This window comes from Mauremys mutica, chromosome 4, assembly GCF_020497125.1.
Source record: "Mauremys mutica isolate MM-2020 ecotype Southern chromosome 4, ASM2049712v1, whole genome shotgun sequence".
Classification (NCBI taxonomy): Eukaryota; Metazoa; Chordata; order Testudines; family Geoemydidae; genus Mauremys; species Mauremys mutica.
The window spans coordinates 115,468,415-115,752,162 of NC_059075.1; the positions used below are offsets into that span (position 1 = coordinate 115,468,415).

The following is a 283,748-nucleotide window of genomic DNA, read 5'->3' on the forward strand; positions in this document are numbered from 1 at the left end:
CAGTTTGGGTCTGTTGCTGAAACTACCTCTCTTATCAGAATTACCCAGACTCCCCTGATCCATTCTGCTGCTACCCCATCCCCTGGGCTCTCTGCTTATCTAGTGACTTGCTTTCTATAGGGAAACACCAGAGAGGCAGCACAGTACAGCACTTGCACAGCGTCTCCTGTCCACCGGTCAGAGCCTCATGCCCTCTGAAGGGAAAACCAGACTGCTACAATAGCGAGTGGATCCCAGCCTGGGCCTCCTCTAACAAAGGCGAGGTCGAGATGGGAAGAGAGATTAGGTGATCTAGTCCCACCGCTGGGGGGGGTCAGAGCAGGACTGGTCCCTGCTATAATCGCCGGTGTTTTTGTCCAGTTGCATTTTAAATGGCTCAGGCAGTGGGGCTGCGAGCCCGTCCCTTGTTCCCCAGAGGGAACCGCGCAAGGAGATGCTGCCCAGTGCTCAGCCTGTTTTCCACGCCAGCAGCTCCCTCTAGCCAACTCCTCTCCATGGTGTGTGTCAGGAAATACACTTTACCTGCCACTCTGCAGGCCCCCTCACCCAACCCGTGGTTGGGTAGCCACACGGGCGTGTGAATGGCAGTGGGGCTCCAAAGAAGAGCTCCGAATGCTCCCTGGGAATCCTGCCCCACCCCACAGGGCAGGGGAGCAAAGGGCAGCTGCCCACCCACCAGGATGGGGGCACATGTTTAATTCAGGCAAATAAAGCTTCCAGCGTGACCCCAAGGGCTCAGTTCTGCCTGCCGTCACACAGCTAGCGCTGCGCCCCATGTGCCCCAGGCCAGGACTGAGCCCCAAGGATTTAAAAATGGCAGAGGAAAAAACACAACCAACCCCGCTTTGTAAAAACCCACCCACCTCGACTTTACAGCTGTGCCAGGGAGCTTCCTAGCTCCAGCATGTACAGGTACAACGGGCACAGGGCTGGAGTAAGGCAGCGCTCAGCCCGTAGCTACCACAGGACTAGGGTGACCAGGCAGCAAGTGTGAAAAATTGGGACAGGGTGGGGGGTAACAGGCACTTATAGAAGAAAAAGCCCCAAATAGCAGGACTGTCTCTATAAAATAGGGACATCTGGTCGCCCTACACAGGACCGACCATTACAGTCACAGCGGCACCCGGGACAAGACCTGTCAATGCCTCCCGGTTTGTGTCAGAGGCCAGGCCAGAGGAAGCAGCTGAATCATCTCAGGGGCACTGGGTGTGATGCCAGGCACCCCTTCTGCTGCAGCCATGAGCCCCTGGGCTAGTGTGGGACACACGGCGTGGGAGGGACTCCTCCAACGAGCAGCCCCTGCAGTTCCAGGGCAGGCTGCTGGCTAACCCTTTGTTGGACACAGCAGGCCACCTGCTCAAGGTGTGAGTGCTGCTCCGTTACAGCTACCCCAAAGGCCCTTTGGCTTTGTGCCTCGGCTCAGTGCTTGCTTCCAAAGCAGCGAGCCGCTCCCAGTCAGAGGCCCCCAACCAGCCTCATTCCCACCTCACAGGGCAGGTGCGGGAGCCAGGAGGGCTGTTTAACACTCCAGTAATCGACCAAACATAGTGCACAGGCCAAGCCAGGAGTTTAATCAGCTTTCATCCAAAGTGCTTCAGACTGTACAGCTAATACAAGACCCACCTCCCCCCCCCCCAGCCCCCGCAGGGGAACACAGAACCTGTTCTGTGCCAGCAATGCCCTAGCTTTTAGAAAGACAAATGAAGCTGAATCTGGGCAGAATGTCATTATCCGATTTGGACTATGAGGAAGACACCCGATTGGGGCACTCCTGCAGCAGAGTCATCAATGAACAAGAAAGTGCAGCCCTTCATCATGCAGGTGCGTCCAGGTTTCCATGCGAGCGCAAGCATTTTAGGGCAATGTAATTCAGAAGCAAGGCTAATCGTCCCAGGCAGCTCAGACTGACTCCCTTTAGCCACTGGCTGGGCCCTTCCCTATTACGTTCGGGCGAAAGGTCACAAGTGCTCAGACACTGAAGTTTCTCCACAGTGATTGGTTTGTTCCTGCAGCAACCATTTTCCCCAGCTGTTTGTATTAGGCTTTTGTTAGTGCAGCGCTAAACACCCCCAACGGGCAGCACGACCCCACCCTCCAACCCAGCCTGCCTCTGACCAGCCTGCAGCCAGCCACGGGAGCACGGAGCACAAAACCCAGCCTGCATGGCGTGCAGCCCGGCAGCCCAGCACATGCCTGCTCTTGAATCTGATTTAAATACTCCACTCGCAAACGACCTTTAGCAAGTCTGTTAATGAGCCGTGTCTCCTAGAGAGCTGTGGCTCTGCCATAGGCTGGGGAGTCCCTGTCAGCACATGCCAGGCATTCCCGCTAGCTAACAGAGCACACACTTATCTGTACAGGGGGCTGAGGAAGTGCTGCTGCACTGAGAACACCCGCTCCCAGGAAGCAGGTGGAGAAAGCCAGAGCGAGGCTGGCCCTGGAGCAGCTTTAGGGAGGGAGTTGCCCTCTGATTAGCATAGGGTCGGCCAGCTCACCCTCTGACAGGCACTGGCATGAGGGTCTGGCTATAGCTGGGACCCTGCCTGGTGTAAAGGGTAACTAGTGCTAAAGAAGATGGGGTGAATGACACCCCTGGGTAGCTCTGTCCTGTGTTTATCTTGCCATATTCCTTTCAACCCAGATCCACAAGCACCACAACATAACCATGCCACCCCCTGCTTCCCAATACGTTGTGAGCATGAGACAAGCCTCAGACACCCGCCACAACTAGACAAGTATGGCCCCACTAGCCCCAGGCAGCCTGGGGCTCCTGACACCAATGTCCCACTGTGTGCACGCCTTCCCCTTTAAATCCCACAGACCCCAGAACAGAGCTGAGATCCTCCTTAATTTAAAAAAATACAAGTCCATGGGAAGGTGGGTGTGCGCGGGGAATAATAACCATAGAGACATACTGTATTAGGAGTAATCCAGAGGTCCAAGAAGACCTTGTGCAAAGATCCCTTAGTGTCCTTGCAGGTGCTGGCAGGACTCCTGTGACATCGGCAGGGCCTGCCAAGCGAAGTCCTTTGAATTCTCCCTGGGGCATGCCCAGAGCAGTGCTGCTGGAGCGAAGGCTGCCCCTGATGTCCCCAGGGGAGGAGAGGCTCCCAATATGCTTGAAGAAGAAGAAGCTGTAATGAATGCAAAAATGAGGCAGGCCAGCCAAGCTGCTGCTAGTCTAGATGGAGGAGAACGGGAGCTGCAGCAAGGCGGGATTCCTGCAGCAGAGCCACAGTCTGTGCTGCTGTGAGGACAATTTTCATCGGGAACGTTAGGGCTGGTCAGTCCCGTCTCTGCCGCTCCTGGGCTGCTTGTCCTTACAGAGCTAGGAAATCCTCCTTCCGGTAGCCCTTCTGCAAGACACAAACAGATTGGCCCTAAGGAGAGAGATTTCCGCCGAGGCCTGTGTTCCCTAAAGTGGGCGAGACCCACCCTCTGAAAGTCAGGCCCCTGTGAAGGGGGTCTGAGGTTGGGCCCCCCACAAATCACTCATCACTCTTAAAAATATGGGCCACAGAAAACATCTCTCCTTCCTGGGCCCCCTGGGGTCGCACTGCACTAGGCAGGTCACACCAAGGTAAGGCTGTAACCAGACTAAGGGCCGATAGGACACGTCGTCCCCTTCCTTGGTTCCCCCAAGGCCATTCTTCCCTGGTGGGGGGTGCATGGCTATCGCCGTCCTTTCATTTCTGAGCAAAGTTACATTGAGCTACAGGGCCAAGGAAATCGAAGAGGAGAGAGGAGGCCACTGTAGCGAAGCCAGGACCAGGAGTGGTGAGGCAGCGAGGGACAGTCTGAGAATGGGGACCCTGCGTATTTCCCATTAACAGGCTGCTTCTCAATTTCCTAGGCATCCCCCCCAGCCAACTGGTGCGTCGATCCCGGGGGCACCCAAACTTTGCCCAATCGAGGGCTGCATTGGCATCTCCCCAGGACTCCAAGGGCACATCTAGTTTACATAAAACGGAGCAGGTGGCCTCACTTTGAGTACCAAGGAGTCTCCTGCAAGAGGTGACGGGCCCCAGCCCACCAGGCTCCATTTTAGCACCTCAGATCAAGATGGGGAATTCAGCCCAGGTTTCATGCTGAGCCCAGGAAGTTTAGGGAGTGCTGTGCTGAGGCCTCTGCCGAACAGGCCCTATCAGCTGACTGTGCTCACTGCTTGGATGCAAGAAGAAGCCCCCAGTCACCTGGGATGTCATGCCCCAAAGCTCTCGGCAAACCTAGGGTTAAAGAGATCCTGGTGTGTGTCACTCTCCCTCCCTGCGGGGGTGACTGGCCACACCTTGATTCGGAAGATTAGATAGTTTTAAAATCCTCAGGAGGTGGAGAACTGAACACAAGGACAAGCATTTAGAGGTGCAGACCGACAGGCTGGCCACAGCTCCCCATTGCCTTCCCAACGTACTCCTGTCCCAGGGTGGGGTGGGGGGGAGAATCGGGCTTAGCCCCCACCTGTCGCTAACCAGCTGCCCCTCCCAGCTGGTGAGATAACAGGCCAACCAGCAGCTCACTTAGTGGGGAGAGCCATGGGAAGGCTTCTGGAGGGGACCGTGCCATTCTGCTAGGGGAAAGGATTGGCTGGGGGGCCTTGCTGGGTGGGCCGCAGCAGAAGCAGCCCTGCAGGGCCCAGGGCAGGCAGCAGGGCCTAGGTTTTCCTGTTGGGATTGAAGCTGAACTGTGTCTGCACAATGCAGCCCTGGGAAAAGCCAATGAAGTAGTGACCGTGGTGGGAGGTTCATTGATGCACTGGCTAGTGAGTTGGTCTCCCAGCTTACGCAGGAGTGGGGAAACCAAGGCAGGGTTTGGGGAGACCCTGTTACACCCCCCTCCAGGCTGACTGAACTCCCAGTTCTTAAAGTTATGGCCCTTGAACACCAGCCTCTTCCCGCCCACCACCACCTGCTGGACCCCAGGTCGTTTGTACGTGTGTCTTCCTGGGTGTGAATTATTCCCTGTAACATGCCTGGGCTCCGGCTGCCTCCCCTCACTGCTCAAACAAGAATGAAAGGAGGATCCCCAGTCCACACAAGGCCTTGCCTCGACTAGGATTCAATGAGGTCATGTTAGCTGACACATCTAGACTAGTGCCTTTAATGCACACAGAGCTGGTCAAGTTTGAGCTCCAACACAGCCAGCTGCAGATGTGTTAGCCTGCATCTTGATGGGGCTTTGCAACTGAGTTAAGCTAACTCGACTGAGCTACCATGAATGAAGCACACACGTGCCCTGCCTGTCACCACACAGCCTTAGCACAAGTGAGTAACTAGGGCAGGTAGGAAAACAGAATTTCCCTTTGGCAGGAAATTCCGACATTTGGAATAAAAACAAATTTCAAAACATTTGTTTCAAAAAGTCAACATTGTCCACGGAGCACAACTTCTGAAAAGTTTGGATTAAAAAATGTTGATATTTTTGACAATGTTCAAACCACATAAAACACAATATGTACTCTCTAAAGTACATAAAGATAATACTGAAATTCTAATATACATCAAAATTAAATGCAAATAATAAAGTTGAAATGAAACGCTTTGACTTTATCGAAACAAAACCCTTTGATGCATTCCCACTGAGATCAGCACGCTCCCACAGAATGTGCAGATTTTGACAAAACTGCATTTCCCCATGGAAAATGGTTGCGTTGAAATGTTTTAGACCAGCTCTCTAGGTTACCCTATGGCAGCTAACGCACACTAACAATACACCTTTTGTCCTAGTCTAGACAATGCCTTCAGGGAGATTCCCACCATGTGCAAGCCAACCCGAAAGAGAGCATTGGCTCCACCCCAGATCCTCAGCCGAGCTAGTGCCGAGCACGCCGGCTCAGGGAGGAACGTACCATCTTGTAGTCCCGGTGCAGCTTGGTGTACTGCCACATGTTGGCCAGCAGGCTGGAAGCAGCTCTGGAGGACTTCTCGCTGTCCGAGCTAGGGCAAACACACAGAGGACACAATGACACTATTTGTTCCTCTCCTGTTAGTGTCTGTCTGGCACGGGTCCAGGCAACACAAGCGGGAACAGAGGGCGCTATGCGAGAGGCGCTCTGAACAAAGGGTGAGGATTTGGCAGCGGGGGGAGAGCAGGAGAGGCGAAGCCATGGAGTACACTAGGACTAGATGGTCACCGCTGCAGTCAGGCCTGAGGGTCCCTCACCATGACCACCATGCTGGATGTGGCTGGAGAAGTTACTGACACATGGGCCAGCCAACTACTGGGAAGATGAAGTTGGGTGGCTAGGAGTGCCCCATAAAAACCTCGGGGTGAGAGGATTATTCCCCAAGATGCGCTCCCTTAGGGTAAGGACCTGGAATGACTCCATGGGAGGAATTCCTGGCAAGACCCTCTCGGTGGTCATGGGACAGCTCTTGGAGGGTGTACCAGGGAGCTCGGACCAGCCCAAGCTCTGAGTGGGGTAGGGGCTTCAGACTGTCCAGGAAGTCCCCGTCTCCCACCACACTGATCTGGAAACACAGGCCAGGAAGAGGCTCTCAGACGTTGATCCTACCTGTCCCTTTTCTTCTTGATGTAGAAGAGCTTCCGGAGGCCGTCAAAGTAGACGATGTCGCGGGCGGCGATGGGGCTCTCCACCACCAGGTTGTTCAGCACGGCAATGATGTTCACAATGACGTCGGTCGGCGGCTCCTTGTCACCGACGCCTCCTGGAAGCTTCTCAATCAGATGGCTCACCACCTTGGTCGCTGCCGAGGCAAACGGACCAGCGTCAAGGGCTGGCTCTACGGGCTGGAGCAAAGCACTGGGACTGGTGCCACCACAGTGTCACCCAGGCCACGCAGCAGCTTGGAGTGGAGATGGCCAGCGGCCTGGATGACAGGACAGCAACACGTGCAATGGGGAGAGAGGCCTAATGGGTGCAGCAAAGACCAGGACTTCCTTGGTCTCACTGAATGGCCTAAAGCAGGGAATCAGCAGTAATGCCACGCAGTTCCCAGGTGGCACTGAACTGAGGGGAGGTGCGAAAGCTAGTGAGGACCAAGAGACCCCTATGCATCCACCTGTGGTATTTTAATAGCAGAAAAGGTGCTTAGACGCATGGGCAGAAAATAAATAGGGATTCAGCTTGGAAAAGGCTGTTAAAACATCTGAGGCCTTGGAAATGCTGTGATCGTCCGAGGGGGAGACGAGTGGCTTAGACTGTTTATTCTTTTGCAATGTAGATTACACCCATTACTGCTGCCAGTGCTCCAGCTGTGTGCGCAGAGGGGTCGTGCCATCAGCCAAGGTAGGGAAGGCCCATCTGTGCAGAGATCTACTGGGGTGTTTGGGCCCCTCTGGGCCTGGAAGGCATTGATGTGCCCAGGGGAGTGAGATAGAGCTAACTAGGCCTGGCTGGTCCCAGGGATGATGGTGGGGACGCTCCCCCAGAAGCACAGGCAGTAAGAGGAGCTGGGAAGGTCTCTCAGAAGAGTGGCCTGTTGCTAGCAGCAGCTCCTGCCGCATCTAACCCCTGCTGCCATCGACGGCCACTGCTGCCTCCGCCCCCAGCACTCACACATCTCGTCCTTGTTGCGCGCATTGCGGGACAGATTGCGGATCAGCCCCGTCAGGGAGCGCAGCTGGTGATGGTCGGCCGTGCGGACTCGGTCCAGCACGGGGTTCAGGATCCGCTCCTGCTCCAAAGCCACCCTGCTCAGCACGCCGGCCCACTGGGGATGGGGATAGAGAAAGGGAGAGTTACAGGAGTGTTGCACTCTGGGCTATTCAATACCGACCTACCCCACCCTTACCACACCTGTCCCCAACCCCATCCCTTCCACTCCTAGCCTGCGTATCCCCCCCCATGCCCACCCCACCATGCATCCACCTGATCCCTGCCACTCTCCCTCCCATATCTACCACCCCATCCCCCAGCCCCATTCTCCATCCTTCTGGCACTGCCCTCCCTAGCCCTCTCACACCCGTATTTCACCCTCCGCCGCAAGTGGTTGCCCAGAGACAACTCTGCTGTAGTAGGGAGGTCTGGAGGCACAACTGCTCCCAGCCTGCCCTTGAATGCTGCCAGCTGCCAGGTAATGGTGGGCAAATGGGGGATGAGACCAGGGCAGGTGGAGTCACTTCCTGGAGGGTGGGTATAGAGGCTCGGCTCAGCCTGATCCCTCTGGGCCTTGGTGTTCAGGCCACTGCTGGGATTTGGTCTCCTTTCCCCCTGTGCCGCTCCCTCTTCTCTTCATTTCCCTGGGGCATTAGTTCTGGTGGCTGGGAGGGCGGGAGCCTGCCCCTGGCTGGCTGAGTGCCCACCCTGGCATACAGACACAGTGACATTGGCAGCCCTGGGCTGTGGAGTGTCAGGGCGCTGGGGTGGGCAAGGCAGAGGTGGGGTACCACCACAGTTCAGCGCTGGGGGACCCACTCAGCCATGCCACAGCCCTGAGAAATGCCCACTTGGCACTGCACACCAGTCATCTCACCCTCAGCAGCTGGGCAGAGGTGACCAGAAGCCCTGGGTACCTACAGCGCAGCCAGCCTCCCTGCACTGCCACATTGCGAAGTCCAGCCTCCGGGGCTGATTCAGGCTGGGCCTCTCCGCAGTGGTGGCTCCAGTCTGCACAGGTGAAAGTAAGCCGGTACGAGCCGGTGCACCGTACTGGGGCGGCCCGGCTTCCCCACGCGGCAATTTAAAGCCCAAGCCCTTTAAATTGCCGCTGGAGCCCTGGGATAGCAGCAGCGGGGCTGTGGGGGCTATTTAAAGGGGCGGGGCTCCCGCTGCCTCTACTGCCCTGGGCCCTTTAAATAGCTGCTGGAGCCCTGCAATTTAAAGGGCTTGGGCACTACTGTCCCGGGCCCTTTAAACCGCTGCCAGAGCCCCCAGCTGCCACTGCTACCTCAGGGCTCTGGCAACGGGCTCCGGCGGCTATTTAAAGGGCCGGGCGGTAGAAGCAGTGGAGTCCTGGGCTCTTTAAATAGCCCCCAGAGCCCTGGAGTAGTGGCAGGGCTCCGGGGGCTATTTAAAGGGCCCGGGGCTCCCACTGCCTCTACGGCCCCGGCCCTATAAATAGCTGCCGGAGCCCGTTGCCAGAGCCCTGAGGTAGCAGTGGCAGCTGGGGGCTCTGGCAGCGGTTTAAAGGGCCCGGGACAGTAGTGGTGGCCGAGCCCTGGGCCCCTTAAACTGCTGCTGCAGCCCCCGGCTGCTGCTGCTACCCTGGCGGGGGATGGGGAGGGCAGTTACCAGTACAGGGTGGGCTGGGGCTGGCTCTGACCCCCCATCCCTGCCCCTTCCGCCTGAGGCCCCACCCCTTCCGGGTGCCAGAGCCGGCCCCAACCCAGCCCCATAACGGTAAGTCCCTATTTCTACTTTCACCCCTGCCAGTCTGTGCCAGGCTGGGGGATGTGTGGGCTGAGGGCACTAGTCTGTCAGAGGCCACCATGGCCAAGGGGAAGGACTCAGCCTGGGCGGGATGGGACTGGCCTGTCCCTGGGCTCAACCTCACCCTCCGGTCTCCAGCGGTGATGTTCTGCAGCGCCCCTGAGGCCGCCTCCGTGGTGTGTTTGTTCAGCTCGCAGCGCTGCAGCAGCCGGTTGTAGATGCCCACGATCTGCGGGTTCCAGAGCCACTCCATCCCTTTGGGGTCCTTGGAGACCTCCGTGAAGGTCACCATGTCTGTGTTCATGTGCTGGGGGGAGAGAGACCTGCCCGTCAACAAGGAAACGCAGCCCTACAGGGGCCCTGTGCACATGGGGCAGCCCCGCTTCCCTCTCACCTCCGTCCCCAGCCCCATGACCCACATCCCTATCACCCAGGAGCAACGCAACCTCCCTAAAAGTTGGGGGCCCACCGGCACTTGAACGATGGCCCCGCCCCCATGCCGCCCCTTCCCCCCATAGGCCCTGCCCTCACCCTCGCACTGCTCATTCACCTGAGGTCCCGCCCCCACCCTGCCTCTTCCCCTCAAAACTCCTCCCCCACTCACTCCTCTCCCCCACTCCCCCCTTCACTTGCCCTTACGGCCACCAGTGGAAGGGCACAGCCCTTCCAGCCACTTTTTAAAGTGATGGGGCCATGGCATCTTGGCCCCTCCCATCCCCTTGACCCCCATTCTCTTCCCTATCACCTGTGCCCCTATGAGCACCCGACTCCATCCCTTGATTTGTGACTCCGCCCACCTCAGCTGGCCACATGGGCTCACCAGGGGAGCGTTCCAAAGCCAGGCACACAAGTATTCCTGGAAATCGATTTTAAATGTCCCTCATGGGAAGGTGCGCCCGCTCTCAGCCAATCACAGACTTGGAAGAGCACCAGGTAATCAGTTATCTGATCAGTCTCTATCCACATCCATCCACATCTACACCCACATCTACACACACACACCCTGATCCATTGCCCACTGGAGGCTTCTGGCCTGGCCCTGGGCAGCTGAACGAATTATCTGCTCGCTCCTCGTTGCAGCGACCCAGCTCATCACTCACTGGCCATGTCCTATTCGAGTCCCCTCCTGCTTCCCCCCATCGTCCCCCAGGATGCGCCCGCCCACCCCGTTCTCACCTCTCGCACTCGCCTGCCCTGGGGGCTGAAGCAGCCCACCAGCTCCCCCGTCGCCGCGGTGCCATCCCTCTGCTGCCTCTCCAGCCGCTGCAGCGAGGACGGGGGCATCTCGTCGTACAGACGGTAGGAGAGGTTCCGCAGCACGCAGACGGCGTTCTCCACGCTCTGGGGATGGGGGAAGGGGGATCAGCCCGGGGCCACTCACTCCAGCTGCTTTGCCTTTCAGAGCCCACGTGGGAGAGGCGCTGGCTGGACCGTCCCGCCCAGCACTGCTGACTAGAGCCTGGGCCCAGCCAAAGGGGAGGCTGGGAACAGGGCCTCCCATCAGGGCCGGGTTAATGCTCCCGCAGTGCCAATGCGACCAACAAAGCCCACAGCCGGCCAGCCCATGTCTAATGTGCCCATCACCCTAGTATTGGGGTGTCAGTTCGCTCTCCAGGCTCAGTGCCCTGGTTTGAGGGGCTCCCAGTGAGCAGGGACACAGCCCTGCCCTGCCCTCGGACGGTTCACGGGGGTGGGGGGCGATCAGCTTCCCATTCCCTTCTCCAGCTTGCCTGGCTGGGAAACTGACCCCGCTACTCAGACCATTGGCGGCGGGGCCGAGACGCGCCAGGACCTGTGGTCCCTGTGGCGCCCTGTTGCGGAGAGCTGGAGCATGGCTCAGCCTGCACCTGAGAGGCGGACGGAGGCACGGGCTTTCCGAATGGAAACACTCTGCCTTCGGGGCCGAAGGGGTCCTGAGTGAGCCCCCTGCAGCCCTGGCCTTGCTCCCAGCATCCCAACCCCCACGTCCTCCCAGGCACGGTCCCCTGCCGCTGGGGCACCTCCCGTCTGGGTCAGAAGGCCCCGTCTCTCAGGGGAGCGTGGCTCAGACACAGGCTACGGACTGCCGGAGCCAGCCCCCTGCCTTCCTTCTCCTGAAGAGGTGTGCAGGGGAGGGGCCTGGGGGTGCTGCATATAGGCTGCACGGCCCCTCCATTGGGGCAGGAGTTTAGCAGGAGGCTCGGGATGGCCCATGGCCGATCAGCTGGCAAAGGGCTCCGGGAGGCTGGCGGCTCTGACAGCAGCAGCTCTAGGGGTTAGGCTGCCTGTGGGGACTACGCCTGGTCCCCCCAGCCACTCGCCATGGAACAGCCCCAGGGCACTCAGCTGGCCCAGCCTGCTCTCCCGTATGGCAGAGCCATGGCAGGCTGCAGGCTGGCGGCCGGGGTGGGGTGCGGGTGGGGACACCCCAATTGTTCTCAAGCGGGGGTGGCATGGCCCAGTACCGGCCTGGGAACAGGGTGGCCCAGGTATGCACCAGCTACCATCAGCGCAGCCTCGCAGGGCTGCCCAGGCCGCATGGGGGAGGCTGAAGGCTGGCCGAGGTCAGGGCTGGTGCCTGTGCTGTGCTGCCGGGGGCAGGGGAGATAAGCCCTTTGGGGTAGGGCCTAGCGAACCTCAGGCGTGTGGGGCGGGGCTAAGGACATTGGTACCGTGGTGAAGTGCTGCTCTGAGCCAGGAGGAAGCAGAGACAGTGAGAGAGCCTCACTCCCGCCCACACTGAGCCACACCCCAGCCTAGGCTGTTCGCTCGAGGCGGTGAAGACAAGAGGCTGGATCCCCAGCACAGACAGGCAGACGCAGACTCCCTCTGGGGGCGGGGGCCTCACCTTGTCCTCTGACTTCCCCACCTCCAGAGACCTGTTGATGTAATTGATCATGGAGTCCACCAGCCCGTGGCACTCGCGCATCTTCTGCCGGGTCTGCTGGCTGGCGGAGCTGAGGTTCCTGCAGGGGGAACCCAGGGCCCAGCACTGTGAGATGGAATCTCCCCTGCCAACCCATGCCCTCAACTTCTGCCAGGACCCCCTTCTCTGCCAGGCCAAAGCCATTGCCCATCTAGGGGCAGATTCCCGCTCCAACAGTGGCCAACACTGGATGCTGCCGAGGGAGCTGGGAACCCCTTGTAACGTCCCTCTGTGTGGAATATTATCTCTGGGCTGGGCATTGCTGCCTGACCCTGGCTGCTCCCCAGTTCGGGCCCTGAAGCATGAGGACTGGGGATACAGTGTGCCGCCCAGGGGGCATGCAGGCCTCGTTCATAACACTGAGGGCCAGAACCAATACCAGAACCTAGAAAGTCTCCATTGCTCTTGGCCCAGAGCTCTCCCAGCCTACGTGGCTCAGTGGCCAGGGCGCAGGGAATGCTCTCCGTGCCCAGGGGCTGGCAGAGCTGGTACCTGAGGAGGCCTGTGGAGTTGTAGAAGATCTCCGCTTCCGAGGCATTCTGCTGGATGATGGCAGCACTGCCCGTGCCGGACAGCGGGGTCAGGATCAGGTCGGTGAGTGGCTCCAGGGTGTCCCGAGCCAGCCGGTCCTTTAGGGTGTCGCTGGAGGAGAGATTCCACAGGATCCCTGCAGGCCGCAGAAAGCAGCGCTTAGCCCCAGAGAGTATCCAAATGGGTTGAACTCCTGGGCCATTTGTACTGGGGTTCATGCTCTCCTTCCTCTGACAAGCCTGCTGGGCTAGCTGCCCCTTCCAGGCTGCCACTCTAGCTTCCCAGAGCATGGGGGCTGCCACTCTTGGCTCGCAAGGGGCTCCAGGAGCAAGTGACCTTTGCCCTCCCCCCCCCCATCTGAGTGCCTGAATCCCAGCAGGCAGCCTCTGATCCACAGCCACGGGAGGAGGCAGGACTCAGAGGACTCTTCCCTTCCCACGGGAAGCTACTCGGAGCTCAGAAACCCCAATGCAGTGACGTGACTCCCAGAATGGCAGGCATGCTGCACAAGCCACCGAGTTTTGCTGGCGTCATTCGTGGCCCTGCTCTATGTGGATGGGCAGCCTCTTGGGGTGGGATCTAATTATCTGGGGCTATTAGTCATCAACCAGCTGCACACAGGCAGCAAGGGAAGGAGACCTGCTGCCGCCCAGTTCTGATGAGCCCGAGGAGCGGCACTGACAGACATAACTAGCAGGGGGAGTTGGGAGGAGACAGACACTGTTTGAATCCAAGCTGTGCAGGGCCCTGTTCCAGCAGCTCCGATGCCCAACAAAGCCTCTGCACGAGGGTGTTGCTGCAAGAAACACCCAGTTTGTGGGGGGTTCCTGAAATTCCCAGGAACTTGTTGGAGCAGGGCAGCCCCGCAGGCTTGGTCGTGTGCCACCCGCTGCATTCCAGAGCTCACCAAATCCTCCCTCTCCCTCCCTTGCCACAGCAGCTCTCAGGATAGAGCAAAGCATCTTGCTGTCCCACTAGGGATAGCAGCACGGCCTGGGACTCAGGAGACCTGGGTTCAATTAATGGCTCTACCACAGACTCTCTCTGTGCCCCAGGGCAAGTCACTGAGTCACTCGGCATGTCTGATCCCCATCTGTAAAATGGGGAGAACGCCTCCCAGGGCTCTTGTGAGACTAACTGACTGTGAGGCACTCAGCTACTCAGCCACAGAGAGACTCCTGCTGCCGGAGCTTCCGCCCACGCTACATCTGATGCTTTAGCAACAATGGCCTAGATTCCCTCGCTGGTGTGAATTCACTGCAGTGGGGCTTTGATGATTTACACCAGCTGAGGACCCAGTTCTGATCTCCCCGGGAGGCAATGGGACCTGACAAGGAGGCGCCCCGCCTGCCAGGCACTCCCTGTGTGCAGAGCAAGCCAGCCCGGGGCTGAGCTATCTCGCGATAGCTCTCCCCATCCTTCAGCTGCATTTAGCTAAAACCACTTTCACAGACTCCATTACGCTTGTACAGTAATAGGCATTAAACCCTTCGCATCATCGCTCCTGGGCCTGGCTTTCCCATTAGCCCTGGTATTAGCTGAGACAATCAGAGCCTGGCGGGCAGGATTAGAAAGGGCCTTTGTAACAGAGGCAAATGTAATCTCTGCTCTTGGCCTCTCCCTGCACAGCACTGCCTGCGCGACACACAGCCAGGTGGAATCTGGCCCCTGGCCAGGGCCCAATCTGCCCCTCCACCATTCATCTCAGTCCCTCTCTGCTCTCTCCAGCAGCAGCAGCCAGTCTGGGCAGGAGAAGCCTGTATCCCTCCCCCATCTCTATATCTGTCTCAGTTCCCCACTCTTATCAGCACGCTCCCCGCCTAGGAGGCACGGGAGTGTAGCCCAGCCTGGATACATAAAGGGACAGCAACCCTTCCCATTCCAGGGCGCCCTGGATGACTGGCTAGTCCCTCCTCCCACCGGCAGGCCAGGGCAGGACAGTCTGAGCTACCCACCCACCCCAGCTTCCCTTGCCTGAGCCCCGCCTGGCTCCGCAGTGTAAGATCCAGAGCCCACTGGCTGTACAGTAACCCAGGCTGGCAGCTCATCCGAGCAGGGTTCATGTGCCTGCTCTCCCTGGCACACCCATGGGCCCTGACAGCATAGTGTAGAACCGCCCATGCAGTGACACTGACCCTGGAGGGGTGAAGTTCAGCACAAGGCTGGCTGGGGGAACTGAGCTCCAGAAACAGAGGGCTCCTGTGCTGGGGTGGCATCTCTCCAGCTGTAGCCCCCCTACTATCGCTCCCTGGCCTGCTTCAGAACTAAGCCACGTAACCACCGGGCCTCAGCACACTCCAGTCAAGTAACCTTTGCCCCGTCAGCATGTAAAGACAGCTGAGGCCACCTGTGGGGCCTGGTACAGCCGTAGCTTGGCCTGGTACTTTCTAACGAGGGGGCTTATATGGCTCCATCACTGTAGTACCTCACAACACTCCTGCAATGTAGGGCCGTGCAATTAACCCCAATTTGGGGGTGGGGACCTGAGGCACAGAGACTATGGGCTAGATTCACAAAAGTACTTAGGAGCCTAGCTCCCAATGAAATACCTTTAAGGATCTGAATTGACCAGGGTCACCCAGAAAGTCTGGGGCATAGCAGGGACTTGAACCCAAATCTCCTGAATGCCAAGCCAGTGGGCTAACCACTAGGCCATCCCTTGCACTCCAACAGACACTCTTAATGCTCACTATTCAGGATTGCGCTTGTCTGGCCAGGAGAGCAGCCATGTGCATGCACCCTCAGAAGCTGAGGCGCCATGGCTTCTAGGCAATAGGGTTTAACGGCTTTTTATCTGAACCCTAAAGTAGAACTAGACAAAAGAGTTCCAATGTATTTGTTCCCCATCTTTCATCAAAGTCAGAAATTTTGGCCAAAAACATTTTTTTTCATTGAAATGTCAACATTTGAAAAACGTCAACTAGCCCAACTCAAACACCTTCCTCTCCCAGCATCTATCGAGTCTAGTGCCATCTGATGGAGACCTGGTGTAACTACAACAGGAGCTGACGGGGTGAAGAATGAGGTGGAAGACAAAGAAAGAGCTATTATGGCCGGTTTTGGCTGATCCCAACAGAATGCGCTATCACCCATACAATTGCCCAGGAACACCCATTGTCGCGAAGGGGCTGTCAGGACTCTCAGGACAACCCCGTTTTAGATGCTCCCAACTTTCTGGTAACTTCTTGCTGAGCTGAAAGTTTCCAGGTTTAGCTCCACCGAAAGAGGGATTTTTTTCAAAGCTGGAGTGAGATCTCATTAGCCTTTGCTGAGACATGGAGCTTCCCTGTCATTAGTCTGAGCAAAGCTTTCTGATGGCTTTTGTGCTTGCACGTAAGTTCTCCAGCCAGCTGCTCCTCACTGAGGACTAGGGCCCTGTGCTGGCTGCAAAAGCAGCATGTGCATAGAAGGTGGGAACACAAGGAGGTGGGGGTTTGAACAGGATCCTGAAATATAAAGGGAGTGAGCAGTGGGATCTGGGGAAGAAGGGAGCTGTGATTTTGCACTGGAGAGATAAAAGGGGCACGCAATGCAGTCTAAAAGATCTGATGCTGGATTGGGACTCAGGAGACCTGGGTCCTATTCCCAACTCTGCCACTGGCCTGCTGGGTGACCTTGGGCAAATCACTGCATCTCCCGAGCCTCAGTTTCCCCGCCCACTCTTTATCCATTTAGACTGTCGTCTCATTGGGACAGGGACTTTCTATGTGTGTGTACAGCAACTGGTACAATGGGGCCCTGATCTCAGCTGGGGCCTCTAGGTGCTGCTGCAACACAAACCATTTAGCAGTAATCCCAACAGATCAGCTTCCCTGCCCCCACTCAGCATGGCGCTTCCTCCCACGCACTGACCCGTGACGTTCTTGCGCAGCTCGTCGTCCTGCTCGCGCAGCGTCCTCATCAGCTCATAGATGCCGTTCTCCTCCACCAGCGCCAGCTTGTTCTCGGCATTGTCGTAGATGAGGTTGCGCATGGCGCCGGTGGCGTGGCGCTGCAGCTCCTGGTTGGGGTGGTTGAAAAGCTTCACCAGCTTGGGCACGGCTTGGAGGCTGCGAGCCTGGAAGGGAGGCGGAGCAGCGGGTGAGAGGTGGTGGGCCCTGTAGATCCAGGAGTCTGCCCAGGCCTAGCCCACACTCATCGGAGGCTGCCCTTCCCACAACGCACACACCCTGCCATCAACCAGGGATGGAGCAGGGCCCCTGTGGAAGCCATCAGCGTCATGGCCTGGCTAGGCGCGGCCACTGCAGAGTGGTGGGGCTGTATCCCTCCCAGCATGTTCTGTTAGCACCTGAGTGCACAGCTGGGGCATCCCTTTCCCAGCATGCCCTTGGCATCTGCCACCAGGCACCCATCCTCGCCTCGCCCCTCACCTGCTTCTTGGCGTCATTGTCGCTGTAGCACTTGTGCTGGATGTAGGCGGCTCCCAGCACCTGCAGGTTGGGGTCACTGGCCATCAGGTATTTCACTGCTGACGGCAGGTCAATGTCGTCAAACCTGGAAACCAAGGGAGGGTCAGGAGTGGCCACCACGCCCCCTCAGGGCTCCCTCCTGCCCACCTCACAGCGGGGCTCCAACACATCCTGCATGCTCTGCCGAGGCGCCCGCCAATTCGACTCATGTCATTCCTTCACCAGGCCCAGGACACGGGGTCGCCCACCTCTGGTCAAAGATGACTGGCCAGGGCAGGACTTCTTCAGATCCCATCACACTGCTCCTAACTCAGCCTGTAGGGGTCACTCCTGAGCAACACGTGCTCTCCCTCCCATGGTCAGAGCCAAGTGGGTCACGGCTATAGCACGGCAATCCAGAGCAATGCTAGCCCAGGAAGCAACAGGGCCCAGGGCAGTCCTTTGCAACAGCATCAGTACTGCTGGGCCACTTCACTGCTGCTCCAGCTCCCCTCTGCTTTGCCCCCGCACTCTGCGGATGACCAGGTGAGCTGCAGAATTTCCCCGTCGCATGGGGCCGCATCAGGCAACAGGTCGAATACTTAGACGGAGGGACAGTCATGCCCCAAACCATCCACAATGCAGGAGACTATGGAAGTGCACCAGGGAGGCAGACCCAGGAACCAGCAGAAGGGAGGCTATGCCAGGCCCAGAAGCCCAGCTCCCCTGATCCCTCTTAGGAAGCTCAGCACATTCCTCGATCCTTGTCAGGTCGGCTGGGAGCTTCACAGGCCATCCCTGCCCCCGAGCCCTGACTCCTGGCTACCCCCTGCACACTCACCCGCCGGAGTAGGAGTGCTGAGTTGTCAGCGTGTTGTGCCCGTTGTACATGTCGATGGCGCGCAGGTCCTGCAGGTGGTGGTTGGACTCAGCCAGGCTGCGCACAGAGGGGGCCCGGACACTGCGCTCCATCATGCCCGCGTAGGAGCTCCCCACACCCGGCTGGGCAGCCGGGAGGCCGCTGAAGGAGCCGGTGCTCAGGCGGGAGCGGTTGTTGCTCTGGAAGCGCTGAAGGGTGCGCATGGCAGGCGCGCGGATGGTCCGGTTCTGAGGCACCTCCACGCTGTCCATCCAGTCGCCTGGCCCCTTCATCCCAGTGTTGGAGCCAGCACTCATCTGCCTCTCAAAGGTGTAGGATCTGGTGAAGTTGCCATTGTTTCTGCCTTTGTAGAGGGCCCCCGGGCCCAGCTGCTCCGAGATCATGCTGTAGCGATCATCCATGCCCGCAGGGTTGCCCGGCCCGTCTGCCAGGCGCAGCGACCGCAATGACATGGTGTCGAAGTTCGGCCGGGCTTGGTAGTTCCGCTCGTGGAAGGAATTAGGCCGCGCGGAGGTGCTGGCGGCCTGCGAGAGGGTGTAGCTCATACGGTAGGCCTGGCCCTGGGGCACACCCCCGTTGCTGATGGTAGCCATCCTCTTGTGATGTGGGAGGTCCACAGCTGAGCGGGAGGACCAGCCGGTGGACTTGGTGGTGCTGTACCCATTCTGGGCTGGTGGCTGATACAGCTGAGGGAGAGGGGGAGAAATGGGTCAGCAATGTCTCATTTCAATAGGAAACACATGGCATGTCTTGCTAACTTCTGGCCCAGCAAAGTGAGCCTGGGATCTGAGAATCAAGCTGGGGTCTTTTCTTCTCACCCCTCACCACCAGGAAGAGAAATTCTGCAGGCTCAGTTCCACCCTCAGTGACACTCGTACAGCCTCCACGAAGGCCACTGAAAGCTAACGAGGTTACAGTCATCTGACGCCCTCGGCTGAGACAGTGGGTTGGCCAGGTGTACCGGGCCTGCAGACCTGTTAGCACTGGAGGGGATGAGTGAAAGGGAACCAACCGGTGTGGCTCTCAGATCCCAGCTGAGTTTGTTGGTTTTAAAAACACCATTTGACGTGGAGGCCTTGAGAGACCAAGGGAGAAACCCTGGCCCTAGCGAATGGGAGTTTCACCACTAACTTTGGTGGAGCTAGGATTTCACCCACTAACCAAGATGGCATGTTTGACAATGGTGCAGCGCAGAGCTAGGCTCTGAGGCCTGCAGAGCTCTCTGACTGCCAAATGTTCTTACTGCCCTATTGGAGCTTTGTCCACCACTAGAGAACCTCGCCCCTCTCCCTCCACCCTGACTGGCGCCTGGGGGAAATGTGCCCCCCACTACCATTATTAGGACCAGGAGCTTTCCCATGCCTGGCTTGGAACCCAGCCATCCACTGCCAGTGACTGGGCTTCCTAAGGGCTACAGGAAGAGAAGCAACTAGCTGGTGACCTGATCTAGTGTGCCGATGCTGGGTTCCAGACGCAATAGTGATAGGAGCCATATAATGACCACACCCATCAGCCAGACCGACCTGTCTAGCCACACGCTGCAGGTGAGCTGGTACTTACAGTGCCCTTGGCATCTAAGCCGTTGGTCTGGGATCTGGAGCTGAAGGACTTCTGCAGGGTGTTGCTGTACTGGCTCTGGGAGGAGCTGCCACCTGCAGGACACACAGACAGACAGACAGTGTTCAGCAAAGCTAGAAGTGTGCTGTGTGCGTTCTAAGCACAGCACTAGGGGAACGGGGACTGGGACAGCCCTGGGCAGGGGCGTAAAGAGGGGATCACTACACTTGGATCTGAATATCCAACGCTCCGATGGGGGGGATGTTGCAATCTGGATTTGGTGACTGTCTGCAATCGGCTGAACCGCAGCCCTGGAACCAAACACCCACACAGTGTGGTGGAGTCTGGCTTTGGCTCAGGAGCTTCGGAACGCTGCAGACAGCTGAGACCCATCCCTGCTTGGTAGCCACAGCGAGGTGCCCACGTCATGGGGCGGGGCGCTATAGGGTGTAGGAGATGTACGTAAAATACCCGCCAAGGTCCCATCTCTGTGCCGAAGGCTCAGCGTGGGCTGCCTCTAGTGCCTGGTGAATGAATGGCCTGCGTTAGTGGAGGGGAAGGTGGGAGCCGATCATCTGCTGCACCTGGGTGTCTGGCTGGTGAGTCTTGCCCACATGCTCAGGGTTTAGCTGATCGCCATATTTGGGGTTGGGAAGAAATTTTCCTCCAGGGCAGATTGGCAGAGGCCCTGGGGGGTTTTCGCCTTCCTCTGCAGCGTGGGGCACCGGTCACTTGCTGGAAGATTCTCTGCACCTTGAAGTCTTTAAACCATGACTTGAGGACTTCAATAGCTCAGACATAGGTTAGGGGTTTGATACAGGAGTGGGTGGGTGAGATTCTGTGGCCTGCGTTGTGCAGGAGGTCAGACTAGATGATCATAATGGTCCCTTCTGACCTTAAAGTCTATGATTCTGTGATAAACCTCCCAAGCACGGGTTCGACACAGCTGCAGCATCGAGTCCTCACAGCACACGGCCGGCCCAGGAAAGCCCAGGAGTGCACTCGGTAGCGTGCAGGCCACATGGGGATGTGGCTGAGTGAACGAGGGATGCTCCGCAAGTGGCAGCAGATTAGCTGCCTGTGGGAGAATTCTCTGTCATGACCCACAGCAAGTTCTTCTAGGTCAGCCATGGGCTCCCCCAGTCCCCACACAGCTCACTCCTGACCCGTAACATCCCTTGTAGCCCAGTCCTGGGACCCACCCAGCTCTGCCCATGCACTCCTGTCCTGACCTGCAGCCCTCCTCATACCCCAGCCTTGGGACCCACCCAGCTCTGATAATGTTCCTCAGTCTTGAGCTGCACTCCTCTGCTGGTCCAGCCCTGGCCCCACACAGCTCTGCCAACACACCCCGGTCCTGACCTACAGCCCCCCTGCTATTCCAGCCCTGGCCCCATGCAGCTCTGCCAACACACCCCAGTCCTGACCTACATCACCCCTGCTATTCCAGCCCTGGCCCCATGCAGCTCTGCCAACACACCCCAGTCCTGACCTACAGTCCCCCTGCTGTTCTAGCCCTGGCCCCACACAGCTCTGCCAGTGCACCCCGGTCCTGACCTACAGCCCCCCTGCTATTCCAGCCCTGGCCCCATGCAGCTCTGCCAACACACCCCAGTCCTGACCTACATCACCCCTGCTATTCCAGCCCTGGCCCCATGCGGCTCTGCCAGTGCACCCTGATGTTGCCCCATTCTTCTCCCAGCTATTCCAAACACAGGCCTCTCTAGAGCAGAGAGGCCGCAGTGCTGATGATGCAGACTGGTCTCTGCTGGGCCCAGGATAAAGCTGCGGAATGCTCTCACGTGTGACTCAAGGTAGGGAGGGCTGGAATTTCGCAAGGGGCACATTTTGTTAATCTAAAAATGGCCCTTTTTTCTCTCACATCCATGTTTTTTATGAAATTTTTCACAACATTTTTCACAAACCCTTTATTGCATTTTTTACCCAGTATTTTGATTGGAAATTTTACCCACCATTTTCATTTCTCAGTTTCTATTTTTGAAAATGCGGATTTTAAAAAAAATAATTGGAAATAATTTTTCTAAAGAAAAACCTGCCATGTGCCTAAACCCCCTCTCCCCATTCATTTTTTTAAAATGACAAACAAAACACTAAAAGAATACAAGCGAAATAACGAATGTTGGAAATGGCCGCTCACGTTCCAAAACATTGCTACACCCAAAACCTTTGGAACAACTGAAAAATGGGGGTGGAGGGTGGGGGGAATGGTGGGTTTTGGTTTCTTGTTTTTTTCTAGTTTCCAACCAGGTCCCAAGCTGGGGTAGATCAAGGTAGCTCCACTGGGGTCAGCAGTGCTAGAGTGATGTACACCCTGGAGGAGCTGTGGTTGGCTGGGCTCCATTGAGGTCAGTGGGACTCTCCAGCTGAGGGTCTCTGGCCCAGACTGTGCAGGGAGGGAAAGGCTCGCCAAGCAGGCCTTGTTTACACTGAACGGCTCACCAGGAAACTGAACTCGCCCCTTCCCACCTGGTTTCCCCACCCCCTTTCCCAGCCACACCTGCTCTTCTTAAGAGAGAGCCCGTTTAAAAGCGGTGTTAGGTACAAAGGGCCTCTAGAAGGCAACAGATGGCATAAGTCCTGGCGATCTGAAGGGAGGAGCCTGGCAGGTGAGTGGAGAGCAGTGCGGCGGAGAGGCTGGTGAGTAGGGTGACCAGACAGCAAGTATGAAAAATCAGGACAGGGGGTGGGGGGTAATAGGAGCCTATATAAGAAAAAGCTCCAAATATCGGGTCTGTCCCTATAAAATTGAGAGATCTGGTCACCCTACTGGTGAGCAATTAGTTCACCAAGGGAGAAACTGCGCTGAGACCCAGCTGGGGTTACAAGTGGAATGTGTCCAACAAGCTTCAGTTCAACCCATGGCCAATATTTGTCCCTGTTACAAAATCAACAGCAGAGCTAAGTGCGGCTAGGGGCATCTGCAGCATCTAAGCTCCCATTTAAAGGTAACTAAAGGGGGCAGTTTCTTTTCTCTCTGACACCATTGATGTCACTGGAGATCTCCCGGTTTACTCTGGTGTCAGAGAGAGGAGAACCAGGCCCCTGCTTAGTTCTAGCCCTGGTGGTTGCCAAGAAACCCTTCCCAGTTTAGCCAACGCTTGGTTAGCTCAGGCTGATGCCGTAGGTGGGGGGAGCCTCACTCTCGCTAACAAGAGGCTTGAGCTTAGGAAGCGAGATGGGGGAAGAGTCAGCCTAAACAAAGAGCTCTGTGTGGCTGGAAAGCTGGTCTCTCTCACCAACTGCGGTTGGTCCAATCAAAGATATCACCCACCTCCTCCACCTTGTCTCTCTCATATCCTGGGACCCACACGGCTACAGCTGCACTGCCTAAGGAAAGGCAGCTATCCGAACACCAAGCAGCCGGGACACCATCAGCTTTCATTTGTGATGGCATCACCCCACTAGCTCGCCAGCAGGCCAGAAAGTCATCCAGGGTAGCCAAGAGCTGAATTTCTGCACGCTTAGCACCTTCAAACTCCAGCCACTTCAGTTAGGTGCCTAACTGGGAGCTGAGCTGGGTTGACAAACTGTCGCATTCGCTCCATGGACAGAACTGATAGAGACGTGGAATGTACAGCTAAGCTCCCTCTCCTTTGATTGCTGTCTGGTTTGGCAGCTACACTCTCTCCCCTCCCGCCTCCGGTGAACATGGTGCTACTTGCCCTATTGACAATGTTTGCTGTGTAGTTGTAGCCGTCCCAGGATATTAGAGAGACAGGCAGGTGAGGTAAGATCTTTTATTGGACGCTCAGAGGTTAGTCCAATAAGAGCTATTACCTCCCGCAGTTTGTCTCTCTATTGACTTAACGACAGAGGTCAGCGCTTGAGTGTTTTCTAGCAACCAAGGAGATGCAGGCTGGGAAGTGAAACCATGCCCAGTGCCAGCACTGAGAGGCAGGCCCAGTGTTCTTTTATCATACTCCAGGTTGAGCGGGATAATTGCTAGTCCTTCTCGACTCTTGCTTATCAGAGACACTATCCAGGCAGGACAGTGACTGGAGATCATTTAAGGGACAAGCTTTGGTGCTTACTTATTGACAGCTGGCCTGAAACACAAGTGGATGGATAAAATGGAAGTGGGCAAAGGCATTGTGCCATTTACTGCCATTAATAAGATTACCGTCATTTGCATACTGATTTTCATGTCGGTCCTGCCTCTCCCCACTGCAAAATCCTTGTTTTGTGACTGGACAAACCATGCCAGCAGTCGGCACAATCGGCACCTCCCAGGGGAGGGCTGGGATAGCGGGGAGGCTGCAGGTCAGGACTGGGGTACGTTGGCAGAGCGCTGGGGAAGCCTGCACAGCACCTGGCTCCGTTCCCCCAGGCGAATGTTCTCATGCTTGGGAGCAGTTACAGCCTGGCCAGCTTAGTGACCAACCCAACCATGTCCATGTCTCCAAAGGAATGGAGCCCAGGCCCTTCTCAGTGGGCTCCTCCACCTTCCCCATAAGACCCTGCCTCGGCCCTGCCACTATTCTCATGGCTGGGTTTGCCCTTTCAGCAGCAGGGAGCCTGGGAGCAGTGAGAGGCTGCGTTGTATAAACACATTCCTCCTGCATGCTCAATTCCCCAGGAAATCAGCCCGCACAGGTTTGGTGTCTGTTGGGATGAAGTAAAACCTGAGGGAATCTGGCAGGAGGAGATGGAAACATACACGCTCCAATCTCTTGGAATCCCTGGCAGGATCAAACAAGCCATGGAAGCCCTGTCACATGCAGCGATATTTGGGGCAGCCGAACAGCTCACTCCACCTCAGGTGAGCCTCTCCTGGGAGCCCTTGTGTGTGGGGCTTATTGCCTGTTGGGTAGGATGGCTCCATTTGAGCTCTGAGCTTTCCACAGCCTCTTCCTCTGGTGCGGGCACGACTGTGAGGAGATGTTCCACTTACCAATGTTCCTGTCCCTTGCCCCAGCTCCCCAGTGCGTGATCAGGGAGGAAGCCCAGTAGCTGGCCTCTCTCAAACCCCATCCCCAGGCCTGCTGGCCAGCCAATATGGGTGGGATGGGAGAGATCACTGTGTCTACAAGGAGACAAAGCCAGAGCAGCCACACTGCACTGACAGACACAATCCCAGGAGAGACAGTGCCAGAGACATCTGCCCAGCATGATCCTACAGTGCTGGGAGGCATCACAGCAGACAGGGCTGAACTGGCCCGTTAGAGGGGGCCTACCTTTGGGCTGGGAACGGCTACAGCAAGGGTCCTTGCACCAGGTCCTGTGGTAAATTGGCACAAAGGTCTGGGGGCTTCCAGCACCTACAGCCCAATCTCCATCTCAGAGGCAGAGCAGAGACAAAGCATGGGAGCGGGCTCACGACCGTCTCCTCCTTGACTCTGCTGGCCAGGTGGCCCATAAGCTAAGAGCCTCTGCCACAGGGCCATGCCATTGCTAAGAAGATCCTGCAAAGTGGCAGCTGGTGAGGAAGATCACAGCCCCATGCTGGGCCCTAGCCATGGCACTGCTGTGGCATAACTCTAAGGGCAGGCTCTCCGAGAGGCACACAGTAGCCCTGCTTGGCTGAAGGGCCGGCTCTAGGCACCAGCAAACCAAGCACGTGCTTGGGGCAGCACATTTTCAAGGGCGGCATTCTGGCCATCCCTTTTTTTTTTTTTTTTTTGCTTCGGGTGGCAAAAGCCTGGAGCTGGCCCTGGCAGCAGCAGCGCGTTGTGTGTGGGGGTGCCCTGGAGCCGCTGCGGTTTGTGCTGTGGGGGAGCAGCGCCACACCTTGTGGTTGGGCCGGGCAGGCTCCTAGCAGGGGACACTCGGGCTGGGGGCCGCCACGGGGCACATGGAGTCACCTGCAGGTGCCACAGGGTGGCTGCCCCCCACTGCTGCAGCCAGGGCTGGGCGAAGTGGCCCGAGCCACCCAGGGACTGTGGCAGGGTGGCCAGAAGCAGCAGCAGCAGCGGGGCCATAGAGGGAGGGGCGCTGCCGTGCGGGGCCCGCGTCCTGCTCTCTGGGGCTCCGCTCCCCCTAGGGCTACCCTGCCCCGGCTCCTCAGCCCCCTGCTGGAGTGGTCCCCCAGCTCTGCCCTCCTGGGTCCCCATCGGTCCTGGAGGCGGGAGCTGTGGCTGGAGGGACCCTGGGCTGCGGCGTGGCCCGGGAGCCCTGCTGCTTACCCCAACCCTACCAGCACCAGACCGGCTGGAGGCAAGGGGGGAGTGGGCAGAGTCAGCACTGGTGGGGGGAGCCAAGGGCTGGGGCTGCAGGGGGTACAGGTGGGGTGAGGTGGAGAGCCCAGTGCTGGGGCAGCAGGGGGTGCAGGGGGGGGGAGGGGGAAGAGAGAGCCCAGTGCTGGGGCAGGAGGGGGGACAGGTAGGGTGGTGTGGAGAGCCCAGTGCTGGGGTGGCGAGAGAGCCCAGAGCTGGGGCGGCAGGGGGTATGGGTGGGGGGGAGAAGAGAGGGCCCAGAACTGGGGCATCAGGGGGGACGGGTAGGGTGGTGTGGAGAGCCCAGCGCAGGGGCGGGGAGAGAGCCCAGAGCTGGGGCGGCAGGGGATGGGGGGGGTGAGAGCCCAGGGCTGGGGCGGGGAGAGAGCCCAGAGCTGGGGCGGCAGGGGGTGGGGGGGCGAGAGCCCAGCGCGGGGGGGGGGCGAGAGCCCAGAGCTGGGGCGGCAGGGGATGGGGGGGGGTGAGAGCCCAGCGCTGGGGCGGGGAGAGAGCCCAGAGCTGGGGCGGCAGGGGATGGGGGGGGTGAGAGCCCAGCGCTGGGGCGGGGAGAGAGCCCAGAGGTGGGGCGGCAGGGGCTGGGGGGGCTGAGAGCCCAGGGCTGGGGCGGGGAGAGAGCCCAGAGCTGGGGCGGCAGGGGGTGGGGGGGCGAGAGCCCAGCGCTGGGGGGGGGAGAGAGCCCAGAGCTGGGGCGGCAGGGGATGGGGGGGGGTGAGAGCCCAGCGCTGGGGCGGGGAGAGAGCCCAGAGCTGGGGCGGCAGGGGGTGGGGGGGGGTGAGAGCCCAGCGCTGGGGCGGGGAGAGAGCCCAGAGCTGGGGCGGCAGGGGGTGGGGGGGCGAGAGCCCAGCGCTGCGGGGGGGAGAGAGCCCAGAGCTGGGGCGGCAGGGGGTGGGGGGGTGAGAGCCCAGGGCTGGGGTGGGGGCAGCCAAAACATTTTTTGCTTGGGGCAGCAAAAAACCTAGAGCTGGCCCTGCTCGGCTGACTTGCTCGTGGCTGGAGTTTGGGACAGGAGGGAAAAGGCCTGAAGGAGTTAGCGCCTGAGGGGGTGGGGCACCATCAGGACTGCCATGGAGACAGCACAGGTGGCATTCTCCCTTATCAGTGAGTACACAGAGTAACTGATAATGCCAGGGACCCAGCTCTGTGTGGGTAAACAGTGACCCTGAGGCCAGGAGATGGAACCCCGGCTGCCCCTAGAAGCTGGGAGTGGAAATCCTGGCACTGGAAACATAAGAACATAAGAATGGCCATACTGGGTCAGAACAAAGGTCCATCTAGCCCAGTATCCTGTCTTCCAACAGTGGCCAATGCCAGGTGCCCCAGAGAGAATGAACAGAACAGATGATCATCAAGTGATCCATCCCCTGTCACCCATTCCCAGCTTCTGGCAAACAGAGGCTAGGGACACCATCCCTGCCCATCCTGGCTAATAGCCATTGGTGGACCTATCCTCCATGAACTTATCTAGTTCTTTTTTTAACCCTGTTATAGCCTTGGCCTTCACAACATCCTCTGGCAAGGAGTTCCACAGGTTGATTGTGCGCTGTGTGAAGAAATACTTCCTTATGTTTGTTTGAAACCTGCTGCCTATTCATTTCATTGGGTGACCCCCTAGTCCTTGTTATGAGAAGTAAATAACAATTCCTTATTTACTTTCTCCATACCAGTCATGATTTTATAGACCTCTAGCATATCCCACCTTAATCCTCTCTTTTCCATGCTGGAAAGACCCAGTTTTCTTAATCTCTCCTCGTATGGAAGCTCTTCCATTCCACTAATTTTTGTTACTCTTTTCTGTACCTTTTCCAATCCCAATATATCTTTTTTGAAATGGGATGAACACAATGGCACGTGTGTCCAGCACCCGGGGCCCTGCTCCCGACTTAGCCCTGTGCATGCTGCTGGGATACACTCTCAGAATACAGAAATCATCCTACTAACCAGGCGGACTTCCACCACTTCCTGTGGGGGATGAGAACACCCCCCCCCAGCACATACTGCCAGTCAGAGCACGTGCATGACTGAGAGGCACCACGTGTCAGGGAGCCCAGAGTTCTCAGGGCAGCCACCCACCAGCCAGGATAACGGGCACTGCTGGCCACGTTTGCTCTGTGTTCTTTCCCAGTGTCATTTCCCTCCACTGTTAAGGATTAAATACCACTGGTGCCTTCACGTCTCCCACCTGGCAAGCCTGCATGTGGCTCAGGCTCTGCATCTGACCCACGCAAGGAGATTCCTGCACTATAGGGAGACCATGCCACCCACTGAACACAGCTCAAGGCCCATCCCTTGGAACAGAGAAGAGTGGAGAGGGCCCAGAATGGTAACAGCAGAGCATTAGCGTGGAGATGCATGGGCAGCGCTTGGAGTGGGGGGTGGGGCAGCACTGAAATAGGAGCCGGGCTGTAGGTCTGGACTGGGGTGCATGGCGGTCGGGTGGGTCCCAGGGCTGGGATGGTAGAGGGGCTGTAGGTCAGGACTGGGGTGCATGGCGGTCGGGTGGGTCCCAGGGCTGGGATGGCAGAGGGGCTGTAGGTCTGGACTGGGGTGCATGGCGGTCGGGTGGGTCCCAGGACTGGAACAGGAGGCATTGCTACCAAGTGGCACAGATTTGCAGTCTAGTGCTTCCCTCTCACTCCAACTCCTGCTGTGTGGGGTGGACAGACAGCACTACACGTGACTCACACTCACTGCTCTTCGCTGTCTGGAATCCTGCCTGCCCCTCCTAACTTCCCCAGCTCCCTCCCTGTCTAGGTGGCTGCTTCTCTGGGCAGACTCACATGCCTGCCCCAGCCCCCACCCACCCACCCACCCACCCACACACACCCACCCAGCCAGCCAGCAGTGCAGGTTAACTCCTGAGTGCATGACAAAGTTCAGTGACCACAATACACCCAGGGAGAAGAGGTGGGTGCACAGGGGCCTGCCCTCTGCTCCCCACACTCGATCCCAGCTCCAGCATCCCCTCAGTCCTGGGTGGTGATGGGAAGGGTGGGGCGTGAGGGGGATGCCTGTCTCCCACGAGAGCCTGTAGCATGCCCAGCTCCATGCCAGAGCCCAGCCTCAGGGACTGGCTTCCATGGCAGGATGGAGGCCGGGGCTGGGCCCAGACAGGTGGATAGCATTGATCAGACCGGTCGGTATCTCACCGGTCGGTATCTCGGGGGTGAGGCCCAGTAACTTCACTGGCTGTACGTTGCGGCACCGTCTGCCCTGCTGGGACACACGACACTCGGCTTTCAGGGTAGGGAGAATCAAGAGGGCTATGCGCTGCGTTGGGTCTGCAAAACAGCCGCTCTGGGGGGTTTCCATGGCTGGGAGCTCCTGCTACGGCAGGGGCAGGCAGGTAGCAAGCTGTCACCTCGGAGGAGGGGCAGAGGAAGGAGAGTTGCATTTCCATGCCTCCCCTCAACCCCGCACGGACGCCAGCAATGGCCCCAGCTCTGTGCTTAATTTGTGCCTCTGCCCCGCCACCTCCGGGCCTGGCAGTTCACAGCCCTGGCACCTCTGCCTGCTGCATCAGTTATGAATATAAAAAGATTGCTTGACCCCAGCCCCTCTTTCATTACAGATTAAACCTGCCCTGGATCCCACCCAAGCCAGCGATTTCCTCCTCACGCTCAACACTTCCTATCTTAGCAGAAGGCAGCCCGGCCACCAGCTCTGATTTCTTCTGATCAGCAGCTGCCAGCCCTCACTGGGGGCACAGCTCTCCTGCCTGCTCCCGGGGGGGTGAAGTGCCGCGTCTTCCTTTGCTCTGCCTGCCTTTTCTGTACCTCTCCTCAGCTTGTACTTTCCTTTGTTCTAGCTCCCTTCCCCACATTAAACAAACAGAAAACAACCACCTCTGGCTTTTTCTGTACCTGTTCCCAACCTTCCCCTTCTACAAGCTCAGTAACTGCTTTGGTCCATCGGCCCCACCCCACCCCTCGATATGTTTCACCCCAGCTGCAGACTTGGAGTCAACAAAGGCAGAGAGGAGGCAGCCTAATGGTTTTGTTGGGCAGTCCCCTGGAGGGGCGGGCAGGTAGGCTGTAGTGCTGGCCCCAGTGCCAGGAAGGAGCTGGGGGAAGCATTCCCGGCGTCTGGCTGCAGGAAGGTGGTGGCATGGCGCTGAAAACACGGCTTTCACCTAATTCCCTGGTGCACAGGAATCTCCTGGCCTGTCTCCTTGGGAGTGAGAACAGGGGAAGAGTTTAAGAATAAGGCCTTTGTGTCTCAGCCCGGAGCCAGGGAGCTCAAGTCCCTAGGGGGTTCCCGCCTTGTGGTGCTAGTCACAGTAGCCAGATTAGGGGCAACAGTCTCTTTTAGTGAGCGGAGACAGGCAGCCTCAGAGAATGCCTGTCAGGCTGCAGGAAAGCAGCTCCTGGGATAGGACAAAATTCCAAGGCAGGGTGTGGGTGCAGTGCTCATAATTAGATTGGGACTGGAAGAGATCAAAGGAAGGAGAAGCCACAAAAGCAGCTCCAGGTGTGCGTGGGAACTGCTCCGCTGCTGGCGCTCAGATCCTGGCAGTTCGGGGAGATACACCCTTTGCCTTTTTCCACTGCCTTCCCCGCCCAGCAGCCTCAGAGCACTTCACAGGCATTAATCAAGTCAGCCTGATAGACCGTTTGTGCAACACCTACAATGGGGCCCTGGTCCATGACGTGGGCTCCTGGGAGCTACCACAACACACAATAAACACCACTGCCCCGGGAGGCAATCGGCATTGGACAGGTGCGGAACCGATGCACAGCGAGGCTAAGGAACTTCCCTAGGTCACGCAGAAAATCCGTGGCAGAGCCCGGATGAGAACTGATGGACCTGAGCCACCACTGGCCTGCACCAGTGGGCAGTGAGCGTGACACTCTCTGACTCTGAGGGGGTAGCTTTTCACACCCCCTTTGCACTAGTGTGAACGACTGCTGGGGTCCGTCCCAGGCCTCCCCACTTACAGTCCTGGGCTGTAACAAGCCATCCTCCCCACAGGAGAAAGACACAAGGGTCTGGAGGGACGGGAGGTCAGTTCCCTCCAGCCCCTCAAACACACACTCTCTAAACACAGTGTAATTAAATGAAATAGCTAGTAAACGCTTCACCATCACACATCCATAATAGACAGAAACCTCTTGGGTCTGTCATCCCACGTCTAGTCTGCTGAGTGCTGTAGAGACCGTGACTGGGGGGAGTTAGGGATCGTGCACCAGGGTCAGAGATCGGCTAGTACACAAGACCCTTTGCTGGGGTCATGGGAACAGCGCCTGGGGCAGTGATAAGCTAGATGCAGGGAGTGAGCGGGGGCTCCGCTAGCTCAGAGGCAGCCGTGCAATGCCAGAGCAAGTAAACAAACAGATTTCCCCCCAAGCCAGGATTTAAAACCTGCCACAGTCCTGATCCCTGCTGGATTGTGGCTACTGGCATAGCTCCATTTCAGCTGGGGGCGGGGTGGGGGGGGCATCCTCTTCCCACCCCCAGTTTATAGTCTGGGCCCCAAACCCAGACATCCCAGCAAGTAGTACAAACGTGTCCCGGGGGCACCTGGCTTGCGTGCTCAGGAACCTGGGGGGAGGAGGCGTTCCGAGCAGGCACCTGGGCTCAGCAACTTGGAGCCAAGGCCTTGTCTCCAAATGATTTGGGAGGCTCATAGAAAGCTAGGGGGATTCTGGAGTGGAGATCCACTGCCCGGCTGCAGGAGCCGGGGCTGTGTCTTGTCTTCCATGTACCGACCGGGGGGCCAGAAACCTCCCCCATGGGAAAAATATGACATTTTAGACATTTGCAAAAAACCCCAAATCCCCACCCCTGAAAAACGAATGCGGGAGTTTCCCCAGGCCTAGCTCAGAAGTGCTGCTGGCAAGTTCTCCCCCAGAGCTTGAGGCCCAGGAGGCCTAGCAGACCTGGGGAAAGATAAACACACTCCCGTCCCCTCCCCCCCCCCGCCCCAGACACAGATTGAAAAGAAAATGGGGCGGGGCTGTGGGGTGTGCTGGGCTGTCTGAGCACCCCCAAGCAGGCGGGGAAGGCCAGCCCTAGCGTGCAACCAGAGACACTGGCACTCCCTGCGAGGCAATACACGGGGAGTGCTGGAAAGCCCGGCCTGGATTGCTCAGGGAAGGAGCCAACAACAGGTGGGAGCCCCTTGCTTTGTTACTTTCTCTTGTGCTGGTGATACCCACAGGGGGAGCGGGCCCCGTCAGGTTCTCCCCCTTCCTGCCTAGTCTGCCCCACGTGGACCCACTCCTTGGCCTCTAGGGCCCTGGCTGGAGCTCTGACAGGTTCTGCCCCCCTGCCCCATTTCCCCAGGGAGATTCCCTCAAGCTCGAGCTCCCTCCATGCAGTGTGGGCCGCGATGCTCCCCCATTAAACCTGCTGCACAAACCCGTAGCGAGAGAGCAAATGTAGATCACAAACAACAGCTGCCAGCCGGGCAGGCCAGGTCTCCTGTCTCAGAGGCAGAGCTCCCATGAACACCGCAAGGAGAGCAGCGCCTTCCCACGCAGGAGCTCAGTGCCAGACACAGCCCTTGGCCAGTTGAACCTCCAGCAGCCCCCCACCCCACCCCACCCCACCCCACCCCCGAGGGCAGGGAACGATCATTATCCCTGTTGTACAGATGGGGAAATGGAGGTACAGGGTAGCACAGTGACTCGCCTGCAGTCACAGAGCAGAGCTAGGCCTGCCTCCCAGTCCCCACCCCCTCTATAATCCCATCCCCAGCAGAGGTGACAGGTGAGATGGGCTGGAGCCCTGCCCCCAAAGCCAGCAGTCCCTGGAGATGCCCCTTGGCATAGCTAGCTTTGGAGGGCACCGCGTCCTCGCCTGTGAAGCCCGTCACGCTGCCAGTGCGCCCCCCCACCCCGCCCTTACCTTTGTCCTCAACGTAGTCGAGCCCAGGTCCATTGGTCCTGGGGACAGAGCCGCTCTTCTGCAGCATCCTCATGCGGACCTGCTCCTGCACCCGGGCGCTCTTCAGCAGCTCCGCGTCGGGTGCCTCCTTGCTCTTCCTGCCCAGCTGCTGGTCCGAGGGCAGTGCCAGGGAGCTCACACCGGCCTCCGGCTGCAAAGCCGACAGGAAGAAGTTATTCTCCTGCATGGCTCCTGTCCCGGCCGGGCAGGGAGCGTGGCTCGGTCTGTCCCAGGGCCCTGGCTCTGCCAGGGAAAGGTCCCACTGTTGCTAACACCAGTTCCACTTCCTCTGTCCGTCTGAGCCCAAGGCCAAGCTGAGACGCCAGGGAGCTGAGGGTCTGCAGCAGGAGTGCAGGGCGGGGACGGCTGCCAGATCCTGCCTCGGCCCTGGCTGGGGAGTCAGTCTGAGCTGCTCTGGAGAGACGGCACTGGGTGCCCCCGGCCCACACCACCCCTACCCTCGCACAAGTGCTGGCTTCCTGGGATGGGACTCTGCCACTCTGAGACAGGGTTACACCCCTCTGCCTAGCCACTGACATCACCGAGGAGGCCGGCTTTCAGGCAGAGCAGGTCAGCCAGTTCCACCTTAAGCAGGTGAGGCCTTTGGCGGGGCCTGGCTTCCTCAGCTTTAAGGTGGAATTGCAGGGATGCACAACCAGCCCCTGCCCTGCCACACCTTGTCAGCTGAGTAAACTAGCACAGGCAGTTACTGGAGTCGCCACCCCATGCCTCAGGGGGCAGAGCTGCCAGGAGGATTGTAGGGATGCAGGCATCCTCCTCCCACCCGGACTGCGTGGGTAGCTAAGCAGCCCTGCTGCCCGTGGCCTAAGGTGACAGCACCAGGAAAGGCTGAATGCAGAGACGCTGCGCCATAAAACCCAGAGTGACCGTCCTGCCCTGGCTAACCCAGCTTTGGTCACGGCAGCAGCCTCCCGGCTCGGGAAAGATTAACACTGCAAGCCAGAGACTCAGATATGCAGCCAGCAGTGGGGGCCAGGGCAGGAGCTGTCGCTGCTCAGGAGCTGGGGTAGTCAGGGGGCATTCTGTTCCCATGCGTTGGGGTCTGGCCCTCTTGGAAACAGCAGTGTGGGGCACGTGCATGGCGGGGAGGGAGGTGGGGAAATCAGGTTTGATTGTGGGCAACAGCCGTAATGCAGGCTGTGTGCTCTGGGCCAATTTCTCCTCCCTCTTGGCCAGGGGACACCTGGGAGCAGGATCTGGTCCTGAATGTGCTGGGGGCTCATGGGGGAAAGTGGGTTCTTTCCCATTACATCCTAGGCTCCTGGAGAGGTACACAGCCCCCAGCTGAGCTGAGCTTGGGGCATTCAGAGGGGCTGCAGCAGGGCAGGATTCGGGGCAGGACACTCCTGGTCCTAGCGAAGGTCTTTCCCCCAGAGTTAGTTTGAGGCAGGTGGGACTGGGGGACCAGGGGTGGGGAATTGTGACTGGGAGCAGCCAGGAGGCCATGTTGCAATAACTGGGGCAAGAAGGACCCACAGAGAATGTTGACAAGCGTAATGGCACAGTCTGATAACGGGAGTCAGCAAAGGAGGCTGTGCGTGGGGGCCATGTCTGACGGGCATTGGGGCAGTGCACGGGGGCCAGCTGGGATGTGTGGTGAGCAGGGCAGGGGGGTTGTGGTGGGTGGTGCACAGCATGGCTAGGCAGCAGTAGCTGGCAAGTGACTTAAAGTGGAGTTTAGCGAGTGTTGGATGGCCGTGTGGGGTGTGGCCATTGTTTGAGCTGCAGATATACTGCAGATGTGGCATGAATAAGGGTGAGGGGGGAGAGACAATAAGTTAACAGGAAGCACCATCACTTGGCCATATTATAGAGGCACCTGCAGTGGGCCAGGATGAAGTGAGTGAGGGGGCAGCCCCCCTCATCCTCCCTGAGAGAAGAAGAGCACAACACCCACATCCACTGCCTGGGCCTGCAATCCCTGCACACACCAGCCTGCTGACTGTCTGTATCCCCAGCTGAGCACTGACTGCACCTGTGCCGAAGCCGCGGTGCTCTAACACAAACACCCGATGCATGGGAGGTGGGGGGGCATGATGCTAGGGAGAATAAAGCCAAACTCCTGTGCCTGGCTACACCGGGCAGCCCAGCAAGGAGAGCAGATGGCACTGGGCTGGAACTCAGCAGATCTGGGCTCAATTCCTGCCTCAAATACTGACTCTGGGTGCAACTGCAGGGCTCAGCTCCCTGCATGCAAAGCACTTTCATAAACCTGGCCCTTAATCTCTTTGTGCCTTGGTTCCCCCATCTCTCAGCTGGGGATGATCATCCTTCCTTTATCCCACCCTGTATCTGTCCTGTCTATTTAGACAGTGAGCTCTTTAGGGCAGGGGCTCTCTCCCCCTGTGTCTGTGCAGCACCCAGCACCCTAGGCCCTACTGTAATATCAAATGAAGGGCATCTCTTGCTGCCAGGAAGCAGAGCCACCCCTAAGCACCACAGTGGCCTATTAATCCGAGGGGGAAGCAGCTTGTCCTGCCTGTAATACTCCTGCACACAGCCAGCTGGAGACAATCCCATCCCCCTGGCAGAGTGTAATTAACGAAGGTTTGTGAAGCACTGTGTGATGCCCAGATCAAAGGTGCTCGCCTGGCAGAGTAATAACAATTAATAGCCAGGCCCAGTTGTTTAGCTTCCCCCAGTCTGGTGAGAGAAGGAATATGCAGGCTAGTACTGCCCCACTGTTCCGAGCACCCGGCTATTAAGCCCTGTCTGACTAACGCCAAACACTCAACACCCTCAGGACAGACCATCCCCAGCTTTAGAGGTGGGAAACTGGAGCCTACAGAGTGGTGACCAGTGCAGCCGGTGAGTCAGAGCTGGGAGTTCCCAAGCCCTAGGCTCTATCTGCTAGGCCACGCCCCGTCGCTACTACATTCCTGCCTGCTCCACTCACCATATTGCCAACGCTTGCAATTTTTCCATGTGATATTCAGTGTTTTCTTAAAGCCCCAACTCCTAAACTCATACGATTATGTGAGTCTCTTAAAAAACAGTATCAGAGGGGTAGCCGTGTTAGTCTGGTTCTGTAGAAGCAGCAAAGAATCCTGTGGCACCTTATAGACTAACGGACGTTTTGCAGCATGAGCTTTCGTGGGTGAATACCCACTTCTTCGGATGCAAGCTTGTTAGTCTATAAGGTGCCACAGGATTCTTTGCTGCTTCTTAAAAAACAAAAAACAAAGTTTCTAGCCTTTTTGGTTGCAGAGAATAGCTTGAAAATGTGACCCCTAAAGGTTCAGAAACTAGAAAGCAAAGAAAAGGAACCACACAGTTGTTATATTTTAAAATCCTGTGATTTTTAAGCCGATCTCACGGTTTCGGTTGACCTTACTGATCACACAGCTGCAGCTAGAACATTATCTGTGTTTGCTCCACCAGTAGCTTTCAAAGTAAACTGCAAAAACATGTTGGTGCTGAGTGGGATTGTGTCCTTTTATTTTTCCTATGGGATTTGAAGAAAGGCAGAAAGGTTTGGTTGGTTATTAACATTATAAATTTGTGTCCTTCAATGCACCTCTTCTGGCAGGCTCCCTGACTGACTGGAGAACTAATAAGATGGTGTTACAGGTACTAAGGAATTGAAATCCAATTAGGCTGTGTGTCCTGGGATTTGAAAAGGGCAACAAAAATGATTAGGGGTTTGGAACAGCTTCCATAGGAGGAGAGATTAAAAAGACTGGGACTTTTCAACTTGGAAAAGAGACAACTAAGGGGGGATATGCCAGAGGTCTATAAAATCGTGACTGGTGTGGAGAAAGTAAATAAGGAATTATTATTTACTCCTTATAACCCAAGAACTAAGGGTCACCCAATGAAATTAATAGACGGCAGGCTTAAAACAAAGAAACGGAAGTATTTCTTCACATAATGCACAGTCAACGTGTGGAACTCCTTGCCAGAGGATGTTGTGAATGCCAAGACAGGGTTAAAAAAAGAACTAGACACATTCATGGAGGATAGGTCCACCAATGGCTGTTAGCCAGGTTGGGCAGGGATGGTGTCCCTAGCCTCTGTTTGCCAGAAGCTGGGAATGGGTGACAGGGGATGGATCACTTGATGATCATCTGTTCTGTTCCATTCCCTCTGGGGCACCCGGCATTGGCCACTGTCAGTAGACAGGATACTGGGCTAGATGGACCTTTGTTCTGACCCAATATGGCCATTCTTATATTCGTATGACATGAAACTACATCTGAGCCCAGACTCACCAGACAGGGGAGATGCTTCTAGCATATAAAAAGTCAGATCCAGATTCTGAACCACTCAGAGCTTGGCTCCAGGAAGGTTCAGCTCCTTCTAACAGGCACCATGTACAAACTCCAGAGCCAAATTTTGAATTCCCCACCACTACAAAGTTCAGGGGAATCTGGATCTGAGCTGTTGGCCTGGGCCAATCCCCAAAAGCTGGTGAGCCTTAGTGCCCCTGAATCTGGGGTTTGTAACAATCCCCTGACCCATCCTGGTCCTTTAACTTGGTGGGAGGTTGGATGTGACTGACTCTCAGCGCTCTGCGTGCAGAACAAGTTTGAGTTGGACAGACAAACCTCTTCTGGCCAGATAGTGCCTGACCACCGCATGGGTACAGGAGGGCGGGGGTCAATGGGAGCCCTTTTGAACTGCCCTATTTGCTCAATGGGGCAGGAGGCAGCTGCAGCCCTCGCCTCCTCCTGGGAAGACAAGAATACACAGGGCACAAAGGAGGACAATGGGGAACAGACAGAAAAGGACAGGAGAGAGAGCAGGAGCACTCAGACCACCGGAGAAGACAGCTCCATGATGGTGTAAGCCACAGCAGAGTGTGAGGGAAGCTTCCAACACAAGACCTCTTTAATCAGGATATGAAACCAGTGTCTAGCGGCAGGAGCTTATAGGGAAAACTACCATATTTTGGCTTGAAACCATAACTTCCAGCCTGCTGCTAGAACCCTGGCTTCTTTGATGCAATGGGGTCTAGTGGTTATAGGGTGACCAGACAGTAAGTGTGAAAAATTGGGACAGGGGGTGGGGGGTAATAGGAGCCTATATTTAAAAAAGACCCCAAAATTGGGACTGTCCCTATAAAATTGGGACATCTGGTCACCCTAAGTGGTTAGCATAAGGCACTGAAGGGCAGGACATCTATTCCTTATGCAGCCACTGACTCACTGTTACCACCTTTGGGCAAGTTGTTTTAACCTGCGTGCACCTCCAGCACTACAAACATAAAGACCTCTCTGCGCTGCTCGGATAATGACATCAGCCCAGCCCGGGTAGTTGGTTTGAGAGCCTTACATGAAAGCTACTCCGTACAGCCACAGTCCCACTCGTGCGATCCGCTGCATGCAGTCCCACCCAAGCGTCTCAGCCACTCCCCTCTTCGCGTCTCCTTTCATGCTTCCCTGCACGCTTCTAATTAACGCTCACCAAATGCCCTGGCATCCAAACCTTCCTGAGAACCCACTTGTTCCAGGAAGCAGCCCAGCTATAAAGGCCCCTCAGCCCTTCTCGGCCATCAATTTATATTTATAATTGGAGATATACCAATCTCCTAGAACTGGAAGGGACCTTGAAAGGTCATCGAGTCCAGCCCCCTGCCTTCATTAGCAGGACCAATTTTTGCCCCAGAACCCTAAGTGGCCCCCTCAAGGATTGAACTCACAACCCTGGGTTTAGCAGGCCAATGCTCAAACCAAGGGAGATTCTTGCTAGTGCTGGCCAGCATGCAGGCTTTCCAGTCCACAGGAACTTACAGTATTTTGAAGCAGACATTTTGAAGTTTTTTAGTTTTGGAGTCACAGGCACATGGTGCTTCCAAAACTATGTTTGTTCCCACAGACCCTGGCTGAAATAGACAAAAAGCACATCCATTTCAACCAGTAGCTGGGCAGCTCTGCCATGCGGACTGCCCCAAGCACGGGCCCAGGGCTTCCACGCTGCAGAGCCAGCTGGTTCACCACACTGCAAGCGTAAGGCAGCTGGACCAGGGGGCTGGTAGCCCTGAGGTTCCTGGCCCCAAGTTCAGTCCTGGGACTTCCAGGGTCTCAGCTCCACGGCAGGGAGCTTGGAAGCCCTGAGAGCCCCACTCCTGGCTGGGCGGGTGCAAGGGAAGCACACAGCATGACTTTGCACACGTGTTCCCTTTTAAACAAACACTAATAACGCGAGCTGACTGCACCAGGGTTAGGAATCCCCAAGGTCGCTGGCCCATTTCTAAGGCGTTGGGGGAGACAGTGGGGTGCTGTGGTGCGGAGCAGAGGCCGCTGGGAGAGCAGACTCATGCTTGGCATGACTCCTGACTGGCCCAACTCCCCGCCACCCCTCAGGAAAGTCCCTCTGCTCCTGGCCTGCTGTACCTGCTTCCCTGGGGCAGGAACCAGCCCAGCTCAGATCACGGCCAGAGAACTGAAAGGGAGTCCAGAATGGCAGCCTGGAGGGGGAAGGAGATGGATAGTGCCTGCATCAGCCCCCTCCACCATCCAGCTCCCGGGTGGAGCGTGCCTTCTTGGCGCACTAAAGGTTTATCCGTGCTAGGGCCAAAATGCCTCACCCCAGCCCCAACCCCTTTGCTCATCCCTAGAATTTAGCTTGGCTGTACTGTGTGCCCCAGGGCAGCCGACCCTGACTGCAAAGGAGTGGGGCAGCGGGGGAAGGGGACCCTTGGGGTTTGAGCTGTCACCATCATTGGTCTCCCCCAATGACCTTGTAGCAGGAACAGGTGGCTGCCAGCCACTGTTAGTCACTGACCCTGTGGAATGTTTCCTTGTGCCACAGGCAATCTGGCTCCCAGAGCAACCGGGGCTGCTTTCAGGAGAGGGGCATCCCAGCCCGGCCCTGGGGGTGGGTACACATCCCTGAGCTGGGACTGGATGGGATAAAGGACTCAGCCAGAGCAGCAGCAGGAGTCCTGCAAGCCAGGCACCAGGGATTCGTAAAGGCCTGTTGCAAGCATCTGCCAGGGCCTTGCCGGGAGGTCTGAAGACATGGGTGCTAATGAGGACCTAGATCTAAACAGCCACCAGCTTCCCTGCCTGTGTCCAGCTCCAACAGCTGCCTGGGGAGGAAGAGGAGCCAGATCCCAAGGTGCTGACTCCCAGCTTCCCCTTGGCTTATTGGCCAAGCTCCGGTGGCAGGGTGAGACCTGCCATAGCCTCTCCCGGGACAGGGTCTCCTGCCCCAGCAGTGCACGGGGCTGGCTCATGTGTTTCCCCAGCTTGGAGTGCCCTGCTGTTAAGGAAACACTCTCTCCCCCAGTGCAAGGAGTCTGGCTGGCTCTGCGGGGGGCATGCCGGGCTCTCTGCTCCCACATCTTGGAAGATCTTTTCAGGCCCTGCAAAGCCTGGGCTTGCGCATGGATCCCGGCCTCCCCCTGGGGAGAGGGCAGGGACACGGAGCAGAGAAGCTCTCCCAGCACAAGCCTGCACTGGCCCTTCACTGCACAGAGATGCCTAGTGCCCCAGCTCCTCAGCAAGCAGCAGGTTCCTCCCCAGGGGAAAGGAGTTCCCACGAGACGCTCCTCCCCACTCAGCAGGTACTTGGCAGCAGGGCGCACCAGGCACGGCGCGGCCCAGAAACAGGCTTCTCTGCTGTGGCTGCCTTCCTAGAGCACAGCTCCCCACAACTGAGTGAACGGGTCAGTTGCATCCTGGGCACGTACCCTGTGACGGGAGCTGTGCTCTGCCGCAGCGCCCATGTTCCCCGGGTCAGTCGTGGGCAGTGGGTCCCTTCTGGACAGCCCAATGGGCAGGTTCAGTCTCAGCAGCGGGCACGCACCCTGCCAGCCAGCCTGAGACCTGGGAGAACACAGCGCACCGCCATGCCTGGAAGGAAATGTACCGTGCAATGGGGCGTGCCCAGGGGATGGCATGAGACCTGTCACTACATGCTGATGAAAGGCCAGCTTGGGACACCACTTCCTTTTTATTTCAAATTTAAATTAGTGGTGAATTGACAGAGCTCATGAAAGCGATGGATGGTTGGCGAGAGGGAAAGCAGGGCAGGGAGAATGCAGAGAGCACCATGGGGACAGGTGCCATACAAGCTTCCTCAAGCCAGCTCTGCCAACGCACCTCAACCCTGCCTGCAGCTCCCTGCTCTTCCCCTGCCGCCGCAGCTCTGCCAGCGGCCTCAGTCCCCTGCTCTTTCCCTGCTGCCCGCAGCTCTACCAGTGCCCCTCAGTCCTGCCTGCAGCCTCCTGCTCTTCCCCTGCTGCCCGCAGCTCTGCCAGCACCCCTCAGTCCTGCCTGCAGCCTCCTGCAATTCCCCTGCTGCCTGCAGCTCTGCCAGCACCCCTCAGTCCTGCCTGCAGCCCCCTTCTGCCCGCAGCTCTGCCAGCACCCCTCAGTCCTGCCTGCAGCCCCTGCTCTTCCCCTGCTGCCCGCAGCTCTGCCAGTGCCCCTCAGTCCTGCCTGCAGCCTCCTGCAATTCCCCTGCTGCCTGCAGCTCTGCCAGCACCCCTCAGTCCTGCCTGCAGCCCCCTTCTGCCCGCAGCTCTGCCAGCACCCCTCAGTCCTGCCTGCAGCCCCTGCTCTTCCCCTGCTGCCCGCAGCTCTGCCAGCGCCCCTCTGTCCTGCCTGCAGCCCCTGCTCTTCCCCTGCTGCCCGCAGCTCTGCCAGTGTCCCTCAGTCCTGCCTGCAGCCCCCTTCTCTATATGTCCTGACTTGCATCATCCTCACCTCACTCCCAAGGCACTTCCCTCCTGCTCTGGTGCACACCCAGCTCCCCTAGCCCTGAGGCCAGGGGCGGGACTTGTCCGATTCCATCCAGCCCGTGTTCACTGGACCCCAGTCCCCAGAAATCAAAGGCTACTGCACTAACCCTACTTCTCCTTGTACAACACATTAAATCCTTGATGCCCTTGAGCTGAATTTCTCCTTGGACAATGTAGGCATCTTGGTGCTGAGGTGAGAACACCCTAGGAAGCCACAAGCCTGGAGGAGATCAGCTCCCAGCTACCCAACTATGGGCCAGATCGCAAGCTGGGGTAACACCCCCCACAGTAGCATTTAACTTTAAAAGGGGGAACTACACACAGACGAGGAGGCTAGTTACACGGAAATGAGAAGGATGGTCACAAAGGTGAAATGCCGACCAGCTGCTCAGAAACTATTGAAAAGTCACCATGACAGAGGCTCAAACTACATGTATTATCTGACAGCCCCCCACTCCCCAAGTGTCACCAGAGCTAAACAGTTGAGTAAGAGAGGTGGCTAGAGGGGAAAAGGCACCCTTTGAAAATAGGGCGTTGAATCCTAGTGAGGAAAGTAGGGTAAACGCAGGTGTAAAAGTCTAATAAGGAAGGTCAAGAAAGAATTTGAAGAGCAACTAGCTAAAGACACAAATATGAAAAGAAGTTTAAGCACATGGGAAGCAGGAAGCCTGCCAGACAATCCGTGGGGGCACTGGACAGTCAAGGTGCTAAAGGAGCACTCCAGGCCATTGGGGAGGAGCAAAATGAATTCTTTGCACCGGTTTTCACTGCAGAGGATGTGAGGGAGATCCCCACAACTGAGCCATTCTTTTTAGGTGACACATCTGAGGACCTGTCCCAGACTGAGGTATCCGTCAAGCAGGTTTTGGAACAAGTTGATAATTTTAACAGTACTAAGTCACCAGGACCAGATGGGATCCATCCCAGAGTTCTGAAGGAGCTCAAATGTGAAATTGCACAGCTACGAACTGTGGTATGTAACGTAAGGCTTAAATCAGCTTCTGCACCAGATGACTAGAGGGTTGCTAATGTAACATCGATTTTTTTTAAAAGGTCCAGAGACAATCCTGGCCAGGGCCGTCCCTACCCATACGCAAAGTACGCAGCTGCATAGGGCACCAGGAAATTTGGTGCCCCAAATTTCCTGGTGCCCTGCACAGTTGTATGCTGCTCCAGCCCCTGCTCCGCCTCTTCCCAATGGCCCCCGCCCCTGGTCCGCCCCAGCCCCCCCACTCCACCCCTTCCCCAAAGCCCCCGCCCCTGCTCCGCCCCAGCCCTGCCTCTTCCCACCCCTGCTCCACCCCAGACCCCCACTCCACTCCTCCCCCAAAGCCCCCGCCCCAGCCCCGCCTCTTCCCACCCTTGCTCCACCCCTGTCCCGCCCCCACTCCACCCCTTCCCCAAAGCCCCCGCCTTGCTCTGCTCCCGCCTCACCCCTTCCCCGCCCCAGTCCTGCCCCTTCCCACCCCTGCTCCACCTCCACCCCCCTGAGGACTGCAGCAGGGCTGGGCCTGCACTCACTGGTGGCGGGAAGTGCAGCGACCTGGCCCCAGGTGTGCCACTGGTGAGTGCTGGGGGGCAGCAGTTCCCTCTTGCCCCCCAAGCCAGCCCTCCCCTCCCCCCCGTGGAGACCTGGGGACAGCCTCCCCCACGGAGGCCTGGGGCCCCAACTCCCCCCCATGGGGGAGCTGCATAGGACCCCAGAATAGCTAGGGATTGCCCTGATCCTGGCAATTACAACTCGGTAAGCCTAACTTCAGTACCAGGCAAATTGATTGACACTATGGTAAAGAACAGAATTCTCAGACACATAGATGAACACGATACGTTGGGGAAGAGTCAACATGGCTTTTGGAACAGGAAACCACCCCTCACCAATTTATTAGAATTCTAATCCAGTGGGTATAATGTATTTGGACTTTCAGAAAGCCTTTGACAAGGTCCCTCACCAAAGGCTCTTAAGCAAACTAAGCAGTCATGGGATAAGGGGGAAGATTCTCTCACATCAATAACTGGTTAAAAGATAGGAAATAAAGGGTAGGAATAAACAGTCAGTTTTCACAGTAGAGGGAGGTAAATAGTGGGGTCCACCAAGGATCTGTACTGAGACCAATGCTGTTCAACATATTCACAAATGATCTGGAAAAGGGGGTGTACGGTGAGATGGCAAAATTTGCCGATACAAAATTACTCAAAATAGTGAAGTCCAAAGCAGACTGCGAAGAGTTACAAAGCGATCGCACAGAACTGGGTGACTGGGCAAGAAAATGGCAGATGAAATTCAATCTCGATAAGTGCAAAGCAGTGCATGTTGGCAAACAATCCCAACTACCCATACGAAATGATGAGGTATAAATTAGCTGTTACCACTCAAGAAAGATCTTGGCGTCACCATGAATAGTCTCTGAAAACATCTGCTCAATGGGCAGTGGCAGTCAAAAAAGCGAACAGTGTTAGCAACCATTAGGGAAGGGATTGATAAGACAGAAATATCATAATGCCACTATATAAATGGTTCAACACCTTGTACGCTGGGTGAAGTTCTGGTCACCCTAGCTCAAAAAAAGATCTATTAGAATTGGAAAAAGTACAGAGAAGGCCATCAATAAGATATGGGGTATGGAACAGCTTCCTTATGAGGAGAGGTTAAGAAGACTGGGACTGTTTAGCTTAGGAAAGAGATGCCCCAGGGGGCATATGCTAGAGGTCTATAACATCATGACTGGTGTGGAGAAAGTGAATAGGGACGTGTTATTTACCCCTTCCCATAACAAAAGAACCAGAAGTCACTCAATGAAATGAATCGGCAGCAGGTTTAAAACAAACCAAAGGAAGTATTTCTTCACACTACGCACAGTGAGCCTGTGGAACTCATTGCCAGGGGATGTTGTGCAGGTCAAAAGTATACCTGGGTTTGAAAAAGAACTAAATATGTTCGTAGAGGATAGGCCTGTCAGTGGCTATTAGCCACGATCGTCAGGGATGCAACGCCTTGCTCTGGGTGTCCCTAAGTCTGACTGCCAGATGGTGGGAGTGGATGACAGGGGACGGATCACTTGATGGTGACCTGTTCTGTTCATTCCCTCTGGGGCACCTGGCACTGGCCACTGCTGGAAGACAGGACAGTGACTAGAGGGACCATTGGTCTGAGCTAGACTAGCCATTCTTATAACTCCAATGAGGCCAAGGAGCTGACCCCATTTGTGCTGTGGGGCCAATACATGAGAGCTACCAGGCAGTAGATTTTGCACCCAGGCCTGCTGAGGAGCCCGCAGCTGCTGGGGAGCGGGATGCGCTCGATTAATGAAAGGCTGAGTTAAACTCACACCATCACCCACCACCGGGAGGCACACACATCTTCCTTACAAACCACGGCTCCAGGACACACAGAGTCTCAACTCCACCCCGCCCTCTGCCCCAGCCAGGAGAGCTGTCTGGCCACACCTCTGCCCAGACCCTTCCCCATTTATCTCCACTCACTTGTCCATGCTCCATCCCTTCTCACCCAGCCAGCAAAGGCATCCTGCAGCACCCCCTTTGCCATACCCTTGGTGCTCCCCTGCCCATCTTTGTCACGGCAGCCGCACGGCTCTGAACCCTGGCCAGGGAACACTCCTTCTATGCCCTTTCCTTAATGTTTTTTAAGGTCAGGAGGGAGGCATTGCCTGCACCCTCCACTGGCTTCTACCAACCAGAGAGCCAAAAAGTTTCACACAACTCCCACCATGGAAGCTCCCACACTGCACCTTCACTCTCTCCCGACTCCCCTTTCTGTTCACCTGCTGGTGACAACACAACACAGCTAGAGCTCAACACCCGTTGGGCTTAGTACCATTATTGCTATTGCACACCTAAGGAAACCGAGGCAAGGAGCAGTGACGCGACTGGCCCAGGGACACCCAGCTGTCTGGCAGCAGAGCCAGGACCAGAAACCAGCTCTCATGACTCCCAGCAGAGAGGTCTGTCCCCTCAGCTACACAAGCTGGGCTCATCTCTGGGGGCTACACCCACCTGAGTAGCGTTGATGGAGTCACAGTGATCTCCTCAGTAGCTGCTCGCAGAGAGGGGCAACCGGGCCCTTTAAAATCAGCTGCAATGCCCTGAAAGAGCTGGACAATTACTGGGTGAGCCGGGCCTTGGGCTGGGTCTCTTTTGACTTGCCTGGACCAGCTCGGTCAAAAGCCATGGGGCTGCACACAACCATCCCAGGACCCAGGCACGGGAGGTGGCAATAGCCCTTGCCTTAGGGCAGTGGTTCCCAACCTTTCTGTTGCAAGAGCATATTCATGTTCCCAGAAGAGTGTGGTGGGCGCCGGACGACCAGCCGCCACCGAGAAGCGACATCATCGAGAAGTGTCACCGCCGAAATGCCACCGAGAACCGGCGTCATCAAGAAGCGCCGCCGAGAAGTAGTGGCATTTTGGCGGTGACGCTTCTTGGTGTTGCCGCTTCTCGGTGGCATTGTGGTGGCTGGTTGTCCGGTGGCCGCGCGTCTCGGTGGTGGGTTGTCTGGTGGAAGCGTGCCCTTGTCAGTAGGCGGGCACACATAAATGCCCCGGCGGGCGCCATGGTGCCCACGGGCACCGCATTGGGGACCACTGCCTTAGGGAGTCAGCTGCTTTTACATCCTCCCTCACCCCCATCACCTCTGCTCCAGTCACCCATCACCTGCAGGACCACTCTGGTGCCCACGCCAAAGCCCGTGCCCTGTTCTCCTTCCTGAGCTGGGGCTCATCAGGGCCAGCCCACGGCACTGCAAGGGGGTCGGGAGGCCAACATACCTTGCAAGTTCCATCCCAGGAGATGCCCTCAGATCCTGCCCACCCCTACACCGGGCTGCAGGTGCCCTGACAGCATCCCCGACCCACATGGGCTCAGAGCAGCCCCGCATCCAGCTGGCTGAGTTGGAAAATCCTGCAGCCTTATTAACCGAGGGAGCCGAGAGAGAAAGAATAGACATGGAGACATACGGTGCCTGCCGCCCTGGAGCGCATGGTGCCCTGCAGCATTCTCCCGACGACGGACGGAGGCAAACTCCCACACGCCGTGGCCCAGCGCCACCGAGGTCCCAGGGAGATCTCCCCTTCCACAGCCAGATGGGCCAACGAAACGAACTGTGCAGCAACTGTGTGTGCGGTCTGGGAGCGGGTGACACCCACTGAGCTGATCCAACCGGTTGCTGTGCCTTTGTTGCGTGCGTGTGGTTTAAAATGTAATTGCCTCATAGACAAGTTTGTACTTTCTGGGATTGTGGTGGAGCCCGGCTTATACAGCTGCGAGGGGAGCTGCTCAGCGAGCGCCTTGGCACGGGCTGGAGCCCAAGCTGGCAAGCCAGGCCCTGGGGAGGTGCCATGCCTCTCTCAAAGCTTTGCTGGAGGAGAACAAGGTCCCACTCTGAACTGCCCTGACCTGCCATCCCACACGTGTGCTGGGCATGTGAGCTGGGCCAGCCACAGAGGAACCCATGAGCAGGCTGAGCCATTGCTTCAGGCGGTGGCCATGGGGGCTTCAAAAGAGGCAATACCGTGCCATCAGCACTGTCCTCTCACACTCAGCTCCCTTTGCCCTTCTGGCCTATGCATCTCTGTCCCAGCCCTCAGGCCTTCCCTGCCTCTTCGCTTTCTCTCCCCCACATTCCATCTTGGGAGGTTGGGCTGGCTATAGGCCCACTATTAATACAGGAGGCTGGCAGGGAGCGCAGTTCTACATAACAGGGGAGCTGGGCTGAACAAGACCATGTCCCTGCCTCAGAGGGCCAGCAGCCTGCAGCCACAGGCTGGCACGATACAATAAGCAGATACGCACAGGGTAGGCTTTTCATGGAACCCTGGGTGGGTCAGACTCCCAAGGAGGAAAATCTCAGAGTCCCAAAGAGGCCGGGGGCTCAGCATGGATTGCTTGGGTGGCCATTCTGGCTGGAAGGGGCAGTGAAGGTGGCGTCACCTGTCGGGAGTGGGTAAAGGAGACAGGTGCCAGGAGGGAAGCTTGGGGGGAGCCCAGGGAGCTTAGAGGGCACAGGAGACGAGGGCCCAGACATGGGCAGGACGGAGGCAATCCAGGAAGTGGAGAGACAGAGTGAGATCACAGTAGCAGAGCCATGGGAGCACCAAAAAGCTCAGGAGCTCTTGGGTCTGAACCTTTTAGATTGGGAATCTCTCCCAGAGCAGCTTGCCAGTGAATCCGGCTGGAAATCCCCCCAGAACAGACTGCCTGTCATGGGGCAGCCCCTGGGCTCAGCCGGCCCCTGGGAGTGCAGAGAGAGGCATGGAGATGGAGGATGTGAGAGGGAGGGGAAGGGGACTGAGCATGCATGAACCTCCCAAGAACTTTGATCAGAGTTTGAGGTAAAGTGCTGGGGATGCACCACCCTTCTCCAGATGGGTTGGCTGGGGATAAAGCCACTGGGACAGCTGGGCTTTGCGGAGGGAGGAGTGTAGACAAGAGAACGTCAGCCCCTGCTGGATCCTTCAGGGTAGCTTTGATGCCCTGAAGCCAATCTGTACTGGTCATGGGGAGAATGGCATCCTGGGTCTGGGGCATCTTATAAGCCGCAGCCTGGAGTGAAAAGCCACATCAGCTTAGAGAGACCAGGGGAAAGCTGGAAGCAAGGGCCTGGTCCTGGCACACCAACAACACTCCATGACTCTAGCAAGCAACACAGGATCAGGCCCCAGGTGCCCCTTTAGCAGCTGAGAGATCAAGCCCCATGGGGCATTTCGGGGTGCTAGTCTGCACTGACCCTTGAGAGTTTAGTGGCTCAAACTCTCTTGCAGCCAGCAGAACCACGCCTGTCCTGAACCCGGGAAGGGAGCTGCAATTGGACGGATCTTGCTTTGCGGGGGAAGGAGTGGAGAGGAAGAATCTCCTATGCAATGGTCCCCTTGGTGCATGGACTAATTATTCATAGGAGCATATTTGCATGTATGGGATTAATTGGGAGCCCTTTGAAGACACCTAAACATGTTTAAACATGCCAGACCAATTTGGGACAGTTGCCTAGCCAGCCCTCTGAATTGCTCATACCTACTCTTTTGGGGCTGCCGTTAGCTGCTGGAGGACCCAAACCCTCCCCAAGACGAATGGGCATGGTTATTGCTGCCAATGCCCTTTGCTAGCAGCCCCTGCCCCCAGGCAGCTGTTTGGGGTGCACAACACTACAGAGCAATAACCCCATGAGCATTTCCACCCTCCTAATGCTCAGACAAATGGAGGGGGCTGATGCCGGGACATGGGAGTGGAGGGGAGATAAACACACACTGCACAATGAGCTGGAGGGACCCACCAGGCCACAGAGCCAGCCAGATGGGCCAGCTGATCCCCCAGGGACCAGAGCCAGTTTACCGGGTGTAACCCACTGTTTGCTGTATTGTGAATCCCTCTCTGTGCCCCCAGCCACAGCAGACTGCAGTCTTGGATTGCTCCCAGCTAGAAGGTTAGTCCCTTAGCTCAAGCTGTAGCCATCCATGTTCTTGGCTCAGTTCAGTCCTGCTGGGGACCAAGAGGACAGCTGTTTCCCTGGGAAGTGCTGGGAGGTTGCAGTGATGGCCCAGCCCAACAACAGAGTAGCTCCTGCCTGCGGGAGGGGTGATGCTGGAACCCCTAGTGCATGGTAGGTGAGTGCAGCGCCCTGTTATGCCACCACTTATGGAGGATGCGTCAGGTATTGCCAGGGCCTGTGAATGCTGAAGGCTTTCCAAGCAGCCTGCCAGCATATAGGCTGCCCAAGGTAAGCCGGGCAGGGTGGGGCTCATAGGATCACACAAACACGCTGTGACTCCTACATTCTGGACAAGAGAACACGATGCCCAGCTGCAAAGGAACACCAGGGCTGGAGCCTCCAGAGCGGAGGGGTGCCATGCAGCCGGGACTGAGCCAGTGTATATGGCACAACTCAAGAGAAGCCACCTTTGAAACGAGTCCAACCTGTGCCATGCCACCGAAAGGGCCTGCTTGAAAGCGACACTCAGATTAGTAACCTGGCCGGGCCCCCTCTGTCAGCAGAGACGCGAAGGAGGAGCCAGCCTTCTCATGTCAATGCCCTCTGCCCAGCAGCAGGGCTCCTCTTCGCTGGGGCTTGGAAGGAGGTAGCTTAGACGCATGCAGCTTGTGAGATCATCCCAATGTCCCTCCAGGGCAGGGACGGCTCCTGCAGAGGAGGGACTGGAGAGCTCCCAGGGGAGTATTCCAGAGTGCCCACGACCGGGGCTTGGCCTACACTAGAATTGTTACCTTGTGCTGAGAGCAGGGGTCAGTGATGGTTCAGCGCACTCAGCACGTGCAGACTGGGCCTGGCCGCACTGTGCTCAGCAACGTATCAGAGATCCATGGTGCCAGCTGTGCCAACCCCAGTTCTCCAGTACGTGAGTCCTGGGCTAGGCTTGCTGCTGACCCGGTGCTGGCATACAGTCATTTTCTTAGTGTAGACAGGGGCTGAGAGTTTAGACTACAACCCACACCTGCCACCCTGACGCTGGGGCCAAGCCAGGCCACCCCAGCAGGCAGCCAGGTTAGGGAAACTCCACTGGGCAATGTTCACCCGTTGGGACTCTGCTGTGGTTGGCAGCAGCAAGAATTCACCGAAATGACCTCCCCCCCAGGGTTTCCACCTGCCTGCCCTTTTCAGATCGCCACCCCCCTGGGGCAGGGGATTGTCTCAGTCTGGGTTTGTGCAGCACCCAGCGCAGTGATACTCTGGTAACCCCAGTCCCAGTGTCACTGTGCTCCTGCCCGAGGGCCGCGCGGCGTCACTGACTGCTGCACGGGGGCCTGGTGAGTGGGTTCTGAGGATGGAGTGGTGACTGCAACTGTCAGATTGTGACGGACACTAAGACAAGCCTTCCCTGCTCTCTCCCCTTCTCACTCACTGTCCCTCTGCCCCTCCGTGGGGAGCCCTGCTAAGCACAGGACCAAAGGGCAGGGTGCTGCGCTGAGGTCAGCCAGGCTCAGGGCAAGGGCTCCAGATTCACATTGCACAGGGGACTGCTTGGCTATGGGGCCTTTCGCCACTAGGGCTGTGGTTCAAATTCAGCTCAGCCTGGGCATGAGGAATGATTTTATCCCCAGCTGGTTCTTTGCTGGCCTGTGTGACGTGACCGCACACGTCCTGGTGGCCTCGTCACAGAACACACCCCATCTTGTCAGAACAAGCCTGAGCTCCTTCCCACGCTGCCCCTGCAGGTCAGGGTGGAGGCCAGGCAGCCTGGGGGGAGCCAGCAGTGCCCCTGCCCTGGCTGGACCTGGCCAGCCTACAGTGAAATAGGGAGGCTCAGTCTCAGGGCTGTCAGTCTGGGCACCCATCGCTCATGTTAAAGTCTAAGGAGAGGAAAGACGGCCCCTCTGATTACACACACGTTCAGGTAAGGTGATCTATACAAACATCCCATCGCTGGGGCTGGAACAGCCTGGCAAAGGTCCAGCAGTGAGTCAATAGCAAGAGGGTTTCATGAGCTGCAGGTGAAAGACTCTGGAGTAGTCTCCCATGCAGAACCCCATCGTCTCTTGCAAATCCAGGGCAGACTTTTCACCACTAAGCAGCCGGAAACAAATAACCCTACTGAGCTGCAGGCTTTGCAGCCCCTTTGAACTGCCACGTTCCGTTCGGGATCCCAAACACTAGGCTGAGTCCTGGAACCTTTTCTTCCTGCAACTTAAACTCCACTGGAGACTTGCCTGAGAAACAAACTCCTGGCTGGGGGGGGGCGGGGGGGGCGGGGGGGCAGATCCTCAGCTGGTGCAAAGCAGTGCAGCCTCATTGAAGTGCAGGCTGGTCATTTAAGCCCATGGAGTGCCCAGTTTGCACTTCAGGGGCTTGTCATGGGACTAGTGATACTCACCCATCTGGGCGAGATGCTTGAAGACCCTCGCGTCTACACTCTCATTTTCACATGGTCTATACCCCAGACCTTTCTCTCTCCCCATTTCCCCGCAGGGCTTCCTAGGTGGAAGCAAGAACGCTCACATTCCAGCTCAACTTCCCAACCCAGTGACTTCTGAGTGGGCTTGAAATTAGGCAAAATGGGTTTCCCCTCCTTGGCCAAGTACAGCTGACACTTCCTGCTCTGACACCTTTGTTACACCAATACTTCCTCATGGGATCATTACCGGCCTTCATGGCACCGTTTATTCCCCAGTGCTAGGAGAGGGCTGGGTCCCAAATGATACCCCATCATTAGCCTTTGTTACACAAGGGAGTCTCCGTCCCTCCCAGTTCCCTGGTGATCACTTTTGTCCTGGGATGTGCTGCTTTGTGGCAGAGCAGGCTGTGATGAAACCATCTGGTCCCTAATAGATGAGTGTCTAGCCTATGCTTAATTAACTTTTGATGGCAATACTGCAACCTCCCTTATAATACAGCTGTCGTAGTTTTTCTAACAGCATTTTTAATATAACATATAAAATGGCCTTTAAAAATAAATTTTTACAAAAATGTTTCATTTTCTTGGCATTTTCCATTTTTCAAGAATTTTGTTTCGTTTCATCATTTGCAGTTTGGTTTGGTCACCTTAGTCACATGATGCTTTAAAAAAAATTTTTTGTTGAGGATATAAAAACCAGGGCATTTGGATTATGAAGTGTTGAAAATGTGTGTGAGAAAATTCTAATTTTAAAAGTGAAACAATGTCAGTGAGAAAAGGCTGAGGAAATTTAGAAAAAGCCAATTTCAAAACCCACAGGAACAAAACCATCTTCAACGTTTTCCCCAACTTTCACAAACAGGTTTTTTTTTTTTTTGGCCCAGGTCTGTCCCTTTGCAGCTTATTGTCTAGTTATTACTTTTTCTTAGAAGAGGAACGCTTTTCCTGAGTTTGAATCCAAAAGATCTCAGCAAGATTTTCAAAAATGGGGACTAACATTCAGCTCCTAAAACCTTAGGCACCTAAATAGGTGACAGGGTTGCCAATTGTGCCAAGCCCCCATGGCTTCCAGAGTAGACAATCACAGAAACACACGACCAGAAGGGATCTTGAGAGAGGTCACCAAGCCTAGCCCCCGTGCTGAGGCAGGCCAGAGTAAACCTAGCCAATGGGAGCTGTTGACTGCTCAGAAGCTTTGAAAATCAGGTCACTTATGTTGGTGGCTATGGATGGATTTCGGAGCACCTGTGTTTGAAAGCCTTGGCCTCGGAAACATGGGTTCTGGTCACAGCCCTGTAAAATGCTGCTCACAACACATGCCTGCCTCTGTGAAGTCTCTGGATGCAGAGCGTCTTAAAAAGCAAAGGCCAGCAGTTCAGTGGGGCACTTACACATTTATGGAACTTCAAGCCCAGTGAGTCAGGGGCTTACATTTAGACAGGCTTAAATATCTTGAATGAGATGAAAGCTTTGTGGCTCATCAAAAGATGGGGCTTTCACCAGCCCCGCGCCCCCTGGCACCATGCGAGGGCCTAGAGTCAGGAGTAACTTGTACAGCAGACAGCGGCTCACCAAACCACTTCCAGCCATGCTCTAATGTTACCTCAGAGCGCTGTCATTCACCTACTGACCAGGGGCCCAGCACCCACGAGGGCTAGGGAGAGCCTGTATAATGTCCATGCCAACATCAGGGCAGAGCTGACCTTCTGGGCCCTTGCAGTGAGCAGCCATGGCGAGAGGGGAGGCAGGGCCGGCTTTAGCCAGTGCAGGGCCCGATTCGTGGGGCATGTACTCTGCGGGCGGCACTTCGGATTTCCGTGCTCCGGCGGTGGTAGCGGACAGGGCCGGCTTTAGGCCTATTCCACCAATTCCCCCGAATCGGGCCCCGTGCCTAAGAGGGCCCTGTGCCCAGCGAGAATCCCTTCCCTGGCTAGAGGCGCCGTTTTAATTTTTACTCACCTGGCAGCACTCTGGGTCTTCGGTAGCACTTCAGTGGCGGGTTCTTCGCTCACTCTGGGTCTTCGGCGGCACTTCGGCAGTGGGTCCTTTGCTTGCTCTGGGTCGTCAGTGGCGGGTCCCTCAGTGCAGGGCCGGCTCCAGACCCCAGCGCGCCAAGCAGGAGCGTGGGGCAGCATTGTCCTGGCAGGGTGGCATTTGGCTCCGGTGGACCTTCGCAGTCATGCCTGCGGGAGGTCCACCGGAGCTCCGGGACGAGCGGACCTGCCGCAGGCATGACTGCGGAGGGTCCCCTTTTCCCGCGGCTCCGCTTGAGCTCCCGCAGTCATGCCTGCGGATGCTCCACCGGAGCCGCGGGGCCACGGGACGGTCCGCAGGCACTTCTGCCCCGGCCGCGGGACCGGGGAAGGGCGGCGCGAGCGGCGTGCCGCCCTGCTTGGGGCGGTGGAATTTCTAGAGACGCCCCTGCCTCAGTGCCCCCAAGGACCTGGAGCGAGTGAAGGACCCGTCGCTGAAGTGCCGCTGAAGACTTGGAGCCCTGTCCAGTGAGTACAAACCCCACATATTTTTTTACATATATTTTTTTTTAAGTCATCCCTGCCAGGGCCCCTCTAAACTGTTTGAATTAGGCCCCAACCTTACTAAAGCCAGCCCTGGCTGCAGAGAATACATCACATCTCTCTATGTGAGACAGATGCATGTAGATCTATCATTCTCTATAGAGACAGAAAGACAGTCATCTACCTTTATTTGCTATTTTTCTCACTCTCTCGGATACTATGGGATAGTATTAAAATGGAAAAAAGTCAATGATGGTTATGAAGGAGACTAGAGAGATACAATGTCAGATAGGAAACAGTCAGGATGAAAGTTTTAGAGTTCACTTCAATAGCTGAAAGCTAAGGAATAAAAATGACACAAGATGACAAATTCATTCATTCATGCCCGTCACCCCAACCGGGGTATGGGCCGCCAACCACAGATCTCCATAGTCTTCTATCCTGGGCCATTCGCTCTAGCTGGTTCCAGGTATAGCCCATTTTTTTGCTATCAACCTGAAGGTCGCGTCGCCAGGTATTTCTTGGGCGGCCTCTTTTCCCCTTGCCTTGGGGGTTCCACTGCAGTGCAGGTTGTTGCTCCTCATCTCTGCTGCAACCTGCGCCGTCTTTCCTGACTCGTACATGGTCCTCACGTTCCATGTGCCGATGGTAATCCTCCTGGCTGCAAGAAGGGTGATCGGCTTAGTGGCTTCCTCGCGGCTTTCACCACCCAGCGTCATGCATCTTCGAGTTGAAGACCCTTCTTTTCCTAGGCTAAAAGTCTCTGTTAACTCTATTGTTGGCGTTTCTGTAGCAAGCTGATTTTTACAGGGTGGAGTTGCTAGCCCCACGCCCAACCCTCCTCCTTTACCCTGACTTGGGACAGGCAGATGGCCCCAAAGGACCTCTCTGGTGGAGTTAAGATGACAAAGCGCCAGGTTTATTTTTTAAAGCAAATTTTACTTAACATTTTCTACTGATGCCCAGACAAATTTCCCTCTATGCAGAGCCCTTCCCTTCTCTGGTGACACTGAATACACCATGTCAAGTAACACAGAGACTGAAACAGTGTTAATGTCAGCTTTTGCCTTTTGGCCCCGCTCCCCCGCCGGAGCCTCGCGGTCCCGCTCTCCCGGCCAGAGCCTCGCAATCCCGCGGTCCCCAGGCTGAGCGTGGCAAGTCCCTGCAGCCCCGCTACCCGGGCCAGAGCCCTGCAACCCCGCAGCACCGCTCTCCCGGCCGGATCCCTGCAACCCCACAGTCCCGGTCTCCTGGCTGGAGCCCCGCAACCCCGCGGTCCCGCTACCCCGGCCGGAGCCCCGCAACCCCGCAGTGACGCTCCCCCGGCAGAGCGCAGCAAGTCCAGTGGCCTCGCTACCGCGGCCGGAGCCCCGCAACCCCGCGGTTCCGCTACCAGGGCCGGCTAGCCAGTGCGGGGCCCGATTCGTGGGGCATGTACTCTCCGGGCGGCACTTCGGATTTCCACGCTCCGGCGGTGGTAGCGGAGCCGCAGGGTTGCGGAGCTCCGGCTGGAGTAGCGGGGCCGAGGGACTTGCCGCACTCCGGACGCGGGAGCGGAACCGCGGGACTGGCCGCGCTCGGCCAGGGGAGGGGACGGTGGGATTGCGGGGCTCCGGCCGGGGTGGCGAGGCCGCGGGGCTTCGGCAGGGAGAGCGGTGCCGCTGGGTTGCGGGGCTCCACTGGACTTGCAGCGCTCGGCCGGGGGAGCGTGACCGCGGGGTTGCGGGGCTCCGGCCGGGAGAGCGGGGCCGTGGGGTTGCGGGGCTCCGGCCGGGAGAGTGGGGCCGTGGGGATGCGGGGCTCCGGCCGGGAGAGCGGGGCCGTGGGGTTGCGGGGCTCCGGCCGGGAGAGTGGGGCCGTGGGGTTGCGGGGCTCCGGCCGGGAGAGCGGGGCCGTGGGGATGCGGGGCTCCGGCCGGGGGAGCGGGGCCAAAAGGCAAAAGCTGACATTAACATTGTTTCAGTCTGTGTGTTACTTGACATGGTGTATTCAGTGTCACCAGAGAAGGGAAGGGCTCTGCATGGAGGGAAATTTGCCGGGGCATCAGTACAAAATGTTGAGTAAAATTTGCTTTAAAAATTAAACCTGGCGCTTTGTCATCTTGTGTCATTTTTATTCCTTAGCTTTCAGCTATTGAAGTGAACTCTAAAACTTTCATCCTGACTGTTTGCTATCTGACATTGTCTCTCTCTAATCTCCTTCATAACCATCATTGACTTTTTTCCATTTTCATACTATCCCATAGTATCCGAGAGAGTGAGAAAAATAGCAAATAAAGGTAGGACTATCTTTCTATCCCTACAGAGAATGATAGATATACATGCATCTGTCTCACATAGAGAGATGTGATGTATTCCCTGCAGGGCTGTGGCAGAAGGGAGACTAAAGGATGGGAGCCTCCGTGTCCCCTGGGTGTCCCTTTGAAGGGGGTGCTGGCCAAGGGCCAGTTTGTTTAAAGCACCCACAGAGGATGGTGGGAGGAAGGGGGGAATCTGCCTCACCTCTTTCCCTGGGCCAAAGCTAGTGACCCGCCACCCAGCCCCAGCTAGCAGAACATCCATGCGGCAGGTCTTAGAGGCTGTGACAGACATAAAGGAAACTGGCTGGTGTCTCCTTGTTACACGATCCCCAGACATGCGATTCAGGGTGTGTGTATGGGTGGGGGTGGCGGTGGGGGTGCCACTCAGTCCAAGTGGTAGCTACATCACAGAGCCTTCCAAGACAGCTCAGGACATAAGTGCTGGGACAAATTGCCCATCACTTCTTGCCCCTGCAGCGCTGCAGGCCCCTAATCTCTGGTATCCATGAGGTGGCTCCCTACCATGAGCTCTGCACTGCAGGAAGCCCGGTGTGCAGCTGCTGTGGGGCCAGAACCATCCCCAGGTGCGGTGGACAGGACAGCCAAGCCAGGGCAGAACTGGGGGCTACGGCTGGGGCTGGGTGGTAAGATGCAAAGGGGATGCTTGGAAAGGGAGTTTGCTGAGCAGGGCGGGGGGGGGGGGTCATCACACCTGGTGAATGGCAGTATGCTAAGAGGAGCTATGAACTGTAGCTAGTAGGAGAGAGTGAGGAACATGCTGGAAGCAGGTGACTAGCAGACCCCCTGCAATACAAGTGCAGAGGCAGCATGGTCTGGTGGTTAGAGCTTAGGAGCCAGGAGTTCTAATCCTGGCTCTGACATTGGGATCTTGGGCGAGTGACTCGGTTCCCCCGTCCCATATATTCTTTGCCTACCTTTATGATGATACCCCAGCCCATTAAGAGGCCAGGCACCTGCTCCTTGACCCTATAGAAGAGTCTCTCTGAGATCTGACAGTGCGAGCACCTGGAAGGCTGGCCTGCTCCCCAACACTGCATAGGGTGGGAGGGAAAGAAATGTCCCCTTTGTTAGTGCCCTGCAGTCCTACCTTCACTCCCCAGGCCCAGCCTCTGGCCCTTGGCCCAGCACCTGCTGACTCCTTTCCATAGCTGCTAGCAGCCACTTACTCATAGACTTTAAGGTCAGAAGGGACCATTATGATCATCTAGTCTGACCTCATGCACAATGCAGGCCACAGAATCTCACCCACCCACTCCTGTAACAACCCCCTAACCTATATCTGAGTTATTGAAGTCCTCAAGTTGTGGTTTGAAGACTCAAGCTGCAGCGAATCCTCCAGCAAGTGACCCATCTCTCTGCCTGTGCCCTGGCCTTTTATCCCAGCTGTTGCCAGTCCGCCACTTAGTCACAGCTGGGGAAGTAACCCTTTGTGGCTGCTACACTGTGAGGTTTATACATCACAAAGAGCCTTTGTCACCCTTCCAGAAAAAGGCCAGAACAGCCCCACCACCCCCACCACTGGAGAGATTCCCTCCCTGCAGGAATTCCCACTGGGCTGCACTGGGGCTGCGAGTGGTGATTACCCCTCTAGGGGTGTAGGATCTAACAACCTGGGAGGTGCAGTGGGGAGAGTCTGGTCATGCTGGGCTGGAAGCCATGGGAACGAATACCTGTTTTGTGAGGCCATGTGGTACAGAGCGTGTTGTGTCACGTGGCGAGCCCACATTACTCTGTGATGTGACTCCCCCTTTGATGAGGCCACGTCTGCCCTCCATATGCAGCCTGTGGAGGACTGTCCCCATTACTGAGTGCAAGAACAAAGCATCTTTCTCTGAACCAGTCCATCTCCCCCACTTCCACCTGCACTCCCTCCTGGAACATGCTGCATTCAGATTCCTAGCCATGGCAACTGAGATGTTTCACCATGGACAGGTATCTACCAAGGTTCCCCAGCGGCCAGTCCTGAGTGTGGTACTAGTTAATCTTTTCATTAATTACTTGGAATTCTGGAGTGGAGAGGGTGCTTATAAAATTTACGGATGACATCAAACTGGCAGGGATTGCTACCACTTTGGAGGACTGGCTTTGAATTCAAAAGGACCTTAACAAATTGGAGAATTTTTGTGAAATCAGCAAGATGAGATTCACCAAGGACAAATGCAAAGTACTGGACTTAGGACGGCAAAATCAAGTGCACAACTACAAGATAGGGAATAACTGGCCAGGTGGTAGCACTGCAGAAACAGATCTGGGGTTTACAATGGATGACAAACTAAATATGCATCAACAACACGATGCAGTTGTGAAAGGTTAATGTCATTCTGGGGTGTGTTTGCAGGGGTGTCATATGTAATTGCTCAGCTCTACTTGGCACTGGCGGGGCCTCAGCTGGAGTTCTGTGTCCAGAAAGATGTGGATAAATTGGAGAGAGTCCAGAGGAGAGCAACAAAAATGATGAAAGGTTTAGAAAACCTGAGCTAGGAGAAAAGTTAAAAAATGTGGGCGTATTTTGTCTTGAGAAAAGAAGACTGAGCAGGGACCGGGTAACAGCCTTCAGATGTGTTAAAGGCTGTTGTAAAGAGGATGGGGATCAATTGATCTCTCTGTCCACTGAAAGTAGGATGACAGGTAATAGGCTTAATCTTCAGCAAGGGAGCTTTAGGTTAGATATTAGGAAAAGCTTTGTAACGATCAGGGTAGTTAAATAGGCTTCCAAGGGAGGCTGTGGAATCTCCATCGCTGGGGTTTTTAAGAAGAAGTTGGACAAACACCTGTCCAGGATGGGCTGGGTTTATTTGGTCCTGCCTTAGTGCAGGGGGCTGGACCTGATGGCCTCTCGAGGTCCCTTCCAGCCCTGCATTTCTGTGATTAACCCCCAAGCTGTTTCAGCTCTGCTGGCACGTGAGAGACAGATGTGGTGGGTGTGGCTGGTTGGCTGGGTGGAGTCCCTGGCCTCAGGGGGAGGCTCCAACTCCTCTCATCAAGTCTGGACCTGTGTCTGGGTGTCACAAGCAGAGAGGTATCCTCACTTCATCAGGCAGAAACAGAGGAGCAATGGGTGTGGATGGGCCCTGCAAACCACTTCACTCGCTACACCCATCAATGCTACAAATGCTACATTCTCCCTTCTCCCGACACCCATACATTCAATTCCATATTCTCTCTGCTCAGCCACCAGTCTACCCCTTCCCCCAACTCTCATCAATTCATTAGTCTCCCCTCTACCCACCCCCCATCAATCTACTAGTCCCTCCACCCCTGTCTGCATTCTCCAGCCCCACCCAGTCCCTGGTGGGGGTTTGTCACGTCCTCATCAGCTGGCTCAGCTCTGCCCTGGGTCTGGGCTTTCTGGCCCAGTCTCTTCATTTCCAGCTAGGGCACTACAATGCGACGATCCCCCAAGCACCAATGCAACAAGTAAGGGACCCAGGCATTGGGGCTCCCACAACACACACACGCTTGCCACTTGTGCAGGGGATCCAGGCATCCAGCCCCCCCCCCAACACGTACACGCTCACCACTACTGCAAGTAAGGGACCTCAGTGTCCAGGCCCCCTCCCCCTAGCATGCCCACTCAACACTAGTACAAGCAGCTGACCCAGACATCCAGCTCTCCTTCTCTTCCCCCCCACCCCCCATACATGCCACTGGTACAGGGGACCCAGGCATCCGGGCTCCCCACAACATGCACACACTCACCAGTAGTACAAGTAAGGGCCCAGGCATCCAGCTCACACACACCCACCCCACTAGTACAAGGGACCTAGGGGTCCGGGCTGCCCTCCCCCGGCTGGGGATGGGGCCCAGGCATCTTGCTCCCCAGCATGGGCTCAGTGCTCTCTCTGACCCTGTGAGGTGTCTCTGCCAGGGTGCTGCTGCGAGTGCAGATGCTGTACTATCTGCTCCAGGAGGTGATCGGGGACCAGGCCAACAAAGTGCTGGCTGGTGCCAGGTAATGCACCTTCTGCCCCTCCCATGCTGTGCTCCACTGCCCCTCCCCCCCTCGCGCCCCTCACTGCTGCCTGTTCTGTCTCCCACCCTGTCCCTGGTCTGTCCCATCCTTAGTTACTAAGCACACGCTTGCTGCACAGTAGCCTGAAAAAGCCTAAGGTGCAAAGGTGAAAACCATCCGGAGCAGAAGACATTAGGGCATTTCAGAAAGGAGAATAATCTGGCTCCAGCAAAGCATTGCAGCACATGAAATCAATGGGGCGACTCATGAGCTTCAAGTTAAGCATGTGACTACATGTTTTGCTGAGCTGGGGACGACTGCCAGCTGATGGCAACATCAAGACTTAATCAAAATGTAGTGCAAGATCCAAAGGAACAAATCTGGGCCAGTAACGCTTATCACAGGGCTGGGGCTGGAAATGCTGTCAGTGGGTGTTGTTATACAGTATGGCCTGGCTGGAATTAGTTGGGTCCCTGCTGTTCCTGCATCTCCGTACGCTAATAACAGGGAAACACCAAGCAAGGAGGGAATGGTTAAAGAGCTCTTTTTTCCCACAGTTTATTTATGATCTCCCATCTAGGGAGAGAGTCCCTGCGTGTGGAGAGCCAATGGGAAGGGCTGTCTGCTGACACAAGCCCGGGGATATATGGCAAAAAGTTTCTTTCCAAAGGAAAACCATTGGCAGTGCATCTTTTTCTGCACTAGGAGGAGGAATTTGCTGTGGCTGCTTCTCTTTCGCTTTCCTAAACACGGCAGCTCAAAGCAGCCGGCGAGTGCCCCCTTAAAGCTCTGTTTGTGCCCTTGGGGGTGTCTTGCTGATGAATAAAAAAGGCTGAAGAGTGAATTATTTCTGCTTGGTTGGGTTCGTACATTAGACATATCAAGGTTTGTAGCTCCTGGTTTTGGGGAAGGACATCTGGGCAGTCTCAGGGCTGTTGAAAAGAGGGCATTGAAACTCTACCGCAGATGGCTTTTCCCCGAGAGGCTGACAGGTCTTTGGGAGACGCAGGTGTTAACACGAACAAGGTAAACACAGAGAAGTTTTAAACAGTTCAATTATCCCTCTCGGTTGCTAAACTTGCACCCTCCCAGCTCTCATAATGTCACCAGAGAGACGGGGCTTGACTTTTTCCATGTATGCCCCACCCTCCCTTTTCAGGCCTTTTCCATATAACAAAGCAGCCAAAGAGGGGCATAAGCCCAGTGTTTTGTTTCCCTTTGCGGGTCACTTTTACCAGAGGACACATATGCCTTGTTAAGTGGCGATCTCGGTACAGCTACAGGGTTAGAGCTTGGTTCCCCAGCACATTGGGCTGAGCTGCAGCAAGGTCTCCCATCCCTAAGCTCTTCCTGGTAGCCCACAGGGGCTGGGAGAAGCAACTGAGGCTTCCCAGACTGGTTCTGCAATGAACGAATGAGGAGGGGAGAGGATGTGGATCAGTGGGAGTCCCTCCTGCGTGGCTCCCCAAAGTCAGGGTCTCTCACCCTCTCTCAGCTGCAGCTGCACGTTGTCTTGGCACTGGCACTGGTTTGGGTCAGCCCCTAATTTACAGCCTGGGAGGAGCACCAGGATCTGGGGAAACACCACCATTGTAATACCACATTAAACACTTGCCTAATAGCACTGTTCCACAAAAGCACTTTGTGCAATTGCCTGCGGGACAGCGGCTGGGAGGTGGCATATGTGCAACTGAAGGAGAGAGGAGGTGTCCCTGAGACAACTTCGCAGGTAAACCACAGCCAGTGCTTAACGTGTGCCAGGACTTGCCAGGGCTGAGCCCCGGCATCACTAGGCTTGGCACTTCATAGCCCCGGCAGCTCTGGGCTTGCCGCGTCGGTTGTGAAAGTAAAAAAATTGTTTGAGCCTCAGCACCTCTTTCATTGCAGATTAAATACTGATCACAGCCCACGCTGGAAAATCTCTGAGCAGCCCCTGTTCTGCAGCAGTGGGTGGGGAGCGTGTGAAGTAGCTGAGCTCTCTGAGACCTCCATGAACAAGGTGCTTAGGCACTCCCACAGTACAAACACACAACATCATTTGTGCAGTGCTTTGAACACATGAACCTCTGTGTAAGCACCAAGCAGAGTTGCTTGACACATTTGGTTCTGACACTTTTTTTCAATCAGTTAATGGCCTTTTCTCCCCTAAACCAGAAAATATTCTATTTGTTAGAAATTTTTCATTTTTTATTATAATCAAATTTTGAAACATCTTCCCCCCCCCCCGTCCCTTGTTGCCAATAACTGCAACAGAATGAATAACAGCCCTTGCGGAGGGTGGGATAGGGAAGTACTGTCTCTCTCCTTGATTTTCCCTATTCCCATCCTCTAAAACTTTTCCAAAGAGGAAAGAGTTTGCCAAAGCAACAGAGGGGAAAAAGCTTTTTCATTTTCCCCTAAGAAAAATACCATGAGCATGATTCCTTCTATTGCAGTCAGTGGAAAAAGGAGTGTGGCTGTATAAAATCAATATCGAAATTTCAAAAAAATTCCATTCGAAAAAGGCAAACAATATTTCTGTTGGCGGTAGAGCCAAGCTTTCGAGCTTCCCGGGGCTCTTCTTCAGGTCTGGGAAAGGTACTCCTGCAGGAAACTCAGCAGCTGGAGGGAAGGAGGAGGAGCCTGCCAGTACTGCAGGGAGCACAGCTGGTGGCCCTTGGTGACTGAAATCGATAGCACTAGGACACGTTAGGATCACAGGAGCTGCTAGGCTGCATCAGACCATCTGCCCAATATCTTGTCTCTGACACTGACAAGCTGCTTCTGAGCAAAGTGCAAGAAACTGCAACAGATGGTTCTGGATTCGCCTGCCTGTAGGGGAACTTTCTTCCTAGCCCTCACCAGTGTGAGGCCATGCCCTGCAGCTTGCAGGTTTCTACCCTTCCCCTCAGTGAGGGAGCTCTCACCCCAGCCCTGGACCACAGGATGGAACCTCCGACCAGCAGCAGCTGGAGCTAAAGGTCAGGGAAACCTAGAAGGAAGTGGTTGCCTTTGAACCCGCTGCTGAATGGATCTGGAGCCTGTGCACCTCGCCTCCTGCTCCGCCCAGCAGATTGTGCAGAGCTGTCGGGAAGCTAAGTGCAGTCAGCGTGGTTAGTAGAACAAGCCTGTCTTCCCTGAAGAGCCTGAGTCACTCACATCACACCCCTGGGAATCAGGATATCACCTGCTCTGGGGACAAGGGAGCCTGGAGCAGGGGGCTGGGAGTAGGGGCGCTGTTCTTAGAGCTGTCAGTGACTTGCTGGGGGGTCTTGACAGCGGCACTTGCCTTCTCTGTGTGTCTGGTTATGGGGCCAGTAACCCTGAGCTGGCTTCCGGGGGGACTCAGGCTGCTGCTTATAAAGCAAAGCAGGGCCATGGCTCAAAGCTGCCATATGAGCAGTTTTCAGGGCTGAGACAATATATGACCCAGTGTAAGGCAAGATCTGCCCCGGCAGGCAGCCATGTTCTAGGGGCATGTCGGATCCTACAGAAATCAAAAGCTGGAGGCACATGGTACTGACTGACCTTTGGGGGCCCTGGGACCCATCCACTGGAGCACAGCTTGACCTTGTGCCATGGGCCCCCCGCACTCGGCGAAGTCTCAGGACAATGTGTGGGCATGGCAGATGCTCCCCCACCTCTCTGCACAGCGGGGTCAGAGGAGCTGAAGCAGGACTCAAAGGCAGCCCTGGTACAGCTCATGGTCATCTTGCCCCAGCAGGGATGCGGGCTCTGAGCCACAGGCCCACATTGGACCTGACCCCTCCCCCTCACCAGGCTAACCCCAGGAATGACGCCTAGGAGGTACCCAGGAGTGAGGGGAGACTGACGCCCAGGGAGAGCTAGAGCCCCCCACACGGTGCAGCCCCACCCCAGCTGCGGAGCTCAGCCTGTCTCTGCTCAGCCTCAGGGAGCTGCCCGGGGTGGCGGGGTGTTGCAGACGTCATTCCAGCAGGCGCAGCGGCCTGGGACAGGTTTAGTCAGAGCTCCCATTCCCCGCTCCCCCCGGGGTGAGGAGGAGCACGCAGCGGGTGAGGCTGTGCCAGGGGCCGCTCCCCCGCCAGTCCACACTTGCTGACTCAGCACGGGGAACTCATTGCCCCGGCCGCTGCGGGATTCATGTTTAAAGGGCCATCAGGGCCACTCTGAAGCATGGCAGGATTTTAACTGCCACCTCCCAAGCTGCTCAGGCTCCCACTGGTAGTGGGCAAAGGGGACTGGGAGATGCTGTCGCTTGGCTGCTCCGCTGCAGTTTGAGTCTGTCCCAGCACCTCTCCCCGCAAATGCACGCTGACCTCTGGGCTCCCCTCTCTAGCTGGGCAGACCTGAGCTGGGGCGGGGGGCGGGGCAGGAGCTAGGACCTGCGAGGGTCTGCTCCTGGGCCCTGTCCTTTGTTGCCACTAAACGCAACAGAATGAACAACAGCCATTGCGGAGGGGGACAGCCTTAGTCAAGTCACTGTATCCATCAGTTATATGGAGATGATCAGAGTAACTTCCTTACCTCCCAGGAGTTGCTGACGCTTCCTCAAGCCCTGGGAAGCTGAAAAGCCCCGAGCGTTACTGTCACTGATGGGGGGCGTTATAACTAATCTGCAAACACTGTGTCAGGGACACCAACTGCTGTAAATTTACTGGTGCTAAACGGGACCAGAAGCAGCCCTCACCCCCCCCCCCCCTCAAAGCCCTTCTCTTAGCCTCCTGTCACTGATTTCCCTGCCATGTGCGCACGGTCAGCTGGCAGCTGATTTGAATTCCCTCCAAGTAGGATTGTGCCTGACTCTGCCACACCCAGGGCATGCGCTGCATCCCCTTAACCCCTGCCAGGGCCGAGCTGAGGGATTTGTTAGCACACGCACCTTTTGTCCATGACTCTCTGCTCTGCTGCCTTCCTGGGAACTGAGAACCTAGATCCCAACCCCCAGCCCGGCCTGTTACCTCAGCACGCTCTACACCTCCGCGCCGGAGGGATGGCTACAGGCCGAACTGCGCGAGGCGCTGTATAAACACAGCGTAAGGCACTTCCTGCTCCACAGAGCAGCCAGTGGAGACAGACAATGGGTGAAAGGAGAGGAGAAGTGGTACCCCCATTTCCAAAGCAGGACCGAGGCCCAGAGAGATGTAGGCCCTGTGTTTATACACGCTCATTCCGGTTCAGTTAAACCCCTGTGTGGACACACTGATTGCAATTTAAGGGGGGCTTGTTGCAGTTCAGTTTATCCCTGTTCCCATTTGATGTAAGCTGACTGAAATAAAGCCACTCAGACTGGACTAAGGTGGCCACACAGGGGCTTGCACCTGTTTAACCCCTTCATTTCCACCAGTGACGCTTTTCTGTGTAGACAAGGCCTCAGAGACATATCTGGACAGCCTGGGGCAGGGCAGGGAATTGAAGCCAGATCTCCTGAGGCCCAGCCCAGAACCACAAGCCCATCTCCCTCCCCATTTCCTTCCACCCCACCTGTGTCATGCACACTCTCCCCGCTTCCCCCCCCCCCCCTTGAAGAAAAGCTGCGAATTCCCCTCCTTTCACCTCCTCCAAACCCCTCGAGGCTCCCTGGGGCCATGCTGCCTGCAGAACGGCACCAGCAGAGAGCCACATTCTGGGCTAGTCCATGGGGAGGCAGGCCCGTGTTAGTAACCTTGGCATCACCGCTTGTTTGTCTCAGCCACCTGTCGGGTCTGGGCATTAACTAGGCCTGCAAACGCTTCAGGGCGAGAGCTGCCTTTGTCCTGTGTGCGCGCTGCACCCGGCCCAAGGGGGGCGCCCCAGATCCTGCTGGGGCTTCTCACACTATTCCAGTGGTTTTCAACCTGAGGACTGTGGATCCGGGGGGGGGGGGGGGCTGCAGATTATGTGTAAGATTTCCAAAGGGGTCTGCACCTCCATTTGAAATTTTTGAGGGGTCCACAAATGAAAAAAGATTGAAAACCACTGAACTACTCTAATGCAAATGAGAACACCACATTCTGTCTAGCCCTACATATAGCACCAATACCTTCTAGCCACCCAATCCAATCTAGCAGTGTTTGCAATGCGCCCAGCCCCTGGTGTCGGAGTGCTAACCAGCTGCTGCACCAGAGGTCAGCACGTGTTCTCAATGGCTGCCCAGCGCCTGGGAATTCACACAGAGATCCCTGGGCCTGTGGGCCATGGCTGCCTCTGGTTTCTGGCTTACGGTACCACCTTGTGACATGGCCGAGGATAACTGCCTGCTACTGCTGCCGGTGCCAGGGCTTCTCCTGTTACATCCAGTAGCAGGAGGCCGTGTGCTGGTGTTTAAGGTTCTGGCTTCAAGCCTTGCTAACTGCCCATGACGCAGGCTACCCGTGCTGGTATTTGCTGGGGAGAGTGGCTGGAAGTTGATAGTCTAGCTGTGCAGCAGCAGCTGACGGCTTTGCGCTGCGCCGAGCGCCTGCCACCCCCTTGTCCATTTGCAAAGGAAGGAAGCAGAGACGGAAGGGAAATCCCAACCAAGACATTCCTTTTATTTTTTAATAATAAAAAACAAAACAGACATAACCTCCTGAAAACAGCTTCCTACCTCATAATTTCACAGAAATTAGCTTGGAAACGTTGCTCGCCCTCCCTGCTCCGATTCCTGCCTCGGGCCCTCCCCAGGGGGGACGTCACAGCCCCCGGGGGAGCGGGCTCCAACCAGCCCTCCCTAGGGGCTACACCAGGAATGTCAACAACACAAGCGTCCTGCAGGTGTCACACAGCCAGTCCCACCCTGCCACGACCGTGCGCCTGTGCTGGGCAGCTGGCTGCTCCCCACAGCCCCACACAGGGGAGGGAGGCGCGTCAGCGTAAGACATTAGTAGCAGCGTTCGGCCTCTCCGGGGCTGCGCTTCATCTGTGTCCTCCCCCTCCACACCTCTTTTGCCCACAGCAGATCTCCCCCCCCTGCCCACTCGTGGTGCTGGTGTCACCCTCTCCCCCTCATGTACTACCCTCCTCCCTTCCCCACAGAGGGGCCAGCAGCAGCAGCGGGAGGGAGGCCGAAGGCAGTGGGATGGCTTGGCAGAGAATCTCTCCGGGGCGCCGTATTTACCAGCCCATTCCCTCCCCCCTCAAATGCTACCAGGCCCAGGAAGCACCGCCCTGCGCCTGAGCTACTGTCTGGTTCACCCGCAGGCACTGCAGCGTCTCACTGTGCTTGAGAAGGGCTGAGCTGTGGGACAAGAGCCCTTCGGATGTGGATGGAAGGGAAGAGAAGGGGACAGAGGTGAGTTTATAGCTCATCCCCCACAATGCCCCCGGGGGTGCTCTGAGGACGCCCCTGCCAGCCGAATTCATGAGGGGATGCCCATTGAGCGGATCTGGGCTCCAGCCAGGGGTGGGACAGCTCCCAACTGCTGGGCAGCTAGGCACAGTGAGCCTGGATCAGCCGCTCTGCCCGGCCCCACCTCACCAACGGCTTCAGGAGCCGCCCGGGTTTTAGACTGCAGATCTGGGGCTGGGGGATTTCCTGACCAGAGAGCTTGTGGCCCATAGGGCACAGCACCCACCTCTGAAGGTAACGGGGCAGTGAGCCACGATGCGCTGGCATCATACCAACCCCATTGCTCACTCCTCCTCTTCCGAGTGTGACAGGGCATGGGGCCAGCGAGCTGCAAGGCCCTGCTCACAGATCCGCCCCCAGACCTCCTCCACGCAGTATGTTCATCCGACGAGTACCCAGCAAGGTTCCCGTCTCCCTAGGGGACTCTGCACGGACAGCATGTGGCCTGTGTATTCGCTTCCCGGCCCCGCTATGGAACAGGGAGCTCGGCCTCTCCCGGCCACGCCAAAGAGAGGTGCATGGAAGCTTGCTGCGACTCACGCTGCCCACAAGGGGTGCAGCAGTGGCACGGGCACAGCAAGTGTGACACCCTGTGAACCTGGGCACCTCCCCAGTGTTGCTTAGCAGGGCTGGCCCCGGGACGCCAGGCCCAGGAGGGAAACCCGGCCGCCAGGCTGATAAGCCCCTTCTCCACCTCCTCTCCAGGGGCTGGCTCCAGGCCTTGTTTTACCACCCCGCTCCCTGAGGGGCTGGGGGCAGCATGAGGGGCTGGTTGGCTCCCTCCCTCTGACAGGATCCCTGACCCTCAGTGCTAATGAGTTAATAAACTGGTTTCTCACTAAGAAATTAGAAGCCTTAAGAAAAATCACAACCTCCCCCCTCCCGCCAAAGTAACTGTGGTTTGTTTAGAGAGCTCTGGAGAAATCCCCAGCCTCTCGCTCCAGCACGGTGTCTAGAGGCACCGCCAGTGGCCCGGAGACGACTCCCACGACTGCACGGGCTCGAGGTGGCAGAGCCGAGGCAGCTGGCTTTGCTGAACAGCCTCCTCCTGCCCCGGCGTGCGGAGGAGCCCTGGGCGTGGCTGGCAGCAGGGCCCAGGACCTAGTCTTTGGGCGCCTTCTTGCTGCGGGAGTTCCACATGCCGCGTTTGGAGTGGTAGTAATGGTAAAAGTTCCTGAGGCGCAGGCGTTCCACCTCCAGCCCGCTCTGCAGGACCCTGCACGGGGAGAGGGAGACAAAGCTTAGGAGAGCACGGTGAAGAGGGCGCAGCCACAGCAAAGCCCCTGGGTTTTTTTCCCCCGTTCCTCAAAGGCAGATAAAACCTGGTTCCCTCAGAGAGGAAGAGGCTTTTGTTCACTGTCACACGCGCGCTGCCTTGGGGCTGTGTTTGCTAACACCCATTGACCTCAAACACCTCAGGAACGTGTCGGAGGAAAGCTCTCTTTGATAGTCAGCGCTCCCCACTCAGTACAATGGCCATCTCTGAGACCTCCAAGGAGTCCTCTCACACAGCCAGTGGTGCCCTAACTTGGCCTTTCCGAAGTCTCCAGCTGCTGCGCCCTCCCCACCACTGTTGGGGTAATTTATATTTCTGCATGGAGGGAAAAAAGAGGAGGGCACAAATCCATTCCCCCCTCCCCCCCTTTAAAGGAAAAAAGTACTGGAGATGTTTCAAGCAGATTTGCTCCACACAAGCCCCGTCTCTCCTGTTGGTGTGCCAGCTGCTCCTGGCACCCACTGCTGCCCATGCCAAGCTCTATACCCAGGTATGAGAAAACTGGGTCACAGGACAGGGCAAGCTGAGCTCATGCCCAGCTCCCCGCCCCACTGCCCCCGATTGTGTGGTACCATAAAAAAGCCACTCAGAGTCACAGGGCCTCAGAGGGGTTAACCCCCCCGCCCCCCCGGCATCTTCTCTGCCAGGTCCCTGAATCAGCCATGTGTGTCTGAAGGGCATCAGGCCAGTCTCCATGGCCAGCCAGCACACAGCTCCCCATGGCAGGGAAGAGGCACTGGGCAGGAGGCCCTGCCAGCCATACCTGTCCAGTAGCTCCCAGTCCTCCCCGCCCCAGCGGTCTCGGAACTCCTCCGTGTTCATGCCCCCGACGCGGTCAAAGTCCGACTTGTAGATCCCAAAGAGACCGAACCCGTTCACCTCCCAGTAGCCTGAGAAAGGAGGAAAGAGAGGTGACTCGCTAGGTCTCAGGGGGGAAGGGGGCTCCGTGCAAGAGGGGAGGGCAGGGCAAGGAGCAGGGCTGCTCCAAAGCCCAGCCAGGAGGTAGCACTGAGCAGGGCTGGTGCTTCCATTAGGCGACCCTAGGCGGTCGCCTAGGGCGCCAGGATTCAGGGGGGCAGCATTTTGTGCGCTCCCCATGGGGCGCACGGGAGCTTCCGGTTCCGCTCCCGCGCCGCCGGGGAAGGACCTTCTGCCGACGTGCCGCGGAAAACAGTGGTAGGCCATTGAGCAGCTCAATGGCTGCTGCTGTCGCCTGCGGCATTTCGGCAGAGGGTCCTTCTTCGGCGGCGCGACGGGAGCGGAACCGGAAGCTCCCGCGCGCCCCATGGGGAGTGCACAAAATGCCGCCCCCCGAAGTCTGCCTAGGGCGCCAGAAACCCTGGCGCCACTCCTGGCACTGAGATCCCTCCGGGCTCTGCCATCCTTTGAAGCCACGCTGCCCTCTGCTGGAAACCAACAGCAGCACACAAGCACGGGGAGGCTTCTGCTCCCAGCCCCATAGAGCGAACCGGTCCCCCAGAAGGTGAGACTGCGGCTCCATTCTCGCACACGAGCTCCTGAGTTCGTGGGTACTGGCATTCAGCTAACTGCTCACTCCAGGGCTGCTGCACCTTCCTCTGAAGCAGCAGGTGCTGGGCCCTGTCAGAGGCAGGACGCTGACCTGGATGGGCCTCGGGTCGGATCCAGCGTGGCACTGCTACGTGCCTGCAGCCCCCATGGGAGGAGAAAGGCTAAGCTGTTCATGCACTAAACACCCAGCTGGCCCTCTCCCAGTGCAGGCACTCGCCTGAGAGTGCAGCCCAGGAAAGCAGCCGCCAAGAGCCAGAGGGATCTAGTTTAAAGGAGCCGTCTCACACTCAGCCAAACGTACGGCATGGGACCAAACCAGCGGTGCAGGGCAGGTGTGCTGCGGGGGGCAGAGGAGGGAGAGCGCTGCTCCAGCTAGCTCTCCAGGGGAGGCTCCGGAGGAAACCACCTCCAGCCACACCCTGAGCAGCTGGGGTGGTCAGCACCATGCGGGAAGGAGAAAGGTAGAACCTCGAGGAGCTGGGATATTTACTGGTGAGGAGCTCTGCCCCCCAGGCAGCTCCCTGAGAATGTAGTGGCAAAATAGGCTGAGGAAGCTTGTGCTCGGGCAGCGCTGCTGTGCGGCTCCAGCCTACTGACCCGCTGACCTGCTGCTCCCTATGTTGGGATGCAGTGCCAGGCTCCCTGCACACACAGGCTGCCAGCCACCCCGCAGGCTGCTCAATCCCCCCACCCCGCAGTCCAGTCAAGGCAGCTTCTCATCCACAGCTTCAGAGTGCGCCATAGCACTGCTTCTATCCCTCTCCCCACTCACCCCCCACTCCGCTCCCCGAGCTCAGCCCCAGCCCCTCTCCGGACTGCCCCCCTTGTCTCCTCTGCTCACTCCACATCTCCCACCAAGGTACCCCCTTTGCTCAGAATAGCTCCCCTCCAACGTACGCCCAGCCCCCACTGCCTCCCCCAGATCACCGCTAAGAACACCTCCAATCGGAGGGTCTCTGCACATCACTGACCACCCCTGGTGCCCGGGCTGGGCCTGCTTCTGCATTTAGGCCAGGAATTTCAGAAGGGGCTAGTAACTTGGGGTGCCGGATGGGAGACACTTTAAAGAGGCCCGATTTGCAGACAGTCTGAAGTCAAACAGAGGCTCTTGTCTCCGAGCTCTTTGGGACTGGGATTCATTTTTCTGTTCTGAGAGCGGCTTCAACCTCCGTATAAAAGCACACGCTGCAGCCCCCCATCAGCACGGGGCTGACGCACATGCCTAACTGTAAGCACATGAATAGTGCCACTGACGTCAGTGAGACCATTCGGGCGCTTAAAGCTCCTGCACTGGGGTCTTGCTGAAGCGGGGCCTATATAAATAATACCAGCACCGGAACGTGCTAGTACATTAGAACTACGCCCTGAAAGCCAGCAAGTGGCATGGCTGTGATCCCCATCACCACACCCCCGTGTGCCTCGGTTTCCCCATATGTCAAATGGATGGCTGATCTCTTCCTCTGGAGAGCACGGTGAGATCTAGGGGGTCAAGTGATAGATAAAGATGATTAGTTCTTGTGGCAGAGTTCTGGCAGAGCACTCTGGTCACTGGTTAGCCAGTTAGGCTCCTGGGGACAGCCTGAGTGAGGAGTTGCTGATTACCAGATCAGATTGGGACCCGGCCGCTAACAAGATAATTAGCCCATTAACAAGGAGACTGGACAAAAGAGCCCAGCAAGGCAGGGCAAGCTGGGTCTGATAGAGGGAGCTCTCTGTGTGGGTGGACCTCTTCCCACCCCCACCCCCACCCCTGGGAAGACTGACTGTCCAGCTGCGTGAGGACGTAGAAGGCGGTGAGGAGAGGCACTGTAAATAAGTGACACGATGGTCTCTCTGAAGGGAAGGTCTCTGAGCGGACTGGGTGAGAGCAAAGAGGATGGGAGTGGAGGGTGCCCCGTCACAGTGCTGCTCAGCCTCTGTGCGCCTCTCCCAACACAATGTGCTGGATTTAGCTACGCGGTGGACAAGGGAAAAAGCGACAGCAAATCCTACTGATGAAAGCGGTATCTGAACAAACCTGCAGCCTCCCCCGGCCAGATTCATTGGGCGACAGCACAATCCAGTGCTGGAGAGGTCGGAGCCAGTTAGAGGGGCAGGGCTGGGTGGGTTACAGCAGTAGTCAGGACTCCTGGGTTCAATTCCTGCCTCGCTGTAAGGCCCTGAGCAGATCTCGCCCTGTAACTGGAAGGGGGGACGCTACACCCTCCCTGCAGGGGTTGCGTGAGGCTTAGTTAAGGCTCCGGGAGCAGTCCGCCACCCTCCCTTAAGAAGCACCCAGCATTATTATTCCTGCTCACCCCCCGCCCCCAGCCTTGGGGTGCAGCCGTAATCGCAGAGGGGAAGGACGTGCAGGTTTAAGGAGGAGCAGGGAAGATGCTGAGTTTCTAACACCAGTGTAGCCCGACTCCTTAAAGCAACCGGCCTGGACCTGGAACAGAATTTGGGAAGCAGCAGGTTGCTCATGTAATAGGGTTCAGCAGCACAGCGCTGAGTGGCTGCACGAGGAGCCCTGCCACGCTGCCTGCACCGTTAGCTGCCTCAGTCCATTAGCGGCTCCCATCCTGGGGCGCTGGCTCCCGTCCTGGGGCGCTGGCTCCCTGCATTCGAAAGCCCAGCGCGTTTCCCACTGCGAGAGCACCCGTGCGCTGGGGGCGTTACCGTTGGGGTCCCGCGGAGAGCTCCCGCAGCCCAGCCGCATGACGATGGGCGCGTAGGCCAGCTTGCCCTCCACGCAGTGCTTGCGGATGCTGTCCAGGATGTTGAGGGGGAAGTGGATGTGCAGGTCACACAGGAACACGATGCTGCGCCCGTCCTGAGGGAACGAAGGGCAGAGAGAGGCCGTGACCAGGCGGCACAGCCCACGGCAAGCCCCTGGGGGCAGGATGGGACAAGGCCAGTGGCTCTGAGAGCCAGAGTCCTCCCACCGTCTCTCACCTCGATGGAGTCCACCCCGGCCTGCAGCCCTGCCGAGCGCTCAAAGTTCCCCGTGCGCTTCAAGTACTGGTACCTGAGAACAACGCAGACAGTCAGCGGCAGCAAGGAGAGGGGAGCCGAGCTGGGGGCTTTGTGGGAACAGAGCTCAGTGGGCACTGCTGGGCTGAGTGACCATGGGGAGTCTCCAGGTGGGGACACTGAGGCAGGAGAGGAATCGTCTGGAGGGTACCAGGGGCCACTGAGCCAAGGGAACCCAGCTGAGCTCCAGGAAGCCTTTCACGGGCTAACACAGTACAACTCTCTGCCCCCTCTCGTGGCTACCTGCGGTTGAGAGTCCATTACAGCCTTCTCGTTCTTTAGCTCAGGCACCAAGGGCTCTTGCTTTTAGATCGAAAGGTCCCAGGTTAACCCCCTCCCCACGACCCCGTGCCATCCCCACCTGGGGGCGCTGTGTTACACTCATGGCCAGAGGGGCTCGCACCCCTGACCGCTGCTGGGGACATGGCTCTGCTTCGCATAGCAGGGGCTTTCCAAAGAGGGACAGCGCAGAGATGGGCTGGGGGTGTGGAGAGCCATGCAGGGCAGCCAGGGGGTTCTGTACACAGACTGTTAGCAGCTCCAGGGCTCTCTTCCTCTCCCCAGCTCGAAGGCCCCTCTTGCCCGCTAGCCCCTTTGCAGCCTGCCTGGCTCCGAGATCACCTGCAGCATCAGCTGTGCACTGGCACAGTATGTCTGCAGGGCAGATCCTCCTGGATCAACCAGACCCTCAACACTCGGAGAGGTTCAGGAGTGTCCCCTCCCGTGTCCTTTGGGTAAACACGGTCATGGCCCTTCCCAGTGCCATTCAGCAGGGGGCACACTCCACCTATGGGACGCTGTCTCCAGAAAAAAAGCCGGGTTGCGGGGATCACAGTGCCAAGTCTGCTGATGGCAATGCGTCCTGTGGTGCAAGATGCTTGGGGCTAAAGGCACAGGAGAAGGGCGGGCAGTGGCTCAGAGTCAGGCGTGACACTATAGAGGAGTCCAGCAGCAAGCCACCAGCCTGCAGACTCGCTGGGGCAGGGACAGCGTCTATCTGCCTGTTTGGATGGCACCTGAAACAACGTGACCGTGATCTTCAGTGGGGGCCTCTGGCCACCCCGCGACACAAATAGCAGCAGCAGCACAAAGAGCATGTGTGCGTGTGGGGGGAAACAGGCTCACAGCCACGGCCGGGGATGCTAGATGCCAGTCCAGACTCAGTTGGCTGGGTAGAACAAGGGGGCTCATTGTGAGGGCATTCGGCGATAGCCCCCCCGGGGTGCGGTTACACACACAGCACCTGGGGCTCGGGCTTCCACAAGCGCCAGGGAAACCAGAACCAAAGCTGCTGCTCTGCACTCAGCTCCTCCGGCAGTGCAAGGACTCTGGGAGGGAGGAGAGAGGTCACCTCTGTGCTGCCTGGGACTCCCTGACCCAGCCTGCTCCAGGGCTTTGCTGGGCGTGTCTGCCACAGATGAGGCCAGAAGTGGAGGGTTCACTTTGGGCCCAGGCTCCCGTTTGTGGGGCTGGGGGTCCGGCAGGGAGAAGGTGCTGGGCCTGGCACTGGTGGGGAGGGACAGCGGCAAGGAAGGGCTCTGGGGCTCCCTGCTCCGTTACCGAGGCAGCCGGGCTTCCTGCAGTGCCTTCTCCACGTCCATGTCCTCACTCTCAAAGTCCACCAGGATGACATTGAAGTTGGCATCCTTGGTGTCCCAGTACAGGCCGGCCATGTCCGCGATGAACTGCTGAACCCAGCGCGCCTGGTTCTTCACTGCCACACAAGCAGACACCATCAGGGTCAGCGCTGCCCAGGGATCTATGCCCTGCCCCGGGGCTGAGAGCCAGACCCCCAACCACCCCCCAGGGATCCACTCCCCACCCCGGGGCTGAGAGCCAGACCCCCAACCACCCCCCAGGGATCCACTCCCCACCCCGGGGCTGAGAGCCAGACCCCAGCCACCTCACAGGGATCCACATCCGGTCCCGGGGCCCAGAGCCAGACTCCCAGCCACCCTCCCAGGATCCACTCCCCACCCTGGGGCCGAGAGCCAGACCCCAGCCACCCCCCAGGGATCCACTCCCCATCCCTGGGCTGAGAGCCAGACCCCAGCCACCTCACAGGGATCTACTCCCTGCCCTGGGGCTAAGAACCAGACCCCCATCCCTTCCCCAAGGATCCACTCCCCGTCCCCATGGCGAAGAGCCAGACCACCAGCCACCCTCCATCTAATGCTCTGAATGACCCCAGAGGTCCTGGTGCAGGTGGCAGCTTGGGGGGGACCTTTGGTCCCTGAAAGGAGGGTGCAGATAATGCCCCTTCCCCCACCGCGGTCTCAGCTACGCTCTCACCTGGCACCACGAAGTGCACCATGACATCCTGCCTCCAGCTGAGCCGCAAGGGTCGGCACAGGATGGGCTTCCCATACAGCAGGCTCCAGGGGCTGGGCTGGGGCTCGGTGGCCACGGGCGTGGGCCCCTCGGGGTTGGCCTCGGTGCTGTCGGCCGGCCTGCCCTGATGCAGCAGGACGTAGACGTACTCCGAGAGCCGCACGGTCCTCTGCCCCCGCTCCAGCAGTTCCAGCTCCAGCAGGTAGCGGTTCCCCCGCGCCGTGTCTCGCCGCTTCTCCACGTTGACGATGCGCAGCAGGGTGTAGATCCTGGGGGAAGGGACACTATCACCTTCCCAGGCGAGGCCCACGCCCACACCCCACACCAGGGACCCTGCCCCCCACAGCCTGGCTAGCTGAAGGACAACGTGCAGCCCCGCTCCCACCCTTCTAGTGGGGGGCGTCATCCAGGCTAGGAGAGCACCCCCACCTCCCAGAGGGCAGGCTCTGTGGGGTGGGAGAGCAGGGTGGGGAAGCTTATGGCTGCATTCCCCCCTCGCCCCAGGAGGTGCAGGGCTGAGGATCTGTTGGGGGAGTAGAGTGTGTGTAGCCAGGGCTGGATGTCCATGAAGACCACCCTGCTCTCTTGCCTGCCCAGGTGGGGGCAGGACTGAGCAGAGCTTAGCCCTGCTGGTCCCCCTGGTCCTGGTGGCAGCCCTGGGCCTAGCTCCACGATTTCTCTCCCTACCCCCCATTCTTCTCGTTGAGTTTCTCCATGTACTGGGCCACCACGTCCACCACCTCGCTCTCGCTCAGCTGCAGGTTGCCCGAGACGTTGCAGCGCAGGTCGTTCCAGTCGGAGCGCAGGAGCTCGAAGTCCACCGAGCTGACGCTGAACGTCCTCTGCCAGTTGATGGAGTCCTCCAGCCAGCTCGGCTGCAGCTCCGAGTTCTCGTAGCTGTAGTCCGACAGCTCCTCCTCCTCCTCCTCCTGGGCCTTGCCCAGGGCCTCCTGCTGCGACGCCGTCACCTCCGACATCCTGAGGAAGGACGTCACCCGCACCCCGGCCGACAGGGCTGCCTCCGAGGAGTTGTAATCCAGGGCTGCCACTGCTGCGGTCCTGGCTGGGGTGGCGGTGGGGATCTCCAGGGCCTCCTTGCCAAAAAGCCCCTTGGCTGGTGGCAGCTGTATGCTGGGCTGTGCCCTCCGCTCGCCCACAGCCTTGGGGTCCTCGTGCCTGTACAGCTGCTCCCACTTCTTGATGCTGGCCCTGGGGCTCTTCCGCTTGGAGGGATCCGTCTCCCTGGAGCCGTTGCCCGGGAGCCAGGGCGCCCTGTGGCTGGGGACGGTGCGGAGCTTGGTGAAGGGGGCGGAGCGCCTCTGGGGGGCCCTTGAGTTCAGGTGCATCCTCCTGAGTGGCTTAGGGTAGAGGAAGACACCGGGGAAAGTGGCCTCCTGCACTGGGGCCTTGCGCTTGCCAGGCTGCAGCCGGGTCACATACACCTTCTCTTGGGGCTTGTTGGTCTCCTTCTTGGCCTTCTTCTCCTCCATGGGCGCCAGGAGCTTGCTTGTGCCCTGTGGCTTGGCTTTGCCCCCAAAGAGGGGCACGGAGAGGTGGGGTTGGCGGCTCAGGACACTGCCCCGCCTTGACGGCGCCAGCAGCCCCAGCTCATCTTCCTCCCTGGCGTTCGCCTGTTCCGGCTCCTTGCGCGCCCAGCTGAGGGAGCGCCTCCGAACCAGGGCCTGCTCTCGTAAAGGGGGGGTGTTCTCATAGCCCTGGGAATCCCTGGCTGTGGCTGCGGAACTGGGGCTGGCCCCGTTGTGTACGTCCCGGGTTCGCGGCCGCCCTGGCGCGGCACCCTCCTCATGAACCGGCTGTTGCTGGTGGCGGAAAGTGTAGTAGTCTACGTCGCCCCCGTAATCCCTTGCAGCCAGAAGGAGCCCTTTGCCTTTGGTCCCAGTGCCCAGGGGTGGGCTCGGCCCCCTGGGGCTCTTCTCCTTGGCGTTGGGAGGCTGGTCCGTGGGCTCGGGACTGTCTGCTCCTTCCTCCTCCTCTTCCAGGAAATCTGCAAAGCAAACACACCTCGGGTAGGCCAGCGAAAAAAGACGAGATCCCGAGGCGTTTGAATTCAAAAGGCACCTGGGACTCGGATTCTCCAAGTGCAGGCCACTGCAGTGTGCTAACCCCCAGCAGTGGGTCACAGCCAGAGCATTTCAGGCCAGAAGGGACCACCAGGCCCACCAGTCTGAGCCCAGGCGCATCACAGGCCATCAAACTCCACCCAGTTACCAGAGCAGACACATTATTACTGCGTCTTAACAAGTGGAGCCCTTGCAGGGAGGCACCAATCCCGGCAGCCAGTGTCCAACATCCAGGTCGCTGTGGGGGCTCTTGCGAGAACGTAATCCGGGGGGGAGGGAGGGGGTGCCTGCCTAGCTACCTGCACAGGTGGGACTGTGCCCTAATGTCCCGCCATGCCCTGCAGCCCTGGGCTTCAGTCGGCTGACAAAGGAGCTCAGGATCCAGCCCCTTCTTGGGACGGCAAGGAAGGAGAGACCAGTGGCTGCGGCACTATCCTCAGGCTTGGGAGGCCCACATGCAATTCCCTGCTCCGGCACAGACTCCCTGCGTGACCGTGGGCATGTTACCTAGCCTCCGCTCCCCATCTGTGCAATGGGGACAATAGCACTGCCCCACCGCACAGAGATGAAGACATGACAGAACAGGAAGCACTCTGAGATCTCCTGCTGAACAGGGCTAGAGAAGAACAAGGTGTTATTCATTTGTTAGCATTATTCAGGGATGGTTTATTGGCCAGGGAAGTGACACTGGGATGGCCAGAGCGGCCAGGAATCTGGGATTGGACCCTTGATTGTCGGGCTGGTCTGCTTACAGTAAGCTCACTGGGGCAGGGACTGTCTCACTAGGTGTACGGACAGCACCCAGCACACCTGAGTGTAGGTGGGGCCTCCCATCAGACAAGTAATAAAATCATAACAACTAATACTGTGTCCATTTGTCAGTGGTATCAATCTCTGGTTCTTGGATTGACTGGCAGCAACTCTGATGTGTTGGCTCCGTTCCCTTGTTTCAACCCCATCACCAAGGGAGAGAGTCTTGATTTTGCTACTGGACTAAATAATTGCGATGGTGTTTCGGTCTTTCCAACAGAGGATCTGAAAGATGTTTCCACACAGTAATAAACTAGCCCTCACGCTCCCCAAGGGCACACATGAAAGGTTAGATGAGGCAGGCTCTGAGTTACTACAGAGAATTCTTTCCCAGGTGTCTGGCTGGTGGGTCTCACCCACATGCTCCAGGTCTAACTGATTGCCATATTAGGGATCAGGAAGGAATTTTCCATCAGGTCAGACTGGCAGAGACATGGGGGGGCAGGGTTGTACCTTCCTCTGCAGCTTCGGGCATGGGTCACTTGCTAGTTTGAACTAGAATAAATGGTGGATGGTGTGTAACATTAAATCTTTAAATCAAGATTTGAGGACTTCTGGAACTCAGCCAGAGGTTAGGGGCTATTGCAGGAGTGGGTGAGTGAGGTGCTGTGGCCTGCGATCTGCAGGAGGTCAGACTAGATGATCATGATGGTCCCTTCTGGCATTAAAGTCAATGAGTCTCTTAGTGACGTTCTATAAATGGGAAGAGCGAGGTTTACAGTTCCCTCAGGGTTCCATTTTTGCCAAGTTGGAGGGACAAACAAAGGCATCAAACAGTAACAGAGGCACAACACACACAAAGCAAAGGATAAAACGAAGCAGTTCACAGGTGCTGGGTGTTGATTTATACCGGTGGTTACATAGTTAAGACAAGCACACTGGACCAAATCCAGCCCTGGCGTAAGACCCACTATAGTCTACACTTACATGACAGCTGGATTTGCCTTGCCATCCCCAGCTTTGATAATACAATGCTGCTACTACCCCCCAAGGTTTTTCTTATGCTCACGATTTGCATGATGGTAGCAGCTAGAAACTGCAGTTGAGATCAGGGACGCACTGTGCTGGGCACTGTTCAGCCCTACGATAAAGGGACACCACCTTTGAGGCCAGGACTGTCTACATAGCGAAAAAAACCCCAACCCCCAGCAGCGAGTCTCAGAGTCTGGGTCTACAGACTTGGGCTTGCAGGGCTCCCGGGTGATGCTACAAACGGCTGGGCTCCAGTCCAAGCCTGAACATCTACACTGCTATTTTTAGTGACAGCGCGCTAAAGTCTGGAGACTCGGGCTCGGAGACTCGCTGCCACGTGGACACACCCAAAGAGTTTACATTTTATAGCACTTTGTATATCGTGAAACGCTCTGCAGACATGAACAAATTAGCCCTGGGGATACGGATTATCATCTCCATTTTACGGTGGGCAAATTGAGCCCAAAAGGTGCAATGACTGGCCCAAAGGCAGACAGCAAATGGGCGGCAGAGTCAGATGACATCCTCCCTCCTATCCAATCCTGTGCCCATTTCTCAGACCGGGCTGCCTCGTTCAGAACAGGAACAGTTCCTCCTTGGGGAGAGCCTCCGGTCGATTGCTGCTCAGGAGGCAGGTGAGTGGGAGGGCTCTGGCACCCCATGGTATATAAATCCTAACCATGGCACAGCCCTCTGGCATGAAATGATGTCACTGAAAGCTGGGCAGGAGGATTCGGGCTGTTCCCAGCCATGGAATTCTTCTGTGAACTCTTTTGGAGAAGCCAGGGCTGCAGGTCAAAGGGGCAGCGAAGCTCTGAGCTACTCTGATTAACACGCTGCACTCACGAAGGGACTTGGAGGGGAAAGAATTGACTGATGCTGTTTTAAGGCAATTAAGTCTCAGCAGAAATCAGCTTTGGCCTGGCGCTGATTTTCCCTTCCGGCTGCCGAGGATGCGCGTGTGGGTGAGACGAGGGAGAGCTCTTGGGAACACCCAGCACAGTGCAGGAGGGGTCGTGCGCATTCGTGGGTGGAGATCAGTGTGGCGCTGCCAGCACAACTTCCCCCACAATGAGATGGGAACCCAATGCCCTCCCAGCCAGGCCGCCGAGACCGAGCTAAAGGCCCTTGGTGCAGCCGAGGGGAGGGGACCCAGAGGCACGTGCAGGAAACCCCCTTTTCCAGCTGCACTGATTGATTCCAGTGGGCTGATGGAAACAGCTCCACATAGGGGTTCACCGCCAGCTCAAGGAGCACGCTGGGAAAGTCAGCCGCAAAGACACAGAGGTGCCAACGTGATCATGCTCAGAGGTGCAGGTCTGAGTGCCTCGAGGGGGCGGGGAGGGCAAATCCCGCGAAGGGTGCGTTGGTGGCACGGGGCCAAGCACCCCGAGAGGGCAGGGAGGGGAAATCCTGCCAAGGGTGTGTTGGGGGGCACGGGTCCAAGAGCCCCAAGAGGGCAGGGAGGGGGAATCCTGCCAGGGGTGTGTTGGGGGGCGCAGGGCCTAGTGCCCCGAGAGGGCAGGGAGGGGGAATCCTGCCAGGGGTGTGTTGGGGGGCGCAGGGCCTAGTGCCCCGAGAGGGCAGGGAGGGGGAATCCTGGCCCTAGTGTACAGGGTGAGCTGCACTTGGAGGCTGGCAAGGCAAAGCCGTGAATCCGAGGGGATTCAGTGGTGCAGCAATCAGTAAATGGGAGAACAGATTCATTCACCAGTATCCAGAATTGCTGGGAGAGAGGCAGGAAGCCTCCATTCCCACCCGGCCTTGCCCCTGGGTCACTGACCATCCGAGTGGGCTCACTCCTTCCTTTCAGTGTTGTGACCCCCCCGTCCCCCCGCCCTGCCTGACTTAGCAACTTCTTCCCCACCACCCATCTGGTGCCCAATTCAGCAAGCAGGGCTCAGCGCTGACACACACAGCCTGGGCGTGCCAGGCCATGAAGCACCATCCCTGCGAGCGGGTGGCAGGACAGACTAGCGCGGCGGAACGCTGCTGAGAGAGGGAGGGCAGCGGAGCAAGCGGCGTCGGCTGGGTGTGCGAGGGCTGCTTACTGTCTGAGTTCAGGAAGAGAAAGGCTCTCTGGCGAGGATCCTCCTCTTCCTCATCCATCTTCATGTACTTGTAGAAGCCAAACCTGGGGGGGAGGGGAAAGAAGCAAAGCACAACGTCGCCGAGATGCGCGCACACAGCTGCACTGACACTGGCCCAGCCTAGGGCAAACCAAACCAAACCAAACAAGGGCACCTCTTTAGTTCCATATCGTCTCACCTGGCAGGACCAGAGCTGAGATCCCCAGACTTGTTTTACTCTGAGGCCCGGGGGTGAGGCCTGATCTGCCCACCCACTGCTGCGAGCCTTGAGCGATGGGCTGCTTGGACACTGGGTGGGCCCCACATTTCTCCTCTCAATCTCTTGCTGCGAATCAGTAGGTAAAGGAAACATGCTTCCCTGCTCCTGGCGAGGCACCTTGCGGGGATGCGGGGGAGGGAGGGTCAGAGCTGATGCAAAGTGGACATCTGCCCCTGGTCTGGCATTTCCTGAGCCGGCTCACGGGGAAGGAAGGCTGCTGGCTGGAAAGGGGCCTGGCACGGGATGCAGAACCTGAGGAATGGGCTTTGTGGGTACAGTCTGGTTTCCTAGGAAACGGGGTCCGTTTCTCAACCATCACCCTCCCTGTGGGCAGGCCCAGGCCCCCTCAGCACCCTGGCCGGGCCCCCCCCCCCCCTCCACTGTGGTTCCTCCCTGCGAGCACCTGGGCTGGGGACAGAGATTCCCTGGGGCTGTGCCTGCCCTGGCACTAAGAAGCCCTATGCCCAGGGGCTCTCCCTGTTGTGCCATAGAGCCCCTGGCTCCCATAGCAGCAGTGCCAGCACAGGGCCCCCGCTGAACTTCCCTGCCCGCCCCCCCCCACTCACTTCTCCAGGTAGAGGGGGGACTCTCTGTAGAAGCACTTGTTCTCCGTCTCCATGTGGGTGAGGCGGGTGAAGTCGTTGGGGTACACGAACGAGAGGTAGACCTGGGGAGCCGAGCAGAGGAGTCACTGAGAGTGTGTGCACCCCGGGGCACGGCGAGGTACGCCCACGACCAGCGTCCCCCGGGGGTCCAGGTGTGGGCACTCCTGGTGAGGGCTCTGAGGTCATGAGCCCGTTGGTGCAAGCTCCTTGGACTGTGGTGTCTCCTGGCAGAGAAGCCTGACGCTCATCAGCCCACAGCCCAAGCCGCCTCCATGGCGTCTGCCAGGCCAGCACTCAGCCGGCTCCTCTGAGGGGCCCTAGAGACAGCTTGGGGCAGGGGAGGGGACTGGAAGGAGACGGCCCATTTCAGCGTTGGCGTCACGGCTCCTGACACTGCAGCCACCTGTGCCCGAGGCTGCAGGAACAAGGCCTTGATGGGCACTGCCTCAGAGGAGCAGCAGGCACTTGGAGCCAGCTGGTGTGTGCATTGGGAGGACTGGCTGGGGTCTGGCACCTCTGGGACAGGTGAGAGACGGGGGACTTAATGGGCAGGGCTGGAGGGCCATAAAGGGGTCTTTATAAAGGGACCCTATTGGATGGTGCCCTCCCCTGTGTGTCAGAGAGCCCTACCCCTCTGCCAGCCTGTCTCCTTTCAGTCCCTAGAAGCACCGACACATTTGATAAAGAGACAGCAATGACCCCTTTCTACCAGCCGCCTTGGCAGCAGGGTGAGCCCATCAGCTGCTGTGTGGGTGAGGAGAAGGCGGACAGGCTGGAAGGGTTGCTGGGGTCGAGTCACAGCCGAGGGAGGGGTGCTCCCCATGAAGTGCTCTGCTGGCGCAGGGAGCCCTGTGCCCGGCGGCGGGGCGCCTCCCACACCTCAGTAGAGCACTGGGAGCGCGTAGTGACTGCAGAGCCGGCAGGATACAGAACAGGACCGCAGGGGCCCTTGTGATATGGCTGCTCCACGCACCCCCAACGCCCACAAGCCCCCGAGCTGCAGCTCTGCCAACCTGCAGAGACCAGAGGAGCTGTGCCCGTGGGCCTGGTACAGAGCCCCAGAACCAATGGGAGGCTTTCCACTGCCTCGGGCAGGCCCTGCAGCCCATCCTGGGGGCACAGACACATGGGTTTTATGTCCACGTCTCCCGGTGACCCCCAAAGGGCAAGGGTCGGGAAGGGGAGCGGAGACACAGCTGAGCTGGACACTTACGAACTGCAGGCCCTGGTAGCGGGCGATAGGGAAGTCCTTCACCACATAGGTGGGGCTGTAGGTGCAGGGCACCAGCACGTTCTCCACGTGGGACGCCTCGATCTGGGGAGCTGGGCGAGAGGAAGTCAGGGTTTAGGCTGTGTCGCGGGCGGGGCCCTCAGCCACCTCCATGTGCAGAGAAAACCCATATGACCCTTTAGAGCCCAGCCCAACCTGGACAACTGCCCTGCCCACACTGTCCCCTATAGACCAGACCAGCTCCTCTAGGCCAGCCCAGCCCAACCCAGACTATCCCCTATAGACCATCGCAGCCTGGGCAACCACCCATCCCATCCCATCCCCTATAGTCCAACCCAACCTGGCAACTGCCCAGCCCAGCCCAGCCCTTATAGCTCATCCCAGATCCTATAGGCCAGCCCAGCCCAGGCTAACCCCTATAGGCTATCACATCCCCTATAGACCAACACAACCTGAGAGACCACCCAGCCCAGTCCCTATAGGCCATCCCATCCCACAGAGTCCAGCCCAGCCCAAGTCTGTGAGTGGCTCCACACTAGGGCATAGAGCTGGAGGGGCACAGGGGGTCCCTGGGTACCTGATCCTATCCAGCCTCATTTCCTTGCCTTCTCTGCACAGATTAACAGCCCCTCTCCCAGCTGAGAGAGTTAAATCCCTGTCCCCATGTCACATTATTGACTTGAACTGGGACCATATAGAACATGGTTGCAACCATGGTCCTGTCGTGTCACAAAATCTTGTATAAAGGGAGTCAAGTGAGGTGTCTAAGACAAGGTTATGGTTTGCTGGTTATGGTTATACTGTCTATATGTGTGTATCATTTTTGTAGTTGAAATTATGAATATTGACTCTATACTGTCTGTATTTCAAGCTTATGCTATGCTTCTGGGTGACACCCCAGACAAGTTGGTGTCAGCTCTGCCTAGCCTGCTTGATGGCCCATTAAGGACCATCAGCTATACAATCTACCTATTGAGAGAAGGCAGATACATCTTGTGACTCAGCAAGGTATGCAGGGACATGCCTATGGACAGAACTCTGAGGTTTTTCCATGCCATGGGATGGACAGCTTGTCTTTGGAACAAAGAAAGAAAGACCACATGGCAAGAGAATATAAAAAGCTGCTGCAGCTCCTCCATCTGGTCTTCAATCCTGCTTCTTACCTCTGGAGGGATTTTACTACAAACTGAAGCTCTGACCAAAGGACTGATGACCCATCCCAGCTGGGGATGTATTCCAGAGACTTGATTTGAACGTGCAGTTTATTCTATCACTGCTACAAGCCTGAACTAAGAACTTTGCCATGTACTGTATGTAATTGATTCCATTTAACCAATTCTTGCTCTTATCTCCATCTTTTTCCTTTTATGAATAAACCTTTAGCTTTTAGATTCTAAAGGATTGGCAACATCGTGATTTATGTGTAAGATCTGATTTGTATATTGACCTGGGTCTGGGCCTTGGTCCTTTGGGATCGAGAAAACCTTTTTCTCTTTTACTGGGGTGTTGGTTTTCATAACCATTTATCCCCATAACGAGTGGCACTGGGGGTGATACTGGGAAACTGGAGTGTCTAAGGGAATTGCTTGTGTGACTTGTGGTTAGCCAGTGGGGTAAAACCAAAGTCCTCTCTGTTTGGCTGGTTTGGTTTGCCTAGAGGTGGAAAAACCCCAGCCTTGGGCTATAACTGCCCTGCTTTAAGCAATTTGTCCTGAATTGGCACTCTCAGTTGGGTCCCGCCAGAACCAGCATCGTTATACCCCTCCAGCCCCGCTTTTCTCACACTCCCCCACCAGCAGGGACTCTCCTGGGAGCCCCTGCCCCACTTACTGAGGAAGAAGGTGTCTCTGGGGTCGGGTTTGAGCATGTCGGCCCCGTGCTCGTCCCTCTGCGCCTCCGACATGTAGCTCCCGGTGTGGCTGGCGAGGGACTGGGGGATGTGAGCCACGTGGTTCATCTTCAGAGAGGACTCGTCTGAAGGGGAGAGCGAGGAGAAAGGCCACAGTGACCCGGGGCCTCACATCCTGGCGAGCCAGGTGCAGGGGCTCCCGGCCCAGCGGGCCATGCTCCAGGCATGGGGGCACCTAATGATCCCAAGTCCACTCCTGGGTGATGGGGCCAGACAGAGATGTTCCATACGGACCCTCCCTAACCACAGCTTTAGCACCGACCCCAAACCTCCTCACCCCACCCCAATCCCTCGACCCCAAATTATGCCTCATGCCAATCCCCCATGACCTGCAGCTTTAACGCTGCCCCCCAAAGCCCATCCCGATATCCCCGCCCCGAACCCACCCCGGTCCCCTCTGACCTGCAGCTTTAGCACTGACCCTCAAACCCCATCCAATCCCTTCACTCAAAGCCATCCCAATCTCCCTGCCCCGAACCCACCCCATCCTGATCCCGACCTGCAGCTTTAGCACTGACCCTCAAATCCCACCCCAACCCGATCCCTTCACCTCGAAGCCATCCCAATCTCCTCATCCCAAACCCGCCCCATCCTGATCCCGCTCAATCTGCAGTTTTAGCGCTGCTTCTAAAACCCCATCCCATCCCCCTGCCCCTTGGTCCAGAGGCTTCCACCAGCACTGTCACCCTGGCCCCTGCCGCCTTGCACTCCTTCCTGCAGGTGGTCGAGATGTCTGGAGCAGTGCAATTCCAAAGGCTAGCCCCCAGGCATGACATTCCCACTGGCCACCTAACAAACGTCCAGCATAAGCACTTCTCTAGGAGATGCTACTGGGCTCTAGTGGAGCGGCCCCTGGCCTTCTCCAGGGGGAGGGAGATGTGCCACTGTCACAGGGTACCCAGGCAATGCTCTGGAACTGCTCCCCACAAAGCCAGTCAGGACTTTGAGGAGCCTCCTCTCCCTTGGAGCAGACTGTTTTCAGGGCAAGAAGCTCATATGTCTTCACCTTCTGGGTCTCTACTTGGAGCATTCAGCATCCTCTGCCCCTCTGTGAGCCCGCCTCAGCAGGGTCCTGGGGAAGCCAGAGGGTCCTGCACCCCCACTTCGCAGTCAGATGTGACTCTCAGCCAGCCAGTAAAACAGAGGTTTATATGACAGGAACATGGTCTAAAACGGAGCTTTTAGGTACAGCGAACCGGACCCCTCGGCTGGGTCAATTCTGGCCCAGTGAGCCAGACCCCCACGTCTGCACTTCACTCCTTGTCCCCAGCCAGCTCCAGACTGAAAACCTCTCCAGCCCCTCCTGCTCTGCTGAGGTCCTTTCCCGGGCCAGGAGGTCACCTGATCTCTTTGTCTCCCAACACCTTCAGTTGGCACCTTTGCAGAGAAGGGGCCCAGGCCATCAGTTGCTAGGAAACAGAGTGCCAGGCATTTAGGTGCACTGGCCCTTTGCTCTGCAGAAATCACACACCCTTATTCCACCACCTAGAATAAGAACTGCATAGGGGACACTGAGGCACCAACACAGTATTCAGAGAAAACATTAAGAACATTGCCAGTTCATCACAGCCACCTGATAGCAAAGGAAGATACAGCCAGAAATCCAGAGATAGCCTCTCAGCAGGTATAATTTGTCCCCAGGCTTGCTCTGCTAGAGCAACAGATAATCTAGCTGATTTTCTAACCGGTGTCATTCTTTGCAGGTGGCATGCCTGTCCTCGCCTGACACGGAGGGAGTGGAGTGTCCTCGCCTGACATGGAGGCTTCCGGAAGAATACTGGTAAGTGAATCAATTGGTTTATGTGGAACTCAGAAATTACCTCCAGGATGAATTTCAGGCGGAGGTGAAGGGATACTGTCTTTTGATGAATATTAGCATATGCAGGTCAGCCATGAGGGGCCACAGCTCACCCACTCTCCTGGCCAATGTCATGGTGTCCTTCAGAGACAGGTGGGTCATTAAGCACGTGGCCAATGGTTCAAAAGGTGGCTCTGTCAGCACTGAAAGTATGAGACTGAGGTCCCACTGCAGCACTGGCTCCCCTATCGGTGGGAAGGTCCCAGGCTAACCCTTCAGGGACCTGGTTGTTACTGGGTGAGTAAGAACAGAGTAGCCAGCTACTGGAGGATGGAATGCACTGATTGCCGCTAGGTGGACCTGCAGCGAGGTAACAGAAAAACTCGATGTCTTGAGGAGGTGGGCTGGCTCTGATAGCTGGTTCTGTTGCACCTAGGTACAGAAACATCCCCATTTGGCTAGGTGACATTTTCTGGTAGACTCTTCCCTGCTATGATTAAGTATAGTTTGAGTGGCCTGCGAACATGAATGCTATAGGTCTGATGACCATCCAAATGCCAAACAGTGAGGAGAAGAGAGAGATATTTGATTCTGCCGTTCTCCCGAGTTAGCAGCCAGGAAGGGCTGAATGCTGATGGGTCGACTTTTGCAGGGAGTCTGGAAAGCAAAACTGTCTGGGTCAATTGGCTGCAAAGAGAATGACTCATGCTTTGTCATGACAAATCTTCCCTACACTCTGGGGGAGTAGTGGGATGGAGGGGAAGGCTCATTCAGGACAGTAGGAGGGCACTGCCCCAGGAGTTCTGGCCTTGTGCTGCTCTGGAACAACACATGTTGAACTTCTTGTTCATCTGAGAGGGAAACAGGTCCCATGGTGACATCCCCCACTGAGTGCAGATGCTGTTCAGCCCTGAATTGTGTCACTCCCACTCACGACCGGTGTTGAAATACCTGCTGAGACTGTCTGCCAGCGAATGCTGGGCACCACAGGGGTATGTCACAGAAACGGTTCCAGAAGATGATGCCTCTATGCATGTTTTTTTTTTTTCCCCCAGAAATGCAGGAAGATCTTTATTTACAGTAACAAATCAAACAGACAAAACCTCACAACCCCCTCAGCCTTTGCAGGGTGCATTTCCTCCCCGCCCTGCAGTTGAAGGCCCAAGCCGGGTAGGCCGGTATAGGCCAGGGGGAGAGAGAGCTGGAGCCACTGGCCCTCCGGAGGCCTTCCCAGCAGGTGTAGTGTCCAACAACCACTGCTGCGTGGCTCGCACCTTTGAGTCATGCTGGCAGGGATTTTACCCTTCCTTGTCAGTGGGAGGAATCTGGAACAGGCCTGACTGGCTGCTCTTAGTTCCAAGAGACTGATAGGCATCTCAGCCCCCACCAGGCAGTGGCTGTGGTAGGTGACCCTGCCTTCTCCGGGGGAGCAAAAGTTACTGACTGGATTGGCCTGAGGCGACCATATTTTATCTGCACAAATGGCCCTGCAGCTCCTGGAGTCAGTGAATCTGGACCCCAGCCATGTAACGGAGATGTAAACTTCTGCTGTGCCGTATGACCGGGGCGAGCACACAGAGAGCACGCCTGCCTGCCACGCATTTACTACAGGAGTCAGGGCGTCCTAGGTAACGCGAGGTCAGAGCTGCAGTGAAAACTCTGCAGACAAGCTGAGCCCTGTGTGCCGGAGTGGGGATTTTTCATAATATTTTGGATGACTATTGTGTGGGCCGCTGTTTCCCCCATGTGGGGCTTGGCTAACGGGGTGGTGGGAAAGGGTTGTTTACTGTTTGCGGAGACCCAGAGATACAGGTGTGACCAACGCCTACCTGCCTGGGTCCTCATGCCCATGGAGTATCCCAGAAGACAATGGCCACTCCAATCACCCAGACATTTGGCACCTAGTTACAAACGACCATGAATGGCCCACCCTCCTTAGGAAGCCAGCTGGGTGTGACCAGCTGGAGAACAAAGGACTGAGGAGGGGCCAGGTGAAGTTGTTACCTGTGGGTTGTTAAGTGTGGCAGGGGACACTTCTGGACTGGGACTAACGAGGGGGCAGAGGGCTCTGTTTTGACCCAGATGGACCAGGCTGTAACTTTCTGTTCTCCATGTTAACGAAGGACTTTCTACGCTGTGTTCCAGACATCTAAGAAACCCGGCTGCTTTTACAGCGCTGGCTGAGAGTCACCCCAGAGTAAGCAAGCTGGGGGTGCAAGCTGGGGGTGCAAGTCACCCTTTGGGGGTGCAAGTCTCCCGCAGGTGTCCAATCCAGGTGGACTCGCTGCAGGTCGGTCCCAGGTGGCGGTGAAGCCAAGTGGCTTTCCCCAGTGAAAGTGAGTGACCCTAAGAGGACTGATACCATGAAGGGGTCTTCCCAGGGACTGTTCCAGGGCTGTACAACAGCACCGGACCTGTTTGCTGCACTAGGAGACTGTCCTAGCCTTCGTATCCAGGGAGGAAGGGCTGGTTTGTTACTCCGTGATCAGTCATTTCCCTTCAATAACTCCCCCCCACTCGCAACCTTGTCCCCCTCTCCCACCTTGCAGTCTGAGCGCAGGCTGGCCTGCAATCCCACACCGTGGGTGGGGGGGGGGGGGAGCACAGGCGCAGGAGACACCCACATGCTGACTGATAGTGTGCAGGAGGAAATACGTGCATGAACCATCTGTCTCGCAGGCACCTGTGTCAATATCCCAATGGCTTCACTGTCCCTCTTCTCCACGTTGATCCTAGGTGTATCTGCACCTGCTGCCACCCCTGCTGCCTTATCAACCCCTTCCAAGGGCCACTTAATTACCAGCCCCTTATGTAACGAGAGCTGGGCCAGGATCTATTAATCAAGAGCTCCTGCTGCCGGGCTGGGTTGCGGGGGAAGCAGAAGACCTATAGATTTAAGGAAATCCACACCGTCCATCCCTGCTTACAAGACAGGTCAGCAGTGTTGTTGTAGCCATGTCGGTCTCAGGATATTAGAGGCAAGGCAGGGAAGGGAACAGCTTTTACTGGGCCAACATCTATGGGTGAGAGAGACACGCTTCTGAGCTACACCGAGCTCTTCTTCAGGTCTGGCCAGGGCCAGGGCTAGGAGCTGCCCTCAGCTCCTCTTTGTTTCCCTAAAAAGCCAGGAGGAGTGAGGGAAGGAGCCCTGGGGAAGGCACCTTTCCCCAGGCAAGGAGCTCTGGGATCAGCTGTCCTGTCCGGGGACAGGGCCCTCTCACTGAGCGCCGGCAGTGGGAAAGAGCGCAGATCCTGGCTGGCTGGGAAGCAATGGCTGCCTGGCAATAGCTCTTTTCCTCGTCCCCAGGGTGGGAGTGAGTCTGGAGGGGAGACCAAGCCGCTCCCAGCAGGGGTCTCACCATGGCTGTCAATGGAATTCACCAGGCCACGGGTGTCAGAGAGTGGGGCAGGCAATGGCATCTCCTCCCTTCCTGAGCTCAGCTCTTCGGCTGGCCCATGGAGGTGGCTCCCAGCTGGGCTCTCTGTAGCGGGGGGAGCTGGAGCCAGCACTGCAGGACACTGTCGCTGTGCTGGCATCTGTCCTGTGACAGAGCCAGCCAGCCGGGCGCCACTAATGCTGGGCTGCCTGCAGGGTTTGCTGCACTGCAGCATTGGGGGAAGATGAGGGAAAAAACGCCAACAGCTGGAATTCCTTCCAATTCAGCCCTCTGTGGGAAGCACATATGGACACACGCTCCCACCTCAACACTGCCACACGCCACTATGCCTGCCTCTCTCCCCAGACACGCGCCACCAGGCCTGCTCTGCCCCAGCACATCCCGCCGCACTAGCCTGATCCTCCCCAGAGCACAGTGCCTGCACCTCCACACCCCACCGCCCCAGCCCTGATCTGCCCCATAGCGCCACGCCTGCCCCACCACACCCCACCGCCCCAACCCTGATCCGCTCCATAGCGCCCCGCCTGCACCTCCACACCCCACCGCCCCAGCCGTGATCTGCCCCATAGTGCCCCGCCTGCACCGCCGCACCCCACCGCCCCAGCCGTGATCTGCCCCATAGCGCCACGCCTGCACCGCCGCACCCCACCACCCCAGCCGTGATCTGCCCCATAGCGCCACGCCTGCACCGCCGCACCCCACCGCCCCAGCCCTGATCTGCTCCATAGCGCCCTGCCTGCACCTCCACACCCCACCACCCCAGCCGTGATCTGCCCCATAGCGCCACGCCTGCACCGCCGCACCCCACCACCCCAGCCCTGATCCGCCCCATAGCACCACTCCTGCCCCTCCACTCCAACCCTGATCCGCCCCATAGCGCCCCACCTGCACCTCCACACCCCACCGCCCCATCCCTGATCCACCCCATAGCGCCATGCCTGCCCCACCACACCCCACCGCCCCAACCCTGATCCGCTCCATAGCGCCCCGCCTGCACCTCCACACCCCACCGCCCCAACCCTGATCCGCTCCATAGCGCCCCGCCTGCACCTCCACACCCCACCGCCCCAGCCGTGATCTGCCCCATAGTGCCCCGCCTGCACCGCCGCACCCCACCGCCCCAGCCGTGATCTGCCCCATAGCGCCACGCCTGCACCGCCGCACCCCACCACCCCAGCCGTGATCTGCCCCATAGCGCCACGCCTGCACCGCCGCACCCCACCGCCCCAGCCCTGATCTGCTCCATAGCGCCCTGCCTGCACCTCCACACCCCACCACCCCAGCCGTGATCTGCCCCATAGCGCCACGCCTGCACCGCCGCACCCCACCACCCCAGCCCTGATCCGCCCCATAGCACCACTCCTGCCCCTCCACTCCAACCCTGATCCGCCCCATAGCGCCCCACCTGCACCTCCACACCCCACCGCCCCATCCCTGATCCACCCCATAGCGCCATGCCTGCCCCACCACACCCCACCGCCCCAACCCTGATCCGCTCCATAGCGCCCCGCCTGCACCTCCACACCCCACCGCCCCAACCCTGATCCGCTCCATAGCGCCCTGCCTGCACCTCCACACCCCACCGCCCCAGCCGTGATCTGCCCCATAGCGCCACGCCTGCACCGCCGCACCCCACCACCCCAGCCCTGATCCGCCCCATAGCACCACTCCTGCCCCTCCACTCCAACCCTGATCCGCCCCATAGCGCCCCACCTGCACCTCCACACCCCACCGCCCCATCCCTGATCCACCCCATAGCGCCATGCCTGCACCGCCGCACCCCACTGCCCCAGCCCTGATCCGCCCCATAGCACCACTCCTGCCCCTCCACACCCCACCGCTCCATCCCTGATCCGCCCCATAATGCCCCACCTGCACCGCCGCACCCCACCACCCCAACCCTGATCCGCCTCATAGCGCCCCACCTGCACCTCCACACCCCACCGCCCCATCCCTGATCAGCCCCATAGCGCCATACCTGCACTGCCACACTCCACTGCGCCAGCCCTGATCCGCCCCATAGCGCCACGCCTGCCCCGCCACACCCCACCGCCCCAACCCTGATCCACCCCAGAGCGCTCTGCCTTCCCCTGCCTTGATCCACCCCCAGAGCGCCACGCCTACCCCCCCACACCCCTCCACCCCAGCCCTGGTCCGCCCCATAGCGCCACGCCTGCCCCGCCACACCCCACCTCCCCAACCCTGTTCCACCCCATAGCTCCCCGCCTGCCCTGCTACACCCCACCTTCCCCACCACACCCCACCGCCTCAGCTGTGATCCACCCCATAGCGCCACGCATACCCCTCCACACCCCACCGCCCCAACCCTGATCCGCCCCATAGCGCCCCGCCTGCCCTGCCACAACCCACCGCCCCAGCCCTGATCCACCCTATAGCGCCCCACCTGCCCTGCTACACCCCACCTTCCCCTCCACACCCCACTGCCCCAACCCTGATCCACCCCATAGCGCCCCACCTGCCCCGCCACAACCCACCACCCCAGCCCTGATCCACTCCACACCACTGTGCCTGCCCTGAGCCATCCCACACCTCTACAGACAAAAAATGCCAGTGTCACATCATGGAAAACAGAACATTTTGGGGGCAATTTTTAGAGGAAACTGGGCATGCGCTACCCCTGAATGCCCGGCGGAGGAAGGGTAAGTGGATCTGGGGATGGGCAGCATGCCGGGGAATAGCTTTACCTGTGTAGAGAGAGATGAAGGGGGAGTCGATCACTTCGAACTTCAGGCTGGGAAGGAACACGCGCCACTGGAAGAGAGAGAATGAGAATCACAGCTGGGGCTGGGGGTGTCACGCTGGCCCTCCTGCCGAAGAGGGGTCTGGTAGACAAGCAGGAAGCAAGAGGCTGCCCCAGTGCCCGCTCAATGCTTCTTCCCTCGGTGTCTCCTCTCCTGGCTGCCAGGGATTATCAGGGAGAAGAGGCTGCCCAACGGAAGCCGAGTTTGCAGCGTGCTGCCCGCGCCTACGTGACCCTCCCCATCTCTGGGTAGCAGGAAGTCGCCACTCCCAGTAGCCAGCTGCCAGGAAACATGCCCCTAGGCCCCAGCCCTGTCCATATGGGGAGCAGGAAGGTGCTGTTCCAAGGTGGCTGCGCCAGATTGTTCAGCATTGATGCCCTCCAACTCAGACTGTGGCCTGGAACACACTGGTGTAAATCCAGAGTGACTCCAGATTAGAGTGCAGGCCTTGTCTGCACAGGGGTGGGGAGTTTGCACTGCTGTAGCCATACATGCATTGCCCCAAGATTGGGTTTGTACCAGTGAGACTTACTGGTAATTCACCAGGGCATCTGTGCACACACACTGCTTTGCACAAGCGCAGTGTGTCTGCACTAGTGCTTCACAGTAATGCAGCCAAATCAATGCGGTTGCATTAGTGCTAGCCTCTGTAGTCTAGACAAGCCCTTATACACCACAATGCCCGGAGCCTCTGACTGAAGCCAACAGGAACATCTCTGGATTTACTCTGGTGTAAAGGAGGGCAGAACGGGGCCTTTCAGTTTTTAGTTACTAGGAAACTGCGGTCTCCCGTTGTGGGATTGGGACTCAGAACCAGCATTTCAGATGTGCAGAACCCAGCAAGCCAGAGAGACCTTTGTGATCACAGTTCCGACTGAACAGGCTTGCCAATCAGTTGCTTATTGTGTTGAGTGACAAAGGCAGTTTTAATCTATACACTGTACTGTGTGCGTGTGCATCTCTAGAACACACATACTCTCCCCCGTGCTGCTAATCGAGCCAGGCTAGGTGGCAGCTGAGCAGAGAGACCCACCTTGTGTGGGCCTCTCTGACCCTCAGGGGAGCTGGCCTGGTCCATCTCACACCCAAAGAGGAGGCAGCGCCCCGTGTGAAGCGAGCTTATTTTCACATTCCATGCAAGCATCTTCAGGAGTGCAAGCTTGCTGCATTTGCCAGGGACTTCACAGCAGCTCCAGCTAGCTGAGCAAGGAGAGGAGGGGGTGGGGGAGCGTTTGCCATGAATGGCTCACTTCCCTTCCCGTTCAGAAAGGGATGAATTGAGTCTCTTTAAAAAGACTAATCATATTTCACCTCCAGCGGCCCACAGAGCTGGAACGGCCTCCATGAAAGGAGCAGGGCTCGGCAGAGAGGGATCAAAACGAGATTGTTCAGAGTCTCTAGGAGATGAGGAACATTTTATCTTGAAGAGAAAGAATTTTAGATGCCCTCCTGAAATAAGCACCCAGCCCTATTTGAGGGGAGGGCTTTCTCAAGCACCACAAGAGAGCTAGCTCTTCATTACTGCCTTTTCCCTCTTGGTATTCTTTTGCAATACTACCCAAGAAAGTAGAAAACAACTTTTCTCAGGGTCCCCTACCCGCCTTTATTGTTTGCCAAGCATGGATCCCCCAAACTGGGTTGATACCAGGACTTTTTAACTAACAGACCTTGAGCTACAGATGTCAGCGTAATTGTGGGACTACAGTGAACTGTCCCACAGCACCAGCAGGGGGAGCACAAGATATTAGTGCAGGGGTGGGCAAACTCTTTGGCCTGAGGACTACATCTGGGTATGGAAATTGTATGGTGGGCCAAGAACACTCACAAAAGTGGGGTTGGGGTGTGGGAAGGGGTGAAGGCTCTGGGGTGGGGCCAGAAATGAGTTCAGGGTATGGGTGGGGCTCTGGCTGGGGGTGCGGGCTCTAGGGTGGGGCTGGGGGGATTGGAGTGCAGGAGGGTGCTCCGGGCTCGGATCGAGGGGTTCGGAGGGTGGGAGGGAGATCAGGGCTGGGGCAGGGGCTTGGGGCATGGAAGGGGCTCAGGGGTACAGCCTCCGGGTGGTACTTACCTCAAGCAGCTCCCGGAAGCAGCGGCATGTCCCCCCCTCGGGCTCCTATGCGGAGGCGCAGCCAGGTGAATCTGCATGCTGCCCCGTCCACAGGCACCATCCTGGCCAATGCGAGCTGCAGGGGTGGCGCCTGTGGATGGAGCAACGCGTGGAGCCCCCGGCTTCCCCTAAATGCAGGAGCTGAAGGGGTGACATGCCGCTGCTTCCGGGAGCTGCGGCACGCGGAGTGGCCCCAACCCTGCGGGGCAAGCCCCAGACCCCACTCCCCAGCGGGAGCTCGAGGGCCGGATGAAATTGGCTGGCAGGCCAGATGTGGCCCGCAGCCCGTAGTTTTCCCACCCCTGAATTAATGCCTGGAGGTGCTACCTGAATGGAGCTAGTTTCTCGTGCCATTGCTCACTTTTTTAAGGAGCACAGTGGATGTGAGACCAACAGCACCGAGTCATTGCTAAGGGCGCCCCTCACAATATTAAACATCAGTTTTGAAGTCAGCCACAGAGTATTTTGTGTCTAAACTATTGAAATCAAAAGGAGACAGAAGCCCCACTGAGCAGCTGGGAACGTTTCCTTTACTCAAGACAGCTCTTACTGAAGTTGCCAACTCGAGACCTGATGCAAAGCCAATGGAAGTCAGCAAGCTCTGGCTCAGGCCCTAAAACAGCGCTCTCTTCCCCAGCCTCTATGTACAGAAACAGCACTGAGTCAACTCACATAGGTGTTTAAACCAAGGCCGTTGTGCTGACCCAGAGCCCTGGGTCGATGCTTCTATTGCTGTCTGTGCGTGGCTCCTTTCAGTTGAATTTAAATCTCTTTCTAATCATCTTAAGCTAAGTTTTGCATCAGTTTGCAGCCAGGCAACCTTGGGCATTGGTTTAACTAAAGCCACTTTAAACGATTACACCTGTAGCTAAATGGGTGCAAGTTTGGGTATGGATCAGCCCCTAAATTCACAGCGGTACAATGGGGAACTGCCAAGGGGTTCCTCCCTTCTTTATGATCCCTTCAAAGGGATTACACCCCCCCCCAAAGTTTTCCCACATCCCCCCGCTTGTTTTTTCCCCTTTGAACTTCAAAGTCTTGCCCATGCTGAAGGCAACGGGAGAACTAGGGAGATGGTGCCCTCAGAAGTGCCAAAGTTGAGCTGCTAGAATGGGGAAGGGAGGGGGGCTTATCAGACTGTCTAGAACTTTGTGGTGTTTTGTTTGCACACATTTAACTCCAGTGCTAATAAACACTGTGGAGAAAGGAAGCCTTTGCTAAAGACCCAACATCCAATCGCGCCCATTAAGGCGCCCGTGCTCCCAATGCACACACTCCGAGTTGCTCAAGAGGTCATCCAGCAAAGACAGGAGATCGGATTTGACACTCCGGACATTCCTCAGGTGGACAAGAAGCAGGGAAAAGTGCCCCTCCTAGCCATTTTCACATGCCACAGAGACATGGAAAAGGGCACCTGCTCCATTTTAAAAATCCCTTGGCAGGTCGCCTTTAATGCTCTTCCTAGGCAGCCTCCTGTCCTCTCCTGCCCCTGAGGAGCAGCCCTGTGGGAGCTGAGCAAAGGCCGTGCTCCATGGGAAATGGATGGGCCCAAATGTCCAGGTAGCAGGTGCTAGGGGAGACTGTCAGTAGCTGTCAATGCTGCCATCCGGCCATGACTCCCCTCACAAATGCCAGGTGCTGAGGGTGGCAGGAGGGAGCCCTGAGGTGTTTGGGAGACTCCACCGCAGGTAATGCTCTGCGGGTCACTCAAAGGCACAGACACTGCTTGGCGGTTCTGCAGACAGCGCTGCTTTGCTCAGCACTGGCTTCCCCTGGTTGGATGGGTGGGAGGGGATGCTGTCTGGGCGTCTGTCCGTCCGTCCCCACCTTTCTGGGCAACTCAGAGCAGACCAAGATCTCAACTGTTTCAGCCACTTCCCACGGTCTCCCACTCACAGGTACGGCCCCTAGCCCCCGGCACAGCTCGGGCACCTGCACAGCCCCGTCTCCCACAAGCAGCCCAAGCACCACAATGACCTGGAGAGCACCCTGCGGAATGGGGGGCAGCACCCCCTATGGAGTCTCATGAGTAAGGCAAGGACAAGAAGCCCAGGGCAGCACCCAGGGCTGGACGCACCAAGGCTTGCAGGTATGTGCACCGGAGCCTGGCGACCTGAGGGGCACAGGCTGAGCACAGAGCAGCCCTCACAGCTAGGGAAGTGCCTGCCCGGCTTGCTCCCAGCCCAGCACATGTCACTGCCTAGCTAACGCCCGGCCTTCCTTCCCCAACAGCTCTGAGGGCCTCAGGAGAGCGCGCGGCCCCACAAAGTCAGTATAAAAGGTGGGTTTGCCCCTCCTCCACCGGCCCCAGGGAGGTGCCCAGCTGGCAGGGAATGCCTGCTTTAGGGATGATGGAGGCTCTCCAGGAGAGGAGAGAGATGGTCCGGTCAGGGGTGGCTGGCAGATTCATTGCCGAGTCCTGGAGCCAGGACTCCTCTCCTGGAGATGCTCAATTAGCGTGTGTTATGAGAGAAGCATCGCGGCCAGAGCAAGGCCGTTAGCGCTGACAGGCCATCGGACGCCCAGTGCGTGAAGGGAAGAAACCGCCCAGTGCCGGGCTGGGAACACGCACTCCGCTGACCCGTGCTCTGCGTGCTCATAGCATGGGCAGTAGGAGCAGACACCCCTTTGGGGCTGGCCCTTCAACGCACCCAAGGAGGCTAGAATCACAGGGCCACAGGCTCGGCTTGGCTACACTTACGGTTTGCAGCGCTGGTAGTTTGCAGCGCTGGTCATCCAGCTGTGTAGGAGCAGCGCTGGTGTGTGGCCACACTCACAGCTACCAGCGCTGGTGTGTGGCCACATTTGCAGCATTTCCAGCGCTGTTGGGAGTGATGCATTATGGGCAGCTATCCCAGCATTCAAGTGGCCACAACGTGCTTTTCAAAAGAGGGGGGTGGAGTGGGGTCTAGTGTGACAGGGAGCGGGGGGAAAGAGAGAGGGGTTTTTTGGAGCCAACACTGTGTGTTTAGCTTCCTGACTTGAAAAATCAGAACATTTTTCTGACCCCTTAGTCTTAACTCTTAATTGCAAACAGCCTGCACGACTCCCCGCTGTTTCCCTGCCTGCCTCTCATTTGATTGTTTATAGCCAGGTACAGATGATCACAGCAAACAGGAGCTATGTTTGTTTTTTAGATAGCAGCAGCGGCAACGGAGGAGCTCCACAGAGCTGTTCACAACAGGGAGGAGGATCTCATTTGATTGTTCACAGATTGATCACAGCAAACAGGAGCTGATAAGCAGCTCCCGTAGAAACGGAGCGAAACGAGCTCCGTTCGCTCCGGAGGTTCACAACAAAACAAAGACAGGCTGCATAACAAAACAAAGGGAGTAATTTTAGTTAAAAGCATTCTGGGATATCTCCTTATTCCCCGGAGGCCAATAAAAGCGCTGGTGTGTGTCCACACTTGATGAGCAGCGCTGGATCACCAGCGCTGCAATCGCTACACCCCAACCTGGCCAGGTGTACAGCCAGCGCTGCAGCCAGGGAGTTGCAGCGCTGGTTGTGCCCTGCAGGTGTGGACGGGGTGTAATTGCAGCGCTGGAAAGCCTCTACCAGCGCTGCAACTTGCAAGTGTAGCCAAGCCCTCAGCTGGTGTCACGCCACTGGGGTGGCTGAATTATACCCACTGAGGTCTGGCTATAGGAGGCTAGAGATGGGCGAGACCTATTAGAGCGTGCCGTGCCCTCCCATGCCTTCCAGCCAAGGCAGGATTATCCCCCTCCAGCAATCCCATCAGTGCTTCAGCCAGCCGAGTGCGAATGGTCTCAGTGGAGGAGTCCCACCCTTTCCCACAGGGCGACACCACAGTCAAACAGGGCGTCTTCACTAGCCAGCCCTTGGGCCCTTTCGCCTTTTGGGGAGGGGCTGGCAAGAGACAGCTTTACCCACATCCCTGCTGAAGGCCTGAGATGCCCCCCTCTGACTGACACTAGGCAGCAGGCAGCGCCTGTGAGGGCAGCTCACACAGCTCACGGTGGCACCCTCCCGAGGCAGCAAGGCTGGCTAGGTGGCTTCGCTATTCAAAGGAGAGGATGGGCTCTGTGGACTCAGTGACTCCCCCTCGGGCAGGGCCAGGCCAGCCTCCCATGTGCTCCAGCAAAGCCCCTCTGCAGCCATCAGGGTTTGAACTGGATGAGGTGGGAGTAGGGAATTTGTAGGAGAGATTGGGGCAGGGACAGGGGGCCCCCCAAGGGCACACTGGGCTCCAGCAGTCCTCTCCCTGCTCCACCCCGAGCCTGCAGAGACTTTGGGACAGCTCGAGGGGCAGAGAACCTGATTGTCAGCAGCGCCGAGCAGCTGCCGATCCCACTGGCATCAGCTGGAGACATGGGTGATCAGTGCTGCTGAGAACCAGGCTCTGGGCCTCTCATGCTGAGCCCTCTCAATCAGGAGCTGCCTCTGGAAAATTTGGCCCTGATGCGTCTCATCCCAGGAGAAGGCTCGGGCAGTACAGTGCAATGCCACAGAGAGACGCCAGCCACGCACCATGTCCAAGGAGGATGCCCTGCCCGGAACACACTAAATGCGCAAAGATGGGGACAGCAAACAACAGGTGAGGATCATCTCTAGGGAAAGCTCCAGGGAGAGACGGGAGCCACAGGGCGCCCAGGAGGGTAGATGAAGGGGGAGATCAGGGATCTGCCTGGGGGAATCTACAGGGTACAGACACAAGTAAGCAGGCGGGGGATGTACTCCAGCGCTGCAAGGAAGAGATGGTGGGAGCTGGGGCCCAGGCCTCCACAGCTTTTCTCTGGGCTGAAGTTGGGGGTGTGTGGTGGGGAATGGGGGATTCAACTGCAGGTTTCCCATTCTCCTCTCGCAAATCTTCACCCTTGGAACAGATCCAAGTTGAGGCTTTGGCAAGGAAAGTAGCAGAGCCCAGCTAGGGGATGGAGGCCACCCGGGGACACGCTCTTGACTCTCAGAGCGTTTCTCTGAAGGTAAGCGGCTGAGCTCCACGGCCATGAGAGCCAGGGCTTGGCTAAGCCAGCACCACAGAGCAAGCTTGGCAGGGACCAACCGGAGGTTACTCACGCCTACTTCCACGTGGTCCGACCCGCGGTCATCCTGCTTGTGGAGGAGCTCAAAGTAATAGCGTCTGGAGGACATGAGGCTGCACGAGAGGGAGAGAGGCTGGTTAGGAACCAGTGACCCTGACAAGGGTCTTTTAGCCCTCCCTCCGGGGGTGGGGGAGCCCACAGCCCTCTGTCCCCAGAAGGCTGGCTCCAGGAGCTGGGGAGCACAGGCACTCGGTGGCAGCCTTGTGGTGGCAGCCTTGTGCCGAGGGGTTTTACGGCTGGCTGGGAGATCAGTGTGTGGAGCAGTTCCCTCACCCCCACTGCAAGAACCCGCTGCACTGGCGTGGGAGCAGCTCTCCCATCCCGCAGGCAGAGGAGACCTCTCCTGCATGGGACATGCCGACAGGGCTAGCCCGACAGGTCCTGGTGGGATTTCACAGAGTGTGAAGGAGCTGTGCCTGCTTCCCAGCTCTCCTCCCCACCTCCCAGGATGGCCCCCACACAGCCCCCTGTCCCAGACACACACTGTCCCTCCCAAGCAAGCCTTTGGCTGAGGGTCACAAATGGATCTTCCCAGCTCGCTCTCTGCCTGGGGCTGGGCCATGAGGAGCAGCTGCCAGATCTCCATGGCTGTGCGAGATGCCTAGGTTCCTCCTGCTGCCGCTGGGCATGGAGTGGGAAGCTCGCTCTGATAGGTGCTCACAAAACCCCTCTGCTATTGCCTTTCTGCTCACCCCGACACCTCCTGGCTTACCACGGGGCAGCGTGGAGAAGGCTTCCCCGACACACGGTACCCCCAGCTCATCCCAGCAGGGAGACCCTCACTAGCCGAAGCCTGCATGGCGGGGATCCAACTGCTGCTACGGGTTACAATGACTGATTCTGCTGCCTCTCTCATATGCCCAGGGCCTGTGCCTGGGTTTCAGCCTCCCAGCTGCTCCTGGCATGGGAGGGGGAGATTGACATGGTGTTTCCGCTCTGGGCTCTGGGATACGGTGAACGGAAACATGAAGTGATGCTGTCAAGCTGCAGGCATTCTGCAAACAACCGTTCTGGGGGGAGTAGAGGGGGGTTGCGAGTTGTGGGTGATGCGGGGAGGGAGGGTACGAGGACACAGGAGGGGGATAGGGAAGAGAGAGCGCTGCTGACAGCTCCACTCAGGAGACAGCAGACCCTGCGCTGAGCCTGCTGCTCTCTCAGTGCTGCCTGTCAGTCCCCAGCAGCGAGCTGAAGGCTCCCTCCCCCCTTCCTGGGAGGCTGCATGACACACTGCCATGGGAATCCCGCCCAGTGCCCAGCGAGGGGAGCGCTGTCTGCCCAGTTGGCGTGAGTCAGGGCCAGGGCCCGGCTCGCATTGCAAATACCCTGTGCTTTGGGAAGTGCTGGGAGGGAAGCCAGGCTGGCATCTCCTAGCCCACCCACTGCCCCGGGGCCCGGAGACGCCCCACGGACAGGGGAGGGGGCTGCTGGCCTCGACCCCTCAGCGTTCAGGCAGCAGCCATGGGTGATGACGCTGGGAGCACTGACCCTGGCTACTAGTGTTCAAATGCAAGGGTGGGAAGAGACCACCGGAGACCTGCCCCCACCCTCAGCAGGCTCTGACAGAGGGAAACAGATGGACAGACAGCCCCGCGGCAGCTGCCTCCGACGGGCGTTCAGTGACCCCATCATGTAACACCTCTGAGGGCCTGAGCTTCAGCAGCTCCAAGGCCAGGCTGGGGAGGGGGATTAGAGGGCGCTGGGCAGGGCCGTGGCCCCCGAAAGGGCCCTCAGAGGAACTAAGGGACCTGTGTCTTCTGGCTAGGACGATACAGGAGCAGTTTCCTGCAGCTGCTTGTGCCAGGGCTGGGGCCCTGCACGCTGCCTGGGACAGACTATGGTGGCAGACTGGGATTGCAGGACAGGGCGAAACACATGCAGGTGTGGAGGCTGTGGGCCAGTTCTCTCACTTCCAGGGATACACAGTTCCTCTGGATGATGCCAAGCACGCACTGGGGCCCAGACATCTCAGAGAGTGAGGCTGCCGAGCTAACAACCTCTGCTAAGAGGGGTTCCTGCACTGGAGTAGCAGGGGACGCTGCACTAGGAGACGGAGTCCACTGGCAGTGCCGTGTGGGGCCCGGAGTGAGGCTAGCAGGGGGGCTGAGGTGCACTGCGTAGGGGTAGCTAGCAGAAGCCAGCGTTACCCAACTCTGCTGCCTAGGTGACTGCTACCCAGGAAGAGTCAGCAGCGGGCCTGGGGCGGTCCCTGTGAGAACAGCACATTAACATGCATCGCCAGCTAACGTAGCCCAGAAATATCTGACCTCCCCTGGCTTTGTTTGCGTGCAACATGCTGCTCTGATTTCCCCTGAGTGCTCTGGGAGATCTCGCTCTCATGGCTCCAGGCCGGCCAGCCTCCCATCAGCTGGGTGTAATTGTGTGTGGCCTGTGCGCCCGAATGCCCCTGCCACCAACACTCCCCTCCCCCCTTCTTTCACTGCCATCCTAATTAGATTAAGAGGATCATATTGTCCCTGGCTAATCATCTGCAAGGGCAGCTGCATTGCGTGACACCCAAAGCCTTCCAAGTGAAGGGACGGGGGAAGCGACTCTGGGATAGCGCTGGGGCGGGGGAGTGGGGGGGTGGGGTGTGTGAGCGGCAGGGTGCAACCGTTTCTGGGGAGGGGCGCATGTTAGCCCCCTCCCACTGCACAGTCGCTGGGAAAGCCCAGGCGGGATCCCAGCACTGCATTGAGAAGGGCCCCCCACAGGAGTGAGGGCAATAAGATTTGGTGTAAAGCAACCTGGCAGATCACCGGTCTGGGGGAAAGGGGATAACACACTCCTAAGCCCTTAGGTTTATTACAGCTTCTGTGGCCACAGACCATGCTCTGTGAACTATGACAAAGGGGCGGGGCTGGCACCAGGCAGTTAAACCAGAGGAGCTCTTCCCTTTCTCCCCTCCCTCAGGAAAAATGAGACTGACAATGTGTTTTTGGACTGTGGAACTCACTGCCATAGGGTGTCGTTGAGGCCAAACCTTAGCAAGACAGAGACCGGGCCTTTACATGGATCACAGGATATCCAGAGCTCTAATACTAAGAGGGGGCTCTGGAAAGGAGGTGAAGCGTCATGCTTCAGGCCTTACGCCAACCTCTAGCGATTAGGGGTTAGGATGAGACATTCATAGGGGGGAGATTAGCCCAAATCTGCCTACTGTGGGGGTTTCCTGCACCTTCTTCTGCAGCATCTAGTGCTGGTCACAGGACGGTGGGCTAGAAGGGCCTGGGTCCGCCCCAGTCTGGCTCCCTGCTGTCAGTACTGTCAGAGAGCAGAGTTAACAGCAGGGAGAGCTAGTCAGGTGAAATTAAAAGAGAGGAGACGAGCCAAACACCTGATGCTATAAATCAAGCATTCCCAGGCTAGGAAGGACGGTCCTGTGGTTAGAGAACAGACTGAGAGAACTCCTGGATTCTATTCCTGGCTCGACTTCCCTTCCCTGTGGCTCAGGTCTCCCATTTGCAGAGATAATACCTCCCGGGCTCAGTTCGTTAGCATCCCCACTGTGCTGGCAGATTCCCCGGTGGGAGGGAGTGCAGATGCAGTACTGTTATGGCACACCCAGGGGCCATGAGAAACAGAAGGGCTGGAAGAAACTCACAGCCGGCTGCTACCAAAGCGTAAGCAGAAAGGCTTGTCATGCCAGGGAAGGGGACATTCAGAGCAAGGGATGTGGTTGGATCTTTTGCCCCTAACACCGGGGTACCAGACTGTGAAGCCCATTTATCCCCACAGTGCACCCCACCCCACATGCTGAAATTAGAGAGACCACTGGCCCCACTGAACTCAGGGGGGCCTGCGGGGCCCAGCACCTCCACAAACAGGGCTACCCGTGCCCTAGCACATGCTGCTACATTGGATCCTGGCAGCCTTCCCTACTGGCTCCACCAACAGCTAATGGGGGAGGCGGCTTGGGTTGCCCCCCGCCCCAGCAGAGGAGCAGTGCTGGCCAGCTGCCTGCATGGCCCGTGGCCAGGTCTGGTTTGGGTGGCTCTGCCCTGCAGGGAGGGTCCCTGCTATTCAGAATCCTTCCTGCTTCTGAATGGATTCCCTCTTGCTTTTGCTGGGCTCTCTCCTCCTGCCTCCTTGCCAGAGGAGGATGCTCTAAGCACGCTGCGTGCACCCTCCGAGCATCCTACACTGGCCATCAGTGCTATTGGCGGAGCAAGCTCAGAGTCGCGAGCCCTGCAGGAGAACTCTGTGCGCTCAGAGCTGCTGTCTGTGCCCGTCACCCCCAGCCCCCCTAGAGAGCCAGCACAGGGGCAAGGGTTAGGGGTAGTGCTGGGGCAGGGACAGGTCCCTAACCCAGGACGGACCCTCCTATCTAGCACCGGAGAGGGGTTGGAGCTGACTCATGAAAGCCGGGAGCTCCGGGAGCTCTAGTGCAGAACAGAGTGAGCGTGGCTGTGACATGGAGCTGGAGGAAAGGACCCTCCCACCGGCCCAGGCGCTAACGCGCTGCCTGACAGTGAGCTGATGGAGCAGGCAGAGACAAGCCAGAATAGAGCTGTCAGCTCCAGCTAAAGCCATGTCGACAAGCAGCGTGCGCGGGTGGCGGGAGAGGAACCCCTCACTAACACAGCACGACGGGGGTTGGTGGGTGGGTGTGGGGGAGACAGACACAAGGGATGGGGAAGCAGGGCCAGATGGGAGGGGGAAGGAAGGGAGCAAAGGGGCAGAGGTAATGGGGAAAACAAAGGAGTGGGGCTGGAGGTGGGGTTTGCTGGCCGTACGCTGCCCCGTTCCCCCATCCTCCCCCGGGACCCTGCTGGGGCTGAAGCTGGGCAAGGAAAGGACTGAGCGGGCGCAGGGAGGGTCCCACCTACCGGATAGGTTTGGAGACTTGAGAGCTGAACTTGGTGAATTCCCCTGGAGCCGTCCACTCGGAGCCCAGCTGGCGGGGGAGAGAGAGTGCATGAGAGCTCGCTCTAACCAGCTGGTGGGAGAGTGCCAAGGCGGGCCCAGGGGGGCTGAGGGACCTCTAGCCCCAAAGGCAGCACCCAGGGGACTTGGTGTTCCATGTGCCCAGTCCCCAGCTGCTTTATTATCACCACCATCTAGCTGTGTTCGGGCAGGGCCTGGGAACCCGGCCAGGGATCAAGGCCCCTCCATGCAGTGCTGCGCCTGGAGCTCACTGACTAGGCATCAGACAGGATGTTACCCGCTAGCTCTCCCTTGTATGGCTCCATGCGGAACAAGCGTCACGGACAGGGGCTCCACGCAGGCACTGGCAGCTTTCGCTCCCTCGAGAGCCGGCAGAGACTGTTCCAGGCCCCCAACGCCCCAGCAGGCAGCACCAGAGCGGTCCTGCTTACAGAGACAGCAAAACTCCCCTGCCTTGCAGAGGAGCATGGCTGAGCATTGGCTATGCACATGCACAAGGGCTTCAGGCTGTACACTAATCACCCACTGGGAGAAATTAGGACAACAGATATGGCTGGGGGGTGGGGAGGGAGATGGTCCCACATCTGCCTACTGTGGGGTTCTTGCACTTTCCACGGAAGCAGCTGGTGCTGGCCATTGCTGGAGAGTGGACATGGGACTGGATGGACCCTTGATCTAAAACAACCTGGCTGTTTCCATGTTCCTAAGACACCAGCGGAGCCCTCACATCTGGTATAATTGGTAGGGGTCCTTGCACACCCACTGTCGGCTGTTGTGGAGCCATTACGGTGGAGGTGAGATTTAAGAGATTTGAAAAACAAAGTTGCCTGTGAGTCTGACAGCCATTTCCATGAGCTCCTAACGGCGCCCCTTACCCTATGTATCTTCCCAGGGCAGCAATGCGAAGGGTGAGCCGAGCGAGAGCACAATTTCCAATCCATGCCCGGACAGTTATTAAAGGGCAAACCCTCAAATGTTTCCAGGAAGGGGAAGAAAAGCCCCGTTCCCAGAGTTTCCTTATTCGCCTGAACAGCTGGCCAGACTCTCTCGCCGGGCCTGCCGCCCAAGAACAGACTCACCCTCCAGGTTCAGAGCAAGGCAGAGACATTTCAGTCCCAGAGCCTGCGGTGAAGAGCACAAGCATTTGGTGTGAGAGTGCTGTTCCGGTCCTACTGCAGTGCTGCAGCCGTGACGTAGCACCTGAACACCTACGCATGATGGCGTTTGGTATCCCATGCTCCGGTCGTGACAACGTGGCCTCCAGATGTGATGGTCACAGCTGGATTCGCTCATGTTTTCTATGGATCTCACTGGCAATTATCCCAGCTCCATTTGTACTTTAGCATCCCAGCTCGGGCTCCTCCTCTCCCAACAGATGGCATTGCTTGCAGGGAGATAATGAAGAGCATCGCTACCCAGATGGATGAGCCCAGGAGTGTTCACTGCATAGGCGGAGTGCTGACAGGGGATAGAGGAGTAGTTGAGAGGGGATCTGTACCTTGCCCACAAATGCCACCAGCCGGGCATTGGATGGGATCTCATCAGAGCTGAGCCAGAACTCCGAGTTGTCGTCCGATGCTACAGAAAATTGGAAGTCCCCTGTGGAGCAAGGAAGAACGTAGTTGTTAATATAAGACCATAAGAACGGCCATACTGGGTCAGACCAATGGTCCATCCATCCAGGTATCCTATCTTCCAACAGTGCCAGATGCTTCAAAGGGAATGAACAGAACAGGGCAATTATTGAGTGATCCATCCCTTGTCCAGGCCCAGCTTCTGGCAGTCAGAGGCTTAGGGACACCCAAATGTGGGGTTGCGTCTCTAACCATCTTGGCTAATAGTCATTGATGGACCTCTCCTCCAGGAACTTCTGTCGTCTTTTTTTTTTTTTTGAACGCAGTTATACTTTTGGCCTTCACAAAATCTCCTGGCAATGAGTTGCCCAAATAAACTGTGTGTTGGGTGAAGAACTACTTCCTTATGTTTGTTTTAAGGCTATTAATTTCATTGGGTGACACCTCATTCTTGTGTTATGGGAAGGGGTACATGACACATCTTTATTCACTTTCTCCACACCAGTCATGATTTTATAGACCGCTAGCATATCCCTCCCTCAGTCATCTTTTTTCCAAGCTGAACAGTCCCAGTCTTTTTAATCTCTCCTCACTCGGAAGCTGTTCCAGACCCCTAATCACTTTTGTTGCCCTTCTCTGTATTTTTTCCAATCCTAATATATCTTTTTTGAGATGGGGCAACCAGAGCACCAATGGAGCAAAGTAGAAGCAGCTGCCCCTGACGAGAATCTCCAGGTGAGCAGGAGTGACGGATGTTCCCCGCACTGCGGGACAACGGGGAGGTGGGGTGATGATGGTGGCTGGGTCACAACACCCGTGTAACTCGCTACGTTAGGGGTCCCTGCCAGAGCACTCTGGAGCTACGCTGCTGTCCTGGGAGGGATCGGAGGTTGCTCTCTGTACCTCAGAGCCATCTGGGCTGATGGTGGTGGGGGGGGTAGTGGTATGGGATCCCTGCAGCTACACAGCTGCTCCTGCCTTGTGCCTGCAGGTTAGAAGGGGACATAGCTTTACGGAGCTCCCTGAAGCTGCATGAATAATCTCAGGCTCTCTTCTGGTTTTTGAACCTAGGAGTCTCTGAACACCCCTGCCCGAGAGATGGGCAAGGGTGAAAGGTAAGAGGCAGTGGTTCTTTGCAACCCCCCAGCCCAGCCCTTACAGGTGAGGGGCAGGGCAGATGCTCACCATCCTTGAAGGGGTGGATGTACCCAAAGATCCGCAGCCCGTAATTCTTCCACTTGGGCGACACAGCCAGCTTCTTCACCGTGGTGCGGGTCTGCACATGCCAGAGAGAGCGCAGGGACACATCACACCCTGGCCTCACTCTGGGCCATGTCACACTAGCACCCACACCCCCCAGCCCCGCCTCCGCGCCACAGCCCCACCCTGCTCCACCGGGTCCCTAGAGAGGTGAAATTCCACTGCCAGGGCTGGGGCCTCGGGCCCACTTCAGTCCCACACCTTTAACACCCCTCATGGAGGGAAATTCCCCCCCGAGAGGTGTCCCATGGATCCCACAGGAGTCATCTGTCCAGGATCGGTCCCTAGGGGATCCCTGACTCACAGGCTCCCCCCCAGTGCAATGGGCTTTGGTCAGGCCCTCAGGAAGCCAAACGCTCTAGCAGAAAAAAAGGTACCGGCCAGAGCAGATCAGCCAGCGACCGCCAGCCGAGCCGAGCCAAGGGGAGGGATGGCGCGGCCGCAGCCCAGGGAGGGGCCTGTACTCACGTGGGGAAAGAGCGGGAAGTGCAGGTTCTTCCTCAGGTGCCTCACGGCCCCACCACACCAGTCCTCGAAGACGTGCAGGTTCGCCTTCCCCTTGTACTGCAGAATGAACAGCCCCCACGGGGACATGAGAGCGCTTCCTGGGCCGCCTACCCCCCCCCCCCCCCATGGGGGCATGAGAGCGCTTCCTGGGCCGCCCCCCCCCACGGGGACGTGAGAGCGCTTCCTGGGCCGCCCCCCCCCACGGGGACGTGAGAGCGCTTCCCGGGCCGCCTACCCCCCCCATGGGGGCATGAGAGCGCTTCCCGGGCCGCCTACCCCCCCCACGGGGACGTGAGAGCGCTTCCCGGGCCGCCTACCCCGCCCACGGGGACGTGAGAGCGCTTCCTGGGCCGTCCCCCCACAGGGGTGTGAGAGCACTTCCTGGGCCGGGCCCCCACCCCCAGCCCCCACAGGGGTGTGAGAGCACTTCCCAGACCAGGCCCCCACTCCCCACTGGGGCATAAGACTGCTTCCCGGGCCGGTGCCCCACCCCCCATGGGGGTGTGACAGTGCTTCCTGGGCTGTGCCCCCACCCCCCATGGGCTTATGTGCACCTCCCCGTCACCGACCAAAGACCATGCCCAAATCCCACAGGAGGCCATGGGGAGATTCCCACAGGTGCTGGATCAGACCCCACTACACCAGAGGGCTCAGAGAGCCGCACGACACCACAGCAAGGTTGGGGTCCGCACGCCAGGAGGGGAGCAGCTCAGGGGGCCGTGGAAAGGAAGGGAAGGGGCTGCGCAGCCTAGTAGCACATGCTCCCCCTGCGCTGGGTGGCGTTCCAGGGGAAACGTGGGTGCAGGTTGCTGTTTTTCTGGAGCGTTGCGTGTCTTTAACACACGTTTCCTGCCCAGCCAGCCAGGCTGCACCAGGGGTCAGAGCAGCCCCAGGTTCCTCAGCCAGCCCACGTTACTGCCAGCTCAAAGGAGGATCTGTTTCAGTTCAAGCCACGCCAGCTCCCCAGCCCTGGCACAGTCTTCAGCCAGTTCCGAGCTCTCCCCAGGGTGCTATGCAGCCACAGCAGGGCACAAATGTACCGGTGGCTCAAACTGGGGCAAAACCCCATGTGACGCTGCTCTCCATGTGCTTTATAAAAATATGTTTATAAGTGTGAATATGATGTAACTGGAATATGTTTCATGCAAAAGGTCTCTTGGAAGGTATCATTACAAAGTTTATAATCTACTGAGTGTGGTCATCCTATTTGTATGAATGTATCATTCTTGTATCTGAAACTAGGAATATGAATGTATACAAATCATAGATTATTAGGGTTGGAAGGGACCTCAGAAGATCATCTAGTCCAACCCCCTGCTCAAAGCAGGACCAATCCCCAAATGGCCCCCTCAAGGATTGAGCTCACAACCCTGGGTTTAGCAGGCCAATGCTCAAACCACTGAGATATAACTCTGAGGCTTTGGCTACACTTACACTTCAAAGCGCTGCAAAGCGCCAGCGCTGGGAGAAAGCTCTCCCAGCGCTGTCCGTACTCCACCTCCCTGTGGAGAATAACGTACAGCGCTGGGAGCCGCGCTCCCAGCGCTGGGGCTTTGACCACACTGGCACTTTGCAGCGCCGCAATTTGCAGCGCTGGAGAGGGTGTGTTTTCACACCCTGCTGCAGCGCTGCAAATTTGTAAGTGTAGCCAAGCCCTGAGGTCCTATTGTAATTATGCAAAGTTTGAGCCATTAATGGTGGTTTAGAATCTTGATGGCTCCCATTGACTAGGACAATTGACTGTAGATGGCTCTGTTTACCTGCAAGCCTCCACTGTATATGTGCGGGCCAGCCCTGGAAGAATGGAGGAGGTCTCACTGCACATGTGAACATGTCACATGATACTGGAATCCATCTTAAACCTGGTGCTTTTCCATTTAGAAGGAGGAGTGGGAACCCAGAGAGAGACAAAAGATTCCTGCCTTGTGTCAAAGCTATAAAACCGGGTGGAGCAGGACAAAGTGGGTCCCAGTCATGAGAAAACCCCTGCTTTTCACCTAAGAGGCCTGCTGGACTAACAAGGACTGTACTGGGGAAAGGATTGGGCCCAGACTAGGAAGGAGTCTAGTCTGTGAAAAAAGCTTATTGGGACATCTCTGAGGGTGAGATTTACCTGTACTCAGTTTCTTAGTGTATTAGGCTTAGACTTGCGTGTTTTGTTTTATTTTGCTTGGTAACTTACTTTGTTCTGTCTGTTATTACTTGGAACTACTTAAATCCTACTTTTTATACTTAATAAAATCACTTTTGTTTATTAGTAAACCCAGAATAAATGATTAATACCTGGGGGAGCAAAGAGCTGTGCGTATCTCTCTAGCAGTGTTATAGAGGGTGGACAATTTGCAAGTTTACCCTATATAAGCTTTATACAGAGTAAAATGGATTTATTTGGAGTTTGGATTCCATTGGGAACTGGGTGTCTGGGTGCTGGAGATAAGTGACCTGCTGAGTGGTTTTCAGTTAAAGCCTGCAGCTTTGGGGGTGTGGTTCAGCCCCTGAGTCTGTGTTGCAGCAGGCTAGCGTGTCTGGCTCAACAAGGCAGGGTTCTGGAGTCCCAAGCTGGCAGGGAAAACAGGTTCAGAGGTAATCTCAGCTCATCGGGTGACGGTCCCAAGGGGATCTCTGTGACCGAACCCATCACACCCCAGTCTACAGCAGGTCTTAGAAGCCCGCCCCCTGCAGATACAGCCAATCCCTGGCTGATGAGAAAGCCAGCTGCCAGCAATGGGCCTAGCACCATATCCTAAATGCCCTAGACACAGCTCAAGTTCCAGAGATCAGAGCCTTCCCCAGAGCCTGACCAGCCGCCCCACTCCTACAGCTCTTTCATGGGCCAGCTGGGCCTCACAGCTAGGGACCCAGGGATTGTTCCACCATTAACCCCCATTTCTTTCCCCTCTGGCTTTGTATTTTTGGCAACTCCCCGCCCGTGAACGTGGAATGGCTGCCGTCTTGGCCAACACATCAAGAACTCAACTGGGGACCCCTATAGCTAAAAGCATGAGTCTGAGCTGCAGCTCCCTACCCAGGGCTGTAACAGACTCATCACCTAGAGATCAGGCACCTGTAAAGCAGACACCGGCGAATTCCCGTTTACACCCCCAGGCCCAGGCCAAGCAGAACAGAGGAGCGAGCGAAGCAGAGTTCTCAGCTCCCTGGTGGGCCTCCCGTCAGCAGCCATTGCTAGTGTGTGCCTGGCTGAAATCAGGTGCGTGCGGGGGAATCCCAGGCAGGGGTTCGAAAGGCCAGGATCCATGTGTGGTGGCCATGCTCAGAGAGGGGAGGACACACAGGGAAGTGGCTGGGAAGCTGAGTACCGTTATTCCCTTTCCAAAGGCTCTGAGGAGAACCCAGTTGGTCCCCAGGGTGGATGCTGGTAGAAAGCAGAGGAGAGATTCGGGGCTGGTGCTGCCCATGCACCAAGAGACCATCCTGCCCATCTCCCCCATGCCATGGCCTGGAAAGGCCTGTGGTAGGCAGAGCCCCAGAGCTGTGACTGATGGACACCTCTGATAGCCGGATGGCTCATGTCACCGGCGTGGCTCTGAGGCAGAAGAGAGATCCCAGTGTCTGCTGTGGGTTTACTGAGATGGTTGGCCAAGCCCCCAGCTCCCTTTATCCCTAACGTGCTGCTGTGGGGCACCCTCCCAGCTGGTGCCCTGGCCCCCATATGCCAGCTGCCTGCGGTGACTGCAGCTCCACCAGCCAGGCCCTGCAGCTGGGGAGGAAGGAGAGGAGTGGGGCCAAGGGCAGCTGGAGAGGCAGGAAGGCAGTGACAGTGCGGGGAGTCCAGAGATGGGCTTGGAGCCGGATGGGAGGAAAGGGGCCTGTGGGTGATAGGGCTAAGAAACTTCACAGGATGGCTGGGGCACAGGGGAGGGGCAGGGAGCAGCGTCTCTGGGGAGCAGCCCCAGCAGTCTCCAGTCACTCCGCACGGGCACACACTGCCCTGGCCATGCACAGCCCCAGCCCTGGGCGCCTGGGGAGGTCTCAGCACCTGGCAGCACAATGAGACTGGGAATGGGGGGACGGGAGACAGGGACCCCTGATCTGTGCCCTGGAGAGCAAAGGGTGCCAGCTAACCACGAGTCTCGGCATAGCCAAGGGCTCCCTCCCGCCTCTCCGGTCCGGTCGGCTGTGTAGTGCCCCTCCCCCCAAGGGCTCACAGCTCTCCTCCCTGCTGCTGGCTTTCATGTCAGGGCTGCAGTCAGGGTCAAAGCAACTAAGAATTGAGTGCCGGGTCCCCGTCTCCTGGAGCTGCCCCCACTTGCAATGACTGGAGAAGCTGAATCTCCGGGCTGTCTGTGCGGCAGGGATGCAGTGGGATGATGGACTACAAGGTCCCGGCTCCCATTAACACAAGCAGTGCTATTAATGCCTCCCCTCCTGCTCAGGCACAGCCAGGGGGCTCGCTCGCTGCACAGCCCCCGCCCCAGCCGGGGAAGAGTGACCCTGTGATGCTCCACCACTATCTGCCCATCTGCTGCATCGATCACTGCCATGGCTCGCTGCCGCCACCTGCTGCTGCCACCCGCTCCCACGTCTGTCTGCTCAGCAGCCTCAGAAAAGCATCAGAAGGGGAATTTTTCCCTGCCAAGAGCCACGCCTGCCCTGCCAACTGCCATGCCCTGCCATGAGCCGTGCCAACCGCCATGCCCTGCCACCAGCTGTGCCAACCATGCCATGCCCTGCCTGCTCAGCCAACTGCCACGCCCTGCCATAAGTTGTGCCAACCGCCACACCGTGCCATGAGTCGTGCCAACCCCACCATGCCCTGCCTGCTCTGCCAACAGCCACGGCCTTCAACCAGCCGTGCTCGCCACACCTTGCCACCAGCTGTGCCAACCCTGCCATGCCCTGCCTGCTCTGCCAACCGCCACGTGCCACCACCAGCCATACCAACCCTGCCATGCCCAGTCAACAGCTGTGCCAACACCACCAGGCCCTGCCACCAGATGTGCCAATCCCACCACACCATGCCTGCTCTGCCAACCACCACACCCTGCCACCAACCCTGCCACCAGCCATGCCAACCCTGCCATGCCCTGCCAACTGCCATGCCCTCCCACCAACTATGCCAACCACCACGCTCTCTCAGCCATGTCAACCAGCACACCCTGCCAATAGCCACATCCTGCCTGCTCTGCCAACAGCCATGCCCTCCCACCAGCCGTGCCAACTGCCCTGCCCCTGCCAGCTGTAACAACCACTCCACATGCCACGCCCCTACAGCTTCACCAGCTACACCCTGCCAATAGCCATGCTCCTCAGATCTGTTAACAACCACACCATGTGCTGTGCCCCTACAGCTTCACCAACTATGCCCTGCCATGAGCCACTCTGCCAACCGCCACATCGCACCAGCTCTGCCAACAACAGCCACCCCACTACAGCACTGCCGACCATGCTGGGCCTTCGATACCCACTGAACTGCAGCTGCGGCACAGAACGGGGCTTTTCGCCACACGCCAATGAACAATAATCCCCAAAACTGAGCTGTTGCCAGCTGGGACCCTGCAGGGGAGGTGCCCACTTGGTTTGCTTGGGGAATCAGGCGTTAGGCTGCAGCATCAGGCGTGGGGATGCTCCCACACCCTAGGCAATGGCTGCCCTCTCCTGCAGTGCTGCCACCCCAGAGGGTTTGCTTCCCCTCACAGCTCCCGGGACTGGGTGAAACCAGAGCCTTGTCCACTTTGGCCCGTACACCTGTGGGGTTACTGCCACGCTGATCCAGGGCCAGACCTCGATCGGGGTACCCGGCTGGATGAGGATCTGACCCATGATATCTGGGAGCAGCAGAGACCAGCAAGATGAGACCCATGCCCCTCTCAATGGGGCGTCTGCGCAGATGCCAGCCCACAGCACCCCACCAGGTCACAGCGTGCTGATCTGCAGCCCTGGTCATTCTCTCCAAGTTCTAGGAGCTCCCCGCAGAGGCCTCGCACCCCAGGCGACAGGGCTTCGTTACCAGGGGCGGCTCTATGTTTTTTGCCACCCCAAGCATGAAAGTCAGGCGGCCTTTGGTGGCACGCCTGCGGGCGGTCCGCTGGTCACGTGGATTCGGCGGCGTTTCTGTGGGTGATCTGCGCCGAATTGCTGCCAAAGCCGCGAGACCGGCAGACCTCCTGCAGAAACGCCGCCAAAGGCTGCCTGACTGCCGCCCCCAGCAGCGACCGGCAGGCCGCCCCAGGCACGTGCTTGCTGCGCTGGTGCCTGGACGCCGCACCTGTTTGTTACATCCACCAAACCCACTGCAGGACGGGGAACTAACCTCCCGGGGCGTCTAACAGGTAATTGGATCTGGTCCCGGAGCAGAGCCCACCACGCGGCACAGCAGCCTGGGCTCTCTGCACCGATGGTACTCGCTCGCCTGAGAGATGCAGTCATTTGGGAGGCAATGGTGTAATCAAAACACAGCCTCCGCCTGGGGAGCAGCTCTCAGCACCCCCACCTCCCGAGCACTGTGCTAATAAGCCCCTCCCAGCTACAGCCCCGGGTCTTGCAGAGATCGCCCCCCTCCCCGTGGCAGAGGCAGCCGAGACGCTGCTGGCATACGGCATGAGCTCATTAGGCAGAGAGATGCCTGGCACAGGTTTCAGATGATCCGACCCCGCTGCTGAGCTCTGACCCGAGCCCCACTCTTATTACTGCTCTGCTGGAGGACAGTGCAAAGGGGGCCTGGGCCAAGCTGTCTGCTGGCCACATTTCCTACACCGAGCCATGATGAATGAAGAACTCCACGGCTTCTGCTCTCCCCCAGCTGTGTGGCTGATGCTGTTGCCAGGCCGGGAGCTCGCACGGAGGGAGGCCTTGACCCCATGGAAAAGGAGCGCTACCGCCAGCTGTGAGCGCCCCTCCATCAACCCAGCACAGTCAGAGGGGAAGAGCTGTTTGATGATCTCACAAGTTCTCCAACGCCCATCCCCCGGCCCCAGCATTGGCTCCCGCACTGTCAGCGAGGACACCCCGACTTGCCCCAAAGACATGCCTTGCCCAGCTCACCTGCTCGTTCCATGGCAGAACATGCTTGGTCACGTTCAGCCGGGGGGGCCTCCCGGCTCCATCTGCTCCTGGGCCTCTGGAAAGCCAGCCATCAAAGCCCTGTCCTTCGCCCTGATGGGGAAACCGAGGACAAGGTGAGAGAGCAGCATCCTGGGGAGGGGCCAGGGCAAGAGGAGGAGGGAAAACAGGTGACACAGATGCCTACCACCCCACCAGGCTTTGCAATCACCAGGCGATGCTGCACGGCGGCTCAGGGCAGGCGGTGAAGACGAATCCCGTCTCGTGGGGGAATTTCAGGCTGGTTAATTGGAACACCCCAGTGGGGAGGCTGGCAGGGCTGACTCCTTTGCCAGAAGGGTCAGGGGATCTAAACATCCCTTGTGAGCTGCCAACACCCAGACAACGGGGCTGGGGGCCATTCTGTGACCTGGCAGGAAGCGTGTGGGAGAGCAGAGAACTTCCCTGTCTAACCCAGACATGGCCCCCGGCGCCTGCCTCAGCGCCTCCCCAGCACCCCTAAAAACCCAAACAATGACACAGGACCATTCTTGGGGATCAATTGTATTGCAGCAGCACGGAGAGGCCCCACTGAGCCAGGGGCAATGTATCCCCAACAGAGACAGCCCCTGCCCCACAGAGCTTACAGCCCAAGCACGAGACAAGCATGTCCCTGGACAGAGTGATAACAGCCCTGGTGATCTCTGTCACTTCGTCCTCAGCCATGGGGGAGGGGAGCAGACAGGTTGAGCACATTATGCGGGGGGGAAGAGAAGGGGTTAAATGTATCCATTAAAGGAAGGGAAGCCAGAGCAGTGAGTTGTGCATGCTCTGTACTAGCCAGAGCCATTTCCCAGCGTGTGGCTTTGTTCCTAGTGGCAGGGAAGTTGCAGGAGCAAGAGTAGCTACCCACAGAGAGGGAGGGGCTGCCCGGGGATGGGGGACTGTGCACTCAGCGGAATGGGGGACTGGCCAATGGGCCCAGGCCTGCTCATTCAAAGTATGGTCCCACCAACCATCCCACGGCTGTGCTGGCAGAGGTGGATTTCAAAGCAGGGGCTGATCAAAGCAGGTGGCTGGAGAAGAGGGCTGCATGGGGAAGATGAATGCAGATGGGGGTGCCCTCTGCTGCCCGCTTTCCTGCCACGTGCAGGGACGAGGCAGAGGGAGGCAGGAGATGAACCAAGCCTGCCCCAATCCGCTTGTGCCATCCGCTCCTCATTACACGGAGACAAATTACCGCGGCGACTGGGGTACTCGAGAAGGAAACAAAGCGCCTCAGCCCATGATAAACGACTCCTTGTCAAGCTCCCGGTCTGGTGGAATTAATTCCCAGCCAGCTGCGCCTAGCGCGGGGAAGGGAGCAGGGACGGAGCCGGGAGCTGCAGCCACCCAGCCAGCCCTGGAGCAGCGCTGTTTGGGTCCATGGCAGCTGGGGAAGGGACCTGGCCAGTGGAGTGCATGGCACAAGCTCGGGGCTGCCCCAGAGGACACACGGTGCTTGAACAGGAGGTCTCTGGGGGGAGCCATGAGCCTGGGAGCACAGCGAGCGCGGTACCTACATGCAAATGAAACGTGCGTGCAGGAGGCTGGGGAGCGGGCCCAGGCAGCTCTTTACAGGCTCTGGAAAGAAGAGGCTCCATTTGTGGTGTGCAGTAGCGGTGAGAATAGTGCAGAGCAGCATGACAGGGGGTCCCCCTGCCCCGATTCACAGTAACCCACTGCGCAAACTCGGAAAACTCACTTAACCGCTCGGTGCCTCAGGTTCCCCATCTGTACAAGAGGGAAAGCACAATCCCGACCCCTGCTATCCAGCACTGGGTGAGAGCCCCTCTGACGAGAGGTGCTCTCTCTGTGTCACTAGATCCACAGGCGCAGCCTGACGCTGGCGGATAGCTGCTATCTGATAGGCCTCTGGATGGCTCACAGTCTTGGCTGCTCTGGATTTCACCCCCTCTCCAGAGGCGAGCCGTCTGCCAGCAGCAGCACCGGCGAGCTTGACCCAGGCACTGGGTGCGGAGGAAGAACAAAAGCCCAGGTCAACCCCAGTAACTGCCGTTACTCTGAGCCCCTCCCCACCCGACAGGGGCGGCTCTACAAATTTGGCCGCCCCAAGCAGTCATGCCCGGGAGGCGCCCCCGAGCCGCGGGAGCAGCGGACCTCCCGCGGGCATGACTGCGGAGGGTCCGCTGGTCGCGCGGCTCGGCTGGACCTCCCGCGGCTGCGGGCGGTTTGCTGGTCCGGCGGCTCTGGTTGAGCTGCCGCAGGCATGCCTGCGGGAGGTCCAGCCGAGCCGCGGGACCAGCGAACCGTCCGCAGTCATGCCTGCGGGAGGTCCACTGGAGCCGCCGGCCGAGCGTCCCCTCCGCAGTCATGCCTGCGGCAGGTCCGGTCGTCCCGGGGCTCCGGTGGACCTCCCGCAGGCATGACTGCGGCAGGTCCGCCGGCCCAGCCTGCCGCCCCCCCGGGAAAGGGCCACCCCAGGCGGGTGCTTGCCCCGCTGGGCTCTGGAGCCGGCCCTGCCACCCGATCCCAACGTCTCCCGGCAGCAAGTGAAATAAGGGGTGGTCTTGTGTCCTGGAGGCAACAGGAAACTCAGGCAGGGTGTGGGATAAGAGGAACGGACTCAGTGGATGTGAGGTGGACAAGCTCAGAAAAGAGGTGGGGGGCAGAATACTGGTTTATGAGAGCTACTCTCAAGCCATTAATGCGAAGGGGGAGCAGGCTGTGAGTGGCATTCACCGGAAGCAGAGCCCAGAGACACCAGCCTGGTCACTCTCCACGTTCTGTAGTTCACTAGTGTAACACTCGTGCAAGAGCATGAGTATGGTGCAATCAGGGCTCCCACGTTCCTACTCGAGCCGTGCGTACAATGTCTAGTTGGCTTTGGCGAGTGTCACAGGTCCTGCCCTGCAGCACCAGGCCCTGCCCTGCAGCACCAGGCCCGGGGGAGGAGAAAGCGTTTCCATCTGCTCCACGTCTCCCTTTTCTCCTACTCGGTCTCCAGACACGTCATGAGGGCCCCAGGGCAGCAGGGAACAGAGCGCGGCAGCCTTCGGAAACGGACACTCCCAGGGCCTGCTGGCGTTCGGGGCTGTAACAGGTAACGTACACCCAGGTCACAGAGACACAGATGTAGTCATTGATGGAGCACACAAGCTGCTACTCAGGGACTTGTCCTTGAGCAGCTTGGCTGACAGGGAGCTCAAACCCTGGGGCTGCCACTGGACTCCACAAACCTCTCTCCCAAGGCCTGGACAAAAATACACCAGCCGCCTGAGGATTTTTGTGCACCGAGCTATCGATCTCCAGCTTGGGGGGTTGGAGGGTGACAACAATCCCTCATATACGGCCACACAGCTGGAGAATCGGGAGTTGGTTCTTCTAGGACAGACACCTTCGGTCTCTCAGGGCAGCGCACTGTTTCAATAGGGAGGGTCTAACAGCTACTTGAGACACCATCCCCACACCTGCACCTTAGCCGAGGCTGGCATCACGTCACTACAAAGGCACTGCTCTTCCGGGAGAGTGATCTCCCGGGCCAGACTCACCTGCTTCCAACCTCAGCTGTTTTCCCTGATGCCTTGCTCAAAATACCGGCTGGTTAGATTTTTGTTTTACTTTAAACAAACATGCACACGTACGCGCCCCCCAATCCCCTTTTTCTCATCACTAGAAGGGATTCCACTCAATAATTCCCCATCAGGCAGAGAACCGGCTCTTCCACCATCAAGGCAAATGCTTTGAAAAAGCTAAAAAATGGGCTCCTCTATTGGAAACTGAGAGGTGACAGCTGATAAGAACAAGGAGCAATGGTCTGAAGTGGCAGTGGGGGAGGTCTAGGTTGGATATTAGGAAAAAACTTTTTCACTAGTAGGGTGGTGAAGAACTGGAATGGGTTACCTAGGGAGGTGGTGGAATCTCCTTCCTTAGAGGTTTTTAAGGCCCGGCTTGACAGAACCCTGGCTGGGATGATTTAGTTGGGGTTGGTCCTGCTTTGAGCAGGGGGTTGGACTAGATATCTCCTGAGGTCTCTTCCAACCCATATCTTCTAGGATTCTATGATCAGCGTACTCTGGCACCAATTCCAGCCAGAGATAGACAGGGGCTCCGCTGTAACATCCTAGGCTAATCGGGGGGCTGGGAATCCGAAATGGGAACGTCTCTTTGCCAATCACAAAGTTAGGGATGGTTTTTGCTGGCTGGTGAGAGCAGCTGGCTGTTGGCGAAGGGTTAAAAAGGAGCTGGTTTGTCCAGCCGGGAGAAGCAGCGGGAAACTATTCCCTGTGCAAAGGTTAAGGCAGCTGGAGAAGGGGATGTGATTATTACTGATAGTTTCTCTGGCCCTGGGAGCGGGAGGTGCTTGCTGGAGCTGGGCAGAGGCACTGATCTGTTTTATTCCACTAGGGAAGCCAGCATGGATCAGCGTTACCCATAGGGCAGCCAGTGCCCTGCAACGGGGAGCTCAGCCCCCTCTGCCACAGCTACCCCCATCAAAGAGCTTCAGTGGCAATGAGAGGGTTTGATTCATCATTACTGCAGCGGAGGGTTTGCGCTGCACCAGCCCAGGGCACATCACCGACCCTCCCCGGCCGGGGGCCCGGCCTTATGAACCTGGCGTGGAGCCGGTTTAGGGGGCATCCCGCTTTTCCACCCTGGCTCTCCCTTTCCGTTCCGTGTAAGCACTGATTTGCTCGATGAGTGTCTGGCTCTGAGGTGAGGCTTATCGATCAGGCTCTGGCTAATTGATAGTGGGCAGTAAGTGGTATCGGTAATCCATCCATCTGCCACTTCCACTCGCTGGCTGCATGGCTGCGATCCCATCACAGCCAACGTTCACCTTGGCATGTCATTGCTGTCTCAGGCCCCGGTGCTGCTCCCCGCGCCAGCCATTCCCAGCACCACGGCTGGGCTTGTATTTATTTCTTGGCCTCCCTATGCTCCCTTGGAGGCTGGGCTCTCATTAGCCTCATTCTACATATGAGGCAACTAGAGCCCAAAGAGGTCAGGTGACTTGCCCAAGGTCACACAGGAAGCAGGTGGCAGAGCCAGAAATTGAACCCTGATCTCCTGACTCCCGCTCCAGTGCTTTAACAACAAGCCCGCCCTTCTTCCTCCCTTTCCCTCAGCTAGCGTTGCCAGCGAATGTTCCTCTGGGCTCAGCAAAGAGAGATACAGTCTGCCCAGCAGAGCTCGGGGCAGGAGGACGTTGCCAGCTCCTGATGTGGTATGAGGAGCTGCTTGCAGAGAGGAGGGGCAGGAAGTCTGAACGGCTGCTCCTGCTTCAGGGAGTGTAAGGTTATGCATTTAGGGATGACTAACAAGAATTTTAGTTATAAGCTAGGGACGCACCAGTTGGAAGTAACGGAGGAGGAGAAGGACCTGGGAGTCCTGGTTGATCGTAGGATGACTATGAGTAGGCAATGTGATGTGGCCGTTAAAAAAGCTAATGCGGTCTTGGGTTGCATTAGGCGAGGTATTTCTAGTAGGGATAAGGAAGTGCTAGTCCCGTTATATAAGGCGTTGGTGAGACCTCATTTGGAGTATTGTGTGCAGTTTTGGTCTCCCATGTTTAAGAAGGATGAGTTAAAACTGGAACGGGTACAAAGAAGGGCCACTAGAATGATCCGAGGAATGGAAGGCCTGTCGTATGGAAGGAGACTTGAGGAGCTCGGTTTGTTTTCCTTAACCAAAAGAAGGATAAGGGGAGATATGATTGCACTCTTTAAATATATCAGAGGGATAAATACCAGGGAAGGAGAGGAATTATTTCAGCTCAGTGCTAATGTAGACACGAGGACAAACGGATATAAATTGTCAGTCAGGAAATTTAGGCTTGAAATTAGACAAAGGTTTCTAACCATCAGGGGAGTGCAATACTGGAGCAGCCTACCGAGGGAAACAGTAGGGGCGAAGGACCTCCATGACTTTAGGATTAAGCTAGATAAGTTTATGGAGGAGATGGTATAATAGGATAACGGGCTTAGTCAATAGGTCAATTAAGTGCCAAACTGGTAAATAGTACAATGGGTCAATGATATGATATTCTTAACCTTTTTCCAGAGGGTATGGCTGGAGAGTCTTGCCCGCATGCTCGGGGTTCAGCTGACCGCCATATTTGGGGTCGGGAAGGAATTTTCCTCCAGGGCAGATTGGCAGTGGCCCTGGAGGTTTTTCGCCTTCCTCCGAAGCATGGGGCAGGGGTCGCTTGCTAAAGGAGTGGGTAGATCGGCTTATGTGGCCTGCATCTTGCAGGAGGTCAGACTAGATGATCATAATGGTCCCTTCTGATCTTGAATTCTATGATTCTATGATTCTATGATTCACAAGCCATGGGCTCTCTCAGGGAGACTCCCCTTTCCTTAGCACATAAGGTCTCTGGGCCCTGCCTGTGGTGCTGTTGGCTCTGCAACGAACACAGCTGGTGGAGGAGTCTGCTGGGACTGGAGATCTCGCCTGATACGGCTCACGCTGCCCCCGTACCGGGAGTGACATAACAGTGCTTCTGGAAGGTTCTGTTATCCCCAGTGGACTAGTCCCCAGTGCTGAGAACAAGAGAAGCCCAGCTCACCCTCCACTGCCATGGAGAACTTGGTAGAGCAGAGCCAGGCACCAGCGGCTGGAGCAGAAGCGAGGTGCCGGGTGACATTTGCCCACTGGCTGAAACAGGGCACGTCTCGCCCAGTCACCCCCAGCGTGAGTCGCTGGGCAATGGAACAGGCCACCTGGAGGCGGGATTCCTGTTTGGTTCTCCTCTTCCTTTTAAAGGGATCAGGCTAATCCAATTGCAGGTGTGTGTCTCCCAATTTAGAGAGATTAGGCCAGCGCTCGCCTTCACGCCACAACTCGGGATTGACTCAATTGTGCTGACCGGCCTGGACGGTACAGTAATTCCTATGCCTCTCTCTGGGCAGGCCACCCAGGCCAGAAGTCTGTTATTGACCAGTACAGCTTGAAATGGGAGTGTCACCCCACTTCTCTTCCAAGAGGGGCCCTCTGCAGCATCTCGCTCAGCCCTTTAAGCCCTGGGCCATGCACGGTGTTTACTGCAAGCTGATCTTTCAAGAGGTATTCATGTCAGCAGAGCTGGGAGCTCTCGCATTCAGCAGTGCTAGCTCCCAGCCTCGCCCTTTCACCACAGCTTCTTCCAGCACCGAGCCTCCAGCGGTAGGACCTCGTCAAGGTACATCCACCCAAGCAGGGCCCACAGAGCCGTGCTGGCCAAGCAAAGCAGCATCCGGTAGAGCTTTAGGAACGGTGCTTGTTATTAACCATGCCCCGTTGGTACGCAGCACTGCCCTCTAGTGCACAGAAGCAGACCCGCTCCTGTGGGGGCAATTCTCTCGCTCTCTCGTGGCTGATGCGAGTGCCAGCGCCGCTAATTAGAGCTTGCAGAAAAATGGACAAAATGTCCCACATGTTTCTTTGTTTCCATTTGCTCCTTGATGTTTTCCATCTGCTGCCATCTCTCTGAGCAGGAGAGAGTTCAACTCATGTGCCTGGCGCCTGGGTTGGAGTCCAGCTTGCAACTGAGACGTCTGCAGATGAGACCCCCTTGTCAATCAGTCGTGCTCCCATCCTCCACAGCTGGAGACAGAGGTGGCAGGTGCATACAGACAGCACCTGCATGCCTGGCCATTCCCCATGCGCCATCTCCGACAGGCAGATCTACAGCATCTCCAAAGGCACCTTGCAAAAATTAAACAACCCCAGGAGATACAGCACCACTGAAGGGACATCGCCCACCAGAAACCTCTCTGGCACCAAACCCTCTGCCCGATGCACGTTCGGTGAGCTACACCGCGGCAAGAGACCAGGTTTGCTATGGACTGGGGACTCTTCTGCACACATGGACCCCAGAGGTGGGTGAATCCAGCAGTCAGACTGCGCTCCAAGCAGGTGATTGCTGAAGTGAAGGCGGAGAGCGGGGCGGGTTTTTGAAGCAGGTTTCATTCATATTACCCACTCCCATCTGACTCGGCAGTGATTTAGAAGCAAGCAGTGGAACAGGGGATCCAAAGGCAGGAGATCAGAGATAAATGCCTTGGAGGGAACTAACGATGTGAGAAGGGGAGATCTTCAGGAAACATAAAATGCTCTGAGTCCTTCCCCTTCCCTTTGGATGCCAGTGGTTTCTTCTTTCATCCTCACCCTCATTCTTTCATCGCCTCCCACTTGGCATTCTCGGGGGCTTCTGGGAGAACCCAGCAGCTGGTCATTGTCCTCCGAGCCTGTGGAGCACAGATTCATGGATTTCAAGGCCAGAAAGGCCCATTGCGATCATCTGGGCTGAGCTCCTGTATGTCACAGACCAATGCACTGCCCCGGAATAATTCCTACAGCAGAGCTTTCAGGATAACCTCCAACCTGCACTTTCAAATGGCCAATGATGGAGAATCCACCACAAGCCTCTGTAAATTGTTCCAGGGGTTAATTACTCTCGCTGATAAAAACGGACACCTTATTGCCAGGCTGAATTGTCTAGCTTCAGCTCCCAGCTGAGTGCACAACCCCTCGTAACGATGGCCTGGGGGTAAGTCTGTCTAGACTCATCCCCCAGTGACCATGCAATTGTTGATACTGGCCCCTGGCAGGCTGCATGCTGCAGGTCTGATTTAATTACCTGGGCATCTGTGGTTCTAATGACGGCAAAGAAAAAATGGACAGGAGGGAAAAAATAGCGTCCCGCTCTTGAGTGCGACAGGGAAGAGGAAAGCTCCAATCAGCCCCTCTCCAGAGCTCTCCCTGCTCCTGACACAACCCACCTTGGGGGAGACTAGGAACACTCGGGCCATCCACGGGCAGCACAAAGATGGGCATGGAGGGGGAGAAGTGACTTGCCCAAGGTCACTGAGCGAGTCCCTGGCTTCATCCGTCTGAAAGCCTGCATCTCCCAGCTCCCAGTCCTGCGTGCCGGGTACTAGCCCATGCTGGGCTCCCTGCCCTATTTACGGAGATACACCCACGCAGGTGCCAGGTATTTCACAGCTGAGGATGTGAGGCGTGGCAGTGGTGCCCTGGCACGGGGACTCAGATGCAGGAAGGCAGCAACAGCAGGGACGTGAAGGAAGTAGGGAGGAGGAGAAAAGATGGAGAGAGGAGAGGAAAATGAAATAGTGGTGGGGGTGTCCTAGTCTTTTAATCTGTGTCTGTGAAGCGCCTCGCACAGCCGGACCCTGATCTTGATCTGGGCCTCCATGTGCTACTGGAATTAATGATACTGAGCTATTCGTTATTTGTAGGCATGCCAAGAGCCCAGGCTGCCCTGAGAGCCCCATCACGCCAGGCCCTGTCCACAGCACAGTAAGGACCAGACAGACACAACAAACCATCCGCATGTTACAGATGGGGAACTGAGGCACAGAGACACTCAGTGACTTGCCCTGGGACACTCAGGGAGTCTGTGGCAGAGGTGGGAATCAAACCCGACCTCCCAAGGCCGGCCTTCCTCTCCAGCCCCTGCTTGTCCAGAGACCCCTGCTGCTGGGGTACAGTGAGCAAAGGTTCCCTGAGCGCACCGGGCTGCAGAGGCTGAAGGGACCACGCAAGAGGGCAGCCCCTGGGAGACGCCGAGGAGGGCCACTGCTGTGGCCAGCAGGGAAGGTAACAAGTACATCACACGCCTGAGCGGAGTGTGTGGCAGCCAGCGGAGACAGGCGGTGGCAGATAAACGCTGTAAACAAATAGAAGCCCATTAGGATGTGTGGCACTACGGAAGTAATTAGCAAACTTTGTCTAAATGAACTAATTAAAGCCCCAGAGGAGGGGAACAATGTCCTCTGAAAACGTGATTAGACAGGCGGCATAATTAGGCTTTGATTGTTTGAAAGGAAGAATTCCTTCCGCTCCCTTGGAAAGTTTAGCCTGAATTCCAGAGCGGCCTTTAGAAGATGTGTTGCTGGGGGGGGATGGGGAGGAGGTCTGAAGGTGTCAGCGCAGGGCAGAGGAGGGGGCAGCTGGTACTAGCGTGGTCCAAGTCCCTCCCACGCTTGTTCCAAAACTTAGTGGCACTTCTGTGCTGATTTCTGGAGGATTCCCTGGGATCCCCGGGGACGGTGAGAGCTCCGCAGTGCCACAGGCTCGGTGCCCCCGGCCCCGTGGCGCAGGCCCTGGGGGAGGGAGGGAGATGATGGGTGGGATCCATCCATGTGGCACTGGTGCTGGATTGATACACACCGAAGTGGGGAAGCCGCATCGACCAAGCCTATTTCTCGCCATCTCATCACTGCCTAGCGTGCAGCTGGCTCTCATTAGCAGCACACAGTCGGGAAACCCAAATAAATGGCTCTCTCCACTCCCCGGCCCCCGCTCCAGGGTGGCTGAGCTGTAGCAGATAAAAGCTTCTCTGTTCCTTGGCACAGCGAGGACGCGGTGGCTCCGTGCCATGGCTCGGGAGAGCGAGGGGCTCTGCCAGAGGAGGGGCTGGGCACAGGCAGCCCTGCCTCGTCCTAGCTATAAGGAGCTGCCTGTGGACGGCAGCCTCTGTAATTAACACGCCGCCGAGTTTAAACTGCTCTGGGCTCCAGTTTTCCCATCTCCGTTTTTTTTAGCCCAATTGGTTTGCTTTGGATCCAGGGAGCTATTTCAGCTGTGGTTGTTTTTCTTCCCAACCAGGGAACTTTCCCCCTCCCTGCGCTGACAGAGGCAGCAATTCACAGCCGGGCTCCCCTGAGCTGGCCGCTGCTGCGGGGACAACTCTCCTGTTTGCTTACAGTGCTGGCGGGAAGATGAAGCGTGTTATGTTCAGATGGGGCAAGGCTCCGGTGATCTGCGAGATGCCCCTCCTGGCCTCGCTCGGGGGGCCACCACCACTGAACTGATGGGATGACAGAGAACAGGCAATGGGGCTTTGCCTTGAGGCAGCCCCCCCGGCACAGACAGGATCCACCATTACAGCCACAGTTACAGCGAACCTCCACTTCAAGCAAGCCTTAGCTCCACCAGCGCCAACAGCCACTCGGCCTGGCTGCGCTAGTGGGGGCATCCGCGCAGATACCCAACGGCCGGAATGGGGCAAATCCCTAGGGTCAGCCTGCCTTTGCTTTTCAAAGGGGCATGTTGGGTTCAGATCAAAGCAGGGAGAAGCCCAGGCTGGCTGGGAGAGCTGCACCCCCCACATTCCCACCTGCCTCCCACAGGTCAGTAGGGCCTGCAAAGCGGTTTGAGACTGTCAGGTGATGCGGCAGGAAACGCTCACAGGGTTTCTGCTCAGGAACGCCCTGGCGGGGCACCCTGCCACAGCGCCGCTTCCTCTCTGGAGCCCGGCTAGTGCCGTCTGATGGGCCGCAGCTCTCGGGAAAGCACTGGCAACCTTTGCAGCCAAAACCGGGGCCGCGCTCTCCCCTGGTGGCTCTGTGTCCGCACCCAGCTCAGGAGCTATTTCAGGTCCCTCGGTAACCCCTGCAGGAGCCAGCGACCTGATTTTAAGCCAAACCTCCTTGTTCCCACACAGCCAGGGAGGACGTGCACCAAGAGATCACCCCCCGGCTGCCTGGGCTCAGCAGAGGGGCTGGGGCAGAGAGAGCCAGGGGCAGGAAGGGCCATGCACAGCACCCGATCTATGCTGTGGAGTTCAGTGCGTGTGGCTGGGGAAGGGCAGCACCACACAGTTCCCCATGCCAGGGGCTGCAGCGTGACCGTGAAGAGCTCTGGCCGCACTGTGGGAGACACGCAGGAGCCCTGCTGCCAGGCGCATTCCGCCTGCACAGGACAAAGGCAGGCACGACGCCCTTGGGTGCTGGCGCGGCACAACCCACGGCTATAACTACTGCCCCCTCCTACCTGGGCTTGCTCAGCCACTAACAGGGGCCAGAGCTGGAGCGCCTCTCAGTGGCCAGAGGGAAGGGTGTAGCTGCCAGCACATGAGGGCTACGGGGGATGAGAAGCAGCTGCCCAGGGCTGCTGGCTGGGTCCCGCTTAACAGCCGCCTGTGCTCCAATGACGTCCCCGAGACAAAGACAGGGGCCAAAGCCACAGAGAGGCTAAGTGTTCAGCTCTGGCCTGTCTCCATCCCCTAAGGGAGATCTGCCATTAGTGCCCCGGGGGCGCTCCCCCCGCCAGCAAGCATGGGACAGAGAAGGGCGCCGAAGCTGCTTCCATGGCCTGAGACCAAGAGATGCCCAGCGCCATCAGGGCTGGTCCTTCCTCTCCGAACAGATGCAGGCAGAGCCTCCGAGGGAAGGGGAGGGGTCAGGCAGGAGGCGATGGAGACAGCAGGGCTGGTCAGGGTGTAAAGGGTGAGGGGAAATCACTGGGATAGACCATGCCAAGCAGGCTTTCCTGCTGCCCCGACTCCAGAACACAAAGGGGCGTGCGATTCAACTGAGGCGACACACGAAATACAGCTAAAAGGAAATACCTCTGTTGTGCCATTTATCAGAAACCTGTGGAACTCCCTGCAGCAGGGCAAGGCTGATGGTTGGAAACCACTTAGGAACATCTGACAGAGGTTTACTTTGTCTAGCGGATACAGCAGGGAACTGGGTGTCCGGACACCTGGGTTCTATTCCTGCTCCCTGGCTGACCTGCAAGTCTCTGCTTGTCTGGGTGTGTCAGACAAGATGCTACAGACCCACTTTAATCGTGGCAGCCCCACGTGAAGGCTGTGCAAAAGGAAGAGGAGCAGGCTCGACTTTTGTACCAGGATCAGCATTTCAAGAGCTCTCAATCCTCATGCTTCAGGGCAGCAGCTTGGCCAGGAAGAAACAGCCCCAGCCTGATTTGTCCAGATTAGCTGCATTCTGGAGGGAGGTGCGGTTGGCCCTGGTATCTAAACCACCTGGAACTGGCCTCGGCTGTAGATGGTCCATTGCTCTGTCCTGTACTTCCCACAGAGTCTGCAGTTAGCTGGGGGCTCCAGCTACTGGCCCAGCGCAGTGCTCCATTGGCCCAGTTCTCTGCACGTGGCATGCCAGCCTTTCCACACCCTGCGCTAATTGCTGCCACGATTGCCATGCCAGTGCTGTTGCTGTTTCCCTCGCGTTCCATGGCTGCCAACGCCTCGGGAAAGGGGCAACGATCGGTCAATGTCACTGTTATCGCAGCGAGGGGAAATGAAGTATCACTGTCAGGCAGTGAAATATGAGCTTTCCCTCCGCTGGGCTCCCGTGCTGCCAAGCCTGGCTCGGAGCCTGCCCGAACCCTGATGGCACGGTCCTGGAGGAGCGAGCCCGATCCACTGTGCTCCTCGCACTGCCTGGCTGCCCCTGGCGAGGGGCGCTGCATGGCCCGTGGCTGGCAGGAGCAGCTAACTGTGCTCAGACGACAGCTGGGCTCTTGGCCCCGGAGAGTCCAGCGGGAGCAGGGCCACGTCCAGTTCAACCCCCCCCAGGCTCCAACCGATGGGCCGGCCCCAACGCCTTCCAAAGGGGCAAGGCCACCTGGAGACCCAACCCCAGTCACAGCCCCCTCCCAGCTCCCCTGGACTCCCCTGTGCCCTGACTGGCAGAGCGGGGCCCTTCCCCTACTCTGCCCTTCCCAATAGGGCGACGCCAAGGGGGGCCTGCCCTGCACCTCCTGCTGTGTGCTTGCCAAGAGGGCTCCTCATGGGGCCCCCTGGACAGTGTGGTGGGCGTTCAGAGATCCCCACACACGTCACCGGGGGGATGGAGCCATATGGGCCAACACACACACCCCTACGTGGCTTCCAACAGCACAGTCCCTTAAGGACGCCTGTTTTGTACTTCCCACCAGGGCCATCCTGTGGGCCGCCCCAAACTCTCACCATGGGCTTCCCAGCAGGGCTATCCCCTCTGCCTTCACAGGGGCCCCTGCCTCCCTCAGGGTGCCCTCTGGGTCTGAGCAGCCCCCTTTGCCCGCCCAGCTCCATGGGCAGCAGGAAGCCATGCAGGGCGAAGGTGCATTGGCCCCCTCCCCTGGCACGTACACGGCTCCAGCCCCCAGGAGCCTCCAGCCCAGAACCAGAGCCGCTAGGAACTCATTTCCCATTTAACAGAGAGAGAGAGAGAGAAGACAGGCCAGCCTGTGATTACCATCTGCTCATCCTCCCGGCTCTCGCTGGAGTCGTCGGCCTTTCTCTGCTGAGCCGCCGCCCGGGCCCCGGCCACACGCCTGCCAGCATCTGTCACCTCGCCCAGCCTCTCGCCATCTGCAAACAACAAACAGATTCAGCGGGGGTGCATGAGACTGCAGTGCCCCGACCGGCAAGCTAGCACCCACCCACCCACCCACCGCGGCCCTGGGGAGACAGGAAGGGGACTCTGCCCTACGGCGCAGTGCCAAGGAGCGCCCAGGTCTGAGCTACCAGCACCACCACCCGTATCAGCCATGGGCTCAGTCCACAGCCCTGTTCGTAGCCAGGACCAGTCTGTCCCCACTGCAGCTGCCACTTTCCTCCCAGCACCCCAGAAAAGACCTGGCTGACATTTTCAGACTTGGGTGCCACACGGGGGACACCCAAATCAATTACCTGATTCTCAGAGGCACTAGCGCCCGGGGGTCCTGCTGGCCACAGGGGCCCATGGAAGGGTTAACTTTAGGCTCCCAGGTTTGAAAAGCAGAGCCCAAAACTCTAGTGGCAACAGGGCTGCTGTGACGAGGCTGGTTAAGATGCTACACTCTGGCTTGGCCCTGCCCAAGAAACCCAGTCGCAGAGGAGCAGTCCGGTTCTAACTGCGGGGGTGGCATGCGGCGCTGTGTATCCGGCAGGCACCAGGACGCCGGATGGGACGCTCTCCCAAACCAGAATCTAACAGGGTAGGGACCATCCTTCCATTGTGGGTCTGTACAACGCCCTGCACAACAGGGTCCTGGCCCAGGACTGGGGCACTACTAGGGGCTCCCGCAATACAAACAGCTGGATCCCACTTCACCCCCCGTGGTGCTCCACTTCTTGCACCCGCAGGGGGTCGGGCCTGGCATAAGCCCTTATCAAGCAGCTAAGAGAATCCAAGGCTGCCAGTTAGGAGTGGGGGTCTGAAGGAACCAGAGAGTCCTTAGGATAAGAGGGAAGGTTTTCTCATGGATCGGTAACTGGTTAAAAGATAGGAAACAAAGGGTAGGAATCGATGGTCAGTTTTCAGACTGGAGAGAGGTAAATAGTGGGGTCCCCCAGGGGCCTGTCCTGGGACCAGGGCACCGTATTCACAAATGATCTGGAAAACAGTAAGCAATGAGGTGCCAAAATTTGCTGATGATCCAAATTACTCAAGAGAGAGAAGTCCAAAGCAGACTGCAGCGAGTTACAAAGGGATCTCACTAAACTGGGTGACTGGGCAACAACATGGCAGATGAAATTCAGTGCTGAGCAATGTAAAGTAATGAACTTTGGAAAACATAATCCCAACTTTACGCCACCTGATGGGCTCTACCTTAGCTGTGAATCTCTCCTCACACGGACGCTGTTCCAGACTCCAGCATTTCTGTTGCCCTTCTCCGCACCTTTAACAATTCCAATATAGCTCTTTGGCGCTGGGGCAACCAGAACTGCGCGCAGAAAAGCTACGTAGCTCACACCCACTCTGAGAACTCAGGGGCACCAGTGGGACCCTGCACCAGGATCTATTGCCACAGGCAGTGGTGCCCCTTCTCCATGCACCAGCAGCCTCCTGGGACACTCTCCCCTACCCGCTCAGCAAGAGGCACTGGCACCAGAGACGCCCCCCAGCACCCATCCACCTCAGCTCCCTGTGTGACTGGCAGATAAAATCAAATGACATGTGCCTGGGTGCCCAGAAGGAGCCCACGAGGAGGCACTAGCTAGAACCAGAGGCAGCTGAGGGAAGTGCTGCGACACCCTCAGGGCTGCTTCATCTGTGACCTGCAGCATCATCTGGGTCCTCAACTCAGCTCTGCCCAGGCACCCCAGGCCTGACCTGCAGCCCCCCGGCTATCCCAGCCCCAGGCCCCACCCAGCTCTGCCCAGGCACCCCAGTGCTGACCTGCAGCCCCCCGCATTATCCCAGCCCTGGGCCCCACCCAGCTCTGCCCATGCACCCCAGTGCTGACCTGCAGCCCCCCCCATTATCCCAGCCCTGGGCCCCACCCAGCTCTGCCCATGCACCCCAGTGCTGATCTGCAGCCCCCCCCATTATCCCAGCCCCAGGCCCCACCCAGCTCTGCCCAGGCACCCCAGTGCTGACCTGCAGCCCCCCGGCTATCCCAGCCCCGGGCCCCACCCAGCTCTGCCCACGCACCCCAGTGCTGACCTGCAGCCCCCCGGCTATCCCAGCCCCGGGCCCCACCCAGCTCTGCCCATTAACCCCAGCTGTAGCTTGCTACCTCCCCACCCCATGGCTTTGCCAGTGGCCCCCAAACTGCCCCCAGACCCCCTGCTATTTCAGTGGTGGCTTCTGCTGAGCACAAGCTGCCAATTAAGTTAAATGGGACCAGGACACACGTCAGGCTGGGCCGGGCCAGGATGTGGTCTTGGGGCCCTGGGAACTTTTGCCAAGTTCTGAGATTATTTTTGGGTCAGAGCTGCTGCATCCCGACTGCTCTCTGCAGGCGAGGTCTGAGCTCAGTGGCTACCACAAATGCCTCCTCAGACCACCAGCCGGGCTTGGGCCATCAGCTTAACCCAGCTGCCCTGGGCTCTCTCAGCCTTTGGCCTGGGCACACCGGGGGCACCAAGAGCAGCAGAATGCGGGACAGGTGGCAATACCCAGGCCCTGCCCGGAGCAGCTGCTGTCACCTGCTGGCCCTGGAGGGGGAGCCCCCGGCACCTGGGACGTCCTGCCTCACATTGGACACTGCTGGGGGAGTATCAGAGCCAGGTGATGGCACGAAGCATGCAGCCAGGGTGGGGCTAGATGCAGCTGATGGAGGGGGCCAGCCCAGGCAGCATGGGGCAGAGGGCATGTGTCTCCGGGGGCTGAGCCCACGCCCGGAGGGGGGCTGCAGGGGAAGGGGTTGCCCTGGTCCCGGGAGGCATGTGCCTGGCAGACAGCGGGGCTGGCCCTGGGGCTGGGGGCACTGCTCTTGGCCAGGGCTTCCTTCACCACAGCTGTGCTGAGCAGCTCATCAGTGTCAGCTTTAATTACACCTAAGGCAGCCCAGCCTGCAGCCCTGACGTAAGAGCAGGGCTGAGCTGCAGGCTCCTGGCTCCATGGCTGAGCACCCAGCCCCAGAGATGGGGCCCCCGTGCACCCGGCTGGCCAGCCCCCGCCTGCCGCACAGCACTGCAGTACAGGGAGGCAGCACCTCTTCTAACACTCCTGTTTCTCCCGCAGCTATCCCCAGCAAGGCAAGCAGCAGATTCCCCAGCCCCAACGCCCCTGGCTTCGCAGCATCCATCACCGCCTGGCCCCGACAGCCCGGTACCCCAGCCCCGACAGCCCTGGGGGTGCAGGAGTGCAGGGCTTGGGCTGGGGCGCTCACACAGCCCTCGATACTCCTGTCCCCTGGGCACAGGGCACACCCTGCATGGGCAACTGCCCCCGCACCCTGATCACTGAGGTGGAGTGGGACAATCCCAGCCCTGCCCCTAACCCCCTTCTGAGTGCCCTGCACTGGGAAGTTCGCCCCACCCTGGAGATGGTGAGAGAGGAAGGCCCCAGCAGGTTTCTCCCTCTGTCCCTTGCGTCTCATCCTGACCCTGAGAGGCTTCCAGGGAGAAGAGAGCAGCAGGGGCGGCACATGAAACCCATCATGGCATGGCAGCCACCACACTAAGCACATCGGACTCTACAGAGAGGCAGGTGCAGCCTGGGGCTCGAAATTCCCCCTTCCACTTCAGTAATGAGCCAAATGAAGAGGAAACCGCAGATCGGCTTGGGGCTAGAGGGGACGGGGCCTGTGGGATCCTACGGGGCTCCAGTCCTTTCTGATCCACTTCCTTCCCATCCAGAAGGGGTCTCCTAAACCGGCTCCCAGGCCCAGCCTCAAGACAGAGCCCCAGATGCCATCTAGGGCCACATCTTAGGCACCCACCCTGACCCTTAACCCCGACAGGCACAGCCTGTGGAGGCAACGCTTGCTTTCCCAGCATGCCACGCTCAACAACGATGCCAAGCCATCTGCTTTAGGAGGCTGAGCATGGCCGGGCGGGGCCTGTGGTCTTCATGGGTCCCAGATCTGCAGTAGAGATGGGACTGAACCAGAACCCTGGATCCAGGCCCCCTGGGGCCTATGGGGACGGTGCAGATGGGGCTCAGGTCCCCCCCTGGTTCGTGGGGCTCCCTAGGCAGCACTCGCTAGGCAACACGAGTAGCACTGAGGAGGGGGGTCTGGAGAGCGTTTCTCAGTCTGCGGGGGAAGGCTTGGCCACAGCAGCCGGCCCAGCTCTGTAACTGCAGGTTGGCAGGAGAGAGCTCTCCTGCAGGAGCCGAGTGTCTTTGCCGGAGAGCCCCCATCACTCAAGCTCACATTTACCACACTTGAAGGAGGGAAGGACTCAATCAATTGCTCTGGGGAGGAGGATGCTGCAAACACAGCTCTCACTCATGCTAAGTGGCCTGGAAAGGGCTGTCTGCTCCCGGCATCAATCCTGGTCTAAACCCCAGCCTCGGAGGTGCTGGGGGAACAGCAGAGACTCTCTATGAGCCGGGGATCCATGGGGCGATACCCCCCCCCCCCCATTCACACCTGTCAAGGTTTCCTCCCCCACTCTGAACTTTAGGGTACAGATGTGGGGACCTGCATGGACCCTTCTAAGCTTAATTCCTAGCTTAGATCTGGTAACGCTGCCACCAGCCAGAAATCAGTGTCTGGCACACTTTCTGTCCCCCCAAAACCATCCCTGGGGAACACAGATCCAAACCCCTTGGATCTAAAACAAGGAGAAATTAACCTTGTTTCCCCCACCAACTCCTTGTGAGTCCAGACCCAATTCCCTTGGATCTTAAAACAAGGAAAAAATCAGTCAGGTTCTTAAAAAAGAAAGCTTTTAATTAAAGGAAGAAAAGGTAAAAACTATCTCTGTAAAATCAGGATGGAAAATGCTTTACAGGGTACTTAGATTCATATAGCTCAGAGGAAACCCCCTCTAGCCTCAGGTTCAAAGTTACAGCAAACAGAGGTAAAAATCCTTCCAGCAAAAGAAACATTTACAGGTTGAGAAAACAAAAATAAGACTAGCACGCCTTGACTGGCTAGTTACTTACAAGTTTGAAACATGAGAGACTGATTCAGAAAGATTTGGAGAGCCTGGATTGATGTCCCGTCCCGAGAGCGAACGAACCCAAAACAAAGAACACAAACAAAGAACTCCCTCCACCAAGATTTGAAAGTATTTTGTCCCCCTATTGGTCCTCTGGTCAGGTGTCAGCCACGTTTACTGAGCTTCTTACCTTTACAGGTAAAAGAGACATTAACCCTTAACTATCTGTTTATGACAACACCCAAAAACTAGACAAGACCCCAAACTCTCTCTGAAGCGTCAAGGCTCAGGCTTCACACAGGAAAGCACAAGCTGCTCACCGTGTCTCCTCTCACCAGCCTGGGTGGGGCTGGAGCTCCATCCCACTAGATGGGGAGAACCCCTGTCTGCATGTGCGTCTAGCGGTCAGACCGGGAGCAGGACTCTGGGGTTCCAGGCCCAACTCTGCCACTGCTTCCACTTAAGTGAGTGGCAAAACAACCCTTGACTTGTTGGAGCGGAGAGCTTCGAAGCAAGCTCTCAAAGGAGCCCAGAGCCAGGTGTCCAGTTCTCAGAGCGTCCCTGACAGCAGAGCTCTCAAACTGCTCCATGACAGCACGGCACGATAATTATTTCCAAGCTAAAAATTTCCCTCCAGCATTTTTTTTATACTGATCCTTCTGCTCTGCTGAGCAAAGGGAGGTTTATAAAAGTCTCTACTTACAGCATTAAAATAATCTGCTTCCCAAGAATAACGTAGCAGGGATTTTGAAAATGGATTAGCTGTTCACTAATGCACCCTCCACCCCCCCGACCTGTGTAACTGACACCTCTGAGCCTTTCCAATGAACAGGAAGATCTGGAACCCAACCAGGGTCGCTAGGAGAGGGAAATGAGGGCTCACGACAGGCAGGAGGCAGGGGAGTGAGGAGTTTGTTTTCACATAGCAGAGCGGGCAGAGCCAATTGTGGAACTGCCTGGGTGTTTTTGCATAGAGGAACCATATGAGGCGGGTGCTTAGAATCGTGATGGCCAACATCAAGCTGAGTTTGATGCTCTGCTCCATGAATGCACCCAATGGGGAGAGAACTAAATGGCCATAAACAAACATTGGAAACCAGCGTGAGGCACCAAGCAGAGAGCACCAAGCTCTCACGCGTCACTTTCTCACTCAAAGGTTCAGCTCCCCTGCCGCCCTCAGAGTCACATCGGCCGGCTCTACCGGCTGCAGCCAGACCTCACTGCTTTCCACTCCCCTCGCCCCTGTCGAGGGCACTGGACCAACCCAGCGCCCATCAGGGCCCCGTTCCCCGCTCTCCTGCGCCTCTCACAGCCTGTCAGCTGCCCCAGCTCCCAGAGAGCTGGACGCCGCCACTTGCACCGGAACCAAGGGCGACATCGGGCACCTGGGAATGAGGGATCAAGCCCAACGGGTGTCACTGAGGGTGCGGCTAAGCCTGCAGAGCCTTTAGCACTGGGGAGGACGCCCTCAAGGATCCTGCCCAGCAAAGGTACCGGGAGGAGCACAGCTGAATGGGGCTGACCCTCACTGGGGGTCCAGTTCAAGGGCCGGGCAGAGGTTCAGGCAGGCCTATATCCTGGCAGCACTGGTCCTGGCAGGCCTGCTCTGCTCTGGGAGGGGGGATGGACAGGCAGAGACTCCTTGGCTGCTGTAGGTGTGGACACTGCTCCAGCATCCCACCTCCAGGGTTAGCAGAGCATCAGTTTTGTGGGTGAGAGAGATTCCCTGAGTCTGGGTGGCAGGATCCCCTCCTGGACTGTACAGCAGGGAGCAGAACAAACCTGGCTCCCCCACACCTACGCCAGGCCTGGCACGGGCATGTCTACACTGGGAAAAAAAGCCTTGTGGTGCCAAGTCTCAGAGCCTGGGTCAACTGACTCAATTAAAGGGCTAAAAACAGCAGTGTAGATGGTGGGGCTCGGGCTGGAGCCCACCAGGGGGAAGGGTCTCCAAGCCCGAGCAGGGATGCCCACATTGCTATTTTTAGCTCTGTAGCTCCAGCCCCGCAAGCCCCAGTCAGCTGACCCGGGCTCTGAGACTTGCTGCCGTGAGTCTTTTTCTGCAGCGTGATGATGGAGTCTCCTGTCGAGTTTGATGGACGGAGCTGCTGTCAGTTATTGCGGGTCCTGAGATGAGACCGAAGACCAATTTCGGTCCTGCAGCCCCCATCTGCAAGTGCCACAGCCAAAAACAATTGTAAACGAATATGCACCTCGTACGTCTTTCCTTGACTGGAGCTATGCAGCTCTCGAAGCCTTTCAGTCCACGGTGGCAGAGCGGCCACCATCGGATCTCGTAGTGGGCTAAGGGCTCCCAGATGTTGAGGCCAAAGCTGCAAGACTGGAGGTTGGCCTTGAAAGTGTCTTTATAACAACATTTTCTTGTTCTATTCTGCAATTCTCCATAAAAGACGCCCTTCGGGATTCTGCCATCACACATACAACCCACATGAGCGCATGTCTCAGCTGCATGCTCCCCATGAAAGCTTCTATGCCGGTGATGTGACAGTACTCAAGGACCTCAATGTTTGGAACCAAAACTTGGCATTCAACTCCCATTATCCGCCGCAGACATCGTAGGTAGAATTGGGCCAAGCATTCCACATGGCGTTGATAAGCAGTCCACATATTGCAGCTGTAGAGGAGAGGGGTGATGATGGTGGGGAAAACATTTTTTTGCAGACTGACACCATATTCGTTCCAGAGACGACCCGGATGTATTCCAAAGGCTGTGTTGGTTGCCCCAGTGCGCTTCATAATGTTGCCAGCAATCACTGCATTTTATGAAACGACACTGCCTTGTCAGCAAAACTTGTTGATTACCTCGTCGATGGACACAACTGGAAGAGATGAAGTACTTCCTTGTCAAGGCTGGACCATGGCTTCTGTCTTCTGCAGGCTGAACGGTTTGCTGCATGCACAAAGCAGTCAGGAAGCAAAAATGCCCCGGAGGTTATTGGCCAGTACAGCACAATCAGCAGCAAGCAGTAATTCCTGAATAATTATTTCATAACCTTTGTCTTCACACACAGGCAATGCAGATTCAAAACACCTCCATTCATATGGTACTGCATATAAATGCCACAATTAATGTCTCTGAATGCATGTATTAGAACAGCTGCAAACACAATACTAAATAATGTCGGAGCAAGAACGCAGCCTTGTTTTCCTCCATTGGTGACAACAAAGGGAGCTGAGAAGCAGCCTGGGTGAAGGACAAGAACCTGCATTCCTGCATGGAAAGATTTAATAATGCTGACAAACTCATCAGGGCAACCGAACTTGGAGGACAGTCCACAGGCCATCTTGAGTTACACAATCAAAGGCCTTAGTAAGAGCGACAAAACCTAAATATAGCTCTTGATTCTGCTCATGACATTTCCCCTGAATTTGGAAGAGTGTGAAGATCATGCCAGAAGAAGCCACACTGGCTTTTAGGCAGCATCTTGTCCATGAGTTGATCAATTAACATGACTCTGGTGAGCATCTTTCCTGCATTGGAAAGGAGCGAGAGGCCAGGATGGTTACTGCAAGAAGCATGATTGCCTTTCCTTTCGTCCAAGTGAACAGTGTTTGTTCCTGGGCACAGCCTCTAGTCCCCAAACCTGAAGTAGAGGCCAGTGAACTTTCTGGGCAGCTTCTGGCCTCCACATTTGAAGATCGCCCCAGGAACACTACCTGAACCTGCTGCTTTGCTGTTTGGCATTTGCCATATTTCAGAGATGTTCAGCAGGATTGAGAGTTGGCCTGGAATTGGAAGTTGTTCAAGACAGGGCCGCCCAGAGGATTCAGGGGGCCTGGGGTCTTTGGCGGCGGGGTGCCCCCACCGCCGAATTGCTGCCGAAGACCCGGCACTTCGGCGGCAGGTCCTGGAACGGAAGGACCCCCCCACCGCCGAATTGCCGCCGAAGACCCGGAGTGGAAGAAGCTCTGGGGGCCTGGGCCCCATGAGAGTTTTCCGGGGCCTCCGGAGCAAGTGAAGGACCCCGCTCCAGGGGTCCCGAAAAACTCTCGTGGGGGCCCTTGTGGGGCCCGAAGCAAATTGCCCCATTTGCCCCCGCTCCCGGGCGGCCCTGGTTCAAGATCACCAGGCGCAGATGCTGAAGTGGCCAGTAGCTAGTTCTAAACTTTATTAAAGTGCTCATCCCATCCTTTCAGAATTTGCCCATGACTGTTCAGTCGCAGTGATGCATCTGCACTCCACACAGGGCTGGTACCATTAGATGGTGGGCTATACACGGTCTTCAGCTCAGCAAAAACCTGCTTGGAGCCTTTTGGGTCTGCCGCTTACGGAAGCTGCTTGGCTTTCATTTTCCACCAGTTCCCCTTCCCATGGAGAAGTTTAGCTCGCACTCTGCACTCTGTATGGGAATAAGCCATCTTTTTAACAGATGAGTTTTTGTTGTTTATCCACAGCGTGCGAAGAGCAGGCATGGAAGTCAGGAGTTGCTTTATCTCATTAAATCAGTTCTGATGCTTCCTCTTCACAAAGCCGAGGACGTCTTTAGACACACTGAACACTATTTCCTTAAAATACGACCAGGCAGAGTCACTGTTTATTGTATCTGACTGAGGAAGTGCGTCCAGAACTTCATCAAGTTTTTTAACAAGCCCTGCACGCTCAAGCTTGGCTACTGGAGATTGATGACACCGGCACTGTTTTAATTGGAAGCTGAGTGTCACTTTACATCTCACAAGTCGACGATCAGACCACACGGACGCTCCCGGCATTGCACCGGTGGTTTTAACGCCCTGCCGGGGGTGTTGGTGTGCAAAGACAGTCAGGTACATGCCAATGGCCAGAACAGGGATGCATCCATGTTGCTTGGTGCTTTGTTGTTGTTTTGCGCTTTGTTGCAGTGTAGACATATCCTGTATTACCAACAACACACCCTGACCACTCCTCCTTTCCCAGCCTGCTCATCAGTCACAGGAAGGAGCTAGTAGGCAGCCAATCCTGGGTGAGGCCCCCTGCTGTCTAACTCACACAGTGGGATTAGAAGACTCCTAGACAGTTATACCAAGCACCAGCCGGGTGGCACTTGGCAGGTTCAAAGCATTGTACAAATGCCAATGGATCCTTGGGAGGAAGGCAGCCTCCCCGCCCCTCACAGATGGAGAAGCAGACCCAGGAAGGGTGAAGTGATGTGTCCCAGCCACACAGCAAGGCAGGCTCAAGGTTGGGATTAGACTTTGCCATTTGCTGGCTCCCAGCGTGCGCTCAGACCCCAATCCCACACAGCCTCCCAGCGGTGATGCCAACACCCTGGTGCAATTCGCTTTCTTCTTCCCACATGGCTGCTGTGTGCTTGTCTTTTGCAAGCCTGATGCAACACACATTCCCCGTCGTAGAAAGCTCCCTTCACTCTCCCCCTGCCACCGCCTGCCCCAGTAGAAGCCTCTCAGGTCTGTTTGAAGAGAGATTCTCTTTCTTCTCCTCTAGCAAACACAGCTACAGCCTGTGCTGGTGGCCTTGGTGATTGTGTCTTGGCAGGGAAGGAGGGTGGGGGAGAGATCCCTCATGCCAGCTTCTCTTCCTGTCTCGTCTCACCCCGAGGAGATGCTGAGGGAGCCCTGGCCTGCTCCGGATCTCTGCATCAGGGTGTGTTAGCCCCATTGGACCGTCTCCCCACACAGAACTCCATGCCCACACGTAGCCCCGGGAGTCCTCGGCCCCAACCCGAACCCCCAGCCTCAAGGGAGACGGCTTCATTTGAACATAACTGAAAACCCCAGGCCCTTCCCAAAGGTTTGGGAGGAGGGCACTTGGCCTCTCCCACTGAGATCACGAATGGCTCAACCAGAGCCTCAGGGATCACCCAGGTGTGACGAAGTGGGACTGTTCTTACTGGTATCAGAGGGGTAGCCGTGTTAGTCTGGTTCTGTAAAAGCAGCATGAGCATCTGAAGAAGTGGGTATTCACCCACGAAAGCTCATGCTGCAAAACGTCTGTTAGTCTATAAGGTGCCACAGGATTCTTTTCAGAGTAGCAGCCGTGTTAGTCTGTATCCGCAAAAAAAACAGGAGTACTTGTGGCACCTTTAGTCTTTAAGGTGCCACAAGTACTCCTGTTTTTTTTACAGGATTCTTTGCTGCTGTTCTTACTGGGGTGCTGTGTGCAGTTCTTAAGTATCTAGCAAAGCAAAAGGCCAGCGCATCCGAATGCCTGACACTCTGTCTCCTAGCAACTGATGGCCCGGGCCCCTCCTGCAAAGGTGCCAGGAGAAGGTGTTGGAGACAAAGGGGTCAGGTGACCTCCTGGCCCGGGAAAGAAGCTGAGCAGAGGGGAGGGGCTGGAGGAGGCTGGGCAGACTGGAGCTGGCTGGGGAAAGAAGGGAGCAGAGACAGGGCTCTGATCCCCAATGGGGGCTGTGGGGCTCCTGGGGCCCCAAGATGGATCTAACAGGGGGGATCCTGTTATCTGTGCCTGCAAGACCTGTGTTGGACTGTGTTCCTGTCGTCTAAATAAACCTTCTGCTTTACTGGCTGGCTGAGAGTCCTGGTGAATCGCAGGGAGCCCGGGGGTGCAGGGCCCTGACTCCCCCACACTCCGTGACAACTGGTGTCAGCGGTGGGATGTACTGCACCCCGTGGATGGCGCTTCCTGCAGTAAGTGACTGGGGAGCAGCAAAACGAAGGGGGACTGACAGGGACCAGGTGGGCTGAAGAGATAGAGACAGTTTCGGGAGGTGATTAACCCCTGGGAGTGTGTGACCAGAGAGAAGGACTTTGCAGTAACAGGGTCCCCCGGGGGGATTGCAGGAGCAGTCCCAGGGGCGAAGGAGTCTGCAGCTCGACCCTGGCAGAGAGGTGGTGACCTGAAGAAGGGCTGGTGCACGAGGGGTCTCCCTGGAACCGGTGGGAAGCTGAGAGCACAGGCCAGCGAGTGGCCAGCAGGAAGATGTATGCTAAGTACCTTAAGAAAGACCTGGTGGAGCTGTGCAAGCAGAGGGGGCTGCGCATTGGGAGGTCCACCAAAGACCAGCTAATTGCCCAGCTGGAGGAGACGGTTCACCCACCCCAAGCCCTGTCCCAGAGGGAAGCCGCCCAGCGGACGCAGTGGGGGCCCCAGGGCCTGACATGGCTGGGAGGGGCCAGACTGCTGCCGAGGACACCCCGAGACCCTGCCCACCTATACCTAGGAGAGAGGTGGGGGGAAGCCCAGCAAATACCGTGGGCTCAGCGGCCAGCAGGGGATCGTCCCGGCGGAGCTCCCTGTCCCTGGAGCGGATGCGGATGGAACATGACAGGGAGCTGAAACGGGAAGAGCTCGAGTTAAGGAGGCAAGAACTGAAGGAGCGGGAGAACCAGCGTAAACACGAGGAGAACCAGCGCCAGCGTGAGCTGGAGGAGAAGGAGAACCAGCGTAAACACGAGGAGAACCAGTGCCAGCAGGAGCGGGAGGAGAAGGAGAACCAGCGTAAACATGAGCTGGACCTGGCCCAGCTGAGAAGCAGCGAAGCCCCGGCTGCGGTGAGTGAGGGGAGACCCAAGCCTACAAAGAGCTTTGATAAGAGCTTCCTGGCCCGGCGTAAGGAGGGGGAGGACATAGATACCTTCCTGACGGCCTTTGAGAATGCCTGCGAGCTGCACCGGGTTGACCCTGCAGACAGGATCCCGTTTCTCACCCCCTTACTGTACTCCACCGCCGTGGAGGTGTACAGCCGAATGAAAGGTGTGGAGGCAGGGGACTACAACCTGTTCAAACAGGCCCTGCTCCGCGAGTTTGGGCTGACTCCTGAGATGTACCGGAAGAGGTTCCAGAGTCAACATAAGACCCGGGAGGTCACATACCTACAACTGGTCAACCAGGCGCAGGGGTATGTCCGCAAGTGGACAGCTGGGGCCCAAACTAAAGAGGACCTGCTTGACCTATTCATACTGGAGCACCTGTATGAACAGTGCCCGTCTGACCTGAGGCTGTGGTTGATGGACCAGAAGCCGGAGAACCCGCAGCATGCAGGCCAGCTGGCCGACCAATTCATGGACAGTCGGGCAGGGGATAATAGGGAGGCGTCTCGAAGGAGCAGGTCTGCCTCAACGCAGAGAGAGTCACCATGGGACCTCCCAGCAGGGGCCTATGGAGAGCCCCCACCAAAGGGAAACATCCAGCGTCAGGTCCACCCGACCCACTTGAGGGGACCCACGAGACATGAGCTGCTATCACTGTGGCCAACGAGGCCACATACGGGCCCAGTGCCCCAAGCTCAGGGACAGACCGAGCAGACCCAACCTGCAGAGGGTTGACTGGGTAGAGACCCAGTCGGATGAGGGGCAACATTACCAGGAAAGGGGGGCTGGCCGCGTTCCACCTGGGGAGGAGGGAGGGGGGCCCCAGGTCTGCTCCTCTGGGGGGCCGGATGCTCCAGACTCCGGGTTTTTGGTTTACAGGGTGGGCACGGGGCTGCCCCTCCGGAGCGAGTGCCTTGTTCCCCTGGAGGTGGATGGGAGGAAGGTCACTGGGTACTGGGACACGGGCGCAGAGGTGACACTGGCCCGGCCCAGGGTGGTGGCCCCAGATCGGATGGTGCCTGACACCTACCTGACCCTGAGGGGTGTGAGCGGGACCCCATTCAAGGTGCCCGTGGCAAGGGTACACCTGAAGTGGGGGGCCAAGGAGGGCTGCAAGGATGTGGGGTACACCCACATTTGCCCACGGAGGTGTTAATCTGGGGGGACCTCGAGGACTGGCCAAGCAACGGCCGGGGTGCCCTGGTCGTGACCCGTAGTCAGAGTCGGCGCAGAGCTCTGCACCCTTACACCGGGGAAGGTACTCTGCCCAAGGCGCCGGACCTTGACCTGGTGGGGAGGAAACGCCCAGGGACAGGGCTCAGAGAGGCTGCGGCCGCAGACCCAGCTGGTGAGAGAGAGCAGGTCCCCATCCCTGTCCCAGCTGCTGAGTTCCAGGCTGAGGTGCAGAAAGATCCCTCCTTGCGGAAGATAAGGGACCTGGCCGACCTCGGTGGGGGACAGACCATGGGGGGAGGTGGCCGGAAAAGGTTCCTGTGGGAGAAGGGGTTCCTGTACCGAGAATGGGCTCCCCCAGGGAAAGTGGAGTCGGGGGGATCAGGAGGCAGCTGGTGGTACCCCGGAAGTATTGCCGCCAGCTGCTGTGCCGGGCCCATGACATCCCCCTCTCAGGGCACCAGGGAACCTGGAGTACCCAGCAGAGGCTGATACAGAACTTTTACTGGCCTGGGGTCTTTCCCCATGTCCGGCAGCACTGCCGCTCCTGTGACCCCTGCCAGAGGGGGAGGAAGGCCCGGGGCAAGGGGAAAATGGCTGTAGGACCCTTGCCCAGCACAGAGGAGACTTTCCAGAGGGGGGCCAGGGTCAAAAGGTGGGGGGGGCTCTGAACCAAGAGAGCCCGAGTCACAGCCCCCCAGCCTGGAACACGGGGAGAAGCCCCCAGCCCAGCTTGAACCCCAGGGGTACTGGGATAGGGAAAGGGCACAAGCTGCATAAGCCTTCCCAGCTGCAAACTGCGAGTGCCCTCGAGTTTCCCAGACCTAAATGGGGGCAGGAAACTGGAATGGCCTGGGGTAACTCCTCCCCCATAACTGGGGGGACCCTGGGGCATCTGTGGGAATATAGGTGGGTTGGAACTTCCCCAGGTCACTGGCTGGAGTGACCCTGCTCAGTTCGGTCTCGAAGGGGGGAGAGGTGTGACGAAGTGGGACTGTTCTTACTGGGGTGCTGTGTGCAGTTCTAAAGTGTGTAGCAAAGCAAAAGGCCAGCGCATCCGAATGCCTGACACTCTGTCTCCTAGCAACTGATGGCCCGGGCCCCTCCTGCAAAGGTGCCAGGAGAAGGTGTTGGAGACAAAGGGGTCAGGTGACCTCCTGGCCCGGGAAAGAAGCTGAGCAGAGGGGAGGGGCTGGAGGAGGCTGGGCAGACTGGAGCTGGCTGGGGAAAGAAGGGAGCAGAGACAGGGCTCTGATCCCCAATGGGGGCTGTGGGGCTCCTGGGGCCCCAAGATGGACCTAACAGGGGGGATCCTGTTATCTGTGCCTGCAAGACCTGTGTGGACTGTGTTCCTGTCGTCTAAATAAACCTTCTGCTTTACTGGCTGGCTGAGAGTCCTGGTGAATCGCAGGGAGCCCGGAGGTGCAGGGCCTGACTCCCCCACACTCCGTGACACCAGGTACCACTTGCAGCCATAGCAATCTAGGATATGGTGTTTTCACGGCACATCAACAGCACTTGAAATGTGACCCCCCCAAAAACATCAGATCCTGGTGGCTCCCAGCTCCCACAGGCTCCCAGTGAGAAAATCAAGAGAGGCCAGACCGTGCTCGGTGCAAACGCAGCCATGCTGAGATCGCTGGGCTTTGCTGCTGGCACAGCCAAAGTTAGGAGGCAGGCGCCCGAAGGGGCTAGTTGAGGGTGAAGGGACACATGCTGCCCCATGCTGGTGTTTGCTGACCCCTCAGAGGCACCAAACCCCCCACTCATTCCAAAGCTTCCCTGCTGCTTTCAACAGCCCCTGTCTCCTCCGCCCAGCTCCCCGGTGCACGGCCCTGCTCCCATTAGTATTCCAGAGGCAGCGCAGCCCCTGGTGTCTCCTAGGAGATGGAAGCAGAAATACCATCCACACCACATCTCAGGAACAGGAAATTAACTTCTAAAGTCCCCTTATTCTGCTCGCTGTTATTAGCCAGCCCTGACAATCCCATTTCTTTTCTCTCGCTTGGCAGCTCCCCCCATCCCCCTCCAGCTTGCCACCCAGCCGCTGTCCCTTCCTTTTACATCGACGCCGCGCGTCCTTTCACTCAGCAGGGGCGGGCGAGGGACGATCAATGGACCCACAGAGCCAGGGGGGAGGTGCGAGGGGCACTGCGCACAGGCAGCCATTCAGATCTGTCTGGCATTAGCTGCCCTTCACAGGGACGCCCAGAGAGCACAATGGGCCTTCTCAACTGGAGCCGTTAGCCCATCAGTCCCCTCCTTCCTTTCACTGTCTCCGCTATGCCCACTCTCCGCTCCCCTCCCGGCACGGACATTCCTCTCCACCCCCGACTTCCATCCAGAGAGTAATTAGCCAGGGGGCTGGGGTGCTCCTGACACAGATCTCAGCAAAAGGGCCCCTGAGCCGAGGATGCTGTTGCAATTTCTAAAGAGACAGGATCCACAACCCGCAGCCACACGGGGAGTCCCAGGGCTGGGATAACAGGGGCTGCAGGGTGGGATCACGGTGCCTTGGGATAGCAGAGGGGAGCTGGGGGCAGAAATCACAGTGCATTGGCAAAGCTGGGTGGGGAATCAGAAGCATGTGCATGTGCGTGCACATGCGTGTCAGCCTGCTCCCTATTCCCTAATCTGCCTTCTGATCTCGGTCAGCAGGGGCTGAGATGTCCTTGACACCAGCAGGATGTTGAAGGAGAAGCCACCGAACTAGAGGGGAATCAGCGCATGAGTGGCTTGCGCTGCCTAGGAAGATAATAAATCGCCACCACCACCCTGACCCAGCTCCATTTAACACAGGGCCTCACTCCAGCACGCGGATGGAGATGCACCACTTCCCCTGCGAGCGGCAAGCAAGCTGGAGGACGGGGCCAGGGGTTAATGGAGAGAAGGGAGAATTCATGATGACAAAGTTAACTTGCCGGGTAATTATCTGCGAAGCCAAAGAGACAGCAGGGAGATGGTTCCCAGCTTCTTAACTCCATAGCTGCTGACAGGCACACGCCCGTGCATGCCAGCGCCCCAACGGGGCTCCCACGGCAACTTGCATGCCAGCGCCGCCCCGACACCACACGCCATCTCACGCTGCAGCTCTGCCCGGCTTCCCGATTCAAGGTCCTCCGCCCCATGCACATTAGCTGCAGCCCTTCCCCTCCAGCCAGCGGAGTGTGCATGGCGGGAAAGACCCTGCGGAAAGGGCCACAGTGCGAACACCTCTGGAAGCCGACAGCGCTGGGCAGAGGCACCAAGATACCACAGAGATGAGCGCAGAACAGAGGCTGCAGGTTGGAGCAGATCATTGGGAAGAGCTCAAAGAGGCCGGGGAGGGCCAGTTTCATCCATCCCCTTCCTCCCCTTCCCCATCTGGCAAGCAGCAAGGGTCCCGTCACTCCGATGCTCTGCCCAGCAAGGGTGCCATGAATGACTACCCTGTCCACACGCCCGAGGGTCAACTCTGAAACTAGCCTCCGCTGTCCCGGCAGCCCCAATTCATGGCAGTCAGGGACAGGCTAAGCAGGGGGCAGAGAAGCAATTCAGGGGGACGTGAACTGGAGGTGTTGCACAATCCTGCCCCTGCACTGATTCCCTGTCGCTCTCCGCCCCTAGCATCCCATCAGACATTAGCGTGTGGCTCTGGAAGATCCCTACTCAGCATGGAATGCCCTTGAGAGTAGGCAATTATGCAAACCCAACCAAGGCAGTGCCCCAGGAAATCAGTGTCTCGGCTCACGGATCCAGGCAGCAAAGGGAAGGCCAGAGACTGGCATGATGGCAGGCCAGCAGGGTCATAATTCCTAACCAATTTTGTTAATCACCCATCCCTTTGCTGGAGACGGAAGGAGATTTTTAATGCAGTGACCACTCCTGATCTTTCACTGTGAAATGTGCCCAGGCCAACAGCTAGCACCCTGTAGCTCCTGTCTGCCACCCTTTATGCTCTAGCACTAGGCAAACGCCTAACCCATCCCGTAACCCGCCCGCAGAGGTGCCATCAGCTTCACTGAGTGCTGTCAGCACTTCCTACCCACCTCAGAGGAATGGCGTTACCGTTGTGATGCTGGCAGACCAAGCAGCCTTTCAGATACAACAGTAAAAAGGCCAAAGAATGTTAATGGCTTATTGAGGAATGCACACAAGCACAAGGGTTACCTTGTGGGTGTTTTCAACCTCACTGAAACATGTTGTAACACATACACAGCCAAACTTTGTAACGTCACATATGATGATACCACATATAATCCAATTAGATATTAAAGTCTAATAGATCAAGACTTTTAGAATGATACCTCACAAGGCATACAACACATCTCCTAATGATATGACAGGCGAATAAGGGGGTGCCAGGGCGTCACAGTTAGCACATATTCTAAGGGACCATTCAAGGTGAAGTGACCCTTTAACACCCTTGTAATCATAGGAAGAAAAGGGGGGTTAGTGGGTTGCAGATTGTTGTAATAGGCGATAAATCCAATGTCTCTATTCAGTCCATGATTTTTAGTGTCTAGTAAAGTTAGGAATTTAATCTCCCAGGCTCGTCTTTTGAAGGTGTTGTTCACGTTTCCTTTAGGATGAGGACTGAGAGGTCAGCTCTGGAGTGATCACTTTGTGAAAAGTATTCACCCAGTGGTCATAGGGTGGTTTTGTCTTTGATCATTTTTCTGTGCAAGTTCATTCCAGACTGTAATGATTAGGACCTTTCCCAGACATGAAGAGCTCTGTGTAGCTTGAAAGCTTGTCTCTCACACCAACAGAAGCTGCTCCAATAAAAGATATCACCTCACCCACCTTGTCTCGCTAATATCCTGGGACCGACACAGCTACAACAACACTGCAAACAATCAACTGAACACTGACAAATACATAGCTGGATCAGTCTGGCTCACCTGTATGGCGGTACTGTCAAAATAGGCATTAGAATTCTAAGTGTCTTTAGTGTTTTTTTTAATGCATGCAGCGACTCAGAGGCATTCAATAATCTCCTTAGAATATCTGTATCCTATATTGTAAGGTAATATTTAAGCATTTGTATCACAAGCTCCTGTGACTATGTAAATCACCAGATTGGAGAGAGACTAGTGTGAAGTGCTGGTCTCCAACAGACCGCGTTTTGGCCTGGTCAACAAGAAAGGCCCATCAACACCAGACCGACTATTGTGGGACATTAAAGAGGGCAAAAGTTTTTGTTGCTCTGCTCTTCCCCCCCCGAAAGATGAGCTATGCAAGTGGATTCCTCCCATCAGCTGAGGTCGCAGCTCAGAGCACATGGGAGGAAGGGAATAAAAACCTGTAACAAGAAGGAACTGGATTTCAATTATGTTTGGACCCTGGGGGGCAAGATTTTCTAGGAATAAGCAAGAGAACCCCATTGCTTAGCCTGGGTGAGCCCTAAAGGACACATAGATCTTGCGTATTGTAGAAACTTTTATTACTTTTTTAAACTTAAGATTGGAACTCATTTATGTATGTTTAACTGCTTTAACCTTGTAAATCACTGTGATTTCCTTTTCCTATTTAATACAGCTTTAGCTAGCACTGTCTCTGGGGTGAGATCTACGGTGCAATTGACCCGGGGTAAGTGGCTGGTCCTTTGGCACTGGGAGTAACCTGAATATTGCTGTTATCCTTGGTGTAAGGGACCATCTATCACAAAGACAGGCTCACCTGAGATAGATCGGAGTACCCGACTGGACTGTCTGTGACTCCATGTTAAGGCTGTTACTGTGTCTGAGGCGTTTACACTTGACAACTGGTTGGTGAAATCTACCTCATGGCCCATTTGGGGTTTGTGCCCTGCTTCCTGACAGCCTGCCCTGATGCTGTTATTCATGCTTTCGAGCCATTGACAGCTTGACTACTGTATTTCCCAGCTCTGCCCACCCACCCCAAAGGAATGGAGCTTCTCTATTTCTCTGCTCACGCCTACCTCCCACTCCCACATGGAGCCAACAGGACTCTCTGGTGGCCAGAGCACAGAGCTGTGAACAAGGAGCCTCTGGGTTGTAACACCAGCTCTGCCTAGAACTCTGTGAGCTTGGGAAAGTCATGTCACCTCTCTGAGCACTGCCTCCCATAGAACAGGTGTAATAACCCTGCCCTGCAGCTCCGTTACAGCACATCTGCAAAGCGCTGGGGCAGCATTAAACCCTACTGAAGAGCTCAAGAGTATTACGATGCAATGCCACAATCCCTACGAACACCTGGTTGGAGGACATCCAGCTGTACCAGTGGGCACATCCGGGAGAGCTCGCTCTGACTCATATGCCTTTGCCACCATCAGGCCTTGGTGGGAAGTCAGAGGCCCCTGCCTGTTCACTGCAGGTCATGACTCCCGGGTGAAGCAGTGCTGCTTGGGAGCCAAGGCACTGGATGCCCTTTAACCCTGCTGGACGGGGGGTGGGTATCTGAAAGGCCAACGGCACCTGCTCTAGCCCACGGGCTTCCTGCAACATCTCGCCAGGCACCGCGAGCGCAGGGCACCCAGTGCCGAGCAATGCAGCTTTTGTGGCGAGCTTCCTTTCCCACGCCGGGCTGGCCGGGTCTCTGCTGATTTCATTGTCTAGCCGGCTGCTGGCTCACAGCTGGGGCTGCATGTGTCATGCACACCACCTTTGTGGCTTTTGCTTCTGCTGCCTGAAGAGACTAGAACAGACACACCAGACACACAGACAGAGAATCACTTGTGGTCAGGACAAAACACAGCAGGGGAAGTGGGAGACATTGGGGGAGGGGACTCACCTACCCCAGCTGTTCAGCCTCCCGTGGGAGTTTATTAACTGGGGACCCCAGCAAAGCTGGTCTATGCAGAGAGTGTAACAGTGAAGCTAACTCATCCACGGAGCAGTGGCTGGGGTTTGCTCCTTGTCTATACAAAAGCTCTGCAAAGTGTGGCATGCACAATGTCACAAGGGGAATGGGCCCGGCCGGCCTTAAAAACATAACCTGGCTGAGAAACAGAGACACAGTTCTCGGCAAGAAACAGGACTCAGGGGATATCAAACAGGCTGGAAAGGTTTTGTGGGGCATGAGCACAGTGGGGTCAGAAATGGCCAGTGGATGGTCCCTGGGTGGTTAAAGCACAGAGCTGAGAGAAAGGAGATCTAGATTCTTTACCAGCTCTGACACCCACTCACCGTGTGATCATGGGCAGGTCATTTAATTGCCTTCTGTCTCCGTTTCCCCATCTGTCCACGGGGGACAATGCATCGCTATCCCACAGAAGTGCTGTAATTCATTGATGTATGCAAAATATTTTGAGATCCTGGGATGGAGCTCACTATAGAAGCATCATTAGGAAGACACAGTATTTTAGGGGTCTTTAGTTGGATCTATTCTTAGACACAAAATGAGAACCTGAAGGGTTGAAAAGGCTTATCGTACCTCTCATAAAAATGATCATATTCGCTGCCTAATGGGGCATCTCCTGCTGGAAAAAAATCCAGCAGAAATCCAGTTCCCTTCACTATCTTGGGGTGGAGGGGGGGAAGAGATCAAGAGCTGAACCAAGTGATAATTTAAAAATCCTCCAAGCCTGTTCCTTTGATGAAAGGACCTACATGATTCAGACTCTCTCAGGACAAATGCGAGGAAGAACGGGAGATATTGAAACTGGATGCTCTGTGAGCTGGCACCAAGGCTGGGGCATCTCCAGCCAAATCAGGAACTAGCAGGAGAGCAATAAATTAGATAATTTTGTATTACTACTATGATGCAGACCTGAAGTCAGAAATCACACACATGCATGCACACACTGAACAGCGATCAGAGTTTCCTTCAAAAAGGGAAATCATAGCTACGCTCCCTCCTTTATCTTTTCTTTCTGCTTTGCTAGATCAGGCTGCATACATTTGTCTTTAATACTGTCTCTATTTGACCGGATTTTTGAGGGTGAAATTTCCCCTGCAGTTGCTGGATTCTTTCTAGACTTGTCAGTTTGTTTATTGACACTACTTGATTATGTTTTCTTCTTCTAATTGTTCTTAATGCAATTAAGTGGTAGCTTGTTACATCTTTTCCCCCGCCCCCAGGTATAAATTGCATGTAACACACCGCCTAGGAATAGAGGTAGAAAAGTGTAAATCCTACGACATTCAAAACAAACCAACCAACCAAGGCCCCGATCCTGCCAACATGGACACATGCTTAACTTGTACCCACTTGAGTAATTCCACTGAAGCCACATGCACAAAGTTAAACAGGTGGTAAAGCATCTACAGCAGGACCTGGGCTAACACAGCCCAATGGGCAACCTGACTCCCCATGGCCATCTAATGCTCAACACCCATTATTGAGGGCTTGAGCCAATGTCCAGACTCACACTGACTTCAGTGAGCAGTGCCTCAGCCCCTAAATCAGGCTGGTCCTCTGAGTTCTTAAGGATGCACAGGCACTGGTGCTCAGCCTCTGTTGAGATGGTTCAGATGCCCAATAGCTGAATGCTGGGATTTTCAAAGGGCCTAGGACAAGCACCCAACTCCCAGAAGAATTCAAAGGGAGTTGGGTGCTTACCGGCCTTGGACGCCTTTGACACTCCTGCCATTGAGAAAGCGGATGGCTCAGGTGATGCGCAGCAGGCTACAGAGCCTTCGGCCTCCAGCTCAGGTCTGGCACAAGCCAAGGGTGGCTGGTCAGTGGCCTACGAGCATGGAGTGAGCGGGATTTCCCAACCCAGCTCCCAGTCAGTGAGTGCCCCCATCACTAGAAGCCACCCCCACACGTAGTGTTAGCTGGCCCCCTGCTGCCAGCCTCTGCTTGAATGAAGGAGGCTAAGCCTACCTGTGGCCACTTCTGGCCAAGCCTCGGGGGAGAGGGGGAAGGGGGAGGGGAGATTGAGTCCCACCTCTCCCATGGCGGTCAGGGACTCAGGCCACCACAGACCCCTCCTTGGGCTCCCCCCACAGGCCCCACTGATGGAGAGTGACCCATGGCTCTATCCCTGCTAGGATGGGCCAGAAGCCAGGGAGGTCACTGCACTCCCATTCCAGCTGGGAGCGGGGGCCTGGGGCAGGATCTCATTGCGATTCGGTCCCACATCTGAGCACAGTGAGCACATGCAGCATCCCCCACCCCCCTGCCTGAGTGCCCCGAGCTCTCCGGCTCCAGCACAGCTGCAGAGGCTGGTCCTGCTCTCCAAGCTGGAAGCTCCGACCCCTTCCCCACCAGGTGGCAGTGGGTCCATGCTCCCCACTCCAGAAGCTCGGAAGGCCCCTCCCCCACAGGTACCCAGGATCCCTGGGGAGGAGCAGGGGTGGCTCCAGGCCCCAGCACGCCAAGCGCGTGCTTGGGGCGGCATGCTGCCGCAGGGGGCGCTCTGCCAGCCACCGGGAGGGCGGCAGGCAGGGTGCCTTTGGCGGCATGCCTGCAGAGGGTCCGCTGGTCCCGCAGCTCAGAGGTCCACTGGAGCCGCGGGACCGGCAATGAGCAGAGCGCCTCCCGCGGCATGACACCGTGCTTCGGGCGGTGAAATGTCTAGAGCCACCCCTGGGGAGGAGGCCCACCCATGGCTATGTATGGCTGCTGCTGGAGGACCAGCTGCTGTCACGGAGCCTCCCTCATGCTGGGCTAGCCCTGCTCCCCCCAGCACAGCCCACTCGGGCAGGAAGCTGTCAGACAGTCACATACGAGCTCTCAGCCTTCCTCCCTCTCCGAGGTCACAGCTGGGTCACTCTAATCTCTCCTGCTCCTTCAGGCAGCATAGACCTTGGCAGCCCTGGTGCCAGGGGGATAGAAAACAAATGCAAGGCAGCAGGTAAATGACATTCACGCTCCCTTCTGCTAGCGGAGAGGGGGCCAAGGTCACGGGCTGGGAAAGGCCCACTGGGGGTCTCCGAGCCCCACGCTCCCCTCCAGCTCATCTGGGTCTCTGCTGGCAAGTGACAGGCTCCCTGCGATGCGCTCATCAAGCCTGCATCTTCCCTCTCCTCCTCCCAACAGGGAATCCGCTGCACTGCAAAGCCGGTGCCTCCCTGCAGCCCACCCTGGCATTCACCCACAGCATCCTCCTGCCCCTAGCTCACCCGCGGCTGCTGTTTGTTTGTCCCCTCGGGCCCAGGGCTGCGTTCTGCTCACGGCTGCTCTTGGCACAGAATCCCCAGGCCATCAGGCTCCCAGAACCACCTCTCCACATGCGATGCACTGGGTGGCAGAGTCCAGGCCTCTGCCCACGAGCCGGCTGGAACGAGGACAGCCAGAGCAGAGGAAGTTATAAAGGGAGGAAGCAGGGGGCTGATCCAGATGAATGGGGTGGAAGGAGGGCGACCGACGTTGGTTATAAGGAGGGGCAGACGGGATGAAAGAACATAGTGTGACACTCTACAACCCAGGGGAGTGCCCTGTGACCCCCATATTCCTCGTTTACATACAACTGTGATATTGCATATAAAACAGGCCTTGCAAGGTATAAGGGGAAAGGTTATGATCTGCTGAAAGTAATTTTTCTATCCAAAGATGTACATCATTAATGCATATGAAGTTATGAGAATGTGCTGTATGCTTGTATCACGGAGTGTGGGGGAGTCCGGTCCTGCACCCCTCTTCCTGGGACTCACAGTGACTCTCAGCCAGCCAGTAAAACAGAAGGTTTATTGGACAACAGGAACGAAGGATACAGCAGAGCTTGTAGGCACAACCACGACCCCTCAATCAAGTCCTTCTGGGGTTCAGGAAGCTTAGCCCCCAGCTTAGGATTTCCTGAATTCTAACCACCCAGCCCAAAACCGAAACTGAACCACCTAACTCCCTCCAGCCGGCCCCTTCCTTTGTCCAGCTTCCCGGGCAAAGGTGCTGACACCCCTCCCCTCTGCCTAGCTCAGGTTACAGGCTGAGCACCTGTCCCTCACCTAAAGTCATCCCCGGTTCTTCCATCCCCCACACAGACAGTCCCTACTCCATCACAGCTTGTCACTAAAATAAGCTGTGGGTTTGGGAGGCTGTGGGTTTGGAGATACTTGCTCTCCAGAGACAATGACAAGGGAAGTGCCAACCAACACCCGGGTGGGTGCTGAACAGACATCACCAGCCATCGTCCAGCAGAGGAGTTACAATGCAACGACTCACTCACAGGAGACACACTGGGGTATCGCTTCACCTTGGGACTCAGCAATGCCCACCAGACATGCTTGGACTAGTGTTCTCCAAGCGCATGGACTAAGAGTATAAAGCAGAACACAGGAGCCCCATGCTTGGCCTTTTCTCCTCCCTCCACCTATGCTGCAAGCAACAAGGACACTCAGAAGACTGAAGACTCCAGCAGAAGGGACTGGCCCAGGTTTCAAGGGTGAAACCTGTGTACTATGAACTGCAATATCCAATGAGGTGAGAAAAACGGCTTAATCTAGATGTTGCCCAGTCTAATAGGATTGAGAGTTTAGACTGCATGTTTTTGTTTTATTTTATTTTATTTGGGTAACTAAATACAAAATATTTGTATTGCGGTCAACACATTTGTTTAACTGTTTATCTTTACCAGTGAGTTTGCCAGTAGTGTGTGGTAAATCTGCTCAGGTTTTGCAAAGGCTGGTGTATACCCACTTTCCATTGATGAAGTGGTGAATCAATTACAGACGCTCCCCGGGTTATGCAAACCCGACTTACGCAAAAAGTTCCATAAGTTCCGTAAGCTTCTTTTTTTTTGGCGCGCGTAATTGTCGGGTATGCGTTCCCTACTTAGGCAAAATTCAACTTACACAAGGCGTTCCATAATGCATCTGTAATACATTTTCACTGCTCGTCTTGAGCAGGCCAAGACAGTATATTCCTGAGGTGCAAGGCTGGGAGGATTTGGCTGGTGCCCTTCTCTGTGTGATTCATGAATGGCTCTGGGAGAATTCATGCAATCTAACTGGGTGAGGGGCTCCACATGTGGTTGTGCTGAGTGATCACAGTGCCTGGAGGGGTTTGCATTGTGAGAGACAGCCCAGGCTGGAGAGTTAAGGGGACATAGTGCCAGGCTGCAACCCGGGGATCCCGTCACACTCAGGACTTCAGACACCTGCTCCCTGCTGGAGCACACTGCCCCCGATTCCTTCCTTAGGACGCTGGCCTCTGCCAGTTGGATGACTGCATAGGAGATGCAGCCAGCCACCAGAGAGTTAAATCCCAGTGAGCGAACTCTAGGCAGCTCCTGAGAGCTGCCATCCCATGCTCCCTCCCCAACCCAGTCAGCCTGCCATGTACCTTCTCGACAGGGCAGGATCAATCCATCCAGAGAGCTTTGCCCACAGCCCCGAGAGCAGCACCCCGGCCAGCGCTGACCCCAGAGGAGCAGGGCTTTGCAAGCAGGGTGTTATTTTAAGCAGTGAATCGGTTGGAAAACAAACCTGCTGCCAGGAGCCAGCTGGCGCCCTATATAAAGGCACGAGCGACACGTTGGAATCCAGGGTCTGCAGTGACCTTGTCACACATGTTGGCATCGCTGCTCTGCCCCCAGTTCTGCTGCCCTGGGCCATGCCAGCGCACAGCTCTGGACAGGGAGTGGGAGTCCTGCTCCTTGAAGCACACTCAGCCCAGAGCAATCCACATGGGGACATGGGATAAAACCCTGTGGACGTGCACGAGGCCTGCAGGTCACTTCTCTCCGGGCTCAGGAGGGCAGCACAAGTTCGTGGTGCTGGTACATGGCCCGGACCCCAGAGACAGTCACAGATTACAAACGCACCAACCCACTGGAACGCAGCCACCTCTAAGGTGGAGAGCAGCAGCTGTTACGTAGCCAGCTGCATAACAGCAGGGCATAACCCACTGCTGCGGGTGTCATGTGCCTGCCTTAGCTCCCTACCTTGGAGGATGGGAGCCATGGGGCTCATTCCCCGCCCGTCCCTTGCGCATCACTGAACAAGACAAAGGTCATTGGGAAAGGCCGGTTGGGGATTCCCCACAGCAGCCTGGCCCACAGAGTATCATAGAATCTCAGGGTTGGAAGGGACCTCAGGAGGTCATCTAGTCCAACCCCCTGCTCAAAGCAGGACCAAACCCAACTAAATCATCCCAGCCAGGGCTTTGTCAAGCCTGACCTTAAAAACCTCTAAGGAAGGAGATTCCACCACCTCCCTAGGTAACCCATTCCAGTGCTTCACCACCCTCCATCTTGTGTACTGGCCTGGCGAATGGTTAGAATCCAGCACAGCACTTCTGTGGCTGCAGGGGGATGAGGTGAAGCATTGCAGGCCCATCAGGGCACCCTGCCCCCTCACCTAGCACTGACCCAGAGAGCACAGGGAACACGTACCACGGGCCCTGCTAACAGCCCTGCAAGCCCTATCCTTGGCAGAGTACCAAGCTGCCAGCAAACCACACACCCGCTAATGCTGCCTTTTCTAGTCAATACTTCTTGGGGAGAGGCATGGCAGAGCATGTGTGTGTCTGTACGAACATGAGTGTTCCTGCACCATCTCAGTTTTCATTAAAAGAAACAGAAACAAATTTCTAGCCCTCTCGGCTGGGGGAAGAAATCCTTCCCAATGGGAATCCAGCGTAACCAATGCAGTATTCACTGCCTGCGTCTGCAGAGCCTGGAAGAGTGCCTCAGACAACTCCTCTGCGCCCCCCGTCCCCCCAGTTCATCTAGCTGAGATGCTGACACTCAAAAATGACGACTGCACCAATGGCCAACATTATGCTCTTCCAGTGCTGATCGCTTGAGAGGTGGATGGGGTGCTGCTGCAGGGAAGGGAGGAGGAGACAGGGAACAGGGAGAGAAACAAAGGAAGGAGGATGGGGAAGGAAGAGTAAGAAGGGCCAGAAATAGCCGTGGTCTAACGGTGCAGTGTATTTCCCCACTCTGTGATGCTGAATGTCACTACAACAATGAGGAACTTTCCTAGATGCTGGAGGGAGCCAGGCAAATTCCAATGGGGTCTGGTGCCTAACTCCAGCCTAGGAACAGCATTTATCCAAAAAGCCCATGTTCTAGTCTCAATCTTTGTGCAGACTCTCCTCCCCCATTGCTGGTGGGGGCAGGGGGAAGCCCTGCTATAGACTGGGGGGAGCACAGAGCCCACAACATATCCCCCAGATCACTGTGAGGAGTGGGGGCCAGCCGTCTGCGCAGAGTGTCTCTCACACCTCTGGCCTAGATGGGCCTCACAGGGCAGGGGGTTGGGGAGAGGCTGGCTTTGTTTGGGGACAGAGCAGTGGGGAAGCAAGCTACCGACTCCAGGTCCTGGGCAGGACATCAATCTACATTTACAAAATGAGAAAGAAACAAGTAATAAACTCCATTAACAATATAATTAGAGCAATAAAACAGTGCAATCAAACAGTGAGCAATGGGCCGATGAAGGGCCGTAAAATTAAACTCATTAGTGAGCTGTGGGCGGCTCCGTTCCGTGGAAAGCTGGGCCCCAGCGGTGCAGACCTGTGTGGGGAAGGGAGTCCCTGCCCCCAAGGGAACCCCTCCACATCCCAGCCAGCGGGGCAGGCACCTGCGGTCACCATGGAACGTGCCGTGGCTAACAGCCCAGAGCAGACACAGCAGGCCTGGCAAGTGGGATGGAGATGAGTGACGGGCAGCTGGATTTACAGTCTCTTCCACAGGGCTGGCTGCATTCACACTGTGTAAACCAAGACCAGAGCGGTCCTAGGGCTCCCCACTAACGCTGCAGTTCCATACCCCATCTCAGGAGATACTGGCTTGAGAGGCTCTCAGAGGGGCCCTAGTTTGACTTGCCTCTTCTGCTGAGGTCCTGAGGTCCAGTCCAGCTAATCCAACCCTGCTTATGATCTGTCCAATCACAGCTGCTCCCCCCTCCCTGCCCCACATGGGGCACAGTCCCCTCAGCATTGGTCCAAGCTGGCGTGGGCAGAGATGTTGCACAGCAGCAGAGGGGGCAAGAGGGAACGGAGTATATGGCACGTGAGCAGTGCCCTCCTCTGCCCTTGTTTCCTCTTACAAACCCCTTGAGTGTACGCAGCGTTCCATGATCTAGGTGTGGCCGTGATGTCCACCCTTCCTCCTTGTACCAGTGGGATCAGCCAGGGGACCTCAGGGTGGCCATTGGTGCCAATAAGCCAGGATTTCAGGATTTAGTAACCCAGCCAGGTGCCACAGCTGCATATTGTTCCCATAGCTCGTGTCGCATCACAGGGGCATCATAACCCAGCCTACAGGGCAGGGGGAAATACACCCAGAATGCCTGCGACCAAGAAATGCAGCCACCGAACCGTCTCAACCCCATGGAGCGCTCAGAAATGGCGTGGGCTTCGGCTTTCACCTCCCAGAGATGGGAGGAACCATCTGGCCGCCAGGCCGTGGTCCCTAAAACCACCCTCTGACTGGAGCCTCCATTTCAGAGCCCGCCGTGTCAGCGCATGACACGTGTTTAGAACCAGTGCTAGCGCAGTGTTGGGTTGCTGCTCCAAGCTCCCTCTGAACGGTCCAGTGCCTAATCCCCACCACCCCCATTCCCTCCCAAGCGAAGGCCGAGAAGCAAAGCCTATTTATAGAAGGGCCGGCGGGGCTCACCTCAGAATCGCAGGCTGTTAAAAGCAGAATCCCGCCTGAAACAGGCTCGAGCCTGAACGGGGAGACAAAAGCAGCCTGTGGATGTATTGTTCAGTCCAGGCCTGGAGCCTCGGCTCCACAATGGCGGAGCAGGCAGGGCTGTTGAAAGGCCAGGTCCAAAGGACTTCAACCGAGAGAGAGAGAGAGAGACAAAGCAGATAATGCAGTATAGTGCCGAGAGAGATGGAAGGGGGATGCGGAGAACTCAGCGAGGCCCAAGGGAGCAGCCAGATAAAGAGCAGGAGAAAATAAATGGCCTGTGAGAAAGACTGTGTCATAAAGGGCTGGTCCCCCTAACATCTCACAATGCCAGGCCTCTGGATTTGGGACGGGAGGGGAGAAGGGGAATAACCCCTCTTTCTCCCAGAGCCAATGTCTCCTGCAAGGTCCTGATACGTATAAGTTCTCCCAGCTCTGGGTGCATGGAGGTGAGGACGGATCCATCTCTCATCAGGCCACCATGTCCCTCTCAAGGCCAGAATCAATTGCACAACTCTCCGATCCCATCAGACCCACTGTTGCGTTACAGCTTCACTGCGCCTTCCCCAAGCAGCAGCATCACCCATCTCCCCACGTGCTCCGGAGGGGGAAGAGAAGCCAACCACCTACCCCTCTCTCCTACACCATGGTGCAAACATTAATGAATCTACTTACCACCACCAAACAACAAAGCAGAGTTAAATGGCACCCAAAGGGTTAAGCAAGTGACCGCACAACTTACGAGTCAGACACCCACTCCTGGAAGAAACCTGTAGCCAAGGCTAAAATAGCAAAAACCATGAGATGAGAGACTCTGCTCTCAGTGAAAAACCAAACCAGCCTGTAATTCCTAACCCAGATAGGATTGTTTCATCCCAGTCCCTCATTAACCAATTTCCACATATAAAGCTCAGCTATTCCTGGAGAAACTGGGGCTGTGTATCAAGGAGCAGATATGACAAGCGTTTCAAAACACAACGAAGTCAGGCCACTCTCCAGTGCGTTTACAAGCCCATTGTTCAGCTACCACAGCAGCTTGGCTTTGCTGTTCCGTACCACCTTGTACAAAGCAGGAATCCCTTCCCATCAGGAAGGCCACCTATTCTCCTCTAAAAGGCAGAGAGTCTGCTGGTAAGGCCTCCGCTGGTGGTGATTTGTAGACACATATCCATGTATCCAGGGGCGGCTCTAGGAATTTGGCCGCCCCAAGCAGTCATGCCTGCGGGAGGTGCACCGGAGCCGCGGGACCAGCAGGCATGACTGCGGAGGGTCCGCTGGTCCCGCGGCTCCAGTGCACCTCCCGCAGCTGCGGAGGGTCCGCTGGTCCCGCGGCTCCGGTGGAGCATCCACAGGCATGCAGCGGATGCTCCACCGGAGGTCCACCCGAGCCACGGGACCAGCGAACCATCCGCAGTCATGCCTGCGGGAGGTCCACTGGAGCCGCGGGACCAGCGCACTCTCCGCAGTCATGCCTGTGGGAGGTCCGCTGGTCCCGCGGCTCCGGTAGACCTCCCGCAGGCATGACTGCGGAAGGTCCGCCGGACCCCCCTGCCGCCCCCCCGGCAAAATGCCGCCCCACGCGCGTGCTTGGCGCGCTGGGGTCTGGAGCCGGCCCTGCATGTATCTATACGTATAGCCATTCTGAGCTAACGTAACAAGCCAAGGGTACAGCTCCGGACACACATGGCTGACTCAGGACTAGAGCGGACCAGAAAATGGTTTTTATTTTCCATGGAAAATCTGGAGTTTTCAACAAAAACCTGAAGATTTCTGGATGAAAAACAGAAGAGTGTCATTAGAAATATCACTATAGTACCTCTTGGGAGTTGTAGTTTGGATGCCTCATATTCCCATTTTCCCCTATGGGCTGGACTCCCTGGCCAGACTACATCTCACATGATGCACTGTAGAAACTCACCGAGAGGTGAGACATTGGTGCACCATGGGAAATGTAGTCTGGCCAGGAAGCTCAGTCCATAGGGGAAAGTGGGGGATATGATGCACCCAAACTTCCACTTCCAGGAGGAACCATGCTGACATTTCCAAGTTGGTATTTTGGATTATTGGCTGAATTTTTTTAGGGTTTGATTGAAAACTTTTTGGTTTTCAGGTGGTTCCCCCCGTCAATGACTAAATGGGGAAATTTTCCATAGAAAACAGACTCTATGCAGTGTCTCAGAACACTTTTGACCACCCTGCTCTGGACAGGCCATTTCTTCCCATGAACCACTGCAATTTCGTAACCCCCACTCTAAAGCCAGCAGCAGCAGGTGGGATAGGAGCATCAGGAACGGCCTGTTAGCACAGACCAGGATTTCAGTCTGTGTGCACCAGCCTGGTGAAGAGGGGGTGTCAGCGGGCTCAGCAGATTGGCACTGCACACTGCAGAGCTGTTCACAGCTAGGTCTCCTGTTCCAATCCAGCACAGGTCAGCAGTGACCATAGGGCTGATACCAGTTATGTAGCTTGCAATATGGGGGGCTGGGGGAAAGAGTGGTGGTCAGCTGTGTGTGTTCATTGAAGCAAAGGCCCCTTGGGGCAGGGAATGCACTTCTGACAAGGAAACAAGGAACCCCAAAAAAGTGAGAGAGTCTGCAAGGAAACAGCAGCAGTAGGCCTGAAGGCCTGCAAGTCACACCTGAGCCCTGGTTTGGGGTGAGAGGGGTGAGGCTACCCCGGGGCAGACGCCTGCACACTGGCAGAGCAGCTGACCCCTGGACATGTGTGTCAGGGCAGATAAGAGGGAGCCCATGCCGGGTGCCATCACACGAGTGGCTCTTGAACATGGAGGCAGCTGTAGTGAAGCGAGCAGTGACCTTGTCCTGCAGTAAACAACAGCAGAGCTAGGCACATGGCGGCTAGCACACGCACACACTGATTATTTCCCAACAGAGGGGCGCTTTGGTTCCTTGTGAATGCAGCACCATAACACCAAGGAGAGGCAGTGTCAGCCCACCCCCAAACTTCTCTGCCAGGACAAGAGAGCCCAGCACAGCCCCCTGGGCAAGACAGGGTGTGTGGGTGGGAGGGGGAGGACGGGACGGGACAGCCTCAGAAATTGCTGCTCTTTCTTGTGCTAGGAGAGGCTTCACTGCTCTGAAGATGCTGTAATTATGGGGCTTGAGCCCGCCCAAGCTTGGATCTAGGCCCTGACTGACATGGGTGGGCCACTCTCTGCAGCAAAGGCAGTTGGAAGTTGGCGATCACCTGCCACCTCCACTAATCCCACCCAGGCTCTGGTCCTGTCTACCTGGGGCATGGGGGAACCTACCAGCTCATCACTAACAAGAGGTTATCTGCTATCGAGGCCTGGGACCCCGCTGCCATGGACCCAGTACCGGTCAGGCAGGCAGACAGCTCAGGCTCCAGAATCAACTGAGAGCCGGGAGGAGGAAAATGCTCCCCATGCAATTCCTTCTCCATGCATACATCAGGCCAATTACCTCTGGCTGGTGCACGGGGCCTCCAATGCGCTGGGGGAAGCGCGACCAAACGAAGGTTAATACCCTTGGCAAACTCGCTTGATATCATGCAGGGGGAGCCGCTTTAATACAGCCTTTGCACGCCACATCAATTTTATTTGCTGCACGCTCACCTCCTCACGCCACTGACACCAGCTCTCCAGGGCTTTCAGCAAAATGTCTCTGTCAGGAAGAGGAGGGGGAGGCAGAGAAAAGGCGAGATCCGAGGCCGGTGTTTCATGTTTCCCCACTGTCAGGCTCCCAAACGCTCTCAGACACGTACAGGACTGCTGAATATTCATGGGATCTGCTGACAAAGCACTTCCCACAGACTCAGCCTGGGCCAGGCGCGGGAGTGCAACATCTCATGATCCCACTGCTTTTCACTGTAGCCTCCCCACCAGCCCTCCCTCCCCAAAACAAGCAGACTCCTTTGCTCCTTCCAAGAGACAGAATCGTTCGGTGGAGATGGCAAAACTCCCACTGGCTTCAATGGAACCAGAGCTTGGGTGGGGGAGGGATAGCTCAGTGGTTTGAGCATTGGCCTGTTAAACCCAGGGTTGTGAGTTCAATCGCTGAGGGGGCCATTTAGGGAATCTGGGGCAAAAATCTGTCTGGGGATTGGTCCTGCTTTGAGCAGGGGGTTGGACTAGATGACCTCCTGAGGTCCCATCCAACCCTGATATTCTATGATTGACCTGCTACCCCGAGACAATCACCACTACCCCAGTAATGCTCTGTCTTTGTGCTTGCTCAGAGCACTCAGCATCTCACAGGTGGGAGAGTGGAGACAAAGGGAGGGTAAGTGACTTGCCCGAGGTCACTGGCAGAGTCAGTGGTGGAGCAGGGAGTAGCATCCAGGATCTCCCAGCTGCTACACGTGGGCATTGCAAAGAGCAGAGACAGGGTTCTCAAGGGGTCAGGGAGCACAAGCCCCAAAATGCAAGATTCACACACGTGCTACAGCTTAACACCACAAAGGTAGGGCTGAGCTACTCACAGGAACAACGCCAATGCAGAACCTGGGCACAGGCTTTTCCCAGTACTCTCCCACCACTGTAAACAGGCAGTAAGAGGGTCACCCAGACCTTCTCTGAGCAGGATTGATGACATAGGGGCAAAGAGGCTGGTGGGCGGCGAGCACCACTGCGAGCACCAGGGCTAGCAAGAGTGGGGAACATTTACAGAATAATCTAGCATAGGCCCAAGCAAAGAGAGTGGTTCTAGGGTACCTGCTTTCTCGTGGCTGGGTATCAGAAGGCATACCCCCTCCCCCCGCACATCCCTGTTTTACCATGTGCTAACACACAGAACAGCATGTCCACCTCAGCCCGGACATTGAATTGCCCAGGGAGAGCTGCTGCTCATGCATGCTCGCATCAACGCTCAGTTTGCTGTTCCTCCAGACTGCACCATTCGTCACAGCGCTGTGCTGCGGGTCAGCTAGGGTGGCGTGGGACTGTTTGCAATCCCCACACTCGCTCCATTGTCTAGTTGAGATTTGCCTGTCATCCTACCCATAACACTTCCAGGCGTGCCACCACAGCGAGCAGAGGGCAAGGAGGGTCAGTGTTCCTCCCTGCCATGCACAGGAGCTTTTATTGCACCACCCGAAACCCAAGCAAACAAGCCGAAGCCAAAGCGATTCAAACAAGGAGGCTCTGGACAAATTTAGATCCATCCTCCTGCCACAAAGAACCCAAAGGGCTTCGCCATCTGCTCCTCAATACAGCCTCCGACCTAGGCCCTGTGCTCCAAGGCACGTTCCAGTCCCTCCAGCAAAGCCCCTAATGAACTGGAGAGGCCAAAGAAAAACAAGCTACCTCTCATGGATGGTCAACAACAGCCCATCTACATCCCCCTACATGCCACGGGATCAGATCAGAACCAAACCTTGTTACCCTGTTACAGACCCACGTAAGAGCCCAGCTCTGTACAGCAAGGCCAGCCGAGGAACACTGGCTAGGGGCCGCTGCGTTACAACACAGCACGGCATGGGGCAGCCAGCCCCACACACGCAGCACCTGCCTCAGACCCGGCTCTAGATCTGAAGGCTGCCGCCAGCCAGAGGCCCAAGGTCCAAAGAGGTCAGAGATTGGCACATTTTGGGGACCCAGGGGCTTTCTGTGAATTTTCTGCTAGCAGAAATAGAAGCCTTTGCCTTGCCTTGCTCTCTAGTGTGTGCAAGCCAACCCGTGGTATGGTACGTGCCAGCCGGTGACGTCCGATTAGCACAGGCCATCAGGGCTGGGGAAGGAATTACACCATCAATCCCGCCTGCTGGCAGATGACATACGCTACTACAATGCGCAGGCACCAGTTAATCCCAGCCTTTATTGGCCTCCAATGCTTGATAGCCGTGTCATAAAGCCAGTGCCGCAGCCTGGCAATCACATCTGGGGCAATGCAGCAAGCCCGTCACTCCCTGAGCTCGGTGTGAGTACCTAGCACAAGTGCTGCCTACCCTCGTCCTCGCCTGGCAGGGACCCACCGCTAACAGACATGGTCAGAGCTCCCGTCTGCCGGCCATAAGCACCCTCTGTGAGCCCAGTCACCCTGCCCCATCCAGTCCCGGTACGGGGGCTGCCACAGCTGCCTACTAAGGGAGAAGAGTTGAGTCTCAAGCTGGAAGTGGGAGTGGTCAGATTCAATTGCTGCTGAATGTCTCCTGCTGGCCCTTCATCTCCCCTTACACTTCACTGTCCCTCTTCTTGTCATGACCTGGTCCCCCTGCCCGCCCCGATTCCTGTGAGGGAAGGTGTCCATTCTAGCTGCACCATAGGCCCCCTTCACCTCTGCTCTGAGAGAGGGAGCGGTCAGGAAGGTGCCAGATTTGGAAATGGGGCTGGGTACCTTTATTGCATTCCTGGGGGTTGAGAGGGATGGCTGGTTTATTGCTACGGCTCTCGCTGGAATTCCTCCTCCTCCATTTCACTGCGTCCCGCACCACAACAGGCATTCCAGAGCCTGTGTGAGGGTGGGCAGGGGGGATCCAGAGCAGAGAGACCCCAGACAAACCTGAGGTCCATGTAAAGAAACAGACTCGTGCTCAGGTCCCTCCACTGCCTCTGATTCCAATTTAAGGTCTTGGTCAGGAGCACCGCCAGCTTTTTTGGCGCCCTAGGAGAAGGAAGTTCCCACCCCCGAAATACTGCTGACGATCGGGGTGGCCGAAGATCCGGCTGCTGCGATCACCGCCCCCCAAATGTTAGTACCCTAGGCGACCACCTAGGTCGCCTAAAGGGTTGCGCCAGCCCTGGTCTTGGTCCTAATTTTCTAAGCAATTAATGGATCAAGCCCCACCTACATCAAAGACCAACTTTTGATCTCTGAACCACCATGACGGCTGCGCTCCTCTGGCACAAGGCAGATCATAAAGCATGGAGGAGCTGGAGCTGAGGGGACCTGGCTATGGAAAAGTCCTCCAGAGGAGATCAGGCAAATTCAGAGTCTGGTTATTGGAAACCCTGCAAAACCCTGCAAAACCGCACTTAGGAAAAACCTGCAAATGACATTCACAACGTTGACACCCCTTCTACCAACCAACCAAAAATAGTGGGGTGGACAGAATTAATCATACCTAAAAACTCAAAACCAAAATCTCCCTTTGCACATTAAAAATGGATAAGTGACAAAGACTTTGCTATTGCTGATAATTTTATGTGCAACGTGCTCCTGTAGGGATGGTGGCAGTATAATTCCTTAAGACAGAGAGACGGGACCCAGATATACACAGGGGGCTGACCCCAACCTCCACTGATGGCAGAGGGTAGTCTCCCTCTGGACTGGACCCAGAGACATGAGAAAGGACAGAGTGAACGTATTGGCTTGAGGAGCACGAAATGCAGGCTACATTTGAAAGCCCCCTCGTTCCCTGAAAAACTGGCTCTCCTTCATACACATGGAGGAAGGACGAGGGGCTTGTGGCTCTGAGATTCAGGAGATCGGGTTCATGTCACGGCTCTGACACTGACTCCCTATGTGACCCTGGGCAAGTCACTTCCTGCCTGTGCTTCGACTCCCCCTCTGTGACAGGGGGATAAGTCTCCTCCTCTCTCACCTCTCCCAGATCCTACACCTGCTCCCGCCCCTTTTTCTCCCTCCCTCCCCCCAAGAGTGTACAGTATGGAGCATATCTAGCCCCCTGCCTCCCCCCCCCCCCACACCTTAAATGGCTTGCTGCAGCCCCTGCTACACATAAGAGCAGGAAAGAGGCAACCAGGGCACCAGGGAGATGAACTTCATGAATGTGTGAAATAAGCCAGATCCTTGGCTAATGTAAGTTTCACTGAGGTCAATGGAGCCACACTGATTTATACCAGCTGAGTATCTGACCTCATCTTTCTGCTGCCTCTGGGTTCTCTTGTTTGGCTAGTTTTGCAGGCCGACCAGCTAGTTTGCACATAATACAGTAGTTCTTTGTGTAACTCTGAGCATGAAGTGCCCTGTTCTTTAACAGCTATGGATCAAGCCACTCTCACACGCAACATCATAGCCCAAATCATTAATAGAGCTTGGGAATGACAAATGGACAAAACCCTGAAACGTCTCCTCCCACCACACCTCAAAAATCACAGACAGGCACCTCTCAGCAGGGACTGCCGATAACTCCTGCCCCCTCGATACAACACAAATCAAACCCACCCTCAGCAAGCGAATTACCAGGAGATCCAGGTAATTAATAGTGGCTACAAAGCAACAGGCTAAGAGAATGCTGCCTCATAAAGAACACAGGGTCATACTGTGGTCACATAGCCATCCCCAGCTCCCTCCCATCAGTCGGTACGTGTGCACAGAGTGCTTGAATTTAGGCAGCATGCTGAACTAACAGGCAGCAGCCCCAGGTGCAACGGAGCTCTTTGTGCTAGGAGCTGTACAGATACAGAGCAACGGGGCGCTGGTACACAACTAGGGCTCCTGGGTGCTACCAAAACACAACGACAACCGTGTCCCTCTGGCTATGCACTGGCTGCTCCAAGTCATGGCACCTTCCCCCTCGGTTGTTCATTAAAAACCACATCTTTGCATTCACAGTTAGTATGCAAAAAAACCACCAGCAGAGCAGATGCTATGATCTATCTGTTACTGAACTGTTACTGTTGGTTAACAGACATCTGCGTCTTGTGTTCAGTCACCCTAAAGCATGCTGCAGCACTACCTTCTACCTGCATGGGGACTAGCAGAATCAGGGTCTGTCTACCCTGCCCATGTTACAGCGCGGCTGCGGCAGCTCTGCGATGTGGGCAGTGTAGTCACGCTTTATTGCCGGGGGGAGAGCTCTCCCGGCGATAAAAAATAACCACCCGGATGAGGGGCGGTAGCTCACTCCCGGCGATAAAGAGCTGTCTATATTGGCACTTTTCAGTGCTAAAACTTTTGTTGCTTGCTCGGGGGCTGTTTTATCACACCCCTGAATAACTAGTTTTAGCGCTGAAAGTGGCAGTGTAGACACAGCCTCAGTCTCTTTGCGTTTGTCTCATAGAATCATAGAATATCAAGGTTGGAAGGGACCTCAGGAGGTCATCTAGTCCAACCCGCTGCTCATCTGGAGGATGGTTTCGTTAGAGAGGGTCCTCCAAAGTGACAGTAGGGACGGAGGCACCGTTTCTGGCAGCTTTTCCCTGTGGGAAGAGTCCCCCTCTGACCAGTCATGGAAAGTCCAGAATTTTGGAACTTTCTTGTGTCAGACACTTTGCCTGGCCCTGAACCTGCCAGCTTCCCCCGCTCAGGCCTGCAGCAGCATTAAGCAGGTCCCCTTTCGATTAATAACGCCCTCTGGGGCTTGCTGGGGAGCACAACAGACACACAGCATCCATCCACAACTACTGAACTCCTGTGTGGAGCTCAGATGCATCAGCCACTTTGGTCACACACCCAGCTACGCCTGGCCCACCTCTTCAACAACACAACCGACCATGGCCTTCCCAACCCCAAACTGGTGCCTGAGCCATCCTGGGTAGTCAGCTTCCACAGAGCGATCGCTGCTCTCACCCTGCACTCCCCCACCACAGGGTACCACAAAGTCTCCTTCCTGCTACTGAAGTTCTGCAACCACTGCTGCTCGCCCTAGGTCTGAAGGAAGACCCAGCTCCACAGGCCTGGTGTCATGGAGCAGACACCAGAACCAGCCCTTCCACCAGGGAACTTCTGCCTCAATTCCTGCATGGGAGCCAGCTAGCCCAGGGGAATAGGGGGCATTCCACCCACTGCTGGGCTCCGACTCCAGCTCCCAGCAAGGCCTGCTCAAATGCCCTGCTGCTCAAAAGCCCCAGTGTAAAGCTCTCGTGCCAAGCAAGGAGCCATGGCTGAGCATAGCCTCCATTTAGAGAAAAGGCCAAGGAGATGGACCCCTGGACTTGGGGGTGTAGGGAAGGTTCCCAGGGGACTATGGGAGCATGACCTTTTCTACAGCTCCTGTGGCACTCCTGAGGCCTTTCAAAATCTCCCAGAAGCCTTTGCTTCAGGAAGCGGTCTCAGGCCCTATGGAATAGCCCAGCAGAAGAGAGATGAGGGATGAAGTTTATACCCAGCCACCACAGCTAACGAGTTGGTATTTACATCTGTGCTATCCCACTGGTTTAATTACAAACAGCTCGGCTCTGCAGCACCAACACAGCGCTTGAGTCAGCAGCCAGACAAGACAGAGACAACAGCACTCAGAGAAGTGCAAACGTCCTCCATTCATCTTAATGGGCTGTTAAGTGATTATAATTAGGCTTCAAGATTAAGTGTCAATATTATAAAAGCTTTTCACTGCTGACGGTTGGGCTAGAAACAACCAGCTGAATTCAAGTATAGCTGGGAAATCTCCATTACACCCAGGGCCGGCTCTACAGTTTTTGCCGCCCCAAGCAGCCCGCTGAATTGCCGCCTGGGCTGGGGCGGGGGGGGGCAGTCGTGTGCCCTTAGGGCAGCAGGTGCGTTTAAAGGGCTCTGGGCTCCCCGCCGCACCGGGCAGCCCAGAGCCTTTTAAACCCCAGCCGCGGCCGGGAGTCAGAGGGCTCTGGGCTGCCCGGTGCGGCGGGGAGAAAGAGCCCTCTGACTCCCGGCCGCGGCTGGGATTTAAAAGGCTCTGGGCTCCCCGCCGCAGCGGGCAGCCCAGAGCCCTCTGACTCCCGGTCGCGGCTGGGATTTAAAAGGCTCTGGGCTCCCCGCCGCAGCGGGCAGCCCAGAGCCCTCTGATTCCCGGCTGCGGCTGGGATTTAAAGGGCTCTGGGCTCCCCGCTGCGGCGGGCAGGGGCGGCTCCAGGATTTGCACCCCTCCGCGGGGGGCGCTTTGGCGGTTGCCGGTCCCTGGCTCCGATGGACCTCCCGCAGGCATGCCTGCGGGAGGTCCACCGGTGCCGTCTGCCGCCCTCCCGCGGGATGCCGCCCCAAGCGCGCGCTTGGCGCGCTGGTGTCTGGAGCCGGCCCTGATTACACCTCAGGAATCTTCATCCTCCTCCTCCTCCTCATTTAATAATTGCATTACAGGGGCACCAAGAGGCTCCACCTGAGAGCAGGGCCCCATTGTGCAAGATGCGGTGTATATACATGCACAGCAGTGGACGGTCCCTGCCCCGGAGAGCTTACAATGGTCACAGACAAGACAGAGTGAGAGTGGGGGAAAAGGGACTTGCCCAGGATGGCCAGGAAGATCAGTGGCAGAGCCCAGGATTCCGGAGTCTCAGTCGAGTGGGAGTCAGTGCCCACTAGACCACACCGCTTCCGGTATTAAAACAAGAGTGGGGCCAATCAGAAGGGACATACAACTCCCCAGCGATTCCTGCTGGCGGGTTGGGGTTTGGGATTCTCTCTGCAGGCCGACAGCCAGAGCACTCTACAGGTGCCAAGAAGGAAACTGCGTGCCCAGCCCTGCCACGTCTCTCTCGCTCCCCTGCCTGGGAGACATTCAAAGACCGTGGCCGAGGTCTGAGGAGAGGCTTGTCTGGGTCTGGCAGGGAAACGGTTCCAGTCTGCCTCATTCCCACTGCCTCAGCATGACAGCCCGGTGCAGCCCAGACCGGCACCCCGGTAGTGCCTCCGGGGACCAGGCAGGGTAAACAACAGGGGACAGGGCTGTCGTGAATGGGGCTCACTGCACGTGCTGGAGGGCGGGGGACACATCATCATTTGCCAGGCTGATCTCGCAGCGGGCGCCCCAAGAGGCAAATATCCACGTGGACCCAGGGAGCTGGGAGGAATCCGTAGCAGGGCTAGGTGGTGTCTGCACATCAGTCACTCCTGTCTGCATAGGAAGGAGGTTCGCTCCCAAGCAGCTGGGAGGGAACCCCCTCCAGAGGGAGGAGGCGGCACCACTGCGAGTCCAAACCAGGACTCTCCAGAGGAGGAATGGAGAGAGCAGGTTTAGTTCAGACGCTCCCCCAGGCCTGGCAATGTCTATGGGGCCGTTACTGCCTATTCCCTGCAAGGCTCTGCTCCAAGCACAGACAGCTAGTGCAGGGGAGGTCAGCCCCTAGCCAACAGCATGAGAGACGCCACCAAGGCCGGAAGCTGCACCCTGGAACATGCATTCCCCCTGCCCCACTCATTCTCCCATGCTGCGCGCACAACAGGTACAAGCAGCGAGGCCTAAGCCTCTGATGTGAGCCCAGTGAGCACACTGCCAGCTCCAGTCTATACCCATCATGGGCTTGGACCCGTCCCAGGGAGAGGCAGACTCCCGGTGTGCTTTATACCCCAGCAGCCAGAGTTAAGTCACCACTCCTAGCTATGTTCATTCATGCACTCCCCCCTGCCTCCCCCACCCATCTCTCTTTACCTGCTAACTCCTGTATATTAAGCCCAGGCCAGAGAATGCGTTCTCTTTTCACGAAAGAAAGGTCGGCCAGCCATTCTCCTAGGCTGATCACAGCCCCGGGAGCCAGGACCATGACCCCATTCCGATCCCAATGCTGACACCAACTCCCTCTGGCCTCATTTACCTGTGGAGCCTGATGCTCAGGATGCCAAGCCACCATAATCCCAGCTGAAGGAAGTGGGTGCTACAGGCCGTCAGCGCCTCTGAAAGCCTTGGCCTTTCTGTACCCTTTGGCCAGCTTCACCTACACTAGCAATGGTGCAACGTTGATGGGCCTTTTCACCAGTGCATCGTTTAGCCCTATTCAGATCAGGTTCTCTACCTCACTGGAGCTCAGGATCCAGCAGAGCGAGGTTGGACAGCAGGGTGGCGAAGACGCCCGAGTCCTGTCTGCACTGCAGCTTCCACCATGGCTCCCAAGGGCGGAGCTGCAGCAGTGGGCCCCAGGGAATTTTTGCCAGTGCTGATGCAGCCCTGGCACAGCCACACTGAGCGGGCTTGGGCAAGTTACATTGGGCCTGCTTTTCAGAGGTCCCACATGGCATCCGCAGCTCCAACCGCAGCCAATGGGAGTGCTGCATGCTCAGCACCTTCGAAGACCAGGCTCTTATCACCCTGTGCCCGGTTCACCAGCCAAAAGGTGCTCCCTCCTGGCACTGTTATGGCCAGGCCCTGATAGCACATTACCAAAACCACTGCTGTCACCAGAACAGGAGGTGGTAAAATCCAATTCCCTTTTCACTATTTCTGCTGTTCACTCACTTCAACCGTTTCTCTCAGCTGGAATGATGCCAATCAACCAAGTCCACATCAGTGTTGGCTCTGGAGCTGCCATGTGAAACCCTTAGAGTTTAGAACATAAATACATACAGGAAAAGCCACAAAAAGCTGAGCTAAGGTTGTAACTTCTCAAACAAGGCACCCAAACCCCTTTTCATTCTGCTCTGTGAAGGTGCCTGCCTGCCCTTCTCCCTCCTAGGCACTGAAAAAAGCACCCCATGCAAACTCACTCCATACTCATGTGTCGCCTCAGTAGCTGTTCCTCTGGTCAGGTTTGTGCTCTGGGTTCATGATCAGGGCATATGAAGCTTGCACGGGGACCCCATCCTAACTGTGGGACAATTCCTCTGCTGGTAGCAGCATCATAGCCTCCTTGATTGGACTGGAGCTATGCTGATTTACTCCAGCTGAGGATTTTGTCCTTCACATTAGAGACTTGATTCTGGGTTTTTTGATTCCCACGTGGCAGCTTGCGAAGGACCACGCGCCACCTGTAAAGGACAGCGAGCCTTCAGTGCCTTGCAAAATGAGGAGTGGCTTGGCAAGTCAGGAATTTGTGAAATATTTTCTGTGTATAAAGCAGCCTAGTTGTTACAGGCCTACTGAGGTCACCAGAGGTCTTTCTTTCCATTGCCTCAGGCCCTAACAGATTATGGCAGCGGCATTCTGATTTGTGTGTCACTGATGAGGTGAGACTCCAGATGCATAAGGCCTTGCGAGTCTCCTATTTTCTCAGGGCTTAGCAGCAGGGGCAGAGTTAAGGTGATTAAGTGCTTTGTTTGAGAAGTGCCACCTTAACTCTGCCTTTCATGGATTTTTTTTTTTAAAGCCTCAAAGGTTCTTGAAAGACAACATGCACTCAAGCCCCTGATTGCACCTGCAACCTCAACTGCCCCCTGAAGCATTTTGTGTCAGAGTTCACAATTTCACGTCCCAGTTTTCAGTGCTGCGACATTCAGGTTTCAAATGCTGCAGGAAACTGGTTGAGAAAGGAGAAAAAAAAAAAAGCACAACTGTTTCTACTTGCTTTTATTTTTAAGTTCCTAGAACCACTTCTGTTGGCCTTGGGTTTTGTAAAAGCTTATTTAAAAAAAAAAAAAGAATTTGGGATAAATTCAAGTTGACGTTTTCCCTTTAAGAAGAATGTCAAAGACACAGAACATCCGCTTCCATTCCTCTCACTATAAAACCCTTAGAATTCCCTAGCACTGACTTCTCTTGTGCATCACACACACATGTTCATCCGTCAACACCCGGCCCCCCTCACGGTCAATCTCATCACACAGCCAGTCAAATTTCCTTCTGCATTGCCGTTGCTTAGGTAACCAGCACACAAACAGGGATGGCACACAGCAGAGGAAATTCACTGAAATCTCACAGGCGGCTGCTAATTCCCAAGTAGCTGTTTGCACAGAATTATGCCAGTTTAATGCTGGCAGGTTTGGGTATATCACCTCTCTAGAATGTAAGGGAGCCACAGATTCCTTTCCCCTCCCTTCCACCACCATGCTCAACTTCAATGCAAAGGCTGTCAGTACTCTGGAATGTACCGTACAGTATGTTCTGGAAAATGTGCCCCCACCCCCAAGCATTTCCAGATGTATGGAGACTATGCCTTATATGTAGATCGTTCACTAATGAAAAACAACATTCCTTCCTCTCTCCTCACGTCTGCCACCACCTACCCCAATGACTGCATCACACCAGCAAGAGACATGGGCTGCACGCACAGGTTCCCTGGTTCTCACCCCGGCTCTGACACAGCCTTGTGTCAGCTTTCTGCACTTGGGTTTCCCTATCTGTAAAATGGAGATAGCACTTCACCTCCCAAGCATGCAGAGAGGAGGGTCTGGGTGTGTAAAGTGCTCTGACAGTGACAGGTGCTGCTGAATGCCAAGCATTAACAGGACTGCACAGGATAAGCAGCAATTATCACAATTAAACATATTTGCACACCTATATGGATACACACACACACTATACATACCCATCTGCAATTATCACAATTGAACAGATACATACATATGCACTACATATATACACACAGTTGTGTACGTATAGGGTGTATTTATTTATATAGCTATAGAGAATGTGCGTATGTTTAATTGTGATAACTGCAGCTTATCCTGATGTTATATACACACACACACACACACACACACACGAAGCCTTCAAACATCACACCCAGGGTTTGCCCCAAAGCCACCATCCCCTCCCGGAAAACCTCAGGAACGTTTCTGCTTCTGAATCACATTCCCTGGATTCCTCAGTCTTTTAGAAGCAAAGAGCCTTCACAATAATAGAGTCCACCTGACATCTGAACCAGCAGTTTGTGACATCAAAGCTAGCTGCTGTGGAAATGATCTGCACGGCACAGAGAGGACTGTGACCACAGAGACCCTGCTTTCACGCTAATGTGTGTCTGTGTGTGTGTGCGTGCATCCAGTTCTCTCTGTGGACACAAACACACACTCACAGGGAAGAGATAGTGGTGTGTGCGAAAGAAACAGAATGTACACTGGGGAAGCAGGATCGCGTCTGGTTCTGAAGTTTGCTGACAAGTGACAGCTGCTCTGATTTTAAACTATGATTAAGCCCCTTCGTATTTAGTTTAAACAGATTTTTACTGAAAAAAATCCCGGGTTTTACAAAAAGCATTAATCTCCCCCCCCCCGATTTTCACCCTACTTTTGTATCATTCAAATACATAAAAATAACTTGTTTTATTAGGAAAATACAATACATTACATGAGATGTATGTTGTACAATAATACATTAGTCTGTGTGTATATGCAAAGCTGCCTGTTGAAGTAAGGCTATGTATTAGTCTAGAACATACACACTACAAACAAACAGGCATGCACACAAGCTCTGAAGTACGTGTGTATCTGAATGTACTGATGAATCTCACGCCCACCATGTACACATTTCAAGCTGTTAGCAGATGACAGTTTAAAGATTTGACACACTAAAATGGGAAGAAAATGAAAATCTGTATCAAAATATGTTTCAGAACACAAGGAAGTATTTGAAAGTTTTAAAAAAACAAACAGGAGAAAAGTATGAACTTGAGTGTATGCGCTGCAAATGGTGTGGCATTGAAGTTCTAAGCTAATAGTTCTAAGTCTACACCAGTAAACTGTTTATTCAAATGAAAAGCTTTATTTGGGGATTAGAGATCTATTGTTTTCTTAAACTCAGAGGTCACACTAGGTTTCGAGTTCTGTTTTAGTTCTGCAGCAAACCACAATTCATTCCATTCCTCAAAGCATTAATCTACTGAATACTTCCCTCCTCCTTCTGTCCACCAAAATAAACCCCGATATTTATCCAGACAAATTATGAATAGTTTTTGCACCAATTTTTACCTGTTTTTGTGGCTGTGGTAATAAACCCCAATACATTCCTGGGAAAAATTAAATAAAATAAAACCCCAAAATGAAGGGCCATAACTATGATGAAAGTTGCGAAGAAACAGAGCGATTGGTAAAAACTGTCAGATGTACAAAGTGAAGGGTGGGGCTTTCATCCTGGCCCTTTCATGCATGTGGGGTGCAGCTATAAAGCTCATTCCAGACCAAGGGTCTTATCCATGCTCAACTGGTTTCCTTATCAGTTTCCCTTGTGTTACTACACCTGGTGGGGCTGTTCAGGTGTGAAATTTGAGGAGGGTGTGTGGGGGAAGTGGGAGGCAGAGAGTCTAGGCCAGGGGTGGACAAACATTTTGGCCCAAGGACCACATCTGGGTATGGAAATTGTATGGCGGGCCATGAATGCTCATGAAATTGGGGGTTGGGGTGTGGGAGGGGGTGAGGACTCCGGCTGGAGGTGCAGGCTCTGGGGTGGGGCTAGGGATGAGGGGTTGAGGGGTGCAGGAGGGTGCTTCGGGCTGGGACCAAGGGGTTCAGAGGGCAGGAGGGGGATCAGGGCTGGGGCAGGGGGTTGGGGTGCAGGATGGGGTCAGGGGTGCAGGCTCTGGGCAGCGCTTACCTCAAGCAGCTCCCAGAAGCAGCGACATGTCCCCCCCTCCGGCTCCTATATTGTGGCGTGGCCAGGTGGTTCTGCACACTGCCCTGTCCACAGGCACCACCTCTGCAGCTCCCATTGGCAGCGGTTCCTGGCCAATGGGAGCTGTGGGGGCGGCGGTTGGGGCGCAAACAGCATGCAAAGCCTCTTGGCTGCCCCTACCTACCAGAGGGGGTACATGCCACTGCTTTCAGGAGCTGCATGGAGCAAGGAAAGCCCTTGACCCCGCTCCCCAGCAGGAGCTTGAGGGCCAGATTAAAATATCTGGAGGGCTGGATGTGGTCCCTGGGCTGTAGTTTGCCCACCCCGGTCTAGGGCCAGGTGAGCAGTCCACCTCTTCTGAAGCGTTGTCTAGACTGGGGATTTCCCCCAGTTCTAGCCATTGGGGAAGCCCCAACACAGACAAGCAAACCTACCATTTGCACTAGTGCCGCCTCCCCCTGCTTGAACCCAGCAAATACATAGGTGGCAGGTTATATACATTTGCGGTGCCCGGGCTCCAGGAATATTCAGGGCTGGGGGCTCTGCTCCAGGAATATTCAGGGCTGGGTCTCTCCCCCGGCCCTGCCTGGATCGGCCCCCGGCCCCCGCGGGCCTCCCCCCCCCCGCCGCGTCCCTGCCTGGAGCAGGTCCCAGCCCCCGCTTGCCACCCCTCCCATGTGCCCCCCCCGTGCCTCCCTGCCTGACAAAAAGAAGCCTGCACCTCTCCCCTGCCTGCTCGTGCTGCCCCAGGGTCCTAGTGCCTGCCCTCCACTAATGGCAGGGCAGGCTGCCCTTACCCTGCCCTAGCCCTGAGCCTCTCCAATGCCCCAAACCCTCATCCCCAGCCAGAGCCTTCATCCCCCTGCACCCTAATCCTCAGCCCCAGCCCTGAGCCCCCTCCTGCATCATGAACCCCTCATCCTCAGCCCCACAGCCCTCACCCCTGCACTCCCTCCTATCCCCAAACTCCCTCCCAGAGGGTGCACCCCCTCCCCCTTTCCACACACCCCTTCCCACCCCCAAACTCCCTCCCAGAGCCTGCACCCCTCACCCCTTCCTATGCCCCTACCCCCAGCCCAGAGCTGGCACCCAAACTCCATCCCAAAGCCTGCACCCTGCACCCTAATCCCCAGCCCAGGATCTGCACCCCAGACCTCCCCCCTCCCAGAGCCTTAGGCAGGTGGGGGCGGAGTTTGGGGGGGCGGGTTCTGGGCACCACCAAAATTTCTACAAACTTGCCACCCATGAGCACATATTCCATCAATGCAGATGGCAGCATTGCCTGCCTACAACAGGGGCAGCGAGGCTGGCTACTAACAGCTGCGAATCCCCAAAGGCTTGAGTCACTGGCTGTCCCATCACTGGTGCTGATCTCTGCTGCTTCCCTGTCTCCTGCCAGCTGTGACAGCCACAGTGAAGTCAGGGGCTGACAACAAATGGGCTGCTCAGCAGATCTCCTAACAGAGGTGCAGCCAATATGGCCCCAGGCCCCTTTGGGTGGCTCCTGGAGGCAGAAGGTTGTCTGACAAGGGCGAGGTCGTGCCCAGGTTCCAGCAGGTGTTTGTCTTACACACGCAGGAGCAATCCAAATGGCTAACAAGGAAGAGTCTCTGGTTAATCTTCCCTCCACACTGGAGAACACGCCTGTCAAGGCTGCATCCTGGGAACCGTCCTTCCACCAAACAAGGTCTCCAGCTGGTACCCATCACCACCTTGACTTCTCTAGCAGCTCAGCATGCATCAGGAACACGCGGGCCTCGCCTCTGTTGTTCACTTGTATGGAAATGGGTCCCAGCTCTGCTTGTTTCTTCTCTTCGCTATTACTGACTCAATAAGAGCAGGTTTTAAGGAGGCTCGTAGAAGCTGTTTGTAAACATGAATACAGGTGACAGGGCAGTTGCTCCGGTTCCAGCGTCTCTGATGCACCGGTTACCCTTGCAAAGCTTAGGAGAAACATCTGGGCGGAAGAGGCTTTGGGAAACGACTGAGCGAGGAGACGTACGGGATCAGATTCCAGACAAAGCTCTGCCTGCCTTTCCCAGCGACAGGGGCTAAAGCCAAGTCGCGGGGCTGGGTTCTGATCTCAGCTGCGGCCAGGTAAACCTGGGGGAGTTCCAATGAGCTCGCTGGAGTTACACCACATTTACACGTGTAGAATGGAGATAAAAATCCAGCCTAATTAATGGGACATCTACAAGCGGCTCTTGTCTTCTGAACGTGATGGAAGAATCCGGCCAAGGAGTTCAGAACTATGGCTTTGGTTACAGGGCGCCCGTGTCAAACCTCCAGGCCCAGCTGCGGGCTCCGGCAGGACCCATGACAGGGAAAAGTGGCGACTCACCACTTTCTCTCCCCAACTCTGGGGCTGGCTTCACTGTAGAGCAGCTTCCAGGTTGCTCTAAATCAGGGGTCGGCAACCTGCGGCACGCATGCCAAAGATGGCACGCGAGCTGATTTTTGATGGCATGCTGCTGCCTGCCGTGGTCCTGGCCCCAATCATCCCTCCCGCCCACCGATTTCTCCTGCGGGGGTAGGAGGCAGAAGTTTGGTCATGCCGGCAGCCAAGCTCTCCCCTCCCCCACTTCTTCCCCCAGCGTGGTGCTTTCCTGCCCCTCCTACTCCCACTCCCTCTCCCTCTCCCTGCTGCTGATCAGCTGATCACCCTTGCAAGGGGGGGAGGCGGCCCAGCTGAGCTGAGCCAAGCCGAGCCGCAGCATGCTCGCTGCTCCGGGGAGGAGGCAGAGAAGAGGTGGGGACGGGGCCCTGGGGAAAGAGGTGGGGACGGGGCATATCCCCTCCAGCCCCCTGCCGTGAGCACCCTCACAAGCCGAGCACCCCAGCCCTCTGCCCTGACCCCTGAACCCCCTTCTCCACACACAGCCTTCTGCCCTGACCCCTGCATTCCCTCTCCACATACCCAGCCCCCCACACCCCATGCCTGGACTCTTGCACACACACCCCCACCCCCACCCTGAGCACCAAACAGGAGCTCCTGCACCCCCACCCCCATTCCCACCTGCATCCGCGGTCTGGGGTCCTTGCCCTGACCCCTGAACCCCCCTTCACATACCCAGCCCTCTGCCCTGACCCTTGAAACCCCTTCTCCACACCCAGCCCTCTGTTCTGACTCCTGCACCCCCTCACACATCTCCAGCCCCTGTTCTGACTCCTGCACCCCCTCACACATCCCCAGCCCCCCCATGCCCTGACTCTTGCACCCCCCCCCATCCCCACCCTGAGCACCAAACGGGAGCTCCTGCCCCCCCACACACACATTCCCACCTGCAGCCCCGGTCTGGAGTCCCGGCTGCCGGCCCCATGCCAGCTGGGGTCCTGCAGGCCCACTCAGCCCGCTGCTGAACTAGGTTAACTGAACCCCAGGCTGGCAGCGGGCTGAGCGGGCCGGCGGCGTAAGATCAGCATTTTAATTTAATTTTAAATTAAGCTTCTTAAACATTTTGAAAACCTTGTTTACTTTACACAAAACAATAGTTCAGTTATATATTATAGACTTATAGAAACCTTCTAAAAAACGTTAAAATGTATTACTGGCACGCAAAACCTTAAGTTCAAGTGAATAAGTGAAGACTCAGCACACCACTTCTGAAAGGTTGCCGACCCCTGCTCTAAATAATACCTGGCTGCCCAAGGGGCCATACCTGCAACCAGGAACAGACAGAGCATAGACACTCCAATGACTCCCCTTTCCCAAGGCCACTAGGCAGAAGTGGCAGGGACCTACAGCTGCTAATCGGGCTCTATGCCACCTGGGGATTCCCCCGTGCAAGGAGAGTTGCCTGCTGCAGCACTGCGGGAAACATCCAGTGGAACCCAGGCAAGAAGCTGATGACACAGAGGGAAGCAGCCAATGGATCTGTCTCCTACGCTCAATCCCAGATGGGGCTCCGAGCAGCGCTGGGCTATCAACAACCTGTGGCGATGCTTCGCCCCCACAATCCCAGGGCTGAGACGGTGACTTTAAAACACTTCTGCTGTTATTACTAACCACCAGGTTTTGCTCCGGGCAAGACACAGAAGGGGAGACACACAGCCCCTGGCCTGGAGAGCATCTGAAATGCTCCTGCCTCCTGCCAGGGGTGCAGGGAAATGTTTTCAAGCCTCGAGCGGCCAGATAACCTCAAGGTGAAACGGCTTGAGCCCTGCACAGCCCCATCAGCCCAGAGCGATGATGCCACAGAATGTGACATGGGGATGCTGCCTGGCTGTCGCACGGCTGCACTGCCAAACACACAAGCGATTAGAAAGCGATTCGCAAAAGCCCTGGGATTTATTGCCATGCTCAAAACACCCCCTACTCCGGCACAGGCATCGCCACCCCCTGCCCCAGCAAGCTGGAAACACACAGGCGAAATCCTGTGGATTCTGCTCCCCATTTGTAGGCTGCAAAACACTGCTTCAGACTTGGCCCCGTGCCCCCAACCTTCACCAGACTGCTCCTCTCCCCCGGCCCCAGCCCAGTGCTCTCACTGTTCTGGCCATGTCTGCAGCCCCGGCCGAGCCTGTCCCAGAGACGCCTTGCCCACACGAACAGTTTCTCTGCCATCTGGCTGAGAACATGCTGGGAACCTGCAGACAACAAATGAGGGTGATTTCAGCTCCCCGCTGCAGATCTGAGAGCAAGGGAGAACAAATACACCATACCAGAGAAAGCAACTTCGAGGGGAGACAAGGGCCATAAATTACTGGAACCTGAGCACTGCAACTGCGGGTCTGCAGATGCCTTCCAGATTGCAGGAGAGCTCTCGGTGGACAAATGTGGGGCCCTTTGTCCCCAGCAGACACAGGGAGGGGAGCTCAGGATCAGCACACACGCGCATGGGGCAGACACAGCGAGACACAAGGTGCGGGGGGTGGCAGGGCCAAGAGAGGGAAGGGCAGGGAGAGGAGCTGTGTCGGCGCTAGCTCTGCTTGGCAGATTTCCCAGTCACAACTGCACCAGCAGTGGCAGGGGTGATAGTGCAGAGAGTCCACCAGCATTTCAGCCAATTTCCACCAGACACCCCAGATCAGTGTTCCATCGTGCAAGGTGCTGTACAAATGCACAGTGAGTCCCTGCCCCAAAGAGTTCACAATGCAAGTAGATAAGAGACAGGGTCAGAGGGGAAACGGAGGCACAGAGCGGGAAAGTGACTTGCCCAAAGTAACTCAGCAGGTCAGTGGAAGAGACGGGAATAGGTCTCCTGATTCCTAGTGCAGTACCCTATCCATTAGACAACGCTGCCGCCATGCACAGAGCAGGTCTACACATGGGGGCTGAGATGGACAGTGTTGTTATGGAAATGTCTCACCCCAACACAGATAGGAGCCCAATGGCAGTGAATGCTGCAGAACACCACATAATAAGAGACAGCCCCTGCCCCAGAGAGCTTACAGGCTAAACAGACAAGAGAGGCAAAGGCTGTGAGAAAGGAACACCACACACAAGTGGAGCGAACGCTGGGCTGGCTGGCTCCATCCCCCCCATCAGTCCCGCTAGCGCTGCTCGCTGGCAGAGCTGTGCTGAAGCTACTGCAACAGCGGGAGATCGCTAGAAAAACGCTAAGCAGCGCGCCGGCCTCAGGTACAGAGCCCAGCTCAGCAGGATTTCCAACCTCAGCCGAAAGACCTCTGCTTCCTTCTCCCGGCCCAGGACCGAGTACCTGGGGTGAACATGGGCCGCAGCAGACAACCTATGGCTCTCCAATTGAGAGAGACTTCAAATTAAGCCCGACGAGAAGGGAAGCACAGCCAGAAACTAAATGACACAAACCCCACATTTTACAGCTGGCAAGATTCTTAGGAGCTTAGGGGGCCACGGAGCAATGACCCGCTCTCCCAGCCCCCTGGGCAGCATGCACAGACCTCTGTGCAGGGGGGTGGGATGGTGGTCTAGAGAGATTCACTGGCCATCCTGCCCCTATGAGTCCTGGTCCTGAGCTCTCCTGTAATTTCCTGAGTCCCTGGGACTGTCTCAGCCGTCGCATTATCTCTATAGGAGAGAGATGTGAGACCCAGTCATTCCCCCCGCCCCAAAAAAGGTACCGAGTCCCAGCCAGATCAGCCCATCCTTTCCAGCTCCAGCTTGCTTGCCTTAGAGGAATGACACTGATGCTCACTCAGCAGCATACAGAGAGCACACACCTGGAGACGCCAGCACCAGCCCAGTGCATTCCTTGTGCCAGAGGGGTGCCGGCTAGAGAACAGATCCTGACAGGCCCTCTTTCCACCAGCTCAGAATTCCTCAGCCAATCCTTCATCTAAGGGGTTTCTAGAGCATGCATCAGCACAGTATCTCAGCATCAGAGCTGGAATGGGCTGTGTATACACACACCCCACAGCATGACAGAGCTGCGCTCCGTTTTCATGCCAGACAGTCCTTGAATCTGACACCCCTCCCACCCCAGTTCTTCTGATCCCCAACATGAGCTCATTGCATTCCTGGCCCCGCTCTGCAATACACCCCTGTATCAGAGTGACCCCCTCAGCCCCAGCTAGCACCCCTCAAATCCCCAACTTGTCCAAGGAGACGGGCAGCCATGTTCTGCGAGATCCACAGGCCCAGGGGACACAAGGCAGGATCCTCCTAGTGGAACTGTCCTGGGCTGGTCAACAAGCTCAGAGCCTGCTTTAGCTTTATCCAGGCAGATAGCCACTGCTTCAAGGCTTTGATTTGTCGTGAGCATCTCTCAGATTCGTTAAGGTTCGGGAGTGGATTTGCTGCTCTCTAACACGGCTCTTGGTTTATTCCACCCCATGTCCCTCACCCAGCTCTGCCAAATGCACCCCAGTCCTGCCTTCGGCCCCCACTCACAACTCTTCCAGCCCTACTGCTCTGCCAGGCACCCCAGTCCGGCTGTCCAGCACCCCCTGCTACTGAACAAAGGTTCCTATTTGCAAACGTGGGTCGCTCTCCAAAGGTGACAGGGAGCTGAATTAACCCACTGCAAAACTTCACACATATTTTCCCACTCCACAGGCTCCCCACCAGTTGACTGAGTTCACTGGTTGACAAGGGGACTTCTCTGTGTCACATGGATGATCTACGTGAAGCAGCAACAACTTCCACTGAGATAATTACCCTGGGACCTGGGGCAATCCAGACACGAGAGCCTCAGGCAAAGCCCAGGGCTTTGCTCCCCGAGTCTCAGCCTAATTGGTGACTGGAAGTGGCTTCTGCTTTTACCCCTCAGGGCTCTCTCCCCAAGTCTGGCTTCGATACTCGGATTGTTTCCACAGAAGTGAATCCCACTCCCTCACCCAGGGCGCCTCACTCATGTCAGGGAACTGACAGCCTCCCACACACACCCAGGAGGGGGCCCACAAGCGGCTCAGGGTATGGCTGTTGCTCTTGGAATACAGAAAGGGCAGGGGCTGGCACTGATTTGAAGCCAGAACTCAGGAGAAGCCAGAATTACATGTCTATGGAGTGGGTGCGGGGGCTTTACTGGAGAGGCAGATTGGGGCAGGAGGTTAAGCACAAGTACGAATTGGAAGGTCACTTGCATGGCAGAGGATACTGCAGCACCCCCTTATGCTCGGCAGCGGGGCACCCAGAAACCTGATCCCACCCAGGCATCCCGTTTTCTGCAGCCCTGTAGCAAGGATGGCCACGGACAACCTGGACTAGCAGAGGCTGGCCTAGCGCACGAACGCACTAAGCATTAGAAACAGCTGGACCCAGAGGGGCAAATCCCAGCTGGCTCAATACAGCACTTCGTCACCTGTGCACGGCAGAGAAAGGGAATCTGGGGAGTTTATGCTGTGGGGACTTGCGGAGGAGATGTTAAGTCAAGGGCCCGCCTGTGCTGAATGAATATCAAATAATAAATAGTCCTGCGCTCTTGGGTGGTGCTTTTTGGGAGGCTCTGTTAGCAATTCATAGAGACGGAGCAGCACGATTATCTCCATTTTTCAGTGTGGGGAAAGAGAGGCCCAGGAAGGAGGAAGTGATCTGAGACCCCACAGGCGATCTGTGGCAGATCTGAGAACTGAACCTCGGTCTGTCTCCTAACTCCCTATCCAGTCCCCTAGGCTGCCTCCCCTTGGCATGGCACTGCAGAACCCCTTCACGTTCCAGAACAGCAGCTGTGCACCCTGGAGCCAGAACTTCACTCCCTTTCCAGTACTGTATTGCATGGTGGGTGGTTACTGTGGGCCACCCCAGAGCTGACTGCATCTCAGTGGGGCTGTGCATACAAGCAGGGGAGCACTTCCAGTGGAGCGCTGCAGGTGAGTTAGGGCTGCACAGCTGGTCTCCAAACTCTGCACAGGCCATCTCCTGCTGCGCAGCTGCTCTCTGAATGCCACCTGGGCCATCCTCATGCAGCAACCTGGCTGGTTGCTGGAGCACCCTAGAGGAGCCTGGCCCCTGTCCTGGCCCAGGCCTCTCTAATCAGATCAGGGTCTTTCCATGGGGTCTGGAGCGAGCAATCCCATTGCTCCCCAGGCTGCCGCAGAGCAGATTAGGACTGGGCTCCTGTATAGCACAGGCACTGCAGGGGGGCTGAACCCGTCCAGCGTGTCTGAAAGGGGAGAGAGGTGGGGGAGCAGCCCAGCATGGCAGGGTCCTCCTCTCACAGCAGCCCCCTCTGTGAAGCCAGAGAGAGATGGGCACCAAACAGCAGCGCCCTGCCACGCCCGCCCCAGCACCTCCCATCTGAGCATCTCCCCATGCTTTGCACACGCTAAGAAGCTAAGCTTACAGCCCCTGCTGTTGGGAGGGAGGACTGTTATCCCTATTAGACATAAGGGAAACGGAGGTATGGAAAGGGCTCCTGCCTTCACCCAAGGACACACGAGTCAGGAGCAGAGGCGGGCACAGCCCAGATCATCTCCCTGCTGGTCCCGTGCCACAGCCATATTTTCCTCATACCCTGCCTTCACCTCCCCTCCCCATTCCCAGGGAACTCCAGTTCCTGTCTGTGTATGGGAAGCCCGGTGTCTATCAGTGGGGATGGAGAGGAGATATGCCCTCTGCTGCTGACAGATCCTTTAGCCCAAGCAGCAGCACATCACCTGCAACCACCACAGCCAGTTCTTCTTCAGTCCATAGGGGAACCCCCTCTGCCTCCCACAGTCCTCCATCCATGGGCAGCAGCTCTCCTTACCCCCACCCCCAGCTACCTGGATAAATCCTGGCTGACACGTTTCTCGCCACCTCTGCTCCTTGCCCTAGCGCCCAGCCAGGAATTCCTGGCACCCCAAAACTAGCACCAATGCATGTTTGTATTTGCGACAGCTGGTGAAGTTGAAAAGAGAGCGGGGCCAGGTTATCACTGGATCTAATAGGGAAACAGCTACAAATGCTCACTTGTCAGCAGCAATGCCCTGGCTGTCCCCTGCAACAGGAGATGGAGGAGGATGCTAGGCTGAAAAGTGAGATGGCCCAGAGCAGAGCGGATAGTAGCCAGAGGACCCCCGCAAGCCCATGGATAACAATGGCCCTTTCATAGCTTAGCAGGGCTCCCCCTTTCTCCAGGGCCGAGACCCCATTGTCTCCCCACAACACAGCATTGCTTCTGGGAAAGGACCTCATGGAATGAAGCAGCAACAGAACATGCAGGTGCTGCTGGAAACCAAGCTGAGCCCACTAAGGTTGAATCCAGGATAGGAAGATTCTCCGTGATGGGAGGAGCAAATGTACAGTTTTGGGGGTTTGGCTCCTGGCACTCTTGGCCAAATCCACCCTCGCAGGAATCAAGGAAAGACGTGGACAGTTACTGGTCCATCACCGTTAGTGCAGGATAAGATGGTCAACTCCATTCCTACCTGGGATTAGCCTTTGCTGAGCTGGGGAGGCATTTCCTGCTATAACCTAGGTGGGTAAGGACATCGGGCTGGGAGGGAACGGGAACAAGTGCCCCTTGCTCCAGCACGCTGCCTGGGAACGATCCATCGGGGTCACAGGGTCCATTGCCCTTGGCAGGGGAGAAGGATGTTGGGGGTTTCTGTGACACGCCCTCAGTCACAGCTGTTACACACCCATCTGTGGAGAGAGCACCTTGCATCCCGGGGGGACTAATCCCACTGAGACACAGGGCTGGGGGCACGGGCAGTGCTGCTGAGATGTCTGCTTTGGGCAGGGGAAACAGTGCAGCCAGATACGCTGGTAGATTATAAAAGCAGAACTGCTGCTGTCTTTACACCGGTTTTGATTCAAACGGATTAAACGGCTCCTGAACGCATCAGCACAGCTCAGAGCGCGCTGCCGCCAGAGAGCCCAGGCGGGAAGGTGGGTAGAAGGCAGGCTTTAATAAGGACCCCTTTCCCCACTGCTGCTGCCTGGGCTGCTTCGGCGATAAGCAGAGGGCTCCAGCACTCAGAGCTGTCAATCTAGCCCCTTTCTCCAGCCCTCCATTCACTTTACAAGAGGGCAACTGCTCGGGTTCACCTGCCGGAAGCAGAGACTGGCAGCACGGGCACTAGGAAAGGGATACCTTACAGGCTCCTCTCTAGCTGGGAAAGAGACACTGCCATGTGATTGCCTTGTGACCCCTGGCACGTCCCACATAGTTAACCTGCCACGGCGCAGCAGTTCCCACATAGTTACATGGCCAAAGCGCTTCCTGTGTAAGCAGAGGGGACCTGCGCCCCCCAAGTAAAAGCAAGAAGGTACGTTCCAGGGGTCACAAGGTGGGCAAAGGGGAAAGGAGTTTCTCCCACCTCCATTCCCAGGGCCCGAAAAGGGGACCACAGGCCGGTCTAGGAATGATCAAACCAGCACAGGACAGTCTTGTACGTCCTGCTGTGCACTGATCACCATTCCCACCCCTGCCCCCTAGACATACATCCCTCTTGCACTGGTGCTGATGGGAGCTTTAAAATAAGGATAAAAAAATCCACTCAACTACCTGCCACTTTTTCATGGGAATCTCACTGATTTGGGGAGGGGGAAAGAGGACAAACCACCAACTTCTGCAGAATTCAGGCTTCCATTAAAGAAAAAAAAAGTGACATTTTTGTCCTTATGGTTGTGAAGAAACCCTCCCAAATGTGACCTGATGCAGAGCTGCCTTCCTGAGTCTACAGGCAGGAAGCTCCAATACCTCTCAGGCTGCTCATAGCTTGGCAGGCAGCAAACCCGCAAAATTAGCAGCAAGGAAACAGTCAAGAATCACATCGCTTCAACTGCTGGAGAAGGCTATAAGCAGCGGTAGAGGCAGAAAGTGGAGCTACTTCTGGAGGAGGCAGCCATTCACTCCAGAATGAAGGTTCAGTAAGGGGCAGAGTAGCAGGCAGCCCCGTCCCTGGTAGTAGCCAAAGGGCTGGATGAGAAACTGTGCAGAGTACCACTTACTGTGCCCCCAGTGCCATCAGGTGGTTTGGGGGCAGGACAGAGAAGCGCTCTCTCTCCATTCCAGCAGCTAGACGTGGTGGGGGGACCTCACATTTGTTAGACGCCTATTAGTGAGGGCCCAATATGAAAAAACGGCCCCCAAGCAGGGTCCAGAGACAGCATCCTGACAAATCCCAGCAGCCTCCTCTTTCCCAGCAGCTGTGAGGAGAGTGGGCTTCTCACTGGCACACTGCCCCACGGCCATCCCAGCAGAGCCGCCGCCTCCTTCTCTGCTTCTGCACAGCATCCTTTGGCCAGCAAGGGCCTTGGTGATTTCCCAAGTCTTGCTCCCAGCCACCTCTCCCGGCATGTGCCAATGTCCTTATGTGAGAGGGCCAATCCCCAAGAGCAAACGCTTTCCTTCCTTACCACCTGCCCCCCCCTCTGTGTCCCACGGTCAATGGTTTCAGTGAAGGTCAAAGGGATCCCAAAGTTTTCCTCCCCCAGGGATCCCATGTAGACTTCACCGCCTACCCTCAAACACACGTGCCCACCCCCTTGCCATCACCCCGCTGCCCGCAACTGGAATATCGGTACTGCAACAGCAAGTTCATTCCACCTGCTCTTTAAATCCCCTGACAAATAAACCTGTCGTGTGCTCGGCTCCTACAGTGCCAGCTCACCTCCCCCAGCACGACGCCTGCCAGGGAAGTCTGGTGCGCCCAGCGCTCCCATCTCCCATTATGAATCATTTCATTTTTTTTTTAAATTGTATTTTTTACCTGGCACACTAACGTTTCCACCCCATTGACTTGGAGCGGTTTCCAGCCGGGAGAGCACCGTAATGGCCTCATTATTTCAGCTGAGGAATCTGTGTGTTAAATTAGGCAGAGAAGGGTAATTATCTACTTGTAGACGATAAGAAAGGGATTTATTTTATCAGGAACATAATGTCTTTCTGGTTCAGAGCCAGCTCCCCAACCCAAGCAGCCCCTGATCACGCCACTCCAGGCTGCACCGTATCCCTGCTGGAGGGGTGGGCGCCAGTGCGGAGGTGGAGCGCACAGGTACACGTGCGCACACACACCCCCACCACCACCCGGCATGATGACTTTGGCCTAGCACAGGGACCCCGGGCTGCTACCCAGAGGTGCCAGATCCCCAGCTGGAACCACCTGCCATGGGCCGGTTTGCGGCACGGCGAAGGCTGCCCTTTTGCCACAGTTAGCACAGCCTTTCGCGTGGAGCATCTGGGAAGGGATTAGGTTGCCAGCAGGAGATACACATGCCCAAACCCTCAGCCTGCAGAAAGGGCATCTGCTTAGAGCCGGTTAATTTAACAAGTAATTAACCTTTCCATACACCCTCTGCCAGCCGATCTGGGATGGGGAGAGAGGCAGGCACTGTCTGGAGTCTGAAGCCCAGCAGATTCGTCCCCGGCTGCCCAGACACCAACTTTTGCCTTTGCATTTATAGAGGAGGGAGCCGTAGGCTTCAGCATGGGGGCTCCCTGCTGTTCCTGCCCAAGACTGCTCACACAGCCCAAGCAGGGGAAGGGGCAAAGTAGGTGGCTCTCCCCCCTCACTGCTTCCATGACATGAGCTCAGGGGCGGCTCCAGGCCCCAGCCTGCCAAGCGCGTGCTTGGGGCAACAAGCCGCAGGGGGTGCTCTGCCGGCGCCACGAGGGCAGCAGGCAGGCTGCCTCCGGCAGTTTGCCTGCGGAGGGTCCGCTGGTCCCGTGGCTTCAGTGGACCTCCCGCAGGCACGTGTGCGGGAGGTCCGCCGAAGCCGCAGGACCAGCGGACGCTCCGCAGGCAAACCGCCGGAGGCTGCTGTGCTTGGGGCGGCAAATAACTGCTGTGCTTGGGGCGGCAAAATCCCTAGAGCCGCCCCTGCATGAGCTTTCTCCTCCATGCACTTCCCACAGCAGTGTGTCCACCCGCAGCCTCACACCCTTCCTCCAGCCGCCCAGGATGCCCTCACGCCAACGTACATCGTTCCTTCCCCTCAAAAGCACTCACCAACCCTTCCCCCACCCCCCGCGACGGCACGCACCTCACACAGGGAGGTTTTCCACAGATGCCAAGGTGGGGGAAATGCCTATGGCAGGGGTAGGCAACCTATGGCAAGCAAGCTGATTTTCAGTGGCACTCCCACTGCCTGGGTCCTGGCCGCCGGTCCGGGGGGCTCTGCATTTTACACTCAGAGAGAGCCCCTCCCCCTGCCCGAGGCAGAGACAGACAGTCCATCATGCCACACCCCCAGCCAGACCCGGGTTTTCAGCAGCTCTCCGCTCTCACTTAGGCACCTAACCACGGCCCAGGTTTCAGCCCTCAGCAGCTGCCACTGTGACACTCACAGGCAGGTTTTCAAAAGAGGTCACAGCCAAACTGACCCTCAGAGCCCCTTTCATCCGGGCTGAAAGCAGAAGAACTCTGGAGTCAGCCTCTGTCTAGCTGGCATTAGCCTCAGCTTGCCTACTGCCCCCCACTCCCAGCTCTCTCTCCCAGGGCTTTCTGCAGCACCTGTCACTGCAAGATCCAAGTGCCCGGAAGCAGCCTTTTCACATTGCAGTTGGGTGTGGCACGTCAATTTCCACAGACACCTGGAGTCAATGAGATGTTCTGGGTGAGCACTAAGAGCAACTCACCGGGGTCTCACCTTACAGAGCTCTCCCCACTTCAACAAGCCAGACGCAGCCTCTGGGGTCATCAATCTTTGAGGAAAACACTCAGTCCCATGAAGCTGAAGGCTGAAATGCTGGGCACTGGGACCCGGGCACCTCTACACCAGGGGTAGCCAGTAGGTAAACACAGGCCAAATCCAGACAGCCAGACACTTTTGAATGGACCCCAAGATCTTTTTATTTACTATCATCATTATTGTTGGTTTTTTAATGATTTTCTTCTCTGTAGTCTGCACCTTGGCTATACCTTGACCAAGAAATTTGGACCTTGACAAAAAAGAATTGACTACCCCTGCTCTACACAGAGAGCTGTGTAAGACCAGGCAAGACCCATGCAGCAGCCAACTAAATCTCCCTCCCACCCCCTCTTCTTCCAGACTATTAACACTAAATTAAATGCATGTCAGATCTGGAGATCTTCCCCTTCGCTGCTCTAGTCAGCTGACCACCGATCTGTCTGCTAGGCAGAGCATAGGACTCAGCTATGCAGTTGGTGCACCAGATGGTCATCAGCATCTTCCCCCAGAGCTAGAGGTCAGGGGAAGGTTACTTCTTCCTCCTGTGTGCAGATTCCTCAGGCCCTGCACAAGGTCAGCGACAGATGAAGGCACAGGGAATCCCAGCAGCCTAGGATGTGCATTGAGGAGCAGGCTGCATTCCACCTGATCGCAACCTTCTCCCGCTTCCTCACTGCAGGACAGAGGCATCTGCTGAACTCCATGACAGGGCACACGCCAGAGCTGTACGCAGGCAGCCATAAGTTAGTGGGGAGGCACCCAAAGCTGTCGTCCAGCAGCCTTGGCCTGCTGCAGCGTTTAAGCCTCCGGCTGCTTCACAAAGTCTAGGAGGCGGAAGGGGAGTAGAATCTCAACCACTGGCAATACCCACAGGGCTCCATGGTTGCCTGTCTATGCGGAGTATTTACAGGGCACTTAACACTGATGTTTATCCTCGCACAAAGCCCAACCCCTAAAGAACCCAGAGCTTGCTGCCTCTTGGAGTAGATTTTTGGTTTGACCCTTTTCTCTCTCTTCCTCCTTTGGCTTCTGCTATGGCATGGCAGCTCACCCGACAGGCCTGAAATCACTGCAGCACAGGCTTATTCAGCTCTCACACAGCAGGGAGTTCCACAGGTAGGCAATGCCCATCCTCCCAGCCCCAATGCCCATGCTGCCTCACCCTGGGTCTACACAGCTCCAGCCTCCCTACTAGGAGCTGCTGTCTGTGGGTCACACAGGTAGGGAGAGGGGTCTCTCACAGCTCAGCCCCAGTCCAATGAGGGCTATGGAGGTCAGGTGTGGGACCCAAAAGCAAACAGGCAGCTCGTGCAGAGCATGGGGGAGACATGCTCTCGCCGTCTACCATTCAACAGGTGGGCTGCCATGGTTCGCGTGATTCGGCGCTCTGCTCGTCCATCACACAGAGTGAGTTACAGCGATGACCATGCGCATGGTGGTAACTGGATCTCTGTCTGTTCTCATGTCCCAGCTCACCTTCCTTGCCATGATACGCCTCCGGCTCCTAGGCAGTGGCCGGAACAAACCCATTGCTTCCACCACAGCCCATTCTTGGGTTGCAGAGATGTCTGTGCTATTAATGGCTGTGTCTATGCTGTAACAGAGTCACCTGGCACATAGCCACAGCATCTTAGACACATGGGTGTATGCGCCAGAACCTCCCCCTGCGCTACCCCTCCTTCCATGCGCTACCTACAACAGACCCTGTCCCCCGGGGAGAGGCGCCATCTCCAGACAAGGGTCAGGTGTTGCTCCTTCCCAAACCGGTTTGAAGAGATTTGGTTGGGCTCAAAACAAGACAAAAAATCCTTCCCTTTTCAAAACACAAAACACACACACACACCCTCTATACATTCATGGCTTGGAAGAACATAGTTTCTAATGTTTGCTTAGGGAACAGTTTTGCATGCAGTTTACCGCAGCAGCCAGAGCTGGTTAGAAAACACCTTCGAGAAAGCCATGTTTTGAAATGATTTTCAAATCAACCTCTCCCTGGTGAGAACGGAACCCCTCTATTTAAACAGCAAGGCCTTGGGGGCAGTCTCTTACTGTGTGTTTGTACAGCACCTAGCACACTGGCGGCCTGAACCGGACTGGGGCCTCTGCTCACCACTGCCATGCAACAGGATGGAGCCATGGAACAGAACAAGGCGATAGCACGAATGGGAGAGAGAAAAGACTAGGACAAGCAGCATGTCCCGTGCCAGATTCTGCTCTCACATCCACCTTCCGAGACCACTGCCTATGACACTGATCGATAGTGTTTCATTATTGCCTTGTGCTGTCTGTGCTCACCTGCTCTCTTCTCTTATAGCTCTGTGGGGCAGGGACTGTCTTTGTGCAGCATCTAGCACAGTGGGGTCCTGGCCCAGGACTGGGGCACTCCTAAGTGCTCCTGCAATACAAATAACTAATAAGTGTGGACGACAGACTGACACCCTTATAGAGATGGGGCCAGATTCATTGCACTGCCCCTTGGGCTGTCACTTACACTGGTGCAGACCAGGTGTAAAAGTTTTGGACTCAGCTCAGTGGCTAACTGAAGATTCCCGACCTGGCTGAGGGCTCTCGGGGCCACCATAATAGAAATGGTAACTAACACTCTTGTTCTGAGCTGGTGGCATTTTACACTCCTTTACAGTAGTCTCGATGAGAACACAAAGTGCGGGGTAAGTGCGAACCAGCATGGATTCAACTTAAACGCACTGATCCTGGCCTTTGCTTCCTGCAGTTACGAGCAGCTCATTAGTTAAGGCTCAGCTCCTCAGGCTGGTCCTGGTACCATCACATCTGAGCTCCGATTTCTCAAGAGTCCGTTCAGCTGCAGTGTGACTGCAGGGTTTTCTGTTGGGAGCCAGAGCGTGGCAATGCATTTCCTCACTGCTCCGGTTAATGCTTGGAATAAATAGCCACATTCAGGGGTGAAAGTAACTTACAGGACTTACCGATACTGCCGGAGTCCTGAGGAGGACGTGGCCTCATTCGGAAGAGGCATGGCTTCTCAAGATTTAAAGGCTCTTGGGCACCAGCTGTGGCTGGGAGTCCCAGGGCCTTTAAATCAACCAGGGGCTCCCAGCTGAAGAGGTGGCTGGGAGCCCCCCAGGGCTCAGGGGCAAATTAAAGGGCCCAGGACTCCGGCCGCGGGGGGGAACCCTGAGCTTTGCGGGACTGGAGCAGGGATTTAAAGGGCCCAGAGCTCCTGCCGCTGAGGGGAGCCCTGAGCCCTTTAAATCCTGGCCCCAGCCCAGCTGCCAGAGCCGCAGCTGGGATTCAAAACCCCGGGGAGCTCTGAGCCCTTTAAATCCAAGCCATGGACGGGATTCAATGGGCTCTGGGCTGCCCGCAGTGACGGGGAGCTCTGAGCCCTTTCAATCCCGGCCGTGGAAGCTGGTGCGGTCCAGCACGGTGTACTGGCTCTTGCCGGTACGCCGGAACGGAACGGACCGGCTTACTTTCACCTCTGGCCACATTCTGTAGATTTAGGGGAGTGTGGCCCAGATGGCAAGTCAAAGGTTGTGTGCACGTGCGACCGAGACCTCGTGAGGAAGAGGTAGCCATAGAAAACACACATGGGAGACCCACATCCTCTTCAGCAGATATCGGGAATAGTCTGATCAGTCTGACCAATTGTTTCCAGAACACACCACCTTCGGCAGCACAGGCAGGGTGGGCACTTGGTCATGTTTAGGCTTCAAATGTTGCTACCCCTGTTAATATTTTCCACTGCTGATCACCAAACCTCACCCCTGCAGTGAGTTAGCGTGCTTAACCAGGACGGCAGGACAAACCTGCCACAATCTAACAGCCCGCGCACTGCACAGTATGAGGCTGCAAGGTCTGAGCAGACAACTAGTCAAACCTTCTTTGAACTGGGTCGATAGTTTAGGCAGTGGTTAGACTCTTGAGGTTAGGCTTATGTGACGGGTTGTTTTTTTAGTGGGATCCAGCAGCTGAGAAGGCAGCTTACTTAAAAGGAAATTAACAAGTGTTTAATACACAAGCAAAGGCGTTTCATTTCCTGCTTTGTCACATTAGCTGTATCTTGACTTCCCTGTTTCTGGAGCATGGACAGGATAATATCACAATGGATTGAAACACTGTCTTCCCTCATTTGAGAGGGAAGGAAATGTTTAGACCCATTCTTTAAAGCTATTGGTGGTTTTTATGGTTAAAAGCCTTTTAACTCAAACATGTAACAAACAGCTCAGAGAAAAGCTCTTTGTGAAAGAGTGAGTCATCTCCCATTCAGATTTCAGCCTACATCTCCAACCCTGCAAACACTTGAGATGTAGCTTTACTCACATAAGTAGTCCCAGGGAAGTCAACAGGACTATTCCAATGAGTAGCATTCCATATGTACTCTGTTGGATTGGGGGGCCTACATTATCCCACACTAGCTCTCCAGAAACCATGGGTGCTTAACTAAGGGTACAGGAGTGCTGCAGCACCCCCTGGCTTCAAGTGGTATCCATAATATACAGGGTTTACAGTTTGGGTAAATGGCTCTCAGCACCCCCGCTATACAAATTGTTCTAGCACCCCTGCCCGAAACCACAGATAAGTCTCGTCTCAATAGCCTTTACTTGCTTCTCACTCCAGATTTGTGCCAGTATAAGTAACTCCCCTGACATTCAGTTTACACTGGTGTAAGTGAGAGAAGAATCAAACCTGATTTTGCTATTCAGAAAAGCCTTTGAAGCCATAAACATGCAGCAGAAAGGGAACAAGCAAGAACTGGTTTACCCCTTTGCAGTTCTCTTATTAAAGAAGAGAATACCGGTAATTATTTTTCAGTGGCCCTCTTTCTCATAATAAGGGCACAGGATACAAATGAGAGTTATGCTGAGAAAGAAACATGAAAATCCCTGCAGATGTTCCCCTTCCCTCCCCCAGAGATTCCCAGAAGCCATGAGAATGACTTTCCAGTACTAGACCCATCACACTGCAGCGAACGAGAACAGTCATGGGAACAACAACATATCCTTCTACAGCACAGCTTCTCCACTTGGGGGTCACAAACAGATGTCCAGGGAGCATAACCGCAATCCCTTATTTCTGAGAGGGAGGGGATCCCAGCTAGATGGAAGAGGGTCCTGGTATGGAAGAAGTGTCTGTGGTATGAAACAGTTTGAGAGCCCTGCTGCTCTGAGGCCTGGAAAGTGTACTCCTTGAATGACTGGTTTTAGCTAAGCAGCGAGAAGCAGCCCCAGGTGTCAGGATATGCCTATTAAATCAGGGTTACCCTTCCACCTGTTTTTCCTGCCCTTGTCCCTTCCTGCCTGGTATGCTGCATTACAGGACTTTACGGCTTAGCCAACAGGGAGTGCCAAACAAACTAAACAAAGAGCACCAGCCCACGGACTTACCAAAAATCCCCTCCTTCTCCTTCACGGGAGCCAAGCCACCTCCAGCACCCCTCAGACTGCTGGCATGAACGACTAAGTCTCCAGACACCGCCGCTCTGAACAGCTCAGCCACCGGCCCGCTTAGTTTGGTTTGTAAGCGATCTCTAGCATCTCAGAATTCTCTCTGATCCACACACTGGCGCTCTGTGCCCCGGACTCAGAAGCCATTATCTAGCTCTGCTCTAAAGAGGAATTGAATTGCTGCTAAAAACAGTTTGCTGCCAAGACTAAAGACATTGAGGGTTTGGACAGCTTATTGGCAATACAGCCAAGTGTCTGACCTGAGCTTCGCAACCCAGCCAGCCTGGGGGAAGAGTGTTCTGTACCTGCATCTCAAAACCTAGATGTAACCAACAGTGCCCAATTCTTCTCTGCTCTGGCCAAAGGGAGCTATTCCAGTTACGGGGGCACTTTCATCAGCTTCAGAGGCTCACAGCTGCCTCTCTCCCACAGCCCTTCTTGGCGCGCTCCTTGGATGCAATAAAGGCTCATTATTTCAGAAGATCTCAATCAGGATAGATAGTAAAGCAGAAAATATCATAATACCACTATATAAATCCATGCTACACCCACACCTTGAATACTGCATGCAGTTCTGGTTGCCCCATCTCACAAAAGATATATTAGAATTTGACAAAGTAAAGAGAAGGGCAACAAAAATTATCAGGGTCTGGAACAGCTTCCATGTGAGGAGAGATTAAAAAGACAGACTGTTCAGCTTGGAAAAGGAGATGATTAAGGGGGACATAGTCTATAAAATCGTGACTGTATGGAGAAAGCACTGCTACAGACTAGGGACCGAATGGCTGGGCAGCAGTTCTGCAGAAAAGGACCTAGGGGTTACGGTGGACGAAAAGCTGAATATGAGTCAACAGTGTGCCCTTGTTGCCAAGAAGGCTAATGGCATTTTGGGTTGTATAAGTAGGGGCATTTCCAGCAGATCGAGGGATGTGATCATTCCCCTCTACTCAGCACTGGTGAGGCCTCATTTGGAGTACTGTGTCCAGTTTTGGGCCCCACACTACAAGAAGGATGTGGATAAATTGGAGAGAGTCCAGCGGAGGGCAACAAAAATGATTAGGGGGCTGGAGCTCATGACTCATGAGGAGAGGCTGAGGGAACTGGGATTGTTTAGTCTGCAGAAGAGAAGAATGAGGGGGGATTTGATAGCTGCTTTCAACTACCTGAAAGGGGGTTCCAAAGAGGATGGATCTAGACTGTTCTCAGTGGTAGAAGATGACAGAACAAGGAGTAATGGTCTCAAGTTGCAGAGGGGGAGGTTTAGGCTGGATATTAGGAAAAACTTTTTCACTAGTAGGGTTGTGAAGCACTGGAATGGGTTACCTAGGGAGGTAGTGGAATCTCCTTCCTTAGAGGTTTTTAAGGTCAGGCTTGACAAAGCCCTGGCTGGGATGATTTAGTTGGGTTTGGTCCTGCTTTGAGCAGGGGGTTGGACTAGATGACCTCCTGAGGTCCCTTCCAACCCTGAGATTCTATGATTCTATGAAAGCGAATAAGGAAGCATTATTTACCCCTTCATATAACACAAGAACCAGGGGTCATCCAATGAAATTAATCAGCAGCAGGTTTAAAATTAACCAAAGGAAGTATTTCTTCACACAATGCAGTCAACCCATGGAACTTTTTGCCAGGGGATATTGTGAAGGCCAAAACTACAACAACGGGGTTAGATACGTTTGCAGAGAAGAGGTCCATCAATGGCTATTAGCCAGTATGTGCAGGGATGCAACTCCATGCTCTGAGTGGCCCTAAGCCTCTGACTGCCAGAGGCTGGGACTGGATGACAGGGGATGGATCACTTGATGGTGACCTGTTCTGTTCATTCTCTCCAGGGCACCTGGCACTGGCCACTGTCAGAAGACGGGATACTGGGCCAGATGGACCTTCAGTCTGACCCAGTAGGCGCAGGAGTCCTGGCTAGATCAAACTCCACCCTAAGAGAAACCACACGGGTGGGGGTGGGGGCCCCCTTTGGCCTTACAAGGGGGTTACTCCCACAAAGTGGGATCGGGGGGGGCGGGGGCGCAGGAGGCACCGGCAGCCCCGGAGAGCCTGGAGCAGGAACTTGGCTGCGCTCACCAGCCCCTGCCCGGCTATGGAAGGGGGCAGGGGATCCCACCCCCACCCGAGGGCGCAGGAGGAGCTCGGGACCCCCCTTACCTCTGCCGTAGGCGAAGTGCAGGCGCAGCGCCTTGCCCTGGCGCACCAGGCTGATGTGCAGGTAGGTGAACCACGCGGCCAAGGTGAGCAGCACCAGCAGCAGCAGCAGCTTGAACTGCTTGCGGATCTTCTTCACCGGGAACCACAGCATCCTGGAGGCCGCATTACCGGCCCGGGCCGGCCGCACGGCACCTCCGCCGGGCTCCGCACGGGACCATCCCCGCCGGGAGGGGCTAGACGCCAGGCGGGAGCAGCGCCCCGGGGCTGGGGCACGTGTCGGGCGGCGCAGGCGAGCGCAGGGCGGGCAGCGCCCCCGGGACCAGGCAGCAGCGGGGGTCCCGGCCGGCCAGCCCCGTCGCCCCCTTCCCCGGCCGAGCCCCCCGCCGGAGGGACAAAGGCATCCAGGCAGCCCCGCGCTCCCTGCCCGCCCGGATCAACTTGGCGGCGGGAGGCTGGAGCCGGGCCGAGGCCGCTCAGCCCGTGCGGCTCTGCCCCAGCCCGCACGGCAGCGCCATGGAGCGGGAGCGCTCACACGGCGCCCAGGCAGCGGCGCCCTCCTCCCGCTCGGTGCATCGCGCGCCGCCCGCTCAGCGCTGAAGGGAGGCAGCCCGCAGCTCCAGCCTAGCGCCCCTGCCCCTGCCCCGCTCCCCTGCGCCGCGCCGCGCCCGCGGGGCTGCCGGGCCGGAGACCAGCCCCCGCCGCGCTGGATGCTCCAGCGGCACCGTAACCTCAGCCCGCCGAGCAGCGGCAGCATCCGCGCTGCCACCGCTACCTAGCCTGAACTGGGGCAAGTGGAGCGACAGCCGCCCCTGGCCCAATCGGAGCCCGGCGCTCCCTCGGACAGCCAATCGCCCGCCTCCAGAGGCGGGGCCAAACCGAGGTTAGGCTGCGCGCGGCTTTTCATCTCCACGCCAACGTGCAAACATCCACCTGGTGAGTGGGACTGGCGGGAGCCGCCACTGCCCCGGCGGAGGGGGGGCCCGGGCAGAGCGCGCCCTTCCCGCCCCGGCGCGGCGCCCAGGCCGGGGCCAGGCGAGAGCGACAGGGCCTCGAGCGGCTCCCCTGGCAGAGGCGCTCGCTGGGTTCGTGGGCGCCGCTGCGTTTTTGCAAACCAGGCACCCGCGGCAGCAGAGTGTCCCCCGCGGCCCGGATGGTGCCTTCCCGACAGATGCAAGCTGATACTCCGCCGGGCTTTGCGAAGGCAGCAAGGATGCTCCAAGAGGCATAAGGCGGGTGGAGGAGGGAGGGCCCCTGTTACACTGGGGCCACAGTAGAATTGCACGGCTCGGCTCCTGCAGCTCACATGTGACAGCAAAGCTGCCTGGGGCTAGCTGCGTCCTCCCAGGGACAAACACCAAATCCAGCCTTCAGCAACAGGCAGCGTCTTATTCACCTCCAGCTGTTGTGCCCTCTGGTTCAGGCAGTCTCTCCGGGAAGGCAGCAGGAGCTTAGCTGAGTGGGACTCTGGTTTCTATTCTAACCAGACTTGCTGGGTGACCTGTGGCAAATCATGTAATCTCTATGGGCCTCACTTTCCCCATCCATACAATGGGATTATAACACCTTCCCTACTAGAGTGAGATGAGGCTTAATTCATTAATGACTGCAAAGTGCTTTCCTCTGGCTAGAAAGTGCAGCATGGTACCTCGCACTGCACTGTGGGGATTTAACAACTGCGGCATGCACAGAGTACATCCAGTGCTGTAGCCCTAGACAATCCTGTGGGAGTGAAAACACGGCTTGGGTCCAGAATAAGCCAGGCTACTTGCGGTAACCAGCCACATGCTTCTGTGGTGTGGGCGGAGAGCAGCTTACCTTCAGTGAGAGCAGGTCACAGTGACAGTCCTCCTTGTGGAAGGTACAGTCCTTCTGCTTCAGGAAGCGAATCTCACTCCAGGCTCTTGTCTCCACACTAGATGCTTTCCCCTAAGATTTCCCACCCTAGTCTCTACCAGCAACCCTGTTCCTCTAGTAGCAACAGTGTGAAATGTTAGGAGAAAAAAATCTAGCACTAGAAACAGCCTTGAAATATGGCAGGTACCCCCGTAACCAGCAACCTGGCCTGTAAGGAACTTTCATAACCCTATAGCAGTCAGACTGAACAAACCTCTTCCATTTAACCCTCTCCAAGCTACCAAAACCCTGCCATGTCATCTCTGACTTTCTCCATCTCTCTGCTGCCAATTCCCCCACCCCCTAACTATCTAATCTTTGTCAAACTGGCAGCCCTAGTGACAAGCCACCCACCCAGAACCCTCTCGGGGTTACTCCAATAAATGCAGGCTGAGAAGATTTCACAGACAGATGGATATGCTATAAGCAACTGGCAGTGGAGTTTAGAAGGAGAGCCCTGTCTGGGTCAAACAATAGCATTGCTGCCGTGAGGCTGTAATACACTGATGCAAAGATGAAAGGGAAAACAGCTTTTATTAATAACAAGTCTGGATTTGGAAGTGTAGCAGAGCAGGCTCCACCTGGGTTTCTCAGGTGACTGACTAGTGATTGATGGGTGTTATTTTAAGCCCTGTGCCAAGGTGCAGCTTAGCCTGTTCAAGTTATGTTGTTCAAATACTTTGAAATAAGAGGCTCTGTCTTCCCTCAGAGCATCATGGCATTATTTCCAGCAGTCTGGGTAATGGTTTCCCACACCTCGCTGGACAGCCTGTTATGTCTCTGGGCGTGGTTAACCCATGCAGCAGAGGAGTATCTCTAGGAGCAGAGAGCGAGTGGAGAGGACAGTCCCCCACATCTCTCTGGATGGATCTGCCTATAGGATGCTGGTTTTAATGTGTTCTCTGAGATTGGGTAGCTCACAGCATAGAGGCCCCAGTGGAATGGGGAACAGCGGTTCCAAGTCTCGCTGGGGCCTGGAGAACCACTGGGACTGGTTTTGCCTGAGAGAGAGCCTGGACTAGATCCTTAACTGGAGCAGGTAGGCACAGTGCACTGATGTCTGTGGATCTCCACCAATGTACACCAGCTGAGGATCTGGCTTGTTATCTCCTCCCCTAATCAACTTCATCTTTCTGCTAAAGAAAACCTGGTCACCTCAGGCCTGTGTGCGTGTTTGCAACCAGGGTAGAGCATCCTCTGGTCCCTGGCAGGCATCACTGGGCTGGCATCACTTCTTCAGCAAACCTGGGTGCTGGCTCAGAGTGGAAGGGATTTAGTGCTTCTTAGCTAAGCAGGGCTGGCTTCCACCATCAGCGGCAGGAAGCAGGGGCGGCTCTATGTTTTTGGCCGCCCCAAGCAGTCATGCCCGGGAGGCGCCCCGGAGCCGCAGGAGCAGCGGACCTCCCGCGGGCATGACTGCGGAGGGTCCGCTGGTCATGCGGCTCGGCTGGACCTCCGGACGGTTGGCTGGTCTGGCGGCTCCGCTGGAGCTGCCGCAGGCATGCCTGCGGGAGGTCCAGCCGAGCCGCGGGACCAGCCAACCGTCCGCAGTCATGCCTGCGGGAGGTCCACTGGAGCCGCGGGACGAGCGCCCCCTCCGCAGTCATGCCTGCGGCAGGTCCGGTCGTCCCGGGGCTCCGGTGGACCTCCCGCAGGCATGACTGCGGCAGGTCCGCCGGCCCAGCCTGCCGCCCCCCGGGAAAGGGCCGCCCCACGCGCGTGCTTGGCGCGCTGGGGTCTAGAGCCGGCTCTGGCAGGAAGCATTGTCCTGAGCTGGGAAGCAGTGAATTCCTGACAGGCCTGGGGTGTCTTCAGCATGAAGCCAAGCTTTAATTAAAACCTTCTCTGAGGAGTGATGGGAATTCAATAAGCCTCCACGTTATTTTAGGCAGAGAAACTGGGCCATGCTGAGGGCCACGCGGCTCGGCTGGAACCTGTTCAAGGTCTTCTTTGTTGCTGCTCCAGCGACTTCAGGGGCCAGGCCCACTTCTCTTCATTTTCCTATTCCAGGGTTTTGTTTCCCCTTTCAAATGAATTGAGCGCTGGTGAGAGGTGCCAGGCTGAGGTCCTTGGAGAAGGTCATTCTCTCTGATTACTCACAGCTGTGGTACCTTCCTCCACCTACCCCTGTGGCTCAACCTCACACTGGAGCCCTGCACCCCAGAAGGGAGAGGGATGTCCAGCCTCACAGGCTTTCCATCTCCTCAGGATGTCAGCAAGCGTGTAGCCTTTGTGATGGGGACACCTGTCCCCTAGAAGCTGGACTGAGAACACCAGGGCCATTTCAACAGGCTCTTAGTAGTGGATGCAAAGGTAGTTGGCTAGAGGTGGGGGGCTCTCTCTCCTACTCCAGGCCTGAGCCAGCTGGTCTCCCTTCTGTTTGCAAGTCTCGGGTACCCTAACCACCAGGCTACACACTCATTTGTGCATTCTCACTGGCCCAGTGACTAAGTCTGATACACAGGAGAACAGTTTCCACAGGGGAGACTGAGGGAGCCCACATCAGAATATCCCATAATTCAGTGATTAGCGCATCCTCCTGAGAGACAGGGGACCCTATTCAAATCCTCTCTCTGGTGGTGGGGCAGGGGGGAATTGAACCTGGCTCCCCCACATCCCAGGGGAGTGCTCTAACCAGGGCGGGGGGGGGGGGGAGTATGAGTTATAAGGTCGTCACCACCTTCTCCAGCACAGAGTTGGAATGGGGTTCAGGCCAGTCGGTGGCCTCTGAATTGGGCCCTGCATGCAAGTTAGGGAGATGAGCATCTGTCTTCTCCCAGTTCATGGGTCACACTGGGGCTTAGGCAGGAGACAGGCACCCAGACACCTAGAGGGAGGCAGCAGCGCACAAGCCCAGAGGCAGAAACTTAGGCACCTAGGGAATGTTTTCCCTGGAAACTTAGGTGCCAAGTGAGTTTAGGCATCTACAGGGTTTGCTGGGAGTTTTGTGGATCTCAGTGGAGCCTAAAATTGGGACGTGGGCATCTAAATATGTTTGCGGAGCCCACTGTTATTCCTTTGACAGCCATCGGAGGGTGTTAGCTGGCTCCCCGAGAACCCCCACGGCACAAGCCAGCTCCAGCCTCTTGCACAGAGAGGGCATAGTGAGGACTCGGCTGGACCCCTCTGCCCATCTTGGAGCTGCTCAGCCTATTGTGCAATGGTGGCATCTCTGCTGCAAGAAGAAAATAGATGCTGGTCACAAGTGAACAAACCAGGTGCCTGCTAAAGGCAAGCATCACAGGACAGAGGGTTAGGAGAGTGATCCTGTCGGGGGGACTGCAGCCTGAGTTCACCTCTACACTGCACCCCCATCAGAGCGGGATCCCAGGCGCTTTACTATCTGTCCGAACCGCAGAGATCTCTTTGCCCACCCACCATTGAAAGGAAGCCACCCATGGGCTGGGAATAGCAATGCTTGACAAACCCAGCAAGGCTACCCAACAGAAGCAGAATACTTCAGCTGCTTGAAATGGCAGGGGGGATTTGATGGAACCAGAGTGGAAGTATCCAGAGGCAGAACTTGACCAAGACACAGGGACCCGGCTTTTGTAACAGGTTTCATGGGATTTTCAGATGGCCCCTGTAACACTGCAATGGGAAGAGCGCCACCTACTGACTCACCAACACATCCAAGTGCTGACCTGGACCAACTCTTCTTAGCTTGCGAGATCACACAGGGCTTGGGTGGCAGAGTTTTACGGTAAAATCAAAGCACGCCTCAAAAACGGGAGGACTTGTGAGGTTTGGCATTTAAGTGGCAAACCAATCAGAAGGAATTTTGGGGGCCCTCCAAGTAGCGTCATTTGCATCAGTTGTTTCACACTCTGTGTTCCCGATTGTCAGTGGTACGCTGCTCCCTAGTGGGGAATTGATTCCGAGAGCTGCAGTGTGGCAGGGAATGGGCGGTCGGGCATGCAGAGCTGAGGTGACAATACTAATCATGATTAATAACTGCACTTGGAAAGCACCGCGCGCGCACACACGGCACCGGCAATGCACAGTTAAACCACAACAACAATCAATCAACAGCAACAATTAAAACGGCATAAAAAGAGCGGTATAAAAATCAAATAATTGATAAAAGGAAATGGTGTAAGGCGCACTATCAATCTTGGTGCGTTTAAAGATCTATGTGTCAGTGCTTGTGGGGAGAGAGCTGGGAGATGGGTGATTTGCCACGTGTTTGCCCCAAGTTACCTACTTGGGGTGAACATTTCATTGGCAGTTGGCGGGCGTGGCCAGGACTAGGCAGAGGTACTCAACACAGCTCCGACCTGAGGCAGGCAGGAGAGCAAAAGGCGCCCCGAGATGATGTGCGGGCGATTACAGAGCAAGGGTCTATGAACCTGCTCCAGGGGCCTTTGCGACCGCTGACATCGGGGGTAGTCAAAGGCACTCAGCACTGTCCCACCTCACAGGATCAGCCCCCAAAGCAGGCTCAGGAGTCCTGGGCACAGGTGATGTCAGGGCTGGATTTTCTGATTCAGCTACAGCTTCCCTTTTTCACTGCTTCACATTCAGAAAGCTCCTTGGACCCGGCTGGGACCCTGCGTCTTACCATTGCCCAGCCCCCATCTGTCCCTCTGATACTGTGGGCTTCCCTGCCCAGAGTTCTTAGTCATGCCCATGGCAGCATCCGCTGGACACTGTCCAGGACAGCTAACAACCGTGGAGCACTGCTTTCCCTGGTCAGGTGCAATGGATCTAAATGGGCACTTACCAGGATCTGGAGAACATCCCACTGGAGGGAGGCAGAGCTGTGTTGTGCTGGTCCCAGGGCGTGTTCTTTGCTGCAGTGAATTGCTAGATGATTTGAGCTAGAAAACACAGACACTTCTCTCCTTCCAGAGCATCTCCGCAGCCTTTCAGCTTCTCGGCCTCTCCCGAGCTGCAGGTCAGGGACGCAGGGGGCAAATGTGGCTGGATGTCCCCTTTGCCCTTCCAGGATGCTGGGCTTGCTAGAGACTGGTTTGTCCCTGCATGGAAGCTGATGCAGCCCCAGAGGTGGTTCTAATTTATGTCCGGTCGGCAACCCCACACATTCCCTCTCTCAACATGCCCCCGCCTGCCCCATGCCAGCAGCTCCGAGGGGCTGGTACAGACTGTCTTGGGGAGTGTGGTGATCCAGTCCTTGTACGCTACAGGACTGACATAAAGGGCCACAGTACAGCCCAGTATTGAGGCTCTTGGGTTTGGTCTGTTCCTCTTAAGTCTCGCCCCAAGCTTTAACTCTCTTGCTCTCTGGTCCTCTTCCCCTTACTCTGTGCCTCCCAGCTGTCTCTGATTCTGAGCTGTTGTCTGCCTGCTGGCTGTGGGAGGAGCACAAAGGCAGGTAGGGTATGTCTACACTGCAATTATATACCCCTGGGCCAGCTTGCTTGGCCTCAGGGGCTGTTTAACTGCAGTGTTGACATTCAAGCTGGGGCTAGAGCCTGGGACAGTCAGCAAGGCCTCCATCTCTGTGGCACGGCCACCGGCAATGCCTGGGAGGGTCAAGAAGGGTCACATACCCCTCCCCAGATGCCGGGGGGGGGGCACATTCAGCAGGGAACTGCAGTGGTGAAAGGAGCAGAAGGTGGGGTCACTCCTCTGGCACAGCTGTACTGTCCGCAGCCCTGCCCCCAGGCCTTCTGTGCAGCTGCATCTCATGGGGTCTGTACAGCCCTGCCGGAAGATGGGGCTGGGGACAGTACCGGTACAGCCCATGCCAGAGGAGCTGCCGGCATGGGGCTGCCCTCCTTTCGCCCAGGTAACATGGGACAGGGAGAGTGTGGGGGCCCAGGCTGGGGGCAGAGTCACATGAAGAGGTCATGTGCCCCCCTTTAGCTGGTGCCCCCCTTTGGGTCCCTCCCATGAGTTGCCCATTTGGAGCTGGCATTAACTCAGAGTGTGACGAATATACGTGGAATTCAAGGGAGGAGAACACCCCAGCCTAAGCCACCGGAGCTCCTTCTCCCCTGATCCAGCTAACGAGTAATTAGGCTTCACCTCAACAATTGTTGGGGCTTTCTAGGAACTTCAGAACTTTTCCTAACAGCCTCTCTCTTGATTTCGGGGGTGGAAAATCAGGAGCTGGCCAAAGTCAAGTGCCTGAGTGGATTCTTAGCTTTTTCTGTAACAAAAGCCTGGCCTAGTTTACTTGTCTTACTGCTCGTCCATCTGCATTGGGAGCTAGAGTGGGGCTGAGATCCCAGTGGCCTGGTGGAAGCTATGCTTGCAAGGAGGAAAGATTCCCCTGCAGGGGAAGCAAAGGCTGGGAGGCAGAAGCAAAGGTTCTAGTCTTGCCTTGGCCAGAACCTTACCAGGCTGATATTGAGCTAGTAGCTTAAGCCAACATGTCAGGCTCAGTCCACGTGGGCCCTGGCTTTTCAGAGGTGCCGAGGCCCAGATCCGCAAAGGTATTTAGGTTCCTATCTGCCATTGCAATCCAAAGGCATTAGGGGTCTCAGTACCTGAGAGATCCATGCCTGAGCACCCACAGCTCCCACTGAAGTCTGTGGTGATGAGCACCATAGAAATGCCTATCAGTAAAGCATCACCTGGCTACAGCATTCTCCTCCACTCCTGGCCCCCAAGGATGCCTGCTGCCCTAGGGAAGGCTGCATTTCAGGGCAGATGAACTGATCCCGGAGGCCCTCATCTGTCATTGTGCTGCGGGCTTTGGCTGAAGGATGTTGGACAAGTGTCAGTCGTCGTTATTACTGTTATTGCTAATTTGGGTGAAGTGGCCCTGTGCAGTCTCAGATTCTTGGCATCCTGTAATCAACAGCATCTCCTTGGAGCTCACAGCCAGAGCCTCAGCCTGTTGGCTGCTTTCCTTCCCTGGTTTCAGCTCCAGCTCCAGACAGGCACCTGCGAGGCAATCAGTAGACAAACCCAGCCTCACATGGAGCCAGCCCCGCTCCTTCATCCCCAACCCCCCTGTCAATGCAGAGAAAGGAACAAAAACCAAAGAGACAGCACAGAGAAAAACAGAAAAAATAGGGGGAAAATTGAGAGGCCAAATCCAGCTCTGATCTACACCCTGTAAAATCCCACTGACAATAATAGTGTAGCACTATTGAGAGCCACCAGCTGGCACTATTGCAGCTAGCGTTACACGTTTGGTGTGAGAAGTTAGTTCAAGGAGAAATACTTAGTCAGCTGTGGTGCAGTTCTCTTTAGATACTGATCATGTTTTCACACCTCTGAACAACGTAGTTGTACCGATGTAAGTTTATAGTGTAGGCCTGGCCCAAGATTGTTCAGTTTAGAAAAACTAACAACGAAGGGGGGATATGCTAGAGGTCTATAAAATCATGACTAGTGTAGAGAAAGTGAATAGGGACGTGTTATTTACTCCTTCATATGACATAAGAACCAGGGGTCACCCAATGAAATGAATAGGCAGTAGGTTTAAAACAAACAAAAGGAAGTATTGCTTCACACAACGCAGTGTCAACCTGTGGAACTCATTGCCAGGGGATGTTGTGAAGGCCAGGTTTACGGTGGCTCCATGGAGCCAGGCCCAGGCTCAGAAGGGGCCCCAGCCTGCTCCGCTTGCACTGCGCCCCAAGACCCCACTTGTTTCCCTCTGTCCACCACTCGCTCCTCTCGGCCTGCCCGCCACTGGCCAAGGGCTCCTCTCCGCCCCCGGCCCCACCCCCTGCTCCTCTCAGCCACCTGGCCGGACCCCAGTGCACCTCCGTCTCTGGGCAATCTCTACTTCCCACCACCTGTGAGGCCCCACCTGTCTCTCCGGAGCTGAGCTGCCTGGGACTGGTGGAGAAGCCTGGCCAGTCTCGGCCAGTTGTGTGGGGGTGGGGGGAACAATGTGGAGGACTTGGCTGGGCCCCCCCAGGCAAGTGCGTCTTGAGGGACCCTGGCTGGGGCAGATCCTGGCCTGGCTGATTGCGCCACTCCCGAGGGGTGTGCTGCTGGCTCCCAGCAAGGCCGGTAAGTGCGGCCGGGAGGCAGGGTGTGGGGAAGTGGGTCTGTGGGGAGCCTGGAGGGGTGCTGGGCTGTGAGGGGGTGGGGAAGATCTGAGTGTGTTGGGGCACTACGGAGTGGGGGTTCTCTGAGGGGTGCTGGGCAGTTGTGGTGGGGCTGTGGGCAGGGTTGGTGGGCAGGGCGCTGTGCATTTGTGTGTGTGGGGGGTGCTGGGAATAGTGGATCTGGGGGGCCTCTGGCCATAGGGAATTGCGGGGGTTGTTGGGTGGGGGGGCTGTGTGGTGTGGCATGGGCCTGCCCCCGAGGAGAAGGGACAGGCTGGCAGCACAGGGCCGGGCAGGCCACTGTGTGTCTGGCAACTGCCAGTCTGTAAATAGTGCCCTCGCTTTGGGCAGAGCAGGCCCATTGCCCCTGGCTGGCCCCTTGCTCCGGGGACTGACCTCCCCGCGCCATGCTCCATTGCCCCCATGGGGGCCCACAAATATGTTTGATGCTGGGCCCACAAAAGGTTAATCTGGCCCTGTGTGCCAGAAGCTGGGCCTGGCAGACAGGGGATGGATCACGCAGTGATTGCCCTGTTCTGTTCACTCCTGCTGAAGCATCTGAGAGTGGTCCCTGCTGGCAGACAGGATACTGGGCCCTGGAGCTGTGTTCTTTGGTCAGCGTTACACCCAGTGGGGAGTCGTGAACAGGAGGGTTCTGGGAGCAGCTTGTCTTTGATCTCTTGTGTCTGTGGCTTCTCTGCAGTGGGTTGGAGTAGGCGCCTTCCAGGTGTCCACGGTCTAAGGCTGGCTCCTGGGAGAGGAACTGGCTCTTCCGTTCCACCCCTCTGGGGAGCTGCTTTCAAAAGGACATGGGGAACCTCCCCTCACTTTTAGCCTCTTCCCAGCTGTATTACAGGATCCTTCACTCAGCTGCTGAGTGTTGGCGCCACCTGCTGGGGAGTTCGGGTAATAATCCATGTTTGCAAATCTCCCCCTTCATCGTCCGTTTCACGATACAGGCCAGGATAAATCCTAACAGTGCTGTTGCCATATTTGAGGATCTGGGTAGGGGTCACTGTGGGTCTCTTCACTGTTGCAAATCCAATGCAGGTTGGGTGACCAGACAGCAAATGTGAAAAATCGGGACATGGGCTGGGGGGTAATAGGAGCCTATATAAGAAAAAGACCCCAAAATCGGGACTGTCCCTATAAAATTGGGACATCTGGTCACCCTAGATGCAGGTATCTATCCCATCTACAAATGGAAAACCCTCTCACATATGGATGAGCCCACAGAGATACAGAAGCTGAAGAGAGGAAGGACTGATGCCCATCATACCGGTACCCAGGAGTAGCAAAAACTTGATCAGGTAAATTATGTCCGTCTGATCCTTAAAGACAGAGCACATGGGTTAGTTTTTCAGGTCAGTGGCTACATCTTCTGTAGGCTGCAAAGTAAAAGAATGTCTAAAACTGAATGTTCTTTTCAGTGTCATTTCTGTTGATTCCTTTTTTGTGCCGTCACTCAGCCTGAGCAGGAAACACAGACTAATTCGTTTCACTTTTGCTTAGTCAGTATCTAGTCTGTTTCATGCTGGGGTTCTGGCACAAAGCTGCAGTGTTGGGGCTGCAAACCCCCAAGGCAAATGTTTAAAAATCTAAACGAAAGAAATGAAGTGCTGTGCACTCAGAACACATTTCTGTTGCTGGTAGATCCATGCAATCTATCCAGCCACCATGTCTCAGTTCTGCATGGAAATTAAAGCCAGTGAAACCAGCATTAGGGAGCAGCTGATTTTCCATCCCACCGTGGGTGTATTGAGGTCCTTAACCTGAGCACGGTATTAGTCAGTCCCCTGCCCTGTGCTCAGTTTAGTAATGGCTGTTACCTTGAGCAAGCTGTGCCATTCTCCTTGGTTCTGGGGCTTTGAGGGAGGCGATGGTGAAGGGATACAGGGTTTTTAACCAATTGTACATTTGGGGCCTGATCTCCCAGGCCACATCTGATAAATGACAAACTGCAAGCACTTTTGTTCACACTGGGTGAAATTCTCCCCTGTGCAGAGACTCAGCACGTGGCCCACGCACCACTCAAGTCCCACTTGAGCCCTTTCTGCACAGGGGAGAGTTTCACCCATTTCCGTTGTGTAACATCCTTCTCTGTAAAATCTAAATGCTGGCCTTAAAACAAGGCCCTGGAATGTGCCATGTGTGTAATTGCCCTCCAAAGCTCCGAGCAGGGCTGCAAAACACATTGGACTGGAAGAGCTGTGTGGAGAGACTGAGGGGGAAATTATCCGTTTTTTGCTGAAAGGTGGGGATGCTCACTTTGAATTCGGGCCCCCTGGCGTGTCTGCTCTCTGGGGTGCATAGGGGGGTATATACTTCTCCTGCTGCACAGGAATAACTCTGGGAGTGGATGGGTCATTACACAAACTAAAAACTATTTCCCCATGTTAATTTCTCCCCTACTGTTACTCACACCTTCTTGTCAACTGTTTGAAATGGGCCATCCTGATTATCACTACAAACTTTTTTTTCTCCTGCTAATAGCCCACCTTAATCAATTAGTCTCGTTAGAGTTGGTATGGCAACACCCATTTTTTCATGTTCTCTCTCTCTATAAATATATCTTCCTACTGTATTTTCCACTGCATGCATCTGATGAAGTGGGCTTTAGCCCACGAAAGCTTATGCTCAAATAAATTTGTTAGTCTCTAAGGTGCCATAAGTACTGCTCATTCTTTTTGCTAATATTTAGGAAGACACTTGAGTGAAATAGTATTATTGTCTATATGTCTCTTTGAAGGTTGTGGTAACCTGTATCTGAACTGTTTAATGGATAAATTACCCTGTGCTAATTGCCATAATGTTTAGGAGAAGGAAAGTTAAGCTTATTGTTTTCAGCTCACCTACATCTTACTCCCAGCACTTCACAACCTTGACCTTCCATTCATAACACAAGCCAGCAGGCAGTGTGTCTTCTAGGTGAAGGATACCGTGTGATTCCTTGCAATCTCCTGATATACCAGACCACTTTGCTCTTAGTCACAAACAGGAGACTCTCCTGCTGTGGGCTCCTTCCTGGAGATTTTGTGATCTTTGTCATTAGCTGGTGGCTCCGTATGAAAACAGACTTACATTGTAAGACACACACCTACTCTCTGCCTGGCCAGAACCTGGGGATCGTCTTCTGGTGACCTGTCTTAACTTACAAACCTTAAGAACACAGTTTTCCGTACAGCGCTACAACCTTTTAACTATTGTCCCTACATACATTTTGCAATGATTGTGATGCCTACTGGGCTACTGGCTTTCAGCAGAGACCTCACATGCTGCCTTTGAGTGAAATAATATGTAAATCCCTGACCCTAGATGATACTATAACCAACCCCCCGCCCCCATGTACTGTGCCCTCCTCCAGTTGGCATCCAGGGATTCCTGGGTCACAAACTCCCATCCTTTTCATTGGGAGTAATGCACAGAGGAAGGCCTCCCATCTGGACAGCTGACCAGTGGTCAGAAATGAGTCTCATCGGCTTGCAGCTCACGTACGGCTCCCTCAGCTCTGCTCCAAAGGTGCTCAGCTGTTGTTTTAGAGGCAAAGGAAAATGGGGACAGCTCAGTGAGTGGAGAGACCTGGCACCTGCATGGAGATGACCCAGATTGTTTCAGGGCCTGATTGTGGCTCCATTGAAAGACCTCAGTCTGTGGCCATCAATGGGCTTTGGAGCAGGCCCTACGACAATAACATGCAAGAGAAAGAAGGGGATTGTAGGGGGAAACAAGCTCATCAAAGTGCTATTACTGTAAATGGGCACAGGGTGGCGCTATAGCATAAGAAAGCAGATTGGCATGCGTCAGGCCTGAGAACGACCACAACTCATTTCATTGCTGCCGCAAGCTATTTCTTTCTTCACCACCGCAGCAGTGAAGGGATGGAAGGAAGCCTTTTAAAGCTCTCACACACCGGGCTGCAGCAGCTGCTCCTACGATTAAATAAGTTATTTGGGAGGTGGGCAGGGGGGTGCCCAGCTACTGTGTTAGATCCACAGACCAGAGAAATAGGACAGACGGTCAAAAAATGTTCATGATTTAGAACACTAAGAGGCACCAGAGATCTGGTTTGTATTTCTTTTCTCACGCTCTCTTGCTAAAATTTCCTTCTGGATCTAAACCTCAGCCAGCTAATTAGCAAAAAAGTAAGCCTGATTGCTACATATACACAGAAAATAAACAGCTGCAAATCCGGGAAGTTAAATAGTTATTAAAAACTCCTTGTGAGTGATCCAAACGGGAAAATACTGAACACATCAGATGCTTGTTCTAGGACTTCCACAGCCCATGGGGGCTAATTTGATTTCCTGGCAAAAATGGGAAAAGGCTCTGTAATTTCTGTTACTACCTGCTCCAGCAACGGCGGCTCACAGGATGGAAGCTGACATTTGATGATGGCACTGGGGATGGAATGTGCGACAGCCTCCCTGCCCATCTATATTGGAATTAAACCTTTGCTACTTTTATGCATATTGAAATATGGTTGAGCCAAACCCTGTTCCCAGTTACTCCTGTGTAGCCTGTTTGTTGCCGGTAACTCCTGTCTGGGAACTGCACTTAAAAACTATGCACTATGAACCTGCTAGTAGTGAACGTGGAGCTCTGGTTCCTGGCTGGACAGTGCCCGTGTTTTGGTGAGCTGGCTGTGGGTTTGTATCTCCCATCTCTTGGGAATCAGGAGACTCAGTTCCCACTCTGCCACAAACTCCCCGTGTGACCCTGGGCAAGTCACTTGATCTCTCCGTGCTTCGGTTCTCAATTGTCCACTTGCATTCTGAGTCCCTTTCTCCCACCTTGCCTGGTACATCTCCAGGACAGGGCCTGTCTCTTCCTGTCTGCGCAGTGCCCACCAATGGGGCCCTGCTGCTGGGTGGGGTCTCCGAGAGCTGCTGCAATACAAACAATAACACCAGAAAAAAGCCATCTGATTCCAGGGCCAAGTGCTTCAGCCGCCTGCAGGAGAGGGTGCAGGAACTGAGGGAAGCAGGGAAGACAGATGTGCTGACCCTGGCTTGGGAGTGCCTGCATCTCTCCATGAACAATCTGTCCGGGCTGTGGGTGAAATAGCCCAGTGTTCATTAACAGTAACACTCGCCCAACGTACGTCCCTGTCTAGTTGCCTCTTTGGGCAACTAGTGAGCCCCTTTGGGCTCCTGGCCTGAGCGTAGCAGTGAAGCGTAGGGCCGAATGGAAACAAGGCTTCCCAAGAGAGAGGCAGGAGGCAGAGGGGAGAGAGAAGGAGGGAAAGGAAAAGAGGGGAGGAGATGGAGCAAGCAAGAAAGAATGGACTAAAGCAATGGGAAGAGAGAGCGAGCCAGAGGAAGGATCTGCTGGCTCCTTGGGTGATTGGAGGGGGGCGTGAATGGTTCTCAGGACTAAGCTGTTGCTTTGTCTTACCTGCCCCTTGGTGCATGTGCCTCAGCCTGTGTCTGCACTGAGGGCAGGCAGTAACTTACCCCCTGCTGCCAGCCCAACGGTGCAGCTCTAGTGGTGAAGGCAGAGGGGGGAGCAGTTGTGGGAGAGGAAGGGTGGGCTAGTGGTTAAAGCCCTGGGCTGAAACTCAGGATATGGGATTCAATTCCCCTTGCCCCTGTGTGTGACCTTGTTCCCCCTCAGTCCCTCTCAGCTCTCCCTCAGCCCTTCTGTAACCAAGCCGGGCACTGGGAGGGCTGTGGCAGTCCCACGAGCACAGAGGCCAGTGCTACGGGTGCTCTGAGAACTGGGCGCGAGCCCTGGGCGGGTTCCCCTAAACCCTCACCCACTGTGTGGAACTCCTGACTGCCTTGCTGGGGCTGCCAGCAATAAACGGTGCAAACGCTCTCAGGATCAAAAGGCCCCTTCCAGCCAGGGTGTAGGGACAGGCCGGAGCAGGGCTGTAACAGTAACAGAGTCTCCTTGGAATTGTCCTGCCACTGAGCCCCCAGCAGCAACATGGTGTCTCTGCCCAACTCTCCAGCTCCCTGTGATCCCTCTGCTGCCTCCTGTTCTCATGCAGCCTCGGGTTCCCTCCCAAGCCAGCTCCCCTCTGTTAGGCCTGAATAGAGATGTAGCACAAAACTAGTTATGCCAACCTGACCGAAGTCAGGCTAACAAGGGCTTCTGGGTAATCCCTGAGTGGAAAAAATACTGAGGAGCAGTATGTCTCTCACAGAGCTGGGAAAAAGTGAGATAAGGGAGGGGCTGCATTCCTGGCATAATACCAGATGTGCTGTGTTAGAAACAGTTCATTTGAAGAACTAATAAGGAGCCAGCCTCCCTGTATTCACTCCCTGTTTTTGTCTTAGGTCCGTTTTTAACTCCTGTCTTCCAGTTTCTGGTGCTTGGCAACCATGCTGATAAGAAAGTTGCTGGGGCATCACAACTTGCTTACATTATAAAGAAAGATAGATATGCTTTGTTACTAAGGTTTTTTTGTTACTAACCAAAGGGGGTGGGATATGGGTTGTGTGAAATGAATAATCTGTGACGTGACAGAACTGTCTATATAACCTATACTTAGTTGTAAAAGAGTAAGCTGGTTCTCTCTGGAGACGAGCTGCTCTCTATTGATGCGTGCACTTGTCAATAAAGAGCTTTTGATTGGACCTTGCTGGTGTTGCCTGTCTCTCTGCGGTCAGACAACGAACCTCGCCATCTGGGTTCGAGTCCCTGACACCTCCAACCGGAGCATATTCCCTCCCTTTCCTGTACTCTGGGGTTATGGAGCCCTGTACTGAGGGGCTATTGCACTCGGAGGGAACCATCTGGTGGTCTTGAGTTTCTTTGACCACTACTAGGTATGAAAGGGGCATTCAGACCTCAGGCCCATTCAGTCCTTGGCCTCTCTGATCAGACTTCCCTCTTAGGGGGAGGGGAAGGTGACAATCTGTACCAACTTTGGCATGGATAGCTAGGAACTGCATTCTGGGAGCCCCAGCTCATCTCCTAAGTTCCCTCTAAGATGCGCAACTGCACAGGAGGCCATCAAGGGCCCTGCACCTAACTCCCCCAGCCCCGGGGCTATGGCGTGGCAAGGAGAGACGCCTCTCCCTCCCAGCTCCAGGGCTGCGACAGGGATAGACGCCTTTCCCTCCCAGCTCCGGGGTTGTGGTGGGGAGGGAGACCTCCCCGAGCCCAGAGGCAGCAGTGGGAAGAGGCGCCTCTCCCTCAACCCAGGTGCTGCTGCAGCCCCAGAGCAGCCTGCACCCCAAACCCCTCATCTCTGGCCCCACCCCAGAGCCCGTACCCCCAGTCAGAGCCTGTACCCCCACAACCCTCTGTCTCAGCCCTGAGCTCCCTGCCACACGCCAAATACCTCAACCCCACATCAACTCCCTATTGGTGCACATAGGAAAATTCATTCCGCACATGGATGGGAAAAATTAGAGGGAACACTGCTGTGTCACATCGTCTGGGCCATGGAACCACTAGCCCAGAGTAGCGGGGCTTTAAAAATTAAGCCAGGACTTGCTCCAGATCACAACTGGAGCCCCAGAAACTACTGACGAGCCATTTCCATTACCCAGGTATTCAGGGCCGGCTTTAGCCAATGCAGGGCCCGATTTGTGGGGTATGTACTCTCCAGGTGGCACTTTGGATTTCCGCACTCCAGCGGTGGTAGCGGGGCCGCGGAGTTGCGGGGCTCTGGCCGAAGGTGCGGGGCTGTGGGGTTGCGGGGCTCCGGCCGGGAGAGCGGGGCCGCGGGGCTCCGGCCGGGGGAGCGGGGCCAAAAGGCAAAAGCTGACATTAACATTGTTTCAGTCTCTGTGTTACTTGACATCCTGTATTCATTGTCACCATAGAAGGGAAGGGCTCTGCATAGACAGAAATTTGCCTGGGCATCAGTAGAAAATGTTAAGTAAAATTTGCTGTAAAAATTAAACCTGGCGCTTTGTCATCTTGTGTCATTTTTATTTCTTAGCTTTCAGCTATTGAAGTGAACTCTAAAACTTTCATCCTGACTGTTTACTACCTGACATTGTCTCTCTCTAATCTGCTTCATAACCATCATTGACTTTTTTCCATTTTAATACTATCCCATAGTATCCGAGACAGTGAGAAAAATAGCAAATAAAGGTACATGACTATCTTTCTATCCCTACAGAGAATGATAGATATACATGCATCTGTCTCACACAGAGAGATGTGATGTATTCCCTGCAGGTATTATGATGATGTATCTATCAGAGGCTGAGGATACCCAAGAGTGGCGAGGCAGATCTGACCCTTCCCAGCGTATAGCGGAACGATGCCTATGAGACGTCTGATCAACACTGCAATATGCTTCATTCTAACCTTGTTTGACATTGAGGCATATGTGGTATTGACTCTTCTATCTCAGTTTACAGGGCAGGACGGGACAAATTCTTTGACCAAAGAAAGCCAAAGGCTGCTGGAGCATGGCAGTCAGCCAGCTGCCAGGACCGCAACCTACAGAGCTCAGAGGAATTTCACCTCTGGGGCCGCTGTAGATGGCAGGAAGGAAGAGCCTGGGGGTAGAGTAAATAGACAGTCACTTACATTTGCACAGGGCAATTAATGAGGTAACAGCATCTTAAGGAGGCCACATGTGGTGTGCCAGACTCTTGCAAGAGGGCACAGCTCCGTTCAGGCAGCAACAGAATCAAGACAATCCATTATTCTAGTGCTTCTGCCCTTTGGGGAGGGACGAATTCCAGGGATAGGGGGAGGAGAACACAGAGGCAGGTAGAGTCTCCACTTGATCTCGGCCCCATGATCCAAGTTAGCCCTGTGTAAATCAAGGGAGTTGGCTGGAATCAAGTGATCCTGTAGGCTGCTTTTACCAGGGCAGGCCCACTTTCACAGACGATGGTTCTGTTTCCCAGAAATTTCTTCCAGGACACCTGCCAGGTCCTGGTTTTTCATTTCACCAGTTCAAAGAGTCTGGGCGGTGGGGGGTTGGGGTTGTGTCTTACTGAACTGTACTGAGCAGAGTTTGTTATGTGTTTACCAGGAACAAACAGTCCAAAGGGCGCACACAGAAAGAGAAGTGGGTTGTTGCTTCTGTTGGGGAAGGGAGGGTGAGCGTGTGTGTGAATGGATTATTGTGTGGGGGAAGAGGGGGGGCGTGTCCCATGTGGATTACGGATGAGGGCAGCCTGCATGTGGGAGAAGATTCTGGGGGACCTGCCTGTTTGTGAAGGGAAGGCTGTGGAGCATGTGACAGAACCGTCGGGGTGTGAGACAGAGCAGTGTGGGTGTGATTTTGTGGGTGGGAGGAAAAGCACCAGAGTGTTTGGTGGAAGAGAGAGAGGAGAGTTGTGTGAGACAAGGGGCGGTGGAGAGAGCCCTGCGTGATTGGGGTCACTGTTTGTATGAAGGTTCCATTTATTCAGAGATTCCAAGGCTGAAGGGATCATTCTGATCAACTAGTCTGTCGTTCCTTAGACGACAGGCCACAGAATGTCCCCAGACTAGTGCCGAGAGCAGAGCTTTTAGAAAAACATCCAATCATGATTTAAAAAATCACCAGAGATGCAGAATCCACCACAACCTTTGGTAAATTGCAGGGCCGCCCAGAGGATTCAAGGGGCCTGGGGCAAAGCAGGGGAGCTGCGGTGTTTGTACTCACACGGCAGTGGTCTGGGTCTTCGGAGGCATTTCAGTGGTGGGGGCCCTTCAGTCGCTCCGTATCTTCGGCGGCACTGAAGGGCCCCTTGCCACTGAAATGCCACTGAAGACCCGGACTGTCGCCGGGCCAGGACTCGGGGGGGCCCTGCAGGGCCTGGGGCCTGGGGCAAATTGCCCCACTTGCCTCCCCCCAGGCGGCCCTGGTAAATTGTTCCGATGGTTAATTATCCTCACTGTTAAAAATGTACATCTTATTTCCTGTCTAACTTCCACTTCCAGCCATTGGCTTGCGTTACACCTTTCTCTACTAGATTGAAGAGCCCATTACTGAGGCTATGGCTACACTTGCACTTCAAAGTGCTGCCGCGGCAGCGCTTTGAAGCGCTAAGTGTAGTCAAAGCGCCAGCGCTGGGAGAGAGCTCTCCCAGCGCTGTCCGTACTCCACCTCCCTGTGGGGAATAACGTACAGTGCTGGGAGCCGCGCTCCCAGCGCTGGGGCTTTGACCACACTGGCGCTTTGCAGCGCCGCAATTTGCAGCGCTGGAGAGGGTGTGTTTTCACACCCTGCTGCAGCGCTGCAAATTTGCAAGTGTAGCCATGGCCTGAGTATTTGTTCCCCTTGTAGGTACTTATAGACTGCAATCAAATCACCCCTTAACCTTTCCCTTGTTAAGCTAAATAATTAGAGCTCCTTGAGTCTGTCACTATTAGGTATGTTTTGCAATCTGAAGCCTCTCCAATTTATCAACATCCTTCTTGAATTGTGGGCATCAGAACTAGACGTGGTATTTTAGCAGCAGTTGCACCAGTGCCAAATACAAAGGTAAAATAACCTCTCTACTGCTACTCGAGATTCCCCTATTTATGCATTCCAAGATTGCATTACTTTTTTATCCACCACCACTGCCAAATCTTTTTCAGAGTCATTGCTTCCCAGGATAGAGTCTCCCATCCTTTAAGTATGGCCAGCATTCTTTGTTTCCAGATGTATACATTTACATTTAGCCATATTAAAATGCATATTGTTTGTTTGCGTCCTGTTTACCAAGTGATCCAGATCAGTGAATCAGTGACCTGTCCCCATCACTATTTCCCACTCCCCTGATTTTTGTGTCACCTGTAAATAATGATCTTATGTTTTCTTCCAGGTCATTGATAAAAATGTTAAGTAGTGTAGGGGCAAGTACCAATCCCTGTGGGACCCCCCGGAAAACACACCCACTCAATGAAGATTCCTAGTTTACAATTAAATTTTGAGACCCATCAGTTAGCCAGTTTTTAATCCATTTAATGTGTGCCATGTTAATTTTGTATTGTTCTAGTCTTTTTAATCTAAATGTTGCGTGGTACCATATCAAATGCCTTAGAGAAGTCCAAGTATATTACATTAACATTATTACCTTTATCAACCAAACTTGTAACCTCATCCAAAAAAAAAAATCAAGTTAGTCTGAGAGGATTTATTTTCCCATAAACCCATGTTGATTTGTATTAATTACATTACCTTCCTTTATTTCTTCATTAATCAAGTCCCATATCAGCTATTCTATTATCTGGGCCGGAATCAATGTGAGGCTGACAAGTCTATAATTACCTGGGTCATTATGTTTGCTCTTTTTAAAAATTAGTTTTCTTCCAGTCTTCTGCAACTTCCTCAGTGGTCCAAGATTTATTGAAAATCAACATTAATGGTCCAGAAAGCTTCTCAGCCAGCTCTTTTAAAACTCTTGAATGCAAGTTATCTGGACCTGCTGGCTTAAAAATGTCTAAATTTAGTAGCTTCTGTTTAGCATCATCCAGAGCTATTAGTGGAATGAAAAGAATGTTATCACCACCACATGTTGAGATTATATCATTTCCTTCCCCCATCCAATACATAACAGAAATATTTATTGAACACCTCTGCCTTTTCTGCATTATTATTGATAATTCTACCATTTCCATTTAGTAATGGACTAATATGATTGTCAGGATTCTTTTTGTTTCTAATATATTTAAAAACTCCATTTTATTGTCTTTAACTCTTCTATTCATAGATTTTTCCTTCTGTCCCTTTGCTTCCCTTATCAATTTTCTACAATTCCTAACTTCTGATTTATGTTCATTGCTATCAACTTCCCCTTTCTTCCTTTTGTTACATCCCAATTATCATTTACATTTTTCCAATTACTTCCTCCTCTCATCTGATTTGGCTCATAATTGTTTTTAGCTTTATGAAATTGGCCCTATTAAAGCACCAACTATTTATAAAATTGGTCTGGACGTTATCTGTTTGAACGTTATAAATGTGATCGAGTCATGATCAAAGGATTAATAATTAAGAGCTGTTTTAATAAATGGCTAAGCCATTGTTACAGTCTGTTAAAGAGTGCCACTGGTTGCTTATAACTATCTACAGCACCTTCTACCAATGTGCTTATAAACATCTATACCACACAAGCTACTCATGTTTGTTACATGCTTATATACATCTACTGATCATTTATCAACTCTTCTGCAACAATAAAGGACAAAATTACACTGACAAAGTTGGGTCCCAGATAACTGTGTTTACTAAATATACACAACACACAAGCCTAGATATATACTTACTGCTGCTCTGGCAGCTTCTAAAACATATAACACAGTGAGCACCCCTAGAGAGTTCACAAGCTATTTAAAGGGATAGTCCCTATTCCTGTACACTACATCTTTATATATGGAAGAAGGAACCTTAATATAAAATGTGGGAATGAGGAATACTGTACAAGCAAGAAGAAAGGAGTGACAGAGGGAGAGGAGAATGAGAACGTGGAGGAAGAGAACACAGCATAGGAACAGGAAGTGGAAGCAAGACAGACCATTAATGCAGAAACACAGACAACAGGACTGAGACAAGATGTGGGAGGAAAAAGGGAGAGAGCTGAGCAGGGCAGTGGACCAGAAAGGACCAAAAGGAGTTAGTTAAGCTAGAGAGTGGGGTAGGAAAGAAGAGGTTGAACTGGGGAGCAGGAGACAAATGATTCAAGAAAGCTGTGGGAAGGGTCATCATCACAGGCAAACCCAAGGGGTCTGTGGCAGGAAGCGCATGTCAGGAGACGGGAAAGGTTCTTGCTCACAGATGCACACATGCTACTGGGCTCTGTACTGCTTTGTCTCACATTCAGAGTGCTGCCAGGCTCGCTCCGGAGACTATCCATTCATAGGCCAAGTCTGGGCTCTGAAGTCCTGGATGTTTGCAGATGGTTTTCTTCAAAGCTGGTTTGCATTCCTTTTTCCAGTGCACTTGGAAGAAGTGAGCGGATTGAGAAACCTTCAGTGACACCTGATCCCCTGAAAGGAGCTGGACTGGAGTCTCTAGAATAGCTTGCACCTTTTCTAGCTGAGTTTTCACAAGCCTTCCCCCAGGCCTGAGCTCAGCAATCTGACTTCTCTTTTTAGGCCCAGACATATTTTCCTGGGTCTGCTGTTAATCCTGTTTCTTGAGCCTCTTCTAGATGCTCCTTGCAGGTGGCACTGTAGATAGCCACAGCATCCAAGCACACTGAGCCCTCACATGCCTTTAGATTAAGGGCTTGGCTACACTTACAAATTTGCAGCGCTGCAGCAGGGTGTGAAAACACACCCTCTCCAGCGCTGCAAATTGCGGCGCTGCAAAGCGCCAGTGTGGTCAAAGCCCCAGCGCTGGGAGCGCGGCTCCCAGCGCTGTACGTTATTCCCCACAGGGAGGTGGAGTATGGACAGCGCTGGGAGAGCTCTCTCCCAGCGCTGGCGCTTTGACTACACTTAGCGCTTCAAAGCGCTGCCGCGGCAGCGCTTTGAAGCGCTAAGTGTAGCCACAGCCTAAGAGCGTCTGTTAACCTCTGATAAGTGTCTGGAGCCCTGAGTAGTCTGAATGGAAGGACTATGACTGGATACAGCCTACCAGAGGTTTTATATGCAATATACGCCTTTGATTCTCAAGGAAAACGCCATTAACCCCAACTTAGATCAAAGTGAAGATAAATCCACCTCTTCCAATGCACTCAGTTAACTCCCACTTAATGCTATTTCCCATAGCACTCCCTTTTTACATCCACACTACCCACCGGATCAGCGGGTAGCGATTGATCTGTCGGGGACTGATTTACCGCGTCTCGTCTAGACGCGATAAATTGATCCCTGAACACTCTGCCGTCAACTCCGGAACTCCACCAGGGTGAGAAGCGGAAGCGGAGTCGACGGGGGAGCTGCGGCCATCGATCCCGCGCCGTGAGGACTGGAGGTAAGTCGATCTAAGATACGTCAACTTCAGCTACGTTAATTCTCGTAGCTGAAGTTGCGTATCTTAGATCGATTCCCGCCCCCCCCCCCACACACACAGTGTAGACCAGGCCTTAAGACTCAGTTAGAGCCTGTTTTTCAGCGGGCCCCAGACTCCTCCCACTCCTAGCATGCTTTCATAACATACTAATCGACCCATTCTCAGCGGCTGAAGTCAGCTGGACCACATCCTAGTTCTAATCCTGAAGCAGACACAAACTTTCTATTGCCTACTTCCTGGTTGAGTCCCGTTTCTGATGAAAAGTGGGTTTTCCCCTTCTTTCTCCCTTGTGCAATTTACTCTGGCACAGAGGGAGACACATTGAAATAGACAAGAGGGGGAGATAATTGAATAGAGCGTACAGGAAAGGAGGAGACATGCAGGAGAGAGACAGTGGTTCTTAAACCCCCCCAAAACTTTTACTCAACAGAGGAGCTGCAAAATGAGGCACTAGATAAAGTGACTTAAGAAAGGATGGGGAAGATGTATCATAGGGTCAGAAAATCACCTGACACCACCTGGGCTGTCTGGGTTGCCTTTATCGCAGGTCTGTCTTTATGCTGAAAAACGTCTCCCTCCTGCTTTCCCCAGCTTTTCCTCTGTAGCTGCAGGGCAGTGTCCCAGCTTTTGAAAATCATCTCAGACTGGAATGAAGCTGGTGGGGCGATTGCTCCTTTATGGTGACATACCTGAGAACAGGCTGTGGCCCAGGACTTAAAACAGGTCACCGACTCCCAGGGGTGGAGTGCTCTAATACTCCCCCGTCTCGCTCTGTATGCACACACCTCCTCCAGCAGAGCTTTAACCTCTAAAGGCTAAGCTCTCTGAGGGGAGGAAGACAGCATCCACATCTCTTTGAGACAAGTGTGATTGGGACACAGAGATTTCACACTTGTGCCGCTGCTGTGGTTAGGCTGCAGAATGTTTTTTTGTGAGGCTGGGCTAAGGGCCTGTCTATGGGGGAAAGTGACCAGTTAAACCACTCTGGTTATACTGTATAACTCCAAGTGTGGACACTCCTCTGCTGGGATCAGAGTGCCGTTTGTCAGCTTTAACCCAGGGGCAGGCAAAGTTTTTGGCCTGAGGGCCACATCAGGTTTCTGAAATTGTATGGAGGGCCGGTAAGGGGAGGCTGTGCCTCCCTAAACAGCCAGGCATGGCCCGGCCCCCACCCCCTATCCAACCCCGCCCTGCTTCTCGCCCCCTGATGGCCTCCCCCAGGACCTCTGCCCCATCCACCCCTCCCTGTCCCCTGACTGCCCCCGACCCCCCACCCCTGACTGCCCCCAGCCACCCCATCCAACCCCTCCTCTCCTTCCTGACTGCCTCCGGAGCCCCTGTCCCTGACTGCCCCCACCGCCCCATCCAACCCCCCTCCTTCCTGACTGCCCCCCCAGGACCCCTGCCGCCATTCAACCCCCTGTTCTCCGCTCTCTGATCACCCCGACCCCTATCCACACCCCCGCCCCCTGACCACCACCCCAAACTCACCTGTCTTCTATCCAACCCACCCTGCTCCCTGCCCCATTACCACACTGCCTGGAGCACAGATACCTTGATCCAAAGCCTATCAAAGTCACTGGAACTCTTTCCACTGACTTTGCTGGGCTTTGGTTATCGTCCAGAGAAAGCAGAAGTGGCATGGGAAAGGGGGACAGTAATGCATGTGTACACACACACACACACACACACACACACACACACACACACACACACACACACACACACACACACACACACACACACACACACACACACACACACACACACACACACACACAACTTGTGGTTCCTAAACCAAGAGCTAGAGACGTCTCCAAACTAAATTCAGAGTTGCAAAATTCTGTGATTTTTACTGTGTGTCTTGTGATACTTGATATTTATCTGCAGACGCCAGCTGCAGGAGTCAAGATATTTCATGGAAAAATGTGTGTGTGTGTGTGTGTGTGTGTGTGAGTGAAAACATTTCATGGAAAAGAGTGTGCATGTGTGTGTGTCTGTAAAAACATTTCATGAACATGTGTGTGTGTGTGCTTGTGTGAAAACATTTCATGGAAAAATGTGTGTGTGTGCATGTGTTCCCCAAAGCTAAGCTCCAGTCCTAGCCCTCTTGGTTGTGGAGGAAAACCTTGAAAATGTGACCCAAGGGAACTCTGATGGCTCAGAAACCAGTAGGCAAAAGAAGAGCCCCAAACATTTTTTAAAATAAACTGACATTTGATTCTTTTGGGGTCTGACTCATGATTTTTGAATGCCCGGGGCTGACAATGCTACAGCTCCACACGCCCTATGGCTGGGGTGGGTTCTGAAAGCTGGCTCTGAATTTAGCAAGAAGGCGCTCCCAGTTTTATAATGGGCTAATCCAAAACCCATCGATGCAAAATGCTAGGCTGTTAAAAGCCCAGAGCCAGCTTGCTCCTACAGCCTCTCTCTCATGAACACACACACACACACACACACACACACACACACACACTCACTCACTCCGTGCCAGGGAGTGGGTGTGAGAGGAGAGGCCAGTGGTCTGTGCCAGGGAGATGGTGTGCAGGGGCTTTACTGGAAAGAGTGAGGAGGAGGATGCGGGGGCTGTCCCAGGGAAGGAACAGAGGTGACGCAGCCGAGGCAGCAGTATCTAGGAAGAGGCCCAGTACAGTGCTGGGTCTATAGCCACTGCATGACTCCAGGTTCTTCTCCTCAGCCCACCCCCGCATTAGCTCTGTTGCTTGCTCTTTCCTTGACACCAGAAACCTAACCGGCAGGAAAGGAGGCTCCTGCCGTCCAAGTCGGGAAAGCGAGAGCTAACGGGCCATGTGATTTCTTGGAAACACGGCTTTAGGGGCCAGCTGAAGCCAAACACTGCACCGCCCCTTCCCCCAGCGCGAACATGCTCGCTGGCCTGTTTCCAACACCCGGCTGGGCCCTGTTCAGCTCCAGCTGCAGCCAGTTGCATCCCGGCCCCTTTGACAGTTGCAGGGAAGCTCTGTGCTCCTGCCCAGTGAGAGGTTGTTTGGGGAGAGGCACAGAGGAGAGAGTGCTGAGGCACAGAGGCCTCCCTGGCCCCAGGGCCAGCGGAGCAGTTGGGACAAGGGGAGTGAAAGGTGCAGAATCACATCTTCAGGGGAAACCACGTACTTCTGCACCACTTCCTCTGCCTTTTGACCAGTCACGCAGGAGGGGGAAACGGCTGCCACTGCTTTATATCCACCACCTCTCATGACAGAGAAGGGAGGCTGCAGCCGGCAGGACAGCAGGGATTGGTTGCTGTCACCGCCCCACACCCGCGCTAGATCACTGGGCAAACATTGACCCAGTCCCAGGTCGCCTTCACCATAGGGCAGGCTCCAGGAGATGGGGAGCCCCTCAGAGCCCCTAACTGAGCCTATGGCCCTGGGCCGGGTGGGCCGGGAGTGTACGTGCACTGTCCCCCAGTGGGGTAGCTCCACCAGCTAACTCTATCTTCAGTTCACCCCTCCAGCCAGCTCCACCCAGGGTAATCATGGTGGGAGCAGTAGTGTAGACAGGGCACAGGCACCTTTACCATCCCAGTCTCTAACCCTGCTGGGGTTGGTGAGAACCGCCCCTTGGCCTGTCTCCCTAGCGCTCCCGCCATTGCCGGCGCTGGTGGGCCCGAACTCAGGGAGAACTACAGTGCCCCTGTTTACTAGCGAAGCTGGCACTGGCCTGGGGCCTGAGCAAACAGCAGGGCTTGTGTGTGCAGAGCTATCCCTAACCCCCACCCAGCAGGGAAAGTGTGCAAACCGGCTAATCCCCCAGCAAACAGACAGCTCCAGACTTTCCCCAGGCCTCCTCACACATCACTGACGCCCGGCCTCCTGTGAGCTGAACGAGAAACAGCTTCCCTGGCTGAGCCTCATAGCCCTGGCCGGGCTCCTAGAGAGGCTTTCTCCTTCTGCCAGAGTGCTGCTCCCCAACCCACCTGGCCACAGGAGTCACCTGGACAGACCATCCCCACCCCCACTCCCACCCCCGATTTAAGTGGGCTGCCATCTTTGCTCTATTTTGCACAGGACCAGTAAGTGTAATGCAGTGAGAGTGCCTTGCACCATGGCTCTGCTATCTTCTGATAGGACCCCACCACTTCCAATCCTGACAGACATATATGTCATGGGATGGAAACTCAGCACTGGCCCTGGGAAGGGGGCAGATCCAGGGAAACAGGGACAAGCCTCGGAAGACCAAGATGGCGGCAATGCTCCTCCAAGTCTGCCCACTACGGGGATTCACATTAGCCCTGCATCATCTGCCATCACTGCTCTTTGTGCACTATGTGTCAGTGTTATAGTTGCACTCCTGCCTGCAATTAGAGGCAAGTTTGATTTAGCAGTGTAGGCTGGGAATCAGAAACCCTGGGTTCTATTCCGAGCTCTGCTACGGACTTAGTCGGTGACCCTCAGCAAGTCACTTCACTGGCCCGTGCCTCAGTTTCCCCATCTGTAAAAGGAAGGCAATGATAACGGATCCTGCTTTGTAAAGAACTTTGAGATTTATGCTTCGCAGGGGCTCCTACCCTATGGTGCAAAGGGAGACCTACGGTATATAGGGTCAAACTATTGTTACGCATGGTCTATTGACTTCCTGCTGTTCAAGGCTGGATCACATCTGCGCTAATCTGTTCCATACATGTGCCGTGGAGTGTGAGATGCCTGATCCCGTTTCTGGACGGCTTGGTGGGGAGCTGGAAGCCTATGTCCCTTGGGCTCTCAAAAATCCCAGCCTGTATTTCTAGTGCTCCATGAGCTAGGAGCAGGAGCCTGGGTAAAACGCCTTGAACGGGGCCTTGAATGTTTACCCCAGCTATTGGGGTGCAGTGCCCTCAACCCTCTGGGCCTGTCTTTCTGTGCCCCCCATCCCACCCAGAGATAGCAAATGGGGGGGGGGGAAGAAAAGTGGTGGTAACCAGTGCAGCAAGAGCTGCTCTCTCAGCTGTCACCCACTTAGTCGGGGTGGGCACTCCGGGGGGTTGGCTGAGCAGCTGGGAAAGCCAATCCCAGGGAAGAGGGGTGAGGGCCATAGGTACGGTGACCAGAGAGCAAGCGTGAAAAAATCAAAAAATACCAGGGTAATAACGTCCTCTACAAGACAAAGCCCCTAATATCGGGATTCGAGTCACCCTACTCATAGGCCTTCTGTGGTTGCAGGGCCCTGGGACCCCAGCTGGCAGAGGAAACCTTTCTGTTCTCTAGCTTGCTCTCACATGGCTGGGAAACTGAAACTTAGGCAAGGAGAGGTGGGGAAATACAAAGCGAACCGCACACAGAGCAGGAAATCAAGGGCCAGCCCTCTCCTGCAGCTCCACCTCCTCCCTCCTTGCTCTGAGCTCCAGGCTGCCCCAGTCCTGAGCTCTGCCTGGGAGATTGCAGCAGCTCCCTCTTTGCCCAGCAGCTGCAGGTCACCTGGCGGGAAAATGGACAACTCGTCGTACGCCTTCCCGGCCCACAGCAACCAGCTCTTCCCACACCACAACTATGAGCACCTGAAGGAAGAGCATGAGATCGGGGTGGTCCCCCCGGGGGCCACCGTCAGCTCCACCGTTATCAGCATGCACCCGTACCAGCCCCCGCCCCGCGACCACATCATCTGGTCCATCTTCAGCACCCTCTATGTGAACTTCTGCTGCCTCGGCTTCATGGCGCTGGTTTTCTCCGTCAAGGTGAGAGGGCCCATGCCCTGCCCCGCCCTGCCCTGCCCTGCGTGTGGCCACGGGGGCGAGTCTGGGGCCTGCGGGTCTCAGCCTCATGGGGCAATCGCCTGCGGCCACATGCTGCGGTAAGTGCTGGCTGAGGTGAGGCCCGGCCCTTGACGGGCTTAGCCCTTGGCCTCGGGCTGACCTGGCCGTGGCTGCTGTCGCCTGCCCCTCTGACCCCGGAACGGGCCTCTCCCGAGTCCCCACCCTGCCGCCTACTCTCCCCAAAGGGGGTGACCCGAGAGCAGCTGGGCATGAGTGTCCTAGGCTGGGCTGAGGGGTCCCCCCGCCCCCACTGCTGCCAGGATTCCGGGCTGGCCCTGGGAGCGGACAAAGTTTAGTAGCAACTTCCCAGCTCTGTAACCTTCACAACCCCCCCGCCCCACCCCCTTCCCCCAGCCCAGCTAGAGCCTGAGGCGCTCCCACGCTGGGCCTCTTCCTGCCAGCGCCCAGCTCGGGGGCCAGAGGAAGGGGATAATAAGCAGCTGCTGGCCAAGTATGAGCGACAGCTGGAACCGCAAAGGAGACCCTGAGCGTGGGGACCCCTTTGCTGGGGGCTGAGCACTAATGGTGGGAGGGGGAGAGCGGACATCCTACAGCCCTGTGGCTGGGGTAAGGGGGTGCTATTGCTCACAGAGCTGCCCTAAAAGGGAAGAGAATGGAATCAAGGGGCTGAGCGCCAGATGTAGGAAACCCCACTGCTGGGAGAGAGATGGGGGCTGAGTCTAAACGCACAGGGACCTCGGGGCTGATGGGGACGGCACCTCTCCTGTTACAGACTCGGGGGGCACAGATAAGCCCCTGTGCAGCTTTGTAAGGCTCTAACATGGGGATCCGACAGATCTCCCACCTCCTGCCGCTTGCACTCAGCCCCTCTGTGCAGAGCAATGCTGCAAGAGCTCGCTTCCCCCTCCCAGCCCTGGCCGCCTGCGGAGTTTCCTGGTTGTTTCTCTCTGCCCCTGAGCAACACCTGTTTCCTGCAGGCGGTTGATAAGAAACACACAGCTTGGTCCTAAACCCAGCCCCCAGGATCCCCGCGTTCAGACATGTCCATCCCCTTGGGGGCTCAGCTGTTCACCCACAGCCAAGCTCTGACGGCCCCTGACATCACATCCGCCCATTGCCCCAGGGCCTTGAGATTCTCCCACGTGCCCCCCCACCCCTCCCAAGATTCTCACAGGCCCATGACCTGAAATTCACACACCCCTGCCCACACCCCCAAGAGGGTGCGGGGGTCCCCTGAGACTGGCAGGCTCCAGCCTGAGTTCAGGGAAATTTGAGGGCCCTGGAACTGCGAGCCCTTAGGGTCACACACCCTGCCCCCAAGCACGAGGATCACACGCTGTATTTGCCTCCCTCCCTCTCTCCAGGCCAGGGATCGTAAAGTCGTCGGTGACCACAGCGGCGCAAGCAGCTACGGCTCCACCGCCAAGTGCCTGAACATCATGGCCCTGGTCCTGTCCCTCCTCTTGCTCATCCTCATCATCATCCTCGTGACAACAGGGGTCATCGCTGTCACACACGCAATGCAACCTGGCGACTAGACCCACCGCAGCCGGCTAGGGAGAGGGGTGTCCTGGCTCTTATCGTGCCCGCCAGGCAGGGCTCCCCCGCCACACTTCCTACACTTCCGACCTCTCTCTCCAGCTCTGCTTGCTCCCTCACTACCGGCGCCTGGCTGCCTCCTGCTGTTTGGTGAGCTGGGGAAGGAGCAGTGCTCTCCTCCTGGCTTCAGAGTGGCACTCCAGCTGTTCTCCTACAAACAGCTGGCAGCACTATCATTCTCAGAGAGGCTCTCTCCCCTGTCCTCCTTTCCACCAACACACTGAGGCACAGGGATTCTGGCCAGGGCACTGCTGTGCTGCCTCCATGGGACTCTCCCCATACCACCCTGCTTCACCCGCCACCACCCTTTCTCTGAGGGTGACTGGCCCACTCTCCATCCACAGCCCAGCAGCTGGGCTGCTCACTGGCTGCCCAGCAGGGCACTGCACAGTGGAGTGATGTGAGCCAGCCCTTCTGGCACAAGGCGACCAGGTGGGCTCCAGGGGAAGGGTGGCAGCTCTCCTGTGGGTGACACACCACCTGGCGTCTCTGCGGAGACGGGCAATCATAGAGCGATTTGGAGTAGACCCACGAGCCGGGGGAACGGCTCTAATAAACTTTCCTTTCTCTCTTGTAAACTGGCTTGTTTTTTTGCAGCTAAAATTCTCAAACGCCTGCATGGCTCCGAACGGGGGGGCGGGGCTCTGGCTTCCCCCAGCATTTCCATCAGGGCTGTGCTAGTCAGGCCAGTAGGCTCAGCCTGCCTGGGGGAGCCAGGTGTGTGAGCAGGCCAGAGGGGGTGTGAGTTAGACACGGGGTGCTCACCAAGAGGGACTGGAAGGCCACACAGGGGTCCTTTTACAGCTAGCCAGGGGCTGCCCGCCAGTCCCAGCAGAGGTGCAGTGAGCAGGGCAGGCACAATGGAGACACTCGAGCCAGCAGCCACTGGCGAGTCCAGCACCCCAAAGCCTGCTACGTACCAATGAGAGGTGCACACCGCGGGAGTGGGGCTAGGCCTAGGCGACCGAGCGAGCGCGTGCTGCCACCGAAGCTGGGAGGGCGGGCAGTGATGGGGAGGGCTCACCCCAGGGAACAGGGGGGAGGGGACACCCAGTGCGGGGGCCCAGCAGCAGAAAGCCATATCCTCTGTAGGCCCGCAACAAGAGCTGGCAAGAGCACAGCACCCAGCCATTGCTGTACACTGGGCTGGGAGGGAGAGGAAACGGGGGAAGGAGAGTGGTTCTCGGCGGGCAGGCAGGGTCCCTAGAAAGGCAGCCTCCCCTCCCAGCTGGCAGTGATCCCATCCCAGGGCAGGCTGCTGGGGGAGAGGTGGGAGAAGGGACCCGGGGAAGTGAGGAGATAACTCACTTAGCTACGGCGGGGAAAGGCGACCCTCACTGAAGGCAGCCGGAACATCCAGCCTGTTAGTGACAGGCAATATCCACATTCGCCTCATTCACTGAGTAGCAGGCTGATCCCAGGCTCTGCTGCGCCAGCGGGGCACTAGCCCAGGGGTGGGCAAACTTTTTGGCCCGAGGGGCACATCGGGGTTGCAAAACTGTATGGAGGGCCGGGTAGGGAAGGCTGTGCCTCCCCAAACAGCCTGGCCCCCACCCCCTATCCACCCCTTCCCACATCCCGCCCCCCTCAGGACCCCCGACCCATCGAACCCCCCCCCGCTCCTTGTCCCCTGACTGCCCCGACCCCTATCCACACCCCCGCCTCCTGACAGCCCCCCTGGGACTCCCACGCCTATCCAGCCTCCCCCTGCTCCCTGTCTCCTGACTGCCCCCGGGCCTCCCTGCCCCTTATCCAACCCCCCTGCCCCCTTACCATGCTGCTCAGAGCAGCAGGAGCTTGCAGCTCTGCCACTGTGCTGGAGCCAGCCATGCCGCCCACGCGGGCCAAAGCCCTGACGGCGCAGCGCGCTGAGGCTGCGGGGGAGGGGGGACAATGGGGGAAGGGCCGAGGGCTAGCTTCCCCGGCCGGGAGCTCAGGGGCCGGGCAGGACGATCTCGCAGGCCGGATGTGGCCCACTGGCCATAGTTTGCCCACCTCTGCATTAGCCCCTGTATGATGTCCCATGCAGAAAAATGGCCGTACTGGGTCAGACTAGTGGGCCATATGATGGTGGCCAGTGCCAGATGCTTCAGAGGGAATGAAGAGAACAGGGCAATTATGGAGTGATTCCCCTATTGTCCAGTCCCAGCCTCTGGCATTCAGAAGTTTAGTGACACCCAGAGCATGAGGTTGTGTCCTTGACCATCTTGACTAATAGCCCTTGATGGACCTCTCCTCCATGAACTCATCTACTTCTTTTTTGAACCCAGTTATACTTTTGGCCTTCACAACATCCCCTGGCAATGAGTTCCACAGGTTGATGGTGCACTGTGTGAAAAAATACTTCCTTATGTTTGTTTTAAACCTGCTGCCTATTCATTTCATTGGGTGAGGGGTGACCCCTGGTTCTTGTGTTAGGTGAAGGGGTCTGATGCAGCTCCCATGGACTGAAATGGGAACAGGATCAGGCCCTAGAGCACCACCTCCTGCTCATTGCTTGGTTCACTAGTCCAGCCCCCTGCTGAAACCTTGCTCTTGCCACACTGGGCAACTGACTAAGGCTGGTGAGGGGGTGGTTTTTTTTTTTTTAAGTTTTCCTAGTTGTCTCTTTGCTTTCCTACGGAAGCAGCAAAGCACACCAGCTTCTGCCCTGTTACCAGATAGCCCTGCTTGACAAAGCTCTGGCTGGGATGATTTAGTTGGGAATTGGTCCTGCTTTGAGCAGGGGGTTGGACTAAATGACCTCCTGAGGTCCCTTCCAACCCTGACATTATATGATTCTATGAACTACAGACAGTCTTACAGAACCAGTATCTTACATTCAAGCTTTTTGCAGCCAGCCCTTTGTTTGTGTGTGTGTAATTAAGGCTCCTTCTGTCTTCTTCCCTGTGACAAGTCCCATAAGGGATGGGCGTGATGCATTGCCCACACCCCTGCAGGTTAGAGTAACCCCCCGGCCCCGTCATTCTGGGGAAGTTTAAATCCAGAGCTGAACTCTCTTGCCTCAGGCCCTTCCCTTCCAAAGTGCTTCTCTAGAGCCATGTTTATTCCTCTACTGCAACTGGAGCAACCACACCCCGGTGTGCATCACTGGCAGCTGGCCCCTTAAAGAGATATATCCCTATTAGGCACATGGGTTATACGTGTGCATCTGAATGTGCTGATGAATCTCAGGCCCACCATTTCATGCTGTTAGCAGATAATGAGTTAAAGATCTGACACACTAAAAGGGGAAGAAAATGAAAATCGGTATTAGAATACGTTTCAGAACACAAGGAAGTATTCAAAAGTAAAAAACCAAAACACAAGGAAAGGATGAAGTTGAGTGTATGAGCTGCAAATGGTGTGGCCCAATTATTAAATGTAAACATGTATAGGCTAATAGTTCAAAATTTACACCAGTAAACTGTTTATTCAAATGAAAAGCTTTATTTGGGGATAAGAGATTTATTGTTTTCCTAAACTCAGAGGTCACATTGGGTTTCGAGTTCTGTTTTAGTTCTGCAGCAAGCCACAATTCATTCCATTCCTCAAAGCATTAATCTACTGAATACTTAGCCCCTCCTTCCGTCCACCAAAATAACCCCCAATATTTACCCAGACAAATTATGAATAGTTTTTTGCACCAATTTTCACCGGTTTTTGTTGTGGTAATAAACACCAACACATTCCTGGGAAAAAGTAAATACAATAAAACCCCAAAAGGGCAGGCCCTAAAAATGGAGCAGATCTCTTTTTAAAAAGCTGATTAAAATAGTTTGTCCTTAAACATAACTATTGTGAAGTCATTTTCCTCACCCAGGCCCTAATCCCGAGTTCAGTGAGTCCATTTTCAAAATACTTCCCTGGATTTAAGAGTTCATATTACTCATAGACATTTTGGCCTAGCACGGATGTGCCTTGGAGTTACTGGAACAGTTTCTTGCCTAACCCTCACCAAGTACGGTTGCCCAAGGCTGACGGGGGGGGGGGGGGGGGGCGGGGAAAGCCGGTACAAATTACTGGGGCCCGGTGGTCCGGAAGGCGGCCCGGGGCCTGGCTTCGTCGGCCCTGTTTAGCCTCCCCCTTGCTGGGGGACCCCAAATTTCCCGAACTCGCTCTCGGCGGCCCTGCGGTTGCCTGCCAAACCTTCAGCATTGTCCTAGTCCCCAGAAATTAATTTTTATTTAAAGATTATGTCATGCGATGAAACTTCCAGGCATATGTCCAAACAAACTTGGCAACCTCTCACCATGGCGTGTCCTATCAGGGCATCACACATCCTGCTGTATCTGATTGCTTTATTCATGCTAATTCCAAACCTGCACTTACTGGCAGCTCTGGCCACTGGGGTTTCCCAGAAGGGCTCGGGGTGGATTCAATTACCTTGTTTACAGCTGCTTAGTGGGCTGCCTCTCCCTGAGCAGCTCAGCAGCTCTGGCTTGGTGAATGAGGCAGGGATCTCTTCTATTTTTTATATGTTAGTCCCCAGGCCTAATGCTCCATTGCCCTGCCCCTGGGGCAGTCATGTCCACCCGTGCCAAGTGGGGATAAAATGCTACCAGAGAGGATTAGGAGCCAGGATTTTGATTCAGCCCTGTAGAGAGAAATAGGGGCAGTGCTGCAATGGGGAGCCCAACCAAACTTTGGGATCTCAGGCTTCAGTCCAGCCCATTAGAGATATAGGAACCAGCTATGAAGTTTGGACCCAGATCCAAACTTACCCAAAGTTCAGGGAGTGTTTTGAGCCAGGGCTCAGGTTCTGGTCCAGCTGAAAGCCAAAGCCAGTCTGTTAGCAGGGGGAGGAGGCAACTGATCCCTTGTACAGATGGGAACAGTTGACTGCTTGGCTTCAAAGCTGAGAGAACTGTGAGAGGAGTTGGCTGGCTGGGCCCCCGCATTCCTGTGGGGAGGACGATATCGCTGTGCTAGTGAGAGACAAAGGCGCTTGCTGTTAAGGGAGTGGCCGAGGCTCACGCTAGTCCAGTAGTTCTCAAACTGTTGTACTGGTGACCCCTTTCACACAGCAAGCCTCTGAGTGCGACCCCCCCACACTTATAAATTAAAAACACTTGTTTATATATTTAACCCCATTATAAATGCTGGATACAAAGCAGGGTTTAGGGTGGAGGCTGACAGCTCGCGACCCCTCCCCCCATGTAATAACCTCGCGACCCCCTGAGGGGTCCGGACCCCCAGTTTGATAACCCCTGCGCTAGTTCGCCTGCATTTCCCAGAATGGCTGGTTTGGGGAGCTTAGAAATACTGAGCATCTGCAGCTCCCACTGACTCCACTTGGCGTTGCCAGGCGCCTCAAGTGGGGCCTACAATCCTGGCGGCGTTATTTTCAGGCACGCCAACACCTGCTCAGTGAGAGCAGAAACTGAACAGCTGGGTAACCCCTCACCCCCCTTTGAGCTACATTCAGTTTGTGGTCTAGCCCGCAGTAAGGGGCTCATCATTGCTGTGCCCCTGGAGCAGCACGGCCCCTGGGGATTCACAATCCCCCTCCCAGACTCCCTGCTGCTCCGAGGACGGAATAAGCTGCACTGAGTCTTTACCTGGCACAGCACATGCCGGCCTAGCTACTCCACTGGGCACTGTTTGGGGGTGGAGCCAGATTTCACCCACTTCCTGCCCCCTCTGCCATCCACCTGCGTGAGACAAGTGGGGAGCAGAGTGGAGCTGCAGAGCTAGATTCCCTCAGTGCTCACAAAACACCAGTGAGTGCCAAGGGGTGCATTACGCCTCCTCTGCTCCCTTGTGCTGGCATACAGGAGAGGCCAGGATCTGTCCCTTTGTGCACATGCAGAACAGCTGCTGGCTGCTTGAGACTGGAGCGGGGGTGGGGGGATGCAGGTGTTGAGAAAACAATCAGCTTTAAAGAAAGAAATTGTTTTCCGCGTGGGATTAAAGTTTAGAGAGTCTTGCTCCCTTGAACCCAACCAGGTTCAACCAGGTGGCAGCTGTAAGGGGAGTAGCACTGTGCTCCGCCTCTTCTAGACCTGTTTTGGCATCTTGTCTGATCTAGGATAAATCATGGTTTCTATTAATTTGTTGGTAAGGCGCCCAGAGCCCCTTGGATACATGTGCATTAAAGAAGAGTTAGTCACTTCACCAGCATGTTAAGAACACTGAAATTCTGAGACTGAATCAGCCCATTGAACCATCTGTTCCAGTTGTTATTCCCCACTCTGTAGACAAATCTCTGCATTAAGCATCTTTGCATAATTTTCACATAGGGTGACCAGATGTCCTGATTTTACAGGGACAGTCCTGATATTTGGGGCTTTTTTTTATAGGGGCTCCTATTACCCTCCATCCCCTGTCCCAATTTTTCACACTTGCTATCTGGTCACCCTACTTTCATATGACTTTGTATTATGCCTCTTCATATAACTTTGTATTTGGTCTATTCATGTGTGACCTCTATTTTCATGCAACTTTGTGTCAAGTCCTTAGATATGGGAACTTTGTATCAAATCCTTATATAGAAACTTTGTATTGAGCCTTGGTATAATGTTATAGCCCCTAAGCAGGGGTGAGCTGGAGCCGGTTCGCACAGGTTTGCAGGAACCAGTGGTTAAATTTAGAAGCGGTTTTAGAACCGCTTGTTAACTGGCTTCCCTGCGAGGGAAGCTTTGATGGGCTCTGGCTGGGAAGGGTGTAATTCTTCCTCCCGCCGCCAGGGGGCGCCGTGCTGTGCTGCGGGAGGCAGGTGAGCTGCCTCCTGGCCCTGGGGCTCCTGCAGCTGCCTGGTGGGTCCCCGGCTGCCTCCTGCTGCTCGGGCTGCTCCCAGCCGCTCCCCCAGTGTGAGTGCACCCCCCTGCCTGCACCCCCCCCCTGCCCCAGACAGCCCGTCTGCACCTCCCACCCTGCCACCCCCCATTGCACCCCCTGCCTGCACCTCCTGCCCTGCCAGGGGCGGCCCTAGGAACTCCGCCGCCCCAAGCAGGGCTACACTGGCGAGTTGCAGCGCTGGAAAGCCTCCACCAGCGCTGCAATTAGTAAGTGGCCACACCTGCAGGGCACTTCCAGCGCTGCAACTCCCTGGCTGCAGCACTGGCCGTACACCTCACTCAGCATGGGGAATAAGGATTCCAGCGCTGGTGCTGCAGCGCTGGTCATCAAGTGTGGCCACACACCAGCGCTGTGATTGGCCTCCAGGGTATAAGGATGTATCCCAGAATGCTTTTATAAATTACTCTTTGTTTTGTTATGCAGCCTCTCTTTGTTTTGTTATGAACGAGCTCCGTGCGGAGCTCCGGAGCTCTGTTGTCGTTGCCGCTGCTGCTTATCTAAAAAACAAACAGAGCTTCTGTTTGCTGTGATCATCTGTACCTGGCTGTAAACAATCAAATGAGATTGCAGGCAGGGAGTGAATGAAACAGTGGGGAGTCTGGTTGGCTGCAGGCTGTTTGCAATTAAGAGTTAAGACTAAGGGGTCGGAAACATGTTCTGATTTTTCAAGGCAGGAAGCTAAACACACAGTGTTGGCTCCAAAAATCCCCTCTCTCTCTCCCCCCGCTCCCTGTCACACTAGACCCCACTCCACCCCCCTCTTTTGAAAAGCACGTTGCGGCCACTTGAATGCTGGGATAGCTGCCCATAATGCATCACTCCCAACAGCGCTGCTAATGCTGCAAATGTGGCCACACACCAGCGCTGGTAGCTGTGAGTGTGGCCACACACCAGCGCTGGCCCTGCACAGCTGGATGACCAGCGCTGCAAACTACCAGCGCTGCAAACCGTAAGTGTAGCCATACCCTCAGAGAATGGCTTATTCACACCCCTGAGCGACATGACTTACACTGACGTAAGTGGTCGTGTGTACAGGTTAGGGTGACCAGATGTCCTGATTTTATTGGGACTGTACTGATATTTGCTTGTTTGTCCCATGTCCCAACCGATGTTCGATTGGGACACTGGACAAACAAGCAATTTTGCCCTCCGCTCCGACGCACAGGCGGAGTCCAGAGGGGTCTTGTCCCGTCTGCTCCCAGCCCTGCCCCCTTCTTCCCCCATTGAATCCCTCCCCAAATCCCCACCCTGGCCCCGCCCCCTCACTGTCCCACTGGATCCCTCCCCAAATCCCTGACCTGGCCCTGCCACTTCCCCAAGCATGCCACATTCCTCCTCCCTCCCAGGCTTGCGCGGATCAGCTGTATGGCAGCGCAAGCCTGGAGGGAGGGGGTGGCCCCCAGCACTCACCCTGCGAACTGCTCCAGTCCAGCTTCTCCAGGAAGGTGAGCACGGCCCGGCAGAGATCCCGCAGCGGCTCCCTCCACCCGAGCCCCCGGTAGAAGGCGGGGCAGGCCTGGGCCTCCTGCGCCGTGCCCATGGCTCATGGAGTGGCCCGGCCCGGCCTGGGTTGGGTGGGTGGCCGGGAAGCGAGCCAGGCTGCCCCGGGGATCTAGCACATCACATGTCCTTGGCAGCTCTGGGCCGGGGTATGCTCAGCTGTTGCAGCCACCATAGAGTTGGGTGGAGATGGGACTGTGCTGCCTGGCGGTGGTGGCAGGAGGAGGGCGCTCCCACGGTGCTTTTTTTTTTTTGCTCCGGCAGCTCCCCCGCAGTCCCTATATTTCATCTTTGTCATCTGGTCACCCTAGTACAGGTCCTTTGAGTGGAGGAGATTAAGGTAACAGTGCCAGGGCCTGCAGGAAAGGGGTGGGCATAGAGTAACAGGGCTGGGGAGAACTGAAGATGTAGTACTGCTCCTCCTCTCCCATGCCCCACTGCCCTTTCCTGTTATAGATCCTCTTTCTTCATACTGAAAAGGAAAGGGGAGGGGGGAAGCGAAGAGCAGTCACACTACTCCCTGTCCCTCAGGGTTTAGCCTGTCTGCACCAAAGGGTGACACCTCTCCCAAGGCTGGGGTGCTGTTCCTTCAGCTCTGTAGCAGGAAGCCCCCAGGGGAGAGGGAGAAGCAGAGATTAGCTGCAGGGACAGGATTGTTTTTCTTATGCTGACAAAGCTCCTTGTTCAGTGTTGGAAAAAAGTTTCTCTTCCTGCAATTCTTCACCCTTGTCAGATGGTCCCTGGGCACCTTGCACACAGCCAGTGCCAGGAGCAATACTGCCAAATTTAGCAAGAGCAGAGGGGTTGAGCAGGGGGTTGGACTAGATGACCTCCTCAGGTCTCTTCCAACCCTAATCTAGGATTCTATGCTTTGAAGATGGCTGCCCCCATTCACAGGAGGTTGAGAAAAGGCTGGTTACAGTTAGAGGTAAGGACATTCCTAAGGTTTTGTGAGAATTGCTCTCTGGTGAGTTGTGTTTTCTGCCCTGTGAACTTAGGGCTTTACCCCTACAACAGTCGCCATCAGGGCTGACGTAGGGGGAGCTCCAGGGCTAAAAGCCTGAGTTACAGCTACATCTTGAGCTCAAGCTCTCTAGCTGGGGTTGTAAAGACCTGTATCCTCTGTGGAGTGGCACAGAGTGGGACCTGTCACACTTACTAACCAGTGGGCTTCATCTTCACTAGATGGTTTTACCTAGACATAATCGAGTGGCAATTAACTCAAGATACAAGAGTCTAGTGTAGACAGATGTTACTCAGAGATAGGGTGACCAGATAGCAAGTGTAAAAAATTGAGACGGGGGTGGGGAGTAATAGGTGCCTATATAAGAAAAAGCCTCCAAAATCAGGACTGTCTCTATAAAATCGGGACATCTGGTCACCCTACTCAGAGACCACTCCACTGAGCAGGGGAGAGGAGGATGGTTTTGTTTGAGAGTCCAGGAGCTCCCCTTCCTTTTGCACCTTTCTCCAGTTCAGGGGTTCTCAAACTAGGGGTTGGGACCTCTCAGGGGGTTGTGAGGTTATTACATGGGGGGTCATGAGCTGTCAGCTTCTACCCCAAGCCCCACTTTGCCTCCAGCATTTATAATGGTGTTAAATATAATGTTTTTAATTTATAAGGGGGGGGGGGGTCACACGCAGAGGCTTGCTATGTGAAAGGGGTCACCAGTACAAACGTTTGAGAACCACTGCTCCAGTTCAACATGCAGAGCAGTGTCATCCTCCCCACCCCTCCAGGCCTGCCAGTCCCAGCTGGGCCTAACAGCTTTCCCTGCCCCGATGCTTCTGCACTCACCTCTTCCTGCTCCTCCTGACTGAGGGGGACCAGCAGGCTGAGAAAGGACAAAGCAGAAGCTAAAAGCTTCCCCCTACTCCAGCTCCAGCCTCTGTCCCTGACCAGCTTTCCACAATCCCAAGGCGCCCCAGATACCATGGTGATGGTGCAGTACAAAGGTAGGGATTCTGCACAGTGATCTTGCAGCTAGCACAGCAACCAGAGCTTGTCTTCACGTACAGTTCTGAGCACTTCTCCCACCAGTGTAGTTAATCCACCACCCCAAGAGGCGGGAGCTATGTCCAGGGGAGACGCTCTACTTTTTATCCGTGATCTGTAACACGTGTATTGTCAAAGGCTGCTCTAGATGAAGAAACAATGTAAAACACTAAGTTCAGGGCCATTCACTTCCTTTAACCATAAAAGTAAACACCCGTCTCCCCCGCTGCTTTGTGGGAAGGCAGCAAAGCCATTTCATTTGCATCAGCCAAGGGAGCTGATCTTTTAGCAGATAATCATTCCCCCAGTCAAGGCTTTGTCTAACCCTAGGGCTGGTGGAGACGGAGTCTGACTAAATATTTCCTCCAAGTCATCACAGCAGACTGGTAACAAAACAAGAGTGCCCCCATTCCCTCCTCCCCAACGTGTTTCTGTCTGAAATGCCTTGAGGGACATTTGCTATAGACTCACCCTGGTTCAGCTCCCGAGTTAGCAGTGGCTGGGCATGGAGGGTTTTCACAATCTGTAATGCCCTGTCAGTGAGGCCTGCTCGGAGGAAAGATAATGTTATATCCTTGGGGCAGCCGGTGTAGGAAGCAATCACTTGAGGCCAGAGAGCAGGCAGCTAACCAAAACCTCCATTTTATTTACAGATATACAGAGAGCTCACTCAGCCGGTTGAAACCGGTTGAGCTAACCCATAATAATCTAACTCAGTTGCCATAGCAACAAAAACCATGACAACCAAATACACAACAGATAACAGTGTGAGAAACAGCTATGGCAGCTGGCAGCCTGTCTACACTAGGACTCTCAATGGCAGAGCTCAACTGATGTTGACAGCTCTCGTGTAGACAAGGCATAGGAGGCATCATGGGTGCTGGGCAGGAACAATGGGAGGTGGCTTTCCTGCACCTTAAAGGAGAAATCAGCATCCTTTCCCCCCACCCTGTGCAGTCAGCCTGATCCACAGGATGGGGGAAGGGCTGGGGTCTCCATCTCCAAATCCCGCTTTCTGTAGCCAATCAGTGGGCAGCACCATCCAGCGTCACTGCCCCCGCTTCAAGGGCAGGACAGCATGAGGGGTGGCCCAGGGGCCAGCAACAGCTCAGAGACCCAGATGGAGCTAGGTGGTGGCATTCGACGCAGCCGTGGGATGGGACAGATGGACCATTGCACTGTGCTCTGAGCATCCTTTGGCACTGCAGAGACCATTCCTTCTATGGCCAGCCTGTGGTCAGGGCCAGCTCTAGGCACCAGCAAACCAATCACGTGCTTGAGGCGGCAGAATTCCAGACGCAGCTTTCCAGGTGGTTGGGGCGGCACAATTCCAGGGGCGGCATTCTGGGTTCGGTTTTTTTTTTGCTTTGGCAGTTGCTCTCTCGGAGGTTTTTTTTTTTTTTTTTGCTTGGGGTGGCAAAAAGCCTAGAGCCAGCCCTGCCCGCGGTGGTGGCTGGTGGGGAGATTGGAGTGGGTGGGAGTCGGGGGTGCAGTGGCCCTGCCTGCTTCTTGTCCCTTTTAGAGTGGCTAACACAAAGGGAGGCCAGGTCAGACCATCTGCCCACTGCTTTTCCAAGCCAGCCTGCACTTCCCCTTTGCTGTGAGTGGTGACATATAATCAGCTCACCCGCCTAATGTTTTGTCTGTGCTCCTGTGACATGATCTGAGACACTATGGAACCACCTTTTTCCATCAAGGGTTTTTTACATAGGTTTCCAGTTGGCTACGGTCTCGATTCAGAAAGGTCAAATCTGCCTGAAAACTGTCAAGTCGAGCCCGCTGTTACACTGGAAGGAGTTAATAGCAGCTGCCATCTTGTGAGTCTTTATTCTGTAGAAAACCACAGGCCTGGTTAAAGCTGGTGGTGGTGGTTGTGCTAAGCACCTTTCAGGCTAAATGGAAGGAGCAATTAAGCCCATTTACTGTAGTGATAGCTGGAAACAATAGAACCCACCGCCCAAGACCCTGGGTCACATGGAAAGGCCTGAGAAGTGAATCTGTGTGGGCTGTGGTGTTTTCCTGAGACAAGCTGCAAATACAGGGGATAGGGAATTGTTAGACAAGCTGTGTGTTAGGGGTAAGAAGCCAGGAGGAAGACAAAAAAGGCCTATGGACAGCAAGGGAAGCAGTCATGATCATGGCCCTGAGGCAGAGCAGAGACAGAGCTCTTTGGGGCACAGGACTGGCTGGAAGGATAGACTTGGAGATTTCTGAGCAAGGAAACTGCCTGCTGTTTGGTCCTGCTGCATTCAGGGACAAAAGATCATGCATTTTGTAAATAAACAGGATTGAACCAAAGAATATTCCCGACTCCTATCAGCAAATTCTCCACCTAAAAGAAACAGCCCCTGAATCAGGGCCGGCTTTAGGCACTGTGGGGCCTCATTCGAAAGAGCTCCTGCTGAAGACAGCGGCGGAACTTCAGCGGCAGGTCAATTGGCTGCGTCTTTCTTCTGCGGCAGCAATTGAGCTACCGCCATAGACAGCGACGGAACATCGGCGGTAGTTCAATTGGCTGCTGGTGCCTTTGGCAACACATTGGTGGAGGGTCCTTAGGGACGTTGCGGGGCCCGATTCGGGGGAATTGGGTGAATCATCCTAAAGCTGGCCCTGCCCTGAATATTGGCCAGCTGCTTGGGCCAGAGGCACAGCCCTGCATGGCCTGGAATCAATCCCAGACCTGTCCACACTGCCAGCTGGGCTGGATCCTCACAGCATTTGGTGAGGTGTGGACTCTGCTCTTAGATACCACCAAAAACAATGAGGAATCCTTGTGGCACCTTAGAGACTAACAAATGTATTTGCGCATAAGCTTCCGTGGGCTACAGCCCACTTCATCGGATGCATGAAGTGAAAAATATAGGAGCAGGTATAAATACATGCAAAGCTGTGAATTGTCTTACCAAGTGTGAGGTTAGTCTAATGACAGCTCAGTTGACAGCAGGATACCAAGGGAGGAGAAATAACTTTTGAAGTGGTAAGAGAGTGGCCTGTTACAGACAGTTGACAAGAAGGTGTGAGTAACAGTAGGGAGAAATTAGTATTGGGGAAATTAAGTTTAGGTTTTGTAATGACCCAACCACTCCCAGTCTTTATTCAGGCCTAATCTGATGGTATCTAGTTTGCAAATTAATTCCAGTTCTGCAGTTTCACGTTGAAATCTCTTTTTGAAGTTTTTTTGTTGTTGAAGAATTGTCACTTTTAGGTCTGTTATTGTGTGATCAGGGAGATTGAAGTGTTCTCCTACTGGTTTTTTAATGTTATGATTCCTGATGTCAGATTTGTGTCCATTTATTCTTTTGTGTAGAGACTGTCCGGTTTGGCCAATGTACATGGCAGAGGGGCATTGCTGGCGCATGATGGCATATATCACATTGGTAGATGTGCAGGTGAATGAGCTCTGGATGGTGTGGCTGATGTGGTTAGGTCCGATGATGGTGTCCCTTGAATAGAGATGTGGACAGAGTTGGCACCAGGGTTTGTAGCAGGGTTTGGTTCCTGGGTTGGTGTTTTTGTTGTGTGGTGTGTAGTTGCTGGTGAGTATTTGCCCCAGGTTCACTTATTCCTTGGACTTATTCCTCTGGTGTCTCTGACGTAGGCCCCACTCAGCTAGTTCTGAGCATGCTTCCCGCTCCTTTGCAATCAATAGGAAATTTGCCACCAACATCATTGACAGCAGCACCAGGCTGTGTGCGCGCAAGGGTAGGGCCACTGAAAGCCACTTGGAGGCACATGGGACAGCGGCAGGAGCAGCCCTGCTCGGAGGAAGCATGTGGGGGGCCCCTTAGGGGCTATGTGCACTCACAGGGGTGCATGGAGGGAGCAGTCCCTGCACAGCAACTGCAATTGGCCCGTGTGCAAGTGGGAAGAGGTTTCTTGCCCTTCCCCCCAGCCTCCATTGCCAAAGCTCAGTTTCTGTGTGGCCTTTGAAACATGTGTTCTTTGTTCAGTGCTGGCTGTTTCACATCAGAGAACAGACAGATCTGGGTTTGCAAGAGCAGTTCTGGGAAGCCACCTCTGATCTGTCAGTCAACCCACACACTGGGAAATGGATGAGTCAGGCTTTCCCATCTGGCCAGCCTGCTCCCCCTCCTCTTTCCCTTGGTAAATGCAGACTTCAGGGCTGCATCTGCTTTACACCATGGCACCGTGCGAGGCGCCCCAGAGCTGCTGCAGCCTGCCACAGAGGGCTCCCTGCAATGTCCAGGCTCCCATCTGCTAGAGAGGGCGATCATCACACTAGCTCCTGTGCTCCCTTATCCCCCATGGATGGTGTGGGGGTGCAGCTGAGGAAGAGGGGAATGTGGCCAGGAAAGCTCTGTATCCCAGTGATCCCTGCTGCATCAGCCCCTTGGGGCTGCTTGAAACCAAAGGACGGCTGCCGTGATTCACGCTGGAGGAGTGGACGGCTGCACAGGCAGACAAAGAACTCGGGAGCCCAACCAGGTCCGAAAGCAAAGCTAGGAATCTGCCTTTGGTGTGTGTTCAGATCCCAAAAGACATGCTCTCACAAGCACTAGAGAAAGCATGGAGAGGAGCCAGAAGGACACAGATCCATTTCTGGAACGAGACTGGACAAGCTAACAAGAAAAACAAACCAAGCCCATCTCACAGCAGCCCGAGGGAATAGTTCTAGCTGGACAGGAAACAAAGGAGCCCAGGCGCATCCAGGCATAAATCTGCCGGGACTATCAAGAGAAGTTGCTACATATGAGATTTTTGTACACAGGATGTTGTGTCAAACCACCACAGACCATGCTCAGAAATACTAAGCGTACATCAATGTCCTATGGGCACTGAGATGTTTAAGAACAGAGCCCAGACAATTTTGGTCTTTGTAGGCATGAATATGGTGTCCAAGTGTGAAATCTGTGATCAGTCCCGGTAGCAGAGTGCAAAAGGGCTACTGAAACCATACAAGACTCCTGATAGGTGTTGGTACATGGCTGGCAGAACTAGGAATTAAAACAGGGAAGATGTTTTTGCAGTAAGCAGTTGCACAACACGCCAGTGTAACAGCACACTAAAAATCAATCAGTTTCCTCATCAGGGGATCTCAGATCCATTTATCTCTGGTCTGCTCTTTCTTAATGAGAGGCACAGAGTTTTTTTTTTTTTTTTTAATGAGTAAGTCGTTGCAACATTTCTCTTTGCTATATCAGCTTAATCACATATTGTCAAGCACTCACTAGGCACAACTGAATGAGTTAGAGAAGGCAGCACAATTTAAAAAAATAAAATAAAACCTTTGATTAAGAAAGTCCTGGTAGATATTATGGCACATCTCCCAGTGATCTAGGAGAATCTCCAGTTCAAATACTTATGGACAGAAGCACGAACACTATAGTGCCAACATCTAACAAACTTCTTGAGCCAAAGACAGTTAGCCCCAAACTAGTCACAAAAGAGCAATAGGCCAGGAAACTGGAAAAGAAGGAACACCATGGTGAGAATGCCAAACAGTTATCTCCATTGCAAAGGGGGGGCGGGGGAAGAGTGTCAAACTGAGAGGTGGCTGGCAACCTGCCAAGTTAACAGTCATCAGATAGCATGACAGATGGTAAGTGGCTCATGACCGAGTGTGCCAACCTCAGGTCAGACGGTCAGAAAGCAGGGCAGACACCCTTCTTGGTAGTAGGTTCTATAATTAGATTTCTCCAACCCAGTAACAAGTGTGAACTCCCAAAGTACATTATTCTTATAATGGAGTCACAGACCATTCCCTGAGACACTCCAGTCTATTTTGTTGTCCAGACAAGCTGGACTATATAGTAAATGGTCACTTACACCAAAAGTCATAACATTTTCATGTTACACCCAGTCCCGAGAGACCAGTCACTCACCCAGGTCGATTGGCATCCTAGATCTCACACCAAAGATGCTGGTAGCCAATTCTATAGTAAACGAACAAAGTTTCATAGCTAAGAGAAAGGAATAGGAGTTAAAGCAGGGAAAATATTATATATGTACAGGTGAGCCACAGTCTATAATTTCAGAACGTAGCAGAGATGTAGTAATGAGCCAGTTTCCCAGAAGTCTTTCAGGGCTACCCAGAAAACTCTGAGGATCTCTCTCTTCTCTCTCAGTTATTCTGCCCTGTTAGAATCCAAACATCCAGAGCTGAAGAATTTTTCCTTGTGTCCATATTTATAGCTTCTGCTCACAGAAACCAAGCTGACAGCACGGCCCCGCATGTGGGTCTTCTCTTTCACAGTGAGGAAGAGATATGCACCTAGAGACTCTGATCATTTGCTTTCCATGAGCAGGAATTAGCACTTTCCTGTTAAAGTTCTTCATTTGCATTACATTCAGCTTCTCTCTCATTTGATGGGTTAGTTAGTTACAGAGGCACATACAAGGCAAATGTTGGCTATTGCATTATAACAGGGTACAGACAAGTGAAAACAATGCATGCAACACTCCCAGCAGTTATCCCATGAAGTTTAAACACTAAACACATTATTCTACAGTTTAACATCTACTTTGAACTGTACTGACACTCTATGAGCTGGTCTGGCTTCCAGCTGTGTTAGTTCTTGGCTGACACCGACGGCCTTGGCCAGAGCTGGCATTTGATTTCCCAGTGTCACACCATAGACTCCTAGACTTTAAGGTCAGAAGAGACCATTATGATCGTCTAGTCTGACCTCCTGCACAACGCAGGCCACAGAATCTCATCCACCCACTCTTGTATCAAACCCCTGACCTATGTCTGAGCTATTGAAATCCTCAAATCGTGGTTTAAAGACTTCAAGGTGCAGAGATTCTTCCAGCAACCACTGCACAAAGGTCATGTGTCATAACCACCTATGACAGTCAGACGACATCTAAAGAAAATGCACATGGATGTTGGCTTTCAGTTTCTCAAGGCCATCCAGAATACTGTGGATGGTATTTCCTGCCATCCCATCCAGTCACTGTATGGAAGAGACACCAAGAGCAGCAACTACAGCCAAGGAGGGTCAGCGGGAGAGGTTACTGACAAGTGTCCAATAAAAGGCAGAAGAATCCTTGCCTGTATCAGGGGGCTGAGCTCACCTGATTGCACCCTTTTGCATCTGAAGAAGTGGGTTTTTTACCCACGAAAGCTTATGCCCAAATAAATCTGTTAGTCTTTAAGGTGCCACCGGACTCCTTGTTTTTGTGGATACAGACTAACATGGCTACCCCCTGATACTTGACTTCTAGTGATACATGTGTTTTGTTAATTGACTGCATTAGTCTGAGGTGGCTGGGTTGGGTCAAGATTATATTTATCAACATTTGATTTTCAAAATAAAGGCAAGATGTAGCAGCAGCATCTGGGATCAGTGGGAATGGACCCATGCCACGGGGCTATCAACCTTTGTAACCCTGACCTGGCCTCCCTTATTACCCTGTCACGGAGCCACAAGACAGCGCAATGACCCCAGCTTTGGGACAGTCTCTGGGAGGACCTCTTCAGTGACCCAGACCCCCTGAAGGTTTCACTCTTCCTCCAGGGCAAGCCACGTGGCTTCACCACCTCCTTAGGTTGGACCTCTGGCCCTTCAGCACCCTTGCTTCACACTTTGAGCTCCGTTCAGTGAGTGCAACTGAGGCCGACCCCTAAAGGAGGCTTGTACAATCTTAGGGAGCAATGCACCCCCCGCCCCAGCATCTGCAGTAACACTCAGCCCACATTGTAAAACAGAAGAGTTTGGAACACTGCATAGGAAGTCCTTGGTTAGCATAGACATAGAGAAAAGAAAAAGTTACAGCATAGTGCACCCTGGTCAGCACAGAGCCCCAAGTCCTGTCCCACTGACCTCTCTTTGTCCCAGTTCAGTTGTGCCCCAAGAAGGTCTCAGCAGCCAACCCTTAACCACCCTGTAATAGTCCGGTGTTGGGGCCGTGCCCTCTCAGGGGCCGTCGGGAGCCAGGCCGCCTCAGTACACGGCCCAAATCAGTCTCGGGGTTCTGAAGGTCTCGGGGTTCTGCCCCTCAGGCAGGGGCTGAACAGAAGGCACACGGTCACTGCAATGAGCCCCAGCCCTCAGTCAGGGCGGGGCAGCAAACACTAGTTCTAGGCTCAGATCCTTCCTGCAGGCTGAGCACCCAGAAAGTCAATAAGCCCCGGCCCTCAGTCAGGGCGGGGCAGTGAACCAGTTCTAAGCTCCGGTTCTTGCAGCCGGAGCTGAGCAATCACAAAGTCAATAAGCCCAAACCCTAGCTCAGGGTGGGGCAGCACACAAGAGTCCAGGGCTCAGGTCCTTCCTGCAGGCTGAGCACCAACAAAGTTAATAAGCTAAGCCCGGGCCCTCAATCAGGGCGGGGCAGTAATACAGCAGTTCTGAGCTCAGATCCCCTCAGCAGGGGCTGAACACCCAGGGGCACTAGCAAGCCCAGGCCCTCAGTCAGGGCGGGGCACCAAACACTTAGTACTAGGTTTTAGGGCTCAGGTCCTTGCCTCAGGAGCTGAGCAGTAATAAGAGTCTCAGAGCTCAGGTCCTTGTCTCAGGAGCTGAGCAGTAATAATAGTCTCAGAGCGCAGGTCCTTGTCTCAGGAGCTGAGCAGTAATAGTCCGAAGCCCAGGCCCTAGGTCAGGGCGGGGCAACCACAGTAGTTCAAGGGGCTCAGGCCCTCGGGCAGGGGCTGAGCAGCAACAGGGACAGTTCAGGGCTCAGGTCCTTGTACCAGGAGCTGAGCAGTCACAACAATACAGGGGCTCAGGCCCTTGTGTCAGGCTCTGAGCCACAGCAGGTAAGTGCAGGCTTCTCTGCCTGAACGCTGGTAGGAGGGGGAGTCTGCCACCCGTGAGTGGGGTGGCAGGGGGGACACAGGCCCACCCACTCCACTGTGTCCCAGCCCGGGGCCCTAGCAGCGGCATGGATCCGCTGTAGTCAGTGGGAATCCTGGCCGCAACACACTGACATGGGCACTTCAGTGCCCTCAGCCGGACATGGTTCGGCTACCCCCGGGCTACACTCCATTTCCCCCTCCTCGGGTACCTGCTCGCCGCTGGGCTCGGCAGCGGGGTCCCACACCATGGGCTCCTCGGCGGGCTGAAGGCGGTCTAGGTCGGGCTGCTCCTCCGGACTCGGGTCAGGGGGCCGCTCGGGCCGCTCCTCGGGGTACCGGGCTCGGGGCAGGCTCGGCCAGTCCACCTCGGGGTACCTGGCTCGAGGGAGGCTTGGTCGGTCCACGTCAGGATACCTGGCCCGTGGGAGGCTCGGTCCGTCTACGTCAGGGTACCTGGCTCGAGGGAGGCTCGGTCCGTCCACGTCAGGGTAACTGGCTCGGGGTAGGCTTGGTCCAGCGGGAGCCCGGTCAGGAGCGTCTGTCCTCTCCGGCCGCTGGGCTCCAACTGAGCGCTGAGGCCGGGCTTTTATACTTCCTGTCCCGCCCCTTGACTTCTGGGGGGCGGGAACAGGTGGCGGTGGCTCCGCCCACTGAGGTGGCTGTTCCGGTTCCTCTCTCTCAGGGGCCGTCGGGAGCCAGGCTGCCTCACTACATGGCCCCCCCCTCAAGGCTGGTTCCCGTGCAGCGGGGCCAGCCCATTCCACACCCCCCAGCCGAGAGAGAAAGTCCGCATTCGCATGGTCCTTACCGGCTCTATGGCGGACCGTGAAGGCAAATGGCTGGAGGGCCAGGTACCAGCGCTGCACCTGCATATTGTGGTCCTTCATTCGGGCCAACCACTGAAGGCGGAATGGTCGGTGACCAAGGTGAAGGGGACTCCCAGGATGTAGTACCGGAGAGCTTCACAAGCCCACTTCACGGCTAGGGCTTCCTTCTCGACCACCGCATAGTTCTTTTCGCGGGGGAACAGTTTCCGGCTAATGTAAAGAACCGGATGTTCCTCACCCCCTACGTCCTGGGACAAGACAGCCCCGAGTCCCACTTCTGAGGCGTCGGTCTGTAAGACAAATGGCTGGTTAAAATCGGGGCTATACAAGACCGGCTCGCTGCAGAGGCACGTCTTAAGAGTCCGAAAGGCCCTGTCACACTCATTAGTCCAGTTCACCTGTCGTGGGCTGTCCTTTGTTAGGAGCCCCGTTAAGGGGGCTGTAATTGCCGCGAATTGGGGGATGAACCGCCTATAATATCCTGCCAAGCCTAGAAATTGCTGCACCTGGCGCTTTGTGGTCGGCGGGGGGCAGTTTGCGATGGCCTGGACCTTTCCGATCAGGGGTTTTACCTGCCCATGCCCGATAGCATATCCCAGGTACTTAGTCTCTTGCCAGCCGATGCGACATTTTTTTGGGTTGGCTGTTAATCCGGCCTCCCTCAGGGACCTCAGGACGGCTGCGACTCTCTCCAGGTGGTTCTCCCACTGCGGACTATAGATAACAATGTCGTCTAGATAGGCGGCCGCATAGTCCTGATGGGGCTGGAGGAGGCGGTCCATTAGGCGCTGAAAGGTGGCCGGGGCTCCGTGGAGGCCGAAGGGCATCCTGGTGAATTGGTAGAGACGTGTGGGAGTGGCAAAGGCAGTTTTCTCACGGGAGGCGGGTTCCAGGGGGATCTGCCAGTACCCCTTACTTAGGTCCAGGGTGGTGATATAGTGGGCCTCCCCCAGGCGGGCCAACAGCTCATCTATCCGGGGCATGGGATAGGCGTCGAATTTGGAGATGGCGTTAACACGTCGGAAGTCAATACAGAACTGCTGTGAACCGTCGGGTTTGGGCACCAGCACTACCGGGCTGCGCCACTCACTCTGTGATGGCTCCACCACCCCCAACTCCACCATCGCCCGTACCTCCTTCTCAACGACCTGCCTCCTATGATAGGGCAGGGGCCGAGTCGTCCCCCGGATCACCACCCCAGGCTCTGTCTGGATCCGATGGTATACCAGGGAGGTGTGTCCCGGTTGGTCCGTAAAAGTGTGGGAAAAAGCTCGGAGGAGGCACCGAGTCTGTCGGAGCTGTTCCTCGGTTAAGGTCTCCCCGAGCTGGGGTTCCTCGGTGTCTCCGGTATGGGGGACCTGGGGCCCCAGTTCTGGTTCTGGCGGGTAGGGGTTAATCAAAAGCCCTTCTCGCTCCCTCCAGGGTTGGAGGAGGTTGACGTGATAATGCTGGGTCGTCTTCTTCCGGTCCAGCTGATTGATTTCATACGTGACTGGGCCCACCTTCCTGACCACCTCATAGGGCCCTTGCCACCGGGCCAGGATCTTCGATTCACTGGATGGGAGGAGGAGTAACACCCGGTCCCCGGGTTGGAAGTCCTGAGTCTGTGGGCCCCTGTTATACGTCTGGGCTTACGTGTCCTGGGCGGCTTTCAAGTTTTCCCGCGCCAGGTCCCCCGCCTGCTTAAGGCGCTCCTGAAGTTGCAGCACATACTGTAAGAGACCCTGGGCCGGGGAGGGAGCCTGTTCCCAGGTTTCCCTCATGAGATCCAACAGGCCCCGGGGTCGCCGCCCATACAATAATTCGAAGGGGGAGAACTTAGTCGATGCCTGGGGAACTTCTCGTATTGCTAGGAGCAGGGGCGGAAGGAGCTGGTCCCACCGGCGAAGGTCCTCCGGGGGAAACCGACGCAACATCCCTTTCAGCGTCCGGTTGAATCTCTCCACTAATCCATCGGTCTGGGGATGATAGACGGAGGTTCGGAGTTGTTTGACCCCCAAGATTTCGCAGACTTGCTTAAGCAGCCGTGACGTGAAATTGGTCCCTTGATCCGTGAGGAGCTCCCGGGGTAGGCCGACGCAGGCGAAGACCTTCACCAGTTCCATGGCAATGGTGGGGGCTGAGATGTTCTGAAGAGGAATGGCTTCGGGGAACCTGGTGGCATAGTCCATCATAACTAAAATATACTGGAACCCCGCGCTGCTCTTCGGGAGGGGCCCCACCAGGTCCACAGCCCTGCGTTCAAAGGGGGTTTCCATTAAAGGCATCGGTATCAACGGTGCCTTAGGGGTCCGGGCAGGGGCGGCCAACTGGCATTCCGGACACGAATTGCAATAGTCCTTTACTTCTTGGTACACCCCGAGCCAGAAGAAGCGCCCCAGGATCCGGGCCAGCGTCTTGTCATGCCCGAGGTGCCCAGCCGCTGGGACATCGTGGGCCAGTTTCATGACCGCCCGGCGGTGACACCGCGGCACGAGAAGCTGTGTCCGGATGTCCCCAGTGTGGGGGTCCTTCTCCATGTGATAAAGGCGCTCCTGTCGCAGCTCAAAGTGCGGCCACTGCGCCGCTCGCTGGGGGTCGAGAATAGTCCCATCCACGGAGGCCAGCTGCTCGTAGGATTGTTGGAGTGTGGGGTCGGCCCGTTGGTCCCGGCAAAAATCTGTGGGTGCCGAGGGATCCCCTCTTCCCCCTCGGGGAGGGTCTTCACATCCTCCCGTGGGACTGGTAGGGACGGGGGTCTCCGTCTCGTCCTCCCTGGTCCCCAGGGCCTCCCCTTCTAATGCCGGCGTGGCCTGCGGGCTACCCTCGAGGTGGCGGCGTAATACGGTGGTGAAGTCGGGCCAGTCCCGCCCCAGGATCACCGGGTACGCCAGCCGGGGTGCAAGCCCCACCTTTATCCGCCGGGTGATCCCATCAATGGTCAGTTGGGTCTGGGCGCTGGGGTAGGGTCGTATATCTCCGTGGATACACTGCAGTGGAATCTTCTCCAGGTGGCCGTCCGCCGGCGGGCCTAAGGCCTGGCAGACCAGCGTTTGGCCACAGCCTGAGTCAAGGAGGGCCACCGCCTGGCGTCCCTCAATGACCACGGGCACGGTGATCTTGGCCACTTGCGGACGTCGGGCATGGCCTTCCCCTGAGTAAACTTGGCCAAATGCACACTCCAGTTCAGGGCAGTCCCGCTGCAAATGGCCGTAGTTTCCGCAGGAGAAACAGGGCCCCAAGGTGGCTCGCTCCGTCCGCGCCCGGGCCCCGGGGTCACCCCCGGGGGTTTTCCGGCTGTACTCTCTGGCTGTGGGTGCCGGGGTCCGTGTGGGTCTCCCGGAGGGCGCGGCCATCCGAGCCCGGCCCTCTACGCTGCGGGAGGGAACACTTATGGCTGCCAGGGGGGGCGGCCCCCTCTTTTCTGGGTTGGGGCGCTCCGTCCGGACCGGGACCGCCCGGCCAGCTGACCCCGACGGGGTCTCAGCCGCGAGGAAGTCCTCCATTAGGGTAACGGCCGCGGATACCGTCGTCGGCCTGTGGCGGAGGACCCAGGATCTTCCCCTCGGCGGAAGTACACGGGCAAATTGTTCCAATACAATCTGTTCCATCAGCTCTTCTGGTGTCCGGCGTTCGGGCTGTAGACACTTTTTGCAGGTCTCCCGCAGTTCCTGAGCCACCATCCGTGGCTGGACCCCTGGGGGATAGGCCAGGCTCCTAAACCATTGTCGATAGGTCTCTGGACTCACGTCCAGTGCGTCCAGAATAGTGGCCTTCACTAGGTTGTAGTCCTGGGCCGCTTCCACCGACAGGCCTCGGTAGATCGTCTGGGCCGTCCCCGTTAAGTATGGGGCCAGGATGGTGGCCCACTGGTCTGGGGTCCAGCCTGCGATGACAGCCACCCTCTCAAAGGTGACGAGAAAAGCCTCAGGATCATCCTCAGGCCCCATCTTCGTCAACTGAATTGGGGGGTTGGGTCACGGGGCCCCTGCGACACCCCTGGGTAGGGGTTCCCCCAGTCGGGCTAGGGCCGCTGCAAGCTGCTGGACACATTTCTGCTGGAAGTCCTGGTGGACTGCTGTCGCTCCTGGCTCTCGGTGATGAGGGTCAGGAGCTGGGATAGGTCCATCTCTCGGGCGGGAGATCTCTCTCCCGTCGCTCCCTTTTCACCGGTGTCTAGAGTTCGTGCCCACATTCTGGGCAAAAAGGTCCTCAGAGAAGGCACCACGTGTAATAGTCCGGTGTTGGGGCCGTGCCCTCTCAGGGGCCGTTGGGAGCCAGGCCGCCTCACTACACGGCCCAAATCAGTCTCGGGGTTCTGAAGGTCTCGGGGTTCTGAAGGTCTCGGGGTTCTGCCCCTCAGGCAGGGGCTGAACAGAAGGCACACGGTCACTGCAATGAGCCCCAGCCCTCAGTCAGGGCGGGGCAGCAAACACTAGTTCTAGGCTCAGATCCTTCCTGCAGGCTGAGCACCCAGAAAGTCAATAAGCCCCGGCCCTCAGTCAGGGCGGGGCAGCGAACCAGTTCTAAGCTCCGGTTCTTGCAGCCAGAGCTGAGCAATCACAAAGTCAATAAGCCCAAGCCCTAGCTCAGGGCGGGGCAGCACACAAGAGTCCAGGGCTCAGGTCCTTCCTGCAGGCTGAGCACCAACAAAGTTAATAAGCTAAGCCCGGGCCCTCAATCAGGGCGGGGCAGTAATACAGCAGTTCTGAGCTCAGATCCCCTCAGCAGGGGCTGAACACCCAGGAGCACTAGCAAGCCCAGGCCCTCAGTCAGGGCGGGGCACCAAACACTTAGGCCTGGTCTACACTAGGACTTTAAGTCGAATTTAGCAGCGTTAATTCGAACTAACCGCTCAACCGTCCACACCAGGAAGCCATTTAATTCGAACTAGAGGGCTCTTTAGTTCGAATTTGGTACTCCACCCCGACAGGTGGAGTAGCGCTAAATTCGACATGGCTAGCTCGAATTAGGCTAGGTGTGGATGCTAATCGAACTTAGTAGCTCCGGGAGCTATCCCACACTGCACCACTCTGTTGACGCTCTGGACAGCAGTCCGAGCTTGGATGCTCTGACCAGCTACACAGGAAACGACCCGGGAAAATTTGAATTCCTTTTCCTGTCTGGGCACTTTGAATCTGACATCCTGGTTGGACATCGGGGCGAGCTCCGCAGCACCTGCAACGATGCAGAGCTCTCCAGCAGAGGAGTCCGGGCAATCCAAGAATAGAAAGAGGTCCCCAGCATGGACTGACCGGGAAGTCATGGATCTGATCGCTGTGTGGGGCGAGGAGTCTGTGCTCTCGGAGCTGCGCTCCAACAAGCGGAATGCAAAGACCTTCGAGAAGGTCTCCAAAGCCATGATAGACAAAGGATACAGCCAGGATGCGATGCAGTGCCGCGTGAAAGTCAAGGACCTGAGACAAGGTTACCAAAAAGTCAGAGCGGCAAACGGACGCTCCGGAGCACAGCCCCAGACATGCCGCTTCTACGAGGCACTGCATGCCATTCTCGGTGGGTCTGCCACCACTGCCCCACCAGTGACCGTGGACTCTGAGGATGGCATAGTGTACCTGGACAGTTCCTCGGCGATGTTCGCCGATGAGGAAGATGAGGAAGGGTTTGTGGAGGATGGCGCAGGCGACAGCGAACACAATACCGCTTGCCCTGACAGCCAGGATCTCTTCATCACCCTCACAGAGATCCCTTACCAACCGTCCCCGCCCGTTAACCCGGACTCAGAATCAGGGGAAGGATCAGGCGGTAAGTGCTATAAACATGGAAACATTTATTTTTTAAAAAACAGGTATAGAAAAAATAGAAATACTATATAAAAAATTTTAAATGTCAAACTATATAAATAGTAGGTCCACACATATAGGGATTGAACAATAATCCTCTTGGGACAGTTCAACAAAGCTCTCAGAGAGCTGCTCGAAAAGCCTCCGCAGGAGGTTCCTGGGGAGAGGTGCCTTATTGGGTGCTCCGTGGAAGCACACTCTTCCGCGCCAGGACATCCTAATGTAGAGAGGAATCATCGCCTCCACCAGCATTGCTGCATATGGTCCTGGTCTGTGCAGGGCTTCCCTTAGCATCCGCTCTCTCTGACTCCGAGTGACCCGCCTCAGGGTGATGTCGTTCTGGACAGGCTGCATCTAAGTAGGGCAATTAGTGTATTGTTACTATTGTTAATGGTTTAAAATTAGGTTGCATAACAACGACCCTCGCTTAACAGCCACGTGCTGGAGGCCACAGAGAACAAGCATACATTGATCTTTCCCGTGCACTGGCGGGAGGGGCTGGAAAAGGCTCAGCCTTTCTGCTTTCCAGATTGCCTTTAGCAGGAGAGCACAGCTATCCACTAACTGATAAGAATTATCTACTTTAAGGCTTACCAGGACTGTCTGCAAGACGGATTCAGCTGTCTCTCCCCGCTTGTCCGCTCTCCTGTGCAATGGCGCCGCCAATGAGAGCGTATTCCGAAATCTCGAACTTGTCCTGAGATCTCGTGGAACTTGGTGCCCTGTATGGTCTTGTTCAGAGAAACTGACTAGACTGTGTTCACTGTTCGCAAACATGTATCTGTTCAAGGAAATCACTTACTGTTTCCCATCACACAGCTTCTGCTCTTTCCCGGACTGCCCCGGCATCCCCCTCGCAGAGGCTGGCTCAGATTAGGCGGCGAAAGAAAAAGACTCGGGACGAGATGTTCGCTGAACTGATGGCCTGCTCCAGAGCCGAGGCGGCCCAGCAGAGCCAGTGGAGGGAGACCCTCTCTCAGCAGCAGCGCTCACACAGCGAACGGGAGGACAGGTGGCGGCAGGAAGACCAGCAGGCGACTCAAACGCTGCTTGGGCTAATGAGGGAGCAAACGGACACGCTCCGGCGCCTTGTTGATGTTCTGCAGGACCGCAGGCAGGAGGAGAGAGCCCCCCTGCACTGTATCTGCAACCACCCTCCAACGCCAAGAAGTCCTGTCCCCCCCTCACCGAAAATTACAAGACGGAGGGGCGGTAGGGGCCGTGAGAACTGTCACTGCACCACAGCTGAGCGCTAATGTACCACACACCTCTGACGCTATAACTGTGTAGAAGCGCTTCCCTTACAGGATCACCCAGTCCCAAATCCAAGTTTCATCACCCCACTATGTAGTAGATTAATAAAAGCTGTTTGCTGTTGTTCACTCTTTCCGTCACATCTTTCGTTTCAGAAGACTGTGTATGTGGGGGGGGGGGGCAGGGGATTTATAATTGCACGGGATAGCCTACATTAGCAGGATACAGACTATCGGGGGCAGGATCAACTGCAGGGCACACACAGACTGCAGTCAGTAGTCACCAGGGTCACTCTGTGTGGTGTATGCTGCCCCGGGTCATTCTGTGATGTGTACGCTTGTCCACGGTCCTAGCGCCTGCCACCCCCTAATGTTAAGGCATGCTGCCCTTACCATGCACTTCCACCGTAGGCGCGATCCTCTCCGCTGCCCTGAGCCCAAACAAGAGCCCTCATCCACGGACAGATACTCACCCTTCCCCCTCACCCCTTCCTACGCCCAAACCCACAGCCCAGAGCCTGCATCCAAATCCCTATCCAAAGACGGCACCATTCGCCCCTTCCTGCAAACCCACCCCTACATGCACAACCACTTGAAACCGTCCCCCACCCCAGAGACCTATGTAGGAGCAGGAGGCTGTCCGTCCTGGATTGTACAAGCGGTCTGTACATCAGTGCACACCGTACCCAGCACAGTATGCGTCCATGTTTCAAACCCTGAACAGAAATGCAAAGTAAAAGAAAGATTTATTAACAATAACTGTTCCGTTTAATTTGTTTTAAAACGTGTTTTGGAAGTGGGGGAAACTTGGAGAATGGGGTATGTAACCGCAGATCTCACTCAACACATAGAGACACAGGCCCAGGATCAGCTTCTCTTAAAATCAAGTGGAGAGTCATAGGTTACCCCGCTCTCCGAGGAAACTTGCTTTCAAAGCTTCCCGATACACAGCGCTTCCCGCTGGGATATTCTTTCGGCACGGGTGTCTGGCTGAGCGTAAACAGCAGCCAGGCGATTTGCCTCAACCTCCCATCCGGCCAAAAAGGTCTCGCCCTTGCTCTCACAGACATTGTGGAGCACACAGCAAGCAGCAATAACTACGGGGATATTCTTTTCGCTGATGTCCGAGCGAGTCAGTAAGCTCCGCCACCTCCCCTTAAGACGTCCGAAAGCACACTCCACCACCATTCTGCACTTGCTCAGCCGGTAGTTGAAGAGTTCCTTCTCACTGTCCAAGGCACCTGTATAGGGCTTCATGAGCCAGGGCATTAGCGGGTAGGCTGGGTCCCCGAGGATCACTGTAGGCATCTGCACATCCCCAACCGTTATTTTGTGGTCCGGGAAGAAAGTTCCTGCCTGGAGGCGTCTAAACAGACCAGAGTTCCTGAACACACGCGCATCATGAACCTTGCCCGCCCACCCGACGAAGATGTTGGTAAAACGTCCCCTATGGTCCACCAGTGCTTGCAGCACCATTGAAAAGTAGCCCTTTCGGTTAATATACTGTCTGGCCTGGTGGGCTGGTGCCAGGATAGGGATGTGAGTCCCATCTATAGCCCCACCGCAGTTTGGGAATCCCATCGCGGCGAAGCCATCTATGACGACCTGGACGTTTCCCAGAGTCACTACCTTTGAGAGCAGTTGCTCAACGATTGCGTGGGCTACTTGAATCACAGCAACCCCCACGGTAGATTTGCCCACGCCAAAGTGGTTCGCTACTGACCGGTAGCTGTCTGGCGTTGCAAGTTTCCAGAGGGCTATGGCCACTCGCTTCTGCACACTCAGGGCTGCTCGCATCCGTGTGTCCTGGCGCTTCAGGGCAGGGGCCAGCAAGTCACAGAGTTCAAGGAAAGTGCCCTTACGCATCCTGAAGTTTCGCAGCCACTGTGATTCATCCCAGACCTGCAGCACTATGCGGTCCCACCAGTCCGTGCTTGTTTCCCGGGCCCAGAATCGCCGTTCCACACCATGAACTTGACCCATTGCCACCATGATCTCCACTGCGCGGCGTACCCTGCTTTCTGAGAGGTCTGCGCCACTCTCCTCACTGCGCTGCCGGAGCCTCCTCGCCCGATTTCTCAGCAGCTGACTGTGGAAGAGGTGGACGATAAGGTGCGAGGAGTTGACAATGGCCATAAGTGCAGCGATGATCGCAGCGGGCTCCATGCTCGCAGTGCTGTGGCGTCCGCGCTGTAACCGACCAGAAAAGTGCGCAAACAGATTTCCCGCCGGCGCTTTCATGGAGGGAGGGCGTGATTGACGGTTCGATGACGACAGTTACCCAAAACCACTCTCGACACATTTTTTCCCCCAGCAGGCATTGGGAGCTCTACCCAGCATTTCAATGGGCAGCGGGGACTGCGGGAACTGTGGGATAGCTTCCCACAGTGCACCGCTTCGAAAGTTGATGCCGGCCCTGTTAATGTGGACTCGGAAATTCGAATTAGTGTATTTACTGTGGATTCACAAATTCGACTTCATAAGGTCGAATCCACAAATTCGACTTAAGTAGATTCGAAATAGTCTTGTAGTGTAGACAAGGCCTTAGTACTAGGTTTTAGGGCTCAGGTCCTTACCTCAGGAGCTGAGCAGTAATAAGAGTCTCAGAGCTCAGGTCCTTGTCTCAGGAGCTGAGCAGTAATAAGAGTCTCAGAGCTCAGGTCCTTGTCTCAGGAGCTGAGCAGTAATAATAGTCTCAGAGCGCAGGTCCTTGTCTCAGGAGCTGAGCAGTAATAGTCCGAAGCCCAGGCCCTAGGTCAGGGCGGGGCAACCACAGTAGTTCAAGGGGCTCAGGCCCTTGGGCAGGGGCTGAGCAGCAACAGGGACAGTTCAGGGCTCAGGTCCTTGTACCAGGAGCTGAGCAGTCACAACAATACAGGGGCTCAGGCCCTTGTGTCAGGCTCTGAGCCACAGCAGGTAAGTGCAGGCTTCTCTGCCTGAACGCTGGTAGGAGGGGGAGTCTGCCACCCGTGAGTGGGGTGGCAGGGGGGACACAGGCCCACCCACTCCACTGTGTCCCAGCCCGGGGCCCTAGCAGCGGCGTGGATCCACTGTAGTCAGTGGGGATCCTGGCCGCAACACACTGACATGGGCACTTCAGTGCCCTCAGCCGGACAGGGTTCAGCTACCCCCGGGCTACACTCCATTTCCCCCTCCTCGGGTACCTGCTCGCCGCTGGGCTCGGCAGCGGGGTCCCACACCATGGGCTCCTCGGCGGGCTGAAGGCGGTCTAGGTCGGGCTGCTCCTCCGGACTCGGGTCAGGGGGCCGCTCGGGCCGCTCCTCGGGGTACCGGGCTCGGGGCAGGCTCGGCCAGTCCACCTCGGGGTACCTAGCTCGAGGGAGGCTTGGTCGGTCCACGTCAGGATACCTGGCCCGAGGGAGGCTCGGTCCGTCTACGTCAGGGTACCTGGCTCGGGGTAGGCTTGGTCCAGCGGGAGCCCGGTCAGGAGCGTCTGTCCTCTCCGGCCGCTGGGCTCCAACTGAGCGCTGAGGCCGGGCTTTTATACTTCCTGTCCCGCCCCTTGACTTCTGGGGGGCGGGAACAGGTGGCGGTGGCTCTGCCCACTGAGGTGGCTGTTCCGGTTCCTCTCTCTCAGGGGCCGTCGGGAGCCAGGCCGCCTCACTACACACCCCCTAGGTAACCCTGCAGCACATAAGGGAAACTGAGGCACCCATAGCATTCATAACAACTACTACAGAAATTGTCACTTCATCACACCCTCCCTGCCTGCTCTCTTGCCCCTTCTTTGGTGGCTGCTGTCCCCCTTTCATCCTGGTTATAATGAGGAATAAGGGGATAGCATTTAGAAAAGGAAAGTTTAGATTGGACAAATCAGGAAACACATTTTAAAGAGAAGGGGTCTCTTGGTAGAGAATGACCCCAGGAGTTTTCTGTCTTTATTATCTAAGATTTCCCGTCACAGCACATACGCACAGGAGCTGGAGGTTTCTTTGAACATGATCAGCTGTGACCAGGGGCGGCTCCAGGCCCCAGCACGCCAAGCGCGTGCTTGGGGTGGCATACCACGTGGGGTGCTCTGCCGGTCGCCGGGAGGGCGGCAGGCGGCTCTGGTGGACCTCCCACAGGCATGCCTGTGGAGGATCTGCTGGTCGCGCAGCTTCGGTGGAGCCGCGGGACCGGCGACCGGCAGAGCGCCCCCCTGCGGCATGCCGCCGTGCTTGGGGCAGCGAAATGTCTAGAGCCGCCCCTGGCTGTGACTAGTAACACTGGTCTACAATTTTTGAGAAGTCATCTGCTTCAGAGATAAAATGTGCTATTTATTATGTATTTTGATGTGCTGAATTCAAATATGACAATTAAAACAACTGATTGGCTACTGTTTCTAAGGTATTTAAGTTTTTACATTTTATGATAATGTATATTGTGTAGATAGTAGAATTTTAATCAAATTGTAAACCTAGGTCTTTTCATGTGTTTATGGTTGCTTTACATGATAATATTTCACCTGTCCTGTTTATGTAACACTTTAAAAATCAGCAAAAGGGTTATATAAATAAAATTTATTATGAAACAAAAGGCAAAAAACTATTATGTACATAGTTTAGTCCTATTCAGTGTCTACTCGGCGCTTCTTGGCTTGTCTCTTGTATTCATTAAATGGAGCATCTCTTGTCACTGTCCAGCAATAGTCTGCAAGCTTTGATGGGCTCCATTTGCCCTGATAGCGTTTCTCCATTGTTGCAATGTCCTAGTGAAATCGCTTGCCTTGCTCGTCGCTCACTGCTCCGCAGTTCAGTGGAAAAAAATCTAGATGAGAGTGCAAAAAATGTATCTTTAGTGACATGTTGCAGCCAAGGCTTTTGTATGCCTTGAGGAGGTTTTCCACCAACAACCTGTAGTTGTCTGCCTTGTTGTTTCCGAGAAAATTTATTGCCACTAACTGGAAGGCTTTCCATGCCATCTTTTCCTTGCCACGCAGTGCATGGTCAAATGCATCATCTCGAAGAAGTTCACGAATCTGAGGACCAACAAAGACACCTTCCTTTATCTTAGCTTCACTTAACCTTGGAAATTTTCCACGGAGGTACTTGAAAGCTGCTTGTGTTTTGTCAATGGCCTTGACAAAGTTCTTCATCAGACCCAGCTTGATGTGTAAGGGTGGTAACAAAATCTTCCTTGATTCAACAAGTGGTGGATGCTGTCAAGTATCAGAGGGGTAGCTGTGTTAGTCTGGATCTGTAAAAGCAGCAAAGAATCCTGTGGCACCTTATAGACTAACAGACGTTTTGGAGCATGAGCTTTCGTGGGTGAATACCCATTTCGTCGGATGCTGAACACTTCGTGGTGGATGCTGAACACTTTTCCTCCCAGGCTCCAATGACTGTCGGAGTGGCCAATCTTTCTTGATGTAGTGGGAATCTCTTGCATGACTATCCCATTCGCAGAGAAAACAGCAGTACTTTGTGTATCCAGTCTGCAGACCAAGCAAGAGAGCAACAACCTTTAAATCGCCACAAAGCTGCCACTGATGTTGGTCATAGTTTATGCACCTCAAAAGTTGTTTCATGTTGTCATAGGTTTCCTTCATATGGACTGCATGACCAACTGGAATTGATGGTGAAACATTGCCATTATGCAGTAAAACAGCTTTAAGACTCATCTTCGATGAATCAATGAACAGTCTCCACTCATCTGGATCGTGAACGATGTTGAGGGCTGCCATCACACCATCGATGTTGTTGCAGGCTACAAGATCACCTTCCATGAAGAAGAATGGGACAAGATCCTTTTGACGGTCACGGAACATAGAAACATCACCTGCCAGGAGATTCCACTGCTGTAGTCTGGAGCCCAACAGCTCTGCCTTACTCTTGGGTAGTTCCAAATCCCTGACAAGGTCATTCAGTTCACCTTGTGTTCTGAGGTGTGGTTCAGAGGAAGAGGATGGGAGAAAATGTGGGTCCTGTGACATTGATGGTTCAGGACCAGAAGTTTCATCCTCTTCCTCTTCCTCATCTGACTCAAGTGAGAATGATTCTGGTGCATCAGGAACCGACAGTCCTTCTCCGTGGGGTACTGGGCGTATAGCTGATGGAATGTTTGGATAATGCACAGTCCACTTTTTCTTCTTTGACACACCTTTCCCAACTGGAGGCACCATGCAGAAGTAACAATTGCTGGTATGATCTGTTGGCTCTCTCCAAATCATTGGCACTGCAAAAGGCATAGATTTCCTTTTCCTGTTCAACCACAGGCGAAGATTTGTTGCACAAGTGTTGCAGCATATGTGTGGGGCCCACCTCTTGTCCTGATCTCCAATTTTGCAGCCAAAATAAAGGTGATAGGCTTTCTTAACCATAGTGGTTATACTGCGCTTTTGTGATGCAAAAGTCACTTCACCACAAACATAGCAGAAGTTATCTGCACTGTTCACACAAGTGCGAGGCATCTCTGCTCACTTTGGCTAAACAGAAATGTGTCCCTTTGCAAAATCAAACACTGACAAATAAGAGAGCACGACACTGTATGATTTCTAGAGCTGATATAGGGCAATTTGTTCAGCAGAGTGATGTAAGCTTCGTTATGATTGCATCATCCATGACTTCTAGGAATAACATGATGCAATTCATATCATGTATGACGCAATACCAGCTTCAGATTGGGAGGCGGGAGCAGAAGGCTACTCAGCACTTGGGCAAGTCAGACGTCTTGTTTAGTCTAAATATGATTTAGGAGCTTAACATGAAACTCCTATTTTTGGATGAGAGTTCACAGCCCGTAGAACCTTTTGTTTCAGGCTGTCTGCAGACTCAGGCAGACAACACTGTTGCCTTCAGGTTCTTTGCCATCAGAGGGCCAAAAGGAAAGGATGCAATTTTCAAAAGTGCTCAGCATTGACCTGCTGTATATTTGTTTTGCCTGTTTGTTAAGCAATTTATTTAAATGGGAGCAGAGTTACTCCAGCTCTGAGTGCTCTTGAAAATTACACTAAAAATAAATAAACAAATAAAGCAAGCTGGGAGTCTGCAGAATATTCTATTTCAAATTTTTTTTGAAGTTTAAATGTTATCAGAACAGGAAACCCTGAATCCAATATAAGAGTGGCCACATGGATTTGCACCAAAGTAACCAATACAGTTGTTTAGCAGGGTCTTACCTCATCTGGTGTCAGAACCTGTTCCTGCCTCAGTAAAGGTAAACACCACTCTCCTCTTCTGCAGCTTGCTTTATTAAGAGTTTAGCTCAACACCTCACTTCCCTCTTATAAGAATCCCCATCCCTGGGCTACCTACCAAGAGGTGATGCCTGGCCCAAATGCAACCCATTACCTGGGAGGCAGATGACCAACAGCACGTGGGGGGTGAGCCAAATTCCCCATAAAGGGCCACTTCCCCATCCCCACAGACAGGGTGAGAGTCCCTCCTTTTGTTACTTCAGTTCCCATTTGTTAGACAACATGAGGCTAAAATTTGGTTCCTTGTTCGACCTGCCCAGTTCTTTATTCAAAGGCCATAATTTCCTCAAACATCATCAGTTCAATTCTTAGAAGAGTCACCAGGATAGTCCAGGTTGATTTATTAACCCATTTAACGTTCACTAATAATTATTCAAATGCAGAACTGGGTTTTGACTGCCTATATTTTAACCTCGCATTGCTGAAATTTCAAAAACCATCAGCTTTTGACTAAAGAACTGGTACTAATGAACCCACTTAGGCCTCACCTTTGCCATGTTTCTCTCAGCCACATTCTATTCTTCCCTCCTGCCTGAGGCGATTTAGCTGGAAAACCTGATGACTCAAGCCCATTCATGCAGGCCTGCATGAACTAGCAAAAAGAGCCCGGGCGTTGACTCCTTTTGTGCAGCTGTTCTGCTAGCACAAAGGAGCCTCAGGGTTTGAAACGCTACAGTGGTGCAGCTGCTCTGCCGTACCAGTTCCGGGAAAACACTACCTATGCTGATGGGAGACTCCATCTCCCCAAGAGGCAGTAGCTAGGTTGATGGAAGAATTCTTCTGCTGTCCTTGCACTGTCTACACCAGGGTTAGGGTGTCTGAACTAAGGCCACGTCTACACTACAGACCTTACAGCAGCACTGCTGCAAGGTCTCCTGTGTAGCCGCTCTAGCTGGTGGGAGAGAGCTCTTCCATTGGCATAATTAAACCACCCCCAATGAGCTATCTCCTGTAGACACAGCGCAGTCCACACTGGCGTGTCTGTCGGTGAAGCTTATGTTGGTTAGGGGTGTGTCTGTGATGTAACTGGGTCAGCCTAACGTTTTCCACATGGACCAGGCCTGAGACAGGTTGAGCTAGAGCCAGCTCCTCGGCTAGTGCCCCTCCAGACAGAGGACAGAGCTCACAGCACAGAACCCTTTTAGGGTGCTGTCTGGGGTGGGGTTACTGTTTGGGGTCCTTTAGGGGCATGCCCTGTGTGCTGAACTCTTTCTGCGGAGAGAGCTTTATACTGCGGCTGTATTAGATAGTGTTGAATCGGGATGTCTGAATGGAGAAGGGGAAACCACGTTTGTCTTAAAAAATTTTTTTTTTAAATTAAAAAATGTGTTCAAAGGTGGAGCCCTCACATAGCAGCAGCATCTGGCTCCCCTCCAGCTTGCATCATACCATACCCAGCCATCCAAACACTTGGTTTCACTTCCTCCTTCCCAGGCTTCTCTCAAAGGGGAGGGGAACCACCCTTATACCCTCAGGGATTGTGACATGCGTTTTCAGTGTAACCAACCCCAAGTGCTCAAAAATCATGAGATTAAAATAAATAAATAAATCAATCCCCAGATGTATTGTTTTCTTTGTCCACTGAATTACAAGCTTGTCTATTACACTTAGGGTGACCAGACAGCAAATGTGAAAAATCGGGACAGGGAGTGAGGGTAATAGGAGCCTATATAAGAAAGACCCAAAAATCGGGACTGTCCCTATAAAATCGGGACATCTGGTCACCCTAATTACACTCAGGTCACATTTTCAATCTTGTCTCCACAATGATGACACCCAGTTACTGAGAGTCCCAGCTACTTACAAGATTCCCAGAGTTGGAAGATTTTTATTGTTTTTTAAACCCACCAAATTTCATGAGACTTATAAGAACTGGCAACCTTGCCTTTGTCTCAGTGTAGCTGGTCAAGGTCAGGCTCCTCTCCCAATCCCCAAGGTCAGCTCCAAGCTGCTAGATCAACAGAAAGGGTGTCAACCTGCATCTATGCTAGATAAAAGTTTGTGGTTAAAATGAGGTGACCTAGCTCTGATCTAGGGTGAAATCCTGGCCCCACTGAAGTCTATGGGAGTTTTACCAGGAGTGAGGCCAGAATGTCTCCCCTAATCCGGGCTCCTTTAAAAAAAATCCTAATATAGACAAACCCCAGGGATGGGGTTCACACCTTGCACAGCACTGTGCCTCAAATCAGTGTGCCTTTCACATCTGTTAAAGTGGTCAAGTTAAAGCCTAGGCTCCCTGCCTTGTGTATAGCAGGCTGCTAACACAGAAGCTAACAGCTTCTAAATCCTAGGGGTATGTCTATACTACCCGCCAGACCGGCGGGTAGCGATCGATTTATCGGGAATCGATATATTGCGTCTAGATGAGACGCGATATATCGATCCCCGAACACGCTCCCGTCGACTCCGGAACTCAACCAGGGCGAGTGGCGGTAGCGGAGTCGACAGGGGGAGCCGCGGCCGTCAATCCTGCACTGTGAGGCCGGGAGATAAGTTGAAATAAGATATGCAATTTCAGCTACAGGAATAGCGTAGCTGAAGTCGATGTATCTTACATCGACCCCACCCCCTAGTGTAGACCAGGCCCTAGTGTAGACAAGGCCTGTAAGGCTGACACTTGGTCTACATTTCAAAGTTATGTTGGCATAATTATTAGGGCTGTCAAGCAATCAAAAAAGTAATCGTGATTAATCACACAATCACACTGTTAAACAATAGAATACCATTTATTTAAATATTTTTGGATGTTTTCTACATTTTCAAATATATTTATTTCAATTACAACACAATACAAAGTGTGCGGGGCTCACTTTATATTTATTTTGGATTACAAGTATTTGCACTGTAAAAAAACAAAATAAATCGTATTTGTCAGTTCACCTAATACAAGTACTGTAGTGCAATCTCTTTAACATGAAAGTTGAACTTACAAATGTACAAAAAACCTGCATTCAAAACTAAAACAATGTAACATTTTAGAGCCTGCAAGTCCACTCAGGCCTACTTCAGCCAATCGCTCAGACAAACAAGTTTGTTTACATTTGCAGGAGATAATGCTTCCTGCTTCTTGTTTACAATGTCACCTGAAAGTGAGAACAGGTTTGCATGGTACTGTTGTAGCCAGTGTCACATATATTTACGTACCAGACAGGGCCAGCTCCAGGCACCAGCCCAGCAAGCAGCTGCTTGGGGTGGCCAACGGTGAGGGGGCAGCACATCCGGGTCTTCGGCGGCAATTTGGCGGCGGGTCCCTCACTCCCTCTTGGCGTGAAGGACCAGCTGCCGAATTGCTGCCGAAGACTGAAGTGGCAGCAGTAGAGCTGCAGATCGCAATCACAGCTTTTTTCCCTCCTTTTTGCTGCTTGGGGCGGCAAAAATCCTGGAGCTGGTCCTGGTGCCAGATGCACTGATGATTCATATGTCCCTTCATGCTTCAACCACCATTCCAGAGGACATGTGTCCATGCTGATGATAGGTTCTGCTTGATAACAATACAAAGCAGTGCGGACTGACGCATGTTCATTTTCATTATCTATGTCAGACGCCACCAGCATAAGGTTGATTTTCTTTTTTCCTGGTTCAGGTTCTGTAGTTTCCGCATCGGAGTGTTGCTCTTTTAAGACTTCTGAAAGCATGCTCCACACCCTGCCCCTCTCAGATTTTGGAAGGCACTTCATTAAACCATGGGTGGAGTGCTGTAGCTGTCTTTAGAAATTTCACACTGAGATTTGCATTTTGTCAAATCTGTAGTGAAAGTGTTCTTAAGATGAACATCATATACTGAGTCATCATCCCAGACTGTGTTTATAACAGGAAATATATGACAGGATGTGGGTAAAACAGAGAAGGGGACATACAGTTTTCCCCTAAGCAGTTCGGTCACAAATTTAATACACACTTTTTTTAACAAGCATTATCAGCATGGAAGTATGTCCTCTGGAATAGAGGCTGAAGCAGTGGCGTAGCCAGGTTCTAACATCAGGGGGAGTGAACACATAAAAAAAAGCGCCACCCAACATATCAAATTACTAATTAAATACTTTTAAATTTGTTATACATATTTATTTGTACTTAAAATAAAAACACAAGAATGATCCAGTCACGGAAGGGTTTGCACAGCCGGCATTTCACAGGACTTTAGATATGCTTTCTAGAATCTAAAGTATATCTAAGTATAATGACAGAATGCAGTAGTTTATAATTATCACAGGTTTAAAAAAATACTGGCCATTTTTTCCAGTTACTAATTTCATTTTAAAATCAATCAATGAAATGCACTTTATTTATAATAGATTGTAATACTAAAGCCACCAAAAACACATGACAAATACAAGTTTTATGAGAATTGGTGAGCAAAGATCTCATAGCTCTTCAGAGTTGGACAAAGCAGTAATTTCCCTTAAAGTAGTTTTATTCATGGGTTGTTTTTTTTTAAAACAAAAGACATCTCTACGACACAGGTTGGCAGTCTAACATTTTTGAAACACTGAGTACTGAAAGTTAGGGTTTTTAACCAATTTAAGCAGTGTACACACACGCACGCACACACACATGCACGCACACACACCACCACCACCACCACCAAAAACCAAACCTCTTCCTGCTTTCCTATCACCAGTTCTGTTACTACAGGAATGAAATCTAGACATCCGTAAAATAGCTAGTTCCACATTGTTCTTCAAACCTCAGATCAGATAAATGCAGCTTTGCATTTGAGATACTATACGACTGTAGTGAATTTTGCACTGCCTGCATCTACACTGACATCAGGAGAGGAGAAGAGGACAAGACTGTCCCTAGCATATATGATTTTTTAAAAAAGGCGAGACGCGCCCACTCACTATCAATGCAACAAGAAGGGAGAACAGTAGCTGGGCCCAAGAAAGAAGATGCAATGAAACCCTCCTGTACCCACAACTGATATCTGAAAAGCATCAGACTCCATCAAGAGAACTCCTTCCGCTACATAAACTCAGCAGTCTCTGCTGAGCCCGACTGGGAGGGACAAGAGAGGGTGCTGCTAAGGGGTGGCACTGCCGTGGCAGTGACAAAGGGGGGCCCTCAGCCCTTTTCCTGTCCCCCCCCCCACAGGATCACACAGCCTGGTAAAAGCAAGAAGGTAAATAAAAAAAGGTGCTACATAAAAGCTGTGGCCAAGGTTCCAGCCCATGTGGCCAGCACACACTGAGCAGAGCCCAGCTGGTGCTATAGGCCAGGAGTTCTCATACTGGGAGTTGGGACCCCTCAGGGGGTCATGAGGTTACTACATGGGGGGTCGTGATCTGTCAGCCTCCACCCCAAAGAAAGAAAGAGTAGCCAGTATTCAGACAGATAGGATCCTTATGACCTATATAGAAGTGCACTCTCTAAGTAAACTGTAGCAGGTTTCAGAGTAGCAGCCGTGTTAGTCTGTATCAGCAAAAACAGGAGTACTTGTGGCACCTTAGAGACTAACAAATTTATTTCAGCATAAGCTTTCGTGGGCTACAGCTCCGAAAGAAGTGAGCTGTAGCCCACGAAAGCTTATGCTGAAATAAATTTGTTAGTCTCTAAGGTGCCACAAGTACTCCTGTTCTTTAAACTGTAGCAGTTTCCCAACAGAGTTTTCTTATGGACTTATTTATTAAGCAAAAATTAAGATTCGGAGTCTGATTTAAATTATGTAAATTTTCAGTTTTAGTTAACTGTGGAACTATTGCAGCTACTTTTATTTTACTCCTGCCTTCATAAAAAGCTACAGAGTTATAACAGATCATTACACAGACTAAAGTATATGCTTTAATATAATTAGGACTGGACCACCCCAGATGAAAACTACACCATGGAAGAGTCCTACAACCAGGTATTGGAGGCCAATCCCTTTATCAATGGAATCCTCAACCAAAATGTGAGGAAGGAGAAGAGTCACCCTCTAAATTTTGACAATAATTCACGGTCAGCCAGCCACCAAGACAACCAGCACCATTCATATTCTGTAAAAGCAGCAAAGAATCCTGTGGCACCTTATAGACTAACAGATGTTTTGCAGCATGAGCTTTCGTGGGTGAATACCCACTTCTTCGGATGCAAGTAGTGGAAATTTCCAGGGGCAGGTATATATAAGCAAGCAAGAAGCAAGCTAGAGATAACGAGGTTAGATCAATCAGGGAGGATGAGGCCCTGTTCTAGCAGTTGAGGTGTGAAAACCAAGGGAGGAGAAACTGGTTCTGTAATTGGCAAGCCATTCACAGTCTTTGTTTAATCCTGAGCTGATGGTGTCAAATTTGCAGATGAACTGGAGCTCAGCAGTTTCTCTTTGAAGTCTGGTCCTAAAGTTTTTTTGCTGCAGGATGGCCACCTTAAGATCTGCTATTGTGTGGCCAGGGAGGTTGAAGTGTTCTCCTACAGGTTTTTGTATATTGCCATTCCTAATATCTGATTTGTGTCCATTTATCCTTTTCCTTAGAGACTGTCCAGTTTGGCCGATGTACATAGCAGAGGGGCATTGCTGGCATATGATGGCATATATTACATTGGTGGATGTGCAGGTAAATGAACCGGTGATGGTGTGGCTGATCTGGTTAGGTCCTGTGATGGTGTTGCTGGTGTAGATATGGGGGCAGAGTTGGCATCGAGGTTTGTTGCATGGATTGGTTCCTGAGCTAGAGTTACTATGATGCGGTGTGCAGTTGCTGGTGAGAATATGCTTCTGGTTGGCAGGTTGTCTGTGGGCGAGGACTGGCCTGCCACCCAAGGCCTGTGAAAGTGAAGGATCATTGTCCAGGATGGGTTGTAGATCCCTGATGATGCGTTGGAGGGGTTTTAGCTGGGGACTGTATGTGATGGCCAGTGGAGTCCTGTTGGTTTCTTTCTTGGGTTTGTCTTGCAGTAGGAGGCTTCTGGGTACACGTCTGGCTCTGCTGATCTGTTTCCTTATTTCCTCGTCTGGGTACTGTAGTCTTGAGAATGCTTGGTGGAGATTTTCTAGGAGTTGGTCTCTGTCTGCGGGGTTAGAGCAGATACGGTTGTACCTCAGTGCTTGGCTGTAGACAATGGATCTTGTGGTGTGTCCGGGATGAAAGCTGGAGGCATGAAGGTAGGCATAGCGGTCGGTAGGTTTTCGGTATAGGGTGGTGTTAATGTGATCATCACTTATTTGCACCGTGGTGTCTAGGAAGTGGACCTCCCGTGTAGATTGGTCCAGGCTGAGGTTGATGGAGGGGTGGAAGCTGTTGAAATCGTGGTGGAATTTTTCCAGAGTCTCCTTCCCATGGGTCCAGATGATGAAGATGTCATCAATGTAGCGTAGGTGGAGAAGGGGCATGAGTGGACGGGAGCTGAGGAAGCGTTGTTCCAGGTCGGCCATAAAAATATTGGCATATTGTGGGGCCATGCAGGTGCCCATAGCGGTGCCACTGATCTGGAGATATATATTGTCATTAAATTTGAAATAGTTGTGTGTGAGGATAAAGGCACAGAGCTCAGCAACCAGTTATTCTGTGGCATCATCAGGGATACTGTTCCTGACAGCTTGTATTCCATCAGTGTGTGGGATGTTTGTGTAGAGAACCTCTACATCCATGGTGGCTAGGATGGTGTTTTCTGGAAGGTCACCAATGCATTGTAGTTTCCTCAGGAAATCAGTGGTGTCACGGAGATAGCTGGGAGTGCTGGTAACATAGGGTCTGAGTAGAGAGTCTACATATCCAGACAGTCCTTCAGTGAGAGTTCCAATGCCCGAGATGATGGGGCATCCAGGATTTCCGGGTTTGTGGATCTTGGGTAGTAGATAGAATAATCCTGGTCGGGGCTCTAAGGGTATGTTGATTTGTTCCAGTGTTAGTGTAGGGAGTGTCTGAGTAGATGGTGCAGTTTCTTAGTGTATTCCTCAGTGGGATCTGAGGGAAGTAGCCTGTAAAATTTGGTATTGGAGAGTTGTCTGGCGGCCTCCTTTTGGTAGTCAGACCTGTTCATGATGACAACAGTACCTCCTTTATCAGCCTCTTTGATTATAATGTCAGGATGGTTTCTGAGACTGTGGATGGCATTGCGTTCTGCATGACTTAGGTTGTGAGGCAAGCAATGTTGTTTTCCCACAATTTCTGCCTGTGCACGTTGGCGGAAGCATTCAATGTATAGGTCCAGACTGTCATTTTGACCCTCAGGAGGAGTCCATGTGGAGTTCTTCTTCTTGTGCTGTTGGTGGGAGGGTAACTGTGTATCAGTGCGCTGTTCAGTGTTGTCCTGGAAGTATTCTTTGAGTCAGAGACGGCGAAAGTAGGCTTCCAGATCGCCGCAGAACTGTATCATGTTGGTGGGGGTGGCAGGGCAGAAAGAGAGTCCCCAAGATAGGACAGACTGTTCTTCTGGGCTGAGTGTGTGGTTGGATAGATTGACGATATTGCTGGGTGGGTTGGGGTACCACGGTTGTGGCCCCATGTGGCAGGTAGGAGTTTAGACAGCTTACAGTCCTTATTCTGGTTTTGGATAAAACACCTGATCTTGCCTACATCATAGAAACCTTCCTCCCTCCAAGCCTACACCCCACTGCACCCTTTAGTAATAAAGTAACCATTAAACAAGTTCTGAATCAGTAGCCTTTCTTCCCAATTTAGTTTTAACAGAAAAAGCTGCAATGTAAGTAGCTATGGGAGGTGACAGTGCAAATACTATGTATCGGTGGGGGAAAAGTGTGCTAGTAATGTCCTGGATATACTGGTCTGTTAAGTGTTATTGCTTTTAATAGGCTAATGCAAAAACCGTAATAGAGTATTAATGTCCCAATGTTCTGTAGCTTGTTTTAACTTACCGTAATACTAGAAGTGGTGCATGTGAAAAGTGTCTTAAAAGCTGACACTACAGCAGTGATATTCCCAAGCCAGCATGCGCAGGGCTGGGGGTGGGGAAGGGGAGTGCATCTAGGTATAAGTAACATCTCTCACACCAAACAGGAACTTTTCCACAGTTCATTGCAATTTGGAAGTGTGATTATTATACCTTGTCTTACAAACACCAAACACCATTACATATGCACAAGGTCAATAATTCCCCTTCCCATATATACAGAGGGTGGATGAAAGGAAGTATCCCCATGATTTGGGGTATGTTTACACTGGAAAAGGGAGGTGTAATTTCCAGCTACCTGTCCTAGCGCTGATCAAGCCAGTGTGCTAAAAATAGAAACGGAGTCACAGTGGTGTAAGGGGCTGGCCATCCTGTGCTGGAGGATTCTGAAGGGCTTGGGGTCTAGCAGAATTGTGACATCAGAGAGCAAGAGCCACAGCCCTTTAGATAGGAAGGGATTGGTGCAGAACCTAAGGGCTTGGCTACACTTGAGAGTTGCAGCGCTGGGAGTTACAGCGCTGGGAGTTACAGCTGTGTAGGGAAAGTGCTGGTGTGTGGCCACACTCACAGCTACCAGCGCTGCAGTGTGGCCACATTTGTAGCGCTGTTGGGAGTGATGCATTATGGGCAGCTATCCCAGCGTTCAAGTGGCAGCAACGTGCTTTTCAAAAGGGGGGGGGGTGTAGTGTGACAGGGAGCGGGGGAGAGAGAGAGAGAGAGTGGATTTTTGGAGCCGACACTGTGTATCAGCTCCCTGCCTTGCAAAATCAGAAAATTTTCCCGACCCCTTACGCTTAACTGCAAACAGCCTGCAGACCAGATAAGCAGCTGCTCCAACGGACTCCCTTTCTCTGCCCCGCCCCCGCTGTTTCTCTCATCAAGTAAACACTCACTCATCCCCCTGCCTGCCTCATTCACAGGGTTTATCTCAGTTGATTGTTCAGTCAGTTACAGATTGATCACAGCAAACAGGAGCCGTGTTTGTTTTTAGATAAGCAGCTCCCGGAGCCCCGCGTTCACAACAAAACAAAGAGAGGCTGCATAACAAAACAAAGAGAGTAATTAGTTAAAAGCATTCTGGGATATCTCCTAATACCCTGGAGGCCAATAACAGTGCTGGTGTGTGGCCACACCTGAAGAGCAGCGCTGCATCACCAGCGCTGCACTCGTTACACCCCAAGCAGACCAGGTGTACAGCCAGCACTGCAGCCAGGGAGTTGCAGCGCTGGATGTGCCTTGCAGGTATGGACAGTTACTAAGTTGCAGCGCTGGAAAGCCTCCACCAGCACTGCAACTCTCAAGTGTAGCCAAGCCCTAAGGCTTTGCCAGGCACTCAAGGTGGAAGAGGTCTGTGTAAGGCCCCAGCATGCCCTCCCTCATCAGCAGGCAGAAGCCATACCCTTCCCTGCCCCCGCCCAACTCTCTGCTTCTCCAAGGAGATCTCAGGTAGGAACAGGGGAGATCAGACTGTTTGTAAAGGTAACAAATGTAGACAAGAAATAAAGGCCCAAAAGGCTTTTGTAAACATCTTGAGGCAGCAGGAAGCGCCTAGCTCTCCCCTCCCCTCCCCGGCACTGTGTGTTGCGAGATGGGGAGGCAGCTTGAAAACATTTTAAAAAACACTTTCAAAACTAAAGCCAACCTATCAAGAGTCCAGGCTGCAGACAGCACCCAGCACAGTGCAACTCAGTGATGCCCTCAGTGGGGCATCTCTGCAGCAGTCAGAAGAGAGCTGAGACTGGAAAAAGCAAGATGCAGCATGACAGAGTACCCAGGACACAGGCTCTGGGGATGGCACCAGTTCCCAACTGGGAGGTGCGGGGCGGGGGGGTGGTTAAGAGCAGAAACAAGGTCTGGAGAGCAGCATCTTTCCCGAACTCTCCTAGCCCCCTGCAAAGCTGGGCTTCCCCTGCCTAAGGGAGGAAGGGCTCCATCAGGGGAACTCCTTCCGCTACATAAACCCAGCAGTCTCTGCTGGGCCCCAGGCTGGGAGGGACAGGGGAGGGTGCTGCTAAGGGGTGGCACTGCCGTGGCAGTGACAAAGGGGGGCCCTCAGCCCTTTTCCTGCCCTCCCCCCAGGATCACACAGCCTGGGAAAAGCAAGAAGGTAAATAAAAAAAGGAGCTACATTAAAGCTGTGGCCCCAGGTTCCAGCCCCTGTGGCCAGCACACACTGAGCAGAGCCCAGCTGGTGCTATAGGCCTGGGGGTTGGGACCCCTCAGGGGGTCATGAGGTTACTACATGGGGGGTCGTGATCTGTCAGCCTCCACCCCAAACCCTGCTTTGCCTCCATCATTTAGAATGGGGTTAAATATATTAAAAAGTGTTTTTAATTTATAAGGGTGTGTGTGTGTGTCACACTCAGAGGCTTGCTATGTGAAAGGAGCCACCAGTACAAAAGTTTGAGAACCACTGCTATAGGCTAAGGGCTGACTCAGCAGATCCAGGGTTTATCTTGGTGGACAGAGCTCACCCATATCTCTGCTTGGGGGCCACACAGCCCCACTCCTGCTAGCAGTCCTTGGAGTCCAGCCAGGGAGGCAGCTGCGAGTGGGTGCGGTCGCAGGGCTGGGACTGTCCCCATGACCAATCCCCTCCAGGCAGTTCCATGTACAGGCTGAGTTCCCCAGCAGTACAGCAGACTGTGCTCTCCCGCACAGGTACACAGATCAGGCTCTCTGGCAGCTGCATGGTCAATTATCCAACCCCCTGCATTCCTTGATGCCCCCTCCTGAGACCCCTGCCCCATCCACCCCACTTCCCTGTCCCTTGACTGCCCCCTGCTGCCCCATCCAACCCCTCCTCTCATTCCTGATGCCCCCCGGGGCCCCTGCCCCATCCAACCACCCCTTCTCCCTGTCCCCTGACTGCCCCCTGCCACCCCATCCAACCCCCCTGTTCCCTGCCCTCTGACTGCCCCAGTCCCTATCCACCCCCAACCACCCTCCCGAACTCCCCTGCCCTCTATCCAACCCCGCTCCCTGCCCCTTTACCGCGCTGCCTGGAGGTGGCTGGCAGCACTACAGCTGAGGGGCTCCGCTGGAGCCAGGCCACACCACCGCGCGCAGTGCCTGGAGCACTGGGTCAGGCTGAGCTCGCAGCCCCCTCCCCCGGCTTCCCGCGAATCAGCTGTTCGCGCAGGAAGCCTGGGAGGACGGAGAAGCAAAGGGCAGCTTTGAACTCAGGCCCAAGGAGGTGGAAGCGGAGGGGAGGTGAGCTGGGGCGTGGAGCAGTGCCCCTGTGCGCCCTCTTCCCCCGGTTTTCTGCTGCAGCGCAGGCAGCCTCCCTGCCCCAACTCACCTCGGCTCCGCGTCAGAATTTAGTCATGTATCCAGCAGGGGTTTCTATTCAATACAGGCTCCTATGCCAGCTCCATCCCCATCATCTCTGAGCACCTTCCAGTCAAGCATTAAGCGACGGTCTGACACGTGGTTGATTCTCTCATCCTCTCCACAGGGGCGTGTGCAGTGCCAGGTTTGACTTTGATTTCCACATACATGCTGCTTTGGGTTTATATCAGAGAGGCAGGAATGTGTTTTGCCCCTGGAGAGGGAGGTGGTGAGGTTTGTACGGTCCTTCGTTCCTGAGGGAGTTTGTCCCCCAGTCTTGGGCCAGCCCCAGAGAAAGCTCTGTTTCCTGCACAGACGAGCTTTACCCTTGTGATAGAAAGTTCCACTGAGCCTGAGACGAGGAGTTGCCAACCACAGCCCTCACCTCTGAGCTGCAGGCAGACATCTAGATACCCTGGGCCCAGGGCACCGAGTGCCTTGATGAGAATGACTGAGGTTTCTACTTAGGGGTTTGGCCCCATCACCAGAGAGTCTATCCAAGGCTGTACATGGCCCTTATCTGTGTAATTTCTGCACACGTCACAGACATGACTGACTCTATCCTCCCTTGCATCTGAAGAAGTGGGTATTCACCCACGAAAGCTCATGCTGCAAAACGTCTGTTAGTCTATAAGGTGCCACAGGATTCTTTGCTGCTTCTACAGAACCAGACTAACACGGCTACCCCTCTGATACTCTATCCTCCCAGCACCTCTGCGGGGTGCAGACATGATACTGCCATTATTAGAACCCCCAATTTACAGACAGGCGAGGGAGACTTGGAGACATTAAGGTCACTATTTACCAAACTGGCCCCTGACATTGGGGCTGATTTTTCAGAGGCACTGAGCACCCCCACTTCATTGGCTTTGGTTGGATTTGTGTGTGTTCAACACTTCTGAAAATCTGACCCCAGGGCAATTTAGCTGGGCTGTGGCAGATTAAAGCACAGGTCCGTTGTGCTCAGGGGCCTACCCAATTTGGGGGCCCCTGGAGGAGTGCCAGACCCTGTATAGACAGGGGGAGACCACTGCTGTGGAACTGTGATTCCTCCTCCTGCTGCTCCTCCTCTTCCCCCTGGGCCCTGCCCTCTGCTCCTCCTCCCCCTGGGATCCTGCTCCCCCTCCTCTCCTGGGCCCCCCACCCCCCTCCTCTTCTTCCCCCTGGGCCCTGCTCCCTGGCCAGGCCAGAAGCCAGAGCTGGGCAGTGGTAAGAACCACCCAGGAAGCCCAGACTGCTGTGGGGAGCTGCTCTGGATGGGGGCCGGGGTGCCCAGCCCGTGTCCCCATCCCCCATGGCCACCGGGAAGAGACTGGCACTGCTAGCTTATCAGCTCCTCCACTGCGAAGTGCAGCCCCTGCCTCTGCCACTCTGTGCCTGAACGAGACTACTACGCCCATGGTAAAATGTGTGTGTGTGTGTGCGGGGGTGAGGGTGTGGCCTCCCTGGTCCCTCAGTTCCAGTGCCAGCAGGATGTGGGGGCTCAAATGTTCTTTGTGCCCAGAGCCCCAATAAATCTTAATCCGATTCTGCAGTTGGGGCACTTGAAGCACCAATCCTGGCCCCAGTGACTTGCGCAGGGTCACCCAGAAACTCCCCTGGCTCTTCTGAGTCCCAGTCTGGCACCACAGTCACAAGGCAACCCTGGACTGTGGCATCTGTCAGAGAGAATCTCTGGGTTAAGAGAGTGGTTGTGTCAAGAGGCAGCTGTTGCCAGGTGGTTTGTAATTAGGTTTGTTAGATGCTGCCCACTGAAGCGCAGAATGGCAGAGCTCTGAGACAGGCAGCTGGTGACTAGAGGGAAGGCCCTCAGTGGTGTGGAGGATGGTGCAGAAATAGTTCAGTGACAGGAGGAGGGAATTTCCAGAGTGGGGCTCAGAGGCATTATTTGTAATTCTATTTTTCCCCTGCTCACTGTCTCTTTTTAAAACAAAAGAGCAGCTTAGCGTTAAAGAAAAAATATCCTGGCTGGTGTGACCCTGGCTGGTGGAATTATTTGCCCATCTTCTCACTTTGAGGTTTTTTCAGGATGTTCAAACCATGCACTCTGTGCTGCTTATCTCTCGCCACAGAGGTGTCTGGGAGGGCATTCGGAGAAGTCGCACTGTGGTTCTGAAAAGCTGTCCTCTGCACTGCTCAGGTTGCATGCGGAAATGAATTTAGCGATGCTGGGTAGCGACCGCAGACACCTAAGCTGCCCAGGCACTGCCGTGTAAACATACTGCAGAAGAAGGTCATCACGTTGCAGAGCATGTCACTGAGTGGAAAGGTCAGAGCCGTGGAAACATGAGAAGACGTGGTCTGTTTCTTGACTAGGAGATTCTTCAATCATACATCCAACCTTATTTTGTTACGAAAACTTATAAGGCCAAATTTATCCTGGCATATCTCCATTGACTTTACTGTCTTTAGCCCACAAAGCGGAGTCACTTTATAGTATTGTTACCCCTTTTTGACCCAGTCATTTAGCCAAAGCCAGGGTGTTGAGGGTTGTTTCTGTTGGAGAAATTGACGTAGGAGTCAGGTGTTTCTTTGATGCAATTCTGTGTATTTACAGGAACTTACGAAGTCCTGTTTTCATGAATACAGCATAAATCACATAACAAGAAACAGTGTCTTTGCTCACAATTCAGAGCCCCTTTCTAGCCAGCACTTATCCCCAAAATTCTCTCTCTTACTTTTTCCTCAGGGCCACATTCAGTAGCCAAACTCCCATTGGAGTTATTCCACTGCTCTCATCTAAACACAAATTTTGGAGCTGATCCTTTACCCCCAAACCTTGCCCCTTCAGCTTGGTGTCCTCCTGTTTCCTCCACTGTGAAAGGGACATTCATTAGGTAGTTTGGATGCTCTGTCCAGGAGTGCCTTAAATTCATAACAAACCTTGTTGTGACCGATTTTTTCCCCACAGTACCAGCATTTAACTGAACTGCTTCCCTTAATTTGTGCTATTGCCAATTTCTCTTGTTTTACAAACCCAATGTATCACCCTTTCTAATCCTTCAAAAGTGGCATGGACCATATTAGACATCAGACCTACTAGGCTGCTTCCAACTTCCTCACTCCCAGCTGCTTTCTCCTCTGGTGAGCTGCTACAAGGAAAGATTCAAGTTCTGTGGCAAGTTCCACAATCTCTACACTACAGGGGAAAGTTGATCTAAGCGACACAATTTGAGTTATGTGAATAGTGTAACTCAGATTGACGTAGCTTAGATCTACTTACCATGGGATCCACACTACGCAATGTCGACAGGAGACGCTCTTCCGTCGACTCCCTTTACTCTTCTCATTCCGATGGAGTACAGGAGTCAACGGGAGACTGATTTGCGATCAGTTTAGTGGGTCTTCACTAGACCCACTAAATTGACCACCGATGCATCGATTGCCATGTGTCAATCCCCCAGTAAGTATAGACAAGGCCTTAGAGCAGGGGTCCCCAATGTGGTGCCCGTGGGCGCATCTAAATGCGCCCACATCCTGGCCGGCGGTAGAGCATCTGCTGAAATGCTGCTGAATTTCTGCGGCATTTCGGCGGCGACGCCTCTCGATGATGCCGCTTGCTGCTGACAAGCGGCGGCATCGAGAGGCGTCGCCACCGACAAGCGATGTCATTGAGAGGCGTCGCCGCCAAAATGCCGCAGAAATTCAGCAGCATTTTGGCGGATGCTCCACCACTGCCATGGTCCTTCATCTGGCGGGCGGCAGACGAAAAAGTTGGGGACCACTGCCTTAGAGTGTCCTTGGCTTCCTTTCGTTCCCGTCGGCTTAACTACTCCAGCCCCCATGGGCGGCGGTCGCTAAATCAGCAGGAGAAGCTCTCCCACTGACATAGGGCTGTCCATGATGGTGCTTAGGTCGGTGTGATTTATGTTGCTCGGCGGTGGCTTAGTCACACTGCTGAGCGACATAAGTTATACTGACATAAGTGGCAGCATAGACATATCAGAAACACAAATTTGAGGCTATCTATGTTAAGACTCCAAATCTGATACCTCAAGGCTTGGGATTGGGAATATCTTGCTGTATTATCTCCTGATTGTTCTAAACTTACATATAAATTTAAAATATGGCTTTAATTGGTGCTTGTGTCAACACTTTAATTTTGTTCCCAAGATGGGTTGTTGTTTTCTTTAGCTTCTTCAGTCCTTGCTGCAGCTTCTCTCTGTTAGCAAGTTCCAAGCTGGCAAAAGCTTTCTTGGTCTCCACAATTTCTGGGAAAACCTTTGGCATTCACGTTGCTGGTCACCTCCTCAGTCCATTTTGCCCTTTCAGACTGGGAGTCTTATAGCTTCCAGAATCTGTGCATTGTTATATCCTTGGGGGCAGCCGGTTTAGGAAGAAATCACTTGAGGCCAGACAGCAGACAGCTAACAAAACTACCATTTTATTTACAGACACAGAGCTCGCCCAACCGGCCGAAGCTGGCTGGGCTATCCCCTAATAATCTAACTCAGTTGCCATAGGAACAAAAACCATGACAACCAAATACACAACATGCATACACTTTGCAGGAGCTAACCCAACAAAGATTTTATCTCTGATTGCAGCTCAGCTATTAGTCCTTGCTGGAAAGCTTCCACATGTTGCTTTAATGCATTTTATGACTCCTGTTTTAGGTCTTGTTTTCAGACCTTTTGGCCATCTATTATTTGTTCCATCTTGGTTCAACAGAAAAACCAGCTCCCAGTTTCTCTCCTTGGAAACTCCATCCTACTCTCGCACCAGTGCTGCCTTTTGGCTTGAGTGATTAGCTGCCATTCAAGGTCTTGCCACATTGTTTTCGTTAGGAGGTGAAATTGAAGAAAGTCGGGTGTTTTTGGTGCAGTCTTGTTTATTTACAAAGAATGTACATAAAGTTCCATTTCCCTGAACACAGTAGAAACAAACAGCAGCAGACACTTTCCTTGTTCAAAATTCACAGTTCTGCATCTCAGATTACCCCAAGGACCTCTGTCTCCATTCCCTCTCAGGCCCATACTCATGATTGTTTCTCTTTCTTTCGGCTGGCTTTGTTTGCTTTCTGCCTCTCACACATACACAACTTGCCAAACAATCCCTTAGGCCCTGTGTTTACAACCAGTCCCAGGGAAACCACTCTTATTCCGCCGGGTTAGTTCTTGCCAGGCCTTGTCATGCAGTCCCATGCCTGGGATGGTGGCTTCTAGTCTTGCCAGCTACCACTACGCAATATAAATTTGATTGCTACTTCCATTTAGCCTGCATGAAGGGTGCTTAGCACTTCCATCAGCTGTAGACATGTCTGGTTGTCTGTAAATCAAAGACCTGCCCCATAACAATCATTAACACCTTCCAGCATAACCTCAGTGTGTGTGCAACATGCGCATGTGTTTGAAGAAACTCTAAACTCCCCCAGATGGTGGGGAGTTCTCAAAGCCATCTCAGAGGGTGGCATCCTAAAGAGATGCAGGACCCTTCAGTCTGCCACTCTCTTTGATATGACTGTCTCATTCCTCTCTTCCATGTAATTCAATTACTGCTCAGCCTGACCTGGTTTTTTTCAACAGAGACTATTAATGTAATGCAGAGAAGGACACACTCTCCTCCCTCAATGTTTCATGCACTGATACGTTTCTTTTTTAAAAACGTTGTTTCCTGTTTTTGTACCTTTGTTCTAAATGCCTGGGTGCAGCTGGCATTTTAGTGACCAGAATAAAGGACTATCTCAACAGAATCAGTGTGAGCTTGAACCAACCTACTTTTATTATCTATTCAGTCCCAAACATCCTTCCCTTAAAGTGTGGATCCACTCTGAGTGGTGATTATCTTGGTATTGCCACCCCCCATCATGGTCAAAAATCACAAGTCAGGCCTCAAAATATCTTGAAACTGGCTTAAAAATCAGGAGATTTAAAAAAGATGATATGTTTTGGGTTCTCTTGATTTGCCATTTGGTTTATGAACCATTAGGGATCATTCAGATCATGTTTTCAAGATTTTCTCTGGCAAACACGAAGGCTAGTAACTTTTATTTGTAACTGCAAGCTGAGATTCTCTTGTACTCTGTAAGGTGGTCATTTCTCTCTCCCCGTCTGTCAGGGCAGGAGACCACGCCCCCTTCACTATGACACCTCCGGCGTGCTTCGGTTCAGGGGAAAAAAATCAGCTCACAGTTAGTGCCCCAGGCCTGCCATCAGGCTGAGCCAGGATAAATCTATAGGCCCAGAGCTCTCAATCTGGGTGGGGCAACACACAGTTAATGGCTCTGGCTAGGGGTTTGGGAGAGCCACAAAGAGTCCATTTGCCCAGGGCCCTCAATCAGGGTGGGGCAGCAGTCAGTTCAGGTAAGGGTCTCTGGCCTGCAGCCAGGCAGAGTAACAGTGCAGTCTAGGGGAGATTAGGTCTCTGGTTGGGGAGTCAGCAAACCATCTGGTGCCCTAGTTCTGGCGGGTGCCAGACCACAGCAGGCCTCCTGACCCCAAAGTGGGGAGGCTGCCATCCTGATGGTGGAGTGGCAGGGTTAGGGGGACACAGGCCCTCCCACTCCACTGTGTCCCAGTCCAGGGCCTTAACAGTGGTGGAGTGGTCCACCACTGGGTCAGCGGGGAAATCCGACCACAATGTGCTGGCCGGCTTGCAATCACTCACACAGCTGAAGCCTATTCGGCTTCCCTGGGCTCCTTCCTACACTCCCAGTCTGGGGGCACCTGGGTTCCAGGAATGTCGTTGGTCTCGCTCAGGTAAACAGCGAGCGGCAGCCCCAACAGCTCCTCAGTGTTCCCAGTGTCTGGCAGCTCCGGTAATCCTTCTGGGTCTCTGGCACAGGAGCAGCCTCCATCAGGTCTGGGATCCAGCAGCAGCGGGGAGACATCCTGCTCCTCTGGCAGCTCTGTCCCAACTGAGCTAGAGGGCGGGCCTTTTATAGTTCCTGTTCCTGCCCTGCCCCTCTGCTTCCGGCGGGGTGACCGCAGGTATCCCGGTTCTGCCCACCACGGGGAGATCATGGCTTTCTCCCCATCCCTCAGGGCAGGAGACCACGCCCCCTTCGCTACATACTCATATGACTCCAGGACCTGTGGATTTATGAAAAACACCAAATCAGTGCTTAATTTGTAATGAAAAAAGGTGCCGGGGCTCCAGCAATTAGTTGCTGGGGCTCCAGCAATTTTTTTACATTCATAACTGATGCAGCAAAGCTAGAGGTGATGAGGCTCAGCCCCAGCAAGCCCTGGCACAAATTAAGCACTGCACCAAATATCATGCTGTGTATGAATGGCATCTTCTCACTCAGGATATCTGTATATCCAGAGTCCTGATGTTAGTGCCAAAGATACATTTTTACTGCTTTTTACTCCCATTACATCTGCTGCGGCATCAGCACAGCTAAGGGAGACTAGGATGCATTCTGTTCCTTCTTCTGCAGAACAGTTTGCTAAATTCCACCCACACGCCTGCAAACCTTTTGAAGGCAATGGGGTAGCACAGAGGTAACTAAAGGCAGAATGGTTCCTGCAGAATCTTTGCTACTGGGGATGGTGTGTGAGAGGGAAAGCGTCAGATCCCAAGGTGAGTTTGTGTGAGGCTGGCAATTTCTTTTTAACTTATACATGATCTGGAACAAACATGATCTGGAAATACGTGAGTGGCAAGAACAATGGAACCTTCAATGCCGTTTTATAGTTACTTTTCAGTCTAGAACTGCACTGTAAAACAAATCTATTATTATTAATGATCATTATCCCTATTGTATTTGGCTGTTTTTTGAATGGATCGAATTAGGAGCAATTACACATTTACCATGAGAAGTATCTACACTACCCCACAAAGAGGCATCTGAATGCCAGGGTATCAAACCAAGAGTTCAGAGTTACTGGAAAGGCTGGACAAACAGAGGCCTCTTGCAGCAAATTCTGAAAGTGGATGGACTGAGGCTCATACATGTTTCCGGGAGAGTGAATTGGTCTTCGCTATTGAGATGCCCTTGGCCCCCTCAAGCTTCACCCTGGACATAGCTAGCTTAATGCAGATGGTTTGGAGAATCAGAGAAAGGTGGTCTATAAGGCTACTAGGTCCTAGGCTACTTAGGGATTTGTAGATCATAAACCAGCACCGTTGAAGACCACTATAAGCATGAGATCTGCTCCGGCTGATGAGCCCTGCTCACAAGGTGGGCATCCATACCCTGCATGAATTGGAGCTAGTGCTGCAAGGAAGTGGCAGTGGTCTTTCTAGCCTAATAATAACTGTGGCATGCAGGAGTGAGGTGTGGTCTGAGCACAAGAGGGAACTCTATTAGGGCTTGGCTACACTTGCGAGTTAGAGCGCATTAAATCAGCCCCGGGCGCCCTAACTCCTGAGGTGTCCACACTGGCAAGGCACGTAGAGCGCCTGGACTCTGCAGCTGGAGCACTCCTGGTAATCCTCCTCCATGAGAAGCATAAAGCTTGCTGCACCCTGGCTGAAACGCCCAGGTGTCAGTGCGGATGACATGTTGCATTACTGAGCTATGATTGGCCTCTGGAAATGTCCCATAATCCCCTGAAGTCAAGTGGCCACTCGTCATTGTTTTGAACTCGGCTGCAGGCATGTGGATATCCCCTTTCAAAGCTCCATTTCTGACAGCCAGCATGCTTATCTGCTCTGGGACAAAGCAAACCATTACTGTGGAATGCTGCTGCTGTGAGTGTGTGTGAGAGAGAGGCGGGTGTGTGTGTGTGTGTGGTCTGCTGCTGTGTGAACTTACAAAACAGCATGCTGACATGCTCTCAGCCCCCCCCAAAACCCACTCTTCCCCCCCCCACATACACACAACACGTTCCCTGTCACACTCCACCCCCACCTTTGAAAAGCATGCTGCAGCCATGTGCACACTGGGATAGCTACCACAGTGCACTGCTCTCTGTGGCCATTGCAAGAGCTGATAATATGGCCACGCCA

At 55.2% G+C, this 283,748-nt stretch overlaps 3 protein-coding genes across 5 annotated transcripts; 1 reads left to right on the top strand and 2 right to left on the bottom strand.

Annotated features, from left to right (window-relative positions):
• Positions 1–1,625: 1,625 nt before the first annotated feature.
• On the bottom strand, positions 1,626–51,254 carry PKP3 (plakophilin 3). Of its 2 annotated transcripts, XM_045012172.1 has the most exons (14): positions 51,212–51,254; positions 32,630–32,819; positions 19,593–19,684; positions 17,994–18,718; positions 17,135–17,258; positions 16,617–16,821; positions 12,726–12,900; positions 12,156–12,273; positions 10,505–10,669; positions 9,453–9,635; positions 7,517–7,670; positions 6,512–6,704; positions 5,846–5,933; positions 1,626–3,356 (listed from the first exon to the last, which is right to left on the bottom strand). In XM_045012172.1, the coding sequence occupies exons 2-14, from the start codon at positions 32,700–32,702 to the stop codon at positions 3,321–3,323; spliced, it is 2,331 nt and encodes a 776-aa protein (XP_044868107.1). In that variant the 5' UTR covers positions 32,703–32,819; positions 51,212–51,254; the 3' UTR covers positions 1,626–3,320. The 2 variants fall into 2 exon arrangements, with proteins under 2 accessions (XP_044868107.1, XP_044868105.1); XM_045012170.1 differs by lacking the exon at positions 51,212–51,254 and having other exon boundaries at positions 32,630–33,257.
• A 15,275-nt stretch (positions 51,255–66,529) lies between these two features.
• Positions 66,530–198,163, bottom strand: B4GALNT4 (beta-1,4-N-acetyl-galactosaminyltransferase 4). Of its 2 annotated transcripts, none has more exons than XM_045016118.1 (20): positions 197,579–198,163; positions 129,740–129,855; positions 115,752–115,862; positions 108,711–108,806; positions 108,168–108,258; positions 106,907–107,007; positions 105,351–105,418; positions 100,499–100,577; positions 93,295–93,361; positions 85,315–85,458; positions 83,467–83,576; positions 82,215–82,315; positions 81,351–81,433; positions 76,124–77,441; positions 75,398–75,705; positions 74,666–74,819; positions 73,028–73,100; positions 72,752–72,905; positions 69,327–69,453; positions 66,530–68,503 (listed from the first exon to the last, which is right to left on the bottom strand). In XM_045016118.1, the coding sequence occupies exons 1-20, from the start codon at positions 197,727–197,729 to the stop codon at positions 68,389–68,391; spliced, it is 3,567 nt and encodes a 1,188-aa protein (XP_044872053.1). In that variant the 5' UTR covers positions 197,730–198,163; the 3' UTR covers positions 66,530–68,388. The 2 variants fall into 2 exon arrangements, with proteins under 2 accessions (XP_044872053.1, XP_044872052.1); XM_045016117.1 differs by having other exon boundaries at positions 115,752–115,865.
• A 28,455-nt stretch (positions 198,164–226,618) lies between these two features.
• On the top strand, positions 226,619–229,183 carry LOC123370375 (interferon-induced transmembrane protein 1-like). The gene is made up of 2 exons (XM_045016906.1): positions 226,619–226,967; positions 228,371–229,183. Exons 1-2 carry the CDS (start codon positions 226,722–226,724, stop codon positions 228,542–228,544), a joined length of 420 nt encoding a protein of 139 aa, XP_044872841.1. The 5' UTR covers positions 226,619–226,721; the 3' UTR covers positions 228,545–229,183.
• The last annotated feature ends 54,565 nt before the right edge of the window (positions 229,184–283,748 follow it).

Coding starts and splice junctions, on each gene's coding strand:
- B4GALNT4 (XM_045016117.1), bottom strand. CDS start 197,729: ATGCTGTGGTTCCCGGTGAAGAAGATCCGCAAGCAGTTCAAGCTGCTG. Junction 108,259..108,710: donor ACTTCCCGCTCTTTCCCCAC/GTGAGTACAGGC, acceptor TGGCATGTGCAG/ACCCGCACCACGGTGAAGAA. Junction 105,419..106,906: donor TGGTGGCATTTGTGGGCAAG/GTACAGATCCCC, acceptor CTCCCCCGCCAG/CTGGGCTCCGAGTGGACGGC.
- LOC123370375 (XM_045016906.1), top strand. CDS start 226,722: ATGGACAACTCGTCGTACGCCTTCCCGGCCCACAGCAACCAGCTCTTC. Junction 226,968..228,370: donor CGCTGGTTTTCTCCGTCAAG/GTGAGAGGGCCC, acceptor CCCTCTCTCCAG/GCCAGGGATCGTAAAGTCGT.
- PKP3 (XM_045012170.1), bottom strand. CDS start 32,855: ATGCAGGAGAATAACTTCTTCCTGTCGGCTTTGCAGCCGGAGGCCGGT. Junction 12,274..12,725: donor AACTCCACAGGCCTCCTCAG/GTACCAGCTCTG, acceptor TTCCCCCTGCAG/GAACCTCAGCTCCGCCAGCC. Junction 9,636..10,504: donor AGGGCAGGCGAGTGCGAGAG/GTGAGAACGGGG, acceptor CTCTCCCCCCAG/CACATGAACACAGACATGGT.